We start from the raw sequence: 288,358 nt of genomic DNA, 5'->3' as shown, positions 1-288,358 counted from the left end.
AGTTCATAGGATCACACAGAGTCAGACATGACTGAAGCAAACACACACGCTATTAAAGACAGAAACTGAAAAACACTTTGATGAACTCAAAGAAGCCCTTAAAATAGCCAGTAATGGAGGATTATCCAGCCCTATAGAAAAACAAATGGTCCAGCTTGTATATCTGTTCAGACATGACTACTTGTTTATGAGTACATACACATGCTTATTATGCCTCCCTCTTTTATCTGAATGTAGTCATATTTAATTATTGAAGTTTGCCTTCCACATGTGTAACCACCCTCTGGGAAATGAGTCCTTAGTTGAATCCACTGAAACAGCCCAGTGATTAGTTCTGTTTACCACTTTTTTGTTTTTAATTTTAACTGACGGGAAAAGGTGTCACTCAGTTTACAGGAAGGGAAGGTCAGGTTATTTGGGTGGAAGCTGAGGGGTCAGAACTGCGAAGCAGCAGCCTCTAGTGACTTCACACCCCTGGTGCTGTTTGAAGAGGCTGCTCTGAAAACAGTTTCCTGACAGTGCTGTCAGCATCTACCTGGATCATGTCCAAAGGGACAGAATGGGCTGGAAACATGAAAACCCATCGGTCCCACTGACGGGGCCGATGATACGTGGGGCAGTGGTTATTGGGTGGCCTCCAGCTCATGCAGTGCAAATTTTTGTCCACTAGAGACTGATATCTGCCCAGTAAACACGTCGCTTAAGGTTTCACAGTGAAGACTTGAACTATGGTCTGAGAGGTGAGAGGCTAGCGTTTCATCCACTAAGCCATTTAGCCTTTTCCTTTGAAGGAAGATTGATTTTAAAAAAGCTATTAACCTTCAGTGATTTATCTCATCAGATCATCTTCATTTTCTTCCGTTTATAATAAGGCTATATTATATAGTTTTATTCTTCAGTTAATTCAACGAGACTATCTGAAAGGGAAATCCACGAGAAACATAAAGAAGGCAGAGATAATAGAAAATTATCAGCAACACTGAAATGAAAATGGTAACGGGAAACAAAAGAAACTGCGCAAATGTTATCGCAGATCTCAGAGATGCGATCACAGAAGATATAATGGTTCTATGTGACCCAGTTTTACAGGAAAACTTCCCATGTGTCGCACTGATTCTAGGGCCATACACCATGCTAATGTCATAGGCACCACCTCCTTTTTCCATTGGAAAGACAAAGGAGACAGGTTTCATATTTTTGCAGTGACTAGATTATAAGCTAAGGAAACCAGTGGTAATTAATTCACATAGAGCATATATTCAGAGGTGCATAAGAAACAGCAATTTTCAAGGAAATTGCAATAAGACACATTCTGTTCTGAGCCTGAAATTAGAGTTTATCTATTTTTAGTGAAAAATTTGGAAAAACGTGTTAAGCAGTAACTTATTCTGCTGCCTTATCCTGAATCCCTTTAAAGTGAACCAGAAAACCGGTCACTTTCTGTACTGAATCACATTTGATTTATTGCATTATATTGACTGAGTTTCTACTTTGGAAAAAGTGTTACATTTTGTGAGAAATATGTTAGCATTAATGACTCATTCATTCTTCATAACTTTATGACAGACACAAATTTACATTTCTTCTGTGGTACCTGATAGTAAAGGAACTTCTGCCGTTTTCTTCTTCTTTTTTTTTAATACATCCCACCAGGTTCAGTGAGAAAGGAGGGTGCAAGAACAGGAGAGTCTGTTTTGAGGAGTAAGGGCTCTCTCCCACCCCCTAACCGAGGCTGCCTCACCCTCACACTCAGATAAGTATATTGAAAGTCAAACTGGAGGCTTATGATAACATCTCAGTGTTTGACGAGGCTAAGCAACAATAGCCATCAATCTGACATTTTGAGGGATTATTTAACACTCATGGTTGAAACTCCTTTTGTTTCAGGTATTGTTAGATTATAGTTTATTTAAGTTGGTATTTGGGCAGGTGAGACTAGCTCAACAATGCAAGTTCTGACAACTTGATTCCAAGAAAATCGAAGAAGCTGAGCTTTACAAGCTCTTGTTCTGTGTTTCCTGAACTGGTCAGTAAAGATACCATGTGAGAAGATTTGAAACTGGAGAAATAAAGGACTAGAAAAATATTTGTGTAAGGAAGTCACCTTTCTATGTTTTTTGAATAAATGAAAATGATGACAAAATAACTCTCTGGTAGTAGTATTCTTGCCTGGAGAATCCCAGGGACAGGGGAACCTGGTGGGCTGCCGTCTATGGGGTCGCACAGAGTCGGAAACGACTGAAGCGACTTAGCAGCAGCAGCAGCAGCTAGTTATATATCCCCTTGTTAGGTATTTCACAATACAAAATGACTAAGTTTAATGCCTCTTCTCTCATTTTTTCAGTACAGTTCTAATTTCCTCAACTCACTGTAGTTAAATACAGAGACATCTTTTAATTGCTTTTCCTTATCTGGACAGAGGATGAGATAGTTGGATGGCATCACCGACACAATGGACATGAGTTTGGGTAAACTCCAGGAGTTGGTGATGGATAGGGAGGCCTGGCGTGCTGCGGTTCATGGGGTTGCAAAGAGTCAGACACGACTGAGTGACTGAACTGAACTATCTGGATTAACTCTGGGATTGATATTTACAAAATGAATTTTGATGGGAACTTGAGAAGCAGGGTTGGTGTTAAAGGTGAAGGAAATTACAAGAAGGTAAAAGTAAGTGATTCTTGGAATTCAAGTGTGGTTCGGCTTTGCAAAAGTGAAAAGGTTTGAGGTTGAGGAGCGAAGGAGAATAAGGAAGATGAATATTGCCGTTTACTCTCAACTTCTCTTTGGTTCAACTCAAGTGTGAGGAGAGAATTCTGAGTTGCCATCTGTTGTTTCTCTGTCACTTACCTAGATTCCTTAGTGTGCAGAATTCCACCAGTTCGCCCATCTCTTGACCCAACTCCACACTCACTGAAATATCCATTCCTGTTGGATTTTCTGAGTGTGATCTTTCCATGATCTCATTAAAACCCACGTTATTCCAGTGCTTGTTTTATCTCACTAGGAAAAAGGAGGAGAAAAGATGATGGACCACACTAAGAAATGATCAATTGCCTAGATTTGTGAACTTTAGAAAACTCTGAAAAATGTTTGACATAATAGGCTCTTTTAGATTTGGCTACTTATGATAAAGTATCCTATCAAAAAATTAATGAGTTGCATTTCCTACAAAATTCATGTTTTCCTCTATGTTGAAATTGCTCCCTGATATAGAAAATGCGATAGTGAAAGTGTCTTAAGTAGTAATAGCAACTAAAATGATAATTAGCTGGGTTTTACTGACATATCCTAATATGACTCCTATTCCAGGCATGTCATAATCAAATATTAAAATATGTCAGAAGATAATGAAAAAGTACAGAATAAAACCAAAGAGATATACAGATGTTTCTTTTTGCTGTATTAACCAAAGACACATTTCTTTTTTTAAATTAATCTCGATTGAAATATAGTTACTTAACAAAGTTGTATTAATTTCTGCTGTACTGCAAAGTAAATCATTACATATATCCCCTCTTTATTGGATCTTCTTCTCACTTAGGTTACATAGAGCTTTGAGTAGAGTTCCCTCTGCTATACAGCAGGTTCATTAGTTATCTATTTTATACATAATAGTGGTCGCACAGAGTTGGACGCGACTGAAGCGACTTAGCAGCAGCAGCAGCAGTAGCAGTGTATATATGCCAATCCCAATTTCCCAGTTCCTCCCACTCCCTCTTCCCCTCCTTTCATCCATTCTCTATTTCTGCCAGAGAGTAATGTCTTACTCCTCTCTGCTTTATGTCCTTCAAAATATTGCAGTAGACTTAAAAATAAGACAGTAGACCTTCGGTAATAAGGGATCTTACTCATTGTAAACGCTAAGCATAAGCAGCAATAGAGGTAGAAAGGTGAGGATTATAATGTCTCAAATCAAGCATACTCTGAAAGCTGCCAGGGCCACCTACTTGGTGAAATGGTGCAGCATTTTGCTGGGCGAAAGTGCGAATGGCTTAGTCTTTGTGCTGCACTTACTGCTCTTTACTTGGCCATACATAAAAGGAAATGGTTCCTTACGGAGTTCTGAATTCTTGGCTTGGCTCTGATCCCTGTACCCTACTCTGTCCTTTCTCTGCACAACCACCTGTTTCTAGTTCCCCAACTTCCAATGGCATTGCTTGCTTTCTGCCTTGGATTTCTCTCTGGTGGTCTTCGTGGCCATCATCATGGTTCTTCACAGGTAGTGATTCAGGTCTTCCTGCCACCTTTCAGATCACTTGGCTATATACTGTCTCTCCTGACTTTACCCAAATCCAAACGCTTTCTAATTCCTGCTGCTCTGTAGGTGAGACTCTTGTATGATTTGCCTCAGTCTTGAAAGGACAATCTGCATAATAAATTTCTGTGACTTTGTAATATCAGTGATTTGGAAGGGACTGATTCTACCAAGAGAAGGTGCTTAAAATATTTGTGAACCACCTTTTAATAATTTGTTAATTAAGCTGTTATATTTGAAGTTACAAGATGCTTATGTTTGCCAAAATCTGTTGCAGGATTTTTTGTGGAGTCTCTGAGCACAACTATTACAATGTTCTAAGTAGTACTAAGTCTAGGTGATACACATTTTTGAAATCATAATGGTATCCCACCAATCAATAGAATATTGTCTCTAGATCCAGTTGAACACATTCCTCTCTGTTTGTACCAAATCTGAATTCTTCCAGCCTCTTGCAATATGTTCTTCTAACTTACCTCCATATTAAGCATCTTATTTAGAATTGTAACATTGGGAAGCCAGGCATGATTTTCTTTAGAAGCAGAGTAATTTATGCAGCTTTAATAAGCATTTAGTAGGCATTTGTCTGAGCTTCCATGTGGCACTATGGTAAAGAATCCACCTGCCAATGCAGGAGACATAAAAGACATATGTTTGATCCCTGGGTCAAAAAGGACCTCTGGAGGAGGGCATGACAACCTACTCCAGTATTCTTGCCTGGAAAATCCCATGGACAGAGGAGCCTGGTGAGCTACAGTCCATAGGGTTGCAGAGTCGGACACAACTGAAGTGACTTAGCACGTATGCACACATGCAGGCATTTGTCAGGGGGTCTAATTAGCTCTAAATGGATAACTGACAAGATGAATCAAATATACAATGTGATCAAGAGCAAAAGTCACTCCAGGTGGACATTGTACATCCTTGAAAGCTTTCTAGTAACAGTCCCATCAGACTTGAGAACAACTTCTCCCTAGTAAGGTGATCCTAATGACCCAAATTACTGATCAGTCTCCATTTGATCTGTGATAGCTGAATTTCGGCCGGTCTTTAAATTATCCTCCCATGTTGTAGTCCTCACTCTCCAGCCTTCAAAAAGGATGATTGTTGGCTCTCATGCTCGTAATACAAATTGATCATGCTTAAAATGAAAGGTTATTGATGGAAATTAAGAATTGCTTATGGCAGCACAAAAACCCATGCTCAAAGACAGGTGCAAATAAATGATGATATAAGAGCCGGGAGAGTTCAACTGTTTATCTGAAACAGCTCTGCAAATATTGCCTGTGGAAGTTTATTTTTCACCTGGCCTTTACATGTTCCTCTTTTAGGGGCATGGAAAGTGAACATTAGCTTAAAAGAAGTAATAAGAAAAGAAAACAAAACTATAAACCCAATTAATTAAAGGCTTGTCTTTGACTGTAAGTGGCAGATGTATTTGTGCAGGGTGATTATGTCTCAGTTACAAAGGCATCAACGTGATATTCTGCCTGTGCTTTCAGCGGTCTCTCAGGTAGAGTGCATTTGTTAAGTGCTAAACACACAAATGAGATGTACAATTTTCAGTGGTTTCCAATCAGATGTTTAAACTTGGTGCATAAAAATAACCTCATCAGGGTAATTTTTTCCTCTCAACAAAATGGAACAGAAAAACTTAACTGTGGAAATAATGGTTAGGTTACCACATTCAGATGATTAAGCATCATTGCTTTTGTTGAAGTTCTAGCCTCTTTAAAAATGCAGAAGCAAAAATATTAGAATATCATATATGTTTCTTTCAACTGATTTGTAACCTAGTTAGGATCTAGAATTCAGAGGTTTTTATTTTTGTTTTCCTAATTTCCATTCTCTTATAGCATTTTCCAAGGGCTTACCAGTTTGGTACTAGTGGTAAAGAACTCGCCTACAAATGCAGGAGACAGGAAACATGGATTCGATCCCTGGGTCGGGAAGATCCTCTGGAGAAGAAATTGGCAACCCACTCCAGTATTCTTGCCAGGGAAATCCCATGAACAGAGGGGCCTGGCAGGCTACAGTCCATGGGGTTGCAAAGAGTCGGACACAACTGAAGTGACTTAGCACACTATAGAATTTTCCAGCTTCCACTTGCTTGACTCAGCCTGTGCCCTTTAACTCTCAAAAATTAACCTCTCGAAGAACATGGCCACCTCCACAGCAGCACATACACCTCTCCATCCCATGACTACATGGATTCTGTGGCTCTGAGTGCCATTCTTGGCTTCACTCAGCCACTGTCCCAAGCCCTGCTTCAGCTTGGACATCTTTGTGTGCTTTCTCCCCCAACATCTCCATGATGCAACTTTCTCTTCAGACTGTGGCTGCATTGTGCTTGTCTCCTTCATTGTCTGCCTTTTCTTCCTAGCTTCACATTCCCTCTCCATCCCACAGTTTTATGATTTCACCCACTCACTTTACAGAGACTGTTCTTTTTTTTTTTTCTTCCAAAAGTCACTAATGACCTACTTATCAAACCCAGTGACTCCTGCAGAGCTTCTGACAATTTTGACCATCACTCTTTTTTGTTCTCTCTCTCTTTTTTGACTTTCTGACTCCACAGTGCCTTCACCCTCTTCTCTTCCTGTGTCTGAAATGCTGGCAGTAACTTGCTGGTGAATATCTGACAGCTGTATCCCTGAAGGGAAAAAACAAACAAACAAACAAACACCTCTGATGTGCAATGCTTTCTGATTTCTATGGTGCAGATACTCTCACCGTGGTCCATGGTTTCATTTCAAATGACCAGCATAAAATCACTGAATGCAGAATTGAGAAGAGATGTGAACAGTTATGTCTTCAACTGATTTAAGTCAACTCCAGCATACTACCAACTCTTTGTCTTCTTTTATTAGCTTGCTCCTCAAAATAGGAGTTCTCTGAAAGTGTGGTTTCCAAGTTGAAGTGCATGTATTCCACGGGTTCTACAAGATAATCTATTGGAGTGTGAAAGTAGTATATTAGAAATTATACTTAATTTTAGCTTTGTTTTCAAATGTTTATCTTATCTGGGTTTTATTATGTAAATATTACATTAGAAAATTATGCATATATATGTATGTTATATATATGTGTGTGTATGAATAACATTTATTACAGTCTTACTATATACTAGGTGTGTGTTAGGTTAGTTCTTACTATAATTCTATAAGCACTGAAGTCCAAATATTTAAATAATCAAGCTCAAGATGAGTTATAATTTTGGAGTAAGTAAATACAATACATTGATGATGCATCCTCATTTTTTAAATTGACGAATTAAAGAATCCAAAAGTTGTGGAGGTTGTAGCCTGAAGCTTGGCTTACTTTATACTCTGTTTACTCCTACCAGATTACCTCACATGCACTGATGGTTTTAATAAACATTCATAAGCATTTGATTTACATTTTTTTCTTCAGTCCTGGAGAGTTTTAGACCTAAATTTCTAAACCTTCTGGTAGCCCAATATGTTGAAGAAGTAATGAGAAGACTTCAGGGCTCATGTATTGAGTTTTTTGCTAGTATAATTGATTCTAATTATAAACAAAGTTATATTTCCAGAAAAATGTCAAAAACATAACGTTAAAAGATATCACTTGTTGTAATACGTATTTATGTAAAACCATTTTGTAGGGTCCTAAAAAGTTAAATCAAGTACATCCTGGCCTTCAGTTTCCTCATCTATAAAGCAAAAAAGTTGAATTTGGTGGTTTACTTGAAATATTTTTGTCCTTAATTCCTAGTAATACCCTACTTTATTAGTGTTTTCAGCATAAGTTTCTGCCTAAGTTACCAATCAATAGCAATTTGCTGGTTTGTGGACTTACCCACTTAATAAATAGAATTCTGATTTTCTTCACATTATCTCTTTTGAAAATGGATATATGTGTCTGTTACAGAAATGACCTCTGATTTCTGACTTGGAATTGACTCTTAATTTCAAAATAATGAGTTTCACATGAAAGATTATTTAAATATATGTTGGCAAATATCCAGATTGACAGGTTTCCAAGAGAATTTTTAGTAAGCTACTTAGGAAAGAGTGTAATATACCCTTTGCACTCACTACAGGCATAAGGGAAATCTGCGTTTGTAAAACATTTGGTGATCACTAAGCTTTTGACGCTTGCCTACAAACGTTATTGTATGGTGGATATAGTCTCAAAAAGATAAAACTATTAAAATGTGATGGGGCAAGGGAACATAATATTAAGGGTTATTTCACAATCTCTTGTTGGAGTGCCAACTAGTTGCAAAGCACTAGAGTTTTCTTAGTGATAGCTACTTTCTTCTTCTTTACTCTCAGGCTTCCTGTTTTCCTTATAGCTTAAGGATTCTTACTTAGAACAAGAGCATTTATGACTCCAGCAAAGATGATTTTGAAATAGAGACAGGTAAGACTTTAATATCTTGATGTGTACTGATTTATAAGATTTTGAGAAACTTAGTTCTATAATTTCTTAATTTTCATTTTGTAACATGAGAAATAGGGTAAAATGGCTTCTTTGCATCTAGATGATGTTTAATCCTTACAGATTTTTTTCACTAAGAAATAAATTGAGATTTTTCTTTATTGATATATCTAAACATTTTGAGGTACATGAATTAATCTCTCACTGCATATAGGTGAAGCCTATTGTATTTCCAAGGTTATTTTTTAATCAACAGTTTAGGTAAATCCTGTTGGCTGCGAAGTTGAAAAAATCCTTTTAGCTTTATATATATATATATATACACATATATATATATATTAGTATATATATATATATATATTAGAATATATATATGTTTATATGTCAGAGAAAATATTTGCTTTTAAAAATGATATTCTAATGATAAGAGAGCTAAATATACCAGGTCATCTCTGAGTAGATGTAAGTTATCAGAACTGACTGTCCATCTCCTATAGAAGCTACAGTCTATTCTGTGTTCCCAGTTTATCCATTTATGAAAGAGAGAGAGGGGTAGCTGGAGAAAGATTTATGAAGGGATAGCCAACCATGTCTAAGGAAGATCTTAAAATTCTACTCACTTTCTTTGCCACTAAAGCTGTGTGAAAGTTAATATTTTTAGTCCACAGAGACTTATGCAAATTATTTTTGAAGTCCTAGTCATGTGAGGTCATTTCCCTTGAGTGTCATCAAAAATTCTGATTTGTATTAGCTGGGATTCTCAAAGCTAAACTTATCCAAAATGGCTGAAAGGTACCAGGGAGATTTTGTGTTCAGGAGATGTATTTCTTAGAGGCAGAAAGAATTTGATAGTTATTTTTTAAATTATGAAGATAGTACTTTCTTGTTTTAAAAATCAAACAATGTAAAAGTTTGTAAAGTAAAAACCAGAAGTTCCATACATCAACCACTAGAGTTAACCAGCAATAATTGTCTTTTTTTTTTCATTTTTTAACAACAACAAAAAAAATGGTTAATCTGCCCTTACTGTTGTGTAACTTGCTTTTATTTACCTTGGAATATGTCACTAACATCTTTCCAGATTATGCATATAGATCATACCTATTTATACACTTCTCTATAGAAGGGTATTTAGATTATTTCTAATTTTGGACCATTACCACCTATAATAGAAACTCTCCTACTTTAAGGCTTTCATGCTGCTATTTCTGAAGGCTTGGTGCCAGAAATAAGGTTGTTTTATTCATTTAACATCTTTACAGGTGATGTATAGAAGGACTTTATAAAACTTTTTCATTATAAGATCTTGATCTTCACATATAAAATAATCCTGGGTTAGAGACCAAGTGGAGCTCAGCTAGGCTTGGTCTTCAACACAAGAAGTGGTTATGTATTTCTTTGTTGGGTTTAATTGCCTGACAGTCTACAGCCAGCTTTATGAACCAAGGTAATGCATATCTGTGGAAATGAAAACCACTGAATCACTTATGCAAGTTTAATTTGGCCTTATGAATATTTTTAAACATCATTCAAAAGGAAACTATAAATAATCTTCCTTGAGTATAATCTTTCTCTTAAGGAAAATAATACACACCTCACAGATTGGGTATGTTATTGCCTGCTGCCATACCTGATTTATATCTGTGCTGTTTTGCATTTTTATACTCTGTAGACTATTTTGTGAGTTAATAAATTTGCATTGGCACATCTATATGCTATCACAGATAGTGGACACACTGCCCTAAAGCAACTGAGTGAAAATAAACCATGGAGAAATTAGTGTTAAGATTTGGGGTGCAACAGTGTCACTGAGAACAAAATCTGTCCTGTTTTTCATGCTTTTCTGGACTGGACTGATTTTGTTGCCCCCAATCTATCTAGGAATAGAAAAATAACTTTTTGACTTTTCCTTCCTATGCTTAACGCCAAAATGATTACATATTCTTTTTTTTTTCTCATCTCACTTTTATTTTATTTATAGTTCCAAGACATAGCCATCAAAACCATACCTATATATATAAATATTATGTTTTGGTTTTGTTTTGTTTTAGAAGGAATCAGACTATAAATACAGTTATGGAGCCTCTTTTATTTTTTTAATCTTTAATACCACTTGGACAAATTTCTATCTGGTATAGTTATACTAACCCACTGTCCTTGTAACTGCTACATTTCATTTCTTTTTTAAAAAATATTTTCCATTATGGTTTACCCCAGGATATTGAATATAGTTCCCCGTGCTATACAGTTGGACCTTGTTGCTTATCCATCCTAAATGTAATAGTTTGAATCCACCAACCCTCCTGCAATGCCCCTCCTCTTTGACAACCACAAGTCTGTTCTCTATATCTGTGAATCTGTTTCTGTTTGTAGATAGGTTCGTTTGTGCCATATTTTAGATTCCATGTATGTGATATTATATGGTATTTGTTGTTCTCTCTCTGACTTGCTTCACTTGGTGTGATATTCTCTAGTTACATCCATGTTGCTGCAGATTTCATTATTTTTTATGGCTGAGCAGTATTCCATTGTATATATGTACCACATCTTTATCCATTCATCTATAAAGTGACTGCATAGTCTATCGCTTCATCTACTGGTTTAATAAAGTGAGAATTGAAAAAGCTTAGGGACAAGAGAATTTAATACCAACAGTAGCTATGATTTTGCCACTGGGATTCTGAAAGCTATAAAGCAAGGAGATCAAACCAGTCAGTCCTAATGAAAACTAACCCTGAATGTTGACTTAAAGGACTAATGTTGAAGCTGAAACTCCAATCCTTTGGCCACCTGATGTGAAGAACTGACTCATCTGAAAAGACCCTGATGCTGGGAAAGATTGAAGGCAGGAGGAGAAGGGGACCACAGAGGATGAGATGGTTGGATGGCATCACCGACTCAACGGACATGAGTTTGAGTTGGCTCCAGGAGTTGGTGATGGACAGGGAGGCCTGGCATGCTGCAGTCCATGGTGTCACAAAGAGTCAGACATGACTGAGCGACTGAACTGACTGATTGACTGATCCATTGGAAGGACTGATGCTGAAGCCAAAGCTCAAATACTTTTGCCCCCTGATGTGAAGAGCTGAATCATTGGAAAAGACTTTAGCGCTGGGTAAGATTGAGGGCAAGACAAGAAAAGGGTGCTTGAGGATGAGATGGTTGGTTGGCATCACTGACTGAATGGACATGAGTCTGAGCAAAGTCTAGGAGATGGTGAAGGACAGGGAAGCCTGGAAGGCTGCAGTCCGTGGGGTCACAAAGAGTTGGGCACAACTTAGCAACTGAATAACAACAACAAAATGCCAACAGATTGAAGTACTTATATAAAAACAAGTACTGATGACTAGTACTGATGGCCTTTATATCTTCTTTCAGTAAAATTATTTCATCATTATGGTGATATTTTATCTTTCTATACTTCCATGGATGCAAGCAAAAGACACTCTTGATGTCTGGGCACACTCAGAAATGTTTGGATGGACAGATACCGGTTTTTAATATCTTTTAGTTGTTCATTTTAGGCCTTTTCAAAGAGCTAATTTTCAGCACATGTACAATTAAGACTTTGAGTTTCTGTTGGGGAGAGTTATAAGCAAATTGTTTCCAGTGCTTGCTCTTACCATTCCATATGTTGGCCCCCAATTAAGTACTGGTCAGGTCTCAACTGGGGCAATCAAGGCCCTTAGTAATTTTATTACTGTGCTCAAATGTAGAAAATTCATCAAATGGTCTAGTGATTCTTTTTTTGCTATGATATTTTTCATCTTGCTCTGCTTTCTATTTTCAGGGAGGAATTAAGTAATAGTAACCTTAATAGTAACCACTTTATTCTCACCACACTCCCAAAAGGAAGGAGCCAAATCTTTTCTCAGAACTATAGCAATAGTTTTTGAACTTCTCTGCCTTTTATCCAGTTTCTATAGTTACTGAATGCTCTTCATACAGAACTAACTTGTTCTATCACTCCCTTGCTTCTTTCCATGGCTTCCTTTTGCCCATGGGATAGAATTTGTGCTCTGGTTGTGCAGGTAATGCCTGCCATGATCTCAATCCTCTCCCAGCCTTTTCTTTCAGGAATACCCCTTTGCCTAAGAAATTCAGTCATAAGAAATTGCTGTGCATTTTCTTTCAAAAATACCCCTTTGCCTAAGAAATTCCAGTCATACGGGTTTCTCCAGGACTGTAACTTCCACACATCTTTCCTAAACACTTTCATCTAGAATACTTTCTTTACCCTAACAGCCTAGCCTTGGGAAGCTGGTCAGTCAGTGTTTTGTGCCAAATTGTATCTGTGAGTACTGTAATAGCTCATTAACTGTGTTAGTTTAGATATCTATTTTATATTTCTGGGCTGAAAGTGCTTCATTGACAGAACTAAACTTATACATTTTTATGTTGCCAAGTCTAATCTATAGTAGGCAATGCCTAATTGGCCAAATAATTAATGAATAAATATTAATATATCCATTGCAACCAAAGGGGAATCAGACCTAGTTATCAGAGTCATAAAATTGTATTTTGTGTGTGTGTGTGTCTTTTTCTTTTGTCTTATTCTAAAAAGGATTTAAGTTAATGAAAAAATTGTGTATATTCATTCTGCTGCTGCTAAGTCACTTCAGTCGTGTCCGACTCTGTGCGACCCCATAGACGGCAGCCTATCAGGCTCCTCTGTCCATGGGATTTTCTGGGCAAGAGTACCGGAGTGGGGTGCCATTGCCTTCTCCAATATTAATTCTAACAGGATAGTAAATAAACAATGGTTGACATTAGGATAAAATAAGCTAAGATGAATTGTAAAATCATGTTGAGAGCTCTGAGTCTATTGTTGTTTTAGCCACAGTCAACTGTACCCTTAGTTACACTGTTAGGAAAAGCAAAAAGTAGACTTGAAATTCTTCAAAGAGTAATCTGGGACTTACTGAAGGATTGTGGGTTTAAAAAATCAGCTTGACATAGAAATTAGAATATTTTGAAAGGAAATATCAATCAGTGAAATTAAGTATAATTTTATTAAATTATACTTAAGTTAATAAGTATAAACTAAATATTATACTTGTAGTTATATTTATAATACAAAATTTATCTAAATTTCAGAATTAATACATTGTAGAATAATGGCATCTCATTGTTATTGCCAAAGGCCTGAGACTATACATGTATTATCATTGAATATTATACTACAACTCTTGGGGTTCTCAGGAAACATTAGCTTAAAATTTTTAAACATATTCTGGAAGCTTGCCATCAAATATGGCATGAAAGACAAACTAGACATGCATTCATTCAAGGAAATAAATTTTTCTTTGGCTAGGGGAGAAACAATAAAAGTTTGATTTTCTTTTCCTTGGAACACAATTTTAACTAGTTATCCATGCCATTTCATTGTTGTACTTTAAGACATTTAGGACCTTAAAATCTGAAAAGTTCAGATAAGCTGCAAGAAAAGAAACTGTGTGGAATTTGAAGGGACATCTAAGAATGAAAACCAACAGATTATTAAAAAACACAGATTATTATATTTATACTAAAAATTTTTTTTATAATGACAACTCCAAATGGTAGAATTTGTCCTATCATCAAATCTAAATAATTGTACTTTATTCACTTGGAGAAGATTGAGCATCTGGACTTAATGTACAAAGCTTAGGAAAAATGTGAAATATTTAAATTCTAGGTATAACTTTTAATCACATTCTACACACTTTTCTAAGTTTCAGTAAGTTCAAGAGTAGTTAAAATTTATCCTGATCAGTGATTATCTTATTTGCATATACCCTTATTAAAATATTATTAATGTGATTGACTCTCTAGAAGAAAGATACATATATCATGGGGGTATGATTGTTGCTTTCAGAAGAGATGATCAACCACATTTATTCAGTTTGTGCAGTTCAGAATTTGAAAGGAGGCACAAAAATTACGTGATACTCTTGTGAAAACCTCTTATTAAATTTCAGGTAAATATCTAGTGTGTTAAGAACCCTTGATCTCTTGGAAGTAGCACTAAACGTGTTTCTTTGTTGAGAGTTAAGGTTGATGTTCAAATATATATTCTAATTTCTGCATATATAGTGAAAAATCTCTGATGAGATCAGTTCATCAGGCAATCATCAAGGTCTTCTATCTTTTAAGAAAAATGTGTTTTATCTTTCCACATTTTGAGTTAAAGAACTTTTATGTTCACTCAGCTGTGGGAAAAGAAAATGGGAAACATATGACCAATTTATTTCCAAATTATGAGCAAAAGAAGGTTTTTAATTGGGGATTTTCAAGAAACCCTGCCTACGAAATTTTTCAGTAGGTAATAAAGCTGATTCCTCCAGTGAATGCTAGCAAGGTTGTCAGCTGCCAGGTGTAGATAATAAGTTTCTTTCTCCCTGTATCTTCCTTTGTCATCTCTTTTTCCATGTACTATAAATGAGAAGGAGAGATGAATTTGGTGGAAGTGGACATCTGGAGATGGGAAAGAGGAAGTCAATACCACACTGAATTCTTTGGGTTGATTTTGATTATAATAGAGAATGTTAGACGCAGTAGCTGAAGTGCTTATTTAGTAGAGATTTTCTGAGACTGGTTTCTGCGACAGCTTTAGGCAAGCAACTAAGTTTGGAACGCAGTTGTGAAGAAGACCCTTTCCACTGCTTGTGTACCATACCCATCATCTCCTGGAGAATGAGATGGTTCTGGGTGAAACCAGAAACAACCCACTAGCCATGGCGATTGGCTTGCTTACATTGGGTGGCAGCAATGGGAAAGCGTCTCTGAAAGTCTTTGAAAGCAGCGCACATAGACCAGTGGGAGCGCAGCAACCTCTAAGAGAGTGCCAGCAGAGCCAACTGGCTACGGCTTACAGAGAGCCTTGGGAGGCAGCATTTTCTGGAAATCACTATGAAATATTTGAGTAGAAGGTTTAATGGATGCGTGTATATGCTCAGTCACTTAGTTATGTCTGATTCTATGTGACTGAACTGTAGCCACTGGACCATCTGAGCCGCTATTTATAATGTGCTGTGCTTAGTTGCTCAGTCATGTCTGATTCTTTGTGACCCCATGGACTGTAGCCCACCAGACTCCTCTGTCCATGGAGATTCTCAAGATAAAAATACTGGAGTGGGTTGCCATGCCCTCCTCCAGGGGATCTTCCCAACCCAGGGATGAACCCAGGTCTCCTGCATTGCAGGTGGATTCTTTACCATCTGAGCCACCCGGGGAAGCCCACTGTTTAGCACAGGATTTAATTAATCATGAATACAGACATGCAAATCATAAGTACTCATCGCTCTTTATCATCTATTGTTTTTATTTCTTTAAAAGTTGATGCTTAACTCCGTGGACATAAAAAAAAGTCTCCATTCTGGTATTCACTTTTGTTTGTGTTGTCCTAAATTCTTTTTCTGTATAGGATTCCATGTTTACCTATGCTGTCCTATAAAATAATAATTTCCTTGGATCAATACTTTCAATTCTAATTAAGAAATTTCTTAACTTTATAGTTGGGAATTTCTCAAAGTCAGACCTTATTAAATATGAAATATGAATTAACTGTATTTCCAAAGTTTTGCTTCCTTCTAATGCATTTTGTTTGGAGAAGGCGATGGCACCCCACTCCAGTACTCTTTCCTGGAAAATCCCATGGATGGAGGAGCCTGGTAGGCTGCAGTCCATGGGGTTGCTAAGAGTCGGGCACGACTGAGCGACTTCACTTTCACTTTTTACTTTCCTGCATTGGAGAAGGAAATGGCAACCCACTCCAGTGTTCTTGCCTGGAGAGTCCCAGGGATGGGGGAGCCTGGTGGGCTGCCGTCTATGGGGTTGCACAGAGTTGGACACGACTGAAGCGACTTAGCAGCAGCAGCAGCAATGCATTTTGTAAAATGTCTACCACCAACTCATTATTGTCCTGGGAATGGCTTCTCTGTGCTTGTGAGTTTCTTGAAGTCTGTTTTGTGTTTTTTTTGTTTGTTTGTTTGTTGTTTTGTGTTTTTGATCTGATGCTCAGTGCTCTGTATCTGCTGTTTTTCTCTGTTCACGTGTAGCACTCAGTTCTGACTTTTCACTGGAAAACCAACCTGTTGAATAATCTGTGTTGAAAAGGAATTTCCCTGCCTAAGATACAGACACCCTGATACTTCTTGTTTAACACTATTAAATGTCTTTTGTGGTCACAGATACACAAAGTTTTATAATTCCATTTCAAAGGCACTGTCATGTGAGCCACACAAGATCTGTGGTGCAGATGTCCTTCCAGTTCTTTGATTAGGTCAGTGATATTATTTTAAAGTAGCTATTGAAATTCAAAATAACTGCCAGGACTTTTGAAGAAAGTGGCCTTCAGTCTTTCTTCCTATCGCTGCTATGTGCATCAAGTCAGATCATCTCAGCTAGCTTGGTCACATCTTTGACCAGAGTGTAGTGCTCAGTGCAAATATTTGTAGACTGGATGTAAGCAAGTCAATAACTTGCCTGCAATTGTGTATGATGAAAGACTGACTGTGGTGCTTAATTTTATTCATCAACTTGACTGAATCATGAGGTGCCCAGATATTTAGCTAAACATTATTTTGGGGTGTACTTGTGAGGGTTTTTAGATGAGATTAGCATTTGCATCGGTAGACTGAGTAAAGCAGATTGCTCTTTTGCACTGTGGTGTGCATCCTCCAAAGCCATCCTTTTTGAGGGCTTGAATAGAACAAAAAGGCACAGGAAGGGAGAACTTGCTGTCTCTCTGCCTGATTGAGCTGGAACTTCTGTCTTCTGTCCTCAGATTAGGACTTACACCATTGGCCCTCTCATCCTCAGAATTACACCACTGGTTCTCCTGATTCTCTAGGTTACAGATGCAGATCCTGGAACTTCTCAGCTTCTATAATCACGTTAACAAATTCCTTTTAATAAATCTCTTTATGTCTGCATCTATATATTATGTATACACATATAGATGCAGATATAAATAGATTTTTATCTTATTATAACATGTGTTATTGGTTCTGTTTCTCTGAAGAACTCTAATACACTGACCTGATTAGATCTTCTGTCTTGGGTAGAATGGAAGTCAGATATATAAGAGAATTAGGGCCACCGGAGCTAAAAATTGTCAAGCAGTATCTTCATTGTGTCAGGGTTGCCTATCCTACTTATAGAGGTGGTACTTTACTGTAGTTTGATTTGCATTTTTCTACTAGCGATGTTAAGCATCTTTTAGAGTACCTGCTGCCAATTATATTAAGTACTTGTTATGGGTTTGAGGAGGAGAAATGGTATGAAGAAAAATTAGTAGGTCAGTGACAATAGGACAAATGTTAGCTATAACCTGCAAAGTTACTGGTCTAGTGTTTTTTTTTTTAATTTGTAAGAAAAAGGTATTGTTTCATAATGACTGTGAGTTGTGAAAGTATCATAACCTCCCCAATTCTCTTCATATAGATGAGTAGATAGAGAATAATGGTCTCCTTTTCTTACGTTTGATTGCTGATCTATAACCACTGATTAATAGGCCACTGTGACACATTACTGAGCACCTGATTCTCTCAAATTCACTTCCTCTTCATCCTTTTCATTCTTTTTTCCACACTAACTTCCCTTTCTAATATCACTGTGGTGACACTCCAGTCTAAGTTTGAGCATGTCTTTAGACTGCAAGGCATTTTGAGCTTCTTCCCCAAAATCATAGAAAGGCAAGGCATTATCATCAACAAAGAATTTTTATTTTATTTTTTATTATTTTGTACTGATAGGAATAGCAAAAGACAAGAACATAAGCTAATGTAACCCCTATGCTTTGGTGTACAGTGAGTTCCCTACATACCTATGAACCTACAACTTGAGTACTTTCAAAGATATGAACATGCATCTGGTTCCAGCAAGGACCAGTGCCATCAATGTCCAGTGTGGATAAAATTGCAGCTTACCCTCCATCTCCTGACTATCCTTCAGTTCTACCATCTCCCACCTCCTCTCCCTCTTCTAGTCAGTAACTTGTCTTGCCTGTTCATTTTTTTGTGTTTGTTTGTTACAGATTATTTGTGTGAAAAGCATTATAAACCTACTACAGTTCAGTACTATATAGGCCATTTTATTAGTTGGGTACTTAGGCTAACTTTGTTAGATTTATGAACAAATTGGACTTACATGCTCTTAGAATGGAACTCATTTGTATGTAGGGGACTTACGGTATTTTTCTTAAAATGCATATTTAGAAGGTACTCTGGATGGAGAAGACATGTCAGATAGGGTTAAATATCCTATTACATAGGACAGAAAAACATACATGAGGACACTTGGATTGTTTTCCCACAGAATTTCACACATTTTTATCATCACTTCATTCTAGGGCATGAATCTTCCCCTGGCACCAAGAAAGGTCATGGGCTCAGTTCCAGTCTGTCACGTCACTTAGCTATTGTGGAAAGACATGTTCTGCTTGGTCATAACAGACCTGCAAGACCATATTTATAGTTCATATCTCCTTAAGTACACACACGCATGTAGTTGCTTCTACTACCAATGCTGCTTTAGCATCTGGAGAAGAGACAAATATTTCAGTCAGGGTGGGAGTAAGGGTAGGGCTCCCCTTTGTCAAATCTGAAATTCCAAAAATGATATTTGTAGATACTCTTTAGAAAAATGGGTGTCTTTGGAGTCTGTGGTGATTGTGTAAGAGACGGTAATAATAAGTCATGCCAATAAGGTCAGTTTTATTCATTTAAAGCCCTAGATAACCAGAGACATAATTTCATGGTTGGCAAATTAGAACTACCATTTGGCAGTCATTAAAAGTCTTTTTAATAAAATTTTTCCCCAAAGAAGAATGTGTTAAGAAGATGATCTGCGGGGCTACGCATTATGATGGTCCCTGGGAGAGCCACTTTGTACCCCCCCCCCCATGTAGAAACATGGGCTTCCTTGGTGGCTCAGTGGTAAAGAATCTGCTGGTTAATGCAGGAGACCTGGGTTTGATCCCTGGGTCAGGAAGATCCCCCTGGAGAAGGAAATGGCAACCTGTTCCAGTATTCTTGCCTGGGAAATCCCACTGACAGAGGAGCCTGGAGGGCTACAGTCCATGGGGGTCACAAGAGTCGGACAGGGGACATGACTTAGTGACTAAACCACATATAGAAACAGAAGCTGGCTTTCTGTCATTCTTGGGCAGTTGTATTCCCTGTTTGGTGTGGAATTTGGGAGAGTGGTTCATATTCTACATTGGAAGTTTCTTTTTTGCGTCACCTTGGAAAGCTGTGCTTTTCTTTTTAATCGTGAACTCCATGGAAGTTTGCAGGATAGGGTGCATTAGAGAACAAGGTTAGGCAGGCAGGGCCTGAGACAGTTTTGGCAAGGGCAGTTCAGCAGTGATGGTTTTAGGGGAGGGGCTTGTTTTTGTTTTTTATACTGGTGTTCAACATCACTTTTTGTTTGAATAAAAGGGTAGAACAGCTAACACATATATATTTTTTAAGTCTTGACTTAGGGCATTTTAGTAAACGTTTTGTGTTTTATTTCCCTTAGGCAAAAAATAACTATATCATTGACACCTTCACTCCCACAATACTCACTGTCCCATTCCCTCCTTTCTTCCCAGATGTCATAGATGCTGCAAAGGAATAATTAGATCAAATGTATAAAATGTCTTGAATTGTAAGAGAAAGCCCTCTGAAAATGCAACCTGTTGTTATGCTTGTTCCTTATAGACATAGTCAACCACAGATGTTTCCATCTTAACTCAGAACCCATCAGTTCATGATATTTAAACCTCAGGAAACAGTTGGAGCTATCTGACAACTTCTAAAGAACTACAGATCTGTAGATCTTAGTGGGAGACAGAGCAGCAGGGGACTATACCCAGGAAACCAAGTGTATATATATATATATATACTTATATTTATTAGTCTTATTCCCTGTCCCATCTTGTTTTCTCTGGCCATCCTCTCCCTTCGCAGCTATACCTCCAAATCCCTCTCTACATGGTCCTAAGACCTCAAAATTCTCTTTAAATTTACTAAAAGAAGTATCTTTATTAAAAGGAATATCTCCATTTGAAGGAATACAGTGATAGATCATTGTCATCACTGCAGTCTTTCACCCTCATTTAGAAGTTGGCATGAAAGGTTTGATGTACAGAACAATATCATCTGCTCTAATGATCTGTAGACTGGAGCCGGAGCTCAAAGGCTCCAGCCTTTCTGGCTCATACTGTGCAAGCGAAGCAGCTGGTGCTCATGTTTTATTGGAAGGATGGGAACAAAGGATCTTAAGAGGACTACACAGGGGCCATGTGAGTCATAACAAGCCTTATGAAATTGTTTCAACTCCTTTCCTCAACCTTAGCTGTTGTGACAAATGTGTCAAAGCTTTAGACAGGGAATACTGGATACTGATGGAACCTGGGTAGATGCAGAGCAGGATTGTGCCTCCAAGTCAAGGTACAGAAGCTGGAAGGAGAGAAAAAGGAGTCTTTGTAGAAAGATAAGGTTGCTGACATTTACTGGTAAACAAGCTGAGCACTACTACTTTAAGAAAAATTTTGTTTCTGGTCTGGAAAGCTACTTTATCACAAGCGTTCCAACTGCTTTATATTTGTATTGATGCCATTACAATTCATTGACCTGAGATTGAAATTAAAAAAAAAAAAGAGTAGTCAGAAAAACGTATTCATCTCAAAGTGTGCAAGTAGCTAGCTTCCAGGGTATTGTGCGTTTCCTGGGCCAGCTGTCATCAATCTGGAGATTTCACTTACACTGTCTGTGAACAAGTGTGTTTGGGTAAGTTGTGACTTCTCTGCAAGGGAACTAGTCATGCATTAAAGCCCATATGGCTTCCCTCTGGGACATGTAACTGGGGCTGAGCTCTAAGCGATGATCGCAAAAGAGCCCTGAGTAAGTTGCCAATGTTTCTGCCACCTACGGTACAGACATTTTGAGTTTGCAAGCCCATGAATTCTTTCCCAGCCATCCAGGAGTATAGAGAAAAGTAAATATTGAACTCTGCATATGGTGTCTTATTTTCTGCTCATTTCCCTTCAGACCACCAAGGTCAGTCAATAAAAGTACACTAGTAGTCTTTCCTGGAGAGAGCAAAGGCCACCATGTGTCTGAGAACTGAATTTGAAGTTTCATTGACTTGGGATCCACTGTATTTCTAAATCATCATCCAGCTTGAAGTGGAAGTTAAAGCTGAAATATATTTCTAAAGAAAGGAGCTGGACTTTGGATGGCTTCAAAGGGGTGCAGACGAGAGTTTTGTTTCTGAATTTGCGAGGCTGCCTCATCACCAGAATATAAAGTAAGGACTCAAAAGAAATGAATTCTTATTTTCTATTCTTGTACACAGCCTGATAAAAATTTTGCTTACTTTTTATACTTTAAAATTTGCATCTGCAGAATGGAGATAAGTGACTTTTATTGACCTCTTAAAAACCCTGTAAGGCAGATAATATCTTTAAGGTCTAAGGTAAGGAGCTGTTGAATCAAGAGGGTGTTCTTTATTATTATTATAATACCAATCACAGAGTGGGCTCACATCAAATAATTGTTTTCTTTCATGTCTACTGATACATTCTTAAAGCTCTTAGGAAGCCACTTTCATCACAGAGCTGACTGGAGCCCTGTTGATTACTCTTTGAAATTGAATGCAAAAAGATTGCTAATATCCAGTGCGGAAACAGGTACTCTCAGACACTGTTGGTGGGAGTGTAAATTGGAACAGCCTTTTTGGAGGGGCGATTTGGCAAATTCTAGCAAAATTTAAAGTGCTCAAACCCCTTTAACCAAGTAGTTTCACTGGTGAGTTTCTATCATAGAGAAAAAAATTCCTCATGTGCAGAAAGTAGCACATGCGAAGATGATCATTTGAACATGGTGAAACATTAGAAACCCTTAAGTGTCTGTAGGTTAACAAATGGAAAAACTTAAATGATGGTTCTCCCATACTTCAGCATACTGTATGTTAAAAAGAATGAAGATCTCTTCACACTGATGAAGAGCTCTTCAGTGTATATTTGAATGGAAAAAAAGAATGAAATATTTCTACTTGTGTCCCAAAAGACATATTTTTATACATGTGTATATATATAAAGGTAGGGCAAAGCTTGGGAGTGTATATATCAAGTTGATGACCTCTGAGAAGGATTATAGAAAGAACAGGCTAGGAAGCAGGTGACTTCTACTCTCCATATTTCTGTATTTTCTGGGTTTTTATAAGCTATAGAAAACATACTTAGATATTTTTATATAAAGATAATAAATATATTTCAGAGCCATTTCTGTTTGCTCTGGAAAATATCTAATGAGCTTTCTTTGCTTCCTTTTTCATCTAAAAATTGTCAACATAGTTCTACAGTCTATTTTGGTTCTAAGTATGATCAAAATTGATGGATAGAAGATCCAGATTCACGGGAAAGTAAAAACTCAGATATGCTGTCTTTCTTCAGTGACTTCAGTTTTCTTGATTATCCTTTTATCTACTTGGTCATGAGACATCAGAAAGTGTAGGAATAAGAAAAGCTTAAAGTGGTATTTTTGAAGGTACAGTCCACAGAACACTTAGATTTGAGTGGGAATACCAGGTGGCTCAGTGGTGAAGAATTCACCTGCCAATGCCGGAGACACAAAAGGCATGGATTCAGTCCCTGCATTAGGAAGATCCCCTGGAGAAGGAAATGGCAACCTAGTATTCTTACCTGGAAAATTCCAGGGAGAGAAGAGCCTGGTGGGCTACAGTTAATGAGGTTGCAAAGAGTCAGACACAACTGAGCAACTGAGCACCCATACACTTGTTATTCAAAGCATGAGCTATAGGACTCCACTTACTCTTTCCTTTTCCTAGAAAGAGTCTATTTCTCTGTTATGTGGTTTGCCTGGAATTAGCCTTACTTCCAGCTCCCACAGTGGTCCTGTAAGGCAATCCACCCACCCTGGTCAGCTGAGGAATAATGAAACCCAAACCAATCAGTACATCACGTTTCCATGGATAGCAAATAGCCCCAAGTGGGCCTGTGACTTAATCAGAAGAAGCTTCCTTTTCACTTTGGCTGTAATGAAGACTGTCTGGGAGAGACTACTGTAAGGGTAGCTTGCTTGAAGCTGACATAATGAGGAGGGCAAAGATGAGAGACTGGAACTATAGTCTTGGTGCCTTAAGCTCACACTACATTTTTTAGTTAAGTGTACCTATAAAGTTCCTTTATTTGTTAAATTAGTTTTGATTTGGGTTTCTGTTGTTTGTTAAGTGAAAGCATCCTAACTATGGACATAGGACGACTCATACTGTGAGAAGAAGTAGGAAGTTCTGGTTTGGAGTGTGACCCTGGTGTCAGAGTTTTGGGGTTTGAATCCTGGTATCACTCACTGGCTCAGTAATCCTGGGAAAATACAATAGAATTATTAGGGGTACATCTCTCATAGAATTGTTAGTGTGATTTAAAGAGTTAACATATAAAATGCATGACACTTTGGCTGGCATGTAATAGTACTCAATGAATTATTACTACAATGATAGTCATTGAATTAAAAAAAAGAATTGCATTATAAGATAGGTTTGGGGAAACTGTCAATCAAAGTAAAGATGGTTTCTCTACTGCGGGACTTCTTAAAGCTTATAATATGCAAACATGCACTGTAAATTTCCAAGACTGAAATGTTATATGGAGTATTGTTCAGTCATTTGTCCATAGGAAACTTAAAAAAAAAAATAGCTTTAGTGACTTCTGTAGAGGGGCTTTCCTGATATCTCAGTTGGTAAAGAATCTCCATGCAATGCAGGAGATCCTGGTTGGATTCCTGTGTTGGGAAGATCTGCTGGAGAAGGGATAGGCTACCCACTCCAGTATGCTTGGGCTTCCCTTGTGGCTCAGCTGGTAAAGACTCCACCTGCAATGTGGGAGACCTGGTTCAATCCCTGGGTTGGGAAGATCCCCCAGAGAAGGGAAAGGCTACTCACTCTAGCAAATTTTGGCCTAGAGAATTCCATGAACTGTATAGTCCATAGGGTCACAAACAGTCGGATACGATTGAGTGACTTTCACTTTCACTTTTAGCGACTTCTGTAGAATCTTCTAGAAATGTTGACTTTGAAGGAATGTTAATTAAAATAGGACTCAGGGTGCCAGATGCCCAAGAGTCTGTTGGTTCAGCTCCTTTAATAACCTCTGTCTAATTCTGCAACTGCTAGATGTACGCTGACGTATTTTTGTCTTATGACCCCACTCCAGTATTCTTGCCTGGGAAATCCCATAGACAGAGAAGCCTGGTTATAGTCAATGGGGTTGCAAGAGTCAGACACTACAGTGACTAAGCACACACCCCTGCAAAAAAGGGACACTTATATCTAGTGCTCAGTCTGGTTTTGAAAACATAGTTTTCACTTGCAGCCAAAATGATGAGAAATTCAGTGCACATGCTTCTAATAATAATAGCTATCATTTATAATGGGCTAAGTACTTTGCTAAACTCTTCACATTCATTGTCTCAATCATCTTTTCAATAGTCATTTGATGTAGGTATGATGATTCTATCCCTTTTGCAGATAAGATAACTGAAGCTTAGAAAGAGTTAGTAATTGCCATGGTCATCAACTGGTTGGGGGCAGAACTTGAATTTGGAACTGGGTCTCTCACAGCTTGAGACAGTAACCAACAGATTACGCTGGTATAAAGAGAATTTCCTTTAGAAATTGTCTTAAAGTGCACGTCTAGACGGGCTTCCCTGGTGTCTCAGCTGGTAAAGAATCTGCCTGCAATGTGGGAGACCTGGGTTCATCCCTGGGTTGGGAAGATCTCCTGGAGGAGGGCATGACAACCCAGTCCAGTATTCTTTCCTGGAGAATCCCCATGGACAGAGGAGCCTGGCAGGCTACAGTCCATGGGGTTACAAAGAGTTGGACATGACTGAGTGACTAAGCACAGCGCAGCACACAGCACATCTAGATATTTATGATCTAAGATGGGTGACCCAATAAAATCCTTAAAACCAATCTGTGCACAAAGAGTTAGTTGTACACACAATACTGTTAGACTAATGAAAGTGCTCCTTTTTTTTTTAATCATATGTGGATTTCAAAGCCATCCATATCAAAGCACCATCACCTGAGAAACTAAAACCCAACCACATGGCTTCTTTATCAAGGAGTGTCTGTTTCTTATAGCGATCAGATTGCCTTTCAGCCTTTTTCTGCATAGTTGATAATTCAGAAGCATTCTCCTATACAGTAATTAAAGATGAGTTTTCCAGCCCTGTTGAAAAAACTCCTCAATTTAGCTATGACAGGTTATATTTTATAATGAGGTGAAAGGATATCATTGCTGGAGAAAAAAATCCACGGACTCTGCTACTCACAAAAGGCTGTCAAATACTATATCCTTCATTGTAGAGGCTCATTGTGAAAGGAATGCTTCTGTGGGGTTTCAGATTTTCCTTGGTCTCTCTGTATTCTCAGAACAAACAACTGTGGAGAAATGGTAAAGCTCTGGAAGGAGTCAGACTCTCAGTGGCTGACTGGACTGTTTTTCCTTTGGAACAGCAGCAAATGCTCGCAAATAGCCCTGCTCACGGTCTCTCCACTGCCCATTCAGAAGAGTCCTAATTAAAGTCCAGACCTGCACAATGAAGGCACAGCTAGAGGACAGAAAAATTCACTCTAGGTTTCACAGACTTTCTGTGGGCCTGGGATGTTTATTAGAAACATTTTTTTCAACTGTATTAGTAGACTATCAACCCCTCACACCCTTCTGTTTCCTCATTTGAGTGTTTGGCAAAATTATTGTGACTGTCACCTTTGCACTGACAAAAAGATAACAATGACCTAACTTTATTTCCTGTTTAAATTTAAACCAGAATATCTGGGGAGTTCCTATCACATGTATTGGCTCTCTCTGTGTTTTTTTTTTAATACACACAGATACATTCATAGACGTATCCATTCAAGGCTGAAACCCATGTGCCTGCCATCTCAAATGAGATCCCTCAGTCCCCAAGGGCTTGCAGCCATTTGCCCTTTGGAAGTGCCTGACAGGTTGGAAGCTGGTTCATTTCCTGTGGTTCTTTTAAACACAGCCAGCTGTGTGGGGACGGAACTTGCTGTCTTCCATGTTGTTCCAGTACATGTTTCAGAAACTTCCTGAAGGGAATTTTTTTTTTCTTACCAAGTTGAGAGTTTTTAAAAAGTGGGGATACACACACACACACACACACACACACACACACACATATGTGTATATATATATATATATATATATATATATATAATTTTTTATGATAGAAGGATCTTATGGGAAGTTCACAGTTGTAAATGACAGATAAAGAATCAAAACGGACGGGAAAGACTGACCACACCTAAGTTTATGCACAGTCAGTCCCATGACATCAGGGACTCCAGTGTATAAACAAAACTAAAAGGGGAAATTAAATTTGTCGGCTAGAAAATTTTATTTAAAAAATAGTCACAGTTACAGGAAATATTACAGATTATGTGACACCAGATAGCCTTTATTTATCTGCCTTTTCATTGCCACAGAGTACATGTTAACCTTGAGAGCACCTGAAAAAAAAATTCAAAATATGTGAGCCCTTGATTTCCTATTTACTTTCAATAATAATTCAGGTTTTGTGTCAAAATACTAATAAATATTGCCAAAAAGACAAATTATTTCTGGATTTTGTTTCTTCAGAGGATGATATCACATTAAAACTTGGCAGAAAATGTGTTTGTTAAATATTAACTTCAAAAGCTTGAAAGGAAAAATATTGGGAACCAAAATATGTTGGACAAATAACATTATATCTTAGCGTACCTAGAGAGAAGCTCGTCATAAAGAAGAATCTTTAGTGATGGATGTCCCAGTAGGACAATACTATTTCAGTATATTTTGTTTGTTTGTTGCTCTGTTCTCTGCATCACTCTAACATTTATTGCATTTTGGTGTATATTTAATCTTTATTGCTTTTTCTCCAAATTGTTGTATTTATAAGTTTAGGGTCCACAGAGTACTGTCCATTCCAATTCATGGTAGTACCATCTAGTGGCAGAATGATAGCTTTTTCTCATTAGATTTAAGTAGGATAATGGATGGAGAAGATGCTGGGAAGAGAAACCATTTTGTGAAGATCAGGGGTTGCTTAAGTTGGACTAAAACTACTGTTCTACTTTTGTGTTACTTTTACCTGTTTTCTGCACATCTTTATTTTTTCTCTAACAAAAGGTTTATAGGAAGATGATAATAACCAAAATCAGTTCATTAATTCAGTTTCTTTATGAGGGCTTACAGTAACACCTCATATTCACTGAAAGCTAATTTTCCTCTGGATTCAATCTCTCCTTTTATTTCTCAAGTTGATAATATTACTATTCTCTAGGACTTCCTACCTTAATTGGCTCCCCTATCTGTTTTCTTTTCCTGTGTATGTTTTCCTAAACCATTTCATATGAGAATCCCATTTTTAAAGATGTTTAATAGTGACAGATTTTCTTTTCTTGGGCTCCAAAAGCACTGCAGACAGTGACTAAAGCCACGAAATTAAAAGATGCTATTCCTTGGGAGAAAAGCTATGACAAACTTGGACAACATATCAAAAAGCAGAGACATCACTTTGTCATCAAAAGTCCGTATAGTCAGAGCTATGGTTTTTCTAGTAGTCATGTACAGATTTGAGAGTTGTTTCATAAAGAAAGCTGAGTGCCAAAGAATTGATGCTTTCGAACTGTGGTGCTGGATAAGACTCTTGAGAGTCCCTTGGACTGTAAGGAGATCAAACCTGTCAATCTGAAAGGAAATAAATCCTGAATATTCATTGGAAGGACTGGTGCTGAAGCTGAAGCTCCAGTATTTTGACCATATGATGTGACGAGCTAACTCATTGGAAAAGACCATGAAGCGGGGAAAGATTGAAGGCAAAAGGAGAAGTGGGTGGTAGAGGATGAAATGATTAGATAGCATCATTTACATTTTAGCTGTAGAAGACCTCACAGTGAGGTGGGGCAGGGTGAGCTTCAGTTTGAGTCTTGAAGAGTAACTGGAGGTTTACAAGATGAAGTAGATGAATAATAATAACACTATAGGATTGATTCCTTGGGTTTATTCTTTTAACACAAAACAGGACTTTAGTCTTTAATTTTACTTATGTACCCACTTAATTTTTATCCAAAACCTGTAGTAAATATGGAGCAGTTAACTGAGTTGACCTAAAGATAGTTAGAAAAATAATTATTAGAGTAACTTTGCTCACACTGTTCAGTATTCAAAATAATGCAGATTCACTCCCCATTTTATTTAACCTTACTACTATGAGTAGGCTTTTCTTTGTTGAGACAGAGAAATAAAGTGACAAGTTGCCAAAATTACCAATAGCCAAGCTAGAAGTCATTAAGATATTGAAATTTACCTTTTCCTAGTATGGGGGGTCTTTTATATACAGAGGTAGAGTAAACTATGATCTTTGTTTCCACTTCTAATCATATATTTCTTTTTAATTAATTTGTTAATTTATTTTACAAATTTTACTACTATTTTATGCCAGATGATATTTTGAGTACTGGATATTTCACAATGAAAAGAACAAAGTATCTACCCTCAAAGGGGTGGGCAGAAGGAGAGAATGTAATTGATATAATATTAAAAAATGTATGATACTACATATTATAATACATAATGTCATTGAATAATTTTAGTAGTATAAGTGCTATATCATTCCAAATCAAAAGAGGAGTTCGTCAAGGCTGTCACCCTGTTTATTTAACTTATATGCAGAGCATGTTATGCTAAATGCTGGGCAGGATGAAGCACAAACTGGAATCAAGATTTCTGGGAGAAATATCAATAACCTCAGATACATAGAATACACCACCCTTATGGCAGAAAGCAAAGAAAAACTAAAGAGCCTCTTGATGAAAGTGAAAGAGGAGAGTGAAAAAGTTGGCTTAAGACTCAACATTCAGAAAACTAAGATCATGGCATCCGGTCCCATCACTTCATGGCAAATAGATGGGGAAACAGTGGAAACAGTGAGAGATTTTATTTTGGGGGGCTCCAAAATCACTGCAGATGGTGATTACAACCATGAAATTAAAAGACGCTTACTCCTTGGAAGAAAAGCTATGACCAACCTAGACAGCATATTAAAAAACAGATATATTACTTTGCCGACATCTAGTCAAATGTATGGTTTTTCCAGTAGTCGTGTATGGATGTGAGAGTTGGACCATAAAGAAAGCTGAGCACTGAAGAATTGATAGTTTTGAACTATGGTGTTGGAGAAGCCTCTTGAGAGTCCCTTGGACTGCAAGGAGATCAAACCAGTCAATCCTAAAGGAAATCAACACTGAATGTTCCTTGGAAGGACTGATACTGAAGCTGAAGCTCCAATACTTTGGCCACCTGATGTGAAGAACTGACTCATTTGAAAAGACCCTGATGCTAGGAAAGATTGAAGGCAGGAGGAGAAGGGGACAACAGAAGATGAGATGGTTGGATGGCATCACCGACTCAATGGACATGAATTTGAGCAAGCTCTGGGAGTTGGTGATGGACAGGGAAGCCTTGTGTGGTGCAGTGCATGGTGTCACAAAGAGTTGGAGACGACTGAGCGACCGAACTGAACTGAACTGAAAGTGCTATGATGAGAAAATAAAGCAGAGAAAGGCAATAGAAAGTGTTGAGAGTATGTTGGAGCACCCTAAGACCAGCATCAGATTCTATGATTCATCAGAAGGATTCACAGGGCTCAGAAAACTGTTACAGTTATGGTTTATTATAGGTAAAGAACAGAAATTATAATTATCAGAGAAAAAAAGGTGCATCAAGAAGAAAACAGAGGAACCAGAAGCAAGCTTTCATTTGCCTTATCCCAGGGGGGTTGGGGCTTCCCTCATAGCTCAGTTGGTAAAGAATCTGCCTGCAATGCAGGAGACCTGGGTTCAATCCCTGGGACTGGAAGATCCCCTGGAGAAGGAAATGGCAGCCCACTCCAGTATTCTTGCCTGGAGAATCCCATGGACAGAGGAGCCTGGCAGGCTATAATCCATGGGGTCACAAGAGTAGGACATGACTTAGCAACTAAACCACCACCACCACCACCACAGGGGGTCTGGGGGGAGATCACAGGGCTAGTGCTGAATTCTCTAAGCAGCAGTGTGTGACAACACTTGCAAAGTGTTTCCAACAGGGAAGTTCACCCAGGTCTTGGTGTCCACAGTTTTTATTAGTGATCAGCATGGGGCTTCTGCATGATTGACCTGAGCTACTCAGTCTGCAGCCTCCCAGATGTCAAACTGACACAGGGTGTCCTAAGGCTTAGGCACCAAAAAGACAGGCATTCACCATAAAACATGTTGTTAGCACAAACTATTTTGCATGGCCGGAAGGTTTTTTATACAAAAGACACTCTTATCAGGCAGGATACTTCGAGGGCTCAGATGTCTCCAAGGAGGGAGACTGAGGGCTAGTCCTGAAAATGCTGGAACTGATCAGAGTTTGAGTAGCCCAGGGCTGCTAAATTAACCCTTTACTTCCTAGAGTGAGAACAAGGATTTTAGTAGGGGCTTCTCCTCCTAATCTCCTCTTCAAGTGTAACTCAGTTTACATTTCTTGGGCTTCCTATTCTTGGTGTGCTAATCAGCTTTGCCTCTTATTTCAAGACTAATAACTACCAGTGTGTGTGTGTGTGTGTGTGTGTGTGTGTGTGTGTGTGTGTGTAACATTCTAGGTCAAGGAAGCAGCATTCCAGCACCTGTCGTCTTCCCAGGGCAGCATGGATTCATGCACATCCCATTAAATTAATGCCTAGATCTCTGCTAGCTTTTTGATGGTAACAATACTCTTTGCTGTGTGTGGGCTGATCCATGCATCCTGACTCAAAATGTGTAAATTATTTTCATTATATATTTTATCAGTCAACACTGAGAAATGTGAAGATTTTCTTTCTCTTTCCTAGTTTTTAACAATGTCAGTTGACTTGTAACTTGAATTCAAAAGAGTATATGTGTGCTGGAGATGGTAGGGACTGGAAGGAGGAAAGATACAGAAGTATAGGAGAGAGTTTTGCAGCTGAGAGCTGTTTGTGTATTAGCAGTTTAAAAAATCTGCATTCCACAAAAGTAAACTGCAACCTATTATGTAGTAAGCCATGTATATATGCTTGGGAAACAAATACATAGTCATTATACTCTTTTTTTAAAAAAAAGATAATTATGCTTCATGAAATTTGAAGTCTTCTTCAAAACGCATTTATTCTCATCTCCCAAAAAGTATGCAGGGGAAGGCTAAGCTCTCTCTCCATCTGACTGTAATATGGTGGGTTTGCCTTTTGAGGAGAAACCTGCAGATACCAAATTCAGAGAAAAAATGAAGGTCCCAGCTCTTTTCACTATGAACAAGGAGGACATGAATGATGTACCTTTCCCCCTGGATTTGGAAGACTAGTCAACTCTGTGAAGAGGAGGATGATATTTCCCTTCTAAATCTTTCTTTGAGCAGTTGGTTTCAGACAATGTTTCATAAATGTATCATTACTGTTGTCCACTGCCCACTTCCTTTGCCTGTGGCATCTTTCTTATGAACAAATCAGAACAAGTAATTTTTTCAGCATGTTGCCACTCTAAGTGGAGAAGGCAATGGCAACCCACTCCAGTACTCTTGCCTGGAAAATCCCATGGACAGAAGAGCCTGGTAGGCTGCAGTGCATGGGGTCATGAAGAGTCGGACACGACTGAGCGACTTCACTTTCACTTTTCACTTTCATGCACTGGAGAAGGAAATGGCAGCCCACTCCAGTGTTCTTACCTGGAGAATCCCAGGGATGGCGGAGCCTGGTGGGCTGCCGTCTATGGGGTCGCACAGAGTCGGACACGACTGAAGTGACTTAGCAACAGCAGCAGCAGCCACTCTAAGTGGAGCTGTCCATATTTATTCCATAAAAGGTTTGTTGGAATTTCTAATCTACCAGGGTTTTATTTATCTACTTGCCTTATAGTTTTTAGCGCCACTTCATGTGCTACCAGTTTGAGTGAGGCATGTTCATTTGTCTAACAGTATACACATTCATCTCTTAGAGTCTAATCTAATCTTCATATTAGTTGTTCTAGACCCTTTTCCTTCTCTGCCAAACCCCTGACTGTGCCCTCATTTCTCATTCTTAGCCAATTACTAACACTCCCACTTGTGAAATCTGATCTGTTCCTGTTGTGCTCTGGCCCCTCCTTCTTCAGGCATCACTCATTTTCCTCCATACAGTCTTTGTGGGAAAGAATCTCAGCATCTCCTTGTCCTCTGCTCTCAGCTCGGCTGACCAACATGTTCACTCCCATTGCTTCCATTTTAGCTCAGCACTTCATTCATTCTTACCTCAACTGGGATTTTTGCTATTCTGCTGCCTCAGTTCTTTTACCTTTCCTGACTGCAAATCACACTGCTGATTAATTTTTTAGCATCTTTATATCATTTCATTCTCAAATACCTTCAATGGCTCCCCAGTACTTATTAATGAAGTTCAAACTTCTTAGCTTTGTGCTTTGCCAAGCTTCCCCCATGACCTGGCTGGCTGCCAGCTTCCCAGCTCTCCCTTGTTATATTCTCTATTGTTGGTTCACACTACACCCTTGCTGGTTGTTCCCTATATAAGCACTGTACTTCCTCATCTTGTCTTGGCTCACACCATTCCTTAGCCTGGCTTGCTTTCTAACATTCAAAAGAGCCTTCTTTCTTTGCCCACTTCTACCCAAGTCCTCGGTTAAGGTCTAGCCCAGATTTAACCTCTTCTCAGAAGCTTTCTCTACCTAGAAATGCTCTGTTTGTTTTAAATAGCTTTCTTAAAGTTTAGTTTGTACCCCTCCTAGAGTACTTTTTCCATTTTGTACTGTTACCATTATTTATGCCTATCTCCTGCTAAGAGTGCAAGCTCTTTAGGCTAGAGTTTATACTTACTTCTTTGTTGTGTGTTCTATAGTGCCTATTTGTAGCACAATATCTGAAAAACACTAATGCTGTGTTTATTAAATAAATGAAAGCATATCTCCAGAAGAAAGAACTGCTGATGGAAGTATCCCTCATATCCTAACTCAGTATCTAGGTGTGAATAAATTAAAATAATTACCCACAGCACATCAATTCTTCCAGATACTTTGTAATTGCTCTTATCATGTAAAGCATATCAAGGTAATTGGATACAATGTGTTTACGAGCTGTAAGATATATTACTGGCCAGATTGAAATTTGTTTCCATCTAGATTAGCCATACTGCTTTCTAATGACCTCTGAATCTTGCAGCAGAAGTCATTAGGGTATTTATCGGAAATAGAAATCAGATGGAAAGGCCGTTGCATCTTTTCATCCTCTCTTTACCCCAACCTAAATGCAGAAAATATTCAGTATCTTCAAAACGTTTACTGTTCTATGGCTTTTAAAGAAAACCCCAAACTGAAAACACAGACAACGTATTGTGTGCCTTTCTCATATTCTGACCTATAAAATTGCACGCTTTAAAGCTATTTTGAAACTCAGAAATAGAAATGGGAGCATCAAAATGCAACAATGTCAACAAACTTAAAAATTTTGTATGTTTGAGCTTTCAGAAAGGGACCTATTATTTTCATTCCTCTTGCTGAAACTCCCATTAATACAATGCTGCTCTCCCCAAGGATCCCCAATAAGCTTCACCCATTTTCCCACCACTGAAAAGAGAGGTACCCCTAGGCTGGAGAGCAGCTCCCATTTAATAGCGCATAACAACAGAACCGGTGCTGTCAAACTCTGACAGCTTGAATGAGGGAAGATTTCAAACAATTATGAGTGGGATTTTAAATGCCTCACCTGAAACGCATTGCAGAGTCCTTATCACAAAAGGGAGATACTTTGGAAACTGCCTGAAAATTCATCCAAGAGGAATTAAAGAGAAACTTGGCAGATGCTCATGACACAACAGTTGAGAATAAGAAATGAAGCTGGGGTGCTGAAGGGATTTGGAGAAGTTGAACATAATCATTGATGTAAGAATGAGGCCAGGACCCAAGAGATACAGTCCCTGCCCTTTGTTACAAGACCTCAGGGACTGCAAGTGTCTAAACCCTTCGTTGTTTTGTGTTTCGTCTCAAGCCAAGTTGTGTTATTCTCATTAGCTAAACAATAGGAATTGTCTAGCTGAGTAAAAGCTTATTCAGGACTGGGCAGAAACGGACACTGTTGCTACTAATACACCACCCTTTACACGTATCCATTCATCCTTAACAGCACTGTTGATAGAAAAAAATCCATGATCAGTGCTGGTAGGTCTGTTTTGTTGATAAGTGCTTTAAGTGAATAAGTAAATACAAATCCTGTTGTAGTCAGGTTGAAGGTGAGATTGTTTTCTGACAAGTCTGTCCCTCTCTTCTTTCCAGACAATCCTATCACTGTGCTCAAATGACTTGCCAGTTTTACTCTTAGAACACTTTTCTTGTTCTAGTATTAGATTTTTTTTTTTACGGAATGTTTGCCCAGCAATTTATTTAGACTGTTTTTGACTTTCAGGCTTCTTTAAGTTCACATTTGCAAGTAATTTTATTCTTCTCTTCTTCATACAATGATTATGACTAACCATTGTAAAGCCATTTGAAATGAAGAATTTAACAGAATTTTTTTTTTGGTAAATTAATTTATTTTAATTGGAGGCTGATTACTTTACAATATTGTAGTGGTTTTTGCCATACATTCACATGAATCAGCCATGGGTGTACATGTGTTCCCCATCCTGAACCCAGCTCACACCCCACCCATCCCATCCCTCAGGGTTGTCCCAGTGCACCGGCCCTGAGCGCCCTGCCTCATGCATCGAACCTGGGCTGGCGATCTATTGCATATATGATAACATACATGTTTAAATGCTATTCTCTCAAATCATCCACCCTCACCTTCTCCCACAGAGTCTAAAAGTCTGTTCTTTACATCTGTGTCTCTTTTGCCATCTCACATATAGGGTCATCGTTACCATCTTTCTAAATCCCATATATATGCATTGTTATACTGTATTGGTGTTTTTCTTTCTAACTTACTTCACTGTACAATAGGCTCCAGTTTCATCCACCTCATTAGAACTGATTCAAATGCATTCTTTTTAATAGCTGAGTAGTATTCCATTGTGTATGTGTACCACAGCTTTCTTATCCACTCATCTTCCGATGGCCATCTCAGTTGCTTCCACGTCCTGGCTATTATAAACAGTGCTGCGATGAACATTGGGGTACACGTGTCTCTTTCAATTCTGGTTTCCTTGGTGTGTATGCCCAGCAGCGGGATTGCTGGGTCATATGGCAGTTCTATTTCCAGTCTTTTAAGGAATCTCCACACTGTTCTCCATAGTGGCTCTACTAGTTTGCATTCCCACCAACAGTGTAAGAGAGTTCCTTTATCTCTGCACCCTCTCCAGCATTTATTGTTGGTAGACTTTTTGATAGCAGCCATTCTGACTAGCGTGAGATAGTACCTCACTGTGGTTTTGATTTGCATTTCTCTGATAATGAGTGATGTTGAGCATCTTTTCATGTGTTTGCTAGCCATCTATATGTCTTCTTTGGAGAAATGTCTGTTTAGTTCTTTGGCCCATTTTTTGACTGGGTCGTTTATTTTTCCGGAATTGAGCTGCAGGAGTTGCTTGTATATTTTTGAGATTAATTCTTTGTCAGTTGCTTCATTTGCTATTATTTTCTCCAATCCTGAAGGCTGTCTTTTTACCATGCTTACAGTTTTCTTTGTTGTGCAAAAGCTTTTAATTTTAATTAGGTCCCATTTGTTAATTTTTGCTTTTATTTCCATCACTCTGGGAGGTGGGTCATAGAGGAGCCTGCTGTGATTTACGTCAGAGAGTGTTTTGCCTATGTTTTCCTCTAAGAGTTTTATAGTTTCTGGTCTTACATTTGAAATGAAGAATTTAACAGACAATGTAAATGATGTTAGATCCAGCCACTCTAACCATTTACTTAACTTTGACTTAAATATTTAAATTTCCTAAAAGGCCAAGGGAAGGGGAATTGTTTGTTAATAGCCACATGGCCCCATAATTCCTGTATCTAAATTCCTGGGCACCACATGTGTTTTATTTATTATTTTTTTTTAACTTTTTATTTTACACTGGAGTATAGCTGATTAACAAATGTTGTGATAGTTTCAGGTGGACAGCAAAGGGGCTCAGCCATGCATATACATTCTAGAATCACAATTTTTGGATTTTAGAAACTGTACAGAGCATAAATATTATATACTATGCTGATATGCTTAGTGGCATCTGGGACGCACCCATAATCATTGCATTGATGTATCTATAATAAAATGCAGACATGTTCATATCAGTTCAGGTCTGTGTTGCCACCAAATCAGTTACAAATCACTTTTAGTTTTCAGAAAAACTGGTTTCCAAGTTTCAAATAAGGCCCAGATATTTACTTAACTTTCTTATTTTACTAAAACCTTCCAATATTCTTTTTTTTGTTGGTGAGGAAATTGAACTTCAGTGCAATGGAATAATACATCCAAGATCACATGGCTAGCAAAGGATGTTAACCCAGTGCCTTCTGTTCCATTCTACCACATTGCCTTTCTTCATAATACATGCCTACTTAATTTGTTTACATTTTGGCCCTGGCTCTTACTGCTTTAATACCCATGAGTCCATTGAAATCTAGGTTATCTTCTTATACAGAGCTTGTCTTGATGTAATACTGAAAATGAAATGATACCTCATCTCATATAGGCCCTGAAATCCTCTACAAGGTACAGAGTTCAAGTCCTACATTCAAGTGCCAGAAATTAGTAAGCGTTCCTTTTTCTTGTACAGATATGATCTTAAGCACCTAATTTAGGCAACCATGGGATGGGTTCATGAAATAAGTTCAGAACACCTGGATTTTCTCAATGTTTACCAATTATTTTCTGAAATATTTTAAGGGAGGGAAATAAAAAAAATAATTTTGCAGGATTATTTTCTACTTGCATTTTTTGTCACATCAAGTAGGATCAGGTTGGAAATGTTACTGTTTGAAGTTACATGAAAAATGTATTTGGAAATCAGGCTAGCTCTTACGTTTCTTCGGAATAAAAAGAAACTCTCTTACATATTCTTTTTCCATTGTTTTCACACAATATTTTTGAAATTATGTGATTAAAAGGGGCTTGACACATTGGTCATCTCTTCACTTAAAGGTAAGATTGCCCAAGCAGTGGTACTCAGCAAAAGTTATAAAAATTTCCATAAAGATAAACTTTGAACTCACTCAGTGAGCTACTGATAACCTCGTTGGCAAAAGATTTTCCTTTAGATCTAACATGAGTCCTTATTGCTGCAGTTTCAGTTGATTCTTAGGCTTAATAAATGCTATCTTTGTTCATGAAGGGCAACACACTTTGTAAAATAAAGCTGAGATTTTTATAACTTCATTATGATATATATTAGATTGGTTTTAGTTTTGCAAAAGAAGTCACCTCGGTGTTCAAACTTCCAAATACCGGTCTTTTTTTTTTTTTTTTGGCCTCATCACACAGCTTGCATGATCTTAGTTCCCCAGACCAGGGCTTGAACCTGTACCCCCTGCAGTGCACGCACAAATTCATAACCCCTGTACTGCCAGGGAAGTCCCAACAGTCATCTTAAATTTTCCTTAAAAGAAAATGCTCCAATTTTATATACAGAAACTGTACATATCATTTTATTTATGTGTACACTTAAGACATTCTGTGAAGGATAAAATCTACCTTCAAACTTGAGAACAGCTTGACCACTCAAGCATGTAAAAAAAAAAAAAGCCATCTTTCTGAAAATTCATGATTCTTATGCTTAAATTCTTACTGTCTTTGTCTGCTGTCTCTACTGTTTAGTTGCTAAATTATGTCTTGACTCTTTGTGACCCCACAGATGGTAGTGCCAGGCTCCTCTGTCCATGGGATGTCCCAGGCAAGAATACTAAAGTGGGTTGCCATTTCCTTCTGCAGGGGATCTTTCTGACCCAGGGATCGAATCAGCATTGCCTGTTTGGCAGGTAGTTTCTTAACCACTGAGCCACCTGGGAAGCCCTACTATTACTGTAGAACAGACTAAATTAATTTTTGTACTCATCTTTCTTAATTAAAAAATATAATTCTGCTCAGAGTCTGAAAGTAGAAAATGAATTACAGAAAAGTTCTATGCAAGACTGCATTAAAAATTAGACAATACTTTCAAAAGACAAATTATAAAATGGTACAATATTTTGTTCAAAAAAATACACAGAAACACTTTAAATCCAGAGATTCTATACTGTTATCTCCTGGCAAAAATGGCTTTGTAAATGAATTATACAAAGGAAAAGATTTCCATCATTTCACAATGAATCTGGAAATTCTTTATGTCAAATGAGAATTGTTTTTGTGCAATTAAAATCTTCAGACACATCAGAGAGCTGTAACATTTCCTTTCATAAGGTCAGCAACACCATCAATTCAATTAATCCTCTCAAATATTCTCTACATTACTCAAAAGCTGTCCTCGTCAAGGTGGCTGATGTGACGGCATCAATGGGGGGGAGGGCATCCTGGGGATGCAAGACTGGCATCCTGGTGGATTGTGTTCATTGTTTCTCTCTACATTATCAAAAGATTTGTGTGAAAAGACTTGGAGTCTTATTTTTAAAGTGTCCTCACTCAGTGTCACTTGCTTTTGTAAATGCAGTTGAAAAAGAGCAAATGTTCCCTGTTTGTCAATGCTTCCTCTGTGCATCTGTTTGCCCAGTGGCATGACCAACTCTGAATATACATAGTCATCCCTCAGTATCTGCAGGGGGCCAGTTCCAGGATCTGAGGACACCAAAATTCACAGATGCTTAAGTCCCTTTTTCAAATGGCATAGTATTTCCACCCAACCTATGCATATCCTTCGTATACTTTAAATCATCTCTAGATTACTTATAATATCTATTACAATAAAGTCTTCCATAAAGATAGAGTGTCATGTGGCAAGTTCAAGTTATGCTTTTTGGAACTTTCTGGAATTTTTTTCTGAATATTTTCCATCTGCAGTTGGTTGAAACCTTGGATACAGAACCTCAGATATGGAGGGCTTACTCGTGTGTGTATGTGTGTGTGTGTGTGTGTGTGTGTGTATTCAGATCAACTTTTTGAATTAGGTGCCCATACATTTGAATGATTGGTGGTGATACTAAAATTAAAGTTACAGGGCCTCTTTTTTCCTCACACACAACTTTCTCAGGATTTGTGTTCTTATCTCAGAATGCTCCCTAGGAAGATTTTCTTCCTGGAAACCTGTTAAACACTTCTGCTTTACCAAGAATAAAAGCAGCTTTAGAAACACAGTAAATAAATGCCTCTGAATATATTTTAGGGCTTTTCTTTTATAATGCATAAAGTGCTAGTTTCATGTTTCCACCTGTTCTAATAGGGCTTCTTAATTTATAAGAAACCTTTACTGAAGTGCTCTATTTAAGTTTAGGGACAAGGAGAATTTGGAGAGAGTCCAGATAGAGTAATAAAAATCAGTAAGCCTATATGCAAATACATTTGGGGGAAATGGTAATGCTTGCCAAGATTTTAGTCAACCTGCCAAAAATTGCATTTTACAAAATGCAGTGGTGTTACTCATGCATTTTTCGCACTGTGAATGCTAATGAATAATTCCCAGTGGTTGTTGAGGGGACTGGTCCAAAGAAGTAGCTTCTGGGGCTTACGAACGAGTTACAGGCTTAATGTAGATGTGGTTTAAGACTTTTCTTTTAAAATTGGGCTCTGTGGGTATCTAATTCTTACTATTCTATGTTATGGAAATGAATCTAAAGGGCAGAAAAAATGTAGGAAGAAATGTTCTCATTCCAAGGACGCAGTTATAGAAAAATTTTCATTAACTGATTCATTTTAGGTTTGCTAAAAGAACTGTTAAAGGAAAATTGTGTTCCTTCTTAGAGTGTTGAGTTAGTGCAAGAGTCATATCCTGATTTTACCATCTTGGGTTTCCCAAGTCTAATCTTTTCTTGAAAAGACAAAAGGAAGTAAGACTCGGCCAGCTATTCCGAGGTAGCTTTTCATACTGGCAAAAATATGGACTTTGCCATTCAGCTGGCTTGGCTACCACTGCCCATATGAGCTCTGTAACTTGTGCTGGCTTTGCAGATAATATGAATGAAGATAACTCAGTTCAGTTCAGTCAGTCGTGTCCGACTCTTTGTGACCCCATGGACTGCAGCATGCCAGGCTTCCCTGTCCATCACCAACTCCTGGAGCTTGCGCAAACTCATGTCCATCGAGTCGGTGATGTCATCCAACCATCTCATCCTCTGTCATCCCCTTCTCCTCCTGCCTTCTGTCTTTCCCAGCATCAGGGTCTTTTCTAGTTATTCAGTTTTTCGCATCAGGTGGCCAAAGCACTGGAGCCAACTGTGCTAGAGTACAGTTTCAACATCAGTGAACGGATCAGCATCAACTTCACCTTCCATTGAATATTCAGGACTGATTTTCTTTAGGATTGACTGGTTGGATCTCCTTGCTGTCCAAGGGACTCTAGTATCTAGCTTTTAGTGTCTTAGGATAATAAGGTTTAAAACATTAAGTTCAGTTCAGTTCAGTCACTCAGTCAAAGCCTTTGGCTAATATAGGGTGCTCAATAAATGTAAGCCTCCTTTCTAGAAGCAGTTCTTATCAATAGAAAAGTATGATTTTACTAGAAAATTGACATCTAGTCATACCTTTGGAGAAAGTGAGTTTTCAGATAAACATATTTAAGTGATAAAATAGAGACGTTGAGGGGAAGGAAGCACTTTGATATCTACAAAACAGTTGTTGTTGTTTAGTTGCCAAGTTGTATCTGACTCTTTTGTGAACTCCCTGGACTGTAGCCTGCCAGGCTCCTCTGTCCATGGAATTTTCCAGGTTCTTGCCTGGGGTGGATTGCCATTTCCTTCTCCAAAAGATCTTCCTGATCCAGGGATTGAGCCCACATCTCCTGCATTGGTAGGCAGATTCTTTACCGCTGAGACTCCTGGGAAGCCACCACAAAACAGACTTGCATGCAGTTTTTCAAACTCCAGTCAAACAGATAAAAGGCCACTCTTGTTTTGCTGTATCTGCTTCTCTGCATACTTGGGTAATCATAATAGATGAAAACATTTGAACTTACTCCTTAGGGAATGCATGGTATCAGAGTCAGTAAAGTGTATGGACGTAATGGATAATCACTGCCTAAATCACAAAAGTAAATAGATCTATTTATGTGAAAGGTTTATATTACATTATTTGTTACACTTTTTTACTAGGTTCATATTTAGAGTTGCCAAATAAATTATAGAATGTCCAGTTAAATTTGAATTTCAGATAAATAGTGAATACTTCTGTAGTATAAATATGTTCCAAATTTTGGATGGGGCATTCTCACATTAAAGTGTAATTTGTTGTCCATCTGAAGTTCAAACTTGACTGGTTGTCTCATATTATTATTTGCTAAATCTGGCAACTCCACTCATATTCTAAACTCATTTTACATTGGAGGGTTCTATGATGGGTTTTCCTACCCTAAATTCAACTCCTTTGCCTATAACTGATCTCAGGCCTTTTATGCATACTATTTTTGAGTTATTTCTTGAGACATTCTTTTGCTTTATATAGGAAAGTGATGGTGAAGTTAAAATTCTAGGAGAACCCTGAAGCTAAATAGTCTGAGAAATAACTTCTACAAACTGCATAATGAATATCAGCTGCATTCACATTGCTCTGTTTTAATACATCAGAGTAAAAAGATCTCTAAAAGCAGAAGATAGCTGATATCATCAAATTGCACTGTATGGCATTGCAAAGAGGGAGAAAGAATAATCAATCCAGAGGTTCTGAAAGACTCTCCTTTAGCAGGCTGCCTGTGTGGTTGGGAAGGCTTCTCTGTATGCAGCAGTACAAAAGTGAAAAGAGGGAGGGATTATGCTTTCAGTTTTATTCATATTATGCACAAGAATCTTGAATTAGTCTTTTTGTAGGCAAGCACCTTAAACCACCCAGAAAATATCAACTTTATTGTTCCTTGTTAAGGAAAAGAGAAATAGTAAAGAATTTGAAGAATTAAATGAATACACAGGAAACTTGTTCATACACGTGCCTTATGTTTTAACAGTTAATCGCTAACTTTTTAGACCTGGCACTGCCTGCTAACACTGAGTTCCAAGGGGAAAAAAAGAGAGTGCAAGAGAAAATTTCCCTTGGATTGGAACAGAAAATAAGGTTGAAGCAAATAGAACTCTATATACTTCTGACAGTTCAAATGATACATAAGTACACAGGCTGACAACGGCTGGTTTGTCCCTGCAGTTCACTTCACTCAACTCTGCACGGTTCTGTAGGACAATGAAATTCAATGCACTTAGAAGTTCCAAAAAAAAAAAAAATGTGAGCTCAGATTCTTTTAAAAGCATTTCTATGAGAAAACGGATCATTTACATGCCAAAAGCACTTTTAATGTGACATATTTAGCACATGTATTATTTAGAACGAAAGCTGCTTGAACTTAGGGAATTTTAAAGTCTATAAAATGGCACCCCACTGAGCAGGAAGGTAGCTGTTCTCTGTTATGTGATTATTTGGAATAATAGATTATATATAACTTTTTATGAAATTAAAGCTATGACATTTACTTTCATTTAGCCCCATAAATTGCACTTTTTGAGCATAAAGGGGCTGATATATGAATTTGTTGTTCCTGCAAGCAATTTAACTGATTTTTTAAAAAACAGTTTTGTGTTTCATCTATTGAGCAACTGATCAAACAGTTATCTCAGATTTAATGAGACTCGTGTATCACTTAACTCTTCCAAGAAATGTTAGGGACCTTTCAAATGAAAAAGGTGGTAATCCTAGTTTTAATTTGTTTTCTGCTTCCAAGTGGAGTCCAAACCCTAGAGCGGCTGCTAGGCTACAGTGGAGGCTACTGTGCTGGCCGGCACAGGGGTGCCTAGTCTGGAGAGAGTGTGGCTACACAGCTCCTGTCTCACCGTGGGATACCAGGCTGCCTCCACTTCCTTTGGAAGAGAACATTGATATCGCAAATCTGATTAGATTTGGACATATTCTCCTGACAAACATACCATTTCCCAAGAAGATCCTCTCATCAGAGTACACTGCCTGACTTAGAGGAAGAACTTTGAAAATACTTGTTTCTTTCAGCATAGCTGTGGACAAAGCATACAGGTCTTAAAAGTTATTGCACAGAAAATAGGGATCTGCTGCAAAAAGCCTGAGAGCCCTCATGTATGATCAGTTTGCCTCAAATGAAGAGATGTTGATAAATTAACACACACACACAGACCACTAAGTTTTTATGACACAGCCAGTCAGAAATGTATCTGTGCCTGTAGAAGTGATTCTCAAGATGAACCCAGGACTATGTTCACGATTACCAAGCAGGGCTCAGCCTGCATCAAGCCTTCAGACAACTGAATGACTTATAGGCTTCAGATTAGAATGAGAGGGTTACAGTGGTAAACAAGGCTGTTTGCAGATTTCCATTTTTAAACCTCTGCTCCCCACTTCACCTCCTTTGCCCGCTCCAGAGATTTCAATGAGAATGTTTAAATTTGCTTCAGGCTTGAAATCTGACATTCAGGAAGTCAGCTCAGCAACTCCTGAGTAATTTATCTGGGTTTTCAGAAAGGTGTTTTTGGTACCCTTTAAAGACAGACACTTGACTGAAAAACAAAGTGCTGGGCAGGTCAGAGATTTGCTGTGGGTCCCTACAACTCTGAAAACAAGGTGTGATTTTTCTTAAAGGAAAGGTTGCTGTTTCTGATCCACATCAGGGTCTCGCCCTCTCTCTCTCTCTTTTTTTTTTTTCTGAATTATTTTAGTACAGGTTAGGGGGTTTGAAAATGATCTCCTGGGACTTCTGATTGTCCAGTGGTTCAGACTTGGCCTTCCAGTGCAGGAGGCGTGGGAAGCCAGGAATCCCTGGTTGGGAAGCTAAGATTCTACATGACTTGTGGCCCAAACACTTACAACAGAAGCAATATTGTAACAAATTCAATAAACACTTAAAAAAAAGTCCACATCAAAGCAATCTTAAAAATGGTTTCAAGTGAAGCGCCATATTTTTCACTATGTGTCTTCCCATGACTCTCTTGCTCTTGAAGCAGCTTTGTTCAGAGAGAAATAGAACTGAAACTAGACCTACAGTCCCCAAAGGTGCAATTATGGTCATTTAAGCCAATAACATAATTACGTATATAGTGTATATATTTATCAGATATGTGCAGCCATTTTGAACTCTTTATGTATTATCATTGCCACTTTGCAGCTTTCTTGAAACAATTTTCAACCTCATCTAAGCAAACATTATGGAGAAGGTTAAGTGCTAAAAATATACTTTTAGATTACGTTGAGGTTATGGCGTAAAGCCTGAAAAATCAAAGAATTTCTATCTGACAGTCCTCTTTGATAATAATTAATATCAGGAATTTAATTAATCCCTATTATTGTCAACAGTCTTTCATGTTTATTTTGAGAAATGTGGTTCAAGAAGATGCTTACCCATGACCTAAATGCAAACTGTTTCAAACTCTATTCAGAATATAAGCTTACTGTTTCATTTATGTGTGACATTAAATCTCCCTTCTCAGAATAAACACTGAACCACCTGGGATTACAATCACTCTTCATTTTTAAGCCAAAAATTTAGTAGTCTTTGAAGTCTAGTTTATTTCACACCTTTCTGAGTTTCTCTTTAATGCAAGTAGGTAGGTTCTCTAATTTTCCTATCTTGCTGCAATCCAACAGTTACTAATATTCACATGTGTGTGTTGGTGAAAAGGAAGGTTGCTTTTAGCAAGCATGAGGCAAGGTTTTCATTTGTAGCTGATAATTTGCTACTGGAAACGTACCCTGATTAGTCTTCTGACTGCACCAACAGTTTTTGAGGTGGTGTGAATTACCTGCTGTGTCTGTTTTTACCACTCACTCAGGGATGAAAATGAATTACAACCTAGCCCTCAATTAAAGCCTGAAATAAGAAAACCTCAAGCTTCTTTTATGTCTGCACTTCTAAAGAACAGAATTAGTTGCTTCTGATATCACTGGAATTGTAATTCACACTCTTCGAAATCCTGCAGTGGATCTTTCAGCCCCAGTCAAACAAGCGCATCTTGGCTGTTACCCAATAACGTTGCCTTTGCTCCAAGTCAAATCATCATCCAACAGCTGAGAATTGAAACAAACTCCTTTTGTGAAAATGAACCATGCATTTATCAATAATGGGGAATGTTTTTAAGTGTTAATTCTCCTCATCCTACAGAAATTGCTATGCTATTTTGGTCCTATTAATTGTGAAATCTAGGCAACTGAGTTGTGGACTTTGATTTAATTTGTCATTAATGCACTGCTAAATTTTCAGCAGTGTTGGAAAGAAATACATTAATGAAAATTTTGAGTAAATATTTTTGACACATTGTTGTTAGATCTTTTGAAAAAATGTCCATTACTTTTAACCAGTTTGTCACAAGCCTACAAAAGCTTGTATTTGTTTGTTGGGTGAACTTGACATCCAAAAGGGAGCACACAGGCAGTCAAATAGTCTGTGCGTTTATTCAGCGGTTCGTGTTCCTGTTAGGCACTTATTGTGTGTTTCATTTGCTTTATGCCATAGGAAACTGAAAGCTCGTTTGTCTTAAATACTTTCAGTCTACATAGGAAAATGGGTTTTACCACTCACTCTCAGGAACAAAACGTCTTGTACTTTGGTCATACCCCCATGAATCTCCTGCTGTTCCTTAAATCTTTTATTTTCTTCTGGAAAAAAAAGAGGGATACCTGAGAATTTCCTTTCCTAAGATCAGCACAGTAAGTGGCATGAAATCAGAAAAGCAAGGAGGGCCTGAAACTGTAGGATGTTTTTCTGTTGTGATGCTTGGGAGAGCCTGATGCCAGTTGGAGAGTGCCTTTTGTTATTCAGATTCTTTGTGACCCCATGGACTACAACACACCAGGCTTCCCTGTCCTTCAATATCTCTGGGAGTTTGCTCAAATTAATGTCCACTGAGTCGGTGATGCTCTCATCTTCTCTGTCCTCTTTTCCTTTTCCTTTCAATCTTTTCCAGTATCAGGGTCTTTTCCACTGAGTCAGCTCTTCACATCAGATGGCCAAAGTATTGGAGCTTCAACTTCAGCATTAGTCTTTCTGATGATTATTCCAGACTGATTTCCTTTAGGATTGGCTGGTTTGATTTCCTTGCTATCCAAGTAACTCTCAAGAGTCTTCTCCACACCACAGTCCAAAAGCATCAATTCTTCAACATTCAGCCTTCTTTATGGTCCAGCTCTCACATTCATACATGACCACTGGAAAAACTATAGCTTTGACTATATAGACCTTTGTTGGCCAAGTTATGTCTTTGCTTTTTAATATGCTATCTAGGTTTGTCATAGCTTTTCTTCTAAGGAGCAAGTGTCTTTTAATTTCATGGCTGCAGTCACTGTCTGCAGTGATTTTAGAACCCAAGAAAATAAATCTGTCATTTTATTTATGACAAAAAAAATCTGTCATTTTTTAATTTATAAAACTGCTTCCAGTTTTCCCCTTCTCTTTGCTGTAAAGTGGTGGGACCAGATGCCATGATATTTATTTTTTGAATTTTGACTCTTAAGCCAGCTATTTAGCTCTCCTCTTTAATCCTTATGAAAGGCTCTTTAGTTCCTTTCCACTTTCTGTCATTACAGTGGTATCATCTGTATATCTGAGGTTGTTGATTTTCTCTAAGCAATCCTGATTCCAGCTTGTGATTCATCCAGCCAGGCATTTTGCATGATGCATGCGCATATAATTTAAATAAGCAGGACAATATACAGCCTTGTCTTACACCTTTCCCATTTTTAAAAAATTTTTATTTTTACTTTATTTTACTTTACAATACTGTATTGGTTTTTCCATACATTGACATGAATCCACCACGGGTGTACATGAGTTGTTCCATGTAAGGTTCTAACTGTTACTTCTTGATCTGGATACAAGTTTCTCAGGAAAGAGGTAAGGTGGGTCTAGCATTCCCATCTCTAAGAATTTTTCACTGTTGGTTGTGATCCACCCAGTCAAAGGCTTTTGCATAGTCAATGAAACAGAAGTAAATGCTTTTCTGTAATTCCCTTGCTTTCTCTATGGTCCAACAAATGTTGGCAATTTGATCTCTGGTTCTTCTTCCTTTCCTCAACTCAAATTGTACCTCCTCATTCACTTAAAAAATTATTTTCTTGATGTGGCTGAGGACATAAAAGATTCTATTTTAATTCTGAGAGAGGAAACAGAGGACTACTCAGCTAGGAGTTGATCACATACAAGGCTATGTAGGAAAGAGAGGAAAAAAATAGAGGAAACAGAACCGAGCACTTTCAAAAAGATTTTAAAGTCTTTGGTAATAGAAATCTGGTTTTCTATTTCATCTGGGTTTCTCATAACATCTTGTTTGGGGCTGGATTCACAATACGAAGCAGTTTCTTGATTAACACCCATAACTCTGGTTTATAAGACCAAGTGAAGTATAGTTATGTTATATGCTGGATGTACTCTTTAGCAGAGTTTACTTTACTTTTGGTATTAGCAGAATTACAGCAAAGTTAGCAACTAATTTTGATTATTTTCCTCTCATTCACAGTCATAAATTTCCTAGTTGCAGTTCTGTTCTGTAATATCACAGGAAAGATGATATGTGAAGCTCTGCTTGCTCATGTTCCTAGAAAGAGGAAAATCATCATTCACTTGGTTCCTCCTCCCTTTTTCACTATCAAATGACAAGACTGTTATAAGTAGCTACATATTATGCAGTATTACAATGTTCTTAGAACTCTTTATTCTTAGGAATAGAGAAGTAGACTTCCAAGGATATTATAAGTGGTAAATTAATGAGTGTAAAGAAGAAAGTCTTCTTTGATATAGGAAATACATTATTTTTCACTGATTTAGCCTTTCTGGAGGTCTCTATGTTGTTATTTGTTGATACTGTTTAAGTGATGTTTCCCTTAAGAAAATTCTGCCATTGGATTTTTCTAGTTTTAATGCAGTTTGGGGAATTAATTATGCCTTCTCAGATATGAGTTAGATCTTTATTGATATGAAGAGAATACCTAAGAAGCCATTCAAGATTAGCCTGAAATTGAAATTGGACCACTATGTGGTTGATTTTATTGCTCATATGTTGAGTGGTAGCTCTAAGATTTGAAATAAAGCCATGTGTGGCTATATGGTAGGTAAAAGATAGGTAGGTTCATTAATTCAGTTATCTCTCTACCAAACCCCAGTAACTTGGAATTGAGCAGAAGCAGAAACATGAGTAATTAAGAACACAAGGTCATTTTGCTGGACAACCTTGTAAGAGAATTTTTTTTTGTCTCTTTTTCACTTTCTTCTTCATTTACTCCTTCACTCTCTTACTTTCTCCTCTCTTTTCTTTCCTTTTCTTTCTTTAGAAAATTCACTACCATAAATCACTGGTATATTTCTACCTCTATCATAGATTATCTTCCTTTAGTCTAGAGGTAATCTAAAATAGCATAAATTCATATGTATTTCTTATTTTAGATACGTGATACACCTAAGGATGACAAAAAAATGCACATGGCCAAAAATTTGGTCAGTTGAACATACAGTCAACCCTCTATATCTGTGGTTCCCACATTCATGGATTCAAACAAACTATGGATTGTAATTTTTTTTTAAATCCAGAAAGTTCCAGAAAGTAAAACTTGACTTTGCCCCACACAAGCAATTCTTTACATGTCATTTCCATTGTATTTACAACTGTTTACATAACATTCCAGTGCATTCTCTTGAGAAACCTAAATGCAGGTCAGGAAGCAACAGAACTGGACATGGAACAACAGACTGGTTCCAAATAGGAAAAGGAGTACATCAAGGCTGTATATTGTCACCCTGCTTATTTAACTTCTATGCAGAGTACATCATGAGAAACGCTGGGCTGGAGGAAGCACAAGCTGGAATCAAGATTGCCGGGAGAAATATCAATAACCACAGATATGCAGATGACACCACCCTTCTGGCAGAAAGTGAAGGAGAACTAAAGAGCCTCTTGATGAAAGTGAAAAAGGAGAATGAATAAGTTGGCTTAAAGCTCAACATTCAGAAAACGAAGATCATGGCATCTGGTCCCATCACTTCATGGAAAATAGATGGGGAAACAGTGGCAGACTTTATTTTTTGGGCTCCAAAATCACTGCAGATGGTGACTGCAGCCATGGAATTAAAACACGTTTACTCCTTGGAAGGAAAGTTATGATCAACCTAGACAGCATATTAAAAAGCAGAGACATTTCTTTGTCAACAAAGGTTCATCTAGTCAAGGCTATAGTTTTTCCAGTGGTCATGTATGGGTGTGAGAATTGGACTATAAAGAAAGCTGAGCACCGAAGAATTGATGCTTTTGAACTGTGGTGTTGGAGAAGACTCTTGAGAGTCCCTTGGACTGCAAGGAGATCCAAACAGTCCATCCTAAAGGCAATCAGTCCTGGGTGTTCATTTGAAGGACTGATGTTGAAGCTGAAACTCCAATACTTTGGCCACCTGATGCGATGAGCTGGCTCATTAGGAAAGACCCTGATGCTGAGAAAGATTGATGGTGGGAGGAGAAGGGGACAACAGAGGATGAGATGGTTGGATGGCATCACCTTTTCATGGACATGAGTTTGAGCAAGCTCCGGGAGTTGGTGATGGACAGGGAGGCCTGGTGTGCTGCAGTCCATGGGGTCACAAATAATTGAATATGACTGAGTGACTGAACTGAACTGACTGACATAACATTCACATTGTGTGAGGTATTATAAGCAACCCAGAGATGGGAAGATATTTATAGGTTATATGCAGATACTACAACATTTTACACAAGGGACTTGGGCATCCTCTATTTGGATATCTAAGGAAGTTCTGAAACAAGTACCCTGCTGATGCCAAGGGATGACTGAGTAATGTATGAAAAACATTTTACTAGAAACAGGTGAATCCATGGTCACTTATGACCTTCTTCAGGGAATTCAAAAGAACGCATGTACACCCATGGTGGATTCATGTCAATGTATGGCAAAACCAATACAGTATTGTAAAGTAAAATAAAGTAAAAATAAAAATTAAAAAAAAAAAAGAAAATGGATGAGAACTTGAAACAGTGATGCTCCACCACCACTGGACCCACTAACAGCATTTGGTAGCCTTATGTGAGCAGAGTTTTCATGACCTCATTCGTCTCTCCCTTTTGTCCCATAACACATGAAAGTGTGTTATTTTTGTCAGTCTAAAATTTTAGAATTTATCAATTACATAGACGTTAGGAATTATGAAATATGATCTTGACAGATCAAGCTGGTTATTTTTGTAGCAAGCTACATCACTGAAAGCAGAACTACTCAGTTATTCAAACATTGGTTGTTTTTTTCTCACATGTCAGATAAAAGCCCCAAATTCTCTGGAGGAGATAGTGCTGAGTAGAGAGATACAGAGACCTGAAGGAGAGTTCCAACTGCTTATATTTCATAGTTTTTCTTTGGAAAAAACATGAATATGCAAATGATTTCTGATTTGTATAACACTTAAGTGCATTTTGCTTGCCTTTTAGGCAATTTATTCCACTTAGGATGCAATAGCATATATTGTCATAAGTTAAGATGATTTTAAGATACAGAAAACTAGTGCAAAAAAGCAGTACTTTAAAAGTTTACATATGATGGAGCATTTAGAAAGAGGATTTTGGAAATTTAGAACTAACAAGTTTTGTGTTAATGGTGGTGCAAGGCTGTCCCTGTTCCCAAATAAAACAACAAAAAATTAGTCTGTTACTAAATATATGGTTTAATAGATACTACACTGTGAGATTTATGTTTTACTTTAAAACGAAAATCTTGAGTTTATTGGCTAGCTTTTGAAATTTGCACTGAAATAGATGTATCTATTCAGTCTTCTGGCTTCATTGCATTGTTGAGTTTGGTGTGTGGGGTGTGAGAAGATATAATGTTCAAAACAGATCAGACTTGAAAAGATTTTCAGGTCTGTTTTTTCTATTAAGTGATAAAATTATATTCCTTCCCAACCACACACACATACACACACACGTAGATTTGAAAAGATCTGTGGGACTATGTCTATCAAATTTAATCAGTATATGAGTAGAGGCCTTCTGAAGAAGCAGTATGGATAAATTAAGATACTATTGATAAAAGCTGCATTTTGGAATGAACCCTAACTCTGAGGAGTGGAAATCTGAGTTGCAGAACTTTTTCAGCTACATACCAGTTGAACAATCTCGGATTTGTCTTATAAACTCACTTTTCCAATCCACTAGGGGGTAATAATAATGCCTCCCCCTCCTACTTATTTTGAGGTGCAAAATAAGAACTATGGAAGAACTTTGGAAGATGCAAATTATTATTCAAATGTAAGGTATTATTATCTTCTATTCAGGTATAAGAGTTAAGCTTACTGATCCAGTTGGGTCCCTGTATATTTCCCTCTCTCTCTCTCTCTCTCTTTTTTTTTTTTTTACTTTTAATCTTAAAGATGGATGCCAGGTCTATTTTAGAGTCAGTCCTAGGGTCTTTCATGTAAGCCTAAACACAAAATTTGCTATTGCAATGTTGATAAATAAGTTAGTTTAAATTCACCCATCTAACTATCCAATGCATTTTCATTAGTGCTTAGTCCATATAAGCACTCTGTCCAGGTGGTGCAAAGGTGAATACAAAACAAATACTGTCTTCAAGAAGGTTATAGCTACGTGCTGCAGCTGCTGCTGTTTAGTCACTAAGTTTGTCCGACTCTTTGCGACCCTATGGACTGTGTCTGCTGGGCTCCTTCTGTCCATGGGATTGCCCAGGCGTGGGAGACACAAAATACATCATTGTTGAGTCTGGGATTGATTTTATCCAACTTATTAAAGGATGCTTGCTCCTTGGAAGAAAAGCTATGACCAACCTAGATAGCATTTTAAAAAGCAGAGACATTACTTTGCTGATAAAGGTTGGTCCAGTCAAGGCTATGGTTTTTCCAGTAGTCATATATGGATGTGAGAGTTGGACTATAAAGAAAGCTGAGCACTGAAGAATTGATGCTTTTGAACTGTGGTGTTGGAGAAGACTCTTGAGGGTCCCTTGGACTGCAAGGAGATCCAACCAGTCAATCCTAAAGGAGATCAACACTGAATATTCACTGGAAGGACTGATGCTGAGACTGAAGCTCCAATACTTTGGCCACCTGATGCGAAGAACTGACTCATTGGAACATTGTAGCTGAGGAACATTAAGCTTGTGGGCCCCCTTTTTTTTTTTTTTCCAAGTGGCATGGGGAATCTATGCCATGCCAAATCTATGCTATGTTCCCGACCAGGGATTGAATCCACACTCTGCAGTGGAAGCATGGAGTCTTTTTTTTTTTTTTTTCTTATGTGCTTATCTACAATTGGATAATAATTGCTTTACAATGTTGTGTTGGTTTCTGCCATACATCAACATGAATCAGCCATAGGTATAAAGATGTCTCCTCCCTCGTGAACCTCCCTCCCACACCCCCTACCCCATCCCACTCCTCCAGGTTGCCACAGAGCACTAGCTTGAGTGCCCTGTGTCATGTGGCAAATTTCTATGGGCTTTCTGTTTTACATATAATAATGTATATGTTTTCATGCTACTCTCTCAATTCATCCCACTCTTTTCTTCTCTGCTTTGTCCACAAGTATGTTCTCTATGTCTGTGTCTCTATTGCTCATCTACAGATAGGTTCCTCAATATGCTTTTTCTAGACTCCACATATATGCATTGATATCCAGTATTTGTTCTTCTCTTTCTGACTTACTTCACTTTGTACAACAGGCTCTAGATTCATCTACCTCACTAGAATTGACTCAAATTCATTCTTTTTATGACTGAGTAATATTCCACATGTATATGTACCACAGCCTCTTTATCCATTCATCTGCTGATGGACAGCTAGGTTGCTTCCATGTCCTGGCTATTGTAAATAGTGCTGCAATGAACACTGGGGTACATGTGTCTTTTACAATTGTGGTTTTCTTAGGGTGTATGCCCAGAAGTGGGATTACTGGATCATATGGTAATTTTATTCCTAGTTTTTAAGAAATCTCCAAAGCATGGATTCTTAACCACTGGACTACCAGGGAAATCCATGGGACCTACTATATTATAGCAAACAGTAAGCAAACTTTCTGTTTGCCCTGAAGAATCCCTCCAACACTGATATATGTACAGTCCTGAGAAATGGCCCCTGTAAAGAGCAGTCAGGGCCTTGCTCTCTTGGTATACCCTGCAAAATACTTAAAACACAGGAGACCTACAGAGGAGTGTCCCTCAATAGTCATAAGACAGAAAGTGGCAAGTGATGAGACTCATTAATAATTTAAGGAATTTTAGTCCTAGTGCATGTCAAACAAAGTCAACTGCTTTTCCTTGTAATTGTTCTTTTTTTAGGATTTACTTATTTATTTTTGTCTGTGGTGAGTCTTTGTTGCTGCATGCAGGCTTTCTCTAGTTGCAGTGAGTGGGGGCTACTCTTTGATGTGATGTGTGGGCCTCTCATTACAGTGGCTTCTCTTGCTGTGGAGCATGGGTTCTAGGCACACAGGCTTAATTGTTCTTTGGCATGTGAGATCTTCCCGGACCAGGGATTTAGCCGGTCCCCCTTGCATGGCAAGGCAGATTTCTTAACCACTTGACCACCAGGGAAGCCCTCCTTTAACTGTTCTTATTGCCAGCTATTTGTGAAACTCCTAACGATGGGTGTGTTTCATGGTAGAACATCATGGTGTTAAAGGATTCTAATCCTATGAAATGTTCAGCAAGGTTTCTGTCTGTCTTACAGCCACATTCAATGAGATATCTTCACTTGGCATATGCATCATCTCTTAAAAACACTTGACCATTTTTCTAAAATTAAATATAACTTTTCCTAATGAAAGCTCATGGAGAAACCAAAGGATTCCTTAAGAAAGGACACTGACTTTCTGATATCTCATATTGAAATGGCACCACAACTCCACGAATTTTCATTAGGAAAAGTCACATTTGATTTTCATCTCTTAGTGCTCCCTAAATTAACAGTTTATGTCAAAAGAGGTAGCATGGTGTATTGACATTTCTTTTGACCAAGTAGAGATTCCAACTGGTCTCTTTTGAGAGCCTAGGCTCATTCCATTGCCATCACTGTAGCCTGGGAACCAGGAGACTTGGGAAGTAGAGAAGAGAGCTTCTTAGTCTTTTTCAGAGCTGGTTTATAAAATAAGCACATATATTCTCCCTCCAAAAAGCTTGATCAACATAAACAAATATTCTTCGTTTGCTGAGCTTGTCACATTCAAAATTTCTCTTGGAAATTGTCATTGCTATGAATGTGCGTAGGGAACGAAAGTGTGAAGAGTGAACGTGAAAGTTGCTCAGTCGTGTCTGACCCCATGGATTGTAGCCCACTAGGCTCCTCTGTCCATGGAATTCTCCAGGCAAGAATACTGGAGTGGGTTGCCATTTCCTTCTGCAGAGGATCTTCCTGACCCAGGAATCGAACCCAGGTCTCCTTCACTGCAGACAAATTCTTTACTGTCTGAGCCACCAGAGAAGCCTCATAAAAAAACAAAATAATCCCTCAAATATAAATAAGTGAGCTAATAAGTGAGAGGTTTGTTTTTAGAAGTAGGAAAGGGCCCTGCACTTTGCTGTTTGAGATCCTGGTAAAGATATTACCTTGAACCAGCTGACAAGAGAGAAAAACATTTAGTGAGAGAGTAAAAAAGAGAGATTTACTATTAAGTCAAAATACAGGGAGCAGTACAGGAAAACCTTCCTTGGGAGACAGCATACTCTTCAAAAGAAGAGTGAGTTTGTTTTGGCAGGGGTCCTTGAAATTCTAGTTTGCAATTTAAATCTTTGCTAAAAATTGCATTTTTAAGGCAGGTGCTTGTCTAGCACAGGTGGTTGCTGTAGCAGTCACTATATCGACAGAAAAATATTATGATGGGATGTAGAGATACCAACCAAAGGAAATAAAGTGAAAGAGAACAAAAAAATTTATTCATTTCTCTCTTTATTCCTCCCTCACATACCTCTTCAAGTAATTATAATTTAATGTTCTATTTAGAAGAACATATTTATAACAGGGCCCCTCAATATTAATCTTAAACTCAGAAAAATAACTTGTCATTTATTTAACCCCAGCCTGATGGGAGGTTAGATTCACTACTGAAAGTCTGTTACAAATAGCTGGGACATTCTAAGGTCACCAAATGATGGCTGTCATTTTCTTATTCAGCCCAGTGATGAAGGAGCTTTTAAATGTTTGGACATTCAATCTATGTAGTGCCACGACCTGGACATACCCTTTTACTAAACACCAGCCCACTAAATCCTCTTAGAATGTTGTTTACCTCCAGATAAATCAAACCTGACAATGTAGGTTAACTTCACTGATTCATTTTTCAGCCACAAATGATTAATAATTTTTACAGAATGAAAGCTACAGACTTCTTATTATACGGTGGACTACAGGGAGTGATATAATTCTTGGATGTCATGTGAAATGTGAAGCCATTTTTCTGAAACTATGTTCCCAGTTCTCTTCTAAGCACAGTAGCTACCTTTCCTCCACTAGAAGATCATCCAGCAGGAATGACCTTATCCATTACTGTAAGTCAGCATCTTTCCCCCGGAGTTGGAGCAAGCCGTTCTGGGCAATTTGTATCAGTAGCCCAATCCGAATCCATTTCCAAACCGAGGCATGTCACATGTTGTAGCAGTGAAAGACATGCTGCTGTCGTAAGCAAAGACATGGGCTCTGTGAGGAGAGCTTTGCTGGCTGATCAGAAACCCCGCACAATGGAGAGAGGCCAAAACACAAACAGAAAACTGAGCAGAAAAAGACCCAGGATGTTTTCACCCTCGAAAGTTTAAGGGGGAGATTTTGCCCGTAGTTATTTCACTTCTGTTTATTTCGGTCAGCTTCCCCTTCTCTGTTCACTACCAACCACATAGCTCTAGAGTTCATTATGCTTTTAATAAAGATTAGGAATTAAGGTCAACAAAGGTTTTGCTACAGTTTTCTTGAAAAGTCACCTGCTACTGGTTTGCACAGTGAGGATTCTGCAGGTTCCTTTGTGAGATTTCCCCCAATCTACTTTACCTCCAACACTTTGGAAATAATATTTTCCGTTATGTCATATTTCCAGGGTAGCCAAGCTTTTGAATGGTCTTATTTCTTTGACCTCATGTTTCACCGTTCTTGTATAGCTAATAGTGGTGATAACATTTTCCACACTTAGAACTGCTTTCTGGTGACCTAGAAGGGAGAGACTTTTCTGAGAGATGCAGCACATATAACCTCTCTTGACATCAAGGACACAGACAAAGTTGCTAAAATACATGATTGATTACCTCCACTGAGCTCAGCACTTGGATTTTCCATTAGGTTCAGAAATTTCCCTTAGGTTTACACCTGGAAAATGTTGGCACTGTCCTTTAATATCTTTATCTGCTGGGATACACTCTTATATTCCTGCTTTGGGACTAGCTGCACTTGAAAAGAGCAGAGGAATATAAGTTAAGAACCTTTTTTCCCTAAAAATATATTAAAATTTTAATAATAATTCTTTTGGATTTGGTTGATGTTCAGGTTGAAGCTTAGATTAGGTCTACTTTTATGTCTACCAGCTTGACCATACGTATTCTAATCCCATATGAAAACCAACATTTAATTCTTTCAAAATGAAATTATGGTTTGCTATGTAGTAAGAGCTCCATCCATTATGTGAAATGTAGATTATGCAGACACTGGACACAAGGATGAAATGGCTCCTCTTCAGCTGTTCTTTTAAACTGTGTAATTATATAATTAGGATATAGACTATCCATCATACAATTCTTTTTGTAATTCCATGGGAAAAGCTACTGAATATGGACAACAGATGATTCTTAAACCTCAATATCACAGCTGGTTTACATTTTTTACCCTAAATCCCATAAGTGGGCAGGCCATGTTACAGAATCCTTTCATGCCAAATTTCCTTTTTAAAAATTGAAACCACTTTGGTATTATCCAAGAGAAAAAGTATTAAAGAATGGTCGACTGTTTACTTGATGTTTATAAGATTATCCACATTGTTTTTCAGTGAATGCTTTCCTTTCCCTAAAAATTCACTGTATTTAATTCCTATTGTGTCTTTCCATGCTCCCTATTTCATTTTTTATTATTATGCTTGTTTTCTACTTAACTCTTTCTTTCCTCTCTATTTGATACCTTCTCTATTATTGTCCAAGTGACAGATGACCTACACTGTAAAGTCTCTTAGGTTCCCCAAGCTGACTCTCATTCCAAGTCATCTTCTTTTTAGTGCTCAATATGCCTACCATCTACCTTATGTCACTTTACCTCTCCCCAAAAGTACAAAAAAAAGGAATTTTCAGTTCTAATTCAATTAAAAAGCCCACTAAAAAGTTTGACAGCATTTGTCTTAAATAGATTTTCAAATTGTTACATAATAATATCTTAACTTGAGAAAAACCAAAACTTGATGCAAGAGAGAATATAGGTCTCCTGCTATCGTAAATCTGGCTCAGCGGAAAGACAGCAGGATATAGAGTCAGGGGATACAATTTTAGAATCACTTGCATAAATAACCTGCAGTAAGAATTAGCCCAGTAGGTCTTCTGTTGCTTATTGCTTTAATTTCTATGACTACTTAATAGGAATACATTAAAGGAATAAAATGTTTTTTGACTTTAATGCTGTTTAGTCAACATATATTGACTATCTAGTCTGGGTGACATAATCAGCTAGGTGTGTTGGGACAAATAGACTTGCTGATATCATGGGCTCTTTCCCTCAAGTTTATAGCTTATTTGGCAAATATGCCTAATGAGAATGAAATAAGCAAAGAAAAGACAGATATTCTAAGTATCACACATAATATATAAATGAAGCATGAAAACACATAAGAATAATTTCATTTGGAGAGATGTCTATTGTGGCTAAATGGAAGAACTGACATTAGAACTGAGCCTTAATCAGTTGACATGAGCACAAAGTGCAGAGAGAGAAAAATATAATTTAGAATGGGAGAGTAATGGGAGCAAAAGAACAGAGGTATGAAAGTTCAGGAAACATTTAGGGAATAATTAGAAATCTGATGGATGAGATTGGAAAATTATCATTTGATTTCAATTATATTTTTATGTGTAGAAGTTCTATTTCTTTTTTTTTAAAATCAGCTTTGTCCATCTATGGTTTCTTATTCTTTGTTTTGTTTTCAAGATTCAAGTATTCTTTATCAGGTTAAACACAGTGCTTCAAAATCTATCTCATTACAGTATTTGAAATTTGCATATATTGAACTCTGCTATCTATTATTTCTGTTTACTTCCACTCAGGATAATTTGATGTGCTCTTTTGGATTTTTGGTTATGAGTGATTCAGTTTTTTGGAATTCTCTGAGGCCTGATATGAAATAAGTTCTTTCAGAGAGAATTCTCTCTTACTTTTGAGAGTTGTGTGGTGATACTACCAACATAAGATGACTTTAAGTAAGTTGTTCATTTGAAGTCTTCTGGGCTAGAGAGGCATTAAGAATCCAGGCCTATAAAACCATAAGTGGACACATGTGCGTCTCAAGGCAGATTTCCCTCTCCCCACGTTAGTACCAGGATAAGTTTTAAGAAAAGTTTTTCAGCTTTCTCCTCCTGCTTATTTCTTATACTAAGTGTAATGCCCTAAATGTATGTTGATGTTATCCATCCTTCCTTCTAGGTGAGGACTATGGTTTTTTTCCTACTGCTTTTAGGCATGATGTAGCTGTTACTGAAGAACTCAAGATCATCATGAATTTCCTCTGTTACTTATGTTTTAGATCCTCGAATATTCTTTCATGTGAGCCTAACAATTTCAAAATAGTATTTTTGCATTTTATTTAGCATTTTAGTTGTTTTAGCTATGAAAGTCATTCAGGGCATTTAATAAACTGTCAGAAATGGGTCACAAGTATAATTTTTAGATCATCAGTATCTTATTTTGGGGGGTGGGGTGGAGTGGCTTCCTTGATAGCTCTGTTGGTAAAGAATCTGCCTGAATGCAGGAGACCCCGTTTGGATTCCTGGGGCAGGAAGATTCGCTGGAGAAGGGATAGGCTACCCATTCCAGTATTCTTGGGCTTCCCTTGTGGCTCAGCTAGTAAAGAATCCGCCTGCAATGTGGGAGACCTGGATTCAATCTCTGGGTTGGGAAAATACCCTGGAGAAGGGAAAGGCTTACCCACTCCAGCATGTTTGGCCTGGAGAACTCATGGACAGTATAGTCCATGAAGTCGCAGAGAGTCAGACATGACTGAGTGACTTTAACTTTCATCTTATTTTTTGCCTCAAAGTTTAGACAATATTTTGTAGTTGGTAGAAATACACTGCTTTCTGTTTGTTTTTCTGGGAAATGACAAGCCAAGAACTGTAAATTGGAAAGGTGAGTCTGGCAGTGTAATATCAGAGACTGGAAATGAGAAGTTTATCATTGTTTAGATAAGAAGTAAGAGGTATGATCTGGGAGGATGGCACAGGGAATGAACGAAAGTCTTATACTGAAAGAATATAAAAAATTATATATAGAGAGAATATAAGAAAATAATATATATAAATTGGAAAGATAAGTGAAACTTTTTTCATTGGTGAAACAAACTTGTTGCAAAGTAAAGAGAGGTGTTGTTGAACATACATACTATAGAGAAGTCTTGGAAGCTCTGTCAATATAAAATATAACTGTTGTTAATAAAATATCTGAATGATAACCCCTCTATTATAATAAAGACATATTCATGTAATTGAACTTTCTAAGAAAACACTTTACTAGTAATAATTTTTTAGTCTGAACTTAATGAGTAGGAAAGTCTTAACCTATCTTGAGGATGATAAATCCCAGGGAAATGCCACCTTGCTTTTTGTAATCCAGGAAACCATCTTGCTTTTACTGTAATTCTATGGCTTCCTTATGGAATTAAATAATCACTTTAATAGGCTGAAAAATACATCATAAATTCAAATTTAATCAATTCTTCAAATTATAATCATCCTTTCATTCAGCAAACTGAAACAAAATTTATTAATTTTTTCTGTGGAAATTGATGAGTATAGGAACACAAAGGAGATAGAAATGACTAAAATATAGGAAATAATATGTCTTATTTTGTCAGCATTCTTAAGAAGATATAAAGAAATGAGATGGGAATACCAGACCAACTGACCTGTCTCTTGAGAAACCAATATGCAAGTCAGGAGGCAACAGTTAGAACTGGACATGGAACAACAGACTGGTTTCAAATAGGAAAAGGAGTACATCAAGGCTGTATATTGTCACCCTGCTTATTTAGCTTATATGCAGAGTACATCATGAGAAACGCTGGGCTGGAAGAAACACAAGCTGGAATCAAGATTGCCAGGAGAAATATCAATAACCTCAGATATGCAGATGACACCACCCTTATGGCAGAAAGTGAAGAGGAACTAAAGAGCCTCTTAATGAAAGTGAAAGAGGAGAGTGAAAAAGTTGGCTTAAAGCTCAACATTCAGAAAACTAAGATCATGGCATCTGATCCCATCACTTCATGGCAAATAGATGGGGAAACAGTGGAAACAGTATCCAGCTTTATTTTTGGGGGCTCCAAAATCACTGCAGATTGTGATTGCAGCCATGAAATTAAAAGACGCTTACTCCTTGGAAGGAAAGTTGTGACTGACCTAGATAGCAAATTCAAAAACAGAGACATAACTTTGCCGACTAGGGCCCATCTAGTCAAGGCTGTGGTTTTCCCAGTGGTCAGGTATGGATGTGAGAGTTGGACTGTGAAGAAGGCTGAGCACCGAAGAATTGATGCTTTTGAACTGTGGTGTTGGAGAAGACTCTTGAGAGTCCCTTGGACTGCAAGGAGATCCAACTAATCCATTCTGAAGGAGATCAACCCTGGGATTTCTTTGGAAGGAATGATGCTAAAGCTGAAATTCCAGTACTTTGGCTACCTCATATGAAGAGTTGACTCATTGGAAAAGACTCTGATGCTGGGAGGGATAGGGGGCAGGAGGAGAAGGGGGCGACAGAGGATGAGATGGCTGGATGGCATCACTGACTCGATGGAAGCGAGTCTGAGTGAACTCTGGGAGTTGGTGATGGACAGGGAGGCTGGCGTGCTGTGATTCATGGGATCGCAAAAAGTCGGACACAACTGAGTGACTGAACTATGCTGATGACTTTATGTATGCTGCAGAGAACGTGGTTTTTATTTACCTCTTGCCTGGAAAATGCTGTGGATGGAGGAGTCTGGTAGGCTGCAGTCCATGGGGTCGCTAAGAGTTGGACACGATTGAGCAACTTCACTTTCACTTTTCACTTTCATGCATTGGAGAAGGAAATGGCAACCCACTCCAGTGTTCTTGCCTGGAGAATCCCAGGGATGGGGGAGCTTGGTGGGCTGCCGTCTATGGGGTCGCACAGAGTCAGACACGACTGAAGTGCCTTAGCAGCAGTAGCAGCAGTATTCAGAATTCAAGCTCACTAGGCTGTCTTTCTGTGGGATGTTTATAATTAAATTCTCCTAACTTCTTGAACTAATGGGATGATGATTAGAAATTATTAAAATTGAAAGAGAGCTTTAAATATCATTTCTTTAGACTTCTCCTTCCACTGGAATAGAGGATAGCTGTAAGGAAAGAATGATGGTAGTACTAGGGTAAAAAGGAATCCAGAGTCAGAAACACTTGGGTTCACATTCTATTTCTGCCTTTTACCCATATGTGATCTTGCGTAAGTGACCATTTTTATGAACTTCAGCTTAGTTATAAAAACAGGGATAATGATACTGGTTTCACAGGGTTGTGGTGGATATTAAATAAGATATTTATGCAAATGCCTAGCATAGTGTCTGGCACATTATAAAAAGTGACAAAGTCACTCAGCCCTGTCTGACTCCTTGTGACCCTATGGACTGTAGCCAACTAGGCTCCTTTGTCCATGGGATTTTCCATGCAGGAATGCTGGAGTGGGTAGCCATTCCCTTCTCCAGGGGATCTTCCCAACCCAGGGATTAAACCCAGGTCTCCTGTATTGCAGGCAAATTCTTTACCATCTGATCCACCAGGGAAACCCATTAGAGGTACTCAGCAAATAGTAACTGTTGCTATTGTTCTATCATATCCAACTTCTCTTTGAATATCTCCCATAGGACTTCCCTGGTGGCTCAGACGGTAAAGCATCTGTCTACAGTGCAGGAGACCTGGGTTTGATCCCTGGGTCGGGAAGATCCACTGGAGAAGAAAATGGCAATCCACTCCAGTACTATTGCCTGGAAAATTCCATGGACAGAGGAGCCTGGTAGGCTACAGTCCATGGGGTCACAAAGAGTCAGACACGACTGAGCCACTTCACTTCACTTCACTTCATAGTATAGAACTTATTGTGATTCAATCTGTTAAGTTTTTGTTATAGGTTCTCTATTGGGTAAAAAAATATGACTCCCTGAAACTTCAATTCTTTGATCCATGTTCTGTCCCATGAAACAACAGAGGATACATATTTTCTTTCTTCTGAAGGACAAACCTTCAGCTATTTGAAATAGAGGTGATAGAGAGGAAATCATTGAGCTATGTCTCTGAGACAACTGAAGGTAATGAGCTTCAGAGATCAGGTGGAGACACAGTCCTCTCTTCTTTTATACCAAAGGGAAATAAAGGAAGTCTAGGGAGAGGTCCAGGCACATTTGTAGGTTTGGTGAAATTTTGGGCACTTCTCTCTATGTGGTAAGGTCTTCAGCTGAAAGAGAACATGTCTGTGGTGGGGTGAGAAGTTTTAGGCAAGTAGAAAAGGCTTGAAACCATTTCTGTGCAAAATTGGAGTTGGTCAGTACTGAGGGTCCAGCTAAGGTTGAAGACCGGATGTTAATATTGGCACCAATTGCTTGATTGTGCTTTTTTTCTTTTTCTTTTTTTGGTTGTACTTAGTGGCCAGAATGGAGGCCAGAATTGGTGATACTTGAGTTTTCTCAACTTTGCAGGCTTTCCAAGAAAGTGGAATAAATAACTGCTATGGCAGGAGATTTCAAGAAAGCAGCAAAAGAGTGCTGAAAGTATTGGATGATGGGCTCTTAGTTAAAAGAGAAAAAAGTAAAGGCAGGAAATGGATAATAGCTGGAGAGAAGAGGGACAAAGGAGCTACAGGTCTCTGAGTTTGGAGGGAAATGAGTAAAAGTCATCCATTTATTGAATGTATCCTTTGTGTGCAGCACTGCTCACATATAGGATAATGAGATAAATATTACTTGAGGAGAGAAAAGTCACAGTGCTGCCTTTGGAAAATTCACTTTTTATTAAACATAGGTGGATTATTCTGAGTGTTTGCAGTATTAGACTCTTGAACATTTATATGAAGTTTAAGAAGGGCAGAGATTGATGAAAAGCCATGGTGGAATGACCCTTTTTGTTTCCTCAAAATGGCTCCATTCTAGAATTGGGTCTTCTCTTAACTAAGTTGAATTTTAAAGAGAAAGTTTTTCATTCTCTTTTGTTTTGTGTTAAAATTTTCTTTTTAAAAAAGTAATTCCACAGTAATATTCCCACAATCATTCATCAGTTTAGCATTGAGGCTCTGATCTTTTCACTCTCCATTTCCCTAGTTTTGTAGAAATTACAAGAGCATACTGACAATGCCTGGAGCTCACACACAGGGTTTGTGCTTAATGATGAACCTGGGAATTCTGTGTATTTCAGGGGTAATATGATCACTAAAATACAATGCACAGAACTGAGGTTTGCTATGTATAATTGCCATAAAATTATCCCTGATATTTTTAGAAATATTATGTACCAACTGTAATTTTTACTTTATTTAACCTTATTTAAATCCATGGACTATAAAAAAGACTTGTCTCTCAATAGCTTTCTTCCCCATATTTATTAGACAATGAGAAAAGATTAAATATTTTTTATAAATAGGAAGCTCATATGTATTTTAGAGTAATGGGATGGTGATGAGTCAAAATGAAATGTATTTTCTCTAAACTTAGTGCCAGTCTACCAGCAATAATGCAAGAGTCATAAAAATCTACAAGATTGATAAAGCAGGCGTTTTCTACAGCTCAAAAATAATTTTCTCAGAGAAAGTTGGTTGAATTGAGTCAAAGAGCATGTTATTTTGGAGAAAAAAATTATTCTGGAGCTAAATCCACTGGCAAAGTTGAAAAGGAAAGATATATTGATTTTAATGCAGAGCAAGGAGAAATAAGAAAGCCTTCCTCAGCAATCAATGCAAAGAAATAGAGGAAAACAGTAGAATGGGAAAGACTAGAGATCTCTTCAAGAATATTAGAGACACCAAGGGAACACTTCATGCAAAGATGGGCTCAATAAAGGACAGAAATGGTATGGACATAACAGAAGAAGAGATATTAAGAAGAGGTGGCAAGAATACACAGAAGAACTATACAAGAAAGATCTTCATGACCCAGATAGCATAACCACGATGGTGTGATCACTCACCTAGAGCCAGACATCCTGGAATGCAAAGTCAGGTGGGCCTTAGGAAGCATCACTATGAACAAAGCTAGTGGAGGTGATGGAATTCCAGTTGAGCTATTTCAGATCCTAAAAGATGATGCTGTGAAAGTGCTGCACTCAATATGTCAGCAAATTTGGAGAACTCAGCAGTGGTCACAGGACTGGAAAAGGTCAGTTTTCATTCCAATCCCAAAGAAAGGCAATGCCAAAGAATATTCAAACTACCACACAATGGCACTCATCTCACACACTAGCAAAGTAATGTTCAAAATTCTCCAAGCCAGGCTTCAACAGTACGTGAAGTGTGAACTTCCAGATGTTCAAGCTGAATTTAGAAAAGGCAGAGGAACCAGAGATCAAAGTGCCAACATCTACTAGATCATCAAAAAAACAAGAGAGTTCCAGAAAAAGATCTACTTCTGCTTTATTGACTATGCCAAAGCCTTTGACTGTGGATCACAACAACCTGTGGAAAACTCTTAAAGAGATAGGAATACCAGAGCACCATACCTGCCTCCTGAGAAATCTGCATGTAGGTCAGGAACCAACAGTTAGAACTGGACAGGGAACAGCAGACTGGTTCCAAATAGGAAAAGGAGTACATCAAGGCTGTACATTGTCACCCTGCTTATTTAAGTTATATGCAAAGTACATCATGAGAAACTCTGGGCTGGATGAAGCACAAGCTGGAATCAAGGTTGCCGGGAGAAATATCAATAAACTCAGATACCCAGATGACACCACCCTTAAGACAGAAAGTGAAGAACTAAAGAGCCTCTTGATGGAAGTGAAAGAGGAGAGTGAAAAAGTTGCCTTAAAGCTCAACATTCAGAAAACTAAGATCATGGCATCTGGTCCCATCACTTCATGGCAAATAGATGGGGAAACAGTGGCTGACTTTATTTTGGGGGGGGGGCTGCAAAATCACTGCAGATGGTGATTGCAGCCATGAAATTAAAAGACACTTGCTCCTTGGAAGAAAAGCTATGGCCAGCCTAGACAGTATAGTAAAATCAGAGACATTACTTTACCAACAAAAGTCCATCTAGTCAAAGCTATGGTTTTTCCAGTAGTCATGTATGAATGTGAGAGTTGGACTGTGAAGAAAGCTGAACTCCAAAGAACTGATGGTTTTGAACTGTGGTGTTGGAGAAGACTCTTGAGAGTCCCTTGGACTACAAGGAGATCCAAACAGTCCATCCTAAAGGAAATCAGCCCTGAATATTCATTGAGAGAACTGATGCTGAAGCTGAAACTCAAATACTTCGGCCACCTGATGTGAAGAATTGACTGGTAAAGACCCTGATGTTGGGAAAGATTGAAGGCAGGAGGAGAAGGGGACGACAGAGGATGAGATGGTTGGATGGCATCACTGGTGCGATGGGCATGAGTTTGAGTAGGCTTCAGGAATTTGTAATGGACAGGGAGTCCTGGCATGCTGCGGTCCCTGGGGTCACAAAGAGTCGGACATGACTGAGTGACTGAATTGAACTGATTCATTAAAAAGTCAGTATTGAGTGCCTTATTTATTCAGAGTTGGTTTCTTCTGAGGTCACTGTCCTTAGCTGTCTTCTCTGTGTGTCTTCACATGTTCTTCTCGGTGTGTGTGTGTATGCCCCAATTCCCTCTTTTTATAAGGACATCAGTCTGTCAGATTAGGGCTCACCCATATGACCCCATTTTACTTCTTTAAAACTCTGTCCCCAAATGCAGTCACATCCTGAGTTATGGGGGTTAGGACTTAAGCATATGGATTTATAAGAACACATATCAGCCCATAACAGTGCGCAAAACAAAGTTCCTGCCCTATGAAATTCACGATCTAGGGTAGAGGATGGAAACCACCCTCTGAAAGGATCAGTAATAAATATTTTAGGATATGAAAGTCAGATGGGCGCTCTGTTGCATATTTTGGATTGGGCTCTTGGGTCTTGGTTTCCCAATTCTTGCTCCAGAGTAACAGATAAATAACTAGATATATAATGTAATGTCAGGAACTAATAAGTTCAATGAACTTGCAGGGGTTGGATAGTGCATACAAAACACTTTAGATATAGTTTGCTGGGAAAAGTTATGACATTTGAACAGCTTTCCATTGAAGAAGTAAGTGAGGATCTCACTGGAATGAAATGAAGAACAAGTGATCCAGACAGAATGGCACATGCAAAATGTTGAGGTGGGAGCATGCATGAGATGCTTATAGAACAGTTAGAAGGCAGCTATGGCAGGAGTATGCTGGGACTGTATTCAACTGGTCAGTCTAAAGACAACCTGTTTTTTGTATTTCAGCAAGTCCCCCCCCCCCAGCTAATCCAAATACTAACACTAGCTTTAATATTTTTATTTTTTAATATAAATTTATTTATTTTAATTGGATGTTAATTACTTTACAATATTGTATTGCTTTTGTCATACATTGACATGAATCCGCCATGGGTGTACATGTGTTCCCCATTCAGAACCCCCCTCCCACCTCCCTCCCCATACCATCCCTCTGGATTATCCCAGTGCACCAGCCCCGAGCATCCTCTATCATGCATCAAACCTGGACTGGCAATTCATTTCACATATGATAATATGCATGTTTCAATGCCATTCTCCCAAATCATCCTACCCTCGCCCTCTCCCACAGAGTCCAAAAGACTGTTCTATACCTCTGTGTCTTTTTTGCAGTCTCGCGTACAGGGTTATCGTTACCATCTTTCTAAATTCCATTTATATGCGTTCAGTTCAGTCCAGTTCAGTTCAGTCGCTCAGTCATGTCTGACTCTTTGCGACCCCATGAATCGCAGCATGCCAGGCCTCCCTGTCCATCACCATCTCCCGGAGTCCACTCAGACTCACGTCCATCGAGTCCATGATGCCATCCAGCCATCTCATCCTCAGTCGTCCCCTTCTCCTCCTGCCCCCAATCCCTCCCAGCATCAAAGTCTTTTCCAATGAGTCAACTCTTCACATGAGGTGGCCAAAGTACTGGAGTTTCAGCTTTAGCATCATTCCTTCCAAAGAAATCCTAGGGCTGATCTCCTTCAGAATGGACTGGTTGGATCTCCTTGCAGTCCAAGGAACTCTCAAGAGTCTTCTCCAACACCACAGTTCAAAAGCAAAAATTCTTCGGCGCTCAGCCCTCTTCACAGTCCAACTCTCACATCCATACATGACCACAGGAAAAACCATACGTTAGTATACTGTATTGGTATTTTTCTTTCTTGCTTACTTCACTCTGTATAATAGGCTCCAGTTTCACCCACCTCATTAGAACTGATTCAAATGTATTCTTTTTAATGGCTTAGTAACATTCAGAAAATGAAGATCATGGCATCTGGTCCCATCACTTCATGGGAAATAGATGGGGAAACACTGGAAACAGTGTCAGATTTTATTTTGGGGGACTCCAAATTCACTGCAGATAGTGATTGCAGCCTTGAAATTAAAAGACACTTACTCTTTGGAAGGAAAGTTATGACCAACCTAGATAGCATATTCAAAAGCAGAGACATTACTTGGCCAACAAAGGTCCATCTAGTCAAGGCTGTGGTTTTTCCAGTGGTCATGTATGGATGTGAGAGTTGGACTGTGAAGAAAGCTGAGCCCCGAAGAATTGATGCTTTTGGACTGAGGTGTTGGAGAAGACTCTTGAGAGTCCCTTTGACTGCAAGGAGATCCAACCAGTCCATCCTAAAGGAGATCAGTCCTGGGTGTTCATTGGAAGGACTGATGCTAAAGCTGAAACTCCAATACTTTGGCCACCTCATGTGAAGAGTTGACTCACTGGAAAAGACTCATGCTGGGAGGCATTGGGGGCAGGAAGAGAAGGGGATGACTGAGGATGAGATGGCTGGATGGCATCACCGACTAAATGGACATGAGTTTGAGTCAACTCCGGGAGTTGGTGATGGACAGGGAGGCCTGTCATGGTGCAATTCATGGGGTTGCAAAGAGTCGGACATGACTGAGCAACTGAACTGAACTGAATACTCCATTGTGTATATGTACCACAGCTTTCTTATCCATTCATCTGAGGATGGACATCTAGGTTGCTTCCATGTCCTGGCTATTATAAACAGTGCTGCGATGAACATTGGGGTACACGTGTCTCCTTCAATTCTGGTTTCCTCGGTGTGTATGCCCAAAAGTGGGATTGCTGGGCCATATGGCAGTTCTATTTCCAGTTTTTTAAGGAATCTCCACACTATTCTCCATAGAGGCTGTACTAGTTTGCATTCCCACCAACAGTGTAAGAGGGTTCCCTTTTCTCCACACCCTCTCCAGCATTTATTGCTTGTAGACTTTTGGATTGCAGGCATTCTGACTGGCATGAAATAGTACCTCATTGTGGTTTTGATTTGCATTTCTCTGATAATGAGTGATGTTGAGCATCTTTTCATGTGTTTGTTAGCCATCTGTATGTCTTCTTTGGAGAAATGTCTGTTTTAGTTCTTTGGCCCATTTTTTGATTGAGTGTTTATTTTTCTGGAATTGAGCTGCAGGTGTTGCTTGTATATTTTTGAGATTAATTCTGTGTCAGTTGCTTCATTAGCTATTATTTTCTCCCATTCCGAAGGCTGTCTTTTCACCTTGCTTATATTTTCCTTTGTTGTGCAGAAGCTTTTTAGTTTAATTAGGTCCCATTTGCTAATTTTTGCTTTTATTTCCATAATTTGGGGAGGTGGGTCATAGAGGATCCTGCTGTGATTTATGTTGGAGAGTGTTTTGCATATGTTCTCCTCTAGGAGTTTTATAGTTTCTGGTCTTACGTTTAGATCTTTAATCCATTTTGAGTTTGTTTTTGTGTATGGTGTTAGAAAGTGTTCTAGTTTCATTCTTTTACAAGTGGTTGACCAGTTTTCCCAGCACCACTTGTTACAAAGATTTTCTTTTCTTCATTGTATATTCTTGCCTCCTTTGTGAAAAATAAGGTGTCCATAGGTGTGTGGATTTATCTCTGGGCTTTCTATTTTGTTCCATTGATCTATATGTCTGTCTTTGTGCCAGTACCATACTGTCTTGATGACTGTGGCTTTGTAGTAGAGCCTGAAGTCAGGCAAGTTGATTCCTCCAGTTCCATTCTTCTTTCTCAAGATTGCTTTGGCTTATCGAGGGTTTTTGTATTTCCATACAAATTGTAAAATTATGTTTTCTAGCTCTGTGAAAAATACCATTGGTAGCTTGATAAAGGGATTACATTGAATCTATAGATTGCTTTGGGTAGTATACTAATTTTCACTATATTGATTCTTATAGTCCATGGGTACAGTATAGTTCTCCATCTATTAGCGTCCTCTTTGATTTCTTTCATCAGTGTTTTATAGTTTGCTATATATAGTTCTTTTGTTTCTTTAGGTGATATATTCCCAAGTATTTTATTCTTTTTGTTGCAATGGTGAATGGAATTGTTTCCTTAATTTCTCTTTCTATTTTCTCATTATTAGTATATAGGAATGCAAAGGATTTCTGTGTGTTGATTTTATGTCCTGCAACTTTACTGTATTCATTGACTAGCTCCAGTAATTTTCTGGTGGAGTCTTTAGGGTTTCCTATATAAAGAATCATGTCATCTGCAAACAATGAGAGTTTTACTTCTTTTTTTTCCAATTTGGATTCCTTTTATTTCTTTTTCTGCTGATTGCTGTGGCCAAAATTTCCAAAACTATGTTGAATAGTAGTGGTGAGAGTGGGCATCCTTGTCTTTTTCCTGACTTTAGGGGAAATGCTTTCACTTTTTCACCATTGAAGATAATGTTTGCTGTGAGTTTGTCATATATAGCTTTTATTATGTTGAGGTATGTTCCTTCTATTCCTGCTTTCTGGAGTGTTTGTTTTTTTTTTTTAAATCATAAATGGATGTTGAATTTTGTCAAAGGCTTTCTCTGCATCTATTGAGATAATCATATGGCTTTTATTTTTCAATTTGTTAATGTGGTGTGTTACATTGATTGATTTGCGTGTATTGAAAACTCCTTGCATCCCTGGGATAAAGCCCACTTGGTCATGATGTATGATCTTTTTAATGTGTTGTTGGATTCTGATAGGTAGAATTTTGTGAAGGATTTTTGCATCTATATTCATCAGTGATATTGGCCTGTAGTTTTCTTTTTTTGTGGCATCTTTGTCAGGTTTTGGTATTAGGGTAATGGTGGCCTCATAGAATTTGGAAGTTTACTTTCCTCTGCAATTTTCTGGAAGAGTTTGAGTAGGATAGGTGTTAGCTCTTCTCAAAATTTTCGGTAGAAAATTCAGCTGTGAAGCCGTCTGGACCTGGGCTTTTGTTTGCTGGAAGATTTCTGATTACAGTTTCAATTTCCATGCTTGTGATGGGTCTGTTTGGATTTTCTATTTCTTCCTGGTTCAGTTTTGGAAAGTTGTACTCTTCTAAGAAATTGTCCATTTCTTCCACGTTGTCCATTTTATTGGCATATGATTGCTGATAGCAGTCTCTCATGATCTTTTGTATTTCTGTGTTGTCTGTTGTGATCTCTCCAGTTTCATTTCTAATTTTATTGATTTGATTTTTCTCCCTTTGTTTCTTGATGAGTCTGGCTAATGGTTTGTCAATTTTATTTATCCTCTCAAAGAACCAGCTTTTGGCTTTGTTGATTTTTGCTATGGTCTCTTTTATGTCTTTTGCATTTATTTCTTCCCTAATTTTTAAGATTTTTTTCCTTCTACTAACCCTGGGATTCTTCATTTCTTCCTTTTCTAGTTGCTTTAGGTGTAGAGTTAGGTTATTTATTTGACTTTTTTCTTATTTCTTGAGGTATGCCTGTAGTGCTATGAACCTTCCCCTTAGCACTGCTTTTACAGTGTCCCACAGGTTTTGGATTGTTGTGTTTTCATTTTCATTCATTTCTATGCATATTTTGATTTCTTTTTTGATTTCTTCTGTGGTTTGTTGGTTATTCAGAAGCGTGTTGTTTAGCTTCCATATGTTGGAATTTTTAATAGTTTTTCTCCTGTAATTGAGATCTAACCTTACTGCATTGTGGTCAGAAAAGATGCTTGGGATGATTTCAATTTTTTTGAATTTACCAAGGCTCGATTTATGGCCCAGGATGTGATCTATCCTGGAGAAGGTTCCATGTGCACTTGAGAAAAAGGTGAAATTCATTGTTTTGGGGTGAAATGTCCTATAGATATCCATTAGGTCTAACTGGTCTAATGTATCATTTGAAGTTTCTGTTTCCTTGTTAATTTTCTGTTAAGTTAATCTATCCATACATGTGAGTTGGGTATTAAAGTCTCCCACTATTATTGTGTTATTGTTTATTTCCCCTTTCATACTTGTTAGCATTTGTCTTACATATTGCAGTTCTCCTATGTTGGGACATATATACTTATAACTGTTATATCTTCTTCTTGGATTGATCCTTTGATCATTATGTAGTGTCCTTCTTTGTCTCTTTTCACAGCCTTTGTTTTAAAGTCTATTTTATCTGATATGAGTATTGCTACTCCTGCTTTTCTTTTGGTCTCTATTTGCATGGAATATCTTTTTCCAGCCCTTCACTTTCAGTCTGTATGTGTCCCTTGTTTCGAGGTGGGTCTCTTGTAGGCAACATATATAGGGGTCTTGTTTTTGTATCCATTCAGCCAGTCTGTATCTTTTGGTTGGGGCATTCAACCCATTTACATTTAAGGTAATTATTGATAAGTATGATCCCATTGCCATTTACTTTATTGTTTGGGGTTCAAGTTTATTCTGTGTTTCCTGTCTAGAGAAGATCCTTTAGCATTTGTTGGAGAGCTGGTTTGGTGGTGCTGAATTCTCTCAGCTTTTGCTTGTCTGTAAAGCTTTTGATTTCTCCTTCATATTTGAATGAGACCCTTACTGGGTACAGTAATCAAGGCTATAGGTTATTTTCTTTTATCACTTTAAGTATGACCTGCCATTCCCTCCTGGCCTGAAGAGTTTATATTGAAAGATCAGCTGTTATCCTTATGGGAATCCCCTTGTGTGTTATTTGTTGGTTTTCCCTTCCTGATTTTAGTATTTGTTCTTTGTGTTTGATCTTTGTTAATTTGCTTAATATGTGTCTTGGGGTGTTTCACCTTGGGTTTCTCCTTTTTGGGACTCTCTGGGTTTCTTGGACTTGGGTAATTATTTCCTTCCCCATTTTAGGGAAGTTTTCAACTATTATCTCCTCAAGTATTTTCTCATGGTCTTTCTTTTTGTCTTCTTCTTCTGGGACTCCTATGATTTGAATGTTGGGGCATTTAACACTGTCCTGGAGGTCTCTGAGATTGTCCTCATTTCTTTTAATTTGTTTTTCTTTTTTCCTCTCTGTTTCGTTTATTTTTACCATTCTATCTTCTACCTCACTTATCCTATCTTCTGCCTCTGTTATTCTACTGTTGGTTCCCTCCAGAGGGTTTTTGATCTCATTTATTGCATTATTCATTATATATTGACTCTTTTTTATTTCTTCTAGGTCCTTGTTAAACCTTTCTTGCATCTTCTCAATCCTTGTCTCCAGGCTATTTATCTGTAACTCCATTTTGTTTTCTAGATTTACATCATTTTCACTATCATTATTCGGAATTCTTTGTCAGTAGGTTCCCTATCTTATCCTCTTTCGTTTGGTTTGGTGGGCATTTATCCCATTCCTTTACCTGCTGGATATTTGTCTGCCTCTTCATCTTGTTTATATTGCTGTGTTTGGGGTGGCCTTTCTGTATTTTGGCAGTTTCTGGAGTTCTCTTTATTGTGGAATTTCCTCACTGTGGAGAGGGTTGGACAGGTGGCTTGTCAAGGTTTCTTGGTTAGGGAAGCTTATGTCGGTGTTCTGGTGGGTGGAGCTGGATTTCTTCTCTCTGGAGTGCAATGAAGTGTCCAGTAATGAATTATGAGATATCAATGGGGTTGGAGTGACTTTGGGCGGCCTGTATATTGAAGCTCAGGCCTATGTTCCTGTGTTGCTGGAGAATTTGTGTGTATGTCTTGTGCTGGAACTAGTTGGCCCTTGGGTGGTGCTTGGTTTCAGTGTAGGTATGGAGGCATTTGATGAGCTCCTGATGATTAATGTTCCCTGGATTCAGGAGTTCTCTGGTGTTCTCAGGATTTGGACTTAAGCCTTCTGCTTCTGACTTACAGTCTTATTTCTACAGTAGCCTCAAGACTTCTCCATCTATACAGCACCATTGATAAAACATTTAGGTTAAAGATGAAAAGTTTCTCCACATTGAGGGACACCCAGAGAGGTTCACAGAGTTACATGAAGAAGAGAAGAGGGAGGAGGGAGATAGAGGTGACTAGGAGGAGAAGAGGGGGAATCAAAAGAGGAGAGAGCAAGCTAGCCAGTAATCACTTCCTTATGTGCTCTCTACAGTCTGGACCACTCAGAGATGTTCACAGAGTTATACAGAGAAGAGAAGAGAAGAGAAGAGGGAGGAAGGCGACAGAGGTGGCCAGGAGGATAAAGAGGGAAATCAAAAGGAGAGTGACAGACCCAGCCAGTAATCAGTTCCCTAAGTGTTCTCCACAGTCCAGAACACACAAAGAGGTTCACCAAGTTGGGTTGAGAAGAGAAGGGGGAGGGAGGAGATAGAGGCAACGTGGTGGAGAAAAAGGAGAGTCCAAAGGGGGAGACAGTAGTCAAGCCAGTAATCTCGCTCCCAAGTCAAAATGGGTACTGAAGATTGGGTTCTTAAAGGTACAAAATTAATAACAAATTTCAAAAAGCAAAGCTTAAAAATCTAAAGTAGAGGTTGGAATCTCAAAAATACAATATTAAAGGAAAAAAAAAAACAAAGTCACAAAAATTATAATATATATATATATAGTTTGCTTTAAAAAATAGGGTCTTTTTCTTGTAAGCTAATAGTAGGTTATAAAAATGAAAATTAAAGGAGTAACAGAGGACTTAAAAATAAATTTTTTTTTTTAATTTAAAGAATGACAATAGTAAAAATATATCTAGGACTTTCTCTGGTGTTGTTGTGGACAGTGTGGGGTCAGTCCATTTTCAGATAGTTCCTTGATCCGGCTTATGCTTCTCAAGATTTGTAGGCCTCGTCCTATGAAGTTGGTGCTAACTACAGGGTTTTAATCTATTGCACCGGTCACTTCCAAGGCAGTTCCCTCTGTTTTAGCTTCTGTTTGCTGGTTTCTTCAAGGTCTAATTTCCGCCCTGACACAAGGGGGCGGTAGTGGACACTTTTATAGGCTCACTAATTCAGTTGTGCTGTGGGGAGGGAGGAACACTGCTAACCAACAACACTGGTGTGTGCTCTGCTTGCAGTGTCTTGTCCACACTGGGTTTGCCCCCGCTCCGGCGTGTGTGCTTTCCATGTCTACACTGCTTAGGCTCTAGGTTGCTCTGCTGAGAAATGTCTGAGGCCGGCCCTACATTGTATGCACTTCCCAGCTCTAAGCCACTCAGGTTCAGGTACTTGGGTACTCCTCAAAGGTGCAGACTTGGTCGGGCCTGCGTTTTGTGCCCTTCCCAGGTCCGAGCAGCTCAGGTGACCAGGTCTTGACGAGCATGGTCACTGTGACTTATCGCCTCCCCCATCCCTGCCGCTCAGTTTTCTGGGTGTACAACTGGCACACAATCTCAGGCGGATGTCAGCCGTACAGAATCCCAAGGAGTCTCGGTTAGCAACAAAGCCTGCTGGCAGTTTGGTAGATGATGCCTCTCTGGGGCCACGATTGCCCCCTTCTGGTTCTGGCTGCCCTTGCCTGCCTGTCTCCAGCGGGGGATGGGCCAGTCCACAGCCAGCTAGCTCTAGTCAGTCCTTTGTTCGGTGAATGGGCCTGGCGGTATCTTCAGTTCAGTTCAGTTCAGTTCAGTCACTCAGTTGTGTTCGACTGTTTGTGACCCCATGAATCACAGAACGCCAGGTCTCCCTGTCCATCACCAACTCCCAGCGTTCACTCAAACTCATGTCCATCTAGTCGGTGATGCCATCCAGCCATCTCATCCTCTGTCATCCCCTTCTCCTCCTGCCCGCAATCCCTCCCAGCATCATGGTCTTTCCTAATGAGTCAACTCTTCACATGAGGTGGCCAAAGTATTGGAGTTTCAGCTTCAGCATGAGTCCTTCCAATGAACACCCAGGACTGATCTCCTTTAGGATTGTCTTGTTGGACCTCCTTGCAGTCAAAGGGACTCTCAACACCACAGTCAAAGTCTTCTCCAACACCACAGTTCAAAAGCATCAATTCTTCGGTGCTCAGCTTTCTTCACAGTCTAACTCTCACATCCATACATGACCACTGGAGAAACCATAGCCTTGACTAGACGGACCTTTGTTGGCAAAGTAATGTCTCTGCTTTTGAATATGCTGTCTAGGTTAGTCATAACTTTCCTTCCAAGGAGTAAGCGTCTTTTAATTTCATGGCTGCAGTCACCATCTGCACTTTTTCATTCTCCTCTTTCACTTTCATTAAGAGGCTTTTTAGTTCCTCTTCACTTTCTGCCATAAAGGCGGTGTCATCTGCATATCTGAGGTTGTTGATATTTCTTCTGGCAATCTTGATTCCAGCTTGTGCTTCTTCCAGCCCAGCATTTTCCATGATGTAGTTTGCATATAAGTTAAATAAGCAGGGTGACAATATACAGCCTTGACATATTCCTTTTCCTATTTGGAGCCAGTCTGTTGTTCCCTGTCCAGTACTAACTGTTGCTTCCTGACCTGCATATTGGTTTCTCAAGAGGCAGGTCAGGTGGTCTGGTATTCCAGTCTCTTTCAGAGTTTTCCAGTATATTGTGATCCACACAGTCAAAGGCCTTGGCATAGTCAATAAAGCAGAGATAGAGGTTTTTCTGGAACTCTCTTGCTTTTTCCATGATCCAGCAGATGTTGGCAATTTGATCTCTGGTTCCTCTGCCTTATCTAAAACCAGCTTGAACATCTGGACGTTCACGGTTCACGGATTGCTGAAGCCTGGCTTGGAGAATTTTGAGCATTCCTTTACTAGCGTGTGAGATGAGTGCAATTGTGTGGTAGTTTGAGCATTCTTTGGCATTGCCTTTCTTTGGGATTGGAAGGAAAAGTGACTTTTTCCAGTCCTGTGGCCACTGCTGAGTTTTCCAAATTTGCTAGCATATTGAGTGCAGCACTTTCACAGCATCATCTTTCAGGATTTGAAATAGCTCAACTGGAATTCCATCACCTCCACTAGATTTGTTCATAGTGATGCTTTCTAAGGCCCACTTAACTTCACATTCCAGGATGTCTGGCTCTAGATTAGAGATCACACCATCATGATCATCTGGGTCATGAAGATCTTTTTTGTACAGTTCTTCCGTGTATTCTTGCCACCTCTTCTTAATATCTTCTGCTTCTGTCATTCTTAGGTTAGGGCTTTTCACAGGGTAGCTATCCCACAGTCTGGTTTGCTATCTCAAGTTAGTTCGCTCAGATTGGCCTTGGGGCATTCAATCCCAGTCATTACCCTAAGCAATGCAGCCCTTGCCTCCCTCTCCAGCCCCCGCTTGCTAGTGGCGGATGCAGGCATCTGCGCTGCTTCTCTGCTGGGAGTTACCATTGGGCATGTAACCTGTGGGGTTTAATTATTTATTTATCTTTCCTCCCAGTTATGTTGCCCTCTGGGGTTCCAAGGCTCACCACAGACTTGCCAGTGAGAGTGTTTCCTGGTGTTTGGAAACTTCTCTCTTTTTTAAGATTCCCTTCCTGTGACGGATCTCCATCCCTACCTCTTTTGTCTCTCTTTTTATCTTTTACATGTTTTCCTACCTCCTTTCGAAGACAATAGGCTGCTTTTCTGGGTACCTGAATCTTCTGCTGGCATTCAGAAGTTGTTTTGTGGAATTTACTCAGTGTTCAAATGCTCTTTTGATGAATTTGTGGGGGAGAAAGTGGTTTCCCCATCCTATTCCTCCGCCATCTTAGGACTGCCCCTCCACTTTAATATTTTTATATAATTGAGTAGTTGCCTTTTTTGGATAATCTTCTAACACTCGAGCTTATGAGAACATTATTTTAAATGTATTTAGCATGCCAATTTAAGGGGCAAACACATCTTAATTACTCAGAATTTAAAAAATGAATTCTGGTGGTTCAGTGGCTAAGATACCATGTTCCAAATCCAGGAGCTCAGGTCCAATCCTGGATCAGGGAACTAGATGCCACATGCTGAAACTAAAAACATGTGGCCACTGAGACCTGGCACAGCCAAATAAGTAAATAAATATTTTTTAAAAAGAAGGGTACTCTTGGGATTGTGGGATTAAAAGAGATAATCAATTAAAAAACTAAAAACTAACACAAACCTAAAGAAAGACATGAAGCTTCTTAAAATCCTTTGAGACTGTAGCTTATTCAAAATGTATATGGAATATGAACCGCTATTATTAGATCTTGATAATAATCCCAAACATTCCAAAGGATGTTAGGGTTGTGCTGAGCTGAAGTCGCTCAGTCGTGTCCGACTCTGCGACCCCATGGACTGTAGCCTATCAGGCTCCTCCATCCATGGGATTCTTCAAGCAAGAGTACTGGGGTGGGCTGCCATTTCCTTCTCTAGGGGATCTTCCCAACCCAGGGATCAAACCTGGGTCTCCCACATTGCGAACAATCGCTTTACTGTCTGAGCCGCCAGGGAAGCCCAAGGTTTGTGCCAGAAGTTTCTAATAGAAGAGCTGGAGAAAGAGGAGCAATTCTATCTCGGATCAGGGGCTGCTCACCCAGGAGTCTGGCATGCCCTACTTCAAAGTACATTATTCTCCCTGTTATTCCAGACTTTTTCCCTCAGGCTCTGGCTGCTATTTAATGTGAGTTTTCATGTAATTTAATTTTTTTAAGTCAATGATTAAAAAATGTAAAAACAGCTAGAAAAACGTTTTGCTCATTATTTCTTCAAATATTTTGATCTATCTTTGCCTGTCATTTCCTTCCGTGATTCCAATTAAATGTACATTAAGTTACTCAGAGTTGTTCCACAGGTTACTGATCTCTTCAGCTCTTTTATCTTTTTACCCCCTCTCTTTCTTCATGCGTAGGTTCTACTTTCTTGTGTCTTCAAGTTCACTAATGTTTTTCTTGGATAGAGTCTAATCTATTGCTAATTCCATTTGCTATATTTGCTTTAATTCAGAAAGTTTTATTTTCATCTCCAAAAGTTTGATTTTGTTATTTTTACATGTTTTTAAATTTTGTTTTTTCAAATTGGAGGGTAATTGCTTTACAATATTGTGTTGGTTTCTACCACACATCAACATGAGTCAGTCACAGGTATACATACGTCCCCTCTCTCCTGAACCCCTCCCCTCTTCCTCCATATCCCACACCTCTAGGTTGTCACAGAGCACTGGGTTGAGCAAACTTTCCTCTGCCTTTTTGAACATATGAAATATAAAATACTATTTTAATGTCCTTATCTACTAATTTGCACATCAATGTCAGTTCTGGGTAGGTTTTGACTGGATTATTAAGATGATATTTTCTTAGTTCTTTGCATGCCTGGTAAAATTTGATTGAAGACCAAACACTGAAAGTTTTACACTGTTGGGTGTTGGATATTTTTGTACTTCTGTAAATAGTTGTGGGCTTCCCTGGTAGCTCAGTTGGGAAAGGATCTGACTGCAATGCAGGAGATGCAGGTTCGATCCCTGAGTTGGGAATATCCCCTGGAGAAGGAAATGGCAACCCACTCCAGTACTCTTGCCTGGAGAATTCTATGGACAGAGGAGCCAGGCGGGTTATGTTCCATGGGGTCACAAAGAGCTGGACACAACTGTGTGACTTTCACTTTCAAATAGTTGTAAACTTTGTTATTGGATACAGTTTAATTACTCAAAATAAATTTTTCAAGGCTTTCTTTTAAGCTTTTGAAGACCCAATCAGAAGTGCCTTTGACCGTTGAGTTAATATGAGAAATACCGGAAGCAGCTTCTGACTCTAGAGAAAAGGTGCTAGAAGGAATTAATAGATTAGATTTCAGTTGTCTGAAATGGGTTTATGGCTGAGCTCTTCTTCCTAAGATGTTTGGGGAGACTGTAGGAGGTAGGAGAATAGATGTTGCTTATGGCATTCTATCTTAAGAGCATCAGGAAATGTGGGACACATGTCATCCTAGCACTGAGTTCAGTTCAGTCCCTCAGTCTCGTCTGACTCTTTGTGATCCCGTGGACTGCACTAGTTATTTCTAGTCAGCTCATAAATTTAGCAGATCATTTGTTAAATGCAAATATGAAATGATCACCTAATATGTGAAAGAATGATTTTCTCCCAAATCACACCAAAAATGTAGAATAAAATATGCCCCATAAATTTTTGCAAAATAACAAGAGTAGACATCTGGCTACATGAAGATGAATGCAGTTGCCAAGAGGTCACCTAGACTCGCTCACTAGTTAAGGGATTTGTCTTTAGCAAAATTACTTATTTCTACATGTCATGAGTCTTTGGGGTTTCTTACCAGTAGTCAAAATCTTGAATGCTAAATACATGAATGCCAAAGTTTTATATTATTTAGGGCTACTGTTTTCTGAACATAAGACATGAAGGTTTGGGAAGGACTGAAAAAGAAAGAACCAAACCAAAAGCAAATGTTTGAAGCCCAGTTATTCTCTGCATTTATACTGTATTAATTTACTATTACTCTGAGAACCCCAAGCTGTAATTGGAACATCAGCATGACATCAGTGCCCCTGTCCTCTGGATGACAGACAGTGCTTGTCACTGCACTGTTTTTACTATGTACTGGAAAGAGTTAGCCAACCCATCATCTCTTTATATCCTCTTTAATTCTTCGATCTTAAGTATTTCTAGTCCAGGAAATAGGTGTCATAAATCATCTTTAGTGGTTGGCCACCTAGTTCATTGAAATAAGCTTCTTAAAGATGGTCTTTAAAACAGTTTTATATTGAGGGAAAGCAAATGGCTGGATGTTTCAGGCCTGGGATGCTGTTCAAGGCACACAAGTTGGAGTGGAAGGAAAAAATGAGACAGTAGCTGGCTGAGAGATTTATTTAGGCTGCATTTAGGAGAAAAGTGATGAAATAGGATTTATGTTTTGAGACTCTGCATAGTTTCTGGCTTTTGAATTCCTGCTCTCTCTGAAATTGGGACCATTTAGGCTTCACTTTCACGTTAAACTCATCCCATTCTCCAGGGCCAATTTAGATGGGGCTGGATTCTCAACCATGACACATATATACATATAGGCAATAAATATTTCTGTAAAGAGTTATTTAAAACCCATGATAAAAACCATCACAAATGGTTGACATTAGAGAACTTTAAATCTCTGAGTTCAATTCACCTTCCTTCAAAATTTCAGCTATTCAGAATCAGACTCTGGCTAGAAAATTTGAGAACAAATTGGGGTGATTTTGCTAATCATTTGCTATTTTAAAAAACTGTTATTGAAATAATCTTTCAGAAAAATCCCTTCTCTTTTTGAGCTAGTGCTTTTGAGCTTTAGTTAAAATTAAGGAGTCCCTTTTCTTTTTGGTTTAGCATTGAATTTGTACATGTATGATTCAGTTCAGTATTTATTTTACAACCACTATGCTTAAGGTAGCTTATTAAATGCTATGGGTAGGAATAAGAAGAATAAAACACAGCTCCTGCCGTGTAGGGAAGGTGAATTGTGAGTCAAAGTAAGCTTGTTCAATGACAGATACAGTTCAATGACTGTATCTGTCATCAGAAACAGGAACAAGTCTTGATGGGATATCACATGAAGAAAAGAGCATTTGTGGCTGAAGAATTATGGAAAGAAACCTTGGAGCGAACAGGGTTTTGGAGGAATGTTGGATTCTGAAAGTTGATCGGGGAGAATAAAGGCTGGGGACATGTTCATCTAACAGAGAATGGGGTTAGAGAGTCAGGAGAAACTGTGTAAATAAATATAGAATTCAACTGCACATTTTTACCACATTTTCAGCTAACTATATGTCAGTTCTTGAATGTGCATATTCTTTTTTCTTTGGTCTTGGATCTTGGAAAAGAAATTATTCATCTCATATTCTAGAGAGAGACTTAAATTTGAGCAAATGTCTGAACTGGTGTTTTCCAGTACAAGCCCACCTTAGATAGCACAGTGCTTAACACAAAACAGCGTCTGTTTATAAAGCAACACTAAGTTCCCAAGTCTTCTCTAAAATGTAGAGAAAAGCATGGGACATTGGGGTGAGGTTTCAGTTTACTAATGAGTGGGTTTGATTTTGTTCTAGTAAATTTCTTCCTGGGGTCCTGAAGATAGAATCCTGCATTGCCTTATGCTGAGTATTTGCTTGGGATTCTGATTATAAGCCTACATCAAAGGATCATGCCAGGAGCTGTGTTAGCACCTCATTAACGCTCCCTACATAAGAATCTCAGGTATTGAAAGTATCATGTCAAGTCTGTTCCCCTACACTTAGGCATAACTTAAATCTCTTCCTGAGTTAAGTGGGTCTTTGTTTTCTTTGGAATTTTATGTTTGGGAAGGAAAGGAGAAAAAGGAAGGGGCAGGTTAATAAGTGGTATAAAAAGGTAATTCAATTTGCTTCTTATTTGCTTACTCTGTATCTAATGAGAACATTGTTTCTAAATGTGCAGTATTGATTTCTCTTAGGCATTTTTAAAGAAGAGGAACAAAAGATTATATGTCTAGTTGGTTGATGGCTAAATTTAAGGAATCTGTAGGTATAAGAGGCATTGTTTTAAAGACATTACCAGTTCTTTTCACTCCTCCTTTCTTGGAATGCTGATTAGCCATAATGGATAAATAATGATTATGGATGGAGATTTACATAATAGATGAAGCTGTTTATAAACTATGCTGAACTTCTGACCAGCCTGCCAACCTTTTTAGAAATCCATACAAATTATCTGTTGGTGTCTATAGTGCCCAAATAGCTTCTCCTAATTACAAGTATTTAAACATAAATGAAAGTGAAAGTTTAGAATTGATGCAGTGGGCAATTCTAATAAAACTTCAAATTGGCAAGAAGACCCAGTTCTACTTCCACTGCATGTTAATTTTTTTTTCTATTTTATAATCAGCAAAATGTGTTCATATAAATGGCAGCAGACCCTAATTATGGGAGAGGGAAAGGAGTGAATTTTTGACCTTCACAGATGAGATCTTTTTCAAAGGCTTATTCACTGAGATAACTATGAAAATGCAAAACTGTAAATGAGATTTTTTTCCCCCTATTGATTTGGTTGGTTGGTAAAAGAGGAATGACAATAAAAAGGAATGCACAGTCCCCATATTCTGATCTTTCTGAAGTTGCAATAGAGAGGTTATACATTTCATTTGAGCTGACAGGAATTTGAAATGTTATAGATAGGTTTCCTGTGCTCAACCATTATTTACTGTTTGACTGTAATGTCAGTCTCTTTCTGCTTCTTCAATATTGTTTGCACTTTACCTTTCTGAAAAGGGTCTTGATTGAGCCATACAGAGGGAGATATTTCTATCTTTCTGCAAGATCAATGAAGACATGTTTACAGGTCCCTGGCACAGTGTACACACCACAATAATGGATTTTAGTCCATGTTGACTGAAAGCTCTTTTTCTTTGTTACTTGTCAATCTTGTATCTATTACTTGATTGCAACATTAAAAGCTATTTGACCAAACACTGAAACAACACCTATCAGGCAAGCTGAAGTAGTTATCCGAACTAAATATATGCAGCCCTTAGCCAGACAAGTCCCTCGCAGCCTTAAAGCAGGCAAGACTTCATTTGCTTTTCATTTAGCAACCTTTCATGGTTGTACTCACCTCAAGTTTTCTTTGTCTTCCTAAAGAGGTTTTAATTAATGTGCAGTTGTGATTGCCAGGGATTCAGTCCCACTTTAATCAGAGAATTACATATGATAACTCTGTTATTATTTCTTGAAGGAGAGACTTCAGTTCTCAGAAAGAAAGAAAAGTTCCACGCACTCATCAAGGTCTCCTCTTCCTGATAATGTTGGCTGTGTTTTGAGCTTGTAAAGAAAACAATGACTCTCTCCACTGTGTATAACATATATGACTATTGAGCAAATGATACGAAGATTGAAGATGAAAGTTTTTTTCCTCTCGTCTTTTCAGTAACAAACCCATTATATTTAGATATTCCTGTCTTAATCATTTAACCTCTAGAGCAGTTAAAGTTTATGGCCTATACCACCAAACCATCTTGAAGATGGCTCAGAATATCTATGTCAGTACTGACTCCACACCCTGGACATAGATTACAGTTATTCTTAGACTAAAACAAGAGTTAAACTGGTGTATGTGATAAGATGATTGCATATGGAGAAACTTTTTCAGGAAAACATTTCTTCCCTCACACTTTTTTTCCTTTCCCAAAAAGCACTTAAGCACCACTCATCTGGACATCATAGTTAAAAAAAATGTAATAGAAAATTATTTGGGAATAGATACATTATGGCTTATTCTGCAGACTATTACTGCTTTCCAAAGTAGTGGGAATGAATTTTACTACTATATGCAGGTATAACTTACTATAAGAGATACTTAGAAAAGATTTGTGTAACTCCAGTTTCAGTAGATAGAATTGTGCTTTGAAGGAGATAGGAAACCAGCCATTAAAGAAAAGTTGCCTTCAATCTAGTTTTAATATTAAGAACCTCTTTTCCAATGTATATAGTCATCTGTTAACTGTTTTTCTCAATTGTGTATTTTTGTAGAGTAGATGAAGCACAATTGAATAAACAAATATCCTCTCTTGAAAAATCCTGTGTTGGTACCTGAGAGATTTGAGTTGGATGGTATCCTCACCTCTCAGATAAAGGAACTGAGACCAGGAAGAATTAAATGACATATCCACAGTCTTGTAGCTGGCTTAGTAACAGAGGTCTCTAGATGCCTCTACATGGGACTTGTTCTCCCCCCCATGTTCTTTGAAGAAACAAGAAAGAGATTCCATTGGGGAGCTCTCTTAATTTCCTAGGTCTCTCATAACAAAGCATGACAAACTAGGTAACTTAAAAAGACAGAAATTTATTACCTCACAATTGTGGAGGCTAGAAATCTGAGGTCCAGGTGTCAGCAGGATTGCTTTCTCCTGAGAGGAAGGAAGGTACCCACAGCATCTGCTAGAGTTACATTCACTGTAAACAACCACAAAATTGCTTGAAGCCTCCTTCAAGGGCAATTTCAGAATTACCACCAAGACTGAAACTCAAATGACAGAGAAAAGTGTATTGATACTCTGTTGTAGACCTGGTCAAATCCGTTTTGGATCACAAAGAAACAGCTAGACTGAAAAAACTTCTCTTACTGATTGTTCAAATGATGTATTTTATTGTGGCCCGAATCTATCCCTGAACAACTGTTTAAAAAACTAGGGTTAAACCTAGTTTTTTAATATGTGGCATAAAAGAATGTATTTATCAGTAATTCATTCTCTTGTTCTACTTTATAATGATTATGGACATGAAGACATGCCAATTTGAAAAGTGTTTAGCTACACTAAGTGGCAGAAAAGCATCCAAGCAATAAGCATTTTCACAGTCACAGTGCTGACTAGAAAAAAGCATATGCAACTGAGCCTAGATGGGGCAACATTGATGATATGAATAGCCTACAGTGATGGCCAAGGTGGTCTCTCCCCAGCAGGAACCATTGCAGCTTCAATCAGAATACCACCTCAGTGGCTAGCTTCTTGACTTTCTTGGTGTATACCACAAGGTATGAAAAGATAAGGTTTGTTTAAAGCAGAGGGCTTCCCTGGTGGCTCAGACGGTAAAGAATCGGCTTGCAATGCAGAAGACCTGTGTTCAGTCTCTGGGTTGGGAAGATCCCCTGGAGAAAGAAACGGGTACCCACTCCATTATTCTTTCCTGGAGAATTCCATGGAACAGAGGAGCCTGGCAAGCTACATTCCACAGGGTTGCAAAGAATCTGACGTGACTGAGCGACTAACACAAAGTAGTGGTTTGAAAAATCTTTTAAGAAAAATTTATTTTAAACACCAACCCTCACAGTTGTATCCCAGTGTTGTTGTTCAATTGCTCAGTCATGTCCAGCTGTTTGCAACCCCATGGACTGCAGCACATCAGGCTTCCCTGTCCTTCACTATTTTCTGGAGTTTGCTCAAGCTCATGTCCACTGAATCAGTGATGCCATTCAACCATCTCATTCTCTGTTGTCCCCTTCTCCTCCTTCCTTCAGTCTTTCCTGGCATCAGGGTCTTTCCCAGTGAGTCTGCTCTTTGCATTAGGTGGCCAAAAAGTATTGGAGTTTCAGCTTCAGCATCAGTCCTTCCAATGAATATTCAGGGTTAACTTCCTTTAGGATGGACTGGTTTGATCTCCTTGCAGTTCAAGGGACTCTCAAGAGTCTTCCCCAGCACCACAGCTCAAAAGCATCAATTCTTTGGCACTCAGCCTTTTTTATTGCCCAGGTCTCACATCCTTACATGACTACTGGAAAAACTGTAGCCTTGACTATATGGACCTTTGTCAGCAAAGTAATGTCCCTGCTTTTTAATATGCTGTCTAAGTTTGTCATCCCAATGTTACTGTGGTTCAAAGAGCAATCATAGCAACCATATATCTTTTTCTTCCTTCCTTCCTGCCTTTCTTTTTAAATTTCTTTGGCTGCACCAGGTCTTTGGTTGTAGCATGCAGGATCTAGTTTCCTGATCAGGGATCTAACCCCAGCCCTCTGAATTGGGAGAGCAGAGTCTTAGCCACTGGACTACCAGGGAAGTACCCTGCAACCACATTTTCAAAGAATATTCCTTGTGTTTATGGAATAAAATGAAGGGATGTAGTATAGTAATTTTTGCTTCTTTCTCATAAATCATAATTGCTCCTTTTTCTTCCTCCTCAGAATTTCTAGATAAACCCTTCCAGACCACACGCTGGAAGCTCACACTGTCTTGTTTCCTTTCTACTTTCTCTCATTCACAAGGCCTGAGAAATGCTTGGGGAGGAAGGAACCCTCTTAAGGGCAAAAGACAGCAAAAAGCCAAAGTAAATGAAGTTAGAAATCTTACTAACAAGCAAGAAAAGGGGAAAGAAGAAAGGCTTGGAATATCCATAGAGTAATAATTTTTATCCTTTCAAATTTATAATGGAATGAGAACTGACTGGGAAAATGTCTCCTAAATAGTTGAATGCAGTATAACATTATGGCTACAGATCGAGCCCTGGAGAGCCTCAGTTAGATCCTGTCTCTACATTTTTTCTCATATAAAATGGACGTAACTATAGTACCTACCAAGTAGAGTTGCTGAAAATGTTAAATAGATAACCGATATATAGCAATTACAAATCACCAGCCATAGTAAATGCAGCATAAATATTTTCTACCATTCTCATCATTATTATTACATCAATATATTATTGCTTAGCAGGTAGAAAGTGCCAGAGAAGGTAACTGATCTTGTGTGTGTGTGTTTAAGACACTGGAGAAGATGAGGTATCACAGTAAAGGGCAAATCCCTGGAAAGAATGAGTACATTTTCACTCTTATAATAGAAAGCAGCTGATTACATTGATTTGTTTAGCAGACTCCGTCAATTAACATCCACACAGTGGGACTCGAAATCAGGGTCCCCAACCTCCAGGATCTAATCCCTGATTGATCTGACATGAACCTGATGTAATAATAACAGAAATAAAGTACACGATAAATGTAATGCACTTGAACCATTCCCAAACCATCCACTCGCCACCCTAGTCTGTGGAAAAATTGTTTCTACAAATGTGTTCCCTGGCACCAAAAAGGTTGGGGTCCACTGCTCTGAAGAGTTTTATGTTACCTGAAATAGTTGAACTGAAATTAAAATTTAAAAGTTAAATGAAGAAAGTTAATGTAGAAACTGTGAGTTTCATGAGGTCTAATTCACTTATATCTTATGAAAATTTCAGATTTATCATCAAGTACATAACATGTGAGTCTTTAGGTCTTTGTTTTTAATTGAGAAAAGGGTCTTTGATGAGTATTTTCTTAAGATAGGAAAAAAAGCACACATAGAAATTCCAATTTCATCATTAGGCGCATGTAACTGACCCTGCAGTAAGATGTGTGGAGTAGGTTTAATTGCTTAGTCGTGTCTAACTTTTTGCAACCCAGAGGACTGTAGCTTGCCAGGCTACTCTGTCTATGGAATTCTCCAACAAGAATACTGAAGTGGGCAGCCATTCCCTTCTCCAGGGACTCTTCCTGCCCCAGGGATTGAACCTAGGTCTCCTGCATTGCAGGCAGACTCTTTATTGTCTGAGCTATCAGATACTAAGACATAGTTATTTAAATTCCCACTGGGCTTCCTAGGTATTATAGCGCTAAAGAACTTACCTGCCAATGCAGGAGATAAAAGAGACACAGGTTGGATCTCTAGGTTGGAAAGATCCCCTGGAGGAGGGCATGGCAACCCACTCCAGCATTCTTGCCTGGAGAATCCCATGAACAGAGGAGCCTAGGAGGCTATGGTCCATAGGGTCGCAGAGAGTGGGACACAACTGAAATGACTTAGCATACACGCAAACTTATAGACACATAAACTTACAAATATATAAATTTATTCTATTGATTGATCAGTTGGTCCACCTGTTAAACCATAAAACATCTCTAATGTTACAATCTAAATTGTAACATGTAAGTTCCAATATGTGTTTTCAGACCCTGATGAGCTATATTTATATGTTACTATTCCTGACATTTTTTTTCCTCACTGTTGACCAAGTCATTGGCATAATCCACTCAATGAAATAAAAGTTATGGAAAGAAAAATTAATGTTTCAGAAACTGAAATAACTTAGAATGGACAAAGTCTTCGAGCTGTGCTTCACTTCACACGATGTGGCATTCCTCACTCTTATGACATGGTATGACTGGGGTAAAGAAAAGAAAAGGGCCGTAGAGACACTGCAAGCTCTATATTGGAATGTACCGTCTTCACTCTGTTTTTCATGTTTGCTTATATATTTTTCTTCATTTTGCACTGTTCAGAAAAAATTAAAGCTTTAGAAGAGCATCAGTAATACCTGCCATGTGTTAGAGCCAGAATTCAGTGCTTTTCTAGAAGCTTGATATTTAGGCTTGTGGCACAAACATTGGTTATTTTGTGTTTTCAAAAGTGCTGTCAGCTCAAGGATATCAGTGAGTAATGCTGTAATGAGACAATCTTAAATGCATTAATAATACAGGTTTTGGTGAGAGTTAATTGTGATAATATATGTAAAGCCCGTAATGCCAGCTATATATCAATTACTCCAAAATCTTATCTAATTATTACTATGATTATCACTATTGTTATTAAAATTTGTTATCAGAACATCTGTATAAACATCATGAGGTTTATTTTGTGCATAAATTTGCTTCTTGGGATATAGCCAGGTGGGCACTGTTTATTATTATGTGTTGGAACACATGGTGAAGTTTTAGACATAGACTCATAACCTAAATAAAACAAGACCACTAATGAATGGGTCTTATCTTGGAAGATCTTACAGGTCAAGGTAAGGAGTTGGATTTCTGTTGGGAGAAAATGTATAGCCAATAAAGGCAGTCAGACTGTGGTGATACGATAGATCTATCTGAAATAATTGGCTTTCAGCAACATGGCAGATCAAGTGGGTTCAGCACTCTATTTCATTCAAAACGTTTTGAAGTGATGTGTAAAACAGTTCATAGTGAAATACTCTAAATGCTCCACATGTACCAGAAATGAAGGAGAAGTCTGAAGCTGAAAATTATACCGCAGGGATAATTTCACAGCTCGCAGTGCATGGGATGCACATGTGAAAAGTCATGCCCAGTGATTTTGAGTTCACAGTTGAAATTATACAGCAGAGGGAAAAACAAAAAAGTTGCGATGAGGAGCCAGCAAACAAATGAAAAATCTTCAGGAAAATTAAAAATTCTTTGAACTTGTGACAAGAGAGTAAATCTGGAAAAACTATAAAAGTGAAAAAAGAAGGTGAAAGTGAAGTCACTCAGTCGTGTCCAGCTCTTTGCGACCCCATGGACGGTAACCTACCAGGCTCCTCCGTCCATGGGATTCTCCAGGCAAGAATACTGGAGTGGGTTGCCATTTCCTTCTCCAGGGGATCTTCCCGACCCAGGGATTGAACCTGGGTCTCCCGCCTTGCAGGCAGACACTTTAACCTCTGAGTCACCAGGGAAGCCCAAAACTATAAAATTAGTATTTAAAATAATTTAAAAAGGAATAAAAATCTTGACTAAAATAAGATAATGTGAAAAAGATTAGGCAGATCTGAAAAAGACCTAAATAAAATTTTATGAAATTTAATATACGAACATTGAAATTAAAAATTCAATCTGTAGTTTTAAGAGCAGTTTAGACATAGGTAAATAGAGAACTAATGAACTTGAAAAGAAAGTTCTAAAAAAAAAAAAAAAAAGAAAGTTCTGTGGAGGGCAGTCAGTAACTAAATAATTAGAAATAAGGATATTAAGAGACATTGAGTATAGTTTCCAAAAGTTGTGAAATGTTTTAAAAAAGTTCAGAAGGATAAAATAGAGAAAATGAGACACACAATAAAGCATGAATTCTCAGGTTAAAAACCACCTAGGATGCAAAGTAAGATAAATTATTAAGTTTTTTAATAAAACTGCAGAATAACAGAAAACAAAGGTGAAAATATAGGTTGATATATATATATATGTATTTGCGCATATACTATGTATACCAGAAGGAAAAGCAAGGTTTTCTGAAAAAAGCAACAACAATTAGAATAAGAGTAATAATCAATCTCCTATCAGATAAAAGTAAGGACTAAAAAGTAATATTCTAATCTTAAGAGTGCTATGGAAAAGTGACCTTCAGACTGGAAATCCATACCCAGGAAAATTCAATCAAGAATAAAGGGAAGTAAGTATTTTTAATACAAGGACCAAGAATGTTCATCTCTCAGAGACTTGGAGTAAAAATGATTCTCAAGATATAAGTTAGGAGCAAGGGAATTGAATTCAGAAGGAAAAAGTGGAATGCAAAAATAATTGAGAGTAAACAAATAACATGTGGAAAAAATAATAGCATTAATTTTTATGACTATTCATGAACATTGAAAAAAGGTAGAGCTGGATAACGGGCAATAATTATATAGAGAATAGAGTGGTATTTGAATTAAATTACTCTAAGATGTATTTTGAAGGAGAGTATAGAAAATGGTTAACTAATGATTAACTTTTAGGCTTGGTAGATCAAGAATGCATGCTCCAAATGTAAAGATAATCAGTGATGGAATAGGTACAGAATGAGTAGCTTTTAAACAAGGAAACACAAACAAGTAAACAAATTAGATTTGTCCAGTGGAAGTTGAGAAAGGGAAAAATAAGATTAAAAAACGGTCAGCAGAAAATGCTAAAGAAAAAAGTTGGGGTGGAAAAAACATCTGTCTCTAAAAAAATGTAAATAAACCATTCTCCTGAAAGTGTAGTTTTGTTTATTTTGAAGTTTATATATGTAGAATCATATTTTTGGTATTTTCTGTACCCTGTGTCTTTGACTCCACATTTATGAGGGTCATCCATGCTAATGCATGCATCTTCATTTAGCTTACGTATTTATATTCTCAAGTGATGTTTCATTGCTTGAATTTATGACAAGCTATTTATACATTCTACCACTGATAGCCATTGAATTTCTCCCTGGCATTGGCCAATACAAATAGAGCTGCTAGGAGCATTCTTGAATGTGGCTCCTTGTGCGCATATGTTTCTTTACTTAGCTCCTGAATCTATTTGATGGGAGCCTTGCATCCTTTGATAGCTTTCTTGAATTTTTGATATGAAAAGATATTTCAGCCCCATTTTGTAGGTATTCTGCCCCAGACTTGGATTCAACTGTTTTTTAAGGAGCTCTGATTCCTTTTTAGTGAAAAATGGTAACTAAAGAGGAGCACGGTCTGGGTGCTAGGGGTATTCACTGGTTCTAGGTTAGTCATTGTTGCTAACTTGTTAGCGTGCATAGCTAGGAAATATGTATTATTTTTAAAACAGAAATACACAATAAATTCCACATCAGATGTTGGGCTACAGAGTTATAAAATTCCCATTCTACATCCACTTCATATACCTAAAACTTCTGTTTTCAACAACATTAGTAATTTTTTTAAAATTCCACAAACACACATAACAACTAAATAAAAATATCAATACTATAACCAACAATATGATTTAAATACAGATTTTTAAATTTTGTATATATATATATTTAATCTTTTCGTGATAATTATGTTTTGAAGTCATTTGTAATACAGTAGTCCCCCCCGCCCCCCCGCCTTATCCACAGTTTCACTTTCTACGTATTCACTTTTCATGATTTCAGTTACCTGCGGTCAATAGTAGTACAAAAATATTAAATAGAAAAGTTCAGAAATAAGCAATTCATACATTTTAAATTGTATGCCATTCTGAGTGGCATGATGAAATTTTGGACCATCTTGCTATATCCTGCCAGCAACATGAATCATTCCTTTTCCAGTATATTCCACTCCTTAGTCACTTAGTAGCCACCTCTGTAATCAGATCCACCGGTATAGTACCACAGTGCTTATGTTCAAGTACCCTTATTTTATTCAATAATGGCTTCAGAGAGCAAGAGTGGTGATGCTGGCTATTTAGAGAAGCCAGAGGGAAAGTGTTAGTAGCTCAGTTGTGTCCGACTCTTTTCCGACTCTTTGCAACTCCATGGACAGTCTGCCAGGCAGCTCTGTCCATGGGATTCTCCAGGCAAGACTACTGGAGTGGATAGTCACTCCCTTCTCCAGGGATCTTCCCAGCCCAGGAACTGAACCCACATCTTCTGCATTGGCAGTGGATTCTTTACCATCTGAGCCACCAGGGAAGCCCCAGATAAGCTGTGAAGGACTTCCTTTAAGTGAAAATGTGAAAGTTCTTGACTTATGAACAGAGATAACATTCCACATAATTTCTATTATAGTATGTATTATAATTGTTCTGCTTCATTTTAGTTGTTAGTCTCTTATAGTGCCTAGTTTATGAATTAAACTATCATGGTATGAATGTATGGGGGGAAAAACCCAGTATATATAGGGCTTGGTACTATCTGTGGTTTCAGGCATCCGCTGGGGGGTCTTGGAATGTATCCCCCACAGGTAAGGTGGACTACTGTAGTTCATCTCCATGTAGTTGCAAAGGTTTTTTAATCAGACTTCAAAGTCTGAAGGAGACGTCCTCCTCAGGACTTCCGTCACTTCTGACATCAGCCACAGGTTCAAAACTCCCAGGATTACTCTCATTTCAGATCAGCTGTGAGCATTTCTAGGACCACCCTCAGGTCAAATGATTGTCAGGACTCAGGACAGTGCTATGTTTACAATTACAGTTTTATTCCATGTGGCTTAGTCACTAGGTTATGTCTGACTCTTGGAACCCCATGGACTGTAGCCCTCCAGACTCCTCAAAACAGGAGTAGGTTGCCATTTTCTTCTCCAGGGGATCTTCCCAACACAGAGATAAAATCTTTGGGAGCTCACCTGAGCCTTTGGCATCCAGAGTATTTTGGGGGACTCAATCACATACTGCCCTTGTGGCTTACACTCCTGGACGCCAGAACTGGCAGGTCATGATTCAGACTTTACAACGTCGATCACATTGTTAGACTGAATGTTGACCAAAATTCCCAAAGAACAAAGACACTAGAGCCAGGCAGGAAATGGCAGGGGCCTAGAGGTTACTTCCCAGTAGTACAAGGTAAAGGCTAGGCCTCTCTTGGCTGCTACTGCTAATGACTACTAAAATAGTGAAGACTAACAACCATTTCTCTACAGTGGTTTTTCTTTCCAGTTGATCATCAGAATTGACTGTGAACTCTTAGAAATACAAAAGCATAAAAAGAAGAAATGCTTATGGTAAACAAAGGTATGCTGCTGCTGCTAAGCTGCTTCAGTTGTCTTTGTGCGACCCCATAGACGGCAGCCCACCAGGCTCCCCCATCCCTGGGATTCTCCAGGCAAGAACACTGGAGTGGGTTGCCATTTCCTTCTGCAATGCATGAAAGTGAAAAGTGAAAGTGAAGTCGCTCAGTCGTGTCCAACTCTTCACGACCCCATGGACTGCAGCCTACCAGGCTCCTCCATCCATAGGAATTTCCAGGCAAGAGTACTGTAGTTGGGTGCTATTGCCTTCTCCGCAGGGTGAGGTTAATTTTTCATTAGACAGTGATTCTGTCACCAACGAGACATATTGTTAGGTTTGTTTGTTTCTTTCTGATTTTAGTTGTTAGGAATTAGTTTAAAAATAACTTAGGTTTTATAATTTTATAAAATATTTAGGGTCCCAAGGTCAAATTTACAAAATAATGTATGTTTAAAGAAGTCTAATGCCTATCCTTGTCTCTTTACTTTATTCCATCATTCTGGTATAAACTTTAGTTATTTCATAGCTTATCCTTTAATTTTTAAATATAAAAAGATATATGAGTGAATCTGTATTCTCACTTTTTCAGATAAATGAGTCCTAGCACATTTTCTTTTTGGAAAAAATTATTCTTTCCTCACAGATTGGCAACAGTACCTGTCATATACCATGTCCACTGTATGTGTAGGTCTTTTTACACACACTTCTGTGTCACTTATCAATCCAACATTGTTACCACATTGTCCTGATTACTGCAGCTTTATAGTAAGACTTAATAACTGGTGGGAAAGTCCTTCTGCCTTGCTCTTTTTCTTCAAGGATACCTTGGCTTTTCTTGGTCCTTTGAGAAATTTGATTTACATTTTAACATTAAATTTCTCCAAAAAATAGTATTGTGCTATTATCAATTAAATTTCTCCAAAAATAGTATTATACTATTATCAATACAACATTGAATTTATATGTCAGCTTCATGCAAAATTACTTCCTTACAGTATTGTCTTTCAGTTCATGAATATGTTATGTCTATTCATGTATATAGAGCTATGTGTTTTTCTGTTAAGTTTTATAATTTTTTCCAGGATCATCTTAAGCATTTTTCTTAGATTTATTTCTATGCACTTTGTATTTTTGGAAGTACTCTAAATAATAGCTTTCTTAAAATTTTGATTTTTCTGTTTGGGCCTTTGCATAGAAATAAAATAAATTTTAAAAATAATGATTTTATATCCAGTAAATTTGCTAAACTTTTTCTCAATATAGTCTAACATTTTGTCATAAATTCTTTTATATTTTGAGTGTACATAACCATATCATTTTTTATAACAATTATTGTATCTCTTTAATTTCAATCCTTATACCTTTTTTTCTTGCCAATTGCAGTGGCCAGGACCCCAAGGTTTGGATACAGAGAACATCATTTCCTTGTTTTGAATATTGAGGGAATAAATTTCAGTATGCCAACATTTTCGATGACTTTTTCTTAGATAAAAAGAAAGTCCTCTTCTATTTATAAGTTGCTAAGAGATTTTTCTTCTAAATCAAAAACAAATGTTGAATTTTGTGATTTATTTAATTAATTTTAATAGATTAATTAATTGATTTGTTTTCTCATCTTTAACCTTCCTTAAGATTAGAATTATCTTGTGGTCGTTAAGTCTAGTCATGAGGCTAATCTTTTCATACCTTGTTGAATTTACTTTGCTAATATTTCATTTAGGATTTTTGCGTCTTTTCTTATAACAGCTTTTCCTTTTCTAGCTCTGTTAACGTTATGTCTCAATATCAAGGCTGTACTAGCTTCATAGATGTGTGAGTATCTTTTTATTTTCTATGAAAGAATTTGTTAAGATTTGAATGACTTGTTTTCTAGAGTGTTTGAACCTAGAGGAAAATTTTTTTGAGTACTGAGAAGTGAAAAAAGTCACGGTCTTGTAAGAAGGTAGAAGAAGAGATAGGTACCTTACAGTGTTTACTGCAAATAGAGATCATTATCTCTACTTCTCAGAGATGTTGTAAAATTTAAACAAGGAAGCAACATGAAACTACTCTACCTAGTTGCTGGCTTCTGTCTTCATTTTTCTTCTCTTCTAGTAGCTCTCTAAGCTTGGGTGGCAACTCTTCTGGTGGTCACCATATTCCTAATAGTGCTGGAATCTCAAGAGGTCACAAGATATTTACAACAGCTGTGTCCACTCCCTGTCCTGTTCAGGTGCCCCACTTTTAGCCCTCTGGCCCCGGTGATATCAAGGCTTTAGGAAATGAAGACTTCCACCTCCTCCTAAAGAATCAGCCCCCCTACCTAGCTCAGAAGAGTCTGTTTCTCACTGTGCAGTAAGAGACTTAAGGTGGAGGTGTGGATATCACTCTCCTTATTGTCGGCATAAAAGGACTGAGTTCAGTTCAGTTCAGTCACTCAGTCGTGTCCAACTCTTTGTGACCCCCTGAACTGCAGCACGGCAGGCTTCCCTGTCCATCACCAACTCCCGGAGTCTATCCAAACCCATGCCCATTGAGTCGGTGATGCCATCCAACCATCTCATACTCTGTTGTCCCTTTCTCCTCTTGCCTTCAATCTTTCCCAGCATCAGGATCCTTTCCAATGAGTCAGCTCTTCGCATCAGGTGGCCAAAATATTGGAGTTTCAGCTTCAACATCAGTCCTTCCAATGAACACCGAGGACTGATCTCCTTTAGGATGGACTGTTTGGATCTCCTTGCAGGCCAAGGGTCTCTCAAGAGTCTTCTCCAACACCACAGTTCAAAAGCATCATTTCTTTGGCACTCAGCTTTCTTTATAGTCCAACTCCCACATCCACACATGACTACTGGAAAAACCATAGCCTTGACTAGACAAACCTTTGTTGACAAAATAATGTCTCTGCTTTTTAATATGATGTCTAGGTTGGTCATAGTTTTCCTTCCAAGGAGTAAGTGTCTTTTAATTTCATGGCTGCAATTACCATCTGCAGTGATTTTGGAGCCCAGAAAAATAAAGTCTGACATATGTTTCCACTGTTTCCCCATCTATTTCCCATGAAGTGATGGGACCAGATGCCATGATCTTAATTTTCTGAATGTTGAGCTTTAAGCCAACTTTTTCACTCTCCTCTTTTACTTTCAACAAGAGGCTTTTTAGTTCCTCTTTACTTTCTGCCATAAGGGTGGTGTCATCTGCATATTTGAGGTTATTATTTCTCCCAGCAATCTTGATTCCAGCTTGTACTTCCTCCAGTCCAGTGTTTCTCATGATGTACTGTGCATATAAGTTAAATAATCAGGGTTACAATATACAGCCTTAACATACTCCTTTTCTTATTTGGAACCAGTCTGTTGTTCCATGTCCAGTTCTAGCTGTTGCTTCCTGACCTGCATACAGATTTCTCAAGAGGCAGGTCAGGTGGTCTGGTATTCCAATTTCTTTAGAATTTTCCAGTTTATTGTGATCCACACAGTCAAAGGCCTTGGCATAGTCAATAAAGCAGAAATAGATGTTTTTCTGGAACTCTCTTGCTTTTTTGATGATCCAGTGGATGTTGGCAATTTGATCTTTGGTTCCTCTGCCTTTTCTAAAACCATCTTGAACATCTGGAAGTTCACAGTTCACGAATTGCTGAAGCCTGGCTTGGAGAGTTTTGAGCTTACTTTACTAGTGTGTGAGACGAGTGCAATTGTGTGGTAGTTTGAGCATTGTTTGGCATTGCCTTTCTTTGGGGTTGCAATGAAAACTGACGTTTTCCAGTCCTGTGGCCACTGCTGAGTTCTCCAAATCTGCTGGCAGATTGAGTGCAGCACTTTCACAGTTTCATCTTTTAGGATTTGAAATAGCTCAACTGGAATTCCACCACTTCCACTAGCTTTGTTCGTCGTGATGCTTCCTAAGGCCCACTCGCCTTCACATTCTAGGATGTCTGGCTCTAGGTGAGTGTGAGTGATCACACTATCATGATTATCTGGGTCATGAAAATCTCTTTTGTACAGTCCTTGTGTGTTTTCTTGCCATCTCTTCTTAATATCTTCTGCTTCTATTAGGTCCATACCATTTCTGTCCTTTATTGAGCCCATCTTTGCATGAAATATTCCCTTGGTAGCTCTAATTGTCTTGAAAAGGAATGAGTAGTGGGTTCACACTATCCCTAAGTTTACTTTGCTATGATGTATTTGTTCTAGTTGGATGTAAAAACCTGGGTTTTGTTTCTGGACCTGACACTTTTTGTGTGATTTTGGGGTCAAGTATTTAATGTCTGTCAGCTTTGGTTTCCCTGTGTGGATAACATAGAGATTGGAGTTGTTTCCTAAAATTTCTTCCAGGTCTATGACTTTATGATTTCTCTGACTGAAGTTCTGTTGTGCCAGTACTTTGGCAGTTTAGGCTGACTTAAGCACTTATTCTTTTTTTCCCCACCTTAAGTTAACTTTTTAAGATATTTGCCTATTGGGACCACTGAGTTTAACCTCAGGGATTGTTGTATTTCAGTAGCTAATTCCATGATCCGTAAGTAGTGCATCCCTCTTGACTGCGTATAAGAGCATATTGGCTGAAAATTAGTATGTGGTTTTGTTGTTATCATGAACAGAAAGCTCCACTTTCTTTCTTCTTTCTCTGGCTTCCACCCTCTGTGTTTCTAATTGGCTCAGCAAAAATTTTAAAATTGTACAAATCTTTTATTTTTGAAATTCACAATAAAAGCTAAACCAGATTAGTAGTACTAGGGACTGGCAGGAGGGGTCCATGGCTGGGAGAAGGAGAGAGTCTCTCAGCAGTGGCATGTGAGAAGCGTCATCTAGAAGCACAAAATTCTGAATATTTATATCTCGGGCTCTTTTCTGATCTCATCCTTGACAGATCTGTGTCATTGTAGTGGTACTGCCACTGTCGATCTCTGTCAGATTCTCTTTCCTGAACTGTGCTCAGTAGAAATTTAAAGAGAAATGGTCATACTATTTTCTTCTCTTAGCTTAAAAGAGAAATATTTTCCTTAGTCAAAAGATCCTGAATCTTAGCACTATCAGAGCATGCAGGAACAGGTGGGGTAGTGTGTGTTTGTGAGTGTGTGTGTGTGTGTGTGTGTGTGTGTGTAACAGGCATTGCCCTCTGTGAGCAGTAAGACATGAACTGCTGGGAAGTTGGCTAGATTTCAGGCTAGTCCTTTCCTGTTTGTAATGAGAGTGTTGAAATAGGTTATCTCCAGTCTCTGGTGGTGAGCGTTGGTAAAATGATTTTTAACTAGACGTTAAATAGGGCAGGTTGTTAACAATTGTGTTTAGGCAAAGCACAATCTCTTTGAGTTATTAATAACATGGCTTTAAAAATTCTGCTTATCTCACCCCAAAAGTTGTTTTATGTTTTTGAGAATAAACTACAGTATTGTATCCAAAGCTTTTCAAAACACTTTTTAAAAATCCATAATTATAACATAGAATAGGATTAAAGGGAACCAAGTGGAATTTCCGCCTCCTTCACTGGATATCTGTAAATCTGGGGGAAATGGCTGCATCTTTGTGATTTCCATTTTCCATGTTTGCAAAGTAGAATAACTCCCAGGTCTGCTTTAAGAATTGGACAAGGTAAAATATTCATCACTTAGAAAAGTTTTTAGTAAACAAAAATAGACAGCATATTTGGTAGTTATTACTTCTTAAATAATCACATTTATATTTCCAGTAAAGAATTTGAGTTTGAGTTTCCATGACTTTCACAAGGTACTCCAGAGGGACAGTGGTTGACAAGGGGCCAAGTTTCTGAGGGGCACTATACCTGCATCAGACAGCCTTCCAGCCTCGAAGGTGTTATCTGTATATTCTTATCAATCTGCTTTGATTATTTGTACATGTCTTTCACATCCATTGGCTCTAGTTCACGCCAGTTTTGGTGGTTCATGATCCACTCTGCTTGTTAAATAATCTGAGTTTTATTTGGAGTCAGTTTTGTTGGCGAAAATACGAGAGAGTAATTTTTACCCTTATGTTGAAAGAAAACAAAGTAGAGATGACAGAAAATACAGATGAGAGTTTTGTGTAATTTCAAGCATGAGAAGGAATGATATTTTAACTTTTTTGTGTGTTTGTTGTGGGTGGGGAAGTATAATCATTGGCTAAGGCTGCATGTGTAATTGAGCCTGGATATTTGTGGTTTGGTGAAGAAAGAGAGTACTAGAAAGGATAGCAATGGAAAGGATACCAGTTTGTCACCAAGTCCAAGTGAACCATTATTCTCTTAAAAGTGACCTTTCCAACAGACAGACACTTTGGTTTATACTCTAAGATTGGGAATTGTCAGCCTCTTGCTGCACTTACAATGGCAGATACATCTATTTTTCTTCTCAGCTAAAAAAAAAAACATGACGTTATGGTGGTTGAAATTATTTCTCAATTGCAATTTTATTTCAGGAAAAAATATTTAGAAAATATTGAAGAATTATCCATTGTCATAAGATTCGTAAGATTGTTGTGGTTCATTATTGTGGATGAAGATGACTCCAGAAGTTTCAGTTGGATGCTGATTCCTCATTTCTGAAGTCTATACAGTCCATAAAATGAATGCTTATAAATCCTTGAGAATGTGTTCTTAAAGACTTAAGCAAGTAGCAATTAGTGGGTAACATATATTTTCTTTAAAGCTGGAATGCTATATCATGTTTTTTAAATTCAGGTTTGAGTTGAATATTTGCTTACTATTTATTAACTTCTTAACATTTATGGGTGTTAGTTGCTCAGTTGTGTCTGCCTGTTTGTGACCCCATGGACAGTAGCCCATGAGGTTCCTCTGTCCATGGGATTCTCTAGGCAAGAATACTGGAGTGGGTTGCCATTTCCTTCTCCAGGGGATATTCCTAACTCAGGGACTGAACCCAGATCTCTTGCATTGCAGGCAGATTCTTTACTGTCTGAGCCACCAGGGAAGTCCAAAAGTGTTATGTATATACTCACTCATTCTTTCATTTTGTTTGTAATTCATGAACAATGCTTTGGGACTTATTGTTGGTAAAGTTTCAAATCCTGTTTGGACACAGCAGTATATATCTACTTGGCAGTCATGAGCAGAACTTCAGTTCAGTTCAGTTGCTCAGTTGTGTCCGACTCTTTGCAACTCCATGAACCACAGCATGCCAGGCCTCCCTGTCCATCACCACTCCCAGAGTTTACCCAAACTCATGTCCATTGAGTCGGTGATGCCATCCAACCATCTCATACTCTGTCATCCCCTTCTTTTCTGCCCTAAATCTTTCCCAGCATCAGAGTCTTTTAAAATGAGTCAGCTCTTCGCATCAGGTGGCCAAAGTATTGGAGTTTCAGCTTCAACATCAGTCCTTCCAATGAACACCCAGGACTGATCTCCTTTAGGATGGTCTGGTTGGGTCTCCTTGCAGTCTAAAGGACTCTCAAGAGTCTTCTCCAACACCACAATTCAAAAGCATCAGTTCTTCGGTGCTCAGCTTTCTTTATAGTCCAACTCTCACATCCGTATATGACTACTGGAAAAACCATAGCCTTGACTAGATGGACCATCATTGACAAAATAATGTCTCTGCTTTTTAATATGCTGTCTAGGTTGGTCATAATTTTCCTTCCAAGGAGTAAACATTTAATTTCATGGCTGCAATCACCATCTGCAGTGATTTTGCAGCCCACAAAAATAAAGTCAGCCACTGTTTCCCCATCTATTTGCCATGAAGTGATGGGACTGGATGCCATGATCTTCGTTTTCTGAACGTTGAGCTTTAAGCCAACTTTTTCACTCTCCACTTTCACTTTCATCAAGAGGCTTTTTAGTTCCTCTTCACTTTCTGCCATAAGGGTGGTGTCATCTGCATATCTGAGGTAATTGATATTTCTCCTGGCAATCTTGATTCCAGCTTGTGCTTCTTCAAGCCCAGCGTTTCTCATGACGTACTCTGCATATAAGTTAAATAAGCAGGGTGACAATATACAGCCTTGATGTACTCCTTTTCCTATTTCGAACCAATCTGTTGTTCCATGTCCAATTCTAACTGTTGCTTCCTGACCGGCATATAGGTTTCTCAAGAGGCAGGTCTAGTGGTCTGGTATTCCCATCTCTTTCAGAATTTTCCACAGTTTCTTCTGATCCACACAGTTAAAGGCTTTGGCATAGTCAATAAAGCAGAAATAGATGTTTTTCTGGAACTCTCTTGCTTTTTTGATGATCCAGCGGATGTTGGCAATTTGATCTCTGGTTCCTCTGCCTTTTCTAAAACCAGCTTAAACATCTGGAAGTTCATGATTCACATATTGTTGAAGCCTGGCTTGGAGAATTTTGAGCTTACTTTACTAGTGTGTGAGATGAGTGCAATTGTGTGATAGTTTGAGCATTCTTTGGCATTGCCTTTCTTTGGGGTTGCAATGAAAAGTGACCTTTCCCAGTCCTGTGACCACTGCTGAGTTTTCCAAATTTGCTGGCACATTGAGTGCAGCACTTTCACAGCTTCATCTTTTAGGATATGAAATAGCTCACCTGGAATTCCATCACCTCCACTAGCTTTGTTTGTAGTGATGCTTCCTAAGGCCCACCTGATTTCACATTCCAGGATGTCTGGCTCTAGATGAGTGATCACACCATCATGATTATCTGGGTTGTAAAGATCTTTTTTGTGCAGTTCTCCTGTGTATTCTTGCCACCTCTTCTTAATGGCTTCTGCTTCTGTTAGGTCCATACCATTTCTGTCTTTTATTGAGCCCATATTTGCATGAAATATTCCCTTGGTATCTCTAATTTTCTTGCAGAGATCTCTAGTCTTTCCCATTCTATTGTTTTCCTCTATTTTTTTGCATTGATTACTGAGGAAGGCTTTCTTATCTCTCATTGCTATTCTTTGGACATCTGCATTCAAATGGGTATATTTTTCCTTTTCTCCTTTCCTTTTCACTTCTCTTTTCACAGCTATTTGTAAGGCCTCCTCAGACAGCCATTTTGATTTTTTGCATTTCTTTTCCATGGGGATGGTCTTGATCCCTGTCTCCTGTACAAAGTCACGAACCTCCCTCCATAGTTCATCAGGCACTCTGTCTATCAGATCTAGTCCCTTAAATCTATTTCTGACTTCCACTGCATAATCATAAGGGATTTGATTTAGGTCATACCTGCATGGTCTCATGGTCTAGTGGTTTTCCCCACTTTCTTCAATTTAAGTCTGAATTTGGCAATTAGGAGTTCATGATCTGAGCCACAGTCAGCTCCCAGTCTTGTCTTTGCTGACTGTATAGAGCTTCTTCATCTTTGGCTACAAAGAATATAATCAATCTGATTTCAGTATTGACCATCTGGTGATATCCATGTGTAAGTCTTCACTTGTGTTGTTGAAAGAGGGTGTTTGCTATAACCAGTGTGTTCTCTTGGCAAAATTCTATTAGCCTTTTCCCTGCTTCATTTTGTACTCCAAGGCCAAACTTGCCTGTTATTCCTGGTGTTTCTTGACCTCCTACTTTTGCATTCCAGTCCCCTATAATGAAAAGGACATCTTTTGGGGGTGTTAGTTCTAAAAGGTATTGTATGTCTTCATAGAACCGCTCAACTTCAGCTTCTTCAGCATTACTGGTCGGGGCATAGACTTGGATTACTGTGATATTGAATGATTTGCCTTGGAAACGAACAGAGATCATTCTGTCGTTTTTGAGATTGCATCCAAGTACTGCATTTCAGACTCTTTTGTTGATTATGATGGCTACTCCATTTCTTCTAAGGGATTCCTGCCCGCAGTGGTAGATATAATGGTCATCTGAGTTAAACTCACCCATTCCAGTCCATCTTAGTTTGCTGATTCCTAGAATGGCGACGTTCACTCTTGCCATCTCCTGTTTGACCACTTTCAACTTGCCTTGATTCATGGACCTAACATTCCAGGTTCCTATGCAATATTGTTCTTTACAGCTTCTATCGTCAGTAACTAACGTCCACAACTGGGTGTTGTTTTTGCTTTGGTTCTGTCTCTTAATTCTTTCTGGAGTTATTTCTCCACTGATCTCCAGTAACATATTGGGCACCTACCGACCTGGGGAGTTCATCTTTTGCTAATACTAATATGATAAATCACATGAAATTATAAATTCATAGGTGTTCAAACAAGACAGCTGATCATGTATGTTGGGTGTTGTAGGAAAGTAAAATGAGGCTACCCATGTTGTGATGAGAGAAAAATTAAAGGTGCATGCTTTCTTATATTTAAGGATTAATAAGAAGACCATTTAGACCAGAACAGAAGATTTAGACTGCAGAAAAAGCTATAGAATCATATTTTCAAGGGCTTTACACAGTAGCAAAGAGATTGTAAAGGGGAGTTTTTGAAATTGGAAAATAGGGAACAAAATGCTGCAAGTGGCATTTTAGCAAAAGTATTATGCAGGGTAAAGTACAAGAGGATTTTGCTTTTGGTTGTCTTTCACTCTCTCTTTCTCTTTTTCCTAATTGAGCTTTTAATTTCATCAAATTAACATCGTTTAGAGTGGCAAACATTCTACAAGGCTTCAATGAAAAGCACTAATTCTCTCACCCTCTTTCTTCTATGCTGCTTCTTCAAAAACATCATATTTGTTCATACTTTAAACTTTAGATTCTTTTTGTTTACCTATCTCTAGATAACATGCTTATATTGCTATGTTCTGATTTTCAGACACCCACTTCTTGTCTTCCTATCCTTCCAATGTAGTTATTTGAAACCAATTTTCCTCTCTAAGCTTTTCTCTTTGTTCTGCTGTTTTGAATTTTCACAGAGATATGCCTTGGTGTGGGTCTATTTTCATACACTCTGCTGGGCCCTCAGTAGATCATTTATGCAGGAATCACATGTATTCTAGTTCTGGAAAAAATGCTGCAATTATGTATTTGATGACTTCCTCCTCCTATTTTCTCTCTTCTTGGGTCTTTGTTATTTTAAATGTTCCTCTAATTTTCTTATTTTTCATGCCTATTTAGATATTTTGTCCTTTCTCTCTTCTTTCTGGGAGATTCCTGTGGCTTTATCTTTGATCCTTCCAATTTTATTTTTTTCATCTCTGCTCTCTTGCTTTAATTTCCAAAAGCTTTTATTTACCCTCAAACTTCCTTTTAAGATAACATCTTTTCCTTGTTTTGTAGCTGTAACGTCTTTTCATACCTAACTGATTATATAATTTGTAGTTGTGAAGTTCTCTTTTTCTCCACGTTTCTGTTACCTGCACTCCTTGGTCTCCAGCTTTTCCATTAGAGGCTTAAAAAAAAAGACTTTGTAGTCAACTCAGATTTAAGAAAAAGAAGTACAAAATTTCAGGGGGAAGTCAGAGCTCATAGGGAGGCCTATTATCTAGATATTTAGCATTATCTGGCTGGCTTGCTTAATAGTTAACACCTGAACTCATTTTTTTGTTGAGGGGGTAGGGGGTGGGGTGGGTGGGAGGGGAGGAGGGGCGGGGCTTTCCTCTGGGCTTTAGAAGAGAAGCCTCTTTAAATCTCATGCTTTATGTGTTTAAGTCTGGCTGACCACACTTTCAGATCTGACAAAGGTGGGAGTCTCAACCTTTAGAATACACACTGTTGCATTCTCCCCAGTTTCAGGATGATATTTTAACACATTAAAATCTCAGTCAATGAAAATTGGCTGTTTTTTCCAAAAGCAAACCTTTAGTCCTCTTCCAAGATTAGGGAGGGCAGTGGCCCAGCTTTAAAGATCTGGACACCTCATTTTTTCTTAGCCAAAAATTTTAATTAATTCTATCAATTTGTAATTAATTCTATCATTTTTGGCTCCACTTTCAATCCATTTCCAGAGAACCCTTGTATTATGGAATTTGGAATGTGTGGAGGATTTTGCAGTGTTAAGGAGGTCATTTTTTTGCTTCCCTACTTCTGGTTAAGAATTCAGCTTTTTTATGTCATCTCTGTCATGCTTCTATTTCCTTTTTAGCTTTCAACATGTTGCTGTTATTGCATTTTCATCCAGTATCTTTGTTATTGGGGTTTATGTCTTAAAAATCCATTTACACAGATTTTTGTGAGATTTGGAAAGCGATTGGAGGAAAATAATGAGTGATAAGTTTACTATATTTAACCATGGGTTTCCACCTGGTTTCGCCTTTTATTTTTTTTGGTGTTGAAATACAGGAGACAAGGCAACCAGTTAGAAGGTGATAATAGAAGTAAGACGAGAAGTGAAGAGTATTTGGATCACGGGAGAAAGGACAATGAAGGTTTTCAGAGAAAGACTCAACAAGATATATTGACTGATTTAGATGAAAGAAATGAAGAAAGTATGATCCCAAATGTTAAGTTAGGTGAGTAGAATAATGATGGTGCCACTGTCAGAGATTATTGGGATAGGATTAGAATTGAGTGTGAAAGAAGATAACCTGAAAGACTGTTTGAATTGTTTCCTCCCATTTGTCTTCAAAATATACCAAGATAAACATTGTTTGCATATAAGACAGAGGTTTCCCTCTGCTAATTGCAAGTTAGGTTCTGTTGGATTTAGTTGTAAAAACCAAAATTTGCACAGGCTAGCAAAAAATATTTTAAGAAGGGGCATTGCTGCTGCTGCTGCTAAGTCGCTTCAGTTGTGTCTGACTCTTTGCGATCCCATAGACCACAGCCTACCAGGCTCCCCCTTCCCTGGGATTCTCCAGGCAAGAACACTGGAGTGGGTTGCCATTTCCTTCTCTAAAGCATGAAAGTGAAAAGTGAAAGTCAAGTTGCTCAGTCATATCTGACTCTTAGCGACCCCATGGACTGCAGCCTACCAGGCTCCTCCGCGCATGGGGTTTTCCAGGCAAGAGTACTGGAGTGGGGTGCCATTGCCTTCTCCGAGAAGGGGCATTAGCTACTATAAAATTATTGGATGTAAAAGAGAAGCAGACTAAATGTTGACTGTCTAAGAATAACCTCTGGAACAAGACACTGAAATAACATGCTGGGAGACCCAGTACCAAGTCTGCAATCATGGGTGTTGAGAGACAAGAGGAAATAACTGGAACTGTGTTCAGGAATCCACTGCCATAGCTGTGGTGCAGCAATCAGGATCTTGCTACCACCGCAAATGTGTCTTAATTCTCATGAGGAGTCGGATGTCAGAACACTTCTCTAGGTACAGCTAACATCTTTATAACTTTCTTTCATTGGAACAAGGGCCAAAATATTAGCAAAGCTGTTGTTTTTAACTTCCAGTTTCCAAAGATCAACTACTTTGGTCAATATATTAACCTACATTTTTGCCTACTTTTTTATTTGTTCAGTGACAATAGCAAATGAAAACGGCAGTCTCACTTTCAGTTCATTTTTACATGTCTCCTTGGTGGAAGCACTCTTCCCTTAGAAACTAATGCCTTGAAGCCAGCAAAGCCCAAAGTTGCAATGATGGCAAGTAAACACTTTGCAAGTGAATTGTAAGACATAGTAGTGAAGAAAATCACAAATAGACTTCTACCTCTTGGCTTCCAAATACATGCATTCTGACTATGGGAGAAAAGGCATCATGTGTAATTGCAGATTTAGAGCACCTTTCACATCATACAGGTCTGTGCTATGCTTATAAGTTGTCATCCTCCAGCTGATATCTACAGTTAATTCTACAATAGACCAATGCCGCAATTCTATGAGTTCAGCTGATTCCAAATGATGGGGTATATCAGTGAATCTCATGAGTCTCAATCCACTGCTTCACTTTCTTTTTTATGCATGCTGATTTCTTTGATTACAACGAGAGGATATAGTGATGATGAATATACCATGAAACAAGACTATGGATGTGGGCTTAAAGATACAGGCCAGGCAGGAAAGTCTCATCCTTTCTGCTTCTCAGCTCAGTTCAGTTCAGTCGCTCAGTCGTGCCCGACTCTTTGCGACCCCATGAATTGCAGCACGCCAGGCCTCCCTGTCCATCACCATCTCCCGGAGTTCACTCAGACTCACGTCCATCGAGTCAGTGATGCCATCCAGCCATCTCATCCTCTGTCGTCCCCTTCCCCTCCTGCCCCTAATCCCTCCCAGCATCAGAGTCTTTTCCAATGAGTCAACTGTTCGCATGAGGTGGCCAAAGTACTGGAGTTTCAGCTTTAGCATCATTCCTTCCAAAGAAATCCCAGGGCTGGTCTCCTTCAGAATGGACTGGTTGGATCTCCTTGCAGTCCAAGGGACTCTCAAGAGTCTTCTCCAACACCACAGTTCAAAAGCATCAATTCTTCAGTGCTCAGCCTTCTTCACAGTCCAACTCTCACATCCATACATGACCACAGGAAAAACCATAGCCTGGACTAGACGGACCTTAGTCTGCAAAGTAATGTCTCTGCTTTTGAATATACTATCTAGGTTGGTCATAACTTTTCTTCTAAGGAGTAAGCGTCTTTTAATTTAATGGCTGCAGTCACCATCTGTAGTGATTTTGGAGCCCCCCAAAATAAAGTCTGACACTGTTTCCACTCTTTCCCCATCTATTTGCCATGAAGTGATGGGACCAGATGCCATGATCTTCGTTTTCCAAATGTTGAGCTTTAAGCCAACTTTTTTGCTCTCCTCTTTCACTTTCATCAAGATTCTTTTTAGTTCCTCTTCACTTTCTGCCATCAGGGTGGTGTCATCTGCATATCTGAGGTTATTGATATTTCTCCCGCAATCTTGATTCCATCTTGTGTTTCTTCCAGTCCAGTGTTTCTCATGATGTACTCTGCATATAAGTAAGCAGTAATTTCTGTCTGCTTTTTGGGGAATGAATCCAATGTTATCAGTTAGTAGGAATTGGAGTCATAATAGAGGCTTAGCATTGTTTTCTACTATTGCAAGGAAAGGTAAATCCTCATGGTTGAATGTGTAAATAACATCCAAGCCCTGCTACTGTGGCCAGTTTGTTCATGGGTTCTTTGGACCACCCTTGAGTAGTTGAGAAAAGTTGATAGGGAAAAAGTTTTAACATACTCTAACTAAAGGGCCTTTCCTCCTTTATATTTCTTGGCTGGAAATTCATAGAGACACAAATATTCTTAAATTATGGGCCAATTTAGAGAGGCGCATCCTTCTGTCCCTTCTAAATTCCTTGTATTTTCACCCAAAAGTATTTTTTGAGAGTATGTGATGTGTCAAACTATTCTTAACACATGGGATACAATAGTGAGCAAAATCTTGGCCTTATGATGCTCATATCATCGGTGCTCTAACCTTAGCTATGGACCAGAAATCAGTATAGATCCCTATCTCCAGTCATAGTTATTTCCAGGAAAAGTGGACCACCTGCTGCTGCTGCTGCTGCTAAGTCACTTTAGTTATGTCTGAATCTGTGCGACCCCTTAGACCACAGCCCATCAGGCTCCTCCATCCCTGGGATTCTCCAGGCAAGAACACTGGAGTGGGTTGCCATTTCCTTCTCCAATGCATGAAAATAAAGTCGCTTAGTCATGTCCGAGTCTTTGCGACCCCATGGACTGCAGCCTACCAGGCTCCTCTGTCCATGGGATTTTCTACACAAGAGTACTAGAGTGGGTTGCCATTATCTTCTCCAGACAACCTGATATGCCTTTCAAATTTCTATCCACTGTAGATTTTCCTTCTCTACCCCTCAGTTCAGTTCAGTTGCTCAGTTGTGTCCAACTCTTTGCAACCCCAAGGAATGCAGCACACCAGGCCTCCCCGTCCATCACCAACTCTCGGAGTTTACTCAAACTTATGTCCGTTGAGTCAGTGATGCCATCCAGCCATCTCATCCTCAGTCGTCCCCTTCTCCTCCTGCCCCCAATCCCTCCCAGCATCAGAGTCTTTTCCAATGAGTCAACTCTTCTCATGAGGTGGCCAAAGAACTGGAGTTTCAGCTTCAACATCATTCCTTCCAAAGAAATCCCAGGGATGATCTCCTTTAGAATAGACTGGTTGGATCTCCTTGCAGTCCAAGGAACTCTCAAGAGTCTTCTCCAACACCACAGTTCAAAGGCATCAATTCCTTGGCGCTCAGCTGTCTTTATAGTCCAATTCTCACATTCATACATGACCACTGGAAAAGCCATAGCCTTGACTAGAGGGAACTTTGTTGGCAAAGTAATGTGTCTGCTTTTTAATATGCTGTCTAGGTTGATCATAACTTTTCTTCCAAGGAGTGTCTTTGAATTTCATGGCTGCAGTCACCATCTGCAGTGATTTTAGAGCCCCCCAAAATAAAGTCTGACACTGTTTCCCCATCCATTTGCCATGAAGTGATGGGACTGGATGCCATGATCTTAGTTTTCTGAATGTTGAGCTTTAAGCCAACTTTTTCATTCTCCTCTTTCACTTTCTTCAAGAGGCTCTTTAGTTCCTCTTTGCTTTCTGCCATAAGGGTGGTGTCATCTGCATATGTGATGTTATCGATATTTCTCTCAGCAATCTTGATACAGCTTATGCTTCATCCAGCCCAGTGTTTTTTGTGATGTACTCTGCATATAAGTTAAATAAGCAGAATATACAGCCTTGATGTACTCCTTTTCCTTTTGGAACCAGTCTGTTGTTCCATGTCCAGTTCTAACTATTGCTTCCTGACCTGCATACTGATTTCTCAGTGGGGCTTTGATGTTGCCAATATCTATTTAATTTCTATTGCAGAAATAAACTGAGTGGTTCAGTGGATAAAAGCCCAGTGGTGATTTAGGCACAAGTTGGAGGCTCTGGTTCCTTGGGGGCATTTCACATATATTTGCTATTGATCACAAAGGGAATCATGAAGGTGTGCGTGAGTAGATAAGCACACACCTATCAATACACGCACACACACACCATAGTCTTTTTATACTGATGATAGCTTTGTAGTTTCATTTTTACATAATAAAATATAAAGGAGAAAGGGCACAGAACTGAATCAGAAGGCTTAGCTTATGGTCTTGATTCAAGCATATGCTTTCTAAGAAAATCACTTAAAATATAATCCTTTGTTTCCTTTCCTATAAAGACTGTAACATTTGACCTATTTCCCACGATTATTGTAAGTTTAAGATATAAAAATGCTATGAAATGTGTTATATAATATATGGAAAATTGTAAGTATAAAGATGTTTGTCAAAAATTATTGTCTAAGTATAAAACAATATGGAGATAATTTTTCTTTTTAAACTTTTATTTTCTATTATAGTAGACTTACAGTATTGTGTTAGTTTCAGGTGTACAGCAAAGTGATTCATTTATGCATATACATGTATCTATTCTTATTCACATTCTTTTAAACCAAAGTCACATAACTAATAAGTTCCATAGATTGAATTCGAACCCAAGCAGTCTAGCACTGTATTCTGAGCTTTCCATTTCTATGTTGCCTGTCACCCTATTACCAATCTCCATTTGTTATTTCCTATTATTTCCTACCTCTTAATAAGTAAGATATAGTCTCAACACAGTAGGATTTTTACTCATATAAAGAAATACATTAAAAAGTAGTAGAATAAGTTAATGCATTTATGGGCAGAATCATGGAGGGTTTAAGAGAAAGATATTACTTTTTCTGGGCTGAGCGGAAAAGCATAAAACAAAGCTTCACAGAGAAGGTGACATTTGACCTGAATATTGAAGGAAGAGAAGAGATGGTTAGGAAGAAAAAAGAGAGCATATGAGTAAACTTATCTATTAACCCTTGATGAAATCACCTGTATCTTAGCTTTGTATTTTGTTTTGAGCACAGTGGCTGTCACGTGGTGAGCAAGCACTCCAATAACTCTCATCTGTAGGCAAGACAAGAGATCACAAAAAGACCCAAGGAGTGTTGGAGCAGGATGCTTCTACGCATTGCCTTCTGTGGTTAGAGGATGCTGATGGTGATATCTGAGCTGTTTATTCTCCCTGGATCATCTTGTTCCTATCAGGCCAATAGAACATGCTGTGCCACTTTGTGAAACCTCTCCAAATGTTTTGGATTTGGAATTTTGAGCTAAAGTGAATCCTTTCATTTATTCTGGGAAAAATATAATTTCTTATTTAGTCTTTTTAGAAGTAATTAGAAAGCTTTCCAAAAGCAAATTTAACCAGACATTCAAAAAAGTACAAAAATGATGAACCAAGAACAAAGAAGCTCAAATGATGTAGAATATAATTTCTTAACAGACCGATTTAACATGCAGAGGTAAGGCATTTAACACAATTTACTTGGGTTTTTTAAAATTGAATCCATGTTTACAATTTAAGCCTTCATCAGAGACAATACTAAAGATGGTTACATCTCTCTCAGATTTTCAGTGTAGCCAATGAAAATAAAATTACTTTCTATACTTACTGATTACCCCCTTAGAATATGAAGGGCTGCATTTACAGTAACTAGAGGAAGACACAGAGATATATTTGTTGGATTTACCAGTGTTTGTGAAGGCAAAAATGATTTACGGCTTCTATACTTGTATTATGCTATCAACAGAAATACACAAACTTAGAAATCCCACATCCAAACTTGATTCTTAGTAATTCATGCCTTTATATGTTAATAGTATGGTAGTGTGTGGATTTAGTCCAACAAATCAGGTGTTTCATTATGGTTCACTCTTACTACCCTTGGACAGAACTGCTTATGTTAATGATGTTTTGGAAACAACATCATCACAGCGACTTAGAAACTGTTCTCAAAGCACTGGCTGAACCACTGAGGTCTTATCTTGAGAAAGTATCATAAAACTCTTAAGGTGATTGCTATATAATAATTGCTATATTAATTGCTATATTGCTAAGATTGCTGTATTAATCTTACTGAGGGCTGTCATAAAGAATGTGGTATTTTTGTCTGGGATGTTGGGACAAAAGTAAAAGCAAAACAAATGTCAAAGTTTCTAAGGAAGTCCTGAAATTGAATATTTTGCTGTCTTGAAGTGAAAGGATAAGAGGATTGGGACAGGCCTTAGTAATAGACAAAGTGGTATAGTTGTGGAAACATGTTTAAGGAAATAATTCAAAAGAGAAAAAACTATTTCCATGTAAATGCTTTTTGTAGTGTTACTTATATTAGCAAAAATATAATACTCTTTATTAAATCTCAACTTAGTTCATAACTAACTACATGCTCTATTTGGCCTTGGTCTCCTGGATGTCTCCTGAACACTAATATCCTTAACACCCAAGCAATCATGTTTAAGACTGCTTAATTATTAGGGAATATTCCCCTCCCACTGCTTCCTAAATTATACTCAGTGCATTTCCTTTTTCCAAGGTATGGATTAATTCTTGACTCCACCAGTCACTTGCCAAAGAGGCTCAGTTCTGCCTCTGTGCTGTCTCTTTTCTATACATTACCATCATGCTCTAATTTATTGCATCTCCACATTTTTTTTTCACACTTTATAATAACCTCCTAACATGCTGGTGGCTCAGATGGTAAAGTGTCTGCCTACAGTGTGGGAGACCCGGGTTCAATCCCTGGGTCAGGAAGATCTCCTGGAGAAGGAAATGGTAACCCACTCCAGTATTCTTGCCTGGAAAATCCCATGGACAAAGAAGCCTGGTAAGTTACAGGCCATGGGGTCTCAAAGAGTCAGAGACGACTGAGCGACTTCATTTTCACTTTCACTTTCACATGCCTCCCTGAATTCAAGATGTCATTTTTTCCCACTTCCTTTTCCAACCACAACATCAACAGTTGTCTACACATTGGTCCATGTACTTAGATATGAAATCCTATGTGCTTACAAAATGAACTCCAAATGCTTTAGTGTTGAGATATTGGAATAAACATACCAGTGAGCTCTCCTATCCCTGATTCTCCAACCTAGTTCTGATCTACCATTTTAGCTCTGTGCATGCATCCAGACTCTCCACCCATTGAATGTCCCTAAAACTTCAGCCTCACCCTCATAACATTTTCTTAAATTTCCTTTGTCTTAGTTTCTTATTTTCTATTTCTTTTATAATTTCAATTTCTTTATCATTTTCATTTCTTTGCAGTCTCATTGCCTGTTTTATTAGATTTTTTTCAGATGCTTGCAACTTTAAAAATCTTTATTGAATTTGTTACAATATCATTTCTGTTTTATGTTTTGTTTTTTTGGCCATGAGGCATGTGGGCTCTTAGCTCTCCAGCCAGGGATCAAACCTCTGCCCCCTGCACTGGTAGGTGAAGTCTTAACCACTGGACCATCCCAAGGAAGTCCCTATAATTTCTGATATGCACTGTTATGATTATGCATTTTGTCCCAAACTTATATTGATTAATTGTTCCTATATCTCTGTCTTCTTTAGTGGTTTATAAGTTTCTGCAGGCAATCACCTTAGATTTTTTATGACCTTATGCCTACTACTTTCCCAAGTAATATCATTCTTCTGCTTAGAATACATCTTAAAGTATATTTATTGTACATTAAACAAAATATTTTATTAACTGATATATAATGTGATATATAATTATAAGTACAGGTTCATGCAACCAATATACATTGAGACAGTCTAACTGAATATTTACATTTATACTTATATAAGTCAGTTGAGTGTGATGGACAGTTGCCAACATTATTATGAAGATTCTATGTGCCAAGCACTAATCTAGCACTTACCTATTGGATGGATTCAGATGCTAACTCAAATGTATGTATTGTGGGTCTACTATGTCCCAGGTTCTGTATTGAGAGCTATTAATAGAAAGACTAGATGCAGTTCTACCTCAATGATCTTGCAGTATAGTTTGGGGAAAAGATAATAAAAATGCTAACATAAATATTATATAATAGGTTCCCACAATAGAGAAAAGATGCTTGCTCCTTGGAAGAAAAGTTATGACCAATATAGATGGCATATTAAGAAGCAGAGTCATTACTTTGCCAACAAAGGTCCATCTAGTCAAGGCTTTGGTTTTTGCAGTAGTCATGTATGGATGTGAAAGTTGGACTATAAAGAAAGCTGAGCACTGAAGAATTGATGCTTTTGAACTGGTGTTGGAGAAGACTCTTGAGAGTCCCTTGGACTGCAAGGAGATCCAACCAGTCCATCCTAAAGGAGATTAGTCCTGGGTGTTTATTGGAAGGACTGATGCTAAAGCTGAAACTCCAACACTTTGGCCACCTCATGTGAAGAGTTGACTCATTGGAAAAGACCCTGATGCTGGAAGGGATTGGGGGCAGGAGGAGAAGGGGACGACAGAGGATGAGATGGTTGGATGGCATCACCAGCTCAATGGACATGAGTTTCAGTAGGTTCTGGGAGTTGGTGATGGACAGGGAGGCCTGGCATGCTTCAGTCCATGGGGTCGCAAAGAGTCGGTCATGACTGAGCAACTTAACTGAACTGAACTGAACAATAGAGAAAGACAGAGGGTGCTTGGGACATTTTAAGAACACATTGGAAAGGTTAGAAAAGGATTGTTTAGGGAAGACTGTCCATTCCAGGTATTGACAACCAGTGGAAATGTATAAAGAAGAAATTAGTGCTTGGGTTACATAAGCAGTTAAATAAATATGACTTGAAGAGAGAGTGTGCATACATGTTGGTGGAAGCTGAGGAAGTTGATGATGAAAGGAAGTGGCTTGAAAGAGAAACTAGAACTGGGAAATAGAGGTAATGGAATATCTTATATTGATCTAAAAGTTTGATTTTTTTTTTCAGAAGAAAATGGGAAGCTACTGAAAATTGTGAGTAGTGAAATGCAGAATTAGAACGTTGAGAAAGTACATTCTAGGCACTTTATATATATTATCTCATTTAATCCTCTCCTTACCAGTTCAGTTCAGTTCAGTCGCTCAGTTGTGTCCAACTGTTTGTGACCTCATGAATTGTAGCACCCCAGGCCTCCCTGTCCATCACCAACTCCTGGAGTTCACCCAAACATGTCCATCGAGTCAGTGATGCCATCCAGCCATCTCATCTTCTGTCGTCCCCTTCTCCTTCTGCCCCCAATCCCTCCCAGCATCAGTCTTTTCTAATGAGTCAACTCTTCGCATGAGATGGCCGAAGTATTGGATTTTCAGCTTTAGGATCAGTCCTTTCAAAGAACACCCAGGACTGATCTCCTTTAGAATGGACTGGTTGGATCACCTTGCATTCTGAGGGACTCTCAAGAGTCTTCTCTAACACCACAGTTCAAAAACATCAATTCTTCAGCGCTCAGCTTTCTTTATAGTCCAATTCTCACATCCATACACGACCACTGGAAAAACCATAGCCTTGACTAGACGGACCTTTGTTGGCGAAGTAATGTCTCTGCTTTTGAAGGTGCTATCTAGGTTGGTCACGACTTTCCTTCCAAAGAGTAAGTATCTTTTAATTTCATGGCTGCAGCCATCATCTGCAGTGATTTTGGAGCCCCCAAAATAAAGTCTGCCACTGTTTCTACTGTTTCCCCATCTATTTTCCATGAAGTGATGGGACTGGATGCCATGATCTTCGTTTTCTGAACGTTGAGCTTTAAGCCAACTTTTTCACTCTCCACTTTCACTTTCATCAAGAGGCTTTTTAGTTCCTCTTCACTTTCTGCCATAAGGGTGGTGTCATCTGCATATCTGAGGTAATTGATATTTCTCCTGGCAATCTTGATTCCAGCTTGTGCTTCTTCAAGCCCAGCATTTCTCATGACGTACTCTGCATATAAGTTAAATAAGCAGGGTGACAATATACAGCCTTGATGTACTCCTTTTCCTATTTCGAACCAATCTGTTGTTCCATGTCCAATTCTAACTGTTGCTTCCTGACCGGCATATAGGTTTCTCAAGAGGCAGGTCTAGTGGTCTGGTATTCCCATCTCTTTCAGAATTTTCCACAGTTTCTTGTGATCCACACAGTTAAAGGCTTTGGCATAGTCAATAAAGCAGAAATAGATGTTTTTCTGGAATACTCTCTTGCTTTTTTGATGATCCAGCGGATGTTGGCAATTTGATCTCTGGTTCCTCTGCCTTTTCTAAAACCAGCTTGAACATCTGGAAGTTCACGGTTCACATATTGCTGAAGCCTGGTGTTGGTGGGTAGTTAACCCTGGCTTACAGAGGAAAAAGTGAACCATCTCTTTCCATTCCTCTCAGCAATGACTATCTTCCATTGTTTATCTTTATGCTCTGTTTTGTCTCTTCAAAGAGGATTTTTCTGACAGCCCTGTATAAATTTCTTCTTCTATGGGGTAAAAAATAGAAAAATATAACCAGGAGAGCTGGGGGTGAAAAGTGGAGGGGAGTTTAAGTAAATTGGCCAGGGAAGGTCTCATTAAGTTGACATTTGGGAAACTTTAAAGATGGTAAGAAGATATCTTGGAACTAAAGCATCCCAGGTAGTATTATCAGCCAGTGCAAAGGCCCTGAGGTAGGATCATGCTTCACTTGAGTAGGAACAGCCAAGAAATTGGAACTGGAACATATTCCATCTTCCCTTAACAGAAATACTTGTAGAGAATAGGAATGCAATAAATATTTCGTGAATAAATATATGAGTAAAGGAAGAAAGGACATATTTCAGTTTTTCAGCTCATTTGCTCAAACCCAAACCTATACATACTCTGTCTATGATAATTACCCTGCATTTTGATGCTTAATTCCTACATGGCTGAAATGCTTTAAACAGCATTGAAGTAGAATTTTTATGAATGAGTATTCATTAAGGATTCTGTACAGACTCATCTATAGTTTATGTGCAGACGTGTGTGCCATCTCTGCAGACAAATACTCTTTCACGTGTCTTTACAAGAAGCAACAGTGACACACAGTGGTTGATGGAGTGAATCAGAGATGAACTCCCTCCAGATATCCCAGGAGGTATAGCAGATATTTCTCAGACTTTCTTTCTTTGGAAAGTCAGTTGTCTTGTTAATTCAGGCAGGTATTAACTACCCAATATATTCAGCGTATCCCTCGTTGTAAGCTGTCAGACTGTGACACAACATCACATAATGTGACGTTACATGATACATAATGCCTGAATTAAATAATAATAATAAAAAAGTCCTAGACACTTCTTTCAGTGAAAGAGTAGGTAGGTAATCTGAATATTTGGGGTAATTGGCTCTAGGAAGAGAGAGGCATCGTTATTTCAGGCTCCCTGGTGAGCTTTAATTAGCCATATTGCTTCATTGTGTGACAAAGAGAACGCTGCTGGTAGTGCTAAATCTATAATGACACCCTGGCTTTAGGAGCACAGGTATTTTAAACTACCTTGACTGACTGACATATAGGTAATTCTATTCCGAGCTTAGCAGTGAACTCAGGCATTTGGAACTGTCTTTCCTCAGATGGACATAAATTTGTTGTTGTGAGTCTGAGAGGTTTCCTCTCCTTTGTTTCCTCGTCTTCCCCAATCCCCATAGTCCTCCAACTGGGGAAACTCATCAGGAAACAACAGGCCTGTGTTCTACCTGGGCTTTAAGAATAATACATCTGTGTTTCTGAAGCATTGAGTGCTGCAGAAAGAGTTCCAACAGCCCTTAACATTTAACAATGGGCCAAGATACTAGGAAGGGCTTTCTGGGGGCCTTGGAAGCGCCTTTAATCCTTTGTTTGCAGATATGGGAGGAAGGCTACTTGCAGAGCAGGAAAATTCTTAAAGGCTGAATTTTCTGGAACCAATATTCAGCATTTTGATTTTTTATTTTAATGATAATAACACCAGGAATAGCAGGCTGGGTAGCAGTGGACAAAGCACCAGCATAGTGATTCAACTGTCTTACCTTGGATGATGGGTGAATTATCTTATATGCAGGGAGGTAATGGTGCTCCATCTCTATCTCCAGAAAATGCTTTCTGATTTTCTATATTTTTATCCAGTTGAGATTGTGGATCTTCCCTATCGTCTTCTCACCGGTGTTCTTAGAGACAAAGCAGACACATGCACAAGATGGATGGACAAGGCTGTGGAACGGTCTACGGTCAAGGGTCAAAGAGAAGCTGATGGGCTCATATTTGCCTTCTTATCCCCAGAGAATATTAGGAGCTGGAACTTGAGTGTCTAAACTCTGTGGTTTTCAACAGAGCTCCGGAGATGCTGAGCTGAAAGCACTGCTTCTTTGCCATCGCTAAAGAAGATGCTCTAAATGATCCTTGCATCTTCAATTAAATATGAATTACTTTCCATGCATTTATGAGTCTATCTAAGAACTGTGGACCCCCAAATTTAACTGAGTATGTAACTGAGACTGGTGTTATCTAGGCATCATGTAAAGTGGAGGGGGGAAGGGAAGATGAAGAAACTCGGAAGAAAACAAGAGTCATAGCATTATATGAACACAAGAAACTCAAAAGGGCTGCCTTCCAGCCCTGACCACATTTTAGGTGGAGGCAGCACTAGCCCTTAGCAAGAATCGCTTTCTTAGGTGATCTTTGTCTCCTTTCCATTTTTTTTCTCTCCTTAAAATAGTAATCACAATAATAGTATTTACGTGGTATTTTAATATTTTATGGTGAAGTGCATGAGTGTTTAGTTGCTCAGTCATGTCCAACTCTTTGCGACCCTTTGGACTGTAGCTTGCCATTCTCCTCTGTCCATCTATTACCCAGTCAAGAACACTGGAATAGGATGCCATTTCTTCCTCTAGGGGATCTTCCTGACGTAGGGAAGAAGTCTCCTGCATTGAAGGCGGATTCTTAACCTGCTGAGTCATCAGTGTGTGCATGTATGTTAGCTAACTTGCTCCTGATTTTATAGACATAAAATATTTATTGACTCCCCATTGCATAGCCTGTCATTTGCTTAACATTTCCCCACTCCTCATCAGGTCAGATTCATTCTTATTCCTGTTTCACTAACTCAACTCCGTGTTTTTTTCTGGATTAAAACTATAGCATTAAAGCAAAATTAGTTATCTGCTATTATTTTTTCAATAGTTTATAAATAGGAAAGCTGATAAATTTTTGTGGGTACAAGAAAGAGGTTAAGAAACGTGAAAAGAGATGCTATGGGGAAGAGAGGATTTTCCCCCAGACAAAAAGGCCTTTTAAGTTGGAGTTTTAGAATAAGTGAAGGACACTCCCATAGGGAACTGATGCTTCCCTCTTCTGTAGCCAGTGTTGCAAAACTGGAAAGAATTCTGGAATGTGGCACAGGAGAACTTTCTAATTATCATTTTTCAGATTCCAAGGATAATAATTTTCTCTAAATGTAAACAGTACCAATTCTGCACACCAAAGATTTATTGATGTGAGATTCCACAGAATGTTACTCTAATAATACATTTTGATTGGCTGTTGCAGGCAGGAACTATTATTGTTCAGTGGGATTCCAGTTAAGGGGTCATCTTGAGGAGGTCGGTAAAAATGACATTAATTTGCCTCTTGTTGAAATCCTTGAATTTTCCCAAATGAATGGGAAAACCACACCAACCACAATTTTAGTGATTGTGGTTGTTTTTCACTTAATTTTAACTTTTTGGGCAAGTGTACCTTGTTTTTCATAGTTAAAATAAATTAGAATAGAAATAAATTACTTATGATTACTGTAGTATTATAGAGCTTGAAGAAAATTTAGAAATAATCCAGACTTTTTACAGTTGGAAGACCTGAAGCCTAGACAGATCACATGACTTAAACTAGTTAGGGGCAAAACAGAAAGTGGAATCTAGTTCTTACTGTTAGTCAAATGATTTTCCTGATAAAGCATTTTGTTGTTGTTTAGTCATTAAGTTGTCTCCAACTCTTTTGCGACTTCATGAACTGTAGCCCACCAGGTTCCTCTGTCCATGGGATTTCCCAGGCAAGAATACTAGAGTGGGTTGCCATTTCCTTCTCCAGGATAAAACATTTAGCCAGTTATAATTCTTTACCAACTACCTCTAGCCAGGAAATTGCTGGTAAACCCAGATATTCTGAGATAGCTTTGTTTTTCTCTTTTTGCCATCTCTGTGCACACTATTGGAGTCTTCCAACCCCCGATGCTGCAAGCTCACATTTCTGAGACACACTCTGTCTGTCTCTACATGAGGCTGTTCTGGGCTGACCTTTTTCCTCATCAGCCTCTTTGTGTCCCCACTTCTGAGGCTATCTTTTGGCCTGACCATACACTGGTGGTCTCTCTGGCTTCAATCCCTAAAGCTGGGCTAGAAATAGATTCACTTCCAAAGGCAATATGAGAGAGTGAATTTTGCTAAAATATTTTCTCCAAAATATTTGATTTGAGATTTTTATTGGAAGTTGATATTTTAAATAAAAAAAAATGGAAAGACTAGAAAGGGAAGGAAAACAAAAGACAAAAGGAAATGAACACAGAAATAAGACTAAAAATCCTATGTTGGCAAATCTCAGAGTTGAAAGATCAGATAACACAATCAAATCAAAGGCCTGTGAACTACCTTATATGACACTCAGCAAATTATAAAGTCCATTCGCATATATTACTTGATCTTCACAACAGCTTTGTAGGGAAAAGTGATTATAAATAGTTTATAAATAAGAAAACTGAGACTCAAATCACAGTTTAGTTACTTACCCACGTTTTTAGGGGAAACACACTGACTAAAACCACCCACCCTGGCCAGGCGCCATAGTAACCATTTGCATGAGTTATTTTACATCAGGAGGAACACAGAACTAATAAGCCACCACCAACCAGAGGAGTTCAGGAAAGGTCAAAAGGAGACACCACATGTTTGACCACCTCCCAGAATCCTTCTCTCTGGCATCCATCTTGACTGAACAAGGCGTGCACCACCAGGAAGGACTCTGAGTCAGAATGTTTGGCTAAAGACAATCCAGAAACTAATTCCATCACCTTAAAACCCGAGACTGTGAGCCAGAACTGTTCTCCTGGGTTTCCTAACCCTACTGCTCTCCACCTGAGTGCCCTTTCCCAATAAAATCTCTTGCTTTGTCAGCACATGTGTCTCCTCAGACAATTCATTTCTGAGTGTTAGACAAGAGCCCAGTTTGGGGCCCTGAAAGGGGTCCCCATTCCTGCAACACATTCACACAGCTTGTAATGGCAGAAATAACCAAAACCACAAGCTTCTCTCTGCAGATTTTGTGCTCTATTAACCCCAATTTACAGTTGTTTCAAGTGACTCAGGCACGTTAGGTAACTCAGCTGGTTAGAGCTTCATTGCCCTATGGCATAAGTCGCAGGTTTGATTTTTTTGTATTTTGGTAGCTATTTAGGGTAAAAGCCATAGTCGCTTATAACACAAATACATTTCCTTTAGTTTCAAGAAGAACAAGGTATCTGTGTACTATATAATACAAATAGGTCACCTTTATTTGACTAAGAGTGTATGTTTTCCATTTTATTGGTAGAGGGTTAAACCATCTTCGCATATGAAAGATAGTTGTCATGTATTGTGATATACAATAATGCTTCACTGTTTGGATTTGTAAAGCTGGTACTGTAACTTAAATACCCACAGTCTCTAAGTCCCTGCCACCAGGTAAATGAAAGTACTTTGAGATATGATTGCTCATATTGTCCAACGTCTAGAGATTTATAATATTTTTCAAAATAAGATTTTTGTAGTTCCCATGGGTGTTAGTGGGAGAAGGCAATGGCAGCCCACTCCAGTACTCTTGCCTGGCAAACCCCATGGATGGAGGAGCCTGGTGGGCTGCAGTCCATGGGGTCGCTAGGAGTCGGACACAACTAAGCGATTTCACTTTCACTTTTCACTTTCATGCATTGGAGAAGGAAATGGCAACCCACTCCAGTGTTCTTGCCTGGAGAATCCCAGGGATGGGGGAGCCTGGTGGGCTGCCGTCTATGGGGTCGCACAGAGTCGGACACGACTGAAGTGACTTAGCAGCAGCAGTATCATGGGTTTGTATGAAAATCAGATTTGTATGAGAATCTGGGGAAGAAAACAAAACAAAACAACCTCTTCTTAATATGAATGTTTTTAACAAGGCTATCAGCTTGAACCAATGGGATAGACGCAACATTGTGATCTTCAGAATAAAATATTTTTCTTCAGAATTGTGCCCTGGAATCTTCAGGCTTAATTAGTTTATTTCAAGGAAGGACTGAGGGGAAAGAAATAATCTCATTTGCCTGGCAGCATATCATTCCTAGGGGAACATATGTTTACATTTTGCTAAATTACACAACTCCACAGAAGTTACTGGAGAGCTAAAGATATATTCATACTGAACTGTAGGAAACCACATGTTGATAATGAGCCCATTTTGTGTCTTGGCTTGTGGAAAAGGATGTGAAAATGCCTTATTCTGTGTTATTTTTTTTCCTTCTGACAGTACTGATGCACTGCCGCAGGCAGTCTAAAAATAATAGCATGAGGTTAACTGACAATTGCAGGTATATTTACACTGATATTCTGATATTAGCATGTTGCTTTAAATACTACTGGAGGTGATACAGTATGCATCCAAATAAGTTTTCTTTATTAGAAAGAAGAAACTGACAGAAAAGGCAAAGATTCCTTAAAATAATTGATAGAAAAATGTAGCTATTTTAATAATCTGCCACAATGAGCTGATTTTTTTTCCCTAAACTTGTGCTCTGTGGACTGAATGCCAGAGAATCCCTCTGAAAAATGTGTCGACCAATGTCCCTCCTTCCACACACACATCTACACCTGCGCTCACGTACCCGTGTGTGCATACACACAGCAAACAGTTTGAGAATCATACCTGGAAAGCTCCTAAATCTGTAGGGATGATCAGAAGCCTCTTGGCTCTGTGACATTGCATCTCACCCTCCAGATCCACTTTCTACTCTTGTTCCCATTGGTTAACAGGCTCTTGCTCATGTTTGGATTTAGCTAATGGGAGTTATCAACAGGATCTGGAGTAACTTGGAGGTATTGATTTCCCAGCCTGCAGAACTAAAGCTGCAGCTCTCACTACGTTGCAGGTGGCTCTCCCTACCCCTAACCCTTCAGGCAAGAGGAGGAAATGGCCCCTTGCTGTTGCCAGGCCCAGGCACTCACCATCCCTGGTTGTTTCTCTTAACTGTGACTGTTGTTGCTGTGTTTTGTCCTAAGTCTTGTCTGACTCCTTTGCCATCCTGTGGACTGTAGCTCACCAGGCTCCTCTGTCCAGGCAAGAATACTGGAGTGGGTGGCCATTTCCTTTTTCAGGGGATCTTCCTGACTCAGGAACAGAGCTTGTGTCTCTTGCATAGGCAGGCAGATTCTCCACCACTAAGCCACCCTTAACCCTGATTCAGTTCAGTTCATTTCAGTCGTTCAGTCGTGTCCGACTCTTTGCAACCCCATGAATCACAGCACACCAGGCCTTCCTGTCCATCACCAGCTCCCGGAGTTCACTCAGACGCATGTCCATCGAGTCCGTGATGCCATCCAGCCATCTCATCCTCGGTCGTCCCCTTCTCCTCCTTCCCCCAATCCCTCCCAGCATCAGAGTCTTTTCCGATGAGTCAACTCGTCGCGTGAGGTGTCCAAAGTACTGGAGCTTCAGCTTTAGCATCATTCCTTCCAAAGAAATCCCACGGTTGATCTCCTTCAGAATGGACTGGTTGGATCTCCTTGCAGTCCAAGGGACTCTCAAGAGTCTTCTCCAGCACCACAGTTCAAAAGCATCAATTCTTAGGCGCTCAGCCTTCTTACATCCTTGTAAATAATTTTAATGAACCCTCTCAATTACTCTGTTTGAGTATGTTTTCTGGGAGGACTCTGAACTTAAAAAAATGCTTGTTGAGGCACTGGTGTTATAAGGGCAAATGAAGCCCAGGCCTCCCCACAAGGAACTGATCACAGCAGAGTTATATACAGAGTGATGGGGTTATTCATGTCAGTTGACAGTGAGGCTAAGGGAAGTGTTTTGGGGGAAGAGATGATGCTTGACAGAAAATTTATGCTATTGAAAAATTCAAATATTGAGAAAAATAGACTATTTTAACAAACTTCTAAGTAACACCATACCATTTTCAACAATCAACAACTCCATCAACATATAGTCAGATTATTTGCCCTCATCTGCTTCACCACCCCTTCAAAATGATTTCTGGATAATATATAAGTTTACCTCTAAATATTTCAGCATATATCTCTAAAACATAAGCACTGTATCATTACCCTCAAAACAATCAATTACAAAAGTTCAGTATAATTATAGTTCAAAACTATCTAGTTGTACTAAAAATGTTCTTTTTCTCTAGTATATTTGAATTGGAATCAAGTAAGGCATATATTATTATAATTGGTTTCTTCTAATTTATAGGTCTCTCTCTCTCTCTATATATATATATGCATATACATACATACACACACACACATATATGTATATTTCCCTTATAGTTTCTGTGTTGGAAAAATCAGGTTATTTGACCTAGAGAATTTCCCTCGGTCTGGATTTGTTAATTGTATGTCCTGTATTGTTTATGTTCCTCTGTATATATCATAACTTGATAGTTACACTACAGCTTAATTTGACTTAGGCTTAATTATTTTGGTGGAGGGAAAGATTATTTCATAGATTGTCAATGTTTTTCTGTCAGAATGAATATAATGTCAAGTTGTTTCTCTTTTTTTGATATTAAAAGCCATTGATAAATGGCTGTAGGCCAGTGGTTTTTCAAATTTCAGGATTCATCAACATCACTTGAAGGCTTGTTAAACCCAGACTGCTGGTCCCCACCCCCAGAGTTGCTGATTCAGTAGTTCTGAGGAAAGATAGGGAGCCTGCATTCCTAACAAGTTCCCAGGTGATGCTGATGCTTGTGAGCTCGTGACCACTCTCTGAGAATTGCTCCAGTTAGCTCATTCATTCATCTTGAACACCTCCCATCTCAGACCTGAAATCAGCTGTTTCTCCAGAGCCCTGATTCTTTTTAGTGGGGTATCCTATTTAGAGCCCATTTTCTGAGGGTTATAGGCACTCATATTAGTTGACCTTTCATTGCTTATAGACATTTTGGAGAATAGAGTTAGGACATATATTGAAAAAAGTAAATCATGAGTCCATACAGATACTTTCAATTCACATTCAAGACTGTAAGACTTTCATTTAACCTTATCCATGTTGCAGTAATATTAATATCTCCCTTCTCTCACTGTGAAAAATCCCTGCTTTTAGTAACACCAATAAAATTCCCATTTGTTTATCCCATACTAATCATACTACAATCTTATAAAAACAATATGTCCACCAACAACTGATTTCCAAAACCAGTTTAATTTTCTGTTTTGTTATTGATATTGTTTTGCTATGCTTTTAATCTTTAGGGCATGTCCCACCAGGGATGCACAATTATATTAGGTGATATAAAGTCACTTGATCTAGTTCCTTTCTGTGTAGCTATGTTTCACACTGGTTATTCAACTAGGTAATTTTTATACTTTTATTTTTAAAGTTTGCATTTTGGTAAATTAAACTTGTTTTATAATTATATAAAATATCTATAAAGTTAAGTCTTTGAAGCAAGGAAGAATCAAAGGATTCTAGCTTTTATCTCTGATTATATCCCTCTGAAGACTTCCTTCCTCTAAAAGTAAATTTAAAATGTTTTAAAATATCTTTTGGCATTTAGAAAGGTTTATAATTTTGTTTAATAATTACTTTTGTACTAACATTACCTTTGTATAAAATCCATCTCCCTTCCCTCTTTTTGGCTGTTGACTATGACTCTTGTTTCCTACTGTGAGGTATAGTGAACCGAGCTGCCGACTATTCTTTCCTGCCTCTCATCCAGCAAATGCTGATATAGTATCCTTGTAAACATAGTAAATACTTAATAAACAGCTAGTGAGATTATTGTACTTCTCTGTTTTTGATGCTTGTACCATGTCTATATTATTACAGTACATAGCAATTTTACTCTTAATAACTATTAGTCTTAATTGTATAGAAAAAATTATTCTATGCTTCTTAAGTTATTTGAAGCTCTCAAGTTATTTGAAGCTCCTTCTATGACACATTCTTCAGGAAGAGATCAAGGAAATGACATTCTCTGAGCACTTGCAAGTTTGTAGTGATTTGTAGCTTTTCTCCATGAAGTTCAGTTTACATCTTTGCTCATCCTTTCTTTGATTAAGTGACTTAAGTATAATACGTCATTATGTTCTACCATAGAGATTTATTGCTGAAAAATCTGATGACAATTGAATTTTTTCCTTGGTATTTTTGTCTGGATGTCATTATATATACACATTTATTTTTTGTCTAAGTCCAATAATTTAGAAAAATATGTCTATTTTGGCCATTATAGATTATTTTCCCAGTTAATGTGATATACCTTTTAAATATTTATTTTTAAATCTTATTATTATTCAGAAAAGTTTCCCTCAATGATAGTTTTAGTATTTATTCTGTTTGTTGCTTTGGTTTTCTTCTTCAAAGGACTATTATATTTGTATTGGATCTATATCCATCATTTACTCTTAAACACTTTTAAAAATCTTGTTCTTAGTTTCTGATATCTATAAAACAGAATTTTCCATTCTGTTTCTTTTAAAGCATGATCTTTTGTGTTTATTTGCTTTTGTTTTCTTAACTTTGAAGATCATTTTTTTCCTGTCATTTTAAATTCTTTCCTTAATACTTTGTTGTAAATCTTTTCCTCAGTCATCTTATGTTCTGATTTATGTTGTTCCTTATAGGTTCAATAAGTGCTTAATGACTTTTAGTTCATTTTGAAACAATAAACTTTTTACCTATTTTGTGGGCATATTTTTCTGATATGCTTTCATTATCTGAGGGATTTATTTCATTCTCTAGTCACTCATTTTTATACTGATTTTATGTGGTAGTATAGTATGTAGTATACTCTGTAGTGTTCTTTGACTGTTGTTCATTTTAAAGTGAAGTGACTTTTTTCTATAGTTTTTGATGAGAAGAATGAGCTAGGATAGCTACCTCTTTTGTCACTTTAATGAAGAAATAGCCTTAACCATAGATATTTCTACTCTATCACTCTCCCCAGTTTTTTTTTTCTCTTCTCCTTTCCTGGCCCACATAGCACCTATTCTGCTCACTTTGGTTTGTAATCCTAACAGGTTCTCCTTAGTGCTAAGCTGTATGATGTGAGGGTTATATTGTCAGTCTTGAGAGGCTGTAGGCCTTAGATTCCCAAACTCTCTAACACCATTGATCATGCTTTGGACATCTCAGACTCATCAATTGATCTGAAACTTTCAAAATCGTCTTCCATTTTCTCTTGTTTTTCTGAGCAAGGCCCACTGTGCTTTCCAGTGAGTACCTAATAATGGGTTGGGAGTTTCCAGCTCTTGGGGTTATCAGCGGTCCCTTTGCTTTTCCTCTGATTTCTCTCCCATAGTTTTTATCTGAAAAACTGAAAGTCACTCAGTTGTGTCCAACTCTTTGTGACCCCATGAACTGTAGCCTGCCAGGCTCCTCTGTCCATGGAATTCTGCAGGCCATAATGCTCGAGTAGGTAGCCTTTCCCTTCTCCAGGGGGTCTTCCCAAACCAGGGATCAAAACCAGGTCTCCCACTAGTTTTTATATAGCCACACCCAATTATATTTTGAATTCGTGAGTAGATCTTGTAACCTAGTGCTATTGTAGATGTAGTCCATGGGGTCTTGTCTTTCCTACTATAGTTTCTCTATCTTACTGGGAAGATTATGGGGCTTTCCAGATGTTTCCAAATACTCTGTGAACGGAACATTGAAAACTCATCTAGGTGTGTAGAGGCCTGAGCTGGAAAGAAGGGACAGGAAAGAAAGAAAGATTTCCAAATAAAAAGAGCATGCTGGGAAGTATGAAGGTGTAAAACACCATGATGCAATAGTAGAGCTCTATTCCAGTTTGGTGTGCCTCTAGTGGGAGGTTTGCATGAGGTAATGGAAAGAGTGAACCGCTGAGACAGATGGAGCTTAATCACAATGAGCCATGTGTGCTAAACTGGGAAGGTGGAACTTTAATGCTATAGGGGGCTGTTGAAGGATGTAAAGCAAGGAATTAACATTAAATTACTAATTCAGAAAGGTTTCTCTGGTAGCAGTGTAGAGAATGGTCTTGAAGTAGTCCAGAGAGTAAACAGAACCCTTCCACATTCCCCATATCCCACTAACTGTGGGAAAGTGAGAAGTGATGATGGACTAAACTGAGGCAGTGGCAGACGCTGTTTGCAAGGTTAAATCTACAGGGTATGGTTAATGGTTAAATATGAAGAATGCGGTTGGGTCAGAGATAGGGTAAATCTTAGGTCTCTGGATGATACTGTAAATCCTATGATACTACCCATTGTGCTTCTTAACACTCTCATTCTTGCTGAGTTGTTCTAATACTCCTCAAAATGGTGCTTTTGGAGATATTCTTTTGTCTGATTATATCCTGTGATAGGATTTGGTTATAAAACTTATTTTAGAACTTCTATAAACACAGTCTGTAATCTACAGAAATAGTACAAAGAAGACACAGGATTATTCTTCCTTAATGCACATCTGACCTGGCTATCTCTCTGCCAGAATTTGATAACATTTATATTTATATTAGCATTCCAGTTGTCTTCTTCAAGATGAAGGAAGAAGAAGATGGATGTAGAAAGAGTCAGAAAGTTTAGATGGGTAGTCTGGACTAGATTGTGACTTCTCAGAAATTAGGGAATGGAAAGAAGGAATTGGGAACTAATAACTGGAACTTTACTCCTGCCTTTCACCCATCTCCAACAGATCCTCTATGCTTTCTATTCAAGTAGCAGGATATCATCTGGGGGCTTGTTACAAATGCAGAGCCTCAGGTTCCACCTCAACCTACTGAATCAATATTTGCCTTTTAACAAGATCTTCAGGTAATTTCTCTGAACATTAAAGGTTGAGAATCACTGCTCTAAACTGTGTTCAGTTCAGTTCAGTCGCTCAGTCATGTCCGACTCTTTATGACCCCATGAATCGCAGCACGCCAGGCCTCCCTGTCCATCACCAACTCCTGGAGTTCACCCAAACTCACATGCATTGAGTTGGTGATGCCATCCAACCATCTCATCCTCTGTCGTCCCCTTCTCCTCCTGCCCCCAATGAGTCAACTCTTCGCATGAGGTGGCCAAAGTATTGGAATTTCAGCCTCAGCCTCAGTTCTTCCAGTGAACATCTAAACTGGTCTCCTTTAGGATGGACTGGTTGGATCTCCTTGCAGTCCAAGGGACTCTCAAGAGTTTTCTCCAATACCACAGTGCAAAAGCATCAGTTCTTTTGTGCTCAGCTTTCTTTATAGTCCAACTTTCACATCCATACATGACCACTGGAAAAACCATAGCCTTGACTAGATGGACCTTTGTTGGCAAAGTAATGTCTCTGCTTTTGAATATGCTATCTAGGTTGGTCATAACTTTCCTTCCAAAGAGTAAGTGTCTTTTAATTTCAAGGCTGCAATTACCATCTGCAGTGATTTTGGAGCCCCCAAAAATAAAGTCTGACACTGTTTCCACTCTTTCCCCATCTATTTGCCATGAAGTGATGGAACCAGATGCCATGATCTTGGTTTTCTGAATGCTGAGCTTTAAGCCAACGTTTTTACTCTCCTCTTTCACTTTCATCAAGAGGCTTTTTAGTTCCTCTTCACTTTCTGCCATAAGGGTGGTGTCATCTGCATATTGGAAGTGAAATTTTGTGATTCTACACGAACTTTCTTAGAATAACCAGATACTATATTACAACAAAGCATTCATTTGGTGAATATTCTATAGGAACTTGAGTTAGTGTAAGGAAAGAGTATACATCAGGATTTGTGCTCTCTACGGAGGCAATTGGACTTCCCTGGTGGCTCAGATGGTAAAGTGTCTGCCTACAATGCAGGAGACCTGGGTTTGATCCTTGGGTCAGGAATATCCCCTGGAGAAGGAAATGGCAACCCACTCCAGTACTCTTGCCTGGAAAATCCCATGGATGGAGGATCCTGGTAGGCTACAGTTCATGGGGTTACAAAGAATCAGACACGACTGAGAGACTTCACTTTCACTTTCATGGAATCAGTTAATGTACATTCAAATCTGGCTTCCCAACTAATTAGTTATGTGGCTATGGGAAAGATGCTTTATTTATCTACAGATTGATATCGTCACTTATCAATATGAACTGAGTTATCTCTTAAGATTGTCGTGAGGCTCACATGAGATGGCTATTTGTGATATGGTTAGCACAATTCCTAGTGTACAGGAAATGCATCATAAATATTAGCTACCATTGTTGAAACTTAATAGCTTAAAATGTCTTCCATTTATCTTGGATGCATTTATGACTTGTTAGAACTAATAATACAGTGTGCAGGGACCTCATTTCTTCAAAGGAGCAACATTCTTAGAGATTATATAACTATATAAGCAACTGAAAGTAATTCTCAGAGAAAGAACATCTTTCATATGGTCGTTGTATGTATTTGTGTTAAGACAGTGTCCCATAAAAAAAGAAATGTCAGCATTAGAATTTAAAAATTATTTTACTCAAGGATTTATTTGTATAATCTCATACAATTTTTCTAGGTAAACAATACAGAAAAATATCTTTTCTTTAAAAGAAAATCTTGAACTTTAGAAAGTGTGAATCATTCTTCATGTTTCTATCCACTTTTTAAATTTTTTCCTATGTCCTGATGAAATCCTAATGAAATTTCACATAGATGCTGAATGACCTAGACTTCTGTATGTCTTGAGACATTCTGAGTCAATAATTTCAAGAATCAGCAACAGTCATACAAAACATTGCATTTAAACCATAGGCAAACAAACAAAACTAAAACAAACCCTTAGGTTTCACAAGCTTTGGGAACCTATCTGATTTATTCTATAATCACCCGCACATTTTAAAAGCCATTTTATTCCCCAGCAATCATTTTAAACTAGAGAGGCACATGCTATGGAGGGTAGAAAGAAGTCAGAAAAATAAACTCCAGACTGTCTTTGTTTCTTATTACAAGCTCAACATTTTTATGCTCTCTCATCAACAGAAAGACTCCCCTTGGCACTTTCTATTTATGTTCACCTGCTACTCAATTAACACCCCATCAGATGGCACACTTGCAGGGGGTTTATTGTTAGACCACTGCACTGCAGTCCTTAGCCTTCTATCTCACCTATATTGCACATGGAGTAAAAATAGTCCCCTGCCTGTGCTTGGAAAACATGTCTTTTCATTTAGTGTTTGTATAAGGTTTTCCTTGTGCAAATTACCCTGGGTGTTCATAAAGTTATAACTGTATCTACATGTGTCTGACATTTATTACCTTCCATAGAACTGTAAAACACACTTTTCTCTTTTAACTGTGTCTGCTGACATGGTACATAAAATAAACTTTAAATATTACCTATAAATTCATTAGCATTTTCTCTCTATTATAAAAGTAGATGAAGGCTTAGCAACACTGCTTTAGTATGGTTAGCAGTTTTAATTGAATTATTTGTGAAAGACAATAGGATTTTTCTTAAACATTTATTTTTCTTTTGGTTATATTTATGTATTTATAGTAGCTAAGTAATACATATGTTTTACATATGTTTAGAAAATTAAGGAAGTACAGAAAAGTTTCAAGAAGAAAATGAACATCTCTCCCCCAAAATTATTTCACTAATTTAATAATCCCCGGTATTATTTTCCTTCCCTGGTGGCTCAGACAGTAAAGAATCTGCTTGCAACGTGGGAGACCCGGGTTCAATCCTTGGGTCAGGAAGACCCCCTGGAGGAGGAAATGGCAACCCACTCCAGGATTCTTGCCTGGAAATTCCATGGACAGAGGAGTCTGGCAAGTCACAGAGTCAGACACGACTGAAGTGACTTAGCAAGCACGTATATTCAGTATTATTTTGGTCTTTCTTAAATATATAAATAACTATTAATATTTTTAAAAATACCTATCAGTTTATAAATATATGTTCATCTATAAATAATTATATGTCTGTGTGTGTGCGTACATGCTTAGTCATGTCCGACCCTTAGACCCCATGGAATGTAGCCCACCAAGGCTCCCTATATCCAGAATTTATAAAATGTAATTTTCTTACAAAATTTGACAATGAGCTTATATTTTATACTTGATTTTGTACCTAGTCCTTGTTCTTCATATTGTGTAACTACTATATCCTCTGTAGTTATACTCTTCTTACACTTGGATGTTAAAAATGTATAAGTCATTTGTCTTGAGAATGTGCCATAATATTTTTTACCATTTATGAATTCAAAAGTTTTGCTGATTACATCTTTGATAGAAATTCCTAGGAGTTGAAGCACTATCAAAAACTTAAAATCTTTTGTCAGAAGGCTTTCCAGAAAGGCTGTAAAATTTTACATGTCCATATCGTACCCTGATCAGCTTTGAGGATTTCTTTTTTTAATCATGATCAATTTGATAGTTTATTATTGCTCTTTCATGAGCCACTTCTTTAGTTAGTGGTTAGGTTGAAAATATTAAAACATTGCTGTATTGTATCATCTTCATGACCTTTATAGAACATATTGGTAAAATTCTTGAGCTCTAAATATGGATGAATTTTAGTTCAAATCCAGACTTGCAAGGGCAAAGCTAAAGTTCATATCTAAAACTCAGTTTTCTCAAATGCAAATGGTGATAATATTAGCCTTTATTTTATAGTGTTAATGTGAGAACTATTAAGGCTTTAAGAAAAGCATTAATATACATACCTTGGTGCCTGACATAGTAAGTGCTCAAGACATAATGTGCTGTTGGATTCTTATGTGAATCGGCTTTTTACTACCTGAATTTACTTTTTCACATTGGTAGCTAATATAAATAAACTCTTCAAAATCAGAAGGAAAATATTAAGCCTTTCCTATCATTGACTTCTGTGTAATTGATTTGCCATGCTTTGACATAAAATTAGATTATAATTTCTATTTAGATCTATATCTTCAACACAGGCTTTCCAGGTGGCACAGCGGTAAAGAATCCAGCCAATGCAGGAGGTGCAAGAGACACAGGTTTGAACTCTAGGTTGAGAAGATTCCCTGTAACAAGAAATGGCAACCCACTCCAGTATTCTTATCAGGAAAATTGCATGGACAGAGGAGCCTGGTAGGCTATGGGGTCACAAAATAGTTGGGCATGACCTAACAACTAAACAACAACCACCTGAATTTCTGCTTCTGCTAGCAATTCTTATCAATAAGCTTCTTTAGAGAACCTTCTTGGTTACTTGTAGCTGCTTTTCTTGTGAAATGGCCAGTATCCAAGGGCTACCAATGTGGTGATATAAAAGTCTAAATCTTTTGCCTCAAGTTGAGACAAAGTCTGGTGCAATTTTTCTCTGAGTGTGCCATGAATTAAGCAGAATGAGGCTAGACATCATTTGAACTCATATTCTTCCTTAATTTCTTCCTCTTTTCTTTTCTGCTTCCCAACTCCTTTATAAGTTTGCCCTGAGAGCACCCCCTTGACAAATCACTTACAAGCAAATCATTGTCTCAGGTTCTTCTGGAGAATCACATGATCCTTGATCTTTTCCATAATTTGTTCCTAGTGAATTTCTTCTAGGTCATTAAGTTCTATTTGGTAATGTTGCCTATCTATGATATTTGTAATTTTGCTGATTAAAATTTTAATTTAAAAAAATCTCTGAAATATTTATGAGTGAAATGGGCATCATATGTGGAACTTCTTTAAATTGGGATAGAGGGAAAAGTGGGAGTTTAGTTGAAATATAATTAGCCATGAGTTGATAGTTGTTGAAGGTGGGTGAGAGGAACATGGACATTAAGTATATATATATATATTGCTTCTTTGAATATATTGAGTATATTTCATAATAAAAACTTGTTTTGAAATGACCTGTTGGTTGCTTTTCGTTTTTCATGGATATAGTCCTAAATTTCTCTGAGATCATTAAAGACAGTTATGGACTTCCCCATTGGTGCCAGTGGTAAAGAACTTGTGTGCCAACGCAGGAGACATAAGAGACACGTGTTCAATCTGTGGGTTGGGAAGATTGCTTGGAAGAGGACATCACAACCCGCTCCAGTATTCTTGCCTGGAGAATCTCATGGACAGAGGAGCCTGGCGGGCTACAGTCCATAGGGTTGCAAAGAACTGGACATGACTGAAGCGACTTAGCACATTCTGCTGCTGCTGCTGCTGCTGCTAAGTCGCTTCAGTCGTGTCTGACTCTGTGTGACCCCATAGACAGCAGCCCACTAGGCTCCTCTGTCTCTGGGATTCTCCAGGCAAGAACACTGGAGTGGGTTGCCATTTCCTTCTCCAATGCATGAAAGTGAAAAGTGAAAGTGAAGTCACTCAGTCGTGTCCCACTCTTCACGACCCCATGGACTGCAGCCCACCAGGCTCCTCCGTCCATGGGATTGTGCAGGCAAGAGTACTGGAGTGGGGTGCCAGTGCCTTCTCCGGACTTAGCACATTCCCATGTCCAATTTACATTGTTTGCCCAATTCACATCATGTGTTTTATGTTACTTTTGGGTTTTATTGGTGGCATATTTTTCTTCATGGTGTTAGTTTTTCTCAGATAACTAGGAATCTCAAATGTTGTGGTTTTTAAATTTTTTATAGCAACTTACCTCAGATGAGTGGGAGGATAGATTGCACTGCCGCATGCAATTGTCCAAAAGTTTGGGACAGTTAAAGGCATTTCCCATCTTTTCTGGGAGAACCTGCTTTCCTGGGTCATTGCTCTGTCCTCTGTCTCTTTGGCTCCAGTTTCTCCACTCTTTGCTGTGTTCTGCTTGTAAAAGCATAGACACAGGATATTGTTAGGAGGTAGTTTGTGTGAGGATGGGTCTTAGTTTGTATATTTTCTCCAAATGCAGCTTTCTTCTTGATGAAAGCTGCAGGGAACTTTGTACCCACTTAGCATTGCTTTTGAAACTTCTTCTTTCCAAGCAACCCCTTACTCCATAATGATCTATTTCCATATTTCTAGAGCTATACTTTTCTTTGGCTTTAATTTCTCTTAAATATAATACTGTCCCCTTTCCATATTGCAGAGATTCTCTTCCTGCACTGTTTAAATCAATTATTTGAAACAAAAATTTTGAGTTTGTTATTTTATGGCGTTTGTGACAGAAGGAAAGGGAGTCATATGATCAAAGCTCACCATCTTGATCCAAATACTTTTTTATATCCATTGTGGCTTATATTTCTATTGTTGCAACTCATTTCCTTGGCATCTAATTTATTATTTTTGCATCTCATTTTTTTTTTGTTTTTGGTCTTAGTTTTTTATCGTTTCATGACTTTTTTTTCTGTGTTGAACTTCTGCATGCTACTGAAGGTGATGCCTATTTTCAGATTTGTTCTGGTTCTTATACTAGATTATTTTCAGAGGAGAACTTAACTCTGGCTTTTATAGTGACAGTTCCTTTCCCATGATTGTGTTTTTCACAGGCTCCACTCCATGTTGTTGGTTTTCTTTTACGTTCCTTATCCATGATAAGCTAATCCCCATTATTGGTGAACACCCAAGGTATTGGGCTGTTTCTTGGCTTTACTCACAGTTCATGTGGGAGCAGGTAGAATGGCCTTTTCAGCAGGAGAGCAGATTGACTGAGGAGCTCAGAGCACAGGCACAGTTCCCTGCATCCAGTGTCTGGTGGTTGTGTCTCTGATGTGGCTCCTTGCGTGGATGCAGGAAGACTCCCCTTCATGCCCATTTCAGTTTCTCTAATACTCACCATTACAGGTCCTCTCCACTCCTGTAATCTAGATCTAAAGCTTTTTTGGTTGAGGCTAAATTTTAAAGAAGCATTGTTCTGTACCAGTCCTTTTCTACCTATGAATTTCTGGTCTAAATGAAAATAGAGATTAATTTATTCAGTTACTTAACAGTTATGACCTGCTTTCTCCATATTTCAATAAGAGAACTGGTCTGGGAGCGGGAAGATGAAGATCTTCCTTGTCTGTTACCAAAGCAACACAGATGAGTAAAGAAGAGAGGCCCGGAAATTCTGGAAGTTACAGATTACCTAAGCCACAAGGTGGTGATGAAGGAAACTTTTCCACATTCTCTTTTTTCACATTGAATAGGCTTTCCTTATTTGTCAGTCCTACATGTAGGGTAAGTTTCTTCTATATGCTAACAGTAACTCTGTTGGGATTTGATTTGGGTGTTAGTATGAAGTTTATTGTTTTGTTTTGTTTTCATAAACATTCTAGTGGGAAGTTGTTTGAACATCTGCCTCAAGGACTACTAGCAACTGCAAAAGTACAATTTAACTTTTCATTTCTGTTACGCATTATTTCTTGCTTTGCAACAAAGCTCATATCTTAAGCATAATTTTGATGAAGTTTATCAATCTAGATTTTAAATATATTTGAGTCACCAATTTCATAGATGATGGGAGAAAATCATTTTCAAAACAACTCCAATTATTTGACAAAATTTTGATAGACACTGGTAATTCAATGTCATGCTGTCCAATAAAATATTACCAGAAGTAACTCTCTTAGGTGCCTTCACTTTTTTTTTTTTCCTTAACAAAACTCATTTGACAAAGTATGTGTTTGTGGCAGGACTTCCCTGATGGCTCAGTGGTAAAGAATCTGTGAACCAATACAGGAGAGGCAGGTTTGATCCCTGGGTCAAGAAGATCCTCTGGAGTAGCAAATGGCAACCCATTCCATTATTCTTATCTGGAAAATCCCATGGACAAAGGATCCTAGAAGGCTACAGACTATGGGGCTGCAAAGAGTTGAACATGACTTAACAACTAAACAACAATGTTTACGGCAACTCCACATATTATGTCACTTACGGTGGCATTTTCCTCTGCGCTTTATAAAATTAAGAAACGCCATGGAGAGGAGAACCACCTCTCTCCACAAATATATATTGCATCTATACTATCACTACTACTCTGAATTATCTATACAAATCTTTTCAGGAAATATGATTAATGCACCTAATTCTGAAATAAATATACAAAGATACAAACAGCAACAAATAATAACATTTTAAATAAGGACTGAACTATCAATATGTCCCCTCACCATTCTCTTATAAAGCAGAACTTTGTTTTTCTTTAAAACCACCAAATACTTCGCATGTTGAATTTTATAAAGAGAACTTCTTATTTTGAAGCATTTCAAACTTTTCCTAAACATTTTGAAAGGTTCAGGAGATGTTTCTATGATATAATTAGTACTTTTTATATTTGATACAGCCTGGACATAATTTCTTCATTAGATTCACTGAGATATTGTCACAACAATGTTTCAAATGATTCAGAAATATGCTTTTTAAAAAGTATATATTATATAAGTATGTACTGAAACTATTAAACATTTACCACCTTGGAAACTTTAATTTTGATTTTGATCTGTTAATTATTGTTTTAAATGAATAGTGGAAAAATTATGACAGGGTATATCTGATACAGTCTGTATTCCTTACTGTCCACTGTGTATCTGTGATCTTAATCTCACTATTAATTGCTAGGCTGCCTTGCTTCTGTGCTTTGAATCACTTCTGAACATTATGCTAAATGATGATAAAGATTATTTGTTTTTATCCTAAGTGACTTGGGGCGCTGGCTAATCAAAACTTGAGTCTCTGTAAACACATGCTGACTTCTCAGTAAATTTCTAGGCTATCAGGCTCTCAGGAATGTAAAACCATAGGTTCCTATCATCTTCAAAGGCTCCCTAGAACATCCATGAACCCTTGACAAGAACATATATAGGCCTTCATAAAATGATGATACTTACGGCACAGAGCTGGACTATAGATTTTTAGACCACTAGCATATATTTCCCCTTTGAAATTATTGAAGTGAATTATTTAAAAAAAGACCTTCGCACTATATTATATCTGTATTTTTGGTGGAATGAACCTAGATTATGTTACCTCAGAGAATTCTAGCTGAGTCAGGTAGTTTTCCCCTTTTCATAATATTTTAAAATAATACATTTATTTTTTCTAATTATGAAAGAATTACATGTTTATTATAAGAAATATAAAAAGGGAGATGAATAAAATGAAAAAATACTCAGAGAAAAATCTTATTAACAATGGAGAAAATGCCTTTCAACAGTGACAGACTTTATTTTCTTGGGCTCCAAAATCATTGCAGATGGTGACTGCTGCAATGAAATTAAAAGATGCTTGCTCTTTGGGAAAAAAGCTATGGCCAACCTAGACAACATATTAAAAAGCAGAGATATTACTTTGCCGACAAAGTTCAGGTTTTTCCAGTAGTCATATATGGATGTGAGACTAGGACCATAAAGAAAGCTGAGCGCCAAAGAATGGATGCTTTTGAACTGTGGTATTGGAGAAGACTCTTGAGTGTCCCTTGGACTGCAAGGAGATCCAATCAGTCAATCCTAAAGGAAATCAACACTGAATATTCACTGGAAGGACTGATGCTGAAGCTGAAACTCCAATACTTTGGCCACCTGATGGGAAGAACTGACTCATTGGAAAGAGCCTGATGCTGGTAAAGATTGAAGGGAAGAGGAGAAGGGGACGACAGAGGATGAGATGGTTGGATGGCATCACTGACTCGATGGACATGAGTTTGAGCAAGCTCTGGGAGTTGGTGATGGGCAGGGAAGCCTGGTGTGCTGCAGTCCATGGGGTCGCAAAGAGTCGGACACGACTGAGTCATTGAAAAGAACTGAACTGAATTACATGTAATACCTGAACCTTCTCTCTGTGTAAATTACTAAAAGTAAGGTTAAAGTCCATTTGAATCACCATATTAAATTCTGGTCCCTATACAGTTATTTCTATTTTATACACACACACACACACACACACACACACACACACAATATTGTTTTGGAAGATACTGAATTTATAGATTGAATTGGAGAAAAACTGATCTGTTTGCAATTTGGAATATTCACCTCAATGGAAATGGTAGTTTTCCTTAACCAGTCTTCTTTTATGTTCTTCAGTAAAATATATATAGTTTTCTCTGTAAAAGTTTTACATATTATTCCCAATTTCTTTATAATTTTTTTTATAACCTTCTGAATAGAATTTGTTTTATATACTCAAACTGATTATTGTTGGTTGAGAAGAAGGATGTGAAAATTGTCTTAGGCAGGTCAGGCTGCTATAACAAAAATACTGGGGGCTTCAACAGCAAACATTTATTTCTCACAGTTCTGGAGACTGAGAAGGCCAAGTTCAAGGCATGGGGAGATTCAGTATCTGATAAGGACCTGATTCCTGAGTTCATAGAGAGCAGCTGTCTTCTCACTGTGTCCTTGCATGGCAGAAAAAGCAATAGAGCTTTCTGGGGTATGTTTCATAAGGGCACTAATTCCATTTATAAGGGCTCCACTCCCTTGACCTAATCACCACTCAAAGGCCCCAGCTCTTATAAGCATCGCCTTGAGGTAAGGATGTCAATATCTGAAATGCTGAGAGAACACAAATAGTCTATAACAGAAGCCTTTCATTACAAAGATGACATTAAGATCAGAAGTACACATTTCTTCTCTAGAAATAGAAATCAACTTCTAGCTTAATTTCAAAGGCTAAGATAACATCTCAAATACAAATCCATTTCTCTTCAAGTGTCTGCCTGCAGTAGAAGATACAAATTTTCCAACTGTTAATAACCTTTGTAGTAACTCCTGTTTCATAACAAAAACTATTATGTGGTTTGAAAGTGAAAGTAAGTGGCTCAGTTGTGTCCAACTCTTTGTGTCCCATGTGCTGTAGCCTACCAGGTTCTTCCATCCATGGGATTTTCCAGGCAAGAATACTGGAATGAGTTGCCATTTCCTTCTCCAGGGTATACACCTGATCCAGGGATTGAACCTGGGTCTCCGGCATTGTAGGCAGATGCTTTAGGGTCTGAGCCACCAGGAAAGTCCTATAGTGTGGTTTAGTTCTTTAAAAGCAATAATACACTTGCAGACAAACGTGCTATTGTGAAAATTAGTGATGGTTCAAAAAGGGTATTCAGTTCAGTTCAGTTCAGTTTAGTCTCTCAGTCGTGTCCGATTCTTTGCAACCCCATGAACTGCAGCATGCCATGCCGCCCTGTCCATCACCAACTCCCGGAGTTCACTCAAACTCAGGTCCATTAAATCGGTGATGCCATCTAGCCATCTCATCCTCTGTCGTTCCCTTCTCCTCCTGCCCCCAATCCCTCCCAGCATCAGAGTCTTTTCCAATGAGTCAACTCTTCGCATGAGGTAGCCAAAGTACTGGAGTTTCAGCTTTAGCATTATTCCTTCCAATGAACACCGAGGACTGATCTCCTTTAGAATGGACTGGTTGGATCTCATTGCAGTCCAAGGGTCTCTTAAGAGTCTTCTCCAACACCACAGTTCAAAAGTATCAATTCTTCTGTGCTCAGCTTTCTTCACAGTCCAACTCTCACATCCATACATGACCACAGGAAAAACCATAGCCTTGACTAGATAGACCTTTGTTGGCAAAGTAATATCTCTGCTTTTGAATATGCTATCTAGGTTGGTCATAACTTTCCTTCCAAAGAGTAAGTGTCTTTTAATTTCATGGCTGCAGTCACCATCTGTAGTGATTTTGGAGCCAAAAAACTAAAGTCTGACACTGTTTCTACTGTTTCCCCATCTATTTACCATGAAGTGATGAGACCAGATGCCATGATCTTTGTTTTCTGAATGTTGAGCTTTAAGTCAACTTTTTCACTCTCCACTTTCACTTTCATCAAGAGGCTTTTTAGTTCCTCTTCACTTTCTGCCATAAGGGTGGTGTCATCTGCATATCTGAGGTTGTTGATTTTTCTCCTAGCAATCTTGATTCCAGCTTGTGCTTCTTCCAGCCCAGCATTTCTCATGATGTACCTGAATATAAGTTAAATAAGCAGGGTGACAGTATACAGTCTTGAGGTACTCCTTTTCCTATTTGGAACCAGTCTGTTGTTCCATGTCCAGTTCTAACTGTTGCTTCCTGAGCTGCATATAGGTTTCTCAAGAGGCAGGTCTAGTGGTCTGGTATTCCCATCTCTTTCAGAATTTTCCACGGTTTCTTGTGATCCACACAGTTAAAGGCTTTGGCATAGTCAATAAAACAGAAATAGATGTTTTTCTGGAACTCTCTTGCTTTTTTGATGATCCAGTGAATGTTGGCAATTTGGTCTCTGGTTCCTCTGCCTTATCTAAAACCAGGTTGAACATCTGGAAGTTCACGGTTCACGTATTGCTGAAGCCTGGCTTGGTGAATTTTGAGCATTACTTTACAAGTGTGTGAGATGAATGCAATTGTGTGGTAGTTTGAGCATTCTTTGGCATTGCCTTTCTTTGGGATTGGATGAAAACTGACCATTTCCAGTCCTGTGGCCACTGCTGAGTTTTCCAAATTTGCTGGCACATTGAGTGCAGCACTTTCACAGCATCATCTTTCAAAATTTGAAATAGCTTAACTGGAATTCTATCACCTCCACTAGCTTTGTAGTGAGGCTTTCTAAGGCCCACTTGACTTCACATTCCAGGATGTCTGGCTCTAGGTGAGTGATCACACCATCGTGATTATCTTGGTCATGAAGATCTTTTTTGTACAGTTCTGTGTGTTCTCAAAAAGGGTATTAGCTAATGGTAATGACTCAACAGTGAATTAACTAAGCTTTTGCAAGATATTTTTTTTCCTAAAAAATGTTATAATCTCACTTTGCTATTATGGTTTTGAGAGTCATGTTATTTATTTTTTTTTCTACTGTCACAGACATTTTATAATATGGTTTTCTCTACTACCACCACCACCATCATAAAATGTTTTGCTTTGGTTTGTTTAGTTTGGATAACTTTTTCTTTCACAGTGGCATTATTGGCAAGCCATTTGATTTTATATATTAACCTTTTATCCAGTCACCTTGTTCAAAATTAGTCTTAGTAATTCACAAGTGATTATTTTTAGTTTTCTAAGTAGGTAATTATACATTCTACACATAATAACAATCTTATTTCTTTGTTTCCACTATTTTTATCTGATTTCCTTTTCTTATCGAATGTTTAGAAAAGAACATCTAGTTTTGTATACATAGGAACACAGCCAGAGAGTAAAGATTATGGCATCCTTATCTCATCCTTGACTTTAATTGGAAGGCTTGTAGTATTTTAGCATTGAATATAGTGATCGCCATGGGTTTTTGTTCATACCTTTTAAATCAAGAACAGTCCTTTGGATTTCTAGTTTGCAAAATGTCATTTTTACAATTATAATGTTACCATTTATCAATTATTTTCAGCATAAACTAGGATATTACATATTTTTATTATACAACTATTATATAATTTATATATTTAGATTTTTCTTTGTTGCATTTCACAAATCTTGATCACAAAATGTTCATTGAGTAAACTGCAGGATTCATCTTGAATGTGATGAGAATTTAGGTCATATTTTGTGTATGTTCAAATTTTTTTCAAACGAACGTGTTAAATATTTTACTCTCAGCCGGTCATGCTGAGTATGTCAACACAGCTGGCTCACTCCTCAGCTTCTACCTATAGATTTTTAATAAACATGTTTGAGCTTATATTTGCCTATAATAATTTAGTCATTATATCCTTTCTTCACCTGTGTAAGTCAAGAATAGTAGCATACCTTTTTGCTCACCTGTCCCCTTACTTTCCACTTCTCATGTTGATAGCATGTAAAATTTTATTTCCAGGTTGTTATTAATAAATCTTTTAAAAACCCAGTTAATTAGGCTTAATGAATTTTTAAAAATTTGTTCATTGTTGCTGTTTCCTCTTGAACTCATTCCTCTATTCAAATTATATACATTCATAGTACTTACAAATATTTGTTGGTCTGTAATTGGTAAATGTTTTGTTTCATTCTCATATTCCAATGTCTTTTGTCTGACATAGATCCAGAATTATGCCTTTTTCAGGTTTTTACAGTTTTTCCACATTAAAAAAATTTATTCAGTATTGTTGATGGGAAGACTATTCCCAGATATAAGATTGATTTGTGACAATCAATAAAAAAATCAATTATAACAAGCAACCAGAAAATTTAACAGATACAAAAGTCCATTTAAAATATTAAGAAAATTTAAAGTGTATGCTATATTAAACAAAGCAGCCCTTAGATTTCTGTGAGGAATGAATAAAACTATATTAAAGGATGCAAAAATTGTAGAAAATACAGAGAGTCCATACTCTTAGATGGGACAACTTGACAGATAAAATTATTAACATACCAATAATTTATAAATTCATTGGAAGGTTTATCAAAGATTTACCTGAAATCCTTACAGATGCATTCTATGAGTATAACACTTGCCTAAAACAAAGAAACCAAAGGACTCAGATATGTGTGTGTGTGTGTGTATATATATATATATATATATATATATATATAGCTTGGTGAGCACACACATGTGCATGTTATTATATATTCAAGAGTAAGCTTAAGTTTAGCTCTCAGCCTTTGTGGCTTTTCAATATACAATCTTTGCCAATTTTTCATTATGCTAATTATATAAGAAAGAATTATGGATATTTTTTCTTCTAGCTTTTGGAATTGTTTATATGATATGAGAACCATTTTTTCTTTGGAAGTTTAGAAAGCTTAATCTATAAATATATCAAGTATGAAGATGTATTTGAATATAATATCTTGATAACTTATAAAAGTTTCTTAGGAAAGCATTATCTACTTTTTCTATGAACTGATTTTGGTATTTTAAATTTCCCCAGAAAATTTACCATGTCGTTGGACTTTTCAAAAGAGAGGTATAGTTTTGCATGAATTTTCTTTAATGATTTAAAATAATTTCTGATTTTTCTATTTTCTCTTTGTAAAGATTTGACATAATTTTAAATTTTACATTTTTTGAAAGAACCAGCTCTTATGTTAATTTTATATAGTATTCTCTTTTATTGTTGTTTGCTTTTTAAATAGTTATTCTTGTCATCATTACATTTTCAATTCTTTTCTTTTTCTTTTTATATTAAAAACACTGATACATATAGTAAGTATATGTTTTTCTAAATTACCTAATTTATAGATACTGTTTTTAATTTTTATTAATTTTTACATAGCCTATCATCTAAGTTGTGGTATCTTTTTAAACGCACAACTCAAAAGATTTTTTTTCTTTTTTTCAGTATTCATGTAGTTTAAGCTTTTTATCCTTTGGTCCTTGGAAATAGGGAAAAAATATATGCTATTAGTATTCCCTAAGATATTAAAAACATTTTTCTAGTAATTAAATGAAAAATGAAGCAATTTTTAGTGATTCTAAGAAAATAATTTTAGATACTTGTACTTTGTTTAGTTTCTTTCCCCTCCCCCTCCTTACACTGAAGTTTATAGTTTATTACAAAATAACTCTAGATTTAAAAATCTTTGTTAATATTTACTTTAGCATATATATTATCTCTTTCAATATTTATTTTATTTGCAATAAATTTTGTTGTTCATTCGCTCAGTTGTGTCTGCCTCTTTGTGACCTCATGGACTGCAGCACGCCAGGCTTCTCTGTCCTTCACCATCTCCCAGATTTTCTCAAACTCATGTCCACTGAGTCAGTGATTCAGTGTCAATGATGCCAGTGACTCAATGACACCGAATCACTGACTGTATTGTTTGATAGGCATATTACAATAAATTTTCAAACAACACTGTGTGCTACCAATATTTTTTTATTATTACCCATGTCCCTTTATAATATTGTACAATGGCTCACATTTTTAAGTTTGTTAGATCCATCTCTCCATCAGCTGGAGAATTGCTATTCAGTAATTTTTAAGGAATATAATGCAGGTGGTAGTTTTTGGGCTCTGCATTCCTGACAATGTCTATTTTTCTTGTGCTTGGCAATATATTTTTGTTGCATCTTGGCTTACTGTCATATTTTCCCTCAAAACTCTATAGCTTTGACTCCATTTATCCCAGAGAGTTAACATAATAGAGAGAAAAGAAACTGTGAACAACTTGATTTTCCTTTTCCTTTCAGAGATAGTGTGTTTTTTGCTTGTTTTCTGCCTGAATAGATGCATGAATCTTCCTTCATCATTGTAATGGCAAGAGTTATCCGAACGTATAGATCTTTTCGATCTATTTTGCCTAATGTGTTTATATGGTGGGAGTAAAGGCTATCCCCTTGTCTCACCATTCTGTCAGAGGTCTTTGGTAGTACTCTTGGTCCCCTTGAAGCAGTCCTCATCCCATTGTCTAACCAGTTCCTTGGGAGAAGTTACTTTTCTGATTTGTGAATTGGGTAGATGATGATCAGCCTCATCTGAACATTTCTGTCTCTTCCTCTGGTTTTAGACGCAGCCTGCTGTGTGGAGGATCCATGGCTGGTGTTTCTGGGCACTTACTTTCTGGGGTAAGTGCCAGTTTCTGTGTTGGAGGTTTGTAGTCACATGGCTGTGCTAGTGACTATGTGGGCATAGCTGGCGGATTCACAAACGATCGATTAAGAACACTACTGTAGCCTGAGATTTAAGTCAGCTTCCTGAATTAGCTTTATTGAGCAACTGATACTTTTATTTCTCTTACCTGATTCTTCTGTCTCCTTTGTGATGGTCTGGGCCTCCTTCCACTCACAGTTTTAACTTTTGCTATATTTCTACCTTTAACCCCAGGTCTTTCTTCAGGTCAGAACATTTTTCTTCTCTCTCCTCCTCCTGTCTTATATTCAGCTCTTTTTGTTCTTTATTTATCTGTAAATGTGGACATTCCTATTTGTTATTTTGTTTTGTCTGAGTGTGGATCCTTGTGTATTATATCACCTTCTATAGCCCTTATCTAGCAGAAGGTAACCACATAAACAACCAACCCAAGAAAAAATGGGGCAATGCTCCAGGCTCAATTTTATGGTGTTTTGAGTACGAAGGTAAATCTCCCCACTGTCTGTACCGAATACTGTTACTGAATTTCTGAAACTGTGAAGTAAAACTATAGCTATTAACTTTCTCCTATCCCTTCATCTGGACTTGAATGGTAGAATCACATTGTCTCAGAAAAAATCCATTCAGTCTCTAAACATTAACAAGCCTAGACCTCCCTCTTTGTAAGGATAGCAAAATAAAAAACAAAGCAAAGAGTATCTCTTAGCATAGGAAAACATGTTGATACTCTGAGTGGATCAATATGAAGGAATAAAATATGTACCAACATTTAAACAGAGCAATTGCAAATTGATGGGAGGAGTGCAAAGAATTTGGAGGTTCTGTTTAAAGCTCACTATACCTACTCTCAGCAGGAGCCAGCCATGCAATGCTTTCATTCTTGGATGTGCACAGCAGGAGAAAAGCCTTGCCATGTGATCCCTGCTCTCTTGGTGGTTGGTGGTCTCTAGTCTATAAAGCTGCCAGTTGTCTTCACCCAATCATATTAGAATGTTCTCTGGATTCCTGTTGGGATTCCATCTGTGTACTTTTCAGATGTTCCACAGTGGTTAAAGAATGAGCTGGCCCCTCTTTATTCCAATAATGTCAGCAGGAAGCAGACAATTCAAGAACTCTGATGTGTGAGGTGCCCATGGACAGTTTCTAGTGCTGATATGGGAATCATTTTTATGCGTGGGTAGTTATTTCAGTGACAATTTGGAAAGCAAAGTGAGCATGTAATCACTTTTAAGGTACTATCTTGTTTGTAAATCTGTTCACTTAAATGGGTTGCAGAGTCCTTTGACTCTGTTTCCCTATTTGTAAAGTAGGGATAATCTTAATTACTTCCTAGGGCATTAAAATAAATTCCATTTGTAGATTTGAAAAAAAATTAGGGAGTGAATGTTGAATACAATAAAAATCATTATTGAGCATTTGGGTAGTCATGAACATCCTACCAAAAAGATAATGAGTTGAGGATTGAGATCTTGATTTCTTTCTGTGAATACAGTATTTATTTTCTACATTAGAGACAGCCACTGGATATAAAAATTTTGTTTAGTGGTATGCTCAAAGGTAATCAGAGCAGGAAGTAGTTATGTATTTTTTTAGCAGATCATGTGGGAAATCAGAATAGGAACAAATAAAGTGTGTGGTTCCCTTTTATTGTACATCTGTTCCTTCATATCTATTTAATTTGAAAAAATAGCTTCTTCAATAAAACAACCTTATGATGAGTTTACTATATTTCTATGATGTTATGATATGAATATTTCTTTACTGCTAGAGTTTTAGTAAGCAGAGGTATAAAACAGTGTTTCAGAGTCACTATTTGGTTTTTGTTGTCTCTAAATCTCTTGAAATATAAGTGGAATTAATCAGAACCTAGGGAAACTCAAGACAATATTTTGGTGGCTTATTAATTTTAATTTTGCTTCTCGCACTCATTTAAAAAAATTAACCTTTCATTAAAGTAACTCCTTTCCAACTCCTAAACTCTTAAACTTTCAACTCAAACTCTTAAACAGAGAGATTGTGTTATATAGATTATTTTTGCAGGGTTTGGATCATTTGTTTGGGTTTGAGTCCTACATCATCATTATATAGCCATTTTAAACCTTGGTTTCCTAAATAGAATAGAGGTTACCTACATTTACTGAATTGGTAAGTATTCTTGCCTGGAGAATCCCAAGGACTGGGGAGCCTGGTGGGCTGCCATCTATGGGATCGCACAGAGGTCAGACACGACTGAATCGACTTAGCAACAACAATGTATATATATAATTTACACATATATATGACATGAAAAATTGATAAGTTTGAAATGAGTTCAATAATAGAATAAAGTATAGCATTAGCATGCCTAACAGTCACTTATGTGTTCTAGCATGGTGTGGAGGCAGAATCTGATTTTGATTGCAGAGAACTAAATGGTTCCTATGTTGTGGCATTAATATTTTCTCTTTATCATCTGTGGGATACCTCTGCATGTCAGAGAATTTTAAGCACCAAGGAAATCTATAGGACAAAATTAACAATAAATTATACTCTTTAGTTTGCTATTTAATACCACACTGAACTAGGTATGAAGACAATAGATAAAAAATATCAACTTGGCGAGTATACTGAGAGGTTTAATCAGTGCTGTTGAAGAAACCTAGGGATAACAAACAATCTCATTATAAGGCGATTAACATGGAATTCTCAATTAATTTGGAACTTGTAATTCTTAATAGATAGATAATGGGCAATGAGAATTCCTAAATTTAAATATTGAATAAGCATTTGCTCCTATATCTGATGTTGATGTGCTATTAGTTAATAGTTTTGTTCATGAAAATAATGAAATACTTGCTGATAATATGGCTATATGTGTGTGTGTATATATATATATATATATATATATATTTACATATGCAGAGACATTGCTTCCTTCAGGAAAGTAATATGTGGAATAAAATAAATAACACAAATTGCAATTACTAAGATGTCTTACAAATCTTGCTAGGGTAAACCTTAGAGTGCTTTATTTAGGTGATGCATTTCAAATGCCACTGCAGCTTTAATTACATCGGTCTGAAGACCCTTAATTAAACTCACAGGAAAAATAATTATTTGCATTAGCCATAATACCTGGTGCTATCAAGGACTTGGCATGTCAATCAATAGAACATGATTGCTGATTATCTAAAGATGATCATAAATCACTTAATATTGACAGTTATGCTCAATCCCAGTTTGAAGACCATGTGTTTATTATAGACTAAAAATTCAGAATGCTGTTCAGGCATAGCTTCAGTATACACAATGGCAATTCTACTGAAATCCACAAAATATTTTTCTGCAGTTAAAGATTATATTCTTCTAGAGATAGCGTCTAATGAGTAGTATCCATCAAGACCTCTATGGGAAATCAGAGCATTTATAATTTGCTTATTCTTTCTGAAGTACCCCCAACTCCGTGTCATTTTCCCATACCCTGAATGGTATAGGGTCAGGCCTTATACATTCTTCTGCATCTGTTATACCTTTCTCAGGGAGGTCAGTCCTTAGCAGATGTTCAAAGGCTATTGTGGAATAGAAAAGTAAATGAATGCATAAATGACTGTGCACATTGGCAGGTACAAGCTGTCTAGACATAACATTTTAATTTTAAAACCCAAAGCTTTGAGTTCAAAGTCAGTGAATTAACAAAAATGACCTAATGAACTATGTAGGTTGTTTCATAAATAATGAAAAAAAATGTATATACTTAGATTTGTGATTCTCTCAATTCACTGACATAAAAAATTGTGAATTGAGCTGTGTTCTAGATATAAGTTTCAATATGAAGATAAGAAACTTAATGATGTTAAGTTAGCAAAGTATTTCATGCAATTATGGAGTCTACACCTTTCCTTCAAATGGTCTACTCCTTGCTTTCAAAATTCAAATAAATGGATTCTGGTTCTTGTAATTTTTCCTGTAGTCATTTGAAAATGTTTTCAATTGTAAGGAAGAGCAAGATTTTATTGTTTCCCAAATGTTATAAATTAAGAGAAGCTCCATAATTTAGTTCTGGAAAAGGACGTTTTCTTTGTTAAGCAAGTGTACATTTTCTTGCACCATTTATTTATAGCAGTGGCAGGCTTACAGAGCTGGGTTTTTACCTTGAATGTAGTAGGGATTCCTCCTCTGCTATGTCATAAGGAAGTAATGTAGTAGAAAGGACCTGGCCCTTGAGTCAGAGGTAGCAGGTTTAAACTCCACCCTACTGTATACTGGAAATTTAGCAAAATTCTTTATTTCTCTGAACTTCAGATTTCTTTTCTATATAATGGTGTAATAATACCTGAGTCTTGGGTGTATTGTCTTTTATGATTGTTGTAAGAATTGATGCAACAATTGTGCAGAGTATCATGCAGGTATGAAATACTTATTAAGTGTTAGATATTAGTATCTTACTTAATGCTTACTCAAAGAAATGCTTAGTGCTTACTCAATGAGAAAACTTAAAGCCAGAGAGTTGAGTGACTTTAAAAGATTCAAATAATGTGAGTCTAATACATGCATTCGACTTGTCTTTTAATTTCAGGCTGTGTGATGTTTCATTTCTGCTATCTTGTTATGGAGATTAATGAACAATCTTCACATGAATCCAATGTGATCACATAAATGAACACATGATCACTAAACCCAATATGCTGGTTGCCTTTATTCTTGTTTGAGAATCTGATTCTGTCTACTGATGAGGTATGGAAGCAAGCAACTGGGCCAGGTCTGCTCCATTGGCTTGCACCCAGTGAGTTTAGAAAATGTGGGCTGAAGGAAGGAATAAATTGGGCATTTACCATTAGACTTTTAGGGGAATATTTCTGGTGGCATGTACTATATCTTTCTCCAAAAGAAGAGGCAATTCATTGTATAGCTCTCTTATATGATTCTGATTGTCTAGATGTAAGATGGAAGAGCCTCAGAAAGAGTTTACTCAGTTTGGTCACTATAATAATTCACCGTTGTGACAGTATTTTGCTTTGCTAAGATGATTATTTTAAGGGAAAAGGATTTTATACAGAAAATGAAGTAAAATAATTGACTTCACTTGAGTTGAGGACCACTCACTTTTTAGAGAAAAGCTTTCCAGAATCTCATCACTGTGTCTTAAAAACTCCCACTGAAGAAGCACAGATTTGATTTTTATTGATATTCTTTTAAATCCAAAAAGGATTATCCCTGTCTATGTACATAGCATTTTATTCCCAAATTTAGCATCTTTTCGGCCCTTGTCTAATCTAATGTATCTTAATGACGTGGATTTATCTTTTAAGCAACATTAAGGACTTTGGTTCTATCACAAATGACTGGTGAATCACTCATGAATGACATAATTAGGGGAAAAAATGATAAGAAATGAGAAATAAAGGAGATTGCAGAGTAGTTGCTGTGAAGCAAATTTGGGAACTACTTATACCAAGTGCTGAATGGACTGAACAAAAGTTACCCATGGAGGATTGTGTTTTTGGACCTAGGAAACAGAACTCAAATATATTCCAAACATTAAGGTGAAAAAGATATTGAGCAACTGAACTGCTGGGATAGATGCCAGGAAAAGGAGGACCTAGCAAGAGATGGTGTATGTGGGGACAGAAAAGAGAAGCCAGAAATGAGAAATGTTAGAGTTTTAATGCAGAGACAGAATTTTGACAAACCTTGAGACCCCAGAGCATGTATCAGGAAGCAGTCAAGGATGATTCCTAGGTTTTTGTTTGGGAGGCTCAATGGTTGGCAAATTTATTGAAATAAGGAATCTTAAAAAAGGAAGAGCTATTGAGGTAGAGATAATGAATTAATTTTGGACATGTTATATTTAAGATAATTGCAGGGCATTTATTTTAGTATTTGTAATGTGCAAAGTGCTGTGCTAAGTTCTGTAAAAGTTTTGAAGGGACACAGAATATTAATCCTTACTTTAAGGAATTTATATTCTAATAAGGAAGAAAAGACATGACTCCAACTAATTGCAAAGTTTAGTAGATTATTCTGAGTAATTGCAAGAGACAGCGAGTCAAGTTCAGGGAACGATTTTAAAGATCTGAAAAATGATTGAGATGTCTCTATCCTTCTAGTTAGGTTTCATTTTATATTTTATTTGTAAGCTGTTAATGAGAAAAATTTTAAGCAATTAAACTAAGAGAACTTTAATACATATTGAAAACTTAAAACACATTTCCTAATCTAACATATTTATACAATAGTACATCCTTTCCTGTGATAAAGGTATTTTGAGGGAAAGAGATGTTTTTCCTGGAGTAGAACATTTACTCTATTTTATAAACTTAAGCTTTCTCCCTGTATTTATTTTTTATTGAATCTTAGTCTTTTTATTGAAGCCACAGTAGTAAATAAGATGTATTTTAGCAATTTAAAGTTGGATATTACCATCTAAATATCCTAATAAATTTTTATCTTTTTATTAGGCATTTAATATATTACTTTTATCAGTTAAAAATTTCCAAAATATTTCTAGACTGAAAATAATCATTTATATACAAGTCATACATTTTACATAATTTTTGCTTTCAGTACCTTGTAGTTTAAATTATTTTCATTAGCCAAAAATACATTTCATAGTACAGTAAACCATGTTTCTTGATACCTACGTTAGAAAAAAAAATTTGTATTTCATATCATTAGTCTAGCTTAATGGATATATAATTTCTGTGGTCTTTTCTTTCTTTGTAAAGTCATATCTTCTATATAACCCATTAAAAATACTTGCATAGCTTAGAGTTGAGGGCTTCTTAAATCTGTTTTTGTACTTTATGCTTTCTATATAAATGTATGTGCTACTAATTTTGAAAGAAGTACAAAGCCCTTGTGAGTTATATTGTAGATGTTAATGACATTGTTAAAATGATGACAGATTACTTTAATGGGGGATATGCACTTAATTGGAGGAAGTCTAACAAAATGCGCCATTTCATATTACTTAAGAGTCAGTCAAGAGCCACCACCCACTTACAGTCCTGTCTTAACCCAAATCACAAAGCATGTGTAGTATCAAAACTGATTAAAAAATGCAAGACACTTGTATTCATGCACTGTACATTCATTCAGACAATCCATTAACTAGAGTTTGTTAACCTTTAATTCAAATGTCTGCAATAAGATAATATAATGTAAAACACTAGTCAATGGAGGGTCGTAAAACTGTTTTTGCTACAGTTTTTATTAGCGTGCTATCCAGTGCTGAATGCAGTTACACCCTGAAGCAAGTCTTATATTCAAGTGTGGTATCAGTATATTACAATACAAATTTAACCTATTAAATATGTGACAAGTATTATGTATTGTATATTGTTAGAGTCTATGAAAGCATTGACATTGCTACTGATAAATGTTACTGTATCTACTCTCTATCATGGGCATGCCCTTGCAGTTCAGAGGACCCATGGGGGCTCTTGACTGCACCCTTCAACTTATTTTGCCATAAAACCCAGAGTAGTTTAGTTACCCCAGAGGATTTTTCATTTAATTTTTATGTTAGCTATTGTATTTTTAAAGGCTATGTTTATACATATAGATCTATATTTTTCTTAGACAAAAGGAGAGAATATCCTACTAAAAGAGGTAGAAAGTTATGGATGTTTTTAATGTTGTTCTTATCACTTACCTGTATCTTCTAATTGTTCTACAATAAGCATGTATTCTTATGTAGTAAAAAATTTTTAAATAAAGTTTTTTAATTGATCAATAGAAAAAATGATGGTGAAAATACTGCTAATCCCTGTGCAATCTCCTTGCAATAGGAAAAATAGATACTACATTAGGAGATGAGCTTTTATCTTGATCATCCAGAGGAACCATGTACATTATTTGCTTAACACTGATGGAAAATTTTTTTTTTCATGGACTCCAAATACAAAATTCCAGAATGATGACAGAGTTAGTAGTAGTAGTAGCTATCAATATATTCACCTTGCCCCCCTCAACACCATGGGTAGACTGGACCAGTTTTCAAATTTTTGACAGAGTCAGAAAATATAGTTCACTTATTATCTGTTAGACTCTTATAATCCCTAGCTAAGTATTGATAACCGATAAGCTTTTGGTTATTTTAAACACCTGAATTGAGAACAAGGTAGAATAGTGAAGAGACTATTAAAGTAATGTTCAAACTTCCCAAAGCCAGGCTTCAACAGTACATGAACCTCGAAATTCCAGATGTTCAAGCTGGATTTAGAAAAGACAGAGGAACCAGAGATCAAATTGCCAACATCCATTGGATCATCAAAAAAGCAAGGGAATTCCAGGAAACCTTCTACTTCTCCTTTATTGACTATGCCCAAGCCTTTGACTGTGTGGATCACAACAAACTGTGGAAAATTCTTAAAGAGATGGGAATATCAGACCACCAGACCTGCCTCCTGAAAAAAATCTGTATGAAGGTCAAGAAGCAACAGTTAGAACTGGACCTGGAACAAAAGATTGGTTCCAAATCAGGAAAAGATTGTCACCTGCTTATTTAACTTCTATGCAGAGTACGTCATGCAGAATGCTGGGCTGGATGAAGCACAAGCTGGAATCAAGATTGCCAGGAGAAATATAAATAAGCTCAGATACACAGATGACACCACCCTTATGGCAGAAAGCAAAGAATAACTAAAGAGCCTCTTGATGAAAGTGAAAGAGGAGAGTAAAATAGCTTAAAACTCAGTATTCAGAAAACTAAGAGAATGGCATCCAGTCCCATCACTTCATGGAAAATCGATGGGGGAAACAATGGAAACAGTGAGAGACTTTATCTTTTGGGGCTCCAAAATCACTGCAGATGGTGATTGCAGCCATGAAATTAAAAGATGCTTGCTCCTTGGAAGAAAAGTTATGACCAACCTAGATAGCATATTAAAAAGCAGAGATATTACTTTGCCAACAAAGTTCCATCTATTCAGAGCTATGGTTTTTCCAGTGGTCATGTATGGATGTGAGAGTTGGACTATAAAGAAAGCTGAGTGCTGAAGAATTGATGCTTTTGAGCTGCGGTGTTGGAGAAGACTCTTGAGAGTCTCTTGGACTGCAAGGAGATCAAACCAGTCAATCCTAAAGGAAATCAGTCCTGAATATTCATTGGAAGGACTGATGCTGAAGCTGAAATTCCGATACTTTGGCCACCTGATGCAAAGAACTGACACTTTGGAAAAGACCCTCATGCGGAAAGATTGAAGACAGGAGGAGAGGTGGACGACAGAGGATGAGATGGTTAGATGGCATCACCGACTCAAGGAACATGAGTTTGAGCAAGCTTCGGGAGATGGTGAAGGACAGGGAAACGTGGTATGCTGCAATCAATGGGATCGCAAAGAGTTGGACACGACTGAGCAACTTAACTGAGCTGAGTGAAGAGACTTTGAAATATAACCTTCACATTAAATTATCTACTTCCATAAAACCACAAATCAATTTTTATTTGTGCTTTTAAAAATGTTGTTTGACATAGTTTTTAATTCTATTTAGGTAAGGAGCAAAGAATCTTGGATGATTTTCCTTATATATCCTTTCTATCTTTCCATTCATATTTGTAAAGTCACACATATATATACACCTAAACACTCATTCGTACATTCATACTCAAAGACATTCAGATTTAAATTTGCTAGTCCTCAAGAATAAAATCTTTTTAAATAAGTGCTATGAAGTGACTAATATGTTCTTGAGTCATAAGAAATAAAGTGTGTGTGTCTCATGGTAGTTTTTCATTTCTTGCCACTTTTCTAGAAGTCATTTTTGCTTCTGGGTTTTTAACCTACTTTTATTCATAGTTGTGAGCTTCCAGTATATTTCTTTAAGGGTGATAAAAATGTTCATTGGACTATGACTTGCTTTGTTGTTTGATGATTTTGAGATATTGAGCCCTATTTTTATCATTGGCCTATACTTAAAATAGATGTGTGATTATATGTCTATTTCACTTAATTCATTTTAAGATATACAGATTTCAAATAGAAGGCCATTATGGCAGTCCTTGAGCTCATTTTCCTTTCTTCCAAAGCTTGTGATTTCTTTGTATCAAGATGTTTAGTTTTTAGGTCATGTTTGGAACCCATAAATATGTGGGACTGAGCCTAGAATAAGTCTTCTAATGTTAAAACAGTTGGGCAAACTCAAGGATTCCCATTTAATCCTTTATTAACTTTTTAAAGGGCTTCCAATTGTACTATGAGATTGTTTTCATTATTTTTCTGGTAAACAGAGTCATTTCTTCTAATTGTTTCCTAACACTTCCACTGAGTTACTAGTGTAGCTGTCAAATTACTGTGTGTTTAATTAAGAACCAACATAATTTGGGTGGCTTAGTTATTGATAGAGATGAGTAGTTGTTAATGGAATTGGTAGTGAAGTTTCTTCTCCCTCTTTAAAAATAAATATTTCCTGGACCCAGTAATGCATTCTGACTAACTCTACTTAAATATCTGAAAATTTTGAGCAGGTTCAAATGACCTGCATGCTGACCATTTTGTCCCAGTCATATTCTTCTCTGATTTTCAAGCCATTGGACAGTATCTTCTCCTGAATCACCATGTAAATAGCCTGTTGGAAAACTAGGAAAAGATGCCTGTTGTATTAGTTTCCTACTGTTGTTTGGCAAATTACCAAACTTAGTACGCATGCTATCTCAGTTTCTGTGAGTCACCATATTCACAGGTTGCAATCAAGGGGTTAGCTGGATTGTGTTCCTTTCTAAAGCTCTGACTTCTCTTTCAGGTTCACATGATTTTTGGCAGAATTTTGTTCTTTGTAGTTGTAGGACTAAGATCTTTTTCGTGCTGGAGGCAGCCAAGTGAAGTGAAAGTTGCTCAGCGCTGTCTGACTCTTTGCCACCCCGTGGACTCTACAGTCCGTGGAATTCTCCAGGCCAGAATATTAGAGTGTGTAGCTGTTCCTTCTCCCGGGGATCTTCCCAACCCAAGGATCAAACTCAGGTCTCCTGCATGGCAGGTGGATTCTTTACCAGCCAAGAGCCACTCTCAGTTCCCAGAGGTCACTGTTTCTTGCCCTTTGACCCTCCCACACACCTCTCACAATAAAGAAGCTACTTTTTGAGACCAGCAGGAGGATCAAACATCAGAGATGGCCTAAGCCCAGTTTTGCAAGGCTTCACTGGATTGAGTCAAACTCACCCAGGATAATCTCCCTTTTGACTAAGTTAAAGTCAATTGACCTGGGACTTTCATCATCATTGTAAGCTTCCTTTACCCTTGCCATGTAAGAAAAGTGAATCATGGGAATGACACAAAGGTGGAAACTCTGGGGCCATCTTCAAATTCTATCTCTTACAAATTTGTATTTCAGGTAGCTTAGGAAACTACAACGGAGGAGGCAATGGCACCCCACTCCAGTACTCTTCTCTGGAAAATCCATGGACGGAGGAGCCTGGTGGGCTGCAGTCCCTGGGGTCGCTAAGAGTTGGACACGACTGAGCGACTTCACTTTCACTTTTCTCTTTCATGCATTGGAGAAGGAAATGGCAACCAACTCCAGTATTCTTGCCTGGAGAATCCCAGGGACAGCGGAGCCTGGTGGGCTGCTGTCTATGGGGTTACAAGAGTCAGACATGACTGAAGTGACTTAGCAGCAGCAGGAAACTACAAATTGAGGGAGAAAGATAAAAACCTATAGAACTGGTATACACTATTTTCTCTGATCATAAAGAAGTTATATTCTGCTGTCCAAACTGTTTTTGGTTTTCGTTTATGACACACTGGAAGGGTAATCTCAAGTCTCCATTTGAAATTGAAGTGCACTTGAAATATTGCTGTTTCCTACAACCATTACATCTCAGAGGTTACCTTTGTTGGAAATCTATAATATTTGTAATTAAAAATAATGGTTTTAACATACTGAACATCTACTATGATTAGGCATATAAATATTTTTTAATATTTAAATCCTTAAATACTCTACAAATAGATTATTTTTCTCATTTTATAGATGAAGAAACCAGAGATTTAAAAAATTACATTTTTTACTGATCATTGCAAGTTTAGGGATAGAAGATATGATGATTAACTTTATGTGACAGCTTGACTGAGACAAGAGCTGCCCAGATAAAACATTATTTCTGAGTGTGTCTGTGAGGATGTTTCTAGAAAAGATTAGTATTTGATTCAGTAGACTGAGTAAACAATATTTGCCTTCACTGATATAGACAATTCAGCTCAGTTGCTCAGTTGTGTCCGACTCTGCAACCCCATGGACTGCAGCACGCCAGGCTTCCCTGTCCATCACCAACTCCCGGAGTTCACTCAAACTCATGTTCATTGAGTCGGTGATGCCATCCAACCATCTCATCCTCTGTCGTCCCCTTCTCCTCCCTCCTTCAATATTTTCCAGCATCTGAGTCTTTTCAAATGAGTCAGTTCTTCCCATCAGGTGGCCAAAGTACTGGAGTTTCAGCTTCAGCATCAGTTCTTCCAATGAATATTCAGGACTGATCTCCTTTAGGATGAACTGGTTTGATCTCCTTGCAGTCCAAGGGACTCTCAAGAGTCTTCTCCAACACCACAGTTCAAAAGCATCAGTCAATCTGTTGAGGGCCCAAATAGAACAAATGGAAAAGGAAGGGCAAACTCTCTCTCTTCTTGAGCCTGGACACTGGGTGTCTTAAGACACTGATGCTTCTGGTTTTCAGGCCTTCAGATTCTGGGACTTATTCTGTCACTCTTGGAATCCCTTAGTTCACAGGCCTTTGGACTGAGACTGAATTAATTTCCTGATTCCCCAGCTTGCAGACAGCAGGCTGTGGGACTTCTCAGCCTCCATAACGATGTGAGTCAATTTCTATATGTATTGAGAGCCTTAATACAGAGGGTTTATTTGCATTAGGTCTAATTCTGAAGTCTGTGGGTTTTTTCCTTTTATTTACTACATTGTAAAACCACTTAAATTCTAGATAAAGTTGATGTAGCCCATCTGAAAAGTCCACTGAGCTCTAAAGACCAATGTATAGTCAAATCCCACTATTACAATTTCTCCTAGAGCCTTGGGATTGTGTATTAAAAGGATATAAATCTATAACCAGAAAGAAACCTAGTGCTGAATAGATGTATGTATTTCTTTGCACCATTGATATCAAGCGTTGAAATGGTAATAGATTACAGTGCTTCCAGAGATGTGGTGGAAGACAGATGGAAAAGGGGTTAAAATACCTGTATGCTTTATTGCAGTTTAATGTGATTTTCTCCATTGTTCCATGTGAACAACCACAAAAAACCCTTTAAATACTTCTAGAATATTCCCTAGAGTCAATCACTTTGTTAATGCACAGTGAAGTTTGAGAATGTGTTCTTTCTAAAGAAAGCTAAGTTTACTAAGATATGTGTATTATAGCATCGACCCCACCCATCTCTCATTTTCTTTGTACTTTATCTTATACGAGATATAGTTAGATTTCTAAGACTTTGTGCAATTTAAGCAAAAAAAAAAAAAAAAAAAAGAAAAAAGAAAAGAAAAATCAAAAAACCTTGTAGGTGTGTGTATAGAGATTGGTCCTCCTGGAAGATTTTAACATGCTCCACGTTAAGAACTATGGAGTACAGTCCACACAGTATTGCAGGTAGAGTCTTCCTGACCCAGAGATTGAACCCATGTGTCTTGCATCTCCTGCATTGGTAGGTGAATTATTTCCACTGGATCACCTGGTTAGGCTTTCCTTAATTATCCTCTTCTTTGTTCAGGCTGTCTGGGGGTCAGGATACATATTTTAAGAGAACTATTATCAGTGTTTCTGTTGCTCTCTTTCTGCCTCTCTATTTTCAGCCTAGACCTTTCTTCTGCACCTTACGTTAATTTATCTGACTGCTTTATTTAATATATCTATTAAATATATAGAAATATTGATAGTTTCTCAAACTCAAAAATCACCCTAATGTAAGCTCCAGTAGGGCAGGAAACACAGCTCTTTTGTTCATGACTGTTTCTTCAGAGTTTGGTTTGGTTCCTGACATAAAGTATATTTTTAAGAAATTTGTTGAATGAATAAAAGAGTTAAAATCATTATCTTCCCCATTCCCCGAGAGTCCTCCCAAATCTGCTTTCCTCTTCTGTTTTCTTACAAAGTGAATGGCATCACCTTCTTCCTGGTAACTTGAGTCTAAAGTCTAGGAGTTATCCTCTACATCCTGTTTATGTACCTTATGACCTCAGATTGTAGTTGATAACCACTTGGCACCACAACTCTCTCCTGAGCCCTCTCATGGTCCTTTCTCCTTTTCTATCCTAACGGTAATTGCTGTTTTTCAAATATCAACCTTCCTTTTCAGAACTATTGGATTAACCTCCAAAATGTTGTCGTGTCTCGTTTTGAAATCCTCTAACCCATCTTCCATTTCTTGCTGTTATCTCTCTCAAATACAAATCTAATTATGCTATTTATCAGTTTAGATTTAATTCCATGGTTTAAGCCCTGACAGTTACAGCTAATACCTTGAAGAAAGCAGAAAGCAACGAACAACCAAGTGCCCCTCAATGGATCCCAGGACTGTTAACATTTCTTTTGGATTCTCTTCCTGTTAGCTTTCATTAAAATCTCCCATTATCAGTTTTTCCTCTTTCCCTGTGTCTTTAATCTCTTCCACTTGACTAGAATCATACCATCAAAATTTAAATATGAAAATTACTTCTATGTTAAAAACAATTTAAATTCTCCTTGACCTTTCGTGGCCTTTCAACAAAATTAATTGTACTTCCCTCTTTGTACTCAATAGCCTTGCCTCCTGCATAGGTCTCATCCCAGCCAGCCTGACTCTCCCGTCTACTGAAGCTTCTCTTACCAAGGATGCCAGTGACATCCTTGTTCTAATTTCAGTGTTCAGAATTCATCTTCCATGACTTCTTAGCAATATCTGTCAACTGTACCCCCTTGTTTTCTTCCTTGAAAGATTCTCTTCCTCTCTGTGACATCACATTCTCCTTGTTTTCCTCCCATTTCTCTGATTATTATTATTATTTATTTTCCTTTGCCACTCTTTCTCCTTTACCTGACCATTAACTGATGGGGTTCCTCAGAGCCTAGTCCTAAACTCTCTTTTTGCTTGACATCTTCACTTGACATCTAAAAGCAACTTCAAATACTTATTGAATGCTTATTGTATATTAGACACAGTCCTGGGAAATTTTAAAAAGCAGCTCCTGACATCTAGAGACTGGGCTCACACTTACAGCTGGACCATGTAATTCTTCTGGTAGACATAATCTCACTAACATTAGACAAGGTCAGTCTGAAACTATGAGACAAAACAAGACCAATTTGTAACTTTAAGCCCAACAAGAACAAGACATTTGTGCAAAATAGCTAACACTCCTCTCTCTTGGTAATGTAAGTGGCTGCTACTTCTTTAACAATTATAGCCTTAAGCCTTGCTCTAGTCTGCCTTCTCTATGGTTACAATTTATTGAAATGTAATGAATTTGAGGGGTGTTCTCAGGAACATCTCTTCCTGAGACACCCACAGCTCTCTGTGTTTTTGTTCCATTTTTTTCTGTAATGAGTAATAACCCCTGCTTGTTCAACTGGAAGTCATTTGCTGATGGTCTTTGACTGGAGAGCACTGGCAATGCTCAGCCTTTTTAGTTCAGTTCAGTTCAGTTCAGTCGCTCAGTCATGTCCGACTCTTTGCGACCCCATGAATCGCAGCACGCCAGGCCTCCCTGTCCATCACCATCTCCTGGAGTTCACTCAGACGCTCGTCCATCGAGTCCGTGATGCCATCCAGCCATCTCATCCTCTGTCATCCCCTTCTCCTCCTGCCCCCAATCCCTCCCAGCATCAGAGTCTTTTCCAGTGAGTCAACTCTTCTCATGAGGTGGCCAAAGCACTGGAGCTTCAGCTTTAGCATCAGTCATTGCAAAGAAATCCCAGGACTGATCTCCTTCAGAATGGACTGGTTAGATCTCCTTGCAGTCCAAGGGACTCTCAAGAGTCTTCTCCAACACCACAGTTCAAAAGCATCAATTCTTCAGCTCTCAGCCTTCTTCATAGTCCAATTCTCACATCCATACATGACCGCTGGAGAAACCATAGCCTTGACTAGATGGACCTTAGTCGGCAAAGTAATATCTCTGCTTTTGAATATGCTATCTAGGTTGGTCATAACTTTTCTTCCAAGGAGAAAGAGTCTTTTAATTTCATGGCTGCAGTCACCATCTGCAGTGATTTTGGAGCCGAGAAAAATAAAGTCTGACACTGTTTCTACTGTTTCCCCATCTATTTGCCATGAAGTGATGGGACCAAATGCCATGATCTTCATTTTCTGAATGTTGAGCTTTAAGCCAACTTTTTTGCTCTCCTCTTTCATGTTCATCAAGAGGCCATTTAGCTCCTCTTCACTTTCTGCCATAAGGGTGGTGTCATCTGCATATCTGAGGTAATTGATATTTCTCCCAGCAATCTTGATTCCAGCTTGTGTTTCTTCCAGTCCAGCGTTTCTCATGATGTACTCTGCATAGAAGTTAAATAAGCAGGGTGACAATATATAGCCTTGATGTACTCCTTTTCCTATTTGAAACCAGTCTGTTGTTCCATGTCCAGTTCTAACTGTGGCTTCCTGACCTGAATACAGATTTCTCAAGAGGCAGGTTAGGTGGTCTGGTATTCCCATCTCTCTCAGAATTTTCCACAGTTTCTTGTGATCCACACAGTCAAAGGCTTTGGCATAGTCAGTAAAGCAGAAATAGATGTTTTTCTGGAACTCTGTTACTTTTTCTATGATCCAGTGGATGTTGGCAATTTGATCTCTGGTTCCTCTGCCTTATCTAAAACCAGCTTGAACATCAGGGAGTTCACGGTTCACGTATTGCTGAAGCCTGGCTTGGAGAATTTTGAGCATTACTTTACAAGCATGTGAAATGAGTGCAATTGTGCAGTAGTTTGAGCATTCTTTGGCATTGCCTTTCTTTGGGATTGGAGTGAAAACTGACCTTTTCCAGTCCTGTGGCCACTGCTGAGTTTTCCAAATTTGCTGGCATATTGAGTGCAGCACTTCCACAGCATCATCTTTCAGGCTTAAGTGGATTATTTTATTAAATCCTGGTAACAACTCTATCAATTGTAGTTGCTATTATTATCTTTCCCTGTGTGCATGTAAGCAAACCGGGACTTCAATATGCTAAAAAATTTTTTACCCAAGATCACATGATTAGGCAATGGTAGAGAACTTGATCTCAGGCAATTGAAATCTCCAGTTAGGTCTCCTAAAATGTACACTCAACTTCCTCAATAAATATTACTTGAATAGATTACATTAATAAACTATCTGATCCTGTTGGCACTTTTCACATCACTATTCCCTAACTCTATACAGAATAGCTTGCTCTTTTATGCCTCAGTGCTAAGATTTCTATTTTATTCTTTTTGTGGATTGCTCTAGAACTCTCCCCCAATCACTATGACTGAGCATACAGACATCTACTTGCATTTTATAGCCTCAGCTAAAACTTAAATTCCTCTATGAAGCCCGGTAGAACTGATGACTTTCTCCATTGCTATAGACTGCACCTTCTTCAGTTGTAGTACAGAATACTTTGAATATTTATTTGTCTCTTCATCTAGGCTGTGAGCTACCTAAATATAGGAATGAAAAGTGAAAGTGAAAATTGCTCAGTCATGTCTGACTCTTTGCGGCCCCACTCCAGGCCAGAATACTGGAGTGGATAGCCTTTCCCTTCTCCAGGGAATCTTCCCAACCCAGGAATCAAACCTAGGTCTCCCACGTTGCAGGCAGATTCTTTACCAGCTGAGCCAGAAGGCAATAAAATTTCATTAATCTTTATATTCTCATGTCAGACACAAAACAGGAAGAAGTAATTGTATATTTAATAAAATAATAAAAATCCTGAAATAATGTATTTTGGTGGTTCTAATTAAAATAGTACCATCTATATCTTCCCTCTGGTTGATTTAGAAGAGATAGTGTATAAAAATTTGCCAATTAGTTCTACCGTGTTATAACTAATCTGATTAGTCAAATAAGCCAGGCAACATCATTTATTTATTGTCTATTAAGATAGAGTCTCCCTAGAAATGATAAGAATAAAGGGAAATTCAGTTCTAATGAGGTGGATGAAACTGGAGCCGATTATACCGAGTGAAGTAAGCCAGAAAGAAAAACACCGATACAGTATACTAACACATATATATGGAATTTAGAAAGATGGTAACGATAACCCTATATGCGAGACAGCAAAAGAGACACAGATTTATAGAACAGACTTTTGGACTCTGTGGGAGAGGGAGAGGGTGGTATGATTTGGGAGAATGGCATTAAAACATGTATAGTATCATGTAAGAAAGGAATCACCAGTCTAGGTTTGATGCGGGATACAGGATGCTTGAGGATGGTGCACTGGGATGACCCAGAGAGATGGTATGGGGAGGGAGGTAAGAAGGAGGTTCAGGATTGGGAACTCATGTACACCTGTGGCAGACTCATGTTGACGTATGGCAAAACCAATACAGTATTGTAAAGTAAAATAAAAAATTAATTAATTAATTAAAAAAAAAAAGATTTACTGAGCATGGCCCTGCCAACTAGAACAAGACCCAGTTTCCTCCTCAGTCAGTCTCCCCCATCAAGAAGCTTCCATAAGCCTCTTATCCTTCTCCATCAAAAGGCAGACTGACTGACAACCACAATCACAGAAAACTAACCAATCTGATCACATGGACCACAGCCTTGTCTAAGTCAATGAAACTATGAGCCACGCCCAAGGTTGGGTAGGGCCACCCAAGATGGATGGGTCATGGTGGAGAGTTCTGACAAAACGTGGTCCACTGGAGAAGGGAATGGCAAACCACTTCAGTATTCTTGCCTTGAGAACCCCATGAACAGTATGAAAAGGCAAAAAGATAGGACACTGAAAGAGGAACTCCCCAGGTCGGTAGGTGCCCAATATGCTACAGGAGATCAGCGGAGAAATAACTCCAGAAAGAATGAAGAGATGGAGCCAAAGCAAAAACAACACCCAGTTGTGGATGTGACTGGTGATGGAAGTAAAGTCTGATGCTGTAAAAAGCAATATTGCATAGGAACCTGGAATGTTATATCCATGAATCAAGGCAAATTGGAAGTGGTCAAACAGGAGATGGCAAGAGTGAATATTGACATTTTAGGAATCAGCAAACTAAAATGGACTGGAATGGGTGAATTTAACTCAGTGCCACCTGGAAAGCTCAAACAAAACACTAGACTATTGCAAAGTCATTCTTGTTTTACTCCAGTTCAGTTCAGTCGCTCAGTCGTGTCCGACTCTTTGCGACCCCATGAATCGCAGCATGCCAGGCCTCCCTGTCCATCACCAATCCCAGAGTTCACTCAGACCCACGTCCATCGAGCCAGTGATGCCATCCAACCATCTCATCCTCTGTCATCCCCTTCTCCTCCTGCCCCTAATCCCTCCCAGCATCAGAGTCTTTTCCAATGAGTCAACTCTTCGCATGAGGTGGCCAAAGTACTGGAGTTTCAGCTTTAGCATCATTCCTTCCAAAGAAATCCCAGGGCTGATCTCCTTCAGAATGGACTGGTTGGATCTCCTTGCAGTCCAAGGGACTCTCGAGAGTCTTCTCCAACACCACATTTCAAAAGCATCAATTCTTCGGTGCTCAGCTTTCTTCACAGTCCAACTCTGACATCCATACATGACCACTGGAAAAACCATAGCCTTGACTAGATGGACCTTTGTTGGTAAAGTAATGTGTCTGCTTTTCAATATGCTGTCTAGGTTGGTCATAACTTTTCTTCCAAGGAGTAAGCATCTTTTAATTTCATGGCTGCGGTCACCATCTGCAGTGATTCTGGAGCCCCAAAAAGTAAAGTCTGACACTGTTAAAAAAAAAAAAGAATAAAGGGAATTATTAATTTATTCATTGTTAAAAATTTATCCTATGAATTTTATTGATGGTATACTATGTGCTGATGCTTCCCTGCTGGCTCAGTGGTAGAAAATCTGCCTGCCAATGCACGAGACAGGAGTTCAGTTCCTAGTTTGAGAAGATACGCTGGAGAAGGAAATGGCAACCCACTCCAGTATTCTTGCCTGGAGAATCCCATGGACAGAGGAGCCTGGCAAGCTACAGTTCATGAGGTTACAAAAGAGTCAGACATGATTTAGGAACTAAAAAATGTGTGCTGTTAAGTCTTGTCTTTCTAAAGAAGCTCACAGTCCAATAAAAAAGAAAAACAAGCATGAAGATAAGTAGTTGCAACACCCACACATGTATACCAGATGTAACAAGGCCAACACCTCAAGTAAATAGGAATAAAAATTTATTCTTAAACCAAGTGAAAGTTTTCTCAGTCGTGTCCGACTCTATGCAACCCTGTGCACTGCAGTCTGCCCGGCTCCTCTGTCCATAGGATTCTCTAGGCCAGAATACTAGAGTGGGTAGCTGTTCCCTAATCCAGGGAATCTTCCCAACCCAGGGATCCAACTCAGATCTCCTGCATTGCAGGTGTATTCTTTACCATCTGAGCCACCAGGAAAGCCCGCCTAAACCAAGGGGACCATGCACAATTGCTGTAAGGTTGCTGGAAGCACTATGCTATAAAATCCTGTGGAGAGATGTGTTTTAAGTGTAATAAATAGGCTATCCTACCCCACAATCTTAATATTACTATGATCTATGGTTTAGAACAGCACTGTCCAATAAAAATATAATGTGATCCACTAATGTAAGCCATATAAGTATTTTAAAATTTTCTAGTAGTCACATTTTAAAAAGTAAAAAGAAAGGGAATGCATTTTAATAATATACTTAACCCTACATATATGTAAAGTATAATTATTTAACATGTAATCAATTTTAAAATTGTTAATGAGATGTTTTACATTCTTTATTTGAAACTAAGTCTTTGAGGATATGGTGTGTGTTTTATCCTTCCAGCAGTTCTCAGGTAGTAAGATAGCATAGCTTTAGACTCTGAAATATTTCTGACTTTAGGAAATTTAGTCATGGCTTTCTATTTCTAAGAGGAACTTTCACCCAAGATATGCTAACTCAATAATGATGATAAATATTCTCTTACTTTTCAATATACCATGGAGTATGGTTAAATTTCTTTTTTAAAATATTTTTTAAATATTTACCTTCCTGATAACAGCTTAGCAAGGCTGTGATAGATTCAGCTATCATAATATAATCAGTTTATATTTGCAATCTATTGACTTGGCTTAAAGAACTGTATCCTGCTATCAAATTTCAACATTATCATTTTATTGTAATTATAAATTTGTCAAGAAAAGCTTTTGCTTATCAGAACTTACACATTTTCCAATGCAATTCCAAAATACACTGACAGGGATATGCAACTGAAAATATTAGAGATATTTTATTATTTTCTCCTTCAGGGTGCAGTAGCTCACTGTCACATTATCTTACCACTAGTAACAGAGAAATTGAATCCAGGGCTCCCAGATGAACTTTCTGATAATCAAAAGAAATCAGTATGTTCAGCTCTCAAATGTTTAAAGGACCAGCAAGGTCTCTTGAAAACTTATGATACTTTGGTTTCAATTAGGGAGGTGATAGAAATAATAAAGTCCTCTTTAAAAGAAAACTCACCCTGCAATGATAGAGCTATAAAATGAAAATGTAACTCTATTACTCTCATAAACCTGCATTTGTTATAGACAAATTTCCAATCTATTGGATGTGATGGGTATATCTCAGATGAATTTGAATGAAAGATCCTTTGATTCTTAGGTAAAGATATCTTCTCGGGAAACAGAGCAACAAGTTACCTAATTTCTAGTGGGCTTTTATTATTGTTCAGAAATATCTTCTCAGAAATGTTGCTATTTTCTCTCTTTAAATTGCTGAGAATGTCAGAGATAAACAGGAGGTCTCTACAGGCCTTTTTGGAGAAGGCAATGGCACCCCACTCCAGTACTCTTGCCTGGAAACCCATGGACAGAGGAGCCTGGTAGGCTGCAGTCCATGGGGTCGCTAAGAGTCGGGCACAACTTGAGCGACTTCACTTTCACTTTTCACTTTCATGCATTGGAGAAAGAAATGGCAACCCACTCCAGTATTCTTGCCTGGAGAATCCCAGGGACAGCGGAGCCTAGTGGGCTGCTGTCTATGGGGTCACACAGAGTCGGACACAAATGAAGCGACTTAGCAGCAGCAGCAACAGGCCTTTTTGAGCATGATAATGTCAGGTAATTTCCACATATCCACCTAGAATATCCACATAGAAGGAATGTTGATACTTTGTTCTTGTTGAGGATCTCATTTTTAAAATGTTCTCCTTTTTATTATCTCTCATTCATTATTGTTGACTGAAGCTCCCCAGGAGTACAGTAGAGGGTAAATATTTGTGGAGACAAAATGGACTTCTGTGACACTAGTGAGAGACACCAGAAACTTGAAGAGATTGCATTTCCTCCTGAACACAAATTGGTCAGCACTGGGTAGACAATGTAAAATTGACTAACACCTTGAAGACTTTAGATACATTTCCTGTATGAAACACTCTGCTACATAATTCCCATTTTTTTCCTTTTATTCTCCTTTTCTTGCCCACACACCAGTTCCAGCTGCACAGTGACACAGACATCTAAGACTCAGAGCTCTTGGTTAATCTGGGAAAGGGGCTCCTGTCATGGAAGAATGTAGGGGAATCCCCATCATTGTTTCTCTTTTTTCCCCTTGCCACTTATCCCATTTACTTAAAACTGTATGAGAGGTCAGGAGGCTAAATTTTGAAAGAAACCAGTCTTTCTAGCCAGAGTAACGGGGAAAGGACTTCCTAAGAACCAGAGTGTGTGATAGTAAACCCGGGCATGAGAGAGGTTGAGAAGGACATCTCTCATTTTCTATCTGAACTCACACAAATACTGAGGTCACTGGTAAGCCATACATCTGTGGAACATAACTAAAGAAGAACAGCAAGGGCCTTGAAAACTGAATTATAATGTAAATACTTATTATTTGAATTTTTAGTAATCACTATGTATTTCCTTTTATAATTAAGCATTTCTAAAAGGATTTATCTGTATTGTTAAAGTCAAAGTTGATTTTAAGGCAAAAGCATTACTAAAGTTAGAGATGAGTACTGTGCCACAGAGATCTGTATGCATTTAATAATTCATTGTCAAAATATATAAAGCAAAAAAAGATCAACAGAAGTACAAGATGGAATAGACAAAGCCACAATATAGTGAAAGAATTTGATCTTTTTCTTTCTAGTCCATGGAAGTCATCAAAAGTAGGGTTTAGCTTCTCAACCACTTAGGAACACTCTTAGGAACACTCATAGTCATTAGTGACAATGTGGAAAGTAATCCCAAATTTATAATATTTTCTTGAAAATGTCACTTTTCTGAACTTCTGTGTTCCCTAGAAGCTATCCTGGTAATTCTTCACCATTGTGTTATTCTTCACCATTGTGTTATTCTTTAAGACTTGAAGCAGATTTTATTTCCTCATACTTTGTCTTGGTTTTTGAGTTGTCATAATAGGAAAGGCTATACTGATTACCTTGTCATCCAATTTTATATTTTTATGAATTCTTCTTAAAGCTTAGAGGTTATTGTGGAACTGATGCTGGGATAATCATTTGGGCCTCATCTTTACAACTTTTGCAATGATGGTCATACCTCCTTACATGCTGTAGATACTTAACTCTGACTGCTTTTGACTCTGGGTGTCTTCTGAAACTGACATAAGAGAAAGAATCTCATTTAACATCCTTTGTTGTAAATTTCTCACAATTAAAATTAAGTAGTAATGTTTCAGCCTTCTTCTAAGAAATTTAATTGAGTTTACAAAAAATAATCTCATTATGTCTAATGTGTTAATAGTTTTATTTTATGTATTTAAGTGTGATCATCTTTCTTGAACTATCTTGTCACATTTTAATGATTTAGAAACTAGATAAGATAAAAACCAAAATCAAGTTTACACAACAAATATGACATTGGGCCTAAATAGTTCTCTATTTTCCTAAGCTGGCTCCTCTTGGTGCTAGCGGTCTACTTACTTAGAAACTAAAATTTATATTTTTAAAAGAACTGACTCTTCTTTAGTAGCAGAGTAGATGAGATTTCTGACTTTGAGATTACTCAATTCAGCTCTTTCTGGCCAAATTGTACTATTTGGATATTTGGATTCTTGTTATTTATTTGTTACTGTTATTTTTCTTCCTTACAAGTATTTGACGTTGATAATATAATCTTCCCATGGGCTTCCCTGGTAGTTCAAATGGTAAAAATTCTGCCTGCAATGCAGGAAAACTGGGTTGGATCCCTGGGTCAGGAAGATACCCTGGAAAAGGGAATGGCTACCCATTCCAGTATTCTTGCCAGGAGAATTCCATGACCAGAGGAACCTGGCCACCTCCCAAGCAGGAGGCTTGGGTTTGGGCAGATCTCCCACTCCAGTATTCTTGCTTAGGAAATCCTACGGACAGAGGAGCCTAGCAGGCTACAGCTCATGGGGAAGCAAAAGAGTTAGACAGGACTTAGTGACTAAACAGCAGCAATATAATCTTATATAACTCAATCTTTTAAACAGTTTGCATTCATTTTCAAGGAAGGTCATGAAAGAGGCTAGTGGCGAAACCAGATACTAGGATTCTAGAGGATTTTTTTTAAGAAATTCACTTGCTTGTTCAACTATTTGTTGAATACTTCTTCTGTGCCATGTGCTAATTGTACAGTAGTGAGCATAGTTGATAATGTTGTGATGGGGCTCATATTCTCCTTCAGATTAGAGATAAACAAACAAGAAAAATAGCTAGTGACAAATTCTCTTTAGATAGCTAATGATATAGTAAGCTAGTTCTCTATTTTAGATTGGGTGGTCAGTAAGAGGAGATCTCAGCTGAGATGATGTTTAAGGCAAGATCTGAATGACAACAAAGAGCCAGATGGTGAAAGATCATGGTGAAGAGCAATTTAGGTTGAAGAATCAACTTATGGAAGGGTCCCAAGATAGGAAATAGCTCAATATGGCCAAGAAATTAGAAGCCTAGAAGGAACTTCCCAGGTGGTTCAATGGTAAAGAATCCGCCTGCCAATGCAGGAGACATGGGTTTAATCCCTGAGTTGGGAAGATCCCCTGGAGAAGGAAATGGCAACCCACTCCAGTATTCTTGCCTGGAGAATCCCACGGACAGAGGAACCTGGCAGGCTGTAGTCCATGGGGGTCACAAAAGAGTTGGACACGACTGGTGACTAAACAACAAAACAAACAAATAAGACATTAAGTGAAAAAAGAAGTAAACAAGGACTCTAATATATAGGGCTTTTCAATCTAGTGTATGAAAATGGATTTTAAGTGCAATGGGAAGTCCCTGGCAGCTTTTAAACTCAGAGTAACATGATCTAAGTTCTAAAGTGATAAATATCTGCTGTTTGGGAAGTGGATTGTAGGAGTCAACCAGAGAAGGAATGAGACCAGTTAGAAGATGATAGAAATAGTCTAGGTGAGACACCATGGTGGAGGCGACACAGACACAGAGAATAAAGTATACTTGTTGATGGATATGAGAGGTTCACAGAGACTCTGGTACATTAAAGGGGAACTACTCCTTGGAAGGAAAGTTATGACCAACCTAGACAGCATATTCAAAAGCAGAGACATTACTTTACCAACAAAGGTCCGTCTAATCAAGGCTATGGTTTTTCCAGTAGTCATGTATGGATGTGAGAGTTGGACTGTGAAGAAAGCTGAGCACCAAAGAATTGATGCATTTGAACTGTGGTGTTGGGGAAGACTCTTGAGAGTCCCTTGGACTGCAAGGAGATCCAACCAGTCCATTCTAAAGGAGATCAGTCCTGGGTGTTCATTGGAAGGACTGATGCTGAGGCTGAAACTCCAGTACTTTGGCCACCTGATGCGAAGAGTTGACTCCTTGGAAAAGACTCTGATGCTGGGAGGGATTGGGGGCAGGAGGAGAAGGGGACGACAGAGGATGAGATGGCTGGATGGCATCACCGACTGGATGGACGTGAATCTGAGTGAACTCCGGGAGTTGGTGATGGACAGGGAGGGCTGGTGTGCTGCAATTCATGGGGTCACAAAGAGTAGCATACGACTGAGTGACTGAACTGACTGAACTGAAAGGTAACATCCCAAATTGTTGCTTTAAAGCAATTGAGCGGTTATGATTTGCATTTCTCTAATAATTTAACAACGGTGAGCATCTTTTTATATGCCTTTATCTATCTGTGGGGCTTCCTTGGTGGCTCAGATGGTAAAGAATCTGCCTGCAATGCAAAAGACCCAAGCTCGACCCCTGGGTCAGGAAGATCCCCTGGAGAAAGGAACGGCTATTCACTCCAGTGTTCTTGTTGGAGAATTCCATGAACAGAGGAACCTGGTGGGCTACAGTCCATGGATCGCAAAGAGTTAGATACAGCCGAGCAACTAACACATTCACTTCACTAGCCATCTGTATGTGCTCCTTGGAATGATGTCTATTCAGATCTTATGCCCATTTTTTAATCGTTTTTTGTTTTGATATTGAGTTATATGAACTGCTTATATATTTTGCATATTAACCCCTTGTCAGTTACATCATTTACAAATAGTTTTTCCCATTCAGTGTGTTGTCTTTTTGTTTTGTAGATGATGTGTATTACTGAGCAAAAGCTTTAAGTTTAATTGGGTCCTATTTGTTTATTTTACTTTTATCTATTTTACCTTAGAAGACAGATCCAAAAAAATATGGGCAAAATTTATGTCAAAGAATGTTCTGCCTATGTTCTCTTCTAGAGATTTCATGGTTTCAGGTCTTAGATTTAGGTCTTTGATCCATTTTGAGTTTATTTTGTACATGATATGAGGCAATATTTTAATCTCATTGTTTTACAGATAGCTGTCTAGGTTTCCCAGCATTACTTACTGAAGAGACTATCTTTTCCCCATTGTATATTCTTGTCCCCTTTGATGTAGATTAATTAACCATAAAAATTTTTTTTTTTTCTGGACTCTATATTCTGATCCATTGATTTATATGTCTTTTTTTGGGTGCCAGTACCATGCTGTTTTGTTAATGTAGCTTTATAGTATAGTCTGAAGTCAGGGAGTATGATACCTCCAAGTTACCAATTTGTTCTTTTCCTCAAGATTGCATTGGCTACCTCATATCTTTTGTGATTTCATATAAATTTTAGGATTATTTTTTCTAGTTCCTTGAAAAATATTTTTTGGTATTTTCTGATTGAGATTGCATTAAATAAGTAGATTGCTCTGCATCATATGAGCATTTTAACAATATTTTTTCCAGTCCATGAACACAGGATATCTTTGCATTTTTCATATTATCTTCAATTTCCTTCATCAACATTTTTATAGTTTTCAGAGTATATATATTTCATCTCCTAGTTAAGTTTATCCTTTGTATTTTTTGATGTGATTTTAAACAGGAGTTTGTGTGTGTGTGTGTGCTTTCTCATAGTTAATTATTAGTGTATGCAAAAGCAACAAATTTCTATATATTGATCTTGTATCCAGCAATGGTGAAGACTTTGGGGTTTTATATATATGAGCTATATATATATATGAGATGTATGTATTGCTCATATATACACACACACACACACACACACACATATACATGTACATGTATATATTCAGTTCAGTTCAGTTGCTCAATCATGTGCCGACTCTTTGTGACCCCATGGACTGCAGCACATCAGGCTTCCCTATTCATCACCAACTCCCGACGCTTGCTCAAACTCATGTCCATTGAGTCGATGATGCCATCCTACCATTTCATCCTCTGATTCCCCTTCTCCTCCTGCCCTCAATTTTTCCCAGCATAAGGGTCTTTTCCAATGAGTCAGTTCTTCCCATTAGGTGGCCAGAGTATTGGAGTTTCAGCTTTAATATTAGTCCTTCCAATGAATATTTAGGATTGATTTCCTTTAGGATAGACTGGTTTGATCTCCTTGTAGTTCAAGGGACTCTTAAGAGTCTTCTCCAACACCACAGCTCAAAAGCATCAATTCTTCGGCGCTCAGCTTTCTCCATAGTCCAACCCTCACATCCATACGTGACTACTGGAAAGACCATAGCTCTGACTAGATGGACCTTTGTCAGCAAAGTAATGTCTCTGCTTTTTAATATGCTGTCTAGGTTGGTAATAGCTTTGCTTCCAAGGAGCAAGTGTCTTTTAATTTCATGACTGCAGTTACCATCTGCAGTGATTTTGGAGCCCTAGAAAATAAAGTCTGTCACAGTTTCCATTGTTTCTCCATCTATTTGCCATGGAGTGATGGGACCAGATGCCATGACCCTAGTATTCTGAATGTTGAATTTTAAGCCAAAATTTTCACTCTCCTCTTCCACTTTTATCAAGAGGCTCTTCAGTTCTTCACTTTCTGCCATAAAGGTGGTGTCATCTGTGTATCTGAGGTTATTGATATTTCTCCTGGCAATCTTCATTCCAGTTTGTGCTTCATCCAGCCTGTCATTTTGCCTGATGTACTCTGCGTATAAGTTAAATAAGCAGAGTGACAATATGCAGCCTTGATGTACTCCTTTCCCAATTTGGAACCAGTCTATTGTTTCATGTCCAGTTCTAACTGTTGCTTCATGTGTGTGTATATGTGTGTGTGTGTGTGTATTTATCTATCAATCTGTCTCATGTCATCAGCAACTAGTAACAGATTTAGTTCTTCCTTTTCAATTTGGATATCTTTTATTTTATTTTCTTGTCTGATTGCTGTGGCTAGGTCTTCTAATGCTTTGTTTAATAGCAGTTGCAAGAGTAGACCTCCATGTCTTACCCTTGATTTTAGAGGAAAGGCTTTTAGTTTTCCATCAATGAATATGACGTTAGCTCTGGGGTTATCATAATGGCCTTTATTTTGTTGAGCTATATTCCTTCTATACAAATTTTGCTGGGAATTTTGAGTCACAAACGGATGTGAACTTTTTTTGGTTTGTTTGTTTGTTTTTTACTTTATTTTACTTTACAGTACTGTGTTGGTTTTGCCATACATTGACATGAATCCACCACGGGTGTACATGAGTTGCCAATCCTGAACCCCCCTCCCACCTTCCACCCCATATCATCTCTCTGGATCATCCCCATGCACCAGCCCCAAGCTTCCTGTATCCTGTATCAAACATAGTGAACTTTTATAAATGCTTTTATTGTATCCATTGAGATGATCATGTAACTTATATCCTTCCTTTTGTTAATGTGGTATGTCACATTGATTGATCTTCAAATATTGAACCATCCTAGCATTCTTGGAAGGAGAACAAATAAAATTCAAATCCAGAAGAAAGAAGAAAATAATAAAGATCAGAGAGGAAATAACTGATAAATCTTTACCCACACTAATCAAGAGGAAAAAAGAAAGAGTCAAAATAATCAAAATAAGAAATTAAAGAGGAGAAATATCAACCAATACCACAGAAATATAAAAAAACCATGATAATACTATGAAGAATTATATGTCAGAAAATTGGGCAGTCTATAAGAAATGGACATATTTCTAGAAACAAACAATATGCCAAGACTGAGTCAGAAAGAAGCAGGCCATCTGAACAGCCTAATCACTAGTAATAAAATTGAATTTGTAATTTAAGAAAAACTCCCAGAAAATTAAAGTTCATAGGAGATTTATACCAAACATAAAAAGAAGAACTAATACTTATCCTTCTCCAATAATTTTAAAAACTTGAGACATATACATGCATGTGTGTGTGCACAGTTGCTTCTGCCATGTCCAACTCTTTGCAGCCCTATGGACTGTGGCCCACTGGGCTCCTCTCTTCATGGGATTCTCTAGGCAAGAATACTGGTGTGGGTTGCCATGAAACCCTCCAGGGGATCTTCCTCACCAAGGGATTGAACCCACATCTCCTAAATCTCCTGCTTTGCAAGCAGAATCTTTACCAATGAGCCATGGGGAAGCCCCAAAGAAGGTTGCAACACTCTCAAATTCATTCTACAAGGCCGCCATTATCCTGAAGCCATAATAGAGCAAGACACTTAAAAAAGAAAATTAGAGACCAATATCATTGATGAATATAGATGTGAAAATCCTCAACCACATATTAGCAGAGTCCAGCACTATGTAAAAAGGACCATACACAAGGATGGTTTAATTTTAAAAGACTATTGGTAAAAACAATAAAAAAATGTACAACTGATTGAAAAGGATTTGAATTGACATTTCTCTGAGAAAGATATACAAATGTCCAATAAGTACATATAAAAATGCTCAACTTCACTAATCATGAATAAAATGCAAATCAAAGCCACAAAGAAATTTCACCTCAAACACATTGTGATAGCTACTATAAAAAAAGAAAAAAGAAAATAACAAGTGTTGGAGAGGACCTTAGCACCCTTTTTCACTCTTAGTGGTAATGTAAAATGGCATAGCAAGTCTGAAAACAGTATGCTAGTTATTCAAAAAATTAAAAATAGTTTTACCATATCATCCAGCAATTTCACTTCTGGGCATGTACCCAAAAGAATTGAAAGCAGGGTTTTGAAGAGATATTTTTACACCTATGTTCATAGCAGCATTATTCACAATAATGCAAACATGGAAGCAACCCAAGTCCATCAACAGACAAATGGATAAGCAAAATGTGGTGGATGCATACAATGGAATTTATTCAGCTTTCAAAGGAAGAAATTCTGACATATGTTACTACATGGATGAGCCTCAAGGACATTATGCTAAGTGAAATAAACCAGTCACAAAAAGATAAATACTACATGATTCCTTTTTTGAGGGATCTGGAATAGTCAAAAATCAGAGACAAAAAGTAGAATGGTGGTTGCTAGGGTCTGAGAGGAGAGGAGAATGGGTAGTTATCTTTTACTAAGTATAAAGTTTCATTTTTTCAAGATGAAAAGAATTCTGGAGATGGATGGTGATGATGGTTGCACAGCAATATGACTATAATATAACAAACTGCACAGTTAAAATTGGTTAAGATGGTAAATTTTGTGTCATATGTATTTTACAAATAACCAAATATATATAAAGGAAAATTTTTATATCTATATTATCGGGAACATATTGAGTAGAATTCCATTAGGAAAGAAATATACCAGAGCCGGTATATTGTCATTCAATAAAATTTGTTGAGTAAATTAATTACATTTTCAAGGAGACAGAGATTGATAAACTAAAAGGACCTAGGGTTTATGACATATTTACACTGACTCAAAGCTCTGTTTCTATTGCCCTGGGATATCCTCTCTATTGAGTAGGTTCTATGGAGCTGGTGATTTGTAGATATGATATTCATGGAGCGTAGAGAGTTGAAGTAAAAAGCGTGAAACATTATTCTACAGCCCCCTTTCTTTGAGTGAATATTGAGAAGTGAATCTTCTTTATAATCTTGGTGTAAAAGTAATAGAATGTTGAATAAAAGCTATTTTTTTCCCTTTCTTGGAAGAAACATTGTTTTCTAGTGCAAATATTTACAGAAAATATTACAATAGGACTGTTTTTATTACATACTATGTTGCTTCAAAACTGTGAAAATGATAGGCTCAATCGCATGCTTAATATAAGAACTATTAACTCTATATCGAAGTGAATAGTAAAAATAAAAGATTAGAATGATATTAAAAAATAAGTTTAGGTTATGCAAAACCTAACCTAAGATTCAGCAGTCTCTGAATAGATTAATCCACTCCATTAAAATTTGTAAAGTCTTCCCTTTTAGCTGTTGGTAAAGAATCTGCCTTCAATGCAGGGGTTCGATTCCTGGGTTGGCAAGATCCCTTGGAGAAGGAAATGGAAACCCGCTCCAGTATTTTTGCCTGGAAAATTCCATGGACAGAGGAGCCTGGTGGGCTATAGTCCATAGGGTCAGAAAGAGTCGGGCATGACTCAACAAATAAACCACCACCAAAATTTGTAAATGTGACACATTGATTTGTATGTAGTCAAAATAATAAGTAGAACCTAAACTTTCAGGTAGTCGTTTTACAGATTTTATGTTAGGATAAAAATTATTTAAACATGGAAGAGCCTTTGAAATTATTCAATTTTAAATATTTAAATGAAGGGAAAAGATTAGTTTCAAGTAATATAATCAAAGAATGGAAGAGAGGCAAGGAAACAGAACTGAAAATCACTAAATTACTGAATACCTATTTTTGTGTAATAGAGTTCAGAGAGGCAGTGGAAATAACTCTTTTATTCATATATACAGTTTTTCTAATGTTCTGATTATGTATCTATTCTAACCAATTTCTAGCATTTTACAGTGAAGAGAAACAGTGAAATAATAATAAAGTGACTATAATTCAAAATATGATTTTGAATATATATTAGAGTAATTTTTGAACAAGTACTTGATTATAGCATTAAAATCAGAAATAGAGTACTTGAGAAGAAAACAAGCTGCCCAGCAGCACAATGAGGAATAATTTGTCAAGTGTGTGTCAAACAATAAAATACGTAGAACTTAGTGGTCCACAAAATACCCATAGAAGGAATTACATTTTAATGAGAAATGCTAGATTAATCTCATCAAATTCTAAGCCTCAACAGAATTTTGACAAAGGATTGTAGAATTTCTGGGAACTATAAATTATATATGATACATAAAACACATAAAGAACTTTGGAATTCAGTTACTAATTGTCAGTTTTTTTCTTTCTTCTTATTGTTATTTTGGTGTATTCCTGTCTAGCCTTCTTTCCCCATTCTATTTTTTTTAATTTAAAAAAGTTGTATTATAGTATTTATACTATATTTAATAGCTTTATCTTGCTATTTTTAAAAAATGAGAATAGTTAAAAGTATTTTTCATGTGATTATGTAATCTTTATAGCCACTTTTCAATACAATTTCATAAAGTATATCTGATGCATTAAGCATATCATGATTAATTGAATAGTTATGCTTATTTTGCTATCACAGGTATTGCTAAACCTCTTTACACAGAAAGTTTAGTATTTGGTATTTTATTACTAACACTTTCTGGAATTGGGATTATTTGATAAAAATATTAAAATATGCAGCCATGCATATGATTTATTTGATAAGTAGAAATGTGATATTATTATTGTTTAAATCTGCATATATGGGATTACTAAGGAGAATTAACATTTGTATCATATTTACTTTCTGTCTGTAATTTTGTAAATTGTTTGATCATATTTTTGTCTACTTAATCATGGGATTTAATGATTGCCTTATGAATTTTGGAGGGTGATTTATATAATAAAAGCAACCCTATTGCTATATTTGCTGTAAATATTTTTATTTGTCTATAATTCTCACTCTTATAATCTTTTTCCTTTTCTTTCTACAAAAGAAAGTATAAACAGTACATTTCATGATATAAAATCTGAAAATATTTTCCTTTGCAATTTCTTCCATTGTTTCTAAGCTCATCAAGTCCTTTCCCTTACATGAGTTTATAAACACAGAAGTTATTTTCTTATATTTTGTATGTAGTTTACATATAGGTTATTTGCATATGGTTATAGCTATGTAATGGAGAAGGCAATAGCACCCTATTCCAATAATGTTGCCTGGAAAATCCCATGGATGGAGGAGCCTGGAAGGCTGCAGTCCATTGGGTTGCTGAGGGTCGAACATGACTGAGCGACTTCACTTTCACTTTTCATTCTCATGCATTAGAGAAGGAAATGGCAACCCACTCCAGTGTTCTTGCCTTGAGAATCCCAGGGACAGGGGAGCCTAGTGGGATGCCATCTATGGGGTCACACAGAGTCGGACACGACTGAAGCAACTTAGCAGCAGCATAGCTATGTAAAGTAATTTAATTTGTAAGTGATTTAATTAGTTTGGGCATTTTTTCTTCAATGTTTCTGATCAAGTGTCCTAATATTTACTGAAAGAAAACAAGTTCCTACTTCACTACTCTTCCTATTTATTAAGGGAAAAATGTTTATAGCTGAGTTATTTTTATTTCATTGATATGCTCTACATATATATGCATATATATAGTATAGTGTCTATATGGTTTAATATATATATATAAAAATTAGTCCATGCCACACTGTTTTAATTACTGTAGTTTAATGAAATAGTTTAATATCTGGTAGAGATATCACATGGCATTGTCATTTGTCATAATTATCTTTGATACTCTTGTCTATCTACAAATTACAAACTGAAAATTCATCTTAACTATTATTTAATTAATATAGCTTTGGAGTCATAATGATATGATGTGTGCATGTCTTTCCCTACTTCACAAGTAATCTGGTACCAAATAAGAGTTGTTACAGTTTGTAGATTGCATACTGGAATTTTTCTCTGGTGTTTTTATACAGGTAGAGCAATAGGAACAATAGTAAGTCATTCACTAAAAGACAGTAATAAAAACCCAGGATTATTGACTTTACATATTATTTCATATATTTAACAATAAACATTTCAAAATATAATTTCTTTGATTAATCAAGATTTTTAGACTGATAATAGTGACATTCTTCACAAATTTTATAAATATGCCTTGAAAACATTTAGGCTTATACATATTTACTTTCTGAATGTTGAGCTTTAAGCCAACTTTTTCGCTCTCCTCTTTCACTTTCATCAAGAGGCTTTTTAGCTCCTCTTCACTTTCTGCCATAAGGGTGGTGTCATCTGCATATCTGAGGTTATTGTTATTTTTCCCAGCAATCTTGATTCCAGCTTGTGTTTCTTCCAGTCCAGCGTTTCTCATGATGTACTCTGCATAGAAGTTAAATAAGCAGGATGACAATATACAGCCTTGACGTACTCCTTTTCCTATTTGGAACCAGTCTGTTGTTCCATGTGCAGTTCTAACTGTTGCTTCCTGATCTGCATACAGATTTCTCAAGAGGCAGGTCTAGTGGTCTGGTATTCCCATCTCTTTCAGAATTTTCCACAGTTTATTGTGATCCACACAGTCAAGTGCTTTGGCATAGTCAATAAGGCAGAAATAGATGTTTTTCTGGAACTCTCTTGCTTTTTCCATGATCCAGCGGATGTTGGCAATTTGATCTCTGGTCCCTCTGCCTTATCTAAAACCAGCTTGAACATCAGGGATTTCACGGTTCACATATTGCTGAAGCCTGGCTTGGAGAATTTTGAGCATTACTTTACTAGCATGTGAGATGAGTGCAATTGTGCGGTAGTTTGAGCATTCTTTGGCTTTGCCTTTCTTTGGGATTGGAAGGAAAACTGACCTTTTCCAGTCCTGTGGCCACTGCTGAGTTTTCCAAACTTGCTGGCATATTGGGTGCAGCACTTTCAGAGCATCATCTTTCAGGATTTGAAACAGCTCAACTGGAATTCCATCACCTCCACTAGCTTTATTCGTAGTGATGCTTTCTAAGGCCCACTTGACTTCACATTCCAAGATGTCTGGTTCTAGATTAGTGATCTCATCATCATGTTTAGGTTGGGAAGATCTTTTTTTGTACAGTTCTTCCGTATATTCTTGCCACCTCTTCTTAATATCTTATGCTTCTGTTAGGTCCAGACCATTTCTGTCCTTTATTGAGCCCATCTTTGCATGAAATGTTCCCTTGGTGTCTCTAATTTTCTTGAAGAGATCTCTGGTCTTTCCCCTTCTGTTGTTTTCCTCTATTTCTTTGCATTGATTGCTGAAGAAGGCTTTCTTATCTCTTCTTGCTGTTCTTTGGAACTCTGAATTCAGATGCTTATATCTTTCCTTTTCTCCTTTGCTTTTTGCCTCTCTTCTTTTCACAGATCATGGCATCTGGTCCCATCACTTCATGGGAAATAGATGGGGAAACAGTAGAAACAGTGTCAGACTTTAATTTTTGGGGCTCCAAAATCACTGCAGATGGTGACTGCAGCCATGAAATTAAAAGACGCTTAGTCCTTGGAAGAAAAGTTATGACCAACCCAGATAGCATATTCAAAAGCAGAGACATTACTTTACCGACTAAGGTCCGTCTAGTCAAGGCTATGGTTTTTCCAGTAGTCATGTATGGATGTCAGAGTTGGACTGTGAAGAAGGCTGAGCACCAAAAAATTGATGCATTTGAACTGTGGTGCTGGAGAAGACTCTTGAGGGTCCCTTGGACCGCAAGGAGGTCCAATCAGTCCATTCTGAAGGAGATCAACCCTGGGATTTCTTTGGAAGGAATGATGCTGAAGCTGAAGCTCCAGTACTTTGGACACCTCATGCAAAGTGTTGACTTATTGGAAAAGACTCTGATGCTGGGAGGGATTGGGGGCAGGAGGAGAAGGGGATGACAGAGGATGAGATGGCTGGATGGCATCACAGACTCGATGGACATGAGTCTGAGTGAACTCTGGGAGATGATGATGGACAAGGAGGCCTGGCGTGCTGCGATTCGTGGGGTTGCAAAGAGTCAGACACGACTCAGCTGCTGAACTGAACTGATATTTACTTTGGTCTTCCCAGGTGGCTCAGATGGTAAAGAATCTGCTGGCAATTCAGGAGACCTGTGTTTGATCCCTGGGGTGGGAATATCTCCTGAAGAATGGCATGGCAAACCACTCCAGTATTCTTGCCTGAAGAATTCCCATGGACAGAAGAGTCTGGCAGGCTACAGTACATGGGGTCACAAAGAGTCAGACATGACTGAGTGATTAAGCATGCTCCTACTGCTAAGTCACTTCAGTCATGTTTGACTCTGTGTGACCCCATAGATGGCAGCCCACCAGGCACCCCCATCCCTGGGATTCTCCAGGCAAGAACACTGGAGTGGGTTGCCTTTCCTTCTCCAGTCCATGAAAGTGAAAATTGAAAGTGAAGTCGCTCAGTTGTGTCGACCCTCAGCGACCCCATGGACTGCAGCCTTCCAGGCTCCTCCATCCATGGGATTTTCCAGGCAAGAGTACTGGAGTGGGTACCATTGCCTTCTCCGGTGATTACGCATGGCACAGCACATATTTATTTTAAAAAAGAACCTAAAACCTAGTTGGTGCTTCTGTCCTTTCTTCTCTACCAGTCCCCAACCTTTTTGGCATCAGGGACTAGTTTCAAATGGCAGACAATTTTTCTATGGACCAGAGGATGTGGGATGGTTTCAGGATGATTCAAGTATGTTATGTTTCTTGTGTACTTTATTTCAGTCATTATTATAATACATTAGCTGCACCTCAGGTCATCAAGCATTAGCTTCTGGAGTTTGGCGACCTCTGCTCTATCTTGATGGCTTTTCTCTTTTTGGTCTATCTTCAATAGATAGCTCCTATGTAATATACGGGTTTCCCTGGTGGCTCAGATCGTAAAGTGTCTGCCTGCAGTGCAGGAGACCCAGGTTCGATCCCTGGGTTGGGAAGATCCTCTGGAGAAGGAAATGGCAACCCACTCCAGTACTCTTGCCTGGAAAATTCCATGGACTGAGAAGCCTGGTGGGCTACAGTCAATGGGATCGCCAAGAGTTGGACACAATCACAGGTCATAATACCAAGTTAATATTTTGCTCACTGAGTTTAATTTGTAAGTGCTTAATAATTTTTTAGGTTCATATTATGTAATAGACAAAGGGGACAAAATTTAATTATTTGTAGGAGTGGTACCTTAAAGTCTGCCATTTTGACTAGTTTATAGCATTGCTGATAAAACTCTCAAAGTCACTATGGTCTTCAGAAAAAATAAAAAAGGGATAGCATTTTCAAAAAAGAAAAGAAAAAAAAGAGCTCTTTGAAGTATCCAAGAGTTTGTATTAACCTAGCATGGTGATTTTACCAGGGGCAGATTCAGGTTTTGTGGGGACTGAAGCATTTATGACTAGGGTGGAGGACTCTTTAGGGAAAAAATGCAAAATTAGGAAGATAAAATTATTAGGAATACCATGTTTGCTTTGGATGGGGTCACTTAACTGATGGACCCTGCAGCATAATTTTTATTAATTTTACATAAAATTTGGCTCTGCTCTAGGAATATATTGGATGATTTTTTTCCCTTACTGTTAAATGTTTTTAATAAAATTAAGAACGCTCTGCAAACTTCAACTGTTTTGATATAGTTTTGAATTGTTAAAATAATCTATGTTTTCATTCTAAGAATTCTCCAAAATAACCTAAAATGGTTTTATATCAATTTTGAATGCTGATAGTCATTAAATGACAACAGAATATACCAAAAGGAACCCTTTTAAAATTTGTAAGCAGTATTGATTTTACACCTACTATGTGTGGAGCCCTGAAATAATGGTATAAAACATCTATTGTGGTCTTTCTTCTCAATAATGTTATGCTAAGAATAACATAACTCCTGACTGGTTAGGGGCACTTTGGAAAGGGTAAATAAAATGGTAGCTTCAAGGTTTACTTGAAGGTTTACTTTAACAACTGAAAAAATGTGTCACATGTATTAATGTCAACAACTGGAATTTTACCTCATTAGGCAATTTCTGGATCTGAGGCTCTGATTATTATTCTAAGCAGAGAAAATATGCTAATTATTCACTCTGAATGTAGAAGGAAAAAAAGGTGTAAAATCTCCCGTTAGCCGTGTGACCATGTACTAATTGCATGTCATGTGTCAAAATAATGCAGCTCCCTGTGCCTAAAGCAATTAGACACACAGAACTCCATTAATGAAGCACTGTCTGTCACTAAAAGTGTTTTCTGTGCTATAGTTGAAGATTAAAATATTAACTTCTCAAATATTTATGATAGTTACTGACAGCATTTCAAAATGTTGCTTTTAACAAAAGCTTTCTATTAAGAATTAGTTTTTAATTTGGATTTTATATTCAAAGATGATATTAACATATGGGAGTAAGATAGGATTTCCTAGGTATCTGAAGAGTTTATTATCAAAGGTAGATTACTTTTAGAAAACTTTACCATGTCTTTGACCCTTAATTTTTTCCCCTGAAAGTCCCTTTCTTGGGGCATTTCCAAAGCATCTCTTTACCTCATTTACATATTCATTTGACAATGATGTGCAAATGAAGGTTTTACTTATATTATTTTTCTCTCTTATTCAAATTAATCAGTTCTGAACTCACTATAACAAGTCAGACCCTACAGGTCAAATATATTATAACCTAAATATTTTTCAGTGATTTGAGGAGCATCAAGAAGGGATGTCAGTAACCTTGGTGGTGGTTTAGTTGCTAAGTCATGTCTGACTCTTGTGACCCCATGGACTGTAGCCTGCCAGGCTACTCTGCCCACTGGAGTAGGTTGCCATTTCCTTTTCCAGGGGAATAGAATCTGGGTCTCCTGCATTGTAGGTAGATTCTTTACTGACTGAGCTATGAAGGAAGCCTGAAAGATCATTAATTCTAAATCAACCAGTAACAATAGCACTGCTACTTCAACGCTAAATCCACTTAGTGAATGATTACTACTTGCCAGGTACTATGCTTGACATATAGTATTTTCTTTAATTCTAGCTTTGAACATTTTGGGGCTTCCCTGGTGGCTCAAGATGGTAAGAATCCACCTGTAATGCAAGATACCTGGGTTTGATTCCTGTGTTGGGCAGATCCCCTGGAGAAGGGAATGACTACTCACTCCAGTATTCTTGCCTGGAAAATTCCATGGACAGAGGAGCCTGACAGGCTATAGTCCATAGAGTCACAAAGAGTCGGACACAATTGCACAACTTAACACTTTTACTTTTCACTTTGAACATTTTTGTTCCTTTATTCTTTATGTCCAAAGAATTTTTTTTTTTTGTCCAAAGAATTTTGAACTAACTACCATGATGGATAACTGACTTTGCCTTGAGTCTATGCCTCAGTTTTCACAGATGAAAGTTTTTATTTTGCCAAAACACCAATCTTATTTAATTTGTGTATATTTTAGCACAATTTCAGTGCATTCTGCTCTTCATCAATTTTTATGATTAAAAAATTTGTCCTCCCTCTTGGTAGGTTTGTTTTGAGGATAGGATTTCTTGATCTCAGTCTATCTGAGATCAGTTATTTTTAGAAATGTGCTTAGATTCATCCAAGAATGGTGTAGTTCTATTTATTAATTCAGGTAAAAAATACCTAATGGCCATGTATTAAACTTTAGGAGTATTACATCTAGATGGCACACCTACTAATCTTTTAAAGTTCCTTTTGCCATTTTCAGGATGTTTACTGAGTTTAATAGAAGTCTTTGGTTTCTTAATCATATCTTAGAAGATTTAGTGCCAAATATGCTCTCTTGAATTAGTGCCCCAAACTTTTTGGTCTAGCTCAATAAATGCTGTAATTCAACCCCAAATTAAACAATAAATCTTAACTCAGGTGGCAGTAAATACTGATTTTTTTTTCTTGTTTTGTTTTCACATTCAAAGCTCAAGGGTCACTTGAAGTTTTTACACTAAATTATATTCCTTTTCCCCTCTGGTCACTCCTATGTATATAGAAGGAAAACCTGCTATCTAGAAATGTTCATTAGTACGGCAACTGGGAATAGAACAATTTGTAGCCTCATTAGTAATTTTTCTGATTGGTTCGAAAATTCTGCAGTTCTGAGCTGACGGAGTGCTTTTTCATTAACACCCTGAATACGACTGCATCCAGATTCTTCACTTTTGCACAGTTTATGATGAATCTTGTTTAGCCACCCAGTCACATCCAACTATTTGCAACCCCATGGACAGCAGCATGCTAGGCCTCCCTGTCCCTCACCATCTCCCAAAGTTTGCCCAAGTTCATGTCCATTGCATCAGTAATGCCATCCAGCCATTTCACTATGGTGGATATTGAGTGATTATTTGACTGAAGGTTCATGTAGGGTTTCTGAAGGGATAAGCAAAGGTTTAGTATTTGTATCCAAGATAGAGTTAGTCCATATTTGTACCAATTTGAAAGATACTTATTTCAAATCTTTAGCACAGAGTATTGAACATTTGGGCTTCCCTGGTGGCTCAGTGGGTAAAGAATCTGCCCCAATGCATTAGATTCAGGAGGCGCAGGTTCCATCCCTGAGTCAGTAAGATCCCCTGGAGGAGGGTGTGACAACCCACTCCAGTATTCTTGCCTAGAGGATCCTATGGACACTCCATAGCGTCGCAAAGAGTCAGACATGACTAAAGCAACTGAGCACACTCTGGACATTTAGGGCAGAAAAATTCAACTGGTCTTAACATTCTGTGAATAATTAAATTGAAATTAAATTCCTCAGAAACCTAAAACAATGCTTTGCCCAGCTTGCCTCTCAAGTCGAACCCTTTGGCCATTATTGAGGCTGTTGTTCTTGGAAAGGAAGAAATGAGATTAATATGGAGGGATTTGATTCCTTTAGTGGACTTTAATCATTCTTCTTTTGTCAGACTGTTGGTAATCTCAAAACTTGATTTTTAAAAATTAGAATACTGATCCTTTTTATTTTCCATTTTTCTTTCCATAACTTTATAAAGTATTTTAATCTTAATAAGTTCTATTTCATAAAATTTGTTTAGTTGAGTCTTGTTCAGTGCATGTTCCAAGAATACAGAGGTTGTTTTTTTTCCTGTTTTTTAAATATTGACACTGGATATTGTTTAATTCCTGTAGCTAGAGTTGTATCTGGCGCTGGTAGAGGTAGTAGCACTGTTGGTCACTCAGTTGTGTCTGACTCTTTGTGATCCCACGACTGTAGCCCACAGGCTCCTCTGTCCATGAAATATTTTCTAGGTAGATATTTAATAATTATATGCTAAATAAAAGGATAAATGTTTTATATTCTTTTCTACTTTTATTTTACTTTTATTATGTTTTAGCACATGCAAAACTTTTGTTGTGTAAATGTTATTAATAGAGCATAATGGTATAATACATATCCATAAACCCAATATTCAGCCCAAGAGACAGGAATTTCCAGTAATTTGCATTTATCTATGTGTTCTTCCCTTGTCTTATTTCTTTGATTCTTTCCTCAGAGACACAAGTATCCTACATTTTGTGTTTGTTTCCTCATTGTTTTTTTTTTTTTTAATGTGGGGTTCAGTCATAATATTAAATGCCTAGGAATATATTGTTTAGTTTTACTGTTTTGGGAGTTGTAGAAAATGATAATATACTATACATTATCTTCTTAGACTTGCTTTTTAACTCAACATCATGTTCTCAAAGCTTATCACTCATTCTGTATGTATATTTATTTCATTTATTTCTGTATAAAAAAATCCATCATGTGACTATACCATTTTGATGGAATTTAAAATTTTTTTCCAGATTGTTTACTCTTATGATGAATGTTGCTATCAGCATTCATATATATCTTCTCATACATAAGCATAGCATAAAACTAACATAGGCATATACCTAAGAAATGGGATTTCCAGATTGCAGGATATTCAATACATCAGCTTTGAGAAAAATGTCTAATTGTTTTCCAAGGTAATTTGAACATTTAAATTAAACTCTTGCCCTCTAAGAGAAGTGTATGAGAATTCAAACTCTTCCATGTCCTTGCCAACAGGACTATAACATATTCTCAGTTTTGTCAGCATTGACATTTTTATTCATTTTCTTCTCTGTTTTTGTTATTATTTTAGAATAAAGGAATTCTCAAAGATCACCTATGCCATTTGTGAGCCTGAGATGTCTCAGATAATATAGCTTTCTAGACTTCAATCATTGTTCAGTGAAAAGGTCCTTTGGTGCTCTAATCTGGCCATATTCTAGAACCTAAATGCCCTTTATTCACTTACTACTTAAAAAGTATTCAAAAGTTGCTAGATATTAGGTCAGTATGCAAAAGACAATTACAGCTTTGCATGCAAGCAACATATAATTAGACAAATGTACTCTTGCACTCATTTCACATGCTGGCAAGGTTATGCTCAAAATTCTGCAACTTAGGCTTCAAAAGTATGTGAACTGAGAACTTTCAGAAATACAAGCTAGGTTTAGAAAAGGCAGAGATGCCAGAGATTAAATTGCCAACATTTGTTGGATCAGGGAGAAAGCAAGAGTAAGAGAAAAACATTTACTTCTGCTTCATTGATTATGCTAAAGCTTTCGACTGTGTGGGTCACAACAAACTGTGGAAAAGTCTTGAAGAGATGGGACTATCACACAACCTTACCTGTCTCCTGAGAAACCTATATGTGGGTCAAGAAGTAACAGTTAAAACTGGACATGGAACAATTGACTGGTTCCAAATTTGAGAAAGGAGTATGTTAATGTTGTATATTGTCAACCTGCTTATTTTACTTATACGCAGAGAACATCATGCGAAATACCAGGTTAAATGAATCACAACCTGGAATCAGGATTGCTGGAAGAAATATCAGCAATGTCGGATATGCAGATGATACCACTCTAATGGCAGAAAGTGAAGAGGAACTAAACAGCTTCTTGCTGAAGATGAAAGAGGAGAGTAAAAAAGCTGGCATGAAGCTAAACATTCAAAAAACTAAGATCATGGCATCAGGTCTGATCACTTCATGGCAAATAGAAGGGTTGGAGAAGTAGAAGGAGTGACAGATTTTATTTTCTTGGGCTCTAAGGTCAGTGCAGATAGTGACTGCAGCCATGAAATTAAAAGATACTTGTTCCTTGGAGGCAAAACTATGACAAACCTAAATAGTGCATTGAAAAACAAACATATCACGTTACTGACAAATGTCCTCATAGTCAAAGCTATGGTTTCTCCAGTAGTCATGTATGGATGTAAGAGTTGGATCATGAAGAAGACTGAGCACTGAAGAATTGATGCTTTCAAATTGTGGTGCTGAAGAAGACGCTTGAGAGTCCCTTGACCTGCAAGGAGATCAAACCAATGCTCAAGGAAATCAACCTTGAATATTCATTGGAAGGACTGATGCTGAAGCTGGAGCTCCAATATTTTGGCCACCTGATGCGAAGAGCCAACTCATTGGGAAAGATCCTGATTCTAGGAAAGATTGAAGGGAAAAGGAGAAGACAGAGAGGATGAGATGGTTAGATAGCATCGCTGACTCAATGGACAAGGATTTGAGCAGACTGGGAGACGGTGAAGGACAGGGAACCCTGGCATGCTGCAGTCCATGGTGCTACAAAGGGTCGGACATAATTCAGCAACTGAACGACAGCAACTCTTGAAGAAATGTCATTTAAATTGCTGAAGATATAAAATCTGGAAAAATTAATCTGATAAAATATGTGATATAACTGTTAAGAAGAAAATTACATTTAATTGATTTAGAGATTGAAACATGGGGAGACATACATAGATGTTCATTAATAGAACACTCAATATTTAAAAAAATGTCAATTCTTTCAAAACTGATCTATTAATTTAGAGTAGTCTTATTTTAAATCCTAATAAGTTTATTCACAGGTCTAAATAACAAACTCATTCTAAAATTTATTTGGAAGAATAAATGGTCAAGAATTGCCAAAGCGCTTCTAAGAAAAAAATCATCAAGCAAAAAAGAATTTTCCTATTAAACAGAAAAATTCATAAAGGAAATTATTAAAGTTTAGTTGTTTTGGTGTTATGATGGAAAATTAATCAATATAAATAAGCAGAGTGCCAGGAAATGTATAGATATATAAAAATGTGTATTTATGAACAAAATTTACATTGATATCAATGAAGAAAATAAAATATATTTAGTAAATATTGCTGGAAATATATTTTCCATATAAAAATTATTTACTATATTATGCCATACAAAAAAAGCAATCCCAAATGAATGAAAAATTCAAATGTTAAAGAGAAAATTTTGAAATTTTGGAAGATAATTAGATATATTTACCAAAAGGGTGGAAAACATCTTAAACAAGTGAGAAAAAGTTAAAAGTATAAAGGAAGATTTAATACATTTGAATACACTAAAATTAAAAACTTTAGGTACATACCCAAGAAAAACTCTTGCACATGTAGACAAATACTAGAATATTAAAAGCAACATTGATTGTAATAAGAATAAACAAAGATCAAGATGTCTATCAAGAGAAAATAGTATGTTAAAAATTAAACATGGTACAGAACTTTCAGTAAGTGAACTAGTGCTGTATGTCTCATCCCGAACAACTCTCAAAAATGTAATGCTAATGGTAAGGAGCAAGCTTCAGAAGTGTACTTAATCTTAAAATTCTGCCAAGAAATGATGGCATTAAAATGGCAGAATAAGAGTTTTCTATTGTCTTCCCCTTAAAGAACACAATGTTTGACACTCACCAATGGATAGGAGTGGTTTTGCGGAAGTCCAACAATTCAGCAGAGAAGTTCCAGCACACCATTGGAGCAGAAAACCCCGAGATTAGATAGGGAAGAGGGCAGAGAAATAGTTTTACTTTACCACTGTCCCTCTCCCCACCTCCACCCTTGGCACAGTTAAGTGTCAAGAGAGACGCTGGCCTGCAATTTCACCCACTGGGGAAAGTGAGAGTGTATGAGTGAACTCCTAGCTTCCCCAGCTGTGCTACCAAAGAGGTCCACTTTTTTCCCCCTCTTTCTTTTTATTTTTTAAATTATGAAAGTATGATAACACTTTTACAGGAGACTTGGAAAATGCAGAACAAAGTTACATATAGTCCCAGTATATATTATAATAACATTTTAGTCAGTAAGTTAAGATTTTTAGTTGGAACTTCAAGATCAAAATCTCAAAACTTAATAGACTGAATAGAAAGAAAAGTAGAAGGAAATGGTAGATCTGAAAATCACCATGAACCAAATCAACATAATCAAGATTTTAACAATTTTCCCACAAGAGTAGGGAGATCCACATTTTTTTTTTTTTACCACGTTTAGAATACTGAGATGTGCAACTAGGGGACAGGAAGCAGCTAGGAGGAGAGTAGCCAGGGCTCTGAGAGGCTATCAAAGAAATGTAGACTCTTCTAACTGCTCTGCAGACTCCATCAAGGAGACCAACCATGAGCTACAGGGAACATCTCACCTAAGATCCTCCCAACTGGCCAACAGATGGTCCCAACACTTTGCACCTCACCCACACATTCCCTCTCAGCAAAGGTTTCCACACGTCATGGGGCAAGATCCCTGTACATGCCCCTGAGGGTGATAAGAGTGAGACTTTACAGGCTAGTGAGCACTTGTAGAAAGCAGGCCTGATTTTGTAGGATTAGGAGAGAGCACATAAGCATGAGCTTTACCACCTATGAAGAGCAAACCAGCACCTGGCCTGGCTGTGTACATTCATACAATCTTAAGAATTCCCTCTCAAGAGGGAACACAAAATAGGGAGCAGGAGTATCCATAGAAAAGTTCTAAGAAAGCCTCAGAGTCTGTAAGGGGGTTGATGTAAGACATTTCTGTCCTGAAGCCAGTCAGTAAAGTCTGGAGGACATGACTTCTTCAGTCATGAAGCTGGCAAGGCAAGACTCTAGGAAACATGGAAAATCAGGGGAACATGACACCACCAAAGGAACAATAATTTTCCAGTAACCAATCCCAAAGAAACAAATATCTGCAATTTGCCTGAGAAAGAATACAAAATAGTTGTTTTAAGGAAGTTCAGTAGTTTACAAGAAAACACAGGGAGACAATTTAATTAAATCGGGAAAACAATACATGAACAAAACAAGAAATTTAGCTGAAAGAAATCACACAAAAAAAGAACCAAATGGTAATTCTGGAACTGAAGAATACAATGAATAAAATGAAAAATAAACACAATAGAAATCATGAACAACAGACTTGATCCATCACAAGAAAGACTCTGTGAGGTAGAAGATAGGTCATTTGAAATTATCTAGTTAGACGAGAATAAAGAAAAAAAATGAAAGGAGTGAAGAAATCTTTGGGGTCTATGGGGTACTGTTACATGAAACAATCTATACCAAATCGGAGTCCCCAAAGAAGACGAGAGAGAGAAAGAAAGTTCACTCAAAGAAGCTTTAAGTTGATAATAGTTGAGAACTTCCAAAACTTAGGGAGAGATTAAGATATCTAAGTTTCTGAAACTAATAGGTCCTGAAACAATTTCATCCCCCCCAAATTTTCTCTGAGACAAACAATGATAAAACTGTCTAGAATTAAAGGCAAATAAGGAATTTTAAAAGCAGCAATATAAAAAGAAATTCCTCACATGCAAGGGAACACCCATAAGGCTAATTGAGGATTTCTCAGCAGAAACTTGTAGGCCAAAAGAAAGTGTTATGAAAGTTAGGGAAAGAAAAAAAAAAAACTACCAAAAAGAATACTTTAACTGGAAAAGTTGTCCTTCAGAAATGAAGGCAAGAAAAAGGCTTTTCTAGACAAACAAAAGTTAAGGAATTTCATCATTACTAGACCTGCCCCATAAGAAGTGATAAAAGATGTTATTTAGGGAGAAATGAAAGGATGCTAATTAACATGAAAACATACAAAAATATGAAACATACACTAGTAAAGGTTCAGTTCAGTTCAGTTCAGTCACTCAGTCGTGTCCGACTCTGCGAACCCATGAATCACAGCACACCAGGCCTCCCTGTCCATCACCAACTCCTCGAGTTCACTCAGACTCATGTCCATCAAGTCACTGATGCCATCCAGCCATCTCATCCTCTGTCATCCCCTTCTCCTCCTGCCCCCAATCCCTCCAGCATCAGAGTCTTTTCCAAGGAGTCAACTGTTCGCATGAGGTGGCCAAAGTACTGGAGCTTCAGCTTTAGCATCAATCCCTCCAAAGAAATCCCAGGGCTGATCACCTTCAGAATGGACTGGTTGGATCTCCTTGCAGTCCAAGGGACTCTCAAGAGTCTTCCCCAACACCACATTTCAAAAGCATCAATTCTTCTGTGCTCAGCTTTCTTCACAGTCCAACTCTCACATCCATACATGACCATAGGAAAAACCATAGCCTTGACTAGATGGACCTTTGTTGGCAAAGTAATGTCTCTGCTTTTGAATATGCTGTCTAGGTTGGTCATAACTTTTCTTCCAAGGAGTAAGCATCTTTTAATTTCATGGCTGCAGTCACCATCTGCAGTGATTTTGGAGCCCCCCAAAATAAAGTCTAACACTGTTTCCCAATCTATTTCCCATGAAGAGATGGGACCAGATGCCATGATCTTCATTTTCTGAATGTTGAGCTTTAAGCCAACTTTTTCACTCTCCACTTTCACTTTCATCAAGAGGCTTTTTAGTTCCTCTTCACTATCTGCCATAAGGGTGGTGTCACCTGCATATCTGAGGTTATTGATATTTCTCCCGGCAATCTTGATTCCAGCTTGTGCTTTTTTGATGATCCAGCGGATGTTGGCAATTTGATCTCTGGTTCCTCTGCCTTTTCTAAAACCAGCTTGAACATCTGGGAGTTCACAGTTCACGTATTGCTGAAGCCTGGCTTGGAGAATTTTGAGCATTACTTAACTAGCGTGTGAGATGAGTGCAATTGTGCGAAATTCAGAATTCTCTAATAATGCAATATGTTGGGTATGTTAATCACTTAACTCTAGTACAAATGTTAAAGGACAAAAGCCTTATTATTATAGCTGTAATGGGGCTTCTCAGGGACCCTAGTGGTAAAGAACACTCCTGCCAGTGCAGGAGACAGAAGAGATACTGTTTTGACCCCAGGGTGGAGAACCTCACCTGGAGGAGGGCATGGCAACCCACTCCAGTATTGTTGCCTGGAGAACCCCATGGACAGAAGAGCCTGGCTCGATATGGTCCAAAGGGTCTCAGAGAGTCAGACATGACTAAAATGATTTAGCACGCATGCATGCATAGCTATAATAATTCATTAATGAATGCAAAATAGAAAAAGATATAAATTTTGAAATTAAAACATAAAATATGGGGAAGTAGAGTAAAAGAGTAGAGTTTTGTATGCCATCAAAGTTAACTTTAAAATAAACTGTTATATCTCTGACATGTTTTATGTAACCCTCATGGTAATCACAATGTAAAAACCTACATAAAAGACAAGAGAAAAAAATCTAAGCCCCAAATCATGGAAATTCATTAATTTGGAAAGGAAGATTAGAACTACAAAATAGCCAGTAAACAACTAGTAAGATGGCATTAGTACTTTAACTATTAATAATTACTTTAAATGTAAATTTATTAAGTTACTCAATGAAAAATTTCACAGTGGCTGAATGAATAAAGAAACAAGATCCAACCATATGCTGCCAACCAGAGACTCATTTTAGCTTTAAGAACACAAATCAGTTTCAATGAAAGTATTAAAAAAGATATTCTGTGCAAATGAAATTTAAAAGAGAACAGAGCCAGCTATACTTACATCAGACAAAATAGTCTTTAAATTAAAATAAAAAACTGTAATGAGACAAAGAAGATCATTACATAATGATGGATTAGTTCATCAATGGGATATAACAATTGTAATTATATATGCATCTGATATTTTGTTGTTCTTGTCACTAAGTTGTGTCCAATTCTTTGGAACCCCATGGACTGCAGCACTGCAGTCTTCCCTATCCTTCATTATCCCCCAGAATTTGCTCAAATTCATGTCCATTGAGTCAGTGATACATGTAACCATCTCATCCCCTGCTCCTCCTTCTCCTTTTGCCTTCAGTCTTTCCCAGTATCAAGGTCTTTTCCAGTGAGCTGGCTTTTCACATCAGGTGGCCAAAGTATTGGAGCTTCAGCTTCAGCATCAGTCCTTGCAATGAATATTCAGGGTTGATTTCTTTTCAGATTTACTGGTTGGATCTCCTTGCTGTCCAAGGGACTCTCAAGAGTCTTCTCCAGCACCCCAATGCATAAATGTCAATTCTTCATTGCTTAGCCTTCATTATGGTTGACCTCTCACATCCGTACATGGCTGCTGGAAAAACTATATCTTTAACTATGCAGACTTTTGTAGGCAATGTCTCTGCTTTTTAATATGTTGTTTAGGTTTTTCATAGTTTTTATTCCAAGGAGCAAGCATCTTTTAATTTCATGGCTGCAGTCACCATCCACAGTGATTTTGGAGTCCAAGAAAATAAAATCTTGTCACTACTTCCACTATTTCCCCATCCATTTGCCATGAAGTGATGAGACTGGATGCCATGATCTTAGTTTTTCAAATGTTGAGAAGAGTTGATTCATTGGAAAACACTCTGATGCTGGGAGGGATTGGGGGCAGGAGGAGAAGGGGACGACTGAGGATGAGATGGCTGGATGGCATCAGGGACTCGATGGATGTAAGTCTGAGTGAACTCCGGGAGATGGTGATGAACAGGGAGGCCTGGCGTGCTGCGATTCATGGGGTCACAAAGAGTCGGACACGACTGAGCGACTGAACTGAACTGAACTGACCTGAGTTTTAAGCCATTTTTTCACTGTCCTCTTTCACATCCATCAAACTTTAGTACCCTTAAATAAGTTGTTCTAAAGTTAAGAAAATTATTGACATATCTAAAAGTAAAAATATGATATAATAATAGTAGGGGACTTCAATACCACTTTTTTAACAAGAGTACCATACAGACAGAAAATCAAGAAGGAAACATTGAATTCAAACTCTACAACAAATGAGCCTAGCAGACATATAGCAGCAGCAAAACTCTTTTTCTAAAGTGCACATGGAGTATTCTTGAGGATAGATCATATGTTAGGCCACAGAACAAACCTTAGAAATTTTAAGAAGATTAAAATCATATCAAATATCTTTTCTGACCACAATGATACAAAACTAGAAGTAAATTACAAGAGGAAAACTGGAAATTTCACAAATATGTGGATATGAAAACATACTCTCCTGAACAACCAATAGGTTAAAGGGGAAATCAAAAAATAAAGTAAAAATATCTTGAGACAGATGAAAACAGAAACACAACAAAACTTACAAATTGCAATAAAGAAAAGTTGTGAGGGAATTTTATAGTGGTAATTTTATAGTGGTAACTACATTAATAAATATCTTAAATAAACAGTGTAACCACACTCAAGGACTTGGATAAGAAGGAAAAATCAAGGCCAGAGTTAGTAGAAGCAAGAAATTACAGATTAGAGCTACAGTAAATGAGAAATCAGCAATGATAGAAAAGATCAAGAAAACTCTTTTTTTTAAGGACAGAAAAAATGGACAAATATTCAGCTACACTAATAAAAAAGGAAGTCTTACATAAATAAAGTCAGAAGTGATAGCTAAGAGATTACAACTGATAGCACAAAAATTAAAAGGTTCATAAGAGACTATCATGAACAATTATAAGCCAACAAACTGGATAACCTAGCAGAAATCAATAAATGTAATCTACTAAGACTAAATCTTGAAGAAAAAGAAAAGCTGATCAGACCAGTAACAAGATGGTGGAATCAGTAATCAAAAACCTCCCCAAATAAAAGCCTAGGAGCAGATGGTTTCACTGGTGAATTCTTCAAAACATCTAAGGAAGAATTAATGCCAGTTTTCCTCAAACTCTTCCCCAAAATTGAAGAGGTATTATGTGGCCAGCATTAAGTTAATATAAAGCCAGTGAAAGACAATACAAGAAATGCAACAACAATAACAATAGGTCAATATCCGTGGTAAATTGCCAACAAAATACCAGCGAACCAAATTCAGCATCAACAAATTCTCATTTACTGTAGCTCTGATCTGACCATGAGCAAGTGGAGTTCATCCCATGGATGCAAGAATGGTTCAACATAGAGAAATCAATAAATATGATACATTATATTAATAGAACAAATGAAGGTCAAACTTCTTACGACTCTCTCAATAGATATACGAGAAGGATTTGACAAGGTACAACACCCTTTCATGATTGAAAAACCTCAGTTAATTGCATATGAAAGAAACATGCTTCAACATAATAAAAGCCCACAGCTAACATACTCAGTGGTGAAAGGTTGAAAGTTTTCCTCTCAGATCGGGAGCAGGACATGATACCCAATCTCACTACTCCTATTAGACATAGTACTGGATGTCCTAGCCTGGTCAGTTTGGCAAGAAAAAGAAAGAAAAGACATCCAAATTGGAAAAGATGAAGCAAAATTGTTTCTATCTGAAGATGATATAATCTTATACATAGAAATCAGTAAGACTCCACTAAGGAAAAAAGAAAAACTGTTAGAATTAGGAAACAAATTCAGTAAAGTTGCATGATACAAAATCAACACACAAAAATCAGTTGCATTTTTATACACTAACAATGCACTATCTGAAAAAGAAATAAAGAAAATCTATCTGTATTAGTAATAGCATCAAAAACAGTGCAATATTTTGTAATAAATTTAATGTAGGAAGTGAAAGATCTGTCTGCTGAATACTATAAAACACCAATGTAGGAAACTGAAAAAAGATACAAATAAATGAGATTTGCCTTGTCATTGAATTGGAAAGATTAATTCGTTAAAATATTCCTACCACCCAAAGCCATCTATATATTCAATGCAAGCATGTAGTAAATATATAAGTAAATGTATGCATAGAAATAATAACCATATTTAACACAGTGATTACTCAGAAGGCCAAGGAAGAGAAAAATTGGATACAAAACAAAGACATTTAACCATACGTGATGTTTTATTTCTTAGTCTTGGTACATCAGTGTACATTTTAACATCTGTATGACTTTCAGATATCTGGTACATTTTATAATATATACATTCAGTTTTATGGTTAATTTATAAAGTCCTCATTGATTATAATCTCTAGCTTTTGTTTCAGTTTCTAATTTTATTAGCCCAGTATAGTTCTATATAATTGAAAAGGCAAAAACTGACAATAGTCCTAACCTGTAGTTTAAAATGTGAAAAAAATTATCTACTCAACAACCATGCATTGACCATCCACTCTATGTGAGGTACAGTACCCATGAGAAGGGCAGAAACAAAAAGATAGCAACCCTGCTCTTGGAGATCTTGCTACTCAGTGAAAATGATCAGCATCTGAATAATTATAGTGTAAAATGAAAGGTGATGTATAAAAGGAACTAATGAACTGGGTCATGAAGTATGAGTAGTGTTGCCAGGCATTCTAGATACAGGGAACAATATATATAAGGAAACATCATGGGCAAAGCATTAACTGTTTCAGAATTTGGGATTTTCTTGACCATCCAAATGCTGACTCTGTCTTGAGGAATATGATACTGACTGCTCGTCTCAGCTCTAAGAAGCTATTGTTACAATTCTACTTATTCTGCTGCTGCTGCTGCTAAGTCGCTTCAGTCGTGTCCGACTCTGTGCGACCCCAGAGACGACAGCCCACCAGGCTCCCATCCCTGGGATTCTCCAGGCAAGAACACTGGAGTGGGTTGCCATTTCCTTCACCAATGCAGAAAAGTGAAAAGTGAAAGTGAAGTCGCTCAGTTGTGCCCGACTAGTAGCGACCCCATGGACTGCAGCCTACCAGGCTCCTCTTTCCATGGGATTTTCCAGGCAAGAGTACTGGAGTGGGGTGCCACTGCCTTCTCCTCTACTTATTCTAACCTTGTAGAATTTTCAGTTTGTTTTCTCTACATTCTTGTCACATATAGCTCATCATTCTTCAAGGTACCATTGACCAATTTTATATACTTCTTTTTTTTAAGGAAATGCACGATCTATGCTTATTACAAATGAATCTAATTAGGTTGAACTGTATAAAATTGCAATTATTCAACCATTTCTGATCTAAAACACAGTAGTTTCATATGATTATACTCAATATCACCTGGCCAATGACCTTTTACTTTTAATAAGTATACACAAATACTCTGCCTCACTTCTCATTTTCCTCAATTCAACTTCAGTTGCTTAATAATTTTGCAATATTACATCTATTTTTAACAAGAAATATGCTACCATTTTCCTGAACATATGTGTTTCTATGAAGTTTAAAAGGATGCCCTTTACTAACATTAAAAGTTTGGTCTGAACTGATTAACTAGAAAGTACATCAAAGTTGGCAACAAACATATCTGCCTTGAGGGTAAAATGATGGAAACCAGAGGAGGCACTACCTTAGTTCCTGGGAGATTTCTTTCACTATGATACCATTGAGCATCACTTAATATGTTCAGTCTTTTAGGAAACAAGGCCAGTTTATGGAGACAAATCTATTTCTTTTATGTCTTTTTAATTCTAAGTTTTGCTCATTTTGCTGTATGAAAATAAATTGGTATACATTTTTGTTAGCAAACCACATGTTTTTTTCTCTTAGCCTGATAATATGCAGGAGATAGAAATAAAAATAAGGTATTCTTTGATTTTTTCAAATAAAACATGTTTAATTCTACCTGATACTTAGGCTAAGCTCAGAGACCGACAAGAAGTCCAAAAGGGCATGAGATAATGATGAAGACGATGGTACTAAATTATTAGACCCAAAGATTTCCAAACGTTCTGTTTGTACAACTTACTTTCTTCACTAGATTTCAATCTCTGGTATATTTGGATTGTAAAAGTCTCTTATTGTTAAACACTTTTGAAATAAATGACCATTAGTTATAAAATGTTTCCTTTTGGAAAAAGCAAGTATTGGTGAAATCAGCTACTCAAGAGCATAATGAAAGTAGTTGAAATACATTTATATTGTATTTTCTAATGTCATAATCTTTTTCAAATTTAAAATTTTATTTTATTTTTATGAAGTATATTTGTTTTACAATATAATGTTAACGTTTGCTGTGCAAATAAGTGACAGTCTTACACATATGTACATTTTTCTTTATATTCTTTGCTGTCATGGTTTGCCTCAGCATATTGACTATTGTCCCCTATGCTACATAGTTGGAGCTTGTTGTTTATCCATTCTATATGTAATAGTTTGCATCTAATAGCCCCAAACTCCTAGTTCATGCCTCCCCTCCCCCATCTACCCCTTGGCAACCACAAGTCTATTTTCTATGTGTGAGAGTCTGTGTCTGTTTCATAGAGAGGTTCTTTTGGATTCCATATGGAAATGACGTCATACGGCGTTTGTCTTTGATTTACTTCCCTTAGTGTGATAATCTCTGGTTGCATCCATGTGACTGCAAATGGCATCATTTTATTCCTTTTATGGCTGAATAGTCTTCTGTTGTATATACGTACCACATCTTTATCCATTCATCCATCAATGGACATTTAGGTTGCTTCCATATCTTGGCTATTGTAAACAGCTCTCTGATGAACACTGGGGTGCATGTGTATTTTTGAACTGTGTTTTTCTCCAGATATATGCTCAGGAATGGGATTGCTAGATCATATGGTTTTTTGTTTTTTTTTTTTTAAGTTTTCTGAGGAACCTCCATACTGTTTTCCTTAGTGGCCACACCGACTTACATTCCCACCAACAGTGTGGGATCCTCACCCTCTCCAGCATTTGTTGTTTATAGACTTTTTAATGATAGCCATTATGGGATCCTCACCCTCTCCAGCATTTGTTGTTTATAGACTTTTTAATGATAGCCATTCTGATTGGTGTGAGGTGGTACCTCACTGTAGTTTTGATTTGCCTTTCTCTAATAATTAGCGAAGTTGACCATATTTTATTGACCATCTTAGAAAATATGGTCTTCTTTAAAAAATATCTGTTTAGGTCTTCTGTCCATTTTTTGATCAGGTTGTCTTTTTTGTTGTTGAATTGTATGAGTTTTTTGTGTTTTTTTTGGATATTAAGTCCTTATCAATCACATCATTTGCAAATATTTTCTCCCTTTTCATAGGTTGTCTCATTTCTTAGGTTGTCTCATTTCTTTCTTTTTTTTTTTATGATTTCCTTTACTGTGCAAAGGCTTGTAAGTTTGCTTAGGTCTCATTTGTTCATTTTTGCTTTTATTTCTATTGCCTTGGGACACTGACCTAAGAAAACATTGGTATGATTTGTGTCAGAGAGTGTTTTGCCTATAATCTCTTCTAGGATTTTTATGGTGTCTTTATATTTAAGTCTTTAAATCATTCTGAGGTTATTTTTGTATGTGATGTGAGGTTATGTTTTAACTTCATTGGTTTACATGCAACTGTCCAACTTTCCCAGAGCCATCTTCTGAAGAGATTCTTTTTCCCGTTTACATTCTTGTTTTCTTTGTCAAAGGTAATTGACCATAGGTGTGTGGATCTATTTCTGGGTTCTCTCTATTCTGTTCCATTGAACCATATGTTTGTTTTGTACCAAGACTGCACTGTTTTGATTACTGTAGCTTTATATATTAATTGAAATCTGGGAGGGTTATGCCTCCAGCTTTGTTCTTTTTCTTCAGGATTGCTTTGGGAATTCTGAGCCTTTTTAATGTCATAATCTTAATAACTAGCAAAAATTCAATTAGTATAATTTGTAACACTAATATTAAAAATCAAACTTTAGTGCTTTCTTTCTAAAAGGAAGTTATAAAAATTAAAAAAACTCTAGTAATTTTCTGGTGGAGTCTTTAGGGTTTTCCATGTAGAGGATCATGTCATCTGCAAACAGTGAGAGTTTTACTTCTTCTTTTCCAATTTGGATTCCTTTTATTTCTTTTTCTGCTCTGATTGCTGTGGCCAAAACTTCCAGAACTATGTTGAATAGTAGCGGTGAAAGTGGACACCCTTGTCTTGTTCCTGACTTTAGGGGAAATGCTTTCAATTTTTCACCATTGAGGATAATGTTTGCTGTGGGTTTGTCGTAGATAGCTTTTATTATGTTGAGGTCTGTTCCTTCTATTCCTGCTTTCTGGAGAGTTTTTATCATAAATGGATGTTGAATTTTGTCAAAGGCCTTCTCTGCATCTATTGAGATAATCATATGGTTTTTATTTTTCAATTTGTTAATGTGGTGAATTACATTGATTGATTTGTGGATATTGAAGAATCCTTGCATCCCTGGGATAAAGCGCACTTGGTCATGGTGTATGATCTTTTTAATGTGTTGTTGGATTCTGATTGCTAGAATTTTGTTGAGGATTTTTGCATCTATGTTCATCAGAGATATTGGCCTGTAGTTTTCTTTTTTTGTGACATCTTTGTCAGGTTTTGGTATTAGGGTGATGGTGGCCTCATAGAATGAGTTTGGAAGTTTACCTTCCTCTGCAATTTTCTGGAAGAGTTTGAGGAGGATAGGTGTTAGCTCTTCTCGAAATTTTTGGTAGAATTCAGCTGTGAAGCCGTCTGGACCTGGGCTTTTGTTTGCTGGAAGATTTCTGATTACAGTATCAATTTCCGTGCTTGTGATGGGTCTGTTAAGATTTTCTATTTCTTCCTGGTTCAGTTTTGGAAAATTGTACTTTTCTAAGAATTTGTCCATTTCTTCCACGTTGTCCATTTTATTGGCATACAACTGCTGATAGTAGTCTCTTATGATCCTTTGTATTTCTGTGTTGTCTGTTGTGATCTCTCCATTTTCATTTCTAATTTTATTGATTTGATTTTTCTCTCTTTGCTTCTTGATGAGTCTGGCTAATGGTTTGTCAATTTTATTTATCCTTTCAAAGAACCAGCTTTTGGCTTTGTTGATTTTTGCTATGGTCTCTTTTGTTTCTTTTGCATTTATTTCTGCCCTAATTTTTAAGATTTCTTTCCTTCTACTAACTCTGGGGTTCTCCAACTCTTCCTTTTCTAGTTGCTTTAGTTGTAGAGTTAGGTTATTTATCAATGAATATAGTAAAGTTGCAGGATATAAAATAAACACACAGAAATCCCTTGCATTCCTATACACTAATAATGAGAAAGTAGAAAAAGAAATTAAGGAAACAATTCCATTCACCATTGCAACGAAAAGAATAAAATACTTAGGAATATATCTACCTAAAGAAACTAAAGACCTATATATAGAAAACTATAAAACACTGATGAAAGAAATCAAAGAGGACACTAATAGATGGAGAAATATACCATGTTCATGGATTGGAAGAACCAATATAGTGAAAATGAGTATACTACCCAAAGCAATTTACAAATTCAATGCAATCCCTATCAAGCTACCAGCCACATTTTTCACAGAACTAGAACAAATAATTTCAAGATTTGTATGGAAATACAAAAAACCTAGAATAGCCAAAGCAATCTTGAGAAAGAAGAATGGAACTGGAGGAATCAACTTGCCTGACTTCAGGCTCTACTACAAAGCCACAGTCATCAAGACAGTATGGTACTGGCACAAAGACAGACATATAGATCAATGGAACAAAATAGAAAGCCCAGAGATAAATCCACACACATACGGACACCTTATCTTTGACAAAGGAGGCAAGAATATACAATGGAGTAAAGACAATCTCTTTAACAAGTGGTGCTGGGAAAACTGGTCAACCACTTGTAAAAGAATGAAACTAGATCACTTTCTAACACCGCACACAAAAATAAACTCAAAATGGATTAAAGATCTAAATGTAAGATCAGAAACTATAAAACTCCTAGAGGAGAACATAGGCAAAACACTCTCAGACATAAATCACAGCAGGATCCTCTATGATCCACCTCCCAGAATTCTGGAAATAAAAGCAAAAATTAACAAATGGGATCTAATTAAAATTAAAAGCTTCTGCACAACAAAGGAAAATATAAGCAAGGTGAAAAGACAGTCTTCTGAATGGGAGAAAATAATAGCAAATGAAGCAACTGACAAACAACTAATCTCAAAAATATACAAGCAACTTATGCAGCTCAATTCCAGAAAAATAAACGACCCAATCAAAAAATGGGCCAAAGAACTAAATAGACATTTCTCCAAAGAAGACATACAGATGGCTAACAAACACATGAAAAGATGCTCAACTTCACTCATTATTAGAGAAATGCAAATCAAAACCACAATGAGGTACCACTTCACACCAGTCAGAATGGCTGCGATCCAAAAATCTGCAAGCAAGAAATGCTGGAGAGGGTGTGGAGAAAAGGGAACCCTCCTACACTGTTGGTGGGAATGCAAACTAGTACAGCCACTATGGAGAACAGTGTGGAGATTCCTTAAAAAATTGCAAATAGAACTACCTTATGACCCAGCAATCCCACTTCTGGGCATACACACCGAGGAAACCAGAATTGAAAGAGACACATGTACCCCAATGTTCATCGCAGCACTGTTTATAATAGCCAGGACATGGAAACAACCTAGATGTCCATCAGCAGATGAATGGATAAGAAAGCTGTGGCACATATACACAATGGAGTATTACTCAGCCGTTAAAAAGAATTCATTTGAATCAGTTCTGATGAGATGGATGAAACTGGAGCCGATTATACAGAGTGAAGTAAGCCAGAAAGAAAAACACCAATACAGTATACTAACACATATATATGGAATTTAGGAAGATGGCAATGACGACCCTGTATGCAAGACAGGGAAAGAGACACAGATGTGTATAACGGACTTTTAGACTCAGAGGGAGAGGGAGAGGGTGGGATGATTTGGGAGAATGACATTCTAACATGTATACTATCATGTGAATTGAATCGCCAGTCTATGTCTGACGCAGGATGCAGCATGCTTGGGACTGGTGCATGGGGATGACCCAGAAAGATGTTATGGGGAGGGAGCTGGGAGGGGGGTTCATGTTTGGGAATGCATGTAAGAATTAAAGATTTTAAAATTTAAAAAATTAAAAACTAAAAAAAAAAAATTAAAAAAACTGATATATTTATATCCCTTTTTTTCAAAAGTGGCTTGCTGAATTTCATATTTTGGAAATAACTTATTGTGAAAGTACCTAAACCTGCATGTTAAAAAATTGAGTCATAATATAACTAATGTTATAAACTTAGGGGTATCACTGGTGAAATTTTACTCCCCAAACTAAGGAAATTTGACCTGGAGTGCTTCTGGCCTATATTATAGCATCAGTTGTCAAACTTTTTCTTTTTTTAACCACAGAATTGTTATTCCTGTATGTTGACTGCAGACTCTGCCTTAGTTTGGGAGCTATTAACATCTATCAGGATCAATTGTACATACTTAAACTAAGAAAAATTTACTTGACAACTCCAATGGCTGTTTAAAATCCATTACAGAGTCACAGAGGAAAACACGAAAAAATGCTAAGGAATGGCAAGGAGCTGGAGGAGAAATTCTCTTTCTCTCTTACTAACTTCTACCAGTCTATTTTTAGCCCAACTCTGAACTTTTTTCCTTTTTTTTTTTTTGCAAAGTTAAATGCACATTTCTCAACAACTATGCTCTTGTGTCTTGTTGAAAGCATGCATATATGAGACAGACATGTGGCCTTGATGCTGTGGTCTGCTGGGAACACATGGCATTCAGTACTGTTTGATGCTGATGAAGGAGAAGCAGGCACCAGGAACAAGACTTTTCCTTTAACCAGAGCAGCAAAGAGCAAAACGAAATCTCTTAACAGGTGGTATTTTTCAGACTACCAAAGCAGCACTGCCTTGTGTTCAGTTCTACCCATAAGGTTTTCAAATAACAAATAAGAAAATAATGTTATTAGTGAGTAGAGTCATTTATTTCTTTTTCATTATTTCCCAGAGCAGCTCCACCTAGAAAATCTCTTACAAACCTGAATGTCATATTTAAAGTAAATGCACCTAGAAAAAGTAACCACAAAAGCTGTAAAGTTCAGCCAAATAATGTATAAATAGGTGCTGCAGACTGAATTTTCCTTTAAATAAAACAAAGATAATTAGTTCTTATTGTCATCAATTCTTATTGATGAGTCATTGCCATTTCCTCCCAATACAGTAAGTATTTAACTTGTTATTTTTTGTTCTCATCTTGGCTTCTGTTGTATTTACATTTTATAGGGCCACAGGATGGGTGAAAATTGATGTCCCAAAAGTTACTTAGCGAGAGATGATCGAGAAAAGGATTATGAAGGAGCTGTGCAATTGATTTCCAAATCAAGCGACATGTTTATGAAAATAATTCTATAACTTCATCTATTTAGAATGCAACAGAGATTTTTCTGGGAAGAAGAAATCCATCAAAAAGGAAAAGAAAAAAAAAGAGTAAAGAAATTAAAAAAAAAGAGCAAAGAAACAAGAGATTTTACTTTTAGCTCATCCTCAGATTTGCAAGGGACAATAAGCGAGATTCATTAGGCCATTTGTTTCTGTCATCTGCCATGATTCAAAATGAAATACTAAATGTTTCATGGACTCAGAAAAAGAGTAGAATTTGTCTTTGTGTTGGCTGTGCAAAGACGGTGTGGCTTACAGCCCCCATACAAGAGGCCTGACGGATGAAAGGGGGAAGGGTGGTGCCATCTGAATGATGATGGGCTAATATCATCACCCTCTTGTCAGCTGTAATAGGCTTTTCCTCACAGAAATAATTCATAAAACCGCTACATTATATTCTATCCCTGACAGGCCCTATCTATCCTCCAACCCAGCAGGCTCACAACTAATAAGAAAATATGTGGTTCAGGAACCCTGAAAAATTAAACAGGTAGTTTATGAACAATTTGTTTCATGGGGATGTTTATTATGTTTATTAAATATTGAGCCTTTAATGTTTTCCCAGTGCAGATGATATCATAAAACTGCTGACTTAAGCCTCGGATGTATTCTTAGAAAATGACATTTTACACCACTAGCAGTACATAGTAAATAACTAAATTATAGCAGCTTGTGTGTGTGTATACAGACAGGATGTGGGAAATATAATTTATAATGTATCTTTATGTACATGTGTATGTGAGATGCATTGTCGTGTACCCTCGTGGATCACGTTCAAGCTTTTGTCACAGGCTTGGGTTTAAAAGTAAGTTGGGGAATACCATTATTTTAGCGCTTGTCTTCAGGAAGGTCAGCCTGAGGTTTGTTTTATTGCTTGTACTAAAGGAGAAACCTTGAGTTCAGTGTTTGAGGCATCAGGAGTACACAAACTCTGGCCACTAATAATAAACTTAATCAGGGCTGTTACTTTGTAAATACAATTTTTATAGAAATCCATTGTCCTGGTTTTCTCTGGAGACCAATGTATGTGAGCGTATAAGGGTAAAATGGCTTCTGGTAATGTGATGTTCTTTATTTGAAAAGTACCAAATTAGATACAGAAACTGTTCTGCAGAGAGCGGCAGAGAGAGTGTGTGAAGCATGTTCTTTTTTTGCCCATACCTTGCGCATTACTAGCTATGCTGTCATAATACATTTAATCAGGGTGACAGTAAATGATCTTCTGCTGTAGACAAGCAAGTGGAAGATTATCTGCATCTTACAGGGTTAATGGCCCTTCCATAATAAACAATACCCACAGTATGAAAATAAGGCAATAATTCATGTTCATATTTCAGAAAGCACATGTCCAAGGTGATTTACAAAGGAGGTTGGATCAAACCTGTGGTTAAATGCTATAGCATTCCAGGGCACAGCTTTACTGATCTCAGAAGGACATCTTAATTTACTGCATATTCCCACAGAGAAACATACACACATTTTATAATAAATATATCCTCACAGGGTTTCACTGAGGGTATAAAGGTATATGTAATGTGGAAATCCAGATGAAATAGAAAATATCAGCATGAAGAGGTTAAATGCAGAGTCTGTTTGAAGAGTGATTATCAGTAACTCAGCTTCAAGCTAGGGGAATACTTTAGGGGCCAACTCATGTACCATTTTTGTCTAATACTTTTATAAATATCCTAAAAGAAAAGAATTTGGAGAAGGCGATGGCACCCTACTCCAGTACTCTTGCCTGGAGAATCCCATGGATGGAGAAGCCTGGTGGGCTGCAGTCCATGTGGTCATGAAGAGTCGGACATGACTGAGCGACTTCCCTTTCACTTTCATGCATTGGAGAAGGAAGTGGCAACCCACTCCAGTGTTCTTGCCTGGAGAATCCCAGGGACGGGGGACCCTGGTGGGCTGCCATCTGTGGGGTCACACAGAGTCAGACACGACTGAAATGACTTAGCAGTTAGCAGTTGAGGATGACCCTGAAAGCAACCATCCAAATTAAGGATAACTTTCATAAACTGCAAGGCATTGTCAGAGATAAATAGATTCAGATAGAGGAAGTCCCCTTGGGTAAGAGAGCTAAGCTTGCATGGAGGGGATGGGGATTGTCTAAATTTTTGGAGGTGTGACAAAAAGCTTTCATTGTGGGTAGTAAGCCAGTTGTGTTGGTTTAGCCAATGGTGATGGTTTAATCACCAAGTTATGTGTGACTCTTTGTGACCCTACGAACTGTAACCCGTCAGACTCTTCATTCCATGGGACTTCCCAGGCAAGAATACTGGAGTGGGTTGCCATTTCCTTCTCTAGGAGTTCTTCTCAACCCAGGGATCGAACCTGCGTCTTCTGCATTGGCAGGCGGATTCTTAATCGCTGAGCCACCAGGGAAGCCCTGCAACGGAGAACAAGTATCTAAAATCAAGCAAGATACTGCAAGTATTAAAATAGTTTGGCTTAGGGGATACAAAACAATCTCTGTGTTCAATGCTGCTCAGCTTCTGATTGGCTCTTAAGCTAGCTTCTACAAATAAAGAGCGGTGTGGAGAATTTGGACCAAAAAGGCTAAGGGATTGAGATATATAGCTTGCAGAAGAGAATGGTGAGGCTGAAAAATAATCTTTACCTCTAAAGGGTTACTATCTGAAGATGGAAAACAAACTGTGTTCCTTCTCACCTAGTAAACTGGTCCAGCAGGATGGTTTCAGATTAAATGCATTATTTTTTATAATAAGATCATTAAATGTCAGATTAGGTAGCAAGAAAGGTATATTCTGTTGCTTTTAAAAATAGATTCAATCTTCATTTGTTAGGAATAGGCTAGAAGCAGCCTGTCCTTAAGAGGAAGTGAAAGTGTTAGTTGTTTAGTCATGTCTGAATCTTTGTCTTCCTATGGACTGTAGCCTGCCAGGCTCCTCTGTCTGTGGAATTCTCCAGGCAAGAATACTGGAGTGAGTTACCATTTCTTAACTCCAGGGGATCTTCCTGACCCAGGGATCAAACTCAGGTCTCTTGCATTGCAGGCAGATTCTTAACCTCTTGTAGTTTCTTCCAGCTGTAAGAATGTATGAATGCAGGCACGATCAAGTTGCTATCCCTGAACAGTTTCTAAGATTTTCACCAAGAATATACTTTAACAATTATTGGGCCACTCTGAGGCCTCTTTTGAAGTCTAATTCTAAAGAATAAAATCTGTACCTTGCCTTTCTCAAATACCTTTTCCAAGTGGTACATTATTTTCTGATAGAATTGGAAAAATCTTCACTTAAACTGGACCCATTTGGAGTTTCTTGTCCTGGCATAAACTTTTCAGACTGAGGTTGCCATTCCCGAATGGGTGACCGTTCCTGCCTTGCCTCTGGCTTTCTTACTAGTCTGAATTTGTTAATGAAACCCAGAATCCTGAGTCATTCTATGCACAAGAGACAGACAAAATGGACAGCAGCTTGTGGAGGGAAAAAATTTACTCTGGGTCATTAAAGAACCATGAACATCCTAAACAGCATTAGGCTCTGTTTTGGTCTCTGGGGCACACGTTGTGCTACCAATTTCAGACACCCCTGTTTTAGAGGAAGGCAGTTGGTGGCAATTAATTACCCCTGGATTGTACATACAGCTGCAGCCTGTGTGGAAACAGAAGAGAAATTAGATTTAATTGGCCTAAGCACAATCAGGAATGTGGCATTTATTGAATTATAACTTGTTGGGAATGGAGCCTTGATTATGTTTTATTTAATTTTTAGTATTAATAATATGATTAATAACACATGCAGCATATAAAAGTGAGGTAAACTTCTGGGATGTTACAGTAAGGTATTGTGTGTTATTTTTAGGAACACATGAAGTATATTCTTTTGACAATCAAAAATTTCTCAATTATAAGAAAAATGAAGGGTTTGTTACCCTTGAGTGTCAGTCACATTGATTATTTCAAAGTTTTCCTTTATCAAGCCAGGGACTGACGTATCCTCAGCAGAGCTTGTATTAGTCGGTGAAATGATTCATTGAAACCCAATTTATTTTCTATTTTGGTCTACTTTTTGGCTTTGAAGTTAAAATGTTGTCATTAAGTACCCTTACATCTTTTCCTTGGTAATAACTGGGATTTCTTAAAAGGAAAAAGAAAAAAAAAATCTGGCGTTTGAATGAAAAATACAGAAAAGGAGATATCCTACCTCTATGGGCTTTTAAAATTGTCATAATTCTCAAATGATGCTTAACTTTTATGGAAACATTTGCCTAGGAAAATATTTTACATAGTATTAATAAAATAATTGCATTTATACTGATTCTTTTCATAGTAGTCTTCCATGTTTGTATATATTAAATAAAATCCTTAAAAGTAAACGTCCAGACTATATAGAGTGAACATTTGCTCCCAATTCAAGGGAATGATCTGCATTTAAACAATGTCTCCCTGACGGGAATTTCCCCTACATGCCACACAGAGTAAACAAGATAAATGCTTCTGCCTGCCATGTTGTATTTTGAAAAATCTGTCTTATATTCCGTACGTACCAGGCAATATTTCTGCACAGTTTCACACCAAAGCAGCAGAATTGGAAGTGCTTTGCTGTTGCATCAAACATTCCTAAATAGAGGGAAAGCAACACCCCACGGTCCTACAAATGTTTATAAACTGGAGTGGTTACGTGTTCTAGGGAGTAAGGGAGGCATCCTTTTGCTATGCTCAACATGGGTGACAGTGACTTGCTGTGCAGTTTTGAGAACATTTTATTTCTATCTCCTTCACCCTTACAAATGGGATACCAAAATTTTATGTTTCAGGCTTAAGTGTAGAGAAAGGATACCAAGCTCAGAGGGTAAGCACAATGTTAAAAAGGTTAACCATAAATTCATAACATCCAGGCTTGGAGAGAGGGTTAACTTTACAAAGGATAGCTTTTCTACTTTCCTTTCCTTGATTTTTTTTTTTGTATTTTTTTCATTGTTTGAAAAAAATTTAAGGAAAAAAAAAAACACTTTTCACAGAGAACACTAGTTACTTCTTCATGTTATCAAACATTTCTTAAATACCTGCTGGGTATATACAATCCTGTTCAAGTACATATGATATATAAATGAAAGATGGGTTTGCCCTTGCAAATCATGAAAGAAAGCAAATCAAAGTAATTGTATGATTGCTTTATGTAGGGCACCCCAGAAGCAACATTCATGGAAAACCAATCCAGACTTTGGAGTCAGTGAGACCTGGCTCTCGTTTTTGTTGTTCTGCCACAAATTGGCTGTGAGATCGTAGGCTTATAACGTTCTTTTCTTGGATTCAGTTTCCCCATTTGCAAAATGAAGAAGTTAAACTCTTTAGATGATCTCTGAGCCCCCTTCATGTCTACTATTTTATTATTGCTATCTATAAGATTGAGGGGACATGAGGGAGCCTTCACAGAGAGATGGAAAAATCCTAAAACTCAAAAATTTATTTTGTAAGGGTGTATCAAACATCTACCCAAAGCAACAGATTAGAGTCTCTGCCAAAAAATGTCCCAGGGAACGTTGACTGAAATATTTAAGAGGAGAGCAGGATATAGGGGGAATGCAATTGTTTCCTTTTCTTTATTCAAGAGCAGAGAGACATTTCATAAATGGAAAGGAAATGCAGCCTCTTATTCAAGAGCAGAGAGACATTTCATAAATGGAAAGGAAATGCAGCCTCTGTTGGTGTGCTGTGGTTCCCTGCAGGGTGATCTTCACCTGGCACTGATACTGGGGCTTGTCTCTTCTGCCTGGTGGCCTCAGCCCTGTACCCAGGGCTGGATTAGGCAGAGGAAACACCTCCACTGTCCCTTGAACTGGCTTTTGAAAGTTAAACAGGAGAAAAGATACATGCAGAGTGAGTGAAATCTTACCTCAAATTATAGCCACATTTGTCATTCGACATCATGCCTCAGAAATAGCAGTTAAATATTAACACACATGTGTACATTTGTATGTGTTTATAGACATAACCTGCACCTTCCTGCTAACTTCCCTGCTAAGTTCACTGTTTTGTTTGAATAGTTGTGGGGCTGTTTTCAAGATCTGCCAGTTGGAAGTAACTACGTTTTGTAAAGTTAAATGAACTTGGCCTGGGAAACAGTCCATTATATGAGAAATTTTACATAAACATATGGGAACTGAATGACTCCTTGTTACTTTAAGCCAGTGACAAGTATCATTATCCAAAGTGTTGTTGGTTTGGTGCAGGAGCTGTGTGTGCTCCTAATGTACTTTCTTTACTTTCCTGCAGAAAAAACCCCTCAGACACAGTGTCTAATAGCAGCATGTACCTGTCTATCAACAAAGAAGTCCATGATATGAAATCACCCCTGTAGCAGGAGAAACAGGCAGCCGATACCATCACCTTTGGTGGCTAAGAAGCCAGTTGTAAAGCAACAATTAAAGACTGGGATTTTATTTTCTATTTGTCTAACCCCATCTTCCCATCTCTCCTGTACAGAATATATAACTACAATAAAACTTCCAATGACACCAAGGCATCAGGGACTCTTGTAGCAGTTATACTCAAAAATATGAAATACACACACACACACACACACACACACACACATACACATATGCATGCATGCACACACAAAACTGAGAAAATAAAACCAGGTGAACGTGAATGCCTATTCACTGGGTATAATTGCAAAACTAATGCATCCAAATCTTCCTTATCAAAATGTGATTTGACATGGCCCTTGTAATGTAACTCATACATTTACAAATAAGTCTTCAGAGGTGTTAAAAATAGAATGGCTGGCTGGAGCTTTTATTTCATTCACAGGGCCAGAAGGACATATGTGTCATTATGCATGTAGCTACTTAACTAAGGCTTTCCATCTAAAAATATTTTCTCCTTTTTTGCTGAAAAAATGTAAACATATGTTTTAAGCTAAAAATCCTATTAGTACATGTCAGGGAGGCACTAAGTGCCCCGGTACAGTGCTGCTTTTTGTTGGAGTTTGTTAAAGTATTTTGGAGTTAAATCTAGTCTCCTTTTGACACCATGTTGGGAAACCAGGGACTAGGGAAAGGATTAGCAGATTAAAAAAGGAAGGAAATTCATATTTCTGATTCAGGAGAAACTTGTACTCATTAAAGGTAGTCTCTAGATGTGATTTTCTGGTCACCAACTGACTATAAGTCTGTATTTGAGAGAAGATGGAAAGAAGAAATGAATGATTTCTATACACACTTGACCAGAGTGTGCAAATGTAACATATATACTCCTGCCAGTAGCCTCTGCTTGATAAATAATGAGGTGCTGCATCTTCAGGCTGATTTCCAGTATCCTACTGCAGGACTGAATTCAGAGTCTTTTCTTATTGTATATTTTGTTTATTGGCTAATAACTCTGATTTAAGTTTTGAAATCTGAAAGTAAAACAGACATGCAATTGGACTTGGTGCAACTGACTTAGCTACCACCAGGGATCAGATTACCTGTCCTCCTCTGTGGCCCCGGAGGTGTATCTTATTGAATAGTTTTTCTTGCCTCAGAATCCACTCCCTCTGTTCTATGATTTCCCCTCCCTTTGGTGAGCTATTTTAGCTTGTCTCCAGCGGCCCAACAAAGCAGTCTCACATCCCCAACACCAGAGGGGGAAATAAAACCAACTTAAAAAAAATAACTTCATGTCAATGTTTTATAATTTTGAAAGATTGAACAAATTTGTCTGCACATCAAACATTGCAAATACCTGGTAAACAATGGGGCACACAGACTCCGAGGAAGAAAAAACAAATCAAATTTTTGCCTCAGGGAGGAATAAGCAAGAGAGGATTTTTATTATTTCCATGTGTTATTTTGAATATATTATTCTGAACAGCACTTAGCACCTTCATGGTGCTAAATTAATTTCCCTTCCTTTCTAAGTGATCTCTTCTGTGGGTGTTGTAGGGTACAGGTGGTAGGCAGAAAACTTGCAGGTTTTGATCTTGCATATGAAATACTTCAAGTTGTTAAGTTTTTACATACCCAATTTGTTGCCGGGTAACAAACCGTGGAGGTAGAATATGATTATATTTCCAGGATAGGTATTTTCATTGGTTTATAAAAACTGTGTATTTATAAATCTGTGTTACATTTTTCAAAGCATTTCACATTTGTATCGTACTTAACCTTCCAATTCCCCCAAGTGCTAGTTGCATGAGGTGGTACTTTATATAATGTACACAGAAGGAAGGTTAAATGACTTAATCCAAGCTGAAAGTTATGTTATCATGAGAAGCTGAATGCTGTCTCTTCTACCTCAGAGCAGAACCGAAATAGAAACAGATTTTACTTGAAGCAGAAAGCAGTAATATTGCTTGAATCTATTTCATCTTTAAGTTCTAGGAACCAGGACTCGGCTTAAAATGGGTTAGGAAGATTTTCTAGGAAGATGTAACACAGGAAATTGGCTTTTGTGGTGAAATAACACAATGTGGTCAACTCAAAATGGTCTTTCTAGTCTTCACTTTTAGACTGTTGGTGTTTCACATGCGATGCTGAGCCTCTTGAAAGGAATGCATGACTCTTTCACCAGAGCCAGACCCAAATGCCAAGGTATCCTCATTTCCCCCTTTCTTCGTAATGAGGGTGAGATAGGGGGGCTTTGGGGTGTTTCTTCTTTCTTCTATTGTTCTATGCTTGCTCTTTTTTCTCCCTGTCAAAATCGACTTTTAGGAAGTAAATTGGTAGCATTCTCTGAAATTCTGAGAATTCAAGTTTTGTTTTGAACACACGTGCACACACACACAAACTTTAAGTTAGGAAGTTTTTATTGTCCTTCTCTCTAATCGTATATATGAGGAAATAATCCCTCACTTACAATCACTGGCATAAGAATGTAAGTTGAAAAGTAGATTTGAGAGATAGATGTTTAAAATACAGTGAAAACTTTAGTAATGAATTAAAAAAAATACTAGAGAATAGAAGTAGGAAAGAATTGAGGGAGTGGAAAAGGACAGAGAGGACATTTTGGTCACTTTTTTAAATAAAAATGAAATAATTTGAAACTAATCATATCCTGCGCATTGGCTTCATGTTTTAATTTTTCAGTGGAAAATCTTGATCAAGGACAATTCGGAGGTTTAGCCCCCAGTGCTATTACTCTCATAATCAGTCTTAAAGGTTTTCCTATGCATTATTATTAACTTTTAAAAATATAAAATAGTTAAAAATATAAATATTTATTTAAAAATATATTTCTTTTGATTTGATTATTTTTAAATTAGGGACAACCCATTAATGAATCATGAGATTGATTTAGATGGTAAATCAATTCTTTGAAAAATAAATAAGAGTATATAAGTTGGTTTAGAGTTGAATATAAAACTGAGTACCTCGTATGTAGGAATAGTAAATATTTTATTTTAGTTGTGTGTGTTTATATATGTATATAGGTATTTATATGTTATATATATATATATATATGGACAAATATATATATTTGTCCAAAATTTTGAAGATGACTGATCTGGGTGATATTGAACAAAAACTCACCAGTATGTATATGTGTCATGTTCTTGGGGACATTTTAACAATGTCTTTATTCCTGATAGAAAGATTGCTTATTTCAAAATGAGTCTGTTTTCTTTTTTACTTTATCATATTTCCAGTTATTTTTTCACTCAAAAATATTACTTGTTTAATAAATGTATATAAGTGGTTCAAACTCATATGTCATTACAGAATTGCAAATTAGAACAACAATAAGACACTGCTGCCAGCTTATTGGAATGGTCAAAATCCAAAACACCAGCAATACTAAATGCTGGTAAGGATGTAGAGCAACAAGAACTCTCTTTCATTGCTCATCAGATGTAAAATGTTCCAAATACTTTGTAAGATAGTTTGGCAGTCTCTTACAAAACTATGCATGCTCTTATCATGTATGTGTGTGTGTTAGTCACTCAGTTGTGTCTGACTCTTTGCGACCCCATGGACTGTAGCCTGGCAGGCTCCTCTGTCCGTGGAACTCTTCAAGCAAGAATACTGGAGTAGGTGCTGTGTCCTTCTCCAGGGGATCTTCCTGACCCAGGGATTGAACCTGGGTTTCCTGCATCTAGCTACTCTTTTCATCTGAGCTACTTTTAGCATACCATCTAGCAATTGTATGTATAGTATGTATATACTATTGTACATATAGATTGTATGTATAGTCCTTGGTATTTACTTAAATGAATTGAAAATATGTCCACACAAAAGTCTACACATGGATGTTTATAGCAGCTCTATTCCTAATTACCAAAACTTGGAAGAAACCAAGATGTTCTTTGGTTGGTGAATGAATAATAAACAGTGAGATACATCCAGACAATGGAATATTATTCTGTGCTTAAAAGAAATGAGCTATCAAGCCATGAAAAGACACGGAAGAAACATAAGTGCATATTGTGTGTGCGTGCTAAGTCGTTTCAGTCTTTTGGACTCTGGGCCACACTATGGACTATAGCTTGCCAGGCTCCTCTGTTCATGGCATTCTCCAGGCAAGAATGCTGGAGTGCGTTGCCATGCTCTCCTCCAAGAGATCTTCCTGAATGCATATTACTAAAAGAGTATTCATGTGAGAGAAACCAATATGAAAAGACTAAGTATTATAAGATTCCAACTATGTGATATTCTGGAAAAGGCAATGCAATGAAGACAATAAGAGGATCAGTGGTAGCCAGAAGTTAGTGAAGAGGGATGAATAGGCAGAGAACAGGATTTTTAGGGCAGTGAAAGTATTCTTTATGAAGCTACAATGGAGAATACATGTCATTATAATCATTTGTAAAAACCCATAGAATGTGAAGCACCTAGAGTGAACCCTAATATAAACTGTTGTCTTTGGTTAACAGTAATGTGTCAACATATGTCCATAGATTTTTAAAATGTGCCATTGTGTTACAGAATGTTGTTAGTGAAGGAGGCTATGCATATGTGGGAGCAGGAAAGAAGTGGAAACTATACTTTCTCCTCATCTTTACTGTGAACTTAGGACTACTCTACAAATAAAGGTTATTAATTAAAAAGGGGGTATGCACTAAAATGCATCTGTGCTGCCAAACTGACCTCCAATGAATTATACCAGTTTATTTTTCAGTTAACATTGTATGGGAGTGTCAGTTTCCCCACACCCATACCAACTCTGGGTGCTATTAATTTTGATATAGATATTTACCATCTCACTATGTGAAAAATAATCTCATTACTGTTTTAATTTGCATATCTTTGTGATGCATGCTAAAGCATCTTTTCCTATGTTTATAAGCTATTTATGCTTCTTTTTAAAACTATATATTCTTGTTCTTTGACATTTGCATGGCTTTTAAAGTTGATCATTAAAAAACAATTTTTTTAAAAAAAAAGGTGCTTTGGGTTCTTTAGAAAAAAATATTAATGCAAATCTAAAATAGAAGGAGCAATTAGTACTACATGGTGAAAAATGATTATGATGCCACCAGAACAGTTGCCATTCAGACCTGGCCTGTTCCTTAGGCAGCCTGGAGACCACCAACCCGTTCTAGGCTTCCTGCTGTGGACTACAGAGCAACATGATCCTTGTCTTTAGGAGCATATTCTTCCATCAAAGAGTCTGGACGTCTTTATCTTCTTTTCATTGTAAGGATGGAGAATGGAACAGAAGGGATGGGAGGGGGAGGTAAAACAGTCAGTGAATAGTGTTTGGAGATGATAGAGAAGACGTGAACATCGAATGTGGGAGCAGTTACAGTACCAGAGGCCAACTGGCTTGGACCCTGGTGGAAAGTGCTAGCCCAAATGCCAACAATGCCATGGGATGTGTAGACTCTTCTTCACATAATTATGGCAGATTCAGACAAATCGGTTTGCAGCCCTCATAACTGAAAGTGAGGAGCAAGGAGCTCTTGACTCACCTTGGTTCTTTCAGGCACAGCTCCTTTACTACCCACCACCGCCTTTGTGATAACATCTGATGCTCTGGTCACTGAACCAGTACTGCATTAAAGGCATCCCCATCTTGCTGTGGGGACCTCACCTCCTCAATTCTTTAGCCAAAAAACTGTTGTGAGGTCATGGAGAAGCTGTTAGGATTTGGCCACGTCAGTCATTAAGAAGGTAGTGAAAGAAGAACTAGCTTCACCTGACAGGTAAGCTGTGTTCTCTGCGGTCCAGTCTCACCTGCTATTGTATTAGTGCTCTTTTTTGAGAGTCATTTCTGATTATGTCTATTTGCACTGATCCAATGTTACTGGAATTTTTGGACTGAAATACAGGTTATATCACGAATGAATATAAATATTTTGTGCCTCTATGTGTATAAAAGATACAGCCTCTCTTCCTAGGGTTTTGAACTCTTTGTCAGGATTGGCAATCACAAAAATCCTTCCTCTTTCCCCCATCACTGTTTAGTTGCATTGAAATTATTTTCCTTGCTGCCAAAGAACATGTCATTGGAATTCAGTCTCCTTACACATCAGTTTCACATAGGCATCGTAAATAGACAATCTCAAATGGAGGTGAACCCCAAATTATGTTTTCATCGTTAGCCCTACAGTAATTTCAGAATGTGTCCCAACTCCCCCACTGTAGCTCCTGTCGCTGTAATCTCTCCATCATTCCATTTGCATGCCTTTATTATGTAGTCTACCTTCATGAGGGCAATATGTCAGGAAGCATCCCATCTGTAAGTGACTAGAGTTAAGATCATCCTCAACAAATCGGCAGTGCGATCGGCTCTGAGCCCTGCTAATAATGCCATCCTGTCAGCTTCCACGCTTTTGATAAACACTCCTTCCCAGCGAAGGATGTGGGGAAGTTATGTAATCATTTGGAAATATGTCAACATAGCCGTGGGACTGGGGCAATTAAGCCTTAGGTAAATGCAGAATGGGGTCAGAAAAGTGGATACTTATACCCAATTTAGTGACGGCGTCTGGAACCAATTCCTTTGTTTAATATCTCCTCGTTGGTGTACATGAAATTCCTCCCGGCAGGGGTGGCAGAAGGTGGGGAGAGGGAGGTTGAGAACAGCTCAACAGGAAAACACTAAATAGGAGATAGACTGTGTGTGTGTGTCTGTGTGTATGTTGGGGGCAAGGTTGAGGTGATTTTCTTTCTGTTCATCCTCCTCTGACTTCAGAATAGCCCCCGCTCTCCTTCTCCATCCTCCAGGACATACATCCTGCTCCCCTGCTGGGATTTCCACCACAGGTAGTGGACACCTCAGGGAGGGGGTGTGGCACTGATGATGGAGCAGTCTTCTGACGCATTGCTTGGCTTGACTTCTGACACTTTTCAGTGATGAGCAGTGTGTCCCTTTTGGTGCCAAATCTCATTTAGTGTGGAGACTCCCAGTGTGCCTGCCTGATTTGGTGCACATCTCATAATAATACTTCCTCCCTTCCTAATCCTCCTTTGTTGCAATATCATATTTCATTTAAGTTTTTATACTATCCGTTTTTCTGGTCACTCTTTACACACACATCTGGGATATATCATTTCTTTGAACCCAAGGAAAGTCAAGTTAGCATCTCCAAATATTGTTAGGTCAGTGACTCAAGGCCAGACAAATGTTGGTGGCTTGGCAGCTTATAAGAGATGACAGCACCCTTGGATTGATGCTTCACCTTGCTGATGACCACGAAGAGCTTGACATCTAACCCCATGAACCCCTTTGCTACGGTGATATCCTGTGTGGCTAATGCTTCCTGGTGATTATGGTACTGGAGATCTATTTAGCTTCCTATGGTGGTTTCTTGTTCTATAGTTTGGGGCTTGTGCTTGGCTGGGACCATGTTTGCCCTGCTTTTTTAACCCAATGCAGCTGCTTCTCTGGTGGGTAATTGGAGGGATGGTAGATTTCCAGGAATGTATATGGTGTTGAGTCTTGCATCCCAGTGGTTGCAGTCACAATCATTTGTGATGCCAAGTGCCAGTGCTTGAATCAAGGCTGTCAGGGGAGCTGGCTGGAGAAGCTACGACTCTGCATCTTGTCTGGAAGCCCTGTTGTTTGGAAATGGTGAGGGAAAGTGGGAGAAGGGGAGATGAAAGATGAGTGTGGTGTGAGCAAATAGGGAAGCTGAGGGGTGGGGGAGGGTAAAGAGCATAGGTGTTCAGATGTTTCCTTTCCTTCCTCTCATCTTGTCTTTTGTCCTCTACATGCTCCTTTTTTTCTTCAAACTCTTGTGTCTGATCTCATCTGGAGTCGGCTCTTGACCTGGCTCTCTATTGTTAACCACCATGCTAATGTCTTCCAGGTGTTTCCCATTGTAAGACTGAAAATAACATGATGGGTAAGAGAGGAAACAGTGAAGGGTCAAATATCTAAGCCTGAGAGTCAAAAAGTGAGGTTTGATGAAACAGCAATCTTTAAGCAGGGTAAAAAGAGGAAAATGATGGGAGGTTTCTATCTGTATCTGTGTCCACAACCCATCAGCATACTGTAGGTACAGCCTGTGAGGAGATCAGTAACTGTGTGTTAAAGAAGACTGCTTTTATTCCAGATACCCTACCTTGCTGGGGTTTCACAAAACTGTACTCAAAATGCCAACTACTGTCTAAAAACACCAGGTGCAATTCTCTACGTGCAATACAGGAATAAACTAAAAGCCATTCTTTGCCAGCAGTGTAATTGAAAGTATAAAGTTTAATCTATAATCAAGCTACTTCCTTCATGAGGAGGACAGCAATGCTTTTTAGAAAGTGACTAAAGCAAAAGGAAAATTTGAAGACACTTTCATTTATATCAAGTCCATGAGTGACAAATTCTGAAGCAGAGAGTGACAGAGTAATGATTTAATTTTGTTGGTGGCTTAGGAACCCCAGCTAATTTGGATGTATTGATGGCAACTGATACATCGTTATCTTTAGGATAATTATACTTTCTAAGTTAAGAGATATTATAGTGGATATAATATATGAAGAATTATGATATATACATGTTTGTATGTGTGTTCAGTTGCCTATTCATGTCCATCCATGTGACCCATGACTGGTAGCCCAGCTGGCTCCTCTTGTCCATGGAATTTTTCAGGCAAAAATACTGGAGTGGGTGGGTTGCCATTTTCCTCCTCCAGAGGTTCTTCCTGACCCAGGGATGGAACCTGAGTCTCTTGCGTCTCTTGCATTGGCAGCAGATTGTTTATCACTAGCACCACCTGGGAAGGCCCTGTGACATATATAATATACCCTAATATGCACAATTTTATGCATTATTAAAAGTTAAAGACAATACTTAAACCCTTCATGAATTTCCAGAGAAAGCAGGTTCAGGGGAGCTGTTACTTATGGATAGAGAATGCCCAACACTAAAAAGAACATATCTAAGTTTACACCACCTTGAGACTGAGTGATAGATAGTAATAAGAGATAGGCTTATTATTTGAACAGTATTCTGCCAGTTTTTAAAAATCAACTGTTCAGATTACTTAGGGAACTGCTTACCTAAGGTATTGTTGAAATTACTAGAAACATCTGGCTACCACACATCCATTCCTCTATTTACTGTGCTGGAGAGAGCACTGAGTCCCTCCCATCCCCCACCACCAGCCCCTCTCTTTGTTTTTCTGGGAGGGTTAGTTTTTCATGAATTTGTGATGACCACATGACAAAAAAGGTGTGTTTCCTACTTTCTATATAGGATGTTCTCAGTGTTCTATAACTGCAGTCGGTGCACCAACTCCTGATTTGCTCTTATTTTGAACTATGTAATTAGGTCATCCAGGTTAAAAGTGGTTCAGATTAACATAAGATTTTAAAGGGCATTCCCGTTTTCCCCTAAATCAAAACAACATAATTTCATGAGTTCTTTGGTTTGCCAAAATGTAGGTCAGTAATCAAGTGAGTTCTTGACTATTAATCTTCATCATTCAGTCTATTCAAATTGAAGTAGATAAGGAAAATATTTAAAACTACCAGAAACTAAGTCCCTAATTATTTCTGCATTCTATTGGTTGAAGGAGAGAATTAGTAAACACCAGACATTAAAAGGGATAGATGTCCAGGCTATCTTCTGGAGTCAAAATCAGTTCATCTCAGTCTCCTGTGCCTAACACATCTAGAACTTTGCTTCTGTACATTGAGAATTCATGGTCAGAATACTGACCTAAAGACTCCATAGAACCTTAAAACAAGTAACAGAAAATTTATCACAGAAGAAGTCCTCTTATCATTTGTTTTTGTTCAGTTGCTCAGTTGTGTCCGACTCTTTGTGACCCCGTGGACTGCAGCAGGCTAGACTTCCCTGTCCTTCACCATCTCCCCAAGCTTGCTCAAGCTCATGTCCATTGAGTCAGTGATGCCATCCAACCATCTCGTCCTGTCATCCCCTTCTCCTCTTGCCCTCCAACTTGCCCAGTTCAGGGTCTTTCCCAACATGTTGGCTCTTCATATCAGGTGGCCAAAGTATTGGAGTTTCAGCTTCAGCATCAGTCCTTCCAATGAATATTCAGAGTCAATTTCCTTAATATTAACTGGTTTGATCTCCTTGCAGTCCAAGAGACTCTAAAGAGTCTTCTCCAGCACCACAGTTCAAAAGCATCAGTTCTTCAGTGCTCTGCCTTCTTTGTGGTCACTCTTACATCCATATATGGCTACTGGAAAACCCATAGCTTTGACTATACAAACCTTTGTTGGCAAACTAATTCCACGTAATCACCTCTGGACTGACTTTCTCCACATCTCTTGCAAAACTCACTGACTGGTATCATCTGCTTCCAAAATCTTATTGCAAGTATGTTGACATACTTCTTGCACTGGTTAAGTTGTGTTTGTTGAGAGCCAGTGGTGTTTTCTCCAAAATCTGATTATGTCAGTTGTGTTTGTACTTATAATTACATAATTTAATAATATTGTATAAACTATTGAACTAAAAATAAGAGAAGAGCGCTCTTGATTCTGAGTTGAATGCTTTGAAGACTCAACAAAGCAAGCCACTAAAAAATTACTATCAAGATATGTAACAAGTGTAAAACATTGAGAAAAAAAAAAGTTTTTCAACTAGATTTTTCCCTGATGTTAATGCACGGTTATCCTTAGGTGTTTGATTCAATTTAAACTGGTAATCATGGAGACTGCATTTTCTAGCTTTGTGTGACTCCAGTTCAATCGACTTCTTTCTTTAGCTGTAGAATCATTGATTTCAGTTTGATAAGATAAAAAGGACTCTATTGCATTTGATGTCAAGTTGTCTCTTATGTTGTTGAAAAAGAGTATTTGTTATGACTAGTGCATTCTCTAGGCAGAATTCAGTTAGGCTTTGCCCTACTTTATTTTGTTCTTCAAGGCCAAACTTGCCTGTTACTCCAGATATCTCTTGACTTCCTACTTTTGCATTCCGACCCCTCATGATAAATAGAACTTATTTTGTAGATGTTAGTTCTTGGAGGTCTCTAGAACTTCTAAGTCTTCACAGAACTGATCAACTTCAGCTTCTTTGGCCTTGGTGGTAGGGGCATAGTCTTGGATTACTGTGATGTTGAATAGCTTGCATGGAAACAAACCAAGATCATTCTGTCATTTTTGAGGTTGCAACCAAGTACTGTATTTCAGACTCTTGTTAATTATGAGGGCTACTCCATTTATTCTATGGAATTCTTGCCTAAAGTAGTAGATATAATGGCCATCTGAATTAAATCCACTCATTCCCATCCATTTTAGTTCACTGATTCCTAGGATGTCAATATTTACTCTTACCATCTTCTGCTTGACCATGTCCAATGTTGGAGAAAACTCTTGAGAGTCCCTTGGACAGCAAGAAGATCAACCAGTCAATCCTAAAGGAAATCAGTCCTGAATGTTCATTGGAAGGACTGATGCTGAAGTTGAAGCCCCAATACTTTGGCCACCTGATGTGAAGAACTAACTCCTTGGAAAAGACCCTGTGGCTGGGAAAGATTGAAGGCAGGAGGAGAAGGGATAACAGAGCGTGAGATGGTTGGATGGCATCACTGACTCAATGGACATGAGTTTGAACAAGCTCCAGGAGTTGGTGATGGACAGGGAAGCCTGACATGCTGCAGTCCATGGGGTCACAAAATTTGGACACGACTGAGTGATTGAACTGAACTGAACTGAATTTCCCTTAATTCATAGACATAACATTCCAGGTTCCTATGCAATATTGTTCTTTGCAGCATCAGATTTTACTTTTGTCACCAGACACATCAACAACTGAGTGTCATGTTTGTTTAACCTATAAACTGAGTACATCATGAGAAATGTTGGGCTGGATAACTTACAAGCCAGAATCAAGATAGGTGGGAGAAACATCAACAACTTCAGGTATGTGGATGATACCACTCTAATGTCAGAAAACGACGAGGGCCTAAAGAGCCTCTTGATGAGGGTGAAGGAGAGTGAAAGAGCTGGCTTAAGACTAAATATTAAAAAAAAAAAAAAACCAAACAACTAAGAACATGGCATTAGCCCCATTACTGCATGGCAAATAGAAGAGAAAAGGGGGTAAGTAGTGACAGTTTTCCTCTTCTTGGCCTCTGAAATCACTGCAGATGATGACTGAAGCTGTGAAATCAGAAGAATATTGCTTCTTGGCAGGAAAGTGATGACACAACTAGACAGTTTGATGAAAAGTGAAGACATTACTATGGCAGCAAATGTCTGTATAGTCAAGGTGATGGTCTTCCTAGTGGTCATGTACAGTTGTGAGAGTAGGACCCTAAAGAAGGCAGAAGCCAAAGAGCTGATGCCTCGAACTGTGGTGCTGGAAAACACTCCTGAAAGTCTCTTTTACAGCAAGATCAAATCAGTCAATATTAAAGGAAATCAAACCTGAATATTCACTGCAAGGACTGATGTTGAAGCTGAAGTTCCAGTATTCTGGTCATCTTATGGAAAAGGTCATTCCAATCCCAAAGAAAGGCAATGCCAAAGCATGTTCAAACTACCACACAATTATACTCATCTCACACACTAACAAAGTAATGCTCAAAATTCTCCAAACCAGGATTCAACAGTACACAAACCGTGAATTTCCAGATGTTCGAGCTGGACTTAGAAAAAGCAGAGGAACCAGAGATCAAATTGCCAACACCCATTGGATCATTGAAAAAGCAAGAGAGTTTCCAAAAAACATAGACTTCTGCTTTATTGACTACGCCAAAGATTTTGACTAGGTAGATCACAACAAACTGTGGAAAATTCTTCAAGAAATGGGAGCACCAGACCTGCCTCCTGAGAAATCTGTATGCAGGTCAAGAAGCAACAGTTAGAAATGGACATGGAATAACATACTGGTTTTAAATTGGGAAAGCAGTACTTCATGGTTATATGTTGTCACCTTGCTTATTTGATTTATATGCAGAGTACATCATGTGAGATGCCGGGATGGATGAGGCACAAGCTGAAATCAAGATTGCCAGTAGAAATGTCAATAACCTCAGATATGCAGATGACACCACCCTTATGGCAGAAAGTAAAGGACTAAAGATCCTCTTGATGAAAGTGAAAGAGGAGAGTGAAGAAGTTGACTTAAAACTCAACATTCAGAAAACTAAGATCATGGCATCTGGTCCCATCACTTCATGGGAAATAGATGGGGAAACAATGGAAACAGTAAGAGACTTCATTGTATTGGCCTCTGAAATCACTGCAGATGGTGACTGCAGCCATGAAATTAAAAGATGCTTGCTCCTTGGAAAAAAAGCTATGACCATCTAGACAGCATATTAAAAGCAGAGACATTACTTTACCAACAAAGGTCCATCTAGTCAAAGCTACAGTGTTTCCAGTAGTCATGTATGGATGTGAGAGTTGGACTATAAAGAAATCTGAGCACAGAAGAATTGCTGCTTTTGAACTGTGATGTTGGAGAAGACTCTTGAAAGTCCCTTGGACTGCAAGGAGATCAAACCAGTCAATCCAAAAGGAAATCAGTCATGGATGTTCATTGGAAGAACTGATGCTGAAGCTGAAACTCCAATACTTTGGCCACCTGATGCAAAAAAGGGACTCATTGGAAAAGACCCTGTTGCAGGGAAAGATTGAAGGCAGTAGGAGAAGGGGATGACAGAGGTTGAGATGGTTGGATGGCATCACTGATTCAATGGACAAAAGTTTGAGCAAGCTCCAGGAGTTGGTGAAGGGCAAGGAAGCCTGCAGTCCATGAGGTCACAAAGAGTCAGTCATGACTGAGTGACCGAACTGACTGACTGATGCAAACAGATGACTCATTGGAAAATTCCCTGCTGCTGAGAAAGACTGAGGACAGTAGCAGAAGAGGGCAACAGAGGATGAGATGGCTGGATGGCATCACCAATGAAGTGAACATGAACTTGGGCAAATTCCAGGAGATGGTGAGGGACAGTCCATGAGTTGTCAAGAATTGGACATGACTGGGTGACTGAACAACAACAATATATTTGGTGTGCTGCTGCTCTTGAGGTTGTTGTTGTTCAGCCGTTCAGTCATATCTGACTGTTTGCAACTGCATGGACTGCAGCATGCTAGGCTTCTCTGTTTCACCATCTCCTGGAGTTTGCTCAAATTCATATTGATGGAGTCAGTGATGCCATCCAACCATCTCATCCTCTGTTGTCCCCCTCTCCTCCTGCCTTCTATTTTTCTCGGTGTCGGAGTCTTTTCCCATGAGTCAGCTCTTTCCATCAGGTGGCCAAAGTATTGGGGCTTCAGCTTCAGCATCTGCCCTTCCAGTGATTTTTCAGAGTTGATTTCCTTTAGGATTAAGATTAACTGGTTTGATCCCCTTGTAGTCCAGGGGACTTTCAAGAGTCTTCTCCAACGCCTCAGTGTGAAAGCATCAAGCACAGTTCTGACAAACCATGGGCCACTGGAGAAGGGAAGGGCAACCCACTTCAGCATTCTTGCTGAGAACCCCATGAACAATTCTTGAGGTAATAAAGAATATTTGTGTAACATTCATCATTTATTTATTCAACAAACAATTATTAGCCATATGGTATGTTCTAAGACCTATGCTGGGGAAAGAGTTCAAGTTCATAAATATTTAGGTGTTCATACCTAGTAGGAGAGAAATAAGCCTAAACAAATGTTGGCACTATCACTGGAGTTTTGAGATCAAGTAAGATTTTGCCAGATATTTATGAAAATCAGAAATATGAAATAACATGCTATTTCAAGGGACCACTTGGAGTAACAAAGCATGAAGTTAAGGCTGTTAGTGGCCATGTGGGCATGGGTTTATGTGCTAAACTCTGTGAAGTGTTAACTTTATCCTGAAAGTTATAGAGTTCCTGAATGGTTTTAAACCAGAGTTACAAGATCAAGTTGTGTTTTAAAATGACTATTCTGGCATCAGTTTAGAGTTTAAAGACATTGAAAACCAGTTATGAGGATGCTGCCCAGTTGAAAAGTGAAAAGTATATGAATATCTGAACTAAAACACACTTCTTAGTGGGTTTATAATATGTGGGGAGTCAGACAGAAGGGAGAGAGGAAAGAGAATGAATGAGAAATTAGTTTCTTTCTGAAGTTTCACCCTGCCAGGATTTAATTCATATCAATTATAGACTTATCAACACATATATAACATAATATTCTTTGTTCTTTAATTACTCAGTTGAGAGTTGATTTTTAAGAACATATATTTGGATTTTAGAGTATTATGTTATAGCTCAGTCAGTAAAGAGTTTGACTGCAATGCAGGAGACCTGGGTTCGATCCCTGGGTTAGGAAGATTCCCTGGAGAAGGAAATGGCAACCCACTCCAGTATTCTTGTCTGGAGAATCCCATGGACAGAGGAGCCTGGTGGGCTACAGTCTGTGGGTCACAAGAGTCGGACATGACTGAATGACTAAGCACACAGGACACACACATGTATGGAAGAATTAATATAATTATTCCAATAATATTTTAATCAATAAATTATATGAATTATAGCAATAATGCTTCCAATTTAGGAGGATGGTTAGTGCCTTACAATATGGTTCTTTGTATTGAATCCCCACTAGTTAGTGTAATAGAAGTAGCCTCTTAAAATGAATAACTTCAAACTTTGTTTTCCTTGCTAATACTTGAGAGTATTCAGTTTTGGAGATTGGTTTAATTGTAGGTTGGGCCACTGAACTTCCATGTTATTCTAAGCATGATGGCTGCCTAAATTTAGATTGCATTCTGCCACTAAAGTCCCCAAATGGATTTATTAGAAAATATTAATATCTAAAGATGATCTTGAAAAGGAATATGTAGAAGCCATTTTAGACTTGGGGCCATCAGTCATCACTGTGAATAGTCTGAAATAGAACAAATCCCAGAATAAAATATATCTCTTCACCAACTTGAAAGCATTATTTTCTAATAAATATTTGTATATACTCTATCAGTAAAACTGCTTACCATTCCTGATAGAGAAAACCCTGTTATGTTGAAAAACCCACCATCAAAGGGTATTTTCAAACCAGGTGACAGAGTATATTGTGATATGTTGAGTGATTTCTGGGTCACTGTGTCCACACTAATTTTCCATGGAAAATATAAAAAATCATACTTCTGCCTTAGAAGTTGATATTTCATTTTACCTGGAAAATAATGTGATTAAAGTAAGAGTCTGGACAATGCATCTGCCAGTAACAGATACAAAAGCTCAACTCTTTATGTGCAGTAAATCTGAAGCTAACATCTTTACCCCTTTTGCCTTCTTACATTGTTAGCTAAATGTGTATTGTATAGTTGAAAGCTTTAGCAATCAAATAACAATGCACTTTTCATTATTCAAAGCTTTAAAAAAGATCTTAATAATTTTGCAGTTCTAAAGATGAGATTGTCATAAATGTCCAGCTCTATACGATCAGAATTAAATCATTTGTAAGCAAAGTAGCTTAGAAACTAGAAAAAAACACCTCTGACTTCCTGTGTTCCTCTCTTTATTCATGACACTGTGCCGCAGGTAATTTTGAGGTGGCAGCTCTCCATTTATTGTACAATTATGTCATGTTATTTTCTTATTGCCACATAGCTGCCACGAAGCATGCTTCATATATGCCTGAAGAGTTTACCTTGCATGAATATTTGCATTAAATAAATGAAAATTCACCTCTTTCCACAGATATCATGCAGAGACACAAAAGTGTTCCCTGCTATTAGAAATGGGCTAGTACAGACTATAAAAATTGTAAATGAATTTTTGGTTGATTTGTTCCATTTATATAAAATAGATTGAACATGCAGCCTTATGAAAATGTGTTTATCTAACCAGAAACCACAAATATTTTTAAGAATTCCCTTTCCTATTTAACTTTTAATTCTAAGATTTTTTTTTTTTTTATGAATCTTCACAGTGATTTTATTGAGCTGTAAGCTAAAGTAAAGGTACCAGTGGGATTTTGTAGGAGTTTCTTTTTTTTTCAACAAAGTGTTTACTTGGGATAGAACATAAGTTTTAGAGCTATGATTGATAGATGGTTGAAATGAAATGTCTGTAAAAGCAGAGCGAGCAGATTCAGGGTGACATCACTTTGAATATTTAACAGTCCAAGTCAATGCAAACTCTAATGGTCGAAGGAAAGCTCCCATAATAATTATATATTTTATTATGATTAAAAATTTCCACATGACCATACCATTCTTTGTTTGCAACCTCAGCAAGAGAAAGCCATATCCTTTGTTTATATAGTAATTACATTACATTCTGAAATGCTAGGAAATCAAATCAAAATGGCAATCTCTATTGTAAACGTTGGTGCTTGTGCTCTGTTCTCTATGAAAAGCATATGAATATACACATAGGCATGCATATCATATAATAATTAGTGTTTTGAGATAGAAATTAAAAAACAGCAGAAGAAAAAAAAATGCATCTAGGGAAATGAAGTCTGAGTACAAATCTATTTTGGTGATCCTGTCGGTAATTCATGCTGGATAATCATGAACCCAGCAGTTAATGACCTCTACTCTGATACATTAAGTCCAACCAAAGATAATGGTGTCCTGGGTAAATTAACAAACCCAGTGGTAAACTTGCTTCCAGTTCAGCAGGAGACAGTGTGCAAATTAGCATTAGTTCTTAATAAGATCAGTGTCCTGCGAACCACAGTTCTGCACTGTTCATAACGCTGTCTCTTTTCAGGTGAAAATTTTTTCTCCTGAGAAGTCTTGCACAATACATTCTCTTGACAGAGATTGTTGTCATCCTCATCAGTTCTCCACCTTAAAACTTTCCTCATTTTTCCCACTTTCATGCTGTGAAGGCTGCTGTGAGTGGTTGAGAATGGTTATTCATTTGTAAGCTTCTTTAATAACATTTTTGTTAGATGTTGAGGTTCCCAGCAGAGTCAAACAAGAATTTGATTTTATAATTATAACCATTCTGCAAAAGTTATGGTCAGCATATGGATAGTCTTGGTGGAATTTACTAATTGCCACTTTAGATGTCTTTTTCAAACAGCATTTATATTTCATTAAATAAATGAAACACCCCATGGACAAGTGGGCACTGAGTTATTTTGTAAGACATTGGGCCTCTGAGATGACTGTGTCTGTCCTAGGTTGTGTTTGGAACAAATAAGATCTGCAATGAGAGATATTTCTTAAAATCTATTTTAAAGCTGTGTTTTACTACAGGATTTGGAAAATTATAATTTTTAAAAGCAATTATTAAGAAAAAACTGTAATATGATATTTGTGCACATCTGCTATTTTATTTGAATTAGATATATTTGGCTTTTGTAGAGTACCTGCTAAAAATGATACTTGGAGTGTTAGTGTTTCAAATAAATTGACACAAGTGCCTAAAAAATAAGGAATGTGTATGTGCGTGCAAGTTTGGGTGGGTTTGTATGTTTGTATGTACAACCACCATTCTTAGAAGTGGAGCACACGATGATGAAAGTCTGCATGCATATTTCAGCGTTCTTGGGATGTTTGGGATACAACTTTTCACACGGTATCTGTCAAAAGTTTTATAAGTTAAAAAAATTAAATACATGGATCTTGTCTGAAGAATCCTCTCACTGTAAAATGTTTACCTTTTGTGACACAGACTATTATTTCTTGATTATGTTAAAATACACTTAAAGAGTTTTACGTGTTAACCAGCTACCAAGAATGCCTTAATAGAGTACTAATTTTTGTTAGAGGTGTCTCGACAATTTGAATTTTATATGCATGCATTATGTTTTCTTAAAATGGGAAAATTATGCATCTGAAGGAATCTGTCTAGAATAATGGGGTTCTATAGAGGTTACTTTAATCACGTTCTCCAGCAGTTATAGCTGTTTTACATCTTATTTGCAACAAAAGGGAACTCTAATTATCTTCAAAAAGAGCATAAAATGGTGTGTCTTGCTGCTGATGTAATGTTGATTCCTGAATGCTGCTGATAGGAACTGACAACTAAATGCATGTCACACTTTTCAGAAATCAGCCATAGTGACAGGATAACCACCTTTTGTGACCTAGGAGCCCAAAGAGGGAGTATATATTTGCCTGTTAAGTAGAAACAATTTGCAGTCTTTCTTCTTTTAAAATAAAAATATACTTGTCCCTGGGTTAAAAAATAATTTATTTACTAATGTTAAAACTTGGTTTATGTGACTTAAATTTTAGAAGCAATCTACTGTAAGTTATCCTAAGTATATTTAATCTCACTTCAAATCATAAAAGAGGAGAGTAGCTTGAACCTCTGACTCTCCCTTTCCTTTGTATTTTTTTTTCTTTTTTGCTCACAGACATAGATGGGTATATTATTATGCCTAGTACTGGAGTCTCACATGTATGATTAACATGTGCTTGCACTTTTATTTCCAGCTCACACAAATCTCATTTATAAATACAAATGAGATGCATATAGCCTATTACAAAATATTAAAATTAGAATTGAAAAGAAGATTGCATGTTTTAAGCCTGGCTGTAGTAGTCATGTTATATACAGTGTTTGTAAGATTGAACTGGTTGACTCTGAGTCCCAGTTATGAAATTAATCTATGCAGGTCTGTAATATACTGCAAATAACCAACCTGTACCACAGGACTTGATTTAAAGTTCACATTAAGTGATGGTGAGCTGATCTAGGAAAGAAGTCATACTTACCCATACATGGCATGTTCAAATATATAGAACTCAACCTCAACACTAAGGTTGAGCCTTTGTGGACAATAAAACCCACACTTTACACTCAGATAGACTTTTATGTCCAACAGTGACATGATATTAGATCCTATTGTTTCTATCTCTCTTTAATCCTCTCCTGCCTAGAGTGGGAGAATTAACAGGCAGGCCAGAGGTAAAGAGCAGAAGAGACATTTTCCTATATTATGTGTACAATTATGCAAGGTATATCCTTACTAAGAATGCTTAGCCAGAGAAGATTTTTGGTGAGATCTGAATTTTGAACATACAATACACATTTATGGCTCAACTATTTACAGAGAAAATTAATCTACTTTTGGAATTAAATTTACATTCTATCTTTCCTCTTCTCCAGCTAGCTTTCATATATTCAGTAATACAACTATAAAGGCTAATAGTAGGCAGACAGATGGAGAGAGAAAAAAAAATAGAAAAAAAGAGAAAGAAAAGGAGAGAAGCAGTGAGAGTTCAGAGATTGATGTGCAATCAATTTTGATAAAAATACACATATGCTTAAGTAACTGTTTGTCTGTTAAGATTACGTACACCTTCACTACAAATATAGTAAATCAAAAGGGCTACAAATAAAACTGTTTGAGCAGGTGGTAATAATTTAAATGAATTCCTCCATTCATCCAATACGAATTACTTCAACTTCTCTTTTTGTCTTTCAGCTTCATTTAAATATAATTTACACATAAACATTGTGTGAATTTAAGATATACAATGTAATAATTATATATATATATATATAGCAAATACTATATATACCAGTAATGCTGAAGAAGCTGAGTTGAATGGTTCTATGAAGACCTACGAGAGCTTCTAGAACAAACACTCCAAAAAGATGTCCTTTTCATTATAGGAGACTGGAATGCAAAAGTAGGAAGTCAAGAGATACCTGGAGTAACAGGCAAATTTAGCCTTGGAGTACAAAATGAAGCAGGGCAAAGGCAGAGTTTTGCCAAGAGAATGCACTGGTCATCGCAAACACCCTTTACCAACAACAAAAGAGAAGACTCTACACGTGGACATAACCATATGGTCAATACCAAAATCAGATTGATTATATTTTTTGCAGCCAAAGATGTAGAAGCCCTATAGAGTCAGTAAAAACAAGACTGGGAGCTAACTGTGGCTCAGATCATGAACTCCTTATTGCAAAATTCAGACTTAAAATGAAGAAAGTAGGGAAAACCACTAGACCATTCAGGTATGACCTAAATCAAATTCCTTAAGATTATACAGTGGAAGTGACAAATAGACTCAAGGGATTAGATCTGATAGAGTGCCTGAAGAACTGTGCACAGAGGTTCGTGACATTGTACAGGAGGCAGTGATCAAGACCATCCCCAATGAAGAAATGCAAAAAGGCAAATTGCTGTCTGAGGAGACCTTACGAAAAGCTGAGAAAAGAAGAGAAGCTAAAGGCAAAGGGGAAAAGGAAAAATATACCCATTTGAATGCGGCGTTCCAAAGAATAGCAGGGAGAGATAAGAAAGCCTTCCTCAGTGATCAGTGCAAAGAAATAGAGGAAAACAATAGAATGGGGAAGACTAGAGATCTCTTCAAGAAAATTAGAGACACCAAGGGAATATTTCATGAAAAGATGGGGAACAATAAAGGACAGAAATGGTATGGACTTGACAGAAGCAGAAGATACTAAGAAGAGGTGGCAACAATACACAGGAGAACTGTACATAAAGATCTTCATGACCCAGATAACCATGATGGTGTGATCACTCACCTAGAGCCAGACATTGTGGAACACAAAGTCAAGTGGGCCTTAGGAAGCATCACCATGAACAAAGCTAGTGGAGGTGATGGAATTCCAGTTGAGCTATTTCAAATCCTAAAAGATGATGCTATGAAAGTGCTGCACGCAATATGCCAACAAATTTGGAAAACTCAGCAGTGGCCACAGGACTGGAAAATGTCAGTTTTCATTCCAGTACCAAAGAAAGGCAATGCCAAAGAATGCTCAAACTGCTGCACAGTTGCACTCATCTCACACGCTAGTAAAGTAATGCTCAAACTTCTCCAAGCCAGGCTTCAACAGTACATGAACCATGAAATTCCAGATGTTCAAGCTGGTTTATAAAAGGCAGAAGAACCAGAGATCAAATTGCCAACATCCAGTGGATCAGCAAAAAAGCAAGAGAGTTCCAGAAAAGCATCTATTTCTGCTTTATTGACTATACCAAAGTCTTTGACTGTGTGCATCATCACAAACTGTGGAAAATTCTGAAAGAGTTGGGAATACCAGACCACCCAATCTGCCTCTTGAGAAATCTGTATGTATACAAGAAAGCAACAGTTAGAATAGGACATGGAACTATGGACTGGTTCCAAATAGGAAAAGGAGTGCCAGGGTCCAACCCCGGTGGATCCAGGGAATTCAAAGTGGGGATGGAGTTGGCGTCCTGAAAAGAACTATTTAATTATAGATACGAAGCGAGATTAGAAAAGGGTAGTGTAATAGGAAATATTAATGGAGAAAAGAGTCTGAATAACTTGGTTTATGCGGAAAACCAATAAAACTCCAAGACAAGGAGTTTGTACCACCTACGTAGGCCACCGGCACCCGCTTGAATAGCAGAGGGTGCCCCACCTTGGGCTCCCTCTCCCGTGGGTCTTAGAAGCCAGGGCAAGTAAGTAGACATGGCGAGCCTCCACAGTCCAGATGGGAATTCAGCCAGAAAAGAAGAGAACAAGAAAAGACCACACAGGGGAAACCAGTCTTTCCAGGAACTGGTCTGTTTCTTTATTATCAGGTCCACTTTTATACTTTTAGTTATACATAGAGATAAATGTAAGAAACAGAGTCAGCTGCTCTGACCCTTATCTAAAGACAGTTTTCTCAGTATATCTTTGTTCTAACAAGGGTCTTACATTTGTTTACAATATCTTTTGGTCTGGAGACCAATCAACATTTTATGGGTCCACCTTACTTGCTATTGATAAAGGTTAGTCAATCAGAAAACTTGTTTCCCCTTAAGATCTACTTAGTCTTAAGATAGTGATAAAGTTACATTCCTACATAGCAAGGACACAATGATTTATAACAAAGAAAGAGGAGTGTAGTGATCTATAACAAAGAGAAAATTCATTAACTCAAGAGTCTAGTATTGCTAACATCAAAACTACTATATTTCCTTTTCTACATTCCAATTACATCGATTAACATACTCCCAGGTGCCTAAGGACATGGAGGCCTGGCAGCAATCATTAACTCAGCAATGAAGCCCTTCACCAACATAATTTCTAACTAACTCACTAGTACTATACTAATAATTTTCTAACTTTTCAAAAGAATCTGTTTTTAGAAAGTTTAAAGCATCTTGTGCCTCTGGTTGGGAGGCTGTAAACAATCACATGTGGCTGGATAATCCTGTCAGGCAGGCTAGAAAGCCATCAGAGGAGTTTTTGGACTGAAACACCCTTGCCACACCCAGGAGGTTTATTAACTGGAGTCCTAAGTTAACTCCTTTTCAGAGAGAGAGGTGGTGGGCGATAGCTCCTCATAATATCAGAAGTGTAAGTGAAAGCATAAAGCAGTACGGTAGGCAGACTCTGGTTTTGGGGCAGATGCACGAGCAGAACCAGCGAGGCTCCCTTAAGGCCTGACTCGCCTTTGCCTGTCAGGCCCTTTAACCTCATGACCTTTGCCACGGGCAGGACTCCTCGTGCTGGCTCCCAGCAAAGGAGTACATAAAGGTTGTATATTGTCACCCTGCTTATTTAACTTATATGCAGAGTACATCATGAGAGACGCTGGAATCAAGATTGCTGGGAAAAATATCAATAACCTCAGACTGCAGATGACACCACCCTTATGGCAGAAAGTGAAGAGGAACTAAAGAGCCTCTTGATGAAAGTGAAAGAGGAGAGTGAAAAAGTTGGCTTAAAACTCAACATTCAGAAAACAAAGATCATGGCATCTGGTTCCATCACTTCATGGCAAATAGATGGAGAAACAGTGGAAACCATGGCAGACTTTATTTTTTGGGGCTCCAAAATCACTGCAGATGGTGACTGCAGCCTTGAAATTGAAAGATGCTTACTCCTTGGAAGCAAAATTATGACCAACCTAGATACCTTGTTAAAAAGCAGAGACATTACTTTGCCAACTAAGGTCCGTCTAGTCATGGCTATCATTTTTCCAGTAGTCATGTATGGATATGAGTGTTGAACTATAAAGAAAACTGAGTGCCAAAGAATTGATGTTTTTGAACTGTGGTGTTGAAGACTGTTAAGTCCCTTGGACTGCAAGGAGATCCAACCAGTCCATCCTAAAGGAAATCAGTCCTGAATATTCATTGGAAGGACTGACGTTGAAGCTGAAACTCCAATACTCTGGCCACTTGATGCAAAAAACTGACTCATTGGAAAAGACCCTGAAGCTGGGAAAGATTGAAGGCAGTAGGAGAAGGGTGCGACAGAGGTTGAGATGATGGATGGCATCACTGACTCAATGGACATGAGTTTGATAAATGCTGGGAGTTGGTGACGGACAGGGAAACTTGGTATGCTGCAGTCCATGGGGTTGAAAAGAGTTGGATATGACTGAGCGACTGAACTGAACTGAACCAAACTGATAGGACCAGATGCCATGATCTTAGTTTTTTGAATGTTGAGTTTTAAGCCAGCTTTTTCACTCTTCTCTTTTACTTTCATCAAGAGGCTCTTTAGTTCTTCTTTGCTTTCTGCCTTAAGGGTGGTGTCATCTGCATATCTGAGGTTGTTGATGTTCTTCCTGGCTATTTTGATTCCAGCTTGTGCTTCACCGAGCCCAGCATTTCTCATGATGTACTCTGCATATAATTTAAATAAGCAGGGTGACAATATACAGCCTTGATGTACTCCTTTCCTGATTTTGAACCAATCCATTGTTCCATATCCATTTCTAACCGTTGCTTCTTGACCTGCGTACAGGTTTCTCAGGAGGCAATTAAGGTGATCTGGTATTCCCATCTCTTTAAAAATATTCTACAGTTTGTTGTGATACACACAGTCAAAGGCTTTAGCATACTCAATGAAGCAGAAGTAGATATGTTTATTGGATTTCCCTTGCTTTTTCTATGATTCAAGGGATATTGGCAATTTGCCAACATAGGTTTGTATTCTCAAAGCTATGGTTTTTCCAATAATTAAGTACAGATGTAAGAGTTGGACCATAAAGAAGACTGAGTGCCAAAGAACTGATCATTTCAAACTGTGGTGCTGGAGAAGACTCTTGAGAGTCCCTTGGACAGTAAGAAGATGAAACCACTCAATCTTAAAAAAAATCAATCTTGAATATTTATTGGAAGGACATGCTGAAGCTGAAGTGCCAGTACTTTGGACAACTGATGTGAACAGCTGACTCATTGGAAAAGACCCTGATGCTGGGAAAGACTGAAGGCAAAAGGTGAAGGGGGTGGCAGAGGACGAGATAGTTAGATAGCACCACCAATTCAATGGACGTGAATTTGAACAAACTCTGGGAGACAGTGAAGGACAGGGAGCCTGGCTTGCTGCAGTCTATGGGGTTGCAAAGATTTGAACACAACTTAGAGACTGAACAACAATATTATTACTCTTATTTCAGAAAATTATAGAAGGCTGAGTTTTATCCTTAAATTAATTTAAGTTACAATTAATATTGTAGTTAAAGTATTTGGGAGTTTTCATTTTGTGACACTGTACTTTTTAGTTGAAATATGTGTATTTACAATATTACATTAGTTTGATGTATACGGTACCATACTGTTTTGATTACTGTACCTTTGTAGTATAGTCTGAAGTGAGGACGCATTATCCCTCCAACTTTAATCTTTTTTCTCAGTATAACTTTAATTATTTGGGGTCTTTTGCAGTTATATATATATATATATATTAGGATTACTTGTTCTAGTTCATTGAAAAATGTCATGGCTATTTTGGTAGGAATCACATTAAATCTAGATTTCTTTGGGTAGTATGAACATTTTAAAACTATTAATTCTTCCACTCCATGAACACAGGTTTATCTTTCCATTTCTATGTATCAATCTCGGTTTCCTTCACCAAAGTTTTACATTTTTCAAAGTATAGGTCTTTTATTTCCTTGGTTAAATTTTTTCCTAGATATTTTATTCTTTTTGATGCAATTTTAAACAGGATTGTTTGCTTTCTATCTCTTTCTAATAGTTCATTATTAGTGTATAGAAAACAACAGATTTCTTGTATCGTGAAACTTTGCTGAATTCATTTGGTAGTTCCAAGAGGGTTTTTTTTGGTGGAGACTTTTTAGTAGTATCATATCATTTGCAAACAGTGACAGTTTTATTTCTCTTCCAATTTGGATTCCTTTTATTTCTTGTGTGATTGCTGTGACTAGGACTTCCAATACTATGTTAAGTAGAAGTTGTGACAGTTGGCATCCTTCTTTTTCCTGATTTTAGAGGAAGGGCTTTCAGATTTTCACTGTTGAGTACGATGTTACCTGTGGGTTTATCATAAATAGCCTCTATTGTGTTGAGATATGTTCCCACTCTATCCACTTTGATGACAGTCTTTTTTTTGTTTAAATCATAAATGAAGTTGAATTTTGTCAAATGCTTTTTCTGCATCTGTTGAAATGATTGTGTGAATTTTGTTAATCCTTCCTTTTTAAAATGTGGTATATCACATTGATTGATTTGCAAGTATCTTTACCTTTCAATTTTACCATTTTAATTATTGTATTTCTTCATGTGAGTCTGTTTGAGCTCATCTTATTTGGAACCCTCTGTGCTTTCTGTATCTGACGTTTCCTTCTTCAAGTTTGGGAAATTTTTAGCTATAAATCGTCAAAAACATTTTCAACCACTTTCTCTCTGTTGTCTCCTTCTGGGCCCCCTATAGTGTGAATATTGGTACACTTGATACTGTTCCAGATGTTCCTTAAACTGCTCTAATTTTAAATTTGGTTTTTTGTTGTTGTTGTGATTAGGTGATTTCCATTTTTCTATCTTCTAGATCATTGATGTGTTTTTCTGTATCACCTAGTAGGCTAAATCTTTCTAGAATATTTTCCATTTTAGTTATTATGTTCTTCAGTTCTGACCAGTTCTTTTTTATATTTTCTAGTTCTTTATTAAAATTCTCACTGTGATATTTTCCCTAGTTCAATTATAATTCTTATTACTAATGCTTTGAAATCTTTATCTGATAAATTATTTCTGTTTCAGCAGTTGTGATTATCTGAGGTTTTCTCTTGTTCTTTTGTTTGAAACAAATTCCTGTGTTTTCTCATTTTACTTAAACATCTCTGTCTCTTCCTCTACAAAATTAAATGAAAATTACCTATCCCAGTCTTTAGTGGTTGGTGTCCTTGTATGAGATTGTCTGTACACAGCCTACATGAGCCCACTGGCTTTGATGGTTGATTTGGGTCTGAAGTGAGTATAAGTCATGTCTTCCCTCAGGCTGTGCTGGCAACTATCACTTTGGTAGGAAGGGAACGAAATAGAGGGGCTAGAGAGAAATGCAGGTGTTAACCAGGGTTCTCCTCTGCTTAGCAGACAATACCATGCTACTGAGGATGAGAGTGGGTCCCAAGTTGCTGGAGCAGAAACCCCAGGGTTCAGGTTTGTCCTGCTCCATTCCATATATATGCATGTGTTCTCTTCCCTTCTCTCAGCACTGGCGCTCTTTCCACAGAGAGGTCCAGAGCTAGAGTGGGCACTTAGTGTGTGTTAGGACCCAGGTACTATTCCGAGTTCTGGACCACTCCCAGTCCACTGCCTCTGTGAGCATCAGCAATGGCTGCCCTCACCGTGTTAAAGAGATTTGTGAGATCCACGCTGGCTCTGTTCCCTACAACTGCATGTTCCCGTTGGCCATGGCAGGCTTGCCCTAGCATGGAGCTGCACTGAGGAGCAAGAGGGGCTGGAGAAGGCACCCAGCATGGGTCAGGGCATGGCCTGTGGCAATCTCGGCAGCCGTCGCGATTCCAGACCACGCCCACTTCAGATGCCGTGTCAGGTCGGGATCAGCAGCCCTAGCCCCAGTGGGGAGCTGTTTCACGAGCAAACAGGGCCAGAGCAGGCATTCACTTCACCTGGGAGATGCTGGGCTGGTCACGTGAAATGGGCCAGAGTTCTGGTCAGTTTCAATCTACTTCCTCCGTCTTGTATCGGGAACAAACCACAGTTCACGTGCTTCATGACAGAAATCTCCATGCTCTAGTGTCAGGCCCATTGGTTTTCAAACCAGCAAAGGGATCTAGTCTTCCTGGTGTCGGATCCTAAGGCTGAGGCACTTAATGTGTAGATCAAACCACCCACTCCCCAGTGAGGATCTGTGGCCCTGTGTAATACCCTTCCTCTTTTCTGCTACTTTCCAGGAGTGCAGGCCCTTCTTTTCCTTTCCTACCCAATTCCGTGTGGATCTTTCTCATAGCTTGGTTGTGTAAGAGTCTTTCTGTCAGTCTCCAGTTTCTTTTCAGTGAGAATCGCTCTATGTGAAGACGTATTTTTGATGTGTTCGTGGGGGAGTTGAGCTACATGTCTTCCTACTCTGCCATCTTGATCTCCCCTTGGGAGTGTTATCATTTTGAAGGAGAAATTGTGATTCAGTCACTCAACAGGCCTCTCTTTTGGCTGATTTTACATGATAAATGAGGGTAAACCCATGTTTAAAACCTGTAAAGCTAATCTTTTATTTTTTTTCATGATTTCAGGTAGGTAGATTCAAGGAATAAAAATTTTCTAAAAGATAAAGGCATAGTTTTAAGATCTTATTGTTAGGATATTGTTTGATACTAATGAGATTAAATATTTATGCAGTGATCATATGGAGCTTCCTCTCCTAAAACTGATTTATTTTCAGATTTGTTTTGGAGAACTAAAATGATTCATGTACAGATCTACTGGAGCTTCCCTGGTGACTCTGTGGTGAAGAAACCGCCTGCCAGTGCAGGAGACGTGGGTTTGATCCCTGGGTCAGGAAGATCCCCTGGAGAAGGAAATGCAACTTACCCCAGTATTCTTGCTTGGGAAATCCCATGGACAGAGGAGCTTGACAGACTACAGTCCTTGGTCAAAAAAGAGTCAGATATGACATAAGGACTAAAAAAAAAAAACAATAACAACAGATCTACGGTGGTAGGGAAATGGATAAACTAGCAGAAAGGAATGGTGTTTGCATTTCCCCAATGGCAAGTAATGTTGATGTTCAAGAACTTCTTATGGGCTTATTTGCTATCTGTGTATATATTTGATGAAATGTTTTTTGTCTTTTGCCTATATCCTAATTGGTATTTTTCTGTTTTTATTTGTTTGTTTGGTTTTTACTGTAGAGTTGTGAGAGTTCTTCATTTATTCTAGATACTGTCCTTTGTAGGATATGTGATTTACAAATATTTATTGCCATTCTGCACCATTTGTTAAAAAGTCTTTCTTTCCTTCATTAAATTACTGTTGCACCTCTGATGAAAATCAGTTGGGCAAAGTTCTGTTGGGTTATCCTGGATCCTATATTTTGTTGTGTTTATTTATGTTTTTGGATTATTGAAGCTATATAATAGGTCCTGAAATCAAGTAGACAGATTCCCTCACCTTTTTTCATTTTCAAGATTATATTAGCTATTCTAGTTCCTTTGCCTTTCCATATAAATGTCATAGTAAGCTTGCCTATATATTTTTTAAAAATTCTAGAATTCTGACAGGAATTGTATTAAATCTGAAAATAAATGTGTGAGAATTGACATTTTTTATGTTGAATCTTCCAATCCATAAATGTAGCATATCTCTCCATTTATTAAAACCTTTTATTTCTTTCATGATTTTGCATTTTCCTGAGTACAAATTCTATGTTTGTTATATTTATACCTGTTCTCTTTTTTTGAGTGATTATAAATGGCATTATATTATTAGTTTTAGTGTCCATGTGTTCATTGATAGTGTTGAAAAATACAATTAGCATTTGTGCATTTATTTCATATCCCATGACCTTATTGAAATGACTTATTAGCTCCAGGTATTTTTGATTTTGATTTTTACATTTCTTGGTATTTTCCTATTTATAAAATCATGTCATAGGAAATAAGGAGTGTTATTTCTTCCTTTGTGATTTATATGACTTATTTTTCTTGCCTTATTTCACTGATCAGAGCTTCTAGGACTATGCTGAAAAGAGTGGTGGCAGTGGATATTTTTCCTTTCTTCCTGACCTTATAGAGAAAACTCTTTCACCACTAAATACAATGTAAGGTATAGGGTGTATATAAATGCTCTTTATCAAGTTGAAGAATTCCACTTATACTTTTCTGAGATTTAAAAATTCCGAATCCAGGTTGAATTTTGTGAAATTCTTATTCTGCATCAGTTGATATAATTTCTCTTTCTTAGCTTTTACTATGGTGATCACATAGATTGATTTTTTAATATTGTCACCATTTCATTGCTTGTATATACTTCATATGTTCATGATGTATAATAATTTTTATATGTTGCTAAACTTTGTTTTTTAATACTTTGTTAAGGACTGTTATATAAATATTTAAGGGGAATACAGATCTGTAATTTTCTTCTTTTGTACTATCTTTGCTTAATTTAGTATCAAGATGGCCTGCAATGCAGGAGACCCTGATTCATTTGCTGGGCTGGGAAGAGCCACTGGAGAAGGGATAGGCTACCCACTCCAGTATTCTTGGGCTTCCCTTGTGGCTCAGCTGGTAAAGAATCCACCTGCAATGCAGGAGACCTGGGTTCAAACCTAGGGTTGAGAAAATCCTCTGGAGAAGGGAAAGGCCTACAGTCCAATATTCTGGCCTGGAGAATTCCATGGACTATATAGTCCATGGGGTTGCAAAGAGTTGGACATGACTGAGCAACTTTCACTTTCAAAATAAATTGAGAAATGTTTCCTCATTGATTTTTCTCATATATTGCCTAGAAATGATGTTAAATCTAAAGGTTTGGTAGATTTCTCCTAAATATGGTTTTTTGGGGGAATTTTTTAATACAAATTCTGTATCCTTAATAACTACAGAAATATTTAAGTTATGAATTTTATATTGTGTGTGTCATAGTTTCTGTTTCTAGAAGTCGGTCCATTTTGTTTAAGATTCAAATGAATATGTATAGAGTTGTTTGTGGATTTTCTTTCTATGTCTGCAAGGTCTGTAGTGGTATCCCCTGTTTCATTTATGATACTGGTGATTTGTGTCTATCCCTTTTTTGATTTGTCAGTCTTGCTAGAGATTTGTTAATTTAATTAATATTTGCAAAAGACCAGCTTCATTGGTTTTTCTCTATTGTTTTTCTGCATTCAGTTTCATTGATTTCTGCTCATATCCTTATTGTTTCCTTCTTTGTGCTTACTGTGGGTTTATATTATTCTTATTTTTGTAGTTCTTAAGGTGGAAGTTAAGATTATTGAGACTTTCTATCATTTCTAGTAAATTCATTTAATGTTATAAATTTCCTCAATATTGTTTTGCGTTCCACAAGTTTTGAAATGTTTATTTTAATTTTTTTAAATTTAATGTATCTTTAAAAATTTCCTTGAGACTTGCTCTTTGACCCATAGATTGTTTAGGTATGATTTATCCAATTGTTTTCAAGTTTTCTGGTTATCTTTCTGTTATTAATTTCTGGTTTGATTCCATTGTGACCAAAGAACATACTCTATACTACTTCCATTTTTTGTATTTTGAGATTTGTTTTGTGGACCAGGACATGGTCTATCTTGGTATATATTCTGTTGACATTTGAAGAGATGGTGTATTCTGCTGTGTTGGGGTGACACATTCTAAAAATGTTCATTAGATCTTTTCGTTTGATGGTATTTTTGAGTTCTTCTATATTCTTGCTGGCTTTCTGACTAGTAGTTCCATCAGTTGTTGAGAAAGAATTGTTGATGTCTCTATAATTTAGGATTTATCTCTCCTTTCAGTTATAATGGTTTTGGCTTTACATATTTTTTAGCTCTGTTGTTTAATGCATGTAATTGGGATTACTATGTATTCTTAGTAAACTGAAGCTTTCATTATTATATAATGTCCTTCTCTGTATTCACTAATTTTTTTGCTCTGATGTCTATTTTATCTGACATTTATATAGTGAATTCTGTTTACTATTGATTAATGTTTACATGATATACCGTTGCCTATTCTTTTATTTTGAGCATCCCTATATTGTTATATTCAAAATAAATTGCCTGTATATTGAATATTGTTGGCCATATTTCTTAATTTAGTCTGCCAATTTTTGCCTTTTATTTAGACCATGAACATTTGGTATAATTATTGATATGTAAGGAATTAAGTGAGCCATTTTATTTTTGTTATATTTGCTCTCCGTGATCTTCATTGCTCTGTTTTATTTTAACTGCCTTCTTATGAGTTACCTGAATATATTTTATAATACACATTCATCTGTCTGTACTGTTTTTGAATGAATCTCTATAGTATATACATTATAAAATTTCAGTTTACTGTTGTTATCATTTTATCAGTTTCATATTCCTTTATTTTCTACCCTTTATAGCATAATAATATAAAATATATCATCTACCTGCATTTGGAACTATATGAGATACTGTTTTGACTTTTATTTCAACTGTTAAATATAATTTAGAAAACTGAAGATGAGAAGGAAAGTTAATTTTATATACTCATATTTTTACTTACTCTATTCTTCCTTCTAGATATTCTAAGATCCTTCCTTTATTGTTTCCTTTCTGTTTAGAGAACTTCCTTAGGCATCCTTTTAGGACAAATCTGATGTCAACAAGTTGTCTTAGTTTTCCTCAATCTGAGGATATCTTGATTTCCCTTTCATTCCGGAAGGAAATTCCTGTTGGTAAAGGATTCCAAGTTGACAGCATCCCCCTTCCATAATTTTACTAATTTATTGGATTTGTTCTCCCTATTTTCTCTCTGTTTTTTAGATTGCATACTTTAATTGTTCTCTCTTCAGGGTCACTGATTCTCTTCTATGGTATATATGAAGCTGAAAGAAAAAGCAGCAGACTCATCACCAAGTTTTTCTTTGCATCCTAAATGCTCTAACATGTCTATCTTCTCTCCACATTTCAGAGACTTCATATGTTTGTTTTCTATATCATGTTCGGGCTTTTTACTTTCACTTAGTGAAAGGAAATGGAAAAGTATGTCTACTGCATATCTCAGAAGCAGAAGTCTTCCTGTCCAGGCCAGCTTTACAATTTACGCCCTCACCAGCATTGTCTGAAAGGTCTAGTTTCTCTACAACCTCTCCAGCACTTGATGTTTTCACTGCTGCCTATTGAAGCTATACTAATAGATATAGTGATATCTCATCATGGTCTTCGTTTGCATTTCCCTGATGGCTATGTGTGTACATGCTAAGTCGCTTCAGCCATATTCAACTCTCTGCGACCCTATGGACTGCAGCCTGCCAGGCTCCTCTGTCCATGGGATTCTCCAGGCAAGAATACTGAAGTGGGTTGTGGCAAATGCCTTTCACCAGGGAATTTTCCTGACCCAGTCATTGAACCCCTGTCTCTTATGTCTAACCTGCAGGCAGGTCCTTTACCCTAGCACCACCTGAGAAGTGCCCCGCCCCCACCATAGCTAGTGACATTGAATATCTTTTAATGTGCATGTTTGCATCTATTTATCCTTTTTAATGAAATGTCTCCTCATGTCTTCTGCTCATTTTTCTATACAATTCCAACTTAGCTTACCAAAAGAGTAATAATTAAGCAATTGTTATTGTTCAGTTGCTCAGTCATGTTGTCAACAATGCTGGGAAACAGAGCAGAGACAACATTTGTAGGGAACAATAATATTTATTGATTACACCAGAGTTTCTCAGTTCAGTTCACTTCAGTCTCTCAGTCGTGTCTGACTCTTTGCGACCCCATGAATCACAGCATGCCAGGCCTCCCTGTCCATCACCACCTCCCGGAGTTCACCCAAACTCGTGTCCATCAAGTCGATGATACCATCCAGCCATCTCATCCTCTGTTGTCCGCTTCTCCTCCTGCCCCCAGTCCCTCCCAGCATCAGAGTCTTTTCCAATGAGTGAACTCTTCGCATGAGGTGGCCAAAGTACTGGAGTTTCAGCTTTAGCATCATTCCTTCCAAATAACACCCAGGACTGATCTCCTTTAGAATGGACTGGGTGGATCTCCTTGCAGTTCAGGGGACTCTCAAGAGTCTTCTCCACCACCACTGTGGTGCTCAGCCTTCTTCACAGTCCAACTCTCACATCCATACATGACCACTGGAAAAACCATAGCCTTGACTAGACGGACCTTTGTTGGCAAAGTAACGTCTCTGCTTTTGAATATGCTATCTAGGTTGGTCATAACTTTCCTTCCAAGGAGTAAGCGTCTTTTAATTTCATGGCTGCAAACATCATCTGCAGTGATTTTGGAGCCCCCAAAAATAGAGTTGACACTGTTTCCACTGTTTCCCCATCTATTTCCCATGAAGCGATGGGACTAGGTGCCATGTTTGGCACAATTGATTTCACTGATAGTTCGGACTGGATAATTTCTGTTGTGGGAAGTTTTTCTCTGCATTGAAGATATTTAGGAGAATCACTAGCATGGAGCCATTAGATACCAGGACCCCTTTGCTCTCTTCCTCTAGTTATGAAAACCAAACCTGTATCCAACTATTGCTAAATATTTTCTGGGGTTAAAATCACCCTCAGTTGAGAACCACTGATTTATACTCACTTAAACCATAATCTTTCAATTTCAAACAAATATTTGTATATGTATTAAATTTAAGATCTTCCATAGACTCAATTTGACTCTTTTACACATAATTCAATCTCTTTTCTATCATGACTGCCTCCTCTATGGTGTAATCCCCTCCTTAACCCAGCAGCAACTCTGATGCACACCCCCACTCCTCTGACTGTTCCTCAGGCTTTCCTTCAGTTTAGTGTTTTATAGACCACATGTAGTTCTGCCTATATTACTATTTTTCTCTCATTTGCATGTGTGTTTTCCTCATTAAAAGATTATTATCCCTGGTGGAAACTCCTTAGTTAGGCTGGCATGAAAAAGATTGTGAACAGTTCAATCTTTACTGAAACTTATTCTGGTAAAGCTCCCAGTGTGTTTTGGCTCACTTCAGGTTCGTGATCAAAACATGCTTAACCTTTCACAGTTTCATTTACTTCATCTCAGTGTTTTTTTTTTTCCTTCTCTCCTTAATTTCTTATTGACCTCTACAGTTTCTTCTGAATATATCTTAACTAATTTTGTTTCTACTAACTAAATTTTATCATTTTGTTCTTCTTTCATAATAGGTTCCTATCCGAGTTGCCCGCTTTCTGGTCAGTACTGCACATGTAGGATTATATATTTCAAAGAAAGGCAAGGATATAACCTCAGTTCAGTTCAGTCACTCAGTCATGTCCGACTCCTTGCGACCCCATGAATCGCAGCATGCCAGGCCTCCCTGTCCATCGCCAACTCCTGGAGTTTACCCAAACTCATGTCCATCAAGTCGGTGATGCCATCCAGCCATCTCATCCTCTGTCATCCCCTTCTCCTCCTGCCCCCAATCCCTCCCAGCATCAGAGTCTTTTCCAATGAGTCAATTCTTCACACCAGGTGGACAAAGTACTGGCATTTCAGCTTTAGCATCATTCCTTCCAAAGAACACCCAGGGCTGATCTTCAGAATGGACTGGGTGGATCTCCTTGCAGTCCAAGGGACTCTCAAGAGTCTTCTCCAACACCACACTTCAAAAGCATCAATTCTTCGGTGCTCAGATTTCTTCACAGTTCAACTCTGACATCCATACATGACCACTGGAAAAACCATAGCCTTGACTAGACAGACCTTTGTTGGCAAAGTAATGTCTCTGCTTTTGAATATGCTATCTGGGATGGTCATAACTTTCCTTTCAAGGAGTAAGCGTCTTTTAATTTCAAGATGGCAGTCACCATCTGCAGTGTATTTGGAACCCCCCAAAATAAATCTGTCACTTTTTCCACTGTTTCCCCATCTATTTCCCATGAAGTGATGGGACAACATGCCATGATCTTAGTTTCTGAATGTTGAGCTTTAAGCCAACTTTTTCACTCTCTTCTTTCACTTTCAAGAGGCTTTATAGTCCTTCTTTACTTCCTGCCATAAGGGTGGTGTCACCTGCATATGTGAGGTTACTGTTATTTCTCCCGGCAATCTTGATTCCAGCTTGTGCTTCTTCCAGCCCAGCATTTCTCATGCATATAAGTTAAATAAGCAGGATAACAATATACAGCCTTGACGTACTCCTTTTCCTATTTGAAACCAGTGTGTTGTTCCATGTCCAGTTCTAACTGTTGCTTCCTGACCTGCATATAGGTTTCTCAAGAGGCAGGTCAGGTGGTCTGGTATTCCCATCTCTTTGAGAATGTTCCACGATTTATTGTGATCCACACAGTCAAAGGCTTTGACATAGTCAATAAAGCAGAAATAGATGTTTTTCTGGAATTCTCTTACTTTTTCCATGATCCAACAGATTTTGGCAATTTGATCTCTGGTTCCTCTGCGTTTTCTAAAACCAGCTTGAACATCTGGAAGTTCACAGTTCATGTATTGCTGAAGCCTGGCTTGGAGACCTGCTGCTGTTGCTAAGTCACTTCAGTTGTGTCCAACTCTGTGTGACCCCATATACGGCAGGCCACCAGGCTCCACTGTCCCTGGGATTCTCCAGGCAAGGACACTGGAGTGGGTTGCCATTTCCTTCTCCAATGCATGAAAGTGAAAAGTGAAAGTGAAGTAGCTCAGTCATGTCCCACTCTTAGCAACCCCATGGACTGCAGCCTACCAGGCTCCTCCGTCCATAGGATTTTCCAGGCAAGAGTACTGGAGTGGGGTGCCATTGCCTTCTCCGTTGGAGCCCTGTCATCCCTAAATGAAAGCAAAATTTTATATCATTGTGATGACAGGAAATTCTTTTGCTTTATGAAATAGGAACGATTAAAAATTGAAATGTGAACTTGAAAATATAAACTGAGAGCTAAGAGACATAAGTATCTAAGAAAAGGAACTTGCTTAGTGCAGAATGAAATCTGGTCAGATGACCCTGTCTCATTTATATAAGTGGATAGATAGGCATAACATGATAATAATCTGTATTTTTGCTACACTACATTCCTTAATATGGACCTCGACCATAAGGGACAAAATTTGATTATGTTATATTTCATTATTTGCATTGTTTTAACCACCGTATTTAGCAGAATAAGGATGTCAAATCACAATAATGGCCTTTCTTTTTCCTTTCTAGAATTAGTTGGGTAAATGAATCATCTTTTGCTAAGAACTCAGTCATGAGATAACAGGAATATATCTTCCTAAAGACACTTACTTACCTGGCTTCCCTGGTGGCTCAGAGGTTAAAGCATCTGCCTGTAATGCAGGAGCCCCGGGTTCAATCCCTGGGTCGGGAAGATCCCCTGGAGAAGGAAATGGCAACCCACTCCAGTACTCTTGCCTGGAGAATCCCATGTAGGAGGAGCCTGGTAGGCTACAGTCCATGGGGTCTCAAAGAGTGGGACACGACTGAGCGACAAACTACTAACTACTAAAGACACTTAAATTAGAATTAATTAATTCTGTGCTGATGTACTTCACCCCCTTCATGTTCAGAGTTATACACAGAAAGCATTGATATAAAGTGATTCAACCATTTATGGATTGATTATCAGGTTTTTAAAAACACATTTCAGAACATGTGAACTTCTCTGATAATTTCAGAATATATTTTTATTTCAACATTTAATTTCAATAGTTTCCTAAGTCACAGAAGTCTAGATGCGATTAGGCATTATTTTATGTAAGCTATAGAAATTGAAGGTATATTTTGTCATCCTAAACTTTATAGGTTGGTGGAATGTTTGTAATAACAGATACAATATAGTTGACCTTTTTAAAAATTTGACTTGGCTTTTTTGGAGGCAGTTGATTTCACGTTGAATTTGAGTGAAAGGTTAATCCAGCTCTTCCATATAAATTATTGCATACTGGTGAGTCACATGGGTGTTGAGAATTTGACAAGTTGTGAGGTTTTTTTCAATATGTGACACTAGAAAATATGACACCCAAAACCAACTTGCAAGATGTATTTTTCTCAAAACATCTTACAACTTATGAAATGCTCCATTTCAGCATGCTACAAAACCTATTTTAAAAAGCAACAGTTTTTAATTAATGTCAACTATTGAGCTTGGGGATTTAGTCACATCTTTTGCTACTACTAACATTTTTTTTCTTTAATATAAATCTGCTTATTAGACCATCCAACTGGAAGAGCAGTTAAAAAAGAAGTAGAACATTTGAGAAACCATGATGTTATTTTCTAACATCCCTGGTCAGTTTGTGAGAAGAAAGTATGACCTGTGGACCAATTACCAATCGGTAACACATGTGAATTTTATGTTATATTACAGGTTACTTAGACTTAGCATGGGCTCCCCAGGTGGCTCAGTGGTAAAGAACATGCCTGCCAATACAGGAGACATAAGAGATGTAGGTTCAGTCTCTGGGTCAGGTAAATCCTATGAAGGAGGGCATGGCAACCCTCTCCAGTATTCTTGCCTGGAGAATCCCCATGGACAGAGAAGCCTGGTGGTTACAGTCCTTTGGGTTGCAAAGAGTCGGACATGACTGAAGTGACTTAGCATGCACTGAGAATCAGCTTTAAGTGAACTAAATCAATGTGCTTAATGTGCTATTGTAACATTTTCCCTTAATATGTTGCAGCACCAGTAAATGAATAAGAATATCATTGGCGAACATAGTTTATCCAATTTGCTAAAACAGGAGTTATAAAAAAATTTTTTATAATATAGAGTAGTACTATATAAAACAGAGGATGACTTTGTATTGAGATCTTTGAGTTACAAAAAAACTAAAATGTATAAATATGTATAGAAATATAATCCTTTATCAGATGAAAATTATAACTGGTATATGTGTGTATATGCATCTGTGTACATATGTCTATGTCTGTATCTATCTATATCTTAACTTTTTTATTGGAAATATAATTTCTCAGCTGTGGCAAGTTTAAAATTATATACCTAAGCCAAAAATTAAAAAAAAAATTCACCTTGTGTTCATATGGGAGAAAAGCGATAAACCTCTTAAAATATTTTTTCTTGGAGGAGGTAAGGGAAAAAAAATTTTTTTTCAAAATCCTAAAATGAGTTTTAAAGAACTTGAAGAGCACTTTAAAGTGTAAGTTGACCTGAAGAATTCTTGGAAATATTTTTCTATGATAATAATATAGGGAATGAAGCTGAGAACTTTCAACTAAGGGTAAATAAAAGTATAAATTTAGTCATTCATATTGTTGATTTGTTTATTTAAACATAAAAGCCAGAAATAATATAAATTTACACAGATATTTTCCAATTTCTCTACTCCCCATTGCTTTTTATATCCTGTTTATTCCTTTAGGCCAACTTTTTTTTTTACCCTATATAAATCACTTAGTTCTTTTATCAAGGGTCTTGGAGTCACCATCTATCAGTCTTTATTTTAAAATGTCTTAAATAAGGTTTTTGTTTTAGATGATAATATACATGGATATTCAATTCTCTTGATTATTTTCCACACAAATAAGTTCTATTTGTTTCTTTTAAAGGAACTTCTTTTTTTGTGTTAGGTTTCATTTTTTTCTTTCACTATGCTTCCTATTTCTACTTATATGTCTTCAATCCTTCCAGCATAATTATTTTGTGGTTTAATTAATATTATCTTAAGTTCTTGGAGACAAATCCTCTAGTTTATTGTGAACATTTATTTCATGGTGCATTATTTCCTTTCATATTTTTATTTTCGACATTTTGGCCTATTTTTAAAAAGATCTATGTCTACTGAATTGTTGAAAAATGGCTAGAATTTCTTTTCCTAGATAAACTTCAGGTTTCACCAGTCCAAGACAAGATTTTACATTTTGTCTATGTAAAATCAAATTCCTAACTTCCACACATAGTTTAGGCTTAGAGTTGGGTTTTGTAAAGAAAGCCACCTTGTCTTGTCTTAAAGTTGAAGCAAAAGCAAGATTTGGTGTTACTTTCCTGAGCTGGAGAATAGGGGCTTTATAATCCTTCTTCTCATGGGAGCCCAGCACATAAAGAGTCTAAGATTTATGCAAAAATGTCTATTCCTACCCGCAGCCTCACCTGAGTCCTAAATCAGGTTTCTCAATCTGTGTAGATGTTAAAAACTGCAGAGTCTAACTGCATTAGAATTTATGCCATTCAGACAGTCCTCAGGAGCTATTATCCATGCAGTTTTACCCTTTTAGCTTTGTTTCTTTTTCCTTTCCACCCTTGAATGTTTCCTGTTCTTTCACATGAAGTTATTCATTGTATTGTTTCATATTTTCTTGAATTACCTTGTTAATTATACATTCTTTATTCTTCTTTTAATGGATATCTTAGAGATTATAAAATATATGATCAACTTTTAAAATGTAATACATATTATTACTTTTAATATTTTTAAAATAATGTAGAACATATACCCTCGACCTTTTGCACTATTGTTATCATGAATTTTAATTTTCACTGTATTTTAAATTCCAAAGGACATTACTGTTAACATCTTTTACAATACATTTAAAAAAATATTTACCCACATGTTTACATTTTCCAGTGTTGTTTATTTCCTCCTGCATTTCCGTGTTTACATTTGGGATCACTCTTCTTTGGCTTGAAGAACTCTTAGGGTATGTTATTACAGGTCTTTTGCAAACCCATTGCTTTAGTTTTGTTAACATCTTTATTTCACCTTCATGGTGGAAAGATTTTTGTTTGATATGGAATTTTAAATTGACAACTATTTTCTTTAAACATTTCTTTCCATTACCATATGGTATATGTTATTTCTGTTGAAATATCAGCTTTCTATCTGATTGTATTAATGTCTTCTCTCTATCTATCTGTAACTGTCCTTTGATTATTGATTATCTTAGGTGGTTAGCAGTTACGTTCTATTTTGGGGTATTTATCCTGCTTGGTTAAATTTCTTGCATTTGTAAATAAATCTTTTCCATTGACTTGGGAAAATTTCCTACTTTCCTCGTATAATGCTTTTGCCCCATTTTCTCTATCTTGTCTTTCTAGAACTCCACTTTCACACGTTAGAAATTTTGAATATTTTCTACATTTTCTTTTGCTCTTTTCTGCTTTTAAGCCTGTCTTTACTTCTCTCTATATTTTAACTTCAGTCTTTTCCATTGACTTATCTTCAGCTCATTGATTCTGACTTCATTTTGTGTCTCATCTGCTAAATCTTTGTGTTCTTGATCCAGATATTATATTTTCAGTTGTAGAATAACCATTTGATTCTTTCATATAGATTCAAATCTAGATTATTTTGCTTCTAATATTTTTATTCAGTTTTATTATTTTAATCTATTTTCTTAGATATATTCATAGTAGTTATTTTTAAGTATGCCTCAATTGCTTCAAAATGTATATTATTTATCAGTCTGCTCCTATTGTCTATAATTTTATTATCTGCCAGGCATTGTATATATAAAATCCATATAGTCTCAGGCTGATATTCTCTTATAACTCAAGAGCATTAAATATTTCCTCTGTTAAGAAGACAGAATGTAGGATAAGATTGGAGGGTTTATCATTTCAACACAATCATGGATTAGGTTGTGTTGAGACTAGGTTGCAATTTTGATTAGATTTAATCTGTGTAGGTCATCCTGATTCCTAGGGCATGACCACCAGGAAGTTCAAGTGAGAGCCTGGTAAATCTTTGTCTTTTCAGCTCTGAAAAATCTCTGGAATTATATCCACCCATCAAAGGATTAACTTTAGCTATTTGGTCTCATCCTCTATGGAACATTACAATTTGATCTTGAGAGGGAACCTGACCTTGTGGTTAACACCCTCAGGTCTCCATTTTTATCATTCCAGCCCTATACAAATGCCAAAATATATCCGTTGTTTTCAGTGTATCTCAGCAGCAGCCTCTGCCAGATCCAAGTCTGATTCTGAGTCCAATTATGTTCAACATTGATAAGTGTCCTTCAGTTCAATTCAGTTCAGTCGCTCAGTTGTGTCCGACTCTTCGCTACCCCATGGACCACAGCATCCCAGGCCTCCCTGTCTATCACCAACTCCCAGAGTTTACTCAAACCCATGCCCATTGAGTCAGTGATGCCATACCACCATCTCATCCTTTGTCATCCACTTCTCCTCCTGCCCTCAATCTTTCCCAGCATCAGGGGCTTTTCAAATGAATCAGCTCTTCACATCAGGTGGCCAAAGTACTGGAGTTTCAGCCTCAACATCAGTCCTTCCAATGAACACCCAGGACTGATTTCCTTTAGGATGGACTGGTTGGATCTCCTTGCTGCGCAAGGGACTCTCAAGAGTCATCTCCAACACCACAGTTCAAAAGCAGCAATTTTTTGGCTCTCAGCTTTCTTTATAGTCCAACTCTCATATCCATACATGACTACTGGAAAAACCATAACCTTCACAGGATGGACCTTTGTTGGCAAAGGAATGTCTCTGCTTTTTAATATGCTATCTAGGTTGGTCATAACTTTCCTTCCAAGGAGTAAGCGTCTTTTAATTTCATGACTGCAGTCACCATCTGCAGTGACTTTGAAGCACAAAAAATAAAGTCTGACACTGTTTCCACTGTTTCCCCATCTATTTTCCATGAAGTGATGGGACCGGATCCCATGATCTTAGTTTTCTGAATGTTGACCTTTAAGCCAAATTTTTCACTCTCCTCTTTCACTTTCATCAAGAGGCTCTTTAGTTCTTCTTCATTTTCTGCCATAAGGGTGGTGTCATCTGCATATCTGAGGTTATTAATATTTCTCCCAGCAATCTTGATTCCAGCTTGTGCTTCATCCAGCCCAGCGTTTCTCATGATGTACTCTGCATATAAATTAAATAAGCAGGGTAACAATCTACAGCCTTGACATACTCTTTTTCCTATTTGGAACCAGTCTATTGTTCCATGTCCAGTTCTAACTGTGGCTTCCTGACTTGCACACAGATTTCTCAAGAGGCAGGTCAGATGGTCTGGTATTCCCATCTCTTTCAGAATTCTCCACAGTTTATTGTGATCCACACAGTCAAAGGCTTTGGCATAGTCAATAAAGCAGAAATAGATGTTTTTTCTGGAACTCTCTTGCTTTTTCGATGATCCCGCGGATGTTGGCAATTTGATTTCTTGTTCCTTTGCCTTTGCTAAACCCCGCTTGAACATCAGGGAGTTCACGGTTCACGTATTGCTGAAGACTGGCTTGGAGAATTTTGAGCATTACTTTGCTAGCATGTGAGATGAGTGCAATTGTGTGCTAGTTTTAGCATTCTTTGGCATTGCCTTTCTTTGGGGTTGCAATGAAAACTGACCTTTTCCAGACCTGTGGCCACTGCTGAGTTCTCCAAATTTGTTGACATATTGAGTGCAGCACTTTCACAACATCATCTTTTAGGATTTGAAATAGCTCAACTGGAATTCCATCACCTCTACTAGCTTTGTTCATAGTGATGCTTCCTAAGGCCCACTTGACTTCACATTCCAGGATGTCTGGTCCTAGGTGAGTGATCACACCATCATGCTTAACTGGGTTATGAAGATCTTTTTTGTATAGTTCCTCTGTGTATTGTTGCCACCTCTTCTTAATATCTTCTTCTTCTGTTAGGTCCATACCATTTCCGTCCTTTATTGAACCCATCTTTGCATGAAATGTTCCCTTGGTATCTCTAATTTTCATGAAGAGATCTCTAGTCTTTCCATTCTATTGTTTTCCTCTATTTCTTTGCACTGATCACTGAGGAAGGCTTTCTTATCTCTCCCTGCTATTCTTTAGAACTCTGCATTCAAATGGGTTTATCTTTCCTTTTCTCCTTTGCTTTTTGCTTCTCTTCTTTTCACAGCTATTTGTAAGGCTTCCTCAGATAGCCATTTTGCTTTTTTGCATTTTGTTTTTCTTGGGGATGGTCTTGATCCCTGCCTCCTGTACAATGTCATGAACCTCCTTCCATATTTTATCATAAGAATCCTTAGTGAAAAGTATCTGTAGATTCTCAAAAGTATCTGTAGATTTTGTCTCTTCTTGCCTTTTAAAAATTGTTTCTTCCTCCTAATGAGTCTTGGTTTCCTCAATCCCATGAAACTATAGAATATTTCACTCTTTCCACAGACTTCAGCTTAGCTCTTTTGTCTTCTATTGAACCTCAGAATTCAAGGAATGCCAATGGTAAGGAAATGGTGCTTTGTGTAAGGCCCCCTTGTGCACGTATGCCCCCACCATCTCCTGGAGCTTGCCCAAGTTCCTGTCCATTGCATCCAACCATCTCATCTTCTATTGTCCTCTTCTCCTGCCTTCAATCTTTTCAGAGATCAGGAGATGGTGGGGGACAAGGAAGCCTGGTGTGCTGTAGTCCATGGGGTCGCAAAGAATCAGACATGACTGGGCAACTGTGTGTGTTTGTTCATTACTTCCTAAATAATAAGACTTGAAAGTCAAGATTACTCCTTGGGCTGCAAATGAATATTGTGTTTGCAAGCATGAAAACAGCACAGGCAGAGTAGATATAACACAATTCTTAAGGGCCTTAGGATTTCCAGGATGGTAAATGAGTATTGCCTTCAACTTAAAGTCATCAGCTGTGTTAGCCCCTAACAAAAGAGTCAGCCTGCTGTTTGAAGCTTTGAAAGCAGGCATTGACTTTTCTCTAGCTATGCAAGTCCTGGATGACATCTTCTTCCAATAGAAGAGTGTTTTATCTATGTTCAAACTATAGTTTAGTGTAGTCACCTTCATTAATTATCTTAGCTGGATCTTCTTGATAACTTGCTGCAGCTTCTACATCAGCACTTGCTGCTACACATTGTACTTCTGTTATAGAGATGGCTTTGTTCCTTAAACCCCATGAGCCAACCCCTACTAACATCAAACTTTTCTTCAGCAGCTTCCTCACCTCTCACATCCTTCTTAGAACTGAAGAGAGTTAGGGCCCTTCTTTGGATTAGGCTTCAATTTAAGGAAATGTTGTGGCTGGTTTAATCTTATCCAGACCACTAAAATGTTCTCCATGTCGACAATAAGACTGTTTTGCTTCCTTATTGTTTATGCGTTCACTGGAGTAGTGCTTTTAACTTCACTCAAGAGCTTTTCCTTTGTATTCATGACTTGGCTAACTGTGTGGTGCAAGAGGCCTAGCTTTTGGTCTGTCTTGGCTTTTCACATGCCTTCCTCATTAACCCATTTCTAGCTTTTGATTTAAGGTGACAGACCTAATTCTTTTTACTTGAACAATTAGAGGCCATTTGAGAGTTATTGATTGGCTAATTTTAAAATGTTTTGTTTTTCAGGGAATAAAGAGGCCCCAAAGTGGGAGAGAGATGGGGAATGGCCAATTGGTAGAGCAGTCAGAGCCCATATGTTTATCAGTTATTTGCTATCTTATATGAGCATGGTTCTCAGCACCCCAAAACAATTGCAATAATAACATCAAAGGTTCACAGACTACCATAAAATATATAATAATAATAAAAAAATTTGAGGTGTCTGCAAGACTTACCAAAATGTAGCAGAGATACAAAGTGAGCAAATGCAGTTGGGAAAATGGCCCAAAAAACTTGCTTGTAGTAGGGTTGCCACAAAGCTTTGCTTGGTAAGTAAATAAATAAAACACAATATTTGTGAAGCATAGTAAAGTGAAACACTATAAAACCTGATATGCCAGTATCTCATTTAATTCTTAAAACAAGCATATGGGTAAGTTATCACTATAAAAACTGTTTTATAAATAGGAATAATTGAGGCCTATAAATTATCCTAAGATCAAACAATTAATGACTAATGAATTTGGGATTTTAATTCAGACTACTAAACCATACTACCTCTGACCAAATCCTTATATGGTATAGGGCATTATTATTGCTTTGTGTTATTTTTTTATTCTTTTGTGGGCATTTGATTTTCTGCTCCAAAATAAAATAAATTCCTAAGTTTTTGTTATTGAGTTTAGTAACAACAGTATTATTTTAGGCATTTGAAAATATTTTGACATGTCATATCATTACCATATACATTTGTATAGCAAAACTCCTGATACAAATGCATTGAGTATTTAGAAAATAGACCCAACATGTGGCATTGTCAACTAAGTCTCTGTTCATGCTGATTTCTGATGGTTTTGCAGAATGTTATGTTAGTTTTTAGGGCTAATGAGTTTGGCTTAATTTCTTTACCCCTCTCAGCCACGTCTTTCCACAATGTGGCTTCTCCCATGGGGTCCTTGCTAATAAATATTTTAATTGAACTGCTGTATTAAAATGAGTGTCTATATGATCATCTAGACACCCCACAGATGTGAGGAGAGATTATGAGTTTAAATGAGATTGGGGTAGGCAGATCCAGATTTGATTCTGATACTGCATTATCACAAACCCTGATAATAAGGAAAGCCAAGTTCACACAAGATTAGTAAACATAATGAAATGAAACTTCAGTACTTGTAGAGTTTGCTTTCAGCAAATCATCAATATTTATTAAGCATGAGAGACTGGCACCATTTCCAAATTCAGGAAGCAGAATGTTATTAAATACATATTAATTTCAGTTGCTCTGTAACTTGATCATTCACTGATTTTGTTGAGCTAGGTAGGTGATTGTCTTGTTTCTTGTCCCTATAAAAAAATGATCTTCCATTCATATTTCATAAACAAAGTCATAAAAATTGTTGATTTTATTTCTGTTTAGGATAGAATTTCTCCTTGTTTCTTTGTTTTTCCCCCGACAGCCACAACTATTTACAGTTAATTTTATTTTGAATGGGCTTCGCTGGTGGCTAAGATAGTAAAGAAGCTTCCTGCAATGTGAGAGACCTAGGTTTGATCCCTGGATCAGGAAGATTCCCTGAGAAGGGAATGGCAACCCATTCTAGTATTCTTACCTGGAGAATCCCACAGACAGCGGAGCCTGGCATGCTATAGTCCATAGAGTTGCAAAGAGTTGGACACAACTGAATGACTAACACTACTAATACTTATTTTGTAGAATATTCATCCCTTTATAATTTGTTTTGAATTTTCTGTGATTTAATAATTGCTTATATGATTCTATATAAAGTTGAAAAAGTATTTGCTCAACAAATCAAAAATTTAAGAAGGAACAAAAAACCCCTTTAAAAGAAAATTTCAGGTCTTCTTATACTTCTACAGGTTTTTCTTACCATATTCATTCTCTATAAGTAATTAAAATCTAAGTAGCATTTAAATGTTATTATATTAAGATGCTATATTTAATTCAAATCTTGCAATAGTCATGGATGTAAAATACTTCTTATTCTAAGAGAAGAACAAAAATAGTCATAGAGTCATATTAATACCTTCCTCTATTCCTAAACTGAAAGCAATTTATTACAACTTGAGAAAAGGAAGTTGATACCTCTCTTAATTTAAATGATTTTTAACTTGATGAGTACTTCATGTGAAATGCCAGACTGGATGAAGCACAAGCTGGACTCAAGATCACTGGGAGAAATATCAATAACCTCAGATAGGCAGATGACACCACCCTAATGGCAGAAAGTGAAGAGGAACTAAAGAGCCTCTTGATGAAAGTGAAAGAGGAGAGTGAAAAAGTTGGCTTAAAGCTCAACATTCAGAAAACGAAGATCATGGCAGCTGGTCCATCACTTCATGGCAAATAAATGGGGAAACATGGAAACAGTGACAGATTTTATTTTGGGGGCCCCAAAATCACTGCAGATGGTGACTGCAGCCATGAAATGAAAAGACTCTTGCTCCTTGGAAGAAAAGCTATGACCAACCTAGACAGCATATTAAAAAGCAGAGACATTACTTTGCTGACAAAGTTCATTTAGTCAAAGCTATGGTTCTTCCAGTAGCCATGTATGGATGTGAGAGTTGAACTATAAAGAAAGCTGAGTGCCAAAGAATTGATGCTTTTGAACTGTAGTGTTGGAAAAGACTCTTGAGAGTCCCTTGGACTACAAGGAGATCCAGTCAGTCCTAAAGGAAATTAGTCCTAAAGGAAATCAGTCCTGAAGGACTGATGTTGAAGCTGAAACTCCAGTACTTTAACCACCTGATGAGAACTGATTCATTGGAAAAGACCCTGATGCTGGGAAAGTTGAAAGGCAGAAAGAGAAGGGGATGACAGAGGATGAGATGGTGGTATGGCATCACTGACTTGATGGACATGAGTTTGACTAAGCTCTGGGAGTTGGTGATGGACAGGGAGGCCTGATGGGCTGCAGTCCATGGGGTCATAAAGAGTCAGGCATGACTGAAGTCACTTGATGAAAAACTCGAAACCTAATGCACTAGGATGAGGGAAAAGAAAGGAATAAATGTTATTTAAATGAATAAACCAAGACTTCTTTTTCTTAGGAGGGTACAAGGGAGGATCTAAAGAAGATCCAGTTAGCTTTAGAAAAGAGGAATCAATGACAAATTGAGGAAGATTATATCTCTTTTTATAAATACTGTTTCAATATAAGCAACAATAAAGTTGTTTACAAATAAATCCTTTTTAAATCACATCATTTGAGGGCACATGATTAATCTGAATATAAAAACATCCATCATAATTTTCCCACCCCTCTGGTAGCTCAGAGGGTAAAGAATCTGCCTGCAATGCAGGAGACCCACGTTTGATCCCTGGGTTGTGAAAATCCCCTGGAGAATCAAACAGCAACCTACTCCAATATTTTTACCTGGAAAATTCCGTGGACAGAGGAGCATGGCAGGCTATATAGTTCGTGGGGTCACAGAGTCAAACACAATATAATTATATCAAATCTCAAGACTCTTTGAGTTTATTATTAATTTTATTTGCACCCCGTGTTTTTTGTGCATTATGCAGAATTCAGTAATAAAATAAATTGGGCAAATATACCATTTAATATATAGGCCTGGTAAATTGTCCCAATTTAAATCTAGTTAAGAGAATTTTCCTTAGATTTTCTTCAAGTCACAATAAAAATGTCTTTTCACACTGTGAGCTTCTTCAGTTGTGTTTAATGCTGGTTAAGGCTATGGTTTTTCCAGTGGTCATGTATGGATGTCAGAGTTGGACTGTGAAGAAAGCTGAGCACCAAAGAATTGATGCTTTTGAACTGTGGTGTTGGAGAAGACTCTTGAGGGTCCCTTGGACTGCAAGGAGATCCAACCAGTCCATCCTAAAGGAGATCATTCCTGGATGTTCATTGGAAGGACTGATGCTAAAGCTGAAACTGCAATACTTGGCCACCTCATGTGAAGCGTTGACTCATTGGAAAAGACCCTGATGCTGGGAAGGATTGGGGACAGGGGGAGAAGGGGACGACAGAGGATGAGATAGTTGGATGGCATTACCGACTTGATGGACATGAGTTTAGGTGGACTCCGGGAGTTGGTGATGGACAGGGAGGCCTGATGTGCTGTGATTCATGGGGTCGCAAAGAGTCAGACACAACTGAGCGACTGAACTGAACTGAACTGATGACCCCCTCATCCACATCTGGCTCAGATCATCTTTTAAACTTTCTAAAATAACAATAGTAATGATAAAGATAAATTGAATAGCCATGAACATTGGATTCATTTTACTTCTAGAATGTGTTCTGTCTCCATTCTTAGTTTGGGGGAAGGAGGGATCTTCCTAAATACTTTCACTCCACTGCTCATTGCTTTCTTGTCTCTCAAATTATATTCTTGTGACCATTTTTTTAAAATTTGAAAACATCTGGGAATATTTCCATTCATACTAGAATTTGATCCATGAAAAAGAATAGACAAGATAAATGTCCCTCCCAGGAGTTTCCTGGGGTCCTAAACAAATGCGCTTAACTCTTTCCTTCTTAAGCGCCCTTTGGGTCACAAAAATATTCCTTACCTTTCCTCTCAGAGTAATAGTTATCTACTGCTTCATATTTATTTGACTGTATTACCATATAATTTTTATAAAACTAAAAGTTCTCCAGAATAGTGAATTTCTGTCTTCACAGAGATGTGGCTAGATACAGGTAAATGGTGGACTTCTACCATGAAAAATGATAATAAAAACAAATATTTAGATAGATACCATCTCTTTCAACTATTCCTCTTGCCACCAGTTCACACAAATCTCCACCTGCTGTATCAACTTTGTGAGTCTCAAGGCATAGGATTAGATGAGGCACAAGTCCTGTGTATGGGAAACACAGTTTAGATGTTGACAGGTTGCCTAAATTCCTGTGCAGTTGGCTCAGAAGAATGTAAATTCTAGCCTCAGTACCACTCTAAAGATGCTGTTTATTTTCTGTTTGACTCCAAGTTAGTCACCTCTACCCAGAGGCAGCAAAAGGGAATTTTGCCATTGAACTGTTTCATACCAACAGATCATATATTTTACCAAAATGCTAAGAGAGAAAGAGAGTACTTTAACTTCTGTTCTTTTACTTCCCTAATGGCTCAGTGTTTTTTTTCTTTCGTTTGTTTGTTTGTTTTTAAAGTCCACCTTCAATGCAGGAGATGCAGGAGACTCAAGTTTGATCCCTGGGTTGGGAAGATCCCCCAGAGGAGGGCATGGCAACCTACTCATGTATTCTTGCCTGGAGAATTCCATGGACAGAGCAGCCTGGCAGGCTGCAGTCCATGGGATCACAAAAGTGGGACATGAGTGAGCACTCACACCAACAACTTTTAAATTTAAAGCTCCAAATATAAGCACTGTGTTCAATTTATCAGTTAATCAGAAGGGAAAAAAGGAATTTCATTGAAAGACCTTTTCACATGAATAAACTTGAGTCTCACATGTGGAAAGTCAGGTCAAGTGATGTGAAATACTTTAGGTCCAAAGTCAGTAGTCCCAGCTGTGGACTCCACTCTGCCACAAAGTGGGAGTGTGTCCAGAGTTTGCTGGGTCTCTGTTTCTCATGTGATAAGAATACCTCTTAGCTCAGACACTGTCTGATAAGAATACCAATTTCAAGCATCATTTGCAACTGCAGAAATTGCCATTAGAACATAGGCTTTCTCCTTTGTAAATGGAAATTTTAGAATCAGATCCAGTTAGGGGTACAGAATTGTGGCAGTAGAGTCTCCCAGAATCTGTCCCTATTGAGTTTGGCCTTCATCGGTGCAGATGGTGCCTATGAGGCTTTCCAGGCCCAAGAGGAATTTATTAGGATTTGCAAAGATAAGGTCCTACGTTCTCTGTGTTTCTTTGTATAGGCAAGAGCCTCTGAAAAAAAAGAAGTAAAAGTGTTATTTGCTCAGTTGTGTCTGACTATTTGCAAGCCCAAAGACGGTAGCCCACAAGGTTTCTCTGTCCATGGAATATTCCAGGCAAGATTACTGGAGTAGGTAGCCATTTCCTTCTTCAGGGGATCTTCCAGACCCTCAAACCCAGGTCTCCTGTATTGGGGGCAAATTCTTCACAATCTGAGCCACCAAGGAAGCCCGGGAGTCTCTAATGGAGTATATTTTAATTTAGTTGATTATATTTACCTTGTAGAAAATTTAATTGTTGTTAGTTTAGGACAAGATATCTTAGAGAAAATACTTCAAAGAATTAACTTGATTTCAGTGTTTCTGGTAGTCAAGAAAAAGGTGGTTTTCAATTTATGTACTTTCCCTGTAAGTGAAATGTGAAAGATAATACTTCTCCAGCATTTTTTTTCTTTTTCTTTTTTTTTCTCTCCAGCATTTTAATTTAGATGCTTTTTTAATTTAAAAGAGGGATTGGAAAGTTGTTGTACATAATGAAGTAAGAGAAACACAAGATTAAAGAACTAGAATAAATGGAAGTAAACCTTTTTCTTCCCAGCTAGAATAGAAAATATTTCTCTCCCTGTCTCTTTCTCCTACACACCATTATCTCTCATTTCCACAGACTGCTAGAAACCCTATGTTGATACCAAAGTGTAAAAATATGTGACGATACTACATAACCCTGTCTCCAAGCGGAGATTGAACAAAGGTGCCAGTGCAATAGTTGGACTTAGGCTAAATGTTTGTATATTTTATCTTTCTTTAAATGCAGCAAATATTATTAATTCTTCTATTATATTTGCAATATCTTATGGTCTTGAAATGACTTAAGAGAGAGATTTACCTTTGCTTTATCTATGGAAAAATATTTTATAAGCAAAGTCATCATTAAAAGTATATTTCAAAGGAAAGGCATTTTTCCCATTTAGGAAACTTGGTCAGGTACTTTAAAAACCACTCAGTGTTAATTTATTTACAGGTAATCAACATGGTAATTACAGCAATATTACTATTTATTTGCTTGCACATAAACTGAAGTTTTTAAAACCTTGTTTTATTTTAAGGACTACTTGCTGCTGCTGCTGCTGCTGCTACTGCTAAGTTGTGGCAGTCGTGTCTGACTCTGTCCGACCCCATGGACTGCAGCCTACCAGGCTCCTCCGTCCATGGGATTTTCCAGGCAAGAGTACTGGAGTGGGATGCCATTGCCTTCTCCAAGGACTACTTAGTAGAGGCTACTTCCTATTCAGCTTTCCTCTGCCATTCTACTTTCCTCTCAATAAATGCAGTTTTTATAGGGAAATTATGCAACTGATCATTTAGTTACAGTATATGAGATGGTCATCTTATTAATATACTCTAGTTAGTGGTTGTCAATATTGCTATAATTTTATCTGTATTTACCCACTACATCCTATAATAGATAGATTGATATCTTTTTTTTGAGGAGCTCTAAATGTTTCACACACACATTCATAATATAAATTTTTCCTAGGAAGTAGACATTATCTTGGGCTTCCAGGTGGCTCAGTGGGTAAATAATCCACCTGCAATACAGGGGACCCAGGAGAGGTGGCTTCGATCCCTGGATCGGGAAGATCTCCTGGAGGAGGGCATGGCAACCCACTCCTGCCTTCTTGCCTGGAGAATCCCATGGAGAGAGGAGTCAGAAGGGCTACAGTCCATAGCGTCAAGAGTCAGACATGACTGAAGCAACTGCACATGTACAGACATTATCATACAGGAAAAAAGATAGAAAGCTTAGGAGTGAGGCTTAGGTTCCGAAATATCTATCTTTCAGTCTGACTATGGGTTTTTATAAAACAATGGTAAACAATCTCTCAGCATGTACTGTGTGCCTAGCACTGTCCTAAAAGCTTTACATGTGTAGTCCCATGTATAGCCTGTTAAGATAGAAAATATCTATATCTCTCTTTTGCAAATGGGAAAATTGAGGTGTGGTGAGATTACGTAAATTGCTCACAGTCACAGATAGGTAAATGGAAGAGCTAAGTGCCATCCCAGTATCAGTTCAGTTCAGTTGCTCAGTCGTGTCCGACTCTTTGCGACCCAATGAATCGCAGCACTCCAGGCCTCCCTGTCCAACACCAACTCCCAGAGTTCACTCAGACTCAAGTCCATTGAGTCAATGATGCCATCCAGCCGTCTCATCCTCTGTCGTCCCCTTCTCCTCCTGCCCCCAATCCCTCCCAGCATCAGAGTCTTTTCCAATGAGTCAACTCTTCGCATGAGGTGGCCAAAGTACTGGAGTTTCAGCTTTAACATCATTCCTTCCAAAGAAATCCCAGGGTTGATCTCCTTCGGAATGGACTGGCTGGATCTCCTTGCAGTCCAAGGGACTCTCAAGAGTCTTCTCCAATACCACAGTTCAAAAGCATCAGTTCTTCAGTGCTCAGCCTTCTTCACAGTCCCACTCTCACATCCATACATGACCACAGGAAAAACCTTGACTAGACGGACCTTAGTTGGCAAAGTAATGTCTCTGCTTTTGAATATGCTATCTAGGTTGGTCATAACTTTTCTTCAAAGGAGTAAGCGTCTTTTAATTTCATGGCTGCAATCACCATCTGCAGTGATTTTGGAGCCCAAAAAAATAAAGTCTGACACTGTTTCCACTATTTCCCCATCTATTTCCTATGAAGTGATGAGACCCTATGCCATGATCTTCATTTTCTGAATGTTGAGTTTTAAGCCAACTTTTTCACTCTCCACTTTCACTTTCATCTAGAGGCTTTTTAGTTCCTCTTCACTTTCTGCCATCAGGGTGGTATCATCTGCATATCTGAGGTTATTGGTATTTCTCCCGGCAATCTTGATTCCAGCTTGTTCTTCCTCCAGCCCAGTGTTTCTCATGATGTACTCTGCATATAAGTTAAATAAGCAGGGTGACAATATACAGCCTTGACGTACTCCTTTTCCTATTTGAAACCAGTCTGTTGTTCCATGTCCAGTTCTAACTGTGGCTTCCTGACCTCCATACAGATTTCTCAAGAGGCAGGTCAGGTGATCTGGTATTCCCATCTCTTTCAGAATTTTCCACAGTTTATTGTGATCCACACAATCAAAGGCTTTGGCATAGTCAATAAAGCAGAAATAGATGTTTTTCTGGAACTCTCTTGCTTTTTCCATGATCCAGCGGATGTTGGCAATTTGATCTCTGGTTCCTCTGCCTTATCTAAAACCAGCTTGAACATCAGGAAGTTCATGGTTCACGTATTGCTGAAGCCTGGCTTGGAGAATTTTGAGCATTACTTTACTAGCGTGTGAGATGAGTGCAATTGTGTGGTAGTTTGAGCATTGTTTGGCATTGCCTTTCTTTGGGATTGGAAGGAAAACTGACCTTTTCCAGTCCTGTGGCCACTGCTGAGTTTTCCAAATTTGCTGGCATATTGAGTGCAGCACTTCCACAGTATCATCTTTCAGGGTTTGAAACAGCTCAACTGGAATTCCATCACCTCCACTAGCTTTGTTCGTAGTGATGCTTTCTAAGGCCCACATGACTTCACATTCCAGGATGTCTGGCTCTAGATGAGTGATCACAGTATCGTGATTATCTGGGTTGTGAAGATCTTTTTTGTACAGTTCTTCTGTGTATTCTTGCCACCTCTTCTTAATATCTTCTGCTTCTGTTAGGTCCAGACCATTTCTGTCCTTTATCGAGCCCATTTTTGCATGAAATGTTCCCTTGGTATCTCTAATTTTCTTGAAGAGATCTCTAGTCTTTCCCATTCTGTTGTTTTCCTCTTTTTCTTTGCATTGATTGCTGAAGAAGGCTTTCTTATCTCTTCTTGCTATTCTCTGGAGCTCTGCATTCAGATGCTTATATCTTTCCTTTTTTCCTTTGCTTTTCGCCTCTCTTCTTGTCACAGCTATTTGTAAGGCCTCCCCAGACAACCATTTTGCTTTTTTGCATTTCTTTTCCATGGAGACCGTCTTGATCCCTGTCTCCTGTACAATGTCACAAACCTCATTCCATAGTTCATCAGGCACTCAATCTATCAGATCTAGGCCCCTAAATCTATTTCTCACTTCCACTGCATAATCATAAGGGATTTGATTTAGGTCATACCTGAATGGTCTAGCGGTTTTCTCTACTTTCTTCAATTTGAGTCTGAATTTGGTAATAAGGAGTTCATGATCTGAGCCACAGTCAGCTCCTGGTCTTGTTTTTGTTGACTGTATAGAGCTTCTCCATCTTTGCCTGCAAAGAGTATAATCAATCTGATTTCGGTGTTGACCATCTGGTGATGTCCATGTGTAGAGTCTTCTCTTGCGTTGTTGGAGGAGGGTGTTTGCTATGACCAGTGCATTTTCTTGGCAAAACTCTATTAGTCTTTGCCCTGCTTCATTCCGCATTCCAAGGCCAAATTTGCCTGTTACTCCAGGTGTTTCTTGACTTCCTACCTTTGCATTCCAGTCCCCTATAATGAAAAGGACATCTTTTTGGGGTGTTAGTTCTAAAAGGTCTTGTAGGTCTTCATATATCAGCATCCAAAACCATACTGTAAGCACTAAGTGATGTTTCAGTCCCACCAATGAGTTCCTCCTGATCTATGAGTAACAGGTATTCTCCCTTAAATTAATTTCTTTAGTTTTTATGCCAAATGTACACAAAGCTTTGAGCTTTAGTGTCCTTGTAAGTATTGGGAATTACTGGGAATTGTAAAGTGGTCCAGCAAGAGTGAAAGCCTGCTTAGAGTCAGGAAGCATTTACATGTAAACATATCTATCTAGGGGCTTCCTTTGTGGCTCAGCTGGTAAAGAATACGCCTGCAATGCAGGAGACCTGGGGTCAATCCTTCACTTGGGAAGATCCCCTGGAGAAGGGACCAGCTACCTATTCCAGTATTCTGGCCTGGAGAATTCCATGGACTGTATAGTCCATGGGGTTGCGAAGAGTTGGACACAACTGAGTGATTTTCATTTTCATATCTATCTAGTAAACTGTCCAAAGAAACTTAAAACTCAAATGCTGTAGGAATTCATTATAATTTCTTTTCTTATTCTATATAAATATTTCCTTTCATACATAATTTTATATTATTAATACTACTTGATATTATTTTCCTTATAGAGGGCCCCCAAAATTATAAATTTGGGTCCCACAAAACTTGGATCCTCCATTATTTGCTCTTTGTGGGTTTGTTTTTTTTTTTGCAAATAGAAAACAGTATCATCCATTTTATAGTGAAAAACATGCTGGATGCTAGTACCAGTGGGAAGGGCTGGTTGTATCACTAACATCAGACTGCCTCAGAATATAAATGGTCATTTTAGAAGCTATTACAAGTGGATTATTTTAAAATAGTAGAGGATAGATGATCTATGATTGTGAATTATCTCAGCAATCTGGCATGTTGTAAATTTACCTGGCTACAAAGTATTTAATGCTAATATTTAATGCAACATGTAAATAACTTAGTGACTTTCAAGTATCTTTTTAATGCATCTCATAGGAATCCATGGTACATGTTTGTCCCAACCTATTGTCCTATTCCATTTGAGCTGCTGTAACAAAATACCACAGACTGAGTAGCTTATAGAAACAAATTTATTTCCTGCAATTTTGAAAGCTGGAAAGTTCAAGATGAAGGCATCAGCAGGGTCAGGTAACAGCCGTCTTCCTAGTTCATAGCCAGTGTCCTTTAGCTATATCTTCATATGGTGGAAAGAGTAAGGGAGCTCCCTGAAGCTTCTTTTGAAAGGCACCAATCTCATTTATGAGGGCTCCACCCATCTCCTTCTATCATCTTTGGGAGCTGAGCTTTAAGCAATGAATCTGGGATGACACTTTCAGACCACAGTACCTTCGGTGGATTTCAAAACTTGCTAATGGGTGACAGATTTTGGTGTGAAAAACAGTGAGAGAACTCATTGCTCCTTCAACTGATTTTTTTTTTTTTTGTAAGGAATATGTGGACATGGGGAAATTAGTCTAATTGTCCTCCCTGTGTGCCCGGTCGTGTCCAACTCTTTGCTACCCCAAGGACTATTGTATAGGCCCCTAGGCTCTCTGTCTAAGGAATTTCCCAGGCAAGAGTACTGGAGTGGGTTGCCATTTCCCTCTCCATGGAATCTTCCTGACCCAGGGATCAAACTTGCATCTCTTGCATTTCCTGCATTGGCAGGCAGGTTCTTAACTACTATGCTATTGTGGGAAGACCTGTCCTCCCATACCCAATCACTTTTCACAGTGAGAAACAGGACTCGCTGCCCCAAAGGGAAGAGAACTACTCACAATAAAGAGAAATCAGTCATCCAATATTCTGATGAGATTGTCGTTGGTTTGTTGATTCATTTATTAATTGAGAGTGAGTTTTTACTGACTTTTACTGCCCATTTTACACAGGTGCTTCATGCTGGTTCATTGGCTACATTGTCTAATCATCCACAGGAGGCTAATTTAAATGGCTATTCTATTGGTGATTAAGCCATCAGTTGATGATGGAACCAGTGGTTGTTAGTATAAATTCCCCATCCAAAGATTTATTTTTCACAAAGTATTTAAATATAGAAACTAGCTCAAGTTAGTGATTAAGAGATTCGATACACTGGATAAGGAGTGATATTCTTCCACAGTATTCAATTACTGAGAACAATCAGCATATGTTAGCTAAATTGCACATCTTGTAAAAAAAAAAATGTAGAGAATGGAATGAATACTCAATGTCTTTGCTAGAACTAAAGACTTTTACAAGGCTTCTGTTTGTATCCTATCTTTCCAAAAATGAAATTCATCAATAATCTTAAATACAGTGAGCCTTGAAAAAAGATTTTGTGAATCAAAGCTACCTGCCATTTAAAGTTAACTGTTTTCTAATCAAGGAAGCTTAATATAGATATTAATTGGCAAAGTAGAACTGCAGATGCACTTTCAGTAATGAATTTACTGCAGCAATTTCTTTTTATCTGTGATGGGGTTATTTTTCAAATGTCTGCCACATGTGGAAATTTGAAGGTACTAGGAAGCCTCACACTGAATTGAGGCCTTTAAAATATAAATCTGGAGAGTTTATTTGTAACTGCTTTTTAATGTTTTTGCAAAATGTATAGTAATTATTATATCAGCCATTGGAGACAAAATTTGTTAAGCAGTTACTCCCATTTTTGGATTGAGGTGATCAATGACCCTTTCAGCAGATTTCCTTGGTGATAGAAAAAGTCTGTTGTCTTATAGCATTATATGAACTATCTTAGCTCACTGAGCGTAATACAGTCTTAATCAATGTGTGTTCTTGAGATGTGGGTAAGTAAGGAAACTGGTCATGGAAAGCCATCACAGTTTCGAATCTTCCTTCCATCACATACTCCTACTATCATCTGTAGTAAGAGATGAGAACCACTCCTGGAGCACTTTATGTTCTGATATTTCGCTTCCTCTGCCTAAATGGTTCATGCTTGGTCCTGTTTTTCTCAATACCTTGAGTCTTTCACCTGATTGTGTTTAAGGAAGCCTTCTAAAGAAGGTGCAGAAAAAATAAATAAATACATAAATAAAGAAGGTGCAGCTATCCAGTGTAAGTCCCACTTGCTCAGCCCTGTCCACATGGAGAGAGGTAGGATTTGATTCTCACAGAATGGACAAGGAAACAAAAATACAGGGTTAGGTAAGAGTGGAAATAAATATGTACTTTACACTTGCTTATTTATTTGTTTCTATTTTGGCTGTGCTGGGTCTTCGTTGCAATGCGTGGGCTTTCTCTACTGGCAGGGGCCAGGGTCTTCTCTAGCTGTGGTATGCAGGCTTCTCTTGTTGCGGCCCAATTGCTCCAGAGTGTTTGGGCTCAGTAGTTGTAGCTCATGGGCTTAGTTGTCCTGTGGCATGTAAGATCTTAGTTCCCTGACTAGGGATCAAACTCGCATCCCCCACGTTGAAAGGTGGATTCTTAACCACTGGCCCATCAAGGAAGTCCCCTATTGAGTATTTATTTAGATTGGCACTTAGTGCTTTCATCCTGAGTACTGTGTCAAACTTTTCCCTGGATAGCATCTCAATGAAATCTTGATTGACTACCCAAAGACAATTAGGCCCAAAGAAGCAAATCACCAGAAGGAGAGTTAGTCAGGAGCTGAAGTAGAACCCAAGAAGTGTGTCTGAAGACAAAGTTCATTACCACAGGCTCTCAGAGGTCCCAAATTAATCTGGGGCTAACCCAGGACTACATCCCTGTTCCTACCTTCCCAACCAGTGTTATTTTACTAGCCTATGTCCCTGGTGGCTCAGAGGTTAAAGCATCTGCCTGCAATGCAGGACACCTGTGGGGAAGATCCCCTGGAGAAGGAAATGGCAACCCACTCCAGTATTCTTGCCTGGTGAATCCCATGGACGGAGGAGCCTGGTGGGCAACAGTCCACGGGGTCGCAGAGTCGGACACGACTGAGCGACTTCACTTCACTTCACTTCACTTCATGCTGCACCATAATATAGCTACAGCTCCATCAATTCAGAGCAAGAGCAAGATTGTCTTCCCAATATGGTACTTGACTAATGAAGTAGCTTAGGTGAAGAGTCTAGAGACTTCCAATTGAGAGGCCAGCATTCAGTTAGTCATCCAACTACATGTTTGAGACAGCGAACGTTGGGGGCGAGGGTGGGGTCAGTCAGAATCAATCCTCTTTTCACAAATGTAACCTAGTGTTGTTGCCATCAGGGAAGAAATTTGGCTTCATTAAATAACAAGTAGCTGTGGTGGTTGATTGATGACAGAGCAAAGCAGTCTTGCTTACTCTCCAGATGGAGACTTTTCATTGTGGTCATCACCCTGAGTGTTTTCAGGGCTTATTTTCAAGAGCTCCAAGCTCAATTGCCCTGTCTTGATACTCCAGCACAATATTGTTCAAATTTATGATTACTTACTAAAGATTTGAATGGCTGTTGTCTGGAAATACTTTCTCAGAACAGCACTATTGTGTCTTGGCTTTGTGGTAAACATTGCTTTCGAGATCAAGTTAAATGGCAGAAGAAATAATTAACTCTTCAATGCCAATTTAATTAAGTGATTTTCAGCTGCCTACTGCATGCCAGATAGTTATAGACCCTAAAGGAGTAACATATATGTATATGGAGCTTGTTTTTAAAATTCTCCTTTTTCTTTATTTGGCTGCACTGGGTCTTAGTTGTGGAATGTGAACTCTTGGTTTCAGCACATGGGACCTAGTTCCCAGACCAGGGACGGAACCCAGAACCCCTGCATTGGGAGTGCAAAGCCTTAGCCACTGGACCACCAGGGAAGTCCCAGATAAGTAGTTTATCAAAGGAGATTCCCTGGTGGCTCAGACGGTAAAGCGTCTGCCTGCAGTACGGGAGACCTGGGTTCAATTCCTGGGTCAGGAAGATCCCCTGGAGAAGGAAATGGCAACCCACTCCAGTACTCATGCCTGGAAAATTCCATGGATGGAGAAGCCTGGTGGACTACAGTCCATGGGTTCACAAAGAGTTGAACACGAGGTGAGTGACTTCACTTTTCACTTTAAAGGAGGAAAACAGGTGCACAGATAACGCTAGTGTAATTCACACTGTGCTGTAGTAAAAGTACAGGATAGGGACAGATACTTTTTATTAAGAGAATCAGCAATATGTCAAAGAAGAGGACACATTTAATCTGGGTCTAGAAGACAAAGAGCATTTAGGTAGAGAAATGCTTTGGATGAGTGGGCAGAGAGTAGAAAGAATATTACAAGCAGGCAGGCAGCACAAGTAGAGTAGGTTGATGTGAAAACACATGTTTAGAAAAATACAAGTAGCACCATACTGAGAGATGAGGAAAGGAAAGGAGTAGTTGAGATTCCAAGGCAGAGGAATCTAAAAGATTTTGAGAAACAAGATTGCAAGTTGCTAATGAGATATACCTTCCTTTTGTAGGAAATGGAAACTTTTATGCATTTATAAATAAAGCAGAGAAAGGAAGATTGTTTAGGACATACAGCAGTTTCAAGTTGTCAATTGAGTAAGAAATAGAAAGTGATTCTGCCCACCTCAAAATAATACCTAAGAAGAGTTTAAATAAATGTCACCTAGATTTCTATGGCAGTGAGTTAATTTTAACCATGAATGTCAATACTCCAGCTCACTATTTGAAATATACTTCCCACTCCAGACTTCTGTTATGTAGTGAATGTGTGAGAAGGTAATTTTATCTGAAATATTTGCTGGGGAGAATGATAGCATGAAGGCACGTCTTTTTTGCTCTAATGAAGATGGTAGAATAAGCCCTCACAACCATGCTGTTTTGAAATCATAATCTCTTGGCATGATTCTAAGAATTTAATTTAGAAAGCGTAGTTCTAGAAACAGTCATTGTCAGGTGCAATGCAAAAATTTTGTCTTTCTGAGTTGTAAGTGCTCTTTGAAGGAGGATGTTACCCTGCCTTTGCATTGCCCACTTTATAAGATACAAGATTCTGAAGACTCATAGAACTTGAAAAAGAAAATAACAGAAAACATAAACCCAGTAAAGGATGAGGTGTAACGAAGTCATCCTTATTTTTACTGTCTTGAGAGGCAAATAAGTTGGTCATCTGGATTCCTTTACCTCTATTTTGACCTGGCCATTTTAACTATGTACATTTCTTCATGTGACTGTTTTGTGTATGTATTGAATTTTCTATATCTTTTTGCCGTATAATGTGCAATTATACCTATATTATCATAGGGCGTATTTTCAATTGTTGTCTTTTTTTATTGAGTCATTGCTTAATTAATTTTAATCCTTCATTGGTGCTTTAAATTCCTTAAATGAGAATAATGCAAACTAGGGTAATTTTCACCTTTTTATTAGCAAATGTGAAACATATGTAACTCATAATCACCTGGTTGTTCTTAGCCCAGGGCATCTGGAGAGCCTTTTCAAGATTTCTGGTCTCCTCAGGCATTTACCAAAGGGAATAAAAGATTCAGTCGTTTTAACTGTATGAAGCAAGTCCAGATTTGATTATTAAGGTTTTCTATTTCCTACTTGCTGTCACAAACCCATCCTGGAATTTAATTCACCTACTAGACATTTTAAGCTAAATGTTCAAATAAAAATGGCCAAACACTAATAAAGACTTCCAACTGGAGAATGATGTGAGACTGAGTCAAGAACTCAATTTCATTTTTGTTTAGAGGGAAGCAAATTGTAGAATATTGATGGTCTCTGTTTTAATGAATCTGAGAATTAAGCCATCTTTCAAACATTCCACAAACTTTTATAGCTGTGGACATCTTCGTGGGTATACTGGTTACAAACATGTCAATCCAGGTGAGTTATAGAGAGAAACTCTCTCCTTGGTTCAGCTAAAAGGTAGCAGTAGTGAGTAGGAAAGAACAGCTTAATTGAAATTCTTTTAAATAAGAGTTTCTAGGATCATTAGTAACAGAGAACTATGAGAAATTATTGGATTGCTCACTTTACACATAAGAATGGTTTGATGGCTGATATAGGTTTTATTTGTGAATAATCATTTTAATGTGATAAGAAATGAAAGAAATCTCCAAGTTTTATTTATTTTTGATTATTGTAAGTGTTCGGAGTCCTCTTCATCTTCTTCTCATCACATTGTGGCCTCCTCAGATAGTCACCCTAAACCACAATCTACTGTAAGTGGCACTGTCTCCGTTGCACTATCTTCTCTTCATAGTAGTTACCAGTATCAGATGTTTTCCTATTTATGTATTTATATATTAGATTACCACCGCTCTTTACTCTAGAATGTAAACTCCATGAAAGCAGGAATGTTTCTGTCTTGTTCAACATCATATTCCAAGCCCCTAAATCTGTCTAGGGTGAGGTCTGAGTTCAATCATCATCAGGGTTTAATTTTGATAATCTGGTATTTATTGCCCATGGAATATAGGAAAGTTTTTGCTTTCTCTAATAAAAGTGTGTGTTTTTAAGAACATGAGCTTTTAAAATCCCTTTGACATAGAGATATTTATGTGAAAGTGTTAGGAATAAGAAAATATTCATGTGTCTCATTTACTTCTGTATCATAACCATACTGCTATGGACTAAATTGTGTGCCTCCCTCCCCAAATTCATACACTGAAACTCTAACCCCAAATGTAACATATTTGGAGATAGGACCTTTAGAAGTTAATTAATTTAAATGAGGTCTCATGACTGGGACCCTAATCAAATAAGATTAGTGTCCTTATAGGAAAAGACACCTAGATGACTCACTCTCTCTACTGCGTGAAGAAAAAGCCACCATCTGAAAGCCACGCTGAGAACTTCCACTAGAAACTGAATTTGCTAGTAAGTTGACAGTGGATTTCCCAGTCTCTAGAATGATGAGAAAATATATTTTTGTTGTTTATGTCATCCAATCTATGGCATTTTGTTAGGGAAGCCTGAGCAGACTAATACACATACCAATAAATGCACTATTGTTTTAATGAGTTTATTAGTAAATTTTCTATTTTTTTCATGCTAAATTAATTGGGTACTCATGCCCGGAAATCCCATGGATGGAGGAGCCTGGAAGGCTGCAGTCCATGGGGTCGCTGAGGATTGGACACGACTGAGCGACTGCACTTTCACTTTTCACTTTCATGCATTGGAGAAGGAAATGGCAACCCACTCCAGTGTTCTTGCCTGGAGAATCCCAGGGATGGGAGCCCGGTGGGCTGCCGTCTATGGGGTTGCACAGAGTTGGACACGACTGAAGCGACTTAGCAGCAACAGCAGCAGCATGCTTATACCACTGACAGCATTACTTGAAATGCAATGGTGATGGAAATGAAGGAAGGAAGGAAGGAAGGAAACAGTTTTGCAAGATCAAAGCTGAAATTTACACACTATAAAGCTCTTCCTTCTACAAAGTTCATCGGTTTTATGTGATAGGTTTCCAAAATAGATGGCATTGTATGGACAAAGAGCAAGCACCTTACTTGTCATTATATTACTGCTATTTCTACTTTAGATCGATCAAAGGGATAGTCTTTTGGAAGGAGATGAATTAATATATTCAAATGGCATAATATTCTGCAAGATCAGGAAAACACTAGAGTGTGTAGTTGTTGAGTACTCCTTGGACTTTAGGAAAGCAGAATAAGAACAAAAACATAGGCATGAAATAATTTCTATGTCCCTCTGTGATATGTTTAGGAAGCAGATCTAGCATAGAGCAGAAAGCCAACCATGAGCATATATTATTAACTTATGAAACCTGCAAGCATTTTGTGACCTAAGGTTTTTTGGTTTGTTTGCTTGTTTTAAGATATAATGGATACAGGAGTCAATGAGAGTAAAGAAAAATAATTGAATATAAAGGGTGTTAGTCGCTCAGTTGTATCCGACTCTTTGTGACCCCATGGACTGTAGCCCACCAGGCTCCTCTGTCTGTGCAATTCTCCAGGCAACAATACTGGAGTTAGTAGCCATTCCCTTCTTCAGGGGCTCTTCCTGACCCAGGGATTGAACCTGGGCCTTTTATATTACAGGCAGATTCTTTACCATCTGAAACACCAGGGAAATATTGATGATAAAGGCTCATCCAAATAATGATTATTTTAAAAATTATATTGGTCATGTTAACATGCTTTATATACTAATAACCTAAATTCATGGATGAAGGAGGTGCATACATTGCTTAATTAACAACAGCTGTGTTATAGCAACATCATAGGGGCTTATTATGGCATCTTTTATTAAGAATGTGTTGTCATACATTTTATAGCATGTATTATAAAAAGTTATTAAAGAATGCAGTTACATCTTGAAATAATTCAATAAATATTAATAAAGCATTTGTGATTGTGCCCTTAATTTAAAATGCTATCATTATCTTTCAAACATATGTCAGCATCAGGGGCTGAGAAGCCACTTCTGACCACATCAGTGTTCAGTAGTGTTGACCAGCGGTTTCTCTTAGTGTGTGTTAAGTATCCTCTCTCTTCATTAATTTGAAAACTCTCACTTCCTAAAGGGTAGTTTGTGAGCCTCCCAATGTGCTACCTGAATCTCAATGGGAAAATAGAAAAAAGATTAAATCCCCCAAATCATACCTACTGATCTTTAAACAACAGTTTCTTGTAACTGGCTTGCCCAGTTGCTCAGCACTAAAGAATTCGTCTGTAATGCAGGAGACACAAGAGGCACGGGTTCAATCCCTGGGTCAGGAAGATCACCAGGAGAGGGCATGGCAACCCACTCCAGTATTCTTGCCAGGAATTCTCATGGACAAAGGAGCCTGGTGGGGTCTTGAAGAGTTGGATCAGACTAACACGACTGAGCACACACTTGTATAGTCCATTAATTGCTTTGAAACCTCATCAATCAGTTTTTAATTTGCTACCATTTGTAGGTAACAGTGCTGAAGGGAATGGTTAAAAACAAGACCATTTATTTCAATTAGCCATTTGCTTTATGAAACATCAGTTTGCAAAAGTAAGGGTAAGAAATCATCCCTGGATGAAATGTATGGAAAACAGATGTAACATTTTTAAAATGAGAGATTCTTGAACAAATCAATGAAATGTTCTGAAATGTGTCCTTTTTACAGTGTAGGAAATTAAAAAACCTTGTAACCTTGTAAACTATAGCTGAGGTTAATAAGACATAAAAACAAACAAAAATCATAGAATTAATATTGAACTCTGCATACAATACAGAATACAAAATGATGAATAATTAGTTCTTGAGCTCAGTCTCTCAGTTTTGTTTCCCTCCCCTGAAAAAAAAATATTATCTGTGAAGCATTATGTGCATACTATACATGTGAAAACTTAGGTTTTGGAAAGTTCCTAAATTTGCCTAACATATGTACATTACATCCCTCAGAGTAAAAATCTTTACAGCTATAAAGACAATGGGCTTTCCTCATAGCTCAGTTGGTAAAGAATTCACCTGCAATGCAGGAAACCCCAGTTCACCTCCTGGATCAGGCCACTCCAGTATTCTTGGGCTTCCCTTGTGGCTCAGCTGGTAAAGAATCCGCCCTCAATGTGGGAGGGGAGAGTTCAATCCCTGGGTTGGGAAGATCCCCTGGAGAAGGGAAAGCTACCCACTAATGTATTCTGGCCTGGCCATGGGGCCACAAAGAGTTGGACACAACAGAGCGACTTTCACTGATCACTGATAATGCCAATATAATTATCATATTCATTATTTTTTTAATTTTTCCTCTCCATGAACATCAGCAAAAACTTGAAGCTGAAATGTGTATAATTACAAAGCAGTTTCCTTACTCAAGATACATGGAGCTTTTACTATATATACTGCTTGGTGAAAAAGAAATTGTGGTTTTGGATTGTGAATTTTAAATCATTATAACCAGGCTCAAACACATCTTCATTAATCATTAAGATCAACACATTTTTTGCCAGTGGAAAATAAGTTTGTTTAATCCTGTAGCATAAAAATTGCCTCAGGATTCAACAAATTCTTGGAAAGCATTGTCTGCCTCCTGCTGGTTGTGGAAGCATTTTCTCTGCAAAAAAAAGTTGTCAAGATGCTTGACAAAGTGGTAGTTAATTGGCAAGAGGTGACTATGGCAGAGTCCAGTTAGTTTAACTTTTGAAGCGTTGGTTGTACATCATGTGGTCTGATGTTTTTGTGGAGAATTGGGCACATTCTGCTAACCAATGCCAGCTGCAGACTCTGGGGGTTTGGGTGCATCTCATCAGTTTGCTGAGCATAATTCTCAGAAGGCGTGATTTCACCGGGCTTCAGAAAGCTGTAGTGGATCAAACAGGCAGTAGACCACCAAACCAGTGACCATGACCTTACCTTGGTACCAGTTTGACTTTGGGAAAGTGCTTTGGAGCTTCTTCTCAGTCCAATGAGAGCTGGTCATTGCCAGCTGTCATATAAAATCACTTTTTATCACGTGTCACAACCCGATTGAGAAATGGTTTTATTGTTATTGCATAAAATAAGAGAACATGACACTTCAAAATGATGATTTTTTTAAAATTTTTGGTCAGCTCATAAGGCACCCATTTATCGAGCTTTTTCACCTTTACAATTTGCTTCAAATGCTGAATGGCCATAGAATGGCTGATGTTGATTTCTTCGGCAAGTTCTCTTGTAGCTGTAAGAGAATCAGCTTTGATGATGGCTCTCAGCTGGTCGTTGCCAATTTCCCGTGACTGGCCACTACACTCCTCATCTTCAAGGCTCTCATCGCCTTTGCAAAACTTCTTGAACAACCGCTGCACTGTATGTTCATTAGCAATTCCTTGGCCAAATGCATTGCTGATGTTCCAAGTTGTCTCCATTGCTTTATGACCCGTTTTGAACTCAAAGAAGAAAATCACTCAAATTTGCTTTTTGTGTAAAACCATTTCCCTAGTCTAAAATAAGTATAAAATGCACAGCAAGTAATAAGTTATCACCAAAAAACATGAAGTGAGAAATGAACATTAAAATGATGTATAACATAAACACAGTTATTTAAGAATATATTCCAATATCAGACAGCAAAGTGCAACAACGTAAAATCACAATTACATTTGCACCAACTTAATAATACATATGGCAGCCACATTTGATAAAACTGTTAGACATGCAGCAAATAAATCCTGTTGTTCAGCTTCTTAGTCATGTCTGACTCTTTGTGACCCCATGGACTGCAGCACGCAAGGCTTCCCTGTGCTTCACTATCTCCCAGAGTTTGCCCAAACTCATGTCCATTGAGTTAGTGATGCATTCCAACCATCTCGTCCTCTGTCGTCCCCTTCTCCTCCTGCCTTTCCCAGCAGCAGGGTCTTTTCCAGTCAGTTGGTTGTTCACATCAGATGGTCAAAGTATTGGAGTTTCACTTTCAGCATCAGTCCTTCCAATGAATATTCACGGTTGATTTCCTTTAGGATTGACTGGTTTGATCTTCCTCTCGCTGTCCAAGGGATTCTCAAGAGTCTTTTCCAGTACTACAGTTCAAAAGCATTAATTTTTTGGTGCTCAGCCTTCTTTATGGTCCAACTCTCACATCCGTACATGACTACTGGAAAAACCAAAGCTTTGACTATATGGACCTTTGTCAGCAAAGTAATGTCTTAATATGCTGTCTATGCTTGTCATAGCTCTTCTTCCAAAGAGCAAGCATCTTCTAATTTCATGGCTGTAGTCACCATCTGCAGTGATTTTGGAGCCCACGGGCTCCTCTATCCATGGGATTCTCCAGGCAAGAATACTGGAGTGTGTTGCCATGCTCTTCCAGAGGATCTTCCTGACCCAGAGACTGAATCCAGGCCTCCTACATTACAGGCAGATTCTTTATCACTTGAGCCATCAGGGAAGCCCCTGAAGCAAATAAATCTTAATAATATATAAAATAAGTGCATGAATTCAGTTGGTGAATGAAGAGTTTTCCATTTCCAGTAATCTTCAAACTCTTTTGAAAGCACATACCATTGGTGAAAAGAAGTTGGATCACATATTCCAGATCACATATTCCATATAACTGTATTAATTAAATGCACATATTACAAAATTAAGAACAATACACATTTTACAAAGATAGAAATAACATTAATATGAAATTATTTAATAAGAAGGTATTCTTTGCTATGTTCTCTCCTCAGTGGCTTTTCTTTCCCATTTCTGGGATGGATGCCCCCCTACTTGTTTTTTAATCACTTAATTACTGACTAAAAAATGGCTAACAGCCATCTTGTATGATATGTTCCAGTACTTCTGAAACAAATATTTAGTAGTCTTTTGCATGGGAAGGATATTACTCACATCATTTCACAAATGTTATGTTGATTGTTTATTATGTACAAAGTATTTCTGAAAATGTCATGATCTTGCTTTGCTGTCTTCAAAATATACAGTATTACAATGAATGCATTTTTTCTGAATCAGCAACCTTTTGTAAAATCTAATTTTGACTTAATACATAGCTAAAGTTCTCTGATGGCTCAAGGGTAAAGAATCCTCCTGACAATGCTGGAGACATGGGTTCAATATCTGGGTCAGGAAGATCCCCTGGCAACTCGTTCCAGTATTCTTGCCTGGGAGATCTCATGGACAGAGGAACCTGGTGGAGTACAGTCCATGGGGCTGCAAAAGAGTCAGACACAACTTAGCAACTAAGCAACAACAATAAACGATAATGACTGTTGGCAAGGATATAGAAAAAATAGAATCTTCATGCACTGGGAATGTAAAATGATGCAGCCACCATGGAAAACAGTATGGAGATTCCTCAAAAAAGTTAAAAATAGAACTGCCACATTATCCAGCAGTTGTACTTCTCAGGATATAGCCAATAGAATTGAAATAAAGATCTCAAAGAAATATCTGCACTCCATGTTCATTGTAGCTCTGTTTTTTAGTAGCCAAGACATAGAAACAACCCAAATGTCCTTCAACAGAGGACAGTTAAATCTTCAAAGAACCAGATCTTTAGGCCTGTTTGGTGTGTAACTCCTCAGGCAATATTTCATGGTGAGGCATGTGCAGGGCTAGAGTTGATCTTCAAATATTCTTTTGGGGCTGTGTCCAGTGTGGCCACTAGTTTTATTCTGTTTCCCTTTCTTAAATAAGAACATCCTAACCTGAAAATTCATCTAACTTCTTTGTCTATAATATTCACTTGCTTGTGTATGTGTGTGCTAAGTCACTTCAGTCATGTCTGACACTTTGCAACCCTATAGACTGTGGCCTGCCAGGCTCCTTTGTCCCTGAGATGCTCCAGGCAAGAATACTGGAATGGGTTGCCAGGCCCTTCTCCAAGGGATCTTCCTGATCTAGGAATCGAACCCTAATCTCCTACAACTCCTACCTTGACAGATGGGTTCTTTACCACTGAGCCACCTGGGAAGCCCATTCACTCGGTTATCTAATCTATTGACCATTTTTTTAGCCCACTGAAATTCATTTTTGGTCATGGGTTCTGAATCAGACCTAACTTATAATCAGTGAAAATATTACTCCTGACTGCTTTGGACTGAAAAGCATTTAGATCCAAGCCATTCTTTTGGTCATTTCAAAATGTATTACCGTATATGTAGCAGAATGATATGAACTGCTTAGTTCTCAAATCTATTTCCAATCATTTTTTTCTCTGGACACAGGTTGATTCAATTTTCCATAAGGTAAGCTAACAGGATATTTTTGCCTTGGCTATATATATTTAGGAGGGCAGCCCAACATTTGCTGCTAATCCATTTTAAAGTTCTGTCAAAATATGATACAGGTAACAAAAATAGTAATTTAAATTTACATTATTTTTGTTACTAAAATGATGCCTTGAGCTTAAAAAACAAATGATAGCAAAGAAAACTTCAAATGTTACCAAAATGCAGAAGATACAAAAGTAAAAGTATCAAAGAACTTGCTTTTTCTAGATCTCTTTAAGATGTCTTTTCACCAGCTTCCTTATACTGAAAATGAAAGTCGCTCAGTCATGTCTGACTCTGTTGACCTCATGGACTGTAGCCTGCCAGCTTCCTCTATCCATGGAATTCTCCAGGCCAGAATACTGGAGTGGGTAGCTGTTCTCTTCTCCAAGGGATCTTCCCAACCCAGGTCTCCTGCATTGCAAGTGGATTCTTTACTGTCTGAGCCACCAGGGAGGCCCAGGAATACTTGAGTAGGTAGCCTATCCATTCTCCAGCAGATCTTCCCGACCTATGAGTCGAACTGGGATCTCCTGAATTGCAAATGGATTCTTTACCAGCTGAGCTACCAGGGAAGCCCTTTTTACTGTGGGGTGAAGTAAAGATGGGCATCTGTCATAAACCATAAGAATGATTAATACTCTGGGTCATATATCCCCTCATCACTTGCTCATGCCAGGTTCCTCTTGAGCCTAAAACTAAGTCCATTCCTACTCTGAGTCTGTAGCACCAAGCTCATTTGTGTAATTCATTTTGCTCTCACTGAATGCCAAGTGTGGACTAATAATCTGATTTGGAAAATAGTGAGCAATTGTTTGGGAAAGTTGCAATTGTTCTTGTTTTGGTGTTGCTTGAATTACAAATCCAGTGGCATGGAGCGTATTGATCCAAACATGTTTGTGTCATAGAAGTAAATATCACAGAAATACCAATATTTGAATTTAAAATATGGCAGTATTGTCCGACATTCACTGCCTTTTGGCAGACAATTCAGTGAATCTGTGAATGTGTTCATGCAAATAATTGTTCATGACCAGACAGTCTCTTGACTGCTATTGTTAGCACCCACCACACAATGCCATAGCAGGGTTTTGGGAAATATCTTTTGAATTTTTCTGAATTGAACACATACACGGGGACATAGAGTAGGGTTCACACTGGTTTGCATTTATTTTTGGCTCCCTGTCTGTTTCCCTCATACCTCAGAGCCCATCAATCCAAAGCACGGTTTTATAAAATGTAGAACTTGTTTCAGGCAAGTGTTGTTTGATTACTGCTTCTGTAGCACAAAAGAGATAGTAAAAAATCAATAATTTTCTTACTTTTAGCAGTTGCAACAATTCCAACACCACCCATCACTAATATTGAGCAATGCGTGGGTTTCCTTAATAATGTTTTTCACTTATAAATGATCTTTTGGCAAAGACCACGAGACCACAACAAAGTCGCTAGAAGTCACTGAAAAAGAAAACATTTTGGTATAAAGAGTTTATGAAAAATGACACCTTGTTGCAGTTTTTCCAAGCAAATTATAACTGCCTGTCACACAGACAAGGGTTGCCATGGTAAGCAGTTTTTTGAATAGGTGAGAGATATAAAAGTAAGATAGAGCATGTGTGACGCTGGAGGGAAAGGCAAGTTCAGGTTGCCTGGAGCAAGAATAACTTTAGTATTTAAAATAATGGGAGAACACAGCACCCTTTCTCCAAATGTGGTGCAGGCAAATATATATTTTTTACTATCTGGCAGTTTCTAAAATATTTAGTGTAGGAATGGCTACTGGTTAGTAGAGGAAAAGACTGAATCAGAGAAATGTTTGCTAGCAGGTTAGGATTTGTTTTCAATTGATTCTAAGGAAAATGGATCAATATTCATCTCTTTCTCTCATCTCTTCCTTTCATCTCTTCCATGTACATCATTCTCATTGTGCCATGTGTGGAGAAGAATTTTAGATATTTGGTCCTCAAGCAGTAGACAAAAAGGTTAAAAGTAAAATAATTCTAATAGATAAAGTTAGTAAGATTATTTAATATGACACTTTTATTTTTCTAATTCCCTAATTAAAGAGCTCTCATGTTGACCTTTTTACTTCACTTGATACCACTTAACAAAGTGGAGACACCTGCCCACATGTATCAATATATTTCATATTTTTGAGTACTTGCACGCCCTTTCACTTCTAGGTCCTCTTTTGTTTACCTACACTCTTTCCTTCAGTTCATCTAACCCTGCAGATTTTAATAGTCTATATGCTGCTGGCTAGTCCTAACCTGTAATCACAAGGAAAACAAACTTGTAGTTGCCCTTCATATTACTGGGGGCCAATCATGGTGACAAGCTGCTCCATAGAGTGCTTGGTGGTTAGCTAGAGGAAGGGCTTCCCCGGTGGCTCAGCAGGTAAAGAATCTGCCTGCAATACAGGAGATGTGGGTTTGTTGCCTGGGTCAGGAAGATCCCCTGAAGGAGGAAATGGAGGAATGGCAACCCACTCTACTATTCTTGCCTGGAGCCCATGGGGTTGCAAAGACTCTGATGTGACTAAGCAAGCACACTTGACCACTACTCAAGCCTAAGAGGTAGAAGAAAAACCAAGCCCTGGAACAAGGTTTCAGCTGGAGTGGGAATAGGAAATAAAGGTTCCACAAGAATGCATGTGTTTCCTTATGGAAATCAAGGACAAGACCCTTTGTAAAGGCTCTGGACTGGGAATATAACAGAAGAGGGCACAGTTGCATGGCTTAGATTGAGCATCAAAACTCTAGTCCATGGGAAAAGAGACCAAAGCAGTGTCCTAATGCAGGACAACTGGACTACTATATAGATTCTATTAAAACTGGGGCTTGGAAGGATAAGATGAAGACTTAATCAAAGGGGATACTACTAAGAAAGTAAACATACCATTAATAAAACTATTAGATAAGGTCAGAGAAGTGTCAATCAGTAAACTGGCTTAAAGCTCAGTCCTCGAGAATTGAACTAGAGATTTGAATCCCTTAAGAACCTGGATTGGTATCAATGAAGGAAACTGGGATGAGCCTGCAGGAGTCTCCCCAGTCACAAAAGTGAAAGACTATGAGGAAGAGTAACCAGAAATCTGTGGCTATCTAGTAATCTACTTTCTGGTATTATTTTTCTACTTATTTTTAAGTGTTATATTAAAGTTTCTCACTCTTCCATAGTTTTAAATTGGACATAATGGTTAAACTATTAGTAAGAGATTGCATTCTCTTGCTTTTGTCTGTGGGTTGGAAGTAACGTGAAATTTATTTGGATTTATATAGTTTACATTGAAATGGGTGCTTTAGTCAATGAACCACAGAAATTCTAAGATTCTTCAGTTCAGTTGCTCAGTCATGTCTGGCTCTTTGCAACCTCATGAATTGCAGCACGCCAGGCCTCCCTGTCCATACCCAACTCCTGGAGTTTACCCAAACTCATGTCCATCGAGTCTCATCCTCTGTCGCCCCTTCTCCTCCTGCTCCCAATCCCTCCCAGCATCAGAGTCTTTTCCAATGAGTCAACTCTTTGCATGAGGTGGCCAAAGTATTGGAGTTTCAGCTTCAGCATCAGTCCTTCCAATGAACACCCAGGACTGATCTCCTTTAGGATGGACTGGTTGGATCTCCTTGCAGTCCAAGGGACTCTCAAGAGTCTTCTCCAATACCACAGTTCAAAAGCATCAATTCTTTGGTGCTCAGCTTTCTTCACAGTCCAACTCTCACATCCATACATGACCACTGGAAAACCATAGCCTTGACTAGACGGACCTTTGTTGGCAAAGTAATGTCTCTGGTTTTGAATATGCCGTCTAGGTTGGTCATAACTTTCCTTCCAAGGAGTAAGCATCTTTTAATTTCAAGGCTACAATCAATATCTGCAGTGATTTTGGAGCCCCCCAAAAATAAAGTCTGACACTGTTTCCACTGTTTCCCCATCTATTTTCCATGAAATGATGGGACCAGATGCTATGATTTTAGTTTTCTGAATGTTGAGCTTTAAACCAACTTTTTCACTCTCCTCTTTTACTTCATCAAGAGGCTTTTTAGTTCCTCTTCACTTTCTGCCATAAGGGTGGTGTCATCTGCATATCTGAGGTTATTGATATTTCTCCCAGCAACCTTCATTCCAGCTTGTTCTTCCTCCAGCCCAGAGTTTCTCATGATGTACTCTGCATATAAGTTAAATAAGCAGGGTGACAATATACAGCCTTGACGTACTCCTTTTCCTATTTGGAACCAGTCTGTTGTTCCAGGCCCAGTTCTAACTGTTGTTTCCTGACCTCCATACAGATTTATCAAGAGGCAGGTCAGGTGGCCTGGTATGCCCATCTCTTTCAGAATTTTCCACAGTTTCTTGTGATCCACACAGTCAAAGGCTTTGGCATAGTCAATAAAGTATAAATAGATGTTTTTCTGGAACTCTCTTGCTTTTTCAATGGTCTAGTGGATGTTGGCAATTTGATCTCTGGTTCCTCTGCCTTTTCTAAAACCAGCCTGAACATCTGGAAGTTCATGGTTCCCATATTGTGGAAGCCTAGCTTGGGGAATTTTGAGCATTACTTTACTAGCGTGTGAGATGAGTACAACTGTGTGGTAGTTTGAGCATTCTTTGCCATTGCCTTTCTTTGGGATTGGAATGAAAACTGACCTTTCCCAGTCCTGTGGCCACTGCTGAGTTTTCCAAATTTGCTGGCATATTGAGTGCAGCACTTTCACAGCATTATCTTTCAGGATTGTACCATTATGTAAACTTATTGAATTCACAGAGAAGATAACATAACACAAAGGACTAGATATCCAAACCTCAAATTTGGTCTTATTTATAGTTTTTTATTTTAATATTTGTTTTAGAAATTTGTCATTTATCTGCTTTTAATTCAGTAGTGAATTTTACAACTGATGGCATCTTTGATTCAAAAAATTATTATAGAGTCAGAAGTCTTCTCTGAGCAGGTTCTTTTTGCCCAAACGAACCCTCAACAACAGTAGTGGGTTTACAAGTAGCATATACCATCCTGGGCTAGGGTATTCACGTCATGTGTGCTGAAGCATGGCCTTGTTTTCTGGATTTACACTCTGAGAAGGACATTGTCTCTTCATCTTCACATGAAGGAACAATAAATGCGGCCCCTTCCCCAGGCAGTCAGAATTTGCTGTTCATATTATGGAGTGTATGGTATAGACATTCACATTGTGATGGACTGAAAGAAATAAGGATTCCTACAGGATGTCTGTGACTGATTTGTGTTTGTATTGACTTCTGAAGTGTAAACTGTGATACCAGAGTTTGTCTTTCTTTCTAAGATATGTGTTAATGTGCCCAAAGGCTAGTAAGCAAATTGAGTGCACTTAATATGCCTGATAAATAAAGGCATGAAACCACCAATTTTGTTGAAAAAAAGAAGAGTTTACTTATTTTTCTAAAAATGAAAACTTTTCCATAAATGAAGACTGAAGAGACACAGTTAGTCTGACATACACCGAAGTAGGAAATAATAGGAGAACAATCCTGATTATGCAGAAAAGAATATGCAAGTCATTTACTGGGTGTTTTTGTGCCGCTCTCCTTATGTACTGTTGGCCCTCTTGATGTGAGAAATTAAGGGGCAAGG

At 37.8% G+C, this 288,358-nt stretch overlaps 1 non-coding gene across 1 annotated transcript; it reads left to right on the top strand.

Annotated features, from left to right (window-relative positions):
• Window positions 1-249,793: 249,793 nt before the first annotated feature.
• TRNAY-GUA (transfer RNA tyrosine (anticodon GUA)) lies at window positions 249,794-249,865 on the top strand. Its single transcript has one exon. It is a non-coding gene; the product is annotated as a tRNA-Tyr (tRNA).
• Window positions 249,866-288,358: the final 38,493 nt, after the last annotated feature.

The sequence above is a fragment of the Ovis canadensis genome, chromosome 7 (genome assembly GCF_042477335.2).
Source record: "Ovis canadensis isolate MfBH-ARS-UI-01 breed Bighorn chromosome 7, ARS-UI_OviCan_v2, whole genome shotgun sequence".
Lineage (NCBI taxonomy): Eukaryota > Metazoa > Chordata > Mammalia > Artiodactyla > Bovidae > Ovis > Ovis canadensis.
This window is presented reverse-complemented; position numbering and strand designations above follow the sequence as displayed.